Raw genomic sequence first — 262090 nt, forward strand, 5'->3', positions numbered from 1 at the left:
CTTCAAAACCCGTCTCAAGACCCTCCTCTTTGACGGTGCCTTTGGTTACCTTCCTTCCCGCCCTTCCCTCCACCCTCCCCGCTCCCGACCGCCAGTCTAAAACACTGATTGCACTTTGGGATGTCCTTTCGACCTGGAAGGTGCTATACACATGTAATTTTGTTGCTGTTATGTCAATATTAGTAAAGAAAAATGTATGAACAGTTTTCTAATACCAAGGATTAAATGTTGGTCAACAATTCTTGACGTCTTCCTGACATGAACGGGGCTATACAAGTGTAACTTGATGTTTTTACTTTTCCATGTCCTGTAACAATCTGTTTATATGTATAGCATATTTCTCATTGTACCTTATCTGGCTGAATTGATCTTCTGAAATGATATTACGGACGTTGGAAGAAATTTGCTTCAATCACTGATCTTGTCACCTGACATATTTTTAAAAATACATCATAATTTAAAGCCATATGGAGTCTTGTAATGGCAAATGATAGTCTATTTCTTTGTTGAAATATTTCCTTGGGCAGAGACCGAAGGAATAATAGGCTTTAAATCAATGACTTTTCAATTCAAGTGAGATAGTGTGTTTTTGCTGCCAGCAAAATGATGAAACATTTCAGTTCTGCGTCATGCTCCAGTGAGCTAGTAAGCCAAGGACCAATAAATCTCAAACAGCAGGGCGTATTTATCAAATGAGCAGCATAACAATTTATTCAAAAAATGTCCTATAACATGAGAGCATTCAGATACATAAGTTTTGAAAATAGTTTCGCTCTCAACATTTACCATATAGAAAATAAATACAGTATTCTGTATACTGAATCATGGCGTATAGTAAATTCAGCTTTATGCCCAATCCACTGTGGTTCTCACTGGTTCTGTGTTTAATCTCTTTGTAGCCTCTCTAAAGGTACACATTGACCTTTTTGAATACGGTGTGTTTATGTATACAATACATTCACTTACATAGCCCCAGATGGGCAAAGGTAAAGAAGTGTGTTTTGAGTCAGGCATATGCATGTATCATTGTTACTAGGTATTAAGCCTTCATTTGAATTAGAGAACTCACCTTGAAAGCGAGAGACCTGGGTTCGATTCCCGGGCAGGGCAAACGTTGGGCACGTTCCATTACTCCACACGCCTCTGCTCACCTAGCAGTAAGTAGGAACCCGATTGTTGGTCGATTGGCGGATCACTTTTCTGGGAATAATAATCCCTTGAAAAAAAAGGAATAATAATTTTGTCACTCAATCCACGACTGTTTGTGGGACACTGCTATGCACGATTGACTGCTGCGTTTCTCCCACATAATGTACAGTCAATTCACTTTACAGTATATTCTATGAAATGCTTTGAATGTCTCGAAGATGTAATAAGGCGCTATATCAAATGCAAGGATTATTATTATTAGGGACAGGACAGCATATGCATGTGCCAATAAAACCAATGTGGGACAAAAGATGTGATGGACTACATTATGCCCATGATTGTATTGCATTCCATTTGAGGGTGTGATGCCAGTATGCTCACACCATTATTCTTTCATCAAGATGAGAAGGGTGTTTCATTTTCCATTTGATCATGTTTTCTTCTCTTGGTTGCTAAGGACAGCGTGTCCTCCAAAATAAACCTCAAATCTAAAGCAGCTGCCTGGAGATACACAAGTCCAAAATGTAAATGGACTGGATCTGCTTCTGATTGAATTACAAATTAGAGTCAATTCTCCTCTAAGTAAGAGCACTTGAGTTTGAGATTATATGGAAAACTGAGTCATGCTCTGTGCCCCACGTGGAACCAATAGATGCATTTTCAATAAACATTTTGTTCTTAATCATGGGCAAAAAAAAAAACTGTGTAGCAGCTTGCAATAAATTTATCCTTCTTGGATGGAGATGGACATTTCTGGATATACAGCATATTTCCCATTCCCCAACTTTAACTGGAATTCTGAATTCAATTTGTGAAATAATATTGCCAGGGAATTAGGGTTGAGAATTGTATTAGATTGAAAAGCGGATGGGGCAGAACATTTTTTAAAAAAATACACATTAACTGTTAAATTAGGAGTTCCACACTCATACCATTTGTTTTACACAAAGACTCTGGATGTGTCATATGACACTTGGGTGATCCATATCAGTGTCTGTTTAAAGGAAACGCCTTAAAATGGTTGAATTGATGTTAGCAGAGCAGACGTCACTGTGGTAAATCCCCTTTAACTATCACTATGTTGGTGGTAACCATCACTAAGCTGGTGGGAGCTGTAAGAACTTCTGTGAGAATTACATTATTTGGGAAAATCAGAGCCCCTAACCCTATTCATTAATCACTGATTTGTCCAATTCTCCATGAGGAGGGGATGTCCTTCTCTAATCTCCACATCACTCTGGTGTATTGTGAGGATCACAAGAAGGGTTTGGATGAAAAGGACCGACCAACTCACTTGATCTTAGCCTTATAGGACACCAGCCATCAGTTTCTAGTAGAACTAGTGGTTTCTTAAACGTATCGCAAGTTCCAGCCTCCATTACGAGTTCAGATAATAATAATAATTCTTTCATTTGGTATAGCGCCTTATCAGTCTTCAAGATAATCCAGTCCAAAAAAAAAGTCTGGCTATTGATTACACCCTATACAAATACATAACATTACATAAATAAAAAATTATTTGCTCTAGAGGATCAAATATAAAGACACATCAAATGTAAATACAGTATTTCACCTACAAATACAGTCACAATACTTTATGGTAAATCCAGTGAAGTACTTTGGAGAAGTGTCAATAATGTGATAAGGCACCATATCAAATGCAAAGATTATTTATCAGTAGTGAGGCAGTAAATTACTTCAGAAGGCATTTTCTAATGTTAAAAGAAGAGTATTTGCTTTTATGGATCTACCACAATACCCTCCAAAATAAACTGGAACTTGCAATTAATAAATATTTCATTGGTCTTTTGAAGGTATATTTATTGCCTTGCTTTAGAATGGGTTTTTTGTTTTCTATTTCATGGGGTGTAACTCACTTCACACTCCATGGAGTCTGGAGATAATTTGAAGTGAAGATTAAAGTTAAATGGATGAATTTTCTCCAGATGCCCAGAATCCTCAAGAAAAATGAAGAATCTCTACCAACAGGTGGATTGACTCGCCCAGTCATTCATACTATCATAATAAGCTCCTCTGTCTCACTTTCAAATCCTCCATTACCTCGCTCCAAAAATGGAATGTATGTAATGTATTGAGTTCAGTACATTTCAAACCAAATAGAAATCTGGTATTTTTCTTCGCATTTAAATCTTAAATCTGGGCAGAATGGCTGAACTTGGATGGTTACAGCTGTTAAAATGGTTTGTACAAATTTGTTCAAGCTTTTAATTTGCTTTTTTTTGCTTTTAATCTCCATAAAATTGGCACCAACCATTTAGGAAGTGTCACAGTCACAATAACTCCCTAATCAACAGTGGCAGTGAATCTCGTAACTAAGTCATAGCACTCTTGTGAATTCAAGACCAGAGTGGCAACAATGTTTATTGAGATATTCAACATTTTTCACAATCTGGATAGAATGGCTGAACTGGGATGATTACAGCTGTGAAAATGGTATATTCACTCTTTCTGGTTTGTGCAAAATGTCAGCCTAGTGTTTTGTGAATCACAAGAAGTTCAGTTACTTTAGTGATGCACTCTGAAACGCTGCCCACGTGAAGGGCACTATATAAATGTGTCGTTGATGCAAAAAGGAAGTTTGCGTACTTACTAGGCAATTTTCAAGCGATCATTAGATATACTCAAAATTACATTTTTTTATATACTGTGGAGATTTCTGATCAGCGGGCATCTGACACTTGCGGAAACCCATCATGATTTCCATGCATCCCACTTGCACATGGAAATCCCAGAGATAGATTGTCGGAATGGAACGCGCACTCTCTCCCTGGAGGGTTGCATCCTGCTTACCTAATTCCGGAAAGTATTAGGCGCAGGTTGGCAAGAGCCAAGGTTTGAGGACCCCCAGAGTGTGCATTGTGGTTCTACTAGAGTCTAACCAGCTAAAACCGCATAGCTCACCGTTGATATTACTGTCCGGCAAACTTTCCCGCTACTTGTCCACAGTTGCAGATAGTTCTGAGCTTTGCTGTTCAGTGCTTAATGTGATCCATTAGACTAAATGTTCAGCTTCTCCAGAGTAAATTACATTGTTGAATTGCCAAACAGGCACACAGTGTGTGCCTTAAGTTTGCCCTAAGAGAAATATTATCTCCAACTTTCACTTCCAGGGGAAAATTAAGCACATCCTCTACTTGACCAGGACACAGTTCCTCCGAAGAACATAATAAACTTAATTCCAGGGAAAATAAACTTGAGGCAATAAGCCTTCTCCAGTGCAGAATAACATCCTGTCTTCAAATTCTTAGAGATCCAAGCTATGGATCAACAGATGCCGGAAATCTCCTCTTCCTCTATCCACAAAACCTGATAGTAAACTGACATTCACATGCTCTAAAAAGCATAAGATGTAGGCGTTCAAACACAGCCTGCACCAAGTTGTCCAGTTTTTTAAACTTCAATGCAATATTTTGAATAGCTCGCTGACCCATCCTGTGTCTAGAAATGTAACTGATTTTTCACAAATTATAACAGCAACGTTGCAAGTCAAACATCAAGCAACTTTACGTAAATGAAAAGGGGAGAAACTTCACCTAGGGGTATATTTAAATTATTTATGTAGCATTTCAGAGAATCCAGAATTTGGCAAATTATTGAATCTAGTCTTCATTGTGAAGCCATTTTTTTATTTTTACAAGAAATTTACAGAAAACTGTTCCAAATGAAGGCAGTATTTCAGAATTTGCCAGTATCTGGATGATCTAAAATGGTAGGTGCTTAGCGTAAATCCAGTTCCACAACAATTTGCATGTATACTAAAAAAAAACGAATATCCTTGTATTCACATGGATTGCTGCTTTTATCTCACATTTCATTGCTCATTCCACTTTCTCATAGGTTAAATATTAACCCTCCAGATGATTGCTCCCTCACTGATACAGAAACCACATTAAACGCATCTACAACCTGTTTCTCAACGTAAAACTTGTTGGCTCCAAGCACAGCCCTTTACACAGATCTTTCGGTGCAAAAGGATTGTAATGAGATGCTGGGCTTAACAACTTGGCATGGAACCAAACCTTTATCAAACCCTTACCTCAAAAAAACATGGGGCTGGGAGAGAGAGAAAGACAGACAGGCAGTGCACGTCTCAATTACAACTCATCTTTGTGATCAATATGATCCTATTTTCTAAGTAAATTTAGATGAAGGCCAGAGCAGAGTTTTGTTGAAAAGAAAAGGAAGCACAAGACAGATAATTCAGGTCTTGGAACTTACTGTGCTATCATTCACACTAAACATCCTCAGGCCGATTTCATTAGCTTGGTATGTGTACCTTAAGATATAACGCACACGTATATTCCTGCTTGGTATCTTGCAAGCAGTACATTGATCATTGGTTCTGAGCACGTAGCTCTGAATGCTGACTGATTATGTGCCAAACACTAATCTACAATGAATTATCCCAATTCAGGCCATTTCAAACACCTGAACAATAATTTTTATCACCAAGTCAATAAATCATCAACCTTTGTTCTTCTCACAGCTTGGAATAATTAAGTAATTTAATCACAATTGATAAATTAGACCAATTTGGACACCACATGTGACAAAGATATTTGTAGATGGTGGGGGAACACTTCAAGTCTCATGTGTTGCAGAGCAGCATCCATCAATATTGCTACCAATTCACAGTCTGAATCTTGCTCACTGTGATAATAAAGATAGTCTGCCATTCAATTATTTAGCTTTCCAACTAAACTTGGCTAGTTATAGAATGTATTTTTCTTCCATAATTTTCTTCCATTTTTCTCTCGTCCACTGAGGTTGTGTCTTAAACTGATCTTAACAGTTCCATTGTTCATCAGTCCTCTTGGGACTCGACCTTTCATGGCGTGAGGCTAGACAAGCTCATTCACTCCCTCTCTGTGAAATTCCTGATAAATACATGATTGTGCATGCAGTTAGTAACATGCACCATTCTGCATTTGATCAGAAATTATATAATGGGAATAAAGAACAGGAAGTAATTTGATATGCTAAAGCTTTCCACTTGGATTTAGGTTAGGTATGCATTTATTTGAAGTCAAAAAAGGTAATTACTGGTTGTTGGACTCAATAGGTGGTCTATTGCTAGAGCTGACATGTTCAAGGTTTGTTTTTACACAATCAATTGATGTTTCCCTGCCTCTTCCTCATCTCCTTAACATATTTATGTATTTTACACGCTTTTATAAGGGCTGCAGAAGAATTAGGGGAGATCTTATTGAAACATATAAGATTCTTAAAGGAATGGATAAAGTAGACACTGAGGGGCTGTTTCCCCTGGTAGGAGAATCTATAACCAGGGGTCACAGTCTTAAAATTAAGGGTCAGCCTTTTAGAACAGAGTTGAGGAAACATTTCTTCACTCAGAGGGCAGTGAATTAATGGAATTCACTACCCCAGAAGGCAATAGATGCTCAGTCCTTGAACATCTTCAAGGCTGAGACTGATAGATTTTTTAATAAAATAGAGGGATTAGGGAATATGGGGATAGGGGAGGTAATTAGAGTTAGGTCTGAAGATCAGCCATGATCTTATCGAATGGTGGGGCAGGCTCGAGGGGCCGAATGGCCTACTCGTGCTCCTAATTCTTATGTTCTTATGTTTTTATGCATGCCCTCAGGTATCACATCCACTTGACTTTTATTCATACTTGAGCGATAAGAATGAGGGTCAGCAGATTTACTCGCTCGTAAAGCAGATCCCATTATCAGCCAACATCTACACTGATAGAAAATCATGGCTGTTTTTATTGTGCATTTATTTTCGATGTATTCTCCAGATGATTAACTAGGCTTATCAAAAATCTTTTTTGGCCTCCACACAACCTCACCTCTCTTATTTCAGCATTATTGTTGGCATGTTTGGCTCCAAAGACTTGCCTTGATAAGCATTGCAGTTTGTTTGTCCGATTATCTCAGTGTTGAATTATGTAATTTGATGTTGTTTTGCTTTTGTGGATTTTAAAATTTTCTCTCTTTGCAGCACAAGCTTCACTGGCCTCACAATCCTGTTGTTTGTTGGATGGCACCAATCTTTCAGTATACCATTTCCTAATTAAATGTCAAGCCTCAAGCCCAGGCTAGCACAACCATATGATTGTTTGTTCCTTTTCATCCCAGTTTTAAAATGAGGAACAGCAGAAAATATAAATCAAGCTTCTCAGTCCACATTGCTATATTTGTTGGGCATAAAGCACCATCACTCCCAGTATACCAGGGTGCTGGCTATATGCACCCCAATTATCCACACCAGGCTCCAATGCAAACAGTGTGAGATATTGGCAATTGTAGTTGGACTCATGAGCAAGCGATTTAGTCGCTCTGATGAGGACACTAGCCAATTTATCTTTTGTACAGTTATCCACACTGGTTTTTTATCTGCAAAGTAGCTAGTCCCATTCAGTATTTTAAACACTAAAAACATTCGGGGTTTGTGGAACTCCCAAATCTCATCATATTCTGACATTACCTATAGCTCTTCCCCCCCCACCCACCCACCCCACCCCCGCCCGATCACATTTATTTACTACCTTTGATACCAATAATTCTCCCTCACCCCCTATGGTGAGGTTCTCCTACCGGAGAATGGTCATCACATAACTGAAGTGCTAATGTACAATGGTGAAGCCAAAGTAATACAATTTACATTTATTAGATTTACTACAGCGCCTTTCACATTGAGAGGACATCCCAAAGCGCTTGACACTGCTGGCTGGACACACAAACTGGGAGTGGGAGCTGAAGGGAGCCTGGTGAGGGAAAAGATGACAGATGCAAAATAAGATTTTTCAATAAAATTTTATTTGTTCCTTTTATGACAACCAAACGTGTACAATAGCATGATAGAATAAAAAAGTTTGGCCTTTCCTCTATAGATTGAGGTTAGTATCAGTAAAAAAATAAGTTGAAACCTTTCCTTTATCCACTTGATTATTATTGACAATAATATAGAAAATGGTTGATGTGTGGAAAGCTGGTAAAATGGTGACAATACTGATCAGTAAGTGAATATACTTAAACAAGGAATTGATCAAAAAGTTTTTTTGACCAACTTTAGAATATCTGTTCCTTTAATAGCACCAATTCAATAAAAATAAAAAACAGAAGGGAACACCAGTGAGTAACAGTGAACTTCAGGATATTTTAACATTTGCTTCAGTTTAGTCACCTAGGAGCATCAGTGATAACTACCTACAAACTTACACCTGTGGTTGAATCATCCTTGTATGATCTGTATTCAAGCACTCGGAGACGCTGCCCTGTGTGGAGGGAGCTATATAAGTGCAAGTTGTTGTTGTAACCCTGTGCATACTCAGCTTCCCAGTGTAGTGCATGGATCCTCCTGGGAGCATTAAAACCTATTGCAGTTTCTGTCCATTATGAGGTAGTTGAAACTGGGGAAGCTCCATCAGGTTATGACTTTCATCAAGTTGTGCTGGGTAAAGGAATCTTTGCTGATTTAACCCAGCGCTAAGCACCGTGTGCAAATGCTCACTTGTATCCTTATGTTTGGCAGAATTCTCTTGCTGCAGCTCTTCCATTTTGATATTTCTCACAATTTATTGTCTTAATTAAAAACTATAAATAATGATTGCAGGTTAATTCAGTCTTGATGGGGGTATCAAAACATATGCATGTAGATAGATGCAGTAAAGAGATGGATGAGTTCAGTGTCCGTTTTTTTTTAGTAGAACGGGAAACAATTGCATTGAAATAATCCTAAATATTACAAGAAGCAGACAGGGCCAATGTCAATGCCAAATTCCTGGTCCTCAGCACCGATATCCATGGGAGCAATGTCCACAAGAGGCAAATGAATAGTCTTCCGTGTTCTAAACTCAATGACTGTCTTGCCCCACTCTCCACTGTGCTTCTGCGAGGAGACAAGACAAAAAGTTATTTTGTTAGTTAAGTTCTTGAACTCATCATGTTAGCTGGTTGGATAGTGTTGATCATGTGGCAATTTATAATATAGTGCAAAACTAAAATAACTTCAATCTTATTCTTTTATACAAGAAATAATATTCTACTTCAAATTGACATTTTGTCATTCCCTCCACAGCTGGTTGAGAGAGATTGCGTAGGCAAATAGGCTACAAAATACACAATCACTGCACTTTAGAGTATATCCTGCGAAGCACTTTTAAACACTGACGACTATATCAAAAGCAAGGATTATTATTATATATTATTTTTTCCATCAATGGATCAGATTTGTGCAACTTACACTGCATCCATCTTCAAGGATCCCATACTTCAATTTGCTGTTTCCTTCAGCCTTGAGTTCAGAATCAGACCAGCTCATCAGCCTTAAAGCCTTCTTGACATTTCCAGCTTCAGCATCCAGGTATGCAATGCTATTCTTACAGTGGTATGTTATATTCTGGGAACCTCGAACGGAAAGCAGACGAAGGAATCCCATTTGGATTTCAGCAACGTCTTCATCCACGCCCTGGTCACCATAGCTGAACTGTGAAGACAGAGAAATAGTCTCTGAATGTGTTCAATTGCAATGAAAAGAGGTTTATAGATGTCAAGTACATTGCTTAGTGTTTCTCCTAGAAGTGCAATATTCTACAAACAGACAATTCTGACCTGTGATGTGTGAATTAACACAACAACAACAAGGATTATTCCTCACTCCCTTCATTTCGCTCCCTCCCTTCCCATTTTTGGATCTCTGCTGAAGACCATTTTTTTTCGACCGTGCCTTTGGTCACCTTCCCCCCCCTCCCCTTGGCTCGGTCCCGGGATCCATTACTGTAAAGCGCTCTGAGACGCCGTCCAGCGTGGAGGGCGTATATAAATCCAAGTTGTTGTTGTGGAATTAACACAAGTGCAAAATAGGAGCAGTCATGTTCTCTGCAACTGCTTGAAGAGATGGATATTACATACATACAATAATATACAAAATTACATCTGTGTAGCGCCTTTCACGACGGGAGGACATACCAAGGCGCTTGGTAAACCATCTTCAATGGTTGACTTAGAAATGTGAATTTCAACTTTTATGAAATCTGCTTTAGGAATTCAAATATTAGTGAATCAATCTCTTCTCAAATTAAAATAGATCCTGCTTTAAAGCCAGACAATTAAACCAATTCTGTTGTATTTTATTATGAAAGTGATCTAATGACACTCACATGAAAGCCGCCATCCATAGACTCTCCAAACCACACATGCTTCATCTCATGGCTGCCTCTGTTTGACCACCAGCTCTTACGTGGGATGTTCGCAGGGTTAGGGTGCATGCAGGTCTCCCCAGTCTCCATGTTGCAGTGCACCTTGATGGCGTCCAATTTACAGCCTTGGTTGGGATCAATCCAGTACTCTCCTGTGAAGACAAAGTGACATTTTACATCAAATTACAAACCAAAGTTTCAAATACCCCTGTAAATCTAAGGTCCAATCTGCGGATCAATAATAACAATACGTTCACATTTCAGTGTAAACAACTTAAGGAATAATTTACTCAACAAAGTAACTTACTTTGACAGTTTTTCTAACTACCTCACAGTGATCTCACTTTGAGCAACCTTTTGTTCAATATAACTGATTAAAAAATAAACACTTATAAATTATGATAACTTGAAATGAAATTAAGGTAAAGCAGATCAGATGGGATGAAGAGCCTTCTTCAACCGACCTAATCTAGTGAACTTTGCACTACAATAACCATTGTATAGATACCCTTGTGGAGTTCCTTCCAAAACAGTTCAGGACATGTAGGAGTTTGACTTGGCAATTGGAAGTTCAATGCAAAGAAAAGATGCAGGATTTTTGGGTTTGGAGTTGTGAGATATTTACTCTCATAGCCCCCAGAATTCACACTGGCCGAAAGAATGTAATGCAACTTACTAAGCACGATCAAGCATTTTAAAAATACTCATGATAAAATGTACATGGATTTAACCTGTGTTGAAAGCTGTGGTGAACGCAAACCAGAGTACTGAACCCAAAGCGAAGAAAATGGCAATCTTGTCCTCAAACATAAAACACAGCTTCCTTACCACTGTTAAATTCCGGGTGGCAGGATTTTAGGTCACGGCAACTTCGGGCTGGATTCTTCTGTGATCCGTCAGGGCTCACCATGGCATCTATCCGTCCGTTTAGTGATTTCAGGGTCGCTATTACCTCTGCATCCTGTTGCTTCTTGGCATCTCCGGGCTGGTCGTTGTAATACCCATATGGCACACCCTTCTCGCCAGAAGGCACTCCACTTATTGCCGCTCCACAGCAGGGCCCAGGAGGACCAGGTGACCCAGGGAAACCAGGGATACCTTTTTCACCATGAGGCCCCTGTTAAATTCAAACAATGTTCCCGTATAAAATGTATAATTTCTTGTTCGTTTCAACTCAACACAGGAGCAGGATTTGGGTGAATTGTTTACTTACAGGAGTGCCAGATTCACCTCGTGTACCCCTGGGACCGGGAGGACCCATGGCGCCAGGATACCCGCTGATGCCATCTTTACCAGGAGGACCAGTTTTACCTGAAGGACCCTGAGAAGAAAATATAATGGATTAAATTATATATTTGATCCACACTGTGATTTAAAAGATGAAAGAATAAGAAAAAAAGATATGTAGCGAAACATACATTTACATCCTCTGTCTACCAATATCCTTCATTCGATTGTTTCGAAATGTTTTTTTCAATGTTGGATTTAGCTTGTGTCCAATTTTGAGAATGTCAGTGTTTGGATTGATCAAGTTAATGTATGTGGTTTTCAGTTATGGTTTCATGCGAGACAACAGGATTTCCGATATAGATTCCATTATCTATCATATAGAGTTACATAAAGTAATATGTGGCAATAGAAACAGGCTCAACCAGTCCTCAATGTTGTTTTTACTGAGGAATTACTGTTTGTTTGAGAACACCCTGTCTGTCAAGAGTCTCACCGCGTATTTAACAAATAGCCAATTGAACAAAGAAAATTCTCAATGAAGGCAAGCTTGGGATGAATCATGTTCCGATTGTGCAGACAGTTTTACTTGAATTGATTCAAATCTATCAAACTCGGGAGGCAAATACAAACTGATAACCTTTGTATTGAATTCAATAGCAGAAGAGGAGTATGGTATATGACAGAGAGTTTTATTCATGCAGCTCTGTCTGCATTCTGCTTACTTTTTTCTTCCTCCGCCTCTTTAGAAATCCAAATCCATTTGAACTCAGCACATTGAGATGAGTGCTTCAACTAAGTCCTCATAAGTCATTTTGTCACAAAATAATATTGCGGAATTTCATTAATAAGGTTTCTGCATACATTTCTGGTGTATGTTTTGAACCAAAGTCTGCTGATTCCAATTTCCCTCAAATTCATGTGAGACTAGAATCAAGAACAAGAACTGTTAGTTGAGTATCATTGAATTAAATCGGAGAATTAAGAGGGAGTATATTTAGATGTAAATTGTCAGGGATTTTTGGAGTTCAGGATTGATTCTTAATTTTATGCATGCAAATGAAAACATTGCTTGCATTGTATTCAAATAATTTGAATGAAATTATTGAAAGTTATAAAAAGTTGTCCTTAGTAAGTGGCTTCTGCTTAATAACATTGAAAATAATCACTTGAAAAGTTGATAGGCAGTCTTGCAAATGTGATCATTAGACTCACTCTGGCACCTTGAGATCCAGGATTTCCAGGTTGACCTAATTCACCAAAGGAACCCTGGAGAGAAAAGAAAGATTCTCATGAAACAATACTACAGATGACACGTATTGATAAAGGAAACTAAGTCTTTGTTTTAAGGAAGTAGACTTGAAAAACAAACGTAGGCTGGTCAAAATAGGTTACTCTTAGATCAGATCACTACCCCACTGCACCCTTAACATTTTTATTCTCCAACTTTGCAGACTCCAATCTTGATTTTCACTCTCCAGACATGCTATCCTTCAGAATGTTCCACACGGCTGTCTCTCTTTCAGGAGAACAAACCGAATAACTGAGCATCGACTGGATCTGAGCTTCTGAAGTTACCCGCATGGAACGTTTTACGGCCTTTTGGTAAATAAAATCAATTCGTTTTCGCCTGAGGCATTCGTGTGCATAAGCACAGTTTCAGTTTAGGAGCATTTTGTTATATTATTCTCAGAGTATCTCTTTTCTTTATCCTGTTTTTCTCCTGATTTCTATTTCAAGGTAAAAAGTACTCACAGGTGGCCCTGGTAGACCTGGTCCACCAGGAATTCCACGGTGACCTTTGATGCCCATTCCCCCAGGCTGCCCTCTTTCACCCTTTGGTCCTGGATGACCTTGAGATCCCTAAAAGTGAATCAAACGTTATGTCACAGTAGTTGCAAAAGCATCATATGTTTAATGTTTAATCAGAATTTGATGTTCCAAAGTAAACCATCAACTCACTGGATGTCCTGAAGGCCCAGGTGAACCCGGACGACCATCCGAGCCTGAATTACCCTGGGAAGAAAAAAGAAGTTAAGAACATATAAATCTTTAAAGTATATTCCTAAAACAACAATTTTCCGTAAATTTAACCAGTACAGAGCAATTTTATCGATTTTACGTCCGTCATATCAATGTTTGCACTTTCTTAAGGACTGGAGGCACACTCTGATTATGCAATGCGCTCCATCTAAATTGAACCATTGAACTCCATTCACAGAGGATGGCTTTCAAAGCAATTCCAGATCAAAGTGCAAAATGATCACAAAGATAAGACCTTACTCAGCTATAAGATTTATTACAACAGTACACATCATGGAGTGGGTCGGGGGGGTAAAATTCCACCTGGATCTAGATTTTTTCATGCAGAATTTGTAAAATTGTTGAATTCAATCTGAATTTTGTATACTTTTTACGAAGGGTTTCAAAATCAGGGTGGTATCTACAAATCTGCCAAATAGTGAATGCTTGAAATGCTTAGAAAACAATAATAATAATCCTTGCATTATCATCAAGGATTATCATTATTATCAATGCCCTATCATGTCAGTGAGATGTCTCAAAGCGCTTCACAGAATATATTATAAAGTGGATTGATTGTGTATTTTGTGCGCGAAACAAATATAATAAATCTTTCTGTTTACATTTGTGATTAATCCGTTAAGTAAATTAAAAATAGCAATCGATTAAAAGCTAGACTCAGGTGGAATTTGTGATCCCAAGAGTAACAATGCAGTTCGCAGACTTACCGATTCCCCTTTGTTGCCTTGTTTGCCAGCTTGGCCAGTCTGACCTGGGGGACCAGGCATACCTGGAGCACCTTGGTGACCTGAAGTGCCAGGCTCACCTCGATTACCCTGCCCAATAAATAAAATCAAAAATGGATCAGAAAAGAAGCAATATAAATTATTGTACAATATAATGTGCAATTATATAGCGCCTTTCATGTGAGGAGGGCATCTCAAAATGCTTGACAAAGCTGGCTAGGCACCCAAGCTGGAGGTGGGAACTAAAAGGGGGTGGGTCAGGGAAATCTGACTGAAAGCGTAGTCAAAGAAGTAGGTCTTGAGTCAAGCCTTGAATGAGATGATGGAGGGAGGGAGGCAGAGGGATGCCAGGATGGAGTTCCAGAGAGTCGGGGCAGAATGGCTGAAAATCCACCTGCCAATGGTGGGGCAGATAGGCCAGGATCATGAAGCAGGATAGTGATCACTGAGCAAAAGGAGCGGCCAGATCGGTAGGATTGATGGTAAATTTAGATGCTAAATTTTTACATTTAATCAAAACACTATTTGGTTCTTACCTTAGGGCCTGGACCTCCATCACGCCCAGGAACACCATCAGCACCAGAGTTACCCTAAAGAAACAGTAAAGAAAAATAAATAAATTAACCTTATATTTCATATAGCAATTTCATAGAGTCTTGTGTAAAGTCTAGTGACTGCGTATTTATAGGTAAGGAACATACAGGAATATTTTGACTTAGCTGCAAAGTTGACTGGGTCAATGAACACTGAGATATATAGGACTACCAGTTCTGAATTGTCATGCTGAAAGTACTGATATTGATCTGCAGAATATTGACGTGCATCAATGAGTTCTCTCATTCACAGTTTAAATGGGAGTCAAAGAAGATTCAATCCACTTACATCTCTTCCACTCCCACCAGGGGGACCGCTAATACCAGGGAGTCCGATTGGGCCAGTAGATCCTCGTTCACCAGGACTACCGGGACTACCTAGTTTGCCAGGTTCGCCCTGAATAACACATCATTGCATGGACTTAAATAATAATAATCCTTGAATTTGATATAGTGCCATATCATATCTTTGAGACATCTTAAAGCGCTTCATAGAATACACTATAAAGTGAAATGACTGTATCGTGGGCGAAACGTGGCAGCCAATTGCGCTCAGCAAATAATTACTCTTCTGTTTCACTGTACGTTTTTCGTGCAAAGCAAAACAATTTTTTCTACTGGAACTCTTTGTGTTGAAAAAACATTGCAAACCCTCCAAGACAAGAAAAGTATTGAAACTGAATGAACTATAGTAAACTCTTGATAACGCGTCACTCCAAAGGAAAAGGACTTAGTGATGAGTTATCTGAAGGAGCACATTAGGCGCATGTTTAAATACATAAATAAATGCGGCATGATGACTTAAGTGGTAGTGACAAGTTAAGCTAGGGTTAAGTTATGAGGACTTTTGTAATCATGTTGTCTAAGGCCTAGAAATGTTGTAGAATATAAGTAAAAGCAGCGCACTGGAAAATGAGACATTAGGATTCTAAGGAACCGAATCATTTCAAAACCATTCACACGGGGGCCATTAGAAGTTAGATTGCCTCTTTCACCCATGAGAAAATATCAGGAAAACAGATATGAAAGAGACAGCAACTTCAATTATCAAAATACTGCAAACCACATTGCAGATAAGAGTTCAAGTAAGATCTATTATTAATAATTAGTATGTCTAGAAAAGGTAATAGGCTACAGAGAAGAAAACTATCTTATAAGCTGTTGAAGTTTGACTGAGACATAATTGGAAATTGAAGGTGTAATTCATCCTATTTGGGACTTGCTCTTGAATGTACAAGGTTCAGTTCAAACACACAAACACAGTTAACACATTGGTAATGAACAAAATGGTGCATTTTTGGAGGTACTGACACATTGATGATACATAGACGATACTCTAAGACAGGTTCATGATAGAAATTTAGTGACATAATAAATATCATAATGAAAGACTTTTTGTTAAATAATTAAAACCATTTACCTGTAAACCTTGCAGCCCTGGACTACCTTGGAGTCCCATTACACCTCTTGTTCCTGGCATACCTCTTGATCCAATCAGCCCCAATGGACCAACCATGCCAGAAGGACCCTTTCAATACAATTTGGAAAATAAGTTACTTAAATATTAATACTGGCAAGTAAAATCTGTCCAGTGGTTCAAGGGAAGTATATGACTAAAACAAAGCATGTATGTGAGCTTTGACCACCAACACTGAATAATAATCATCAACATCATGTAATCATAATACAGTTGATGTAGCACCTTTCACATCAGGTGGGTGTGTCAAAGTGTTTCACAGAACTTATTGTGAAGAGAAGTGGCTGTGTATTTTGTAGGTGAGCGCGTTAGGCGAGTTGTCTCACAAACAGCCATGTAGTGATTGTTTTTTTAAAAACACACATGCTTCACATAACTTTACTTTACTTACCACAAGCCCATCTTTACCAGGGGCACCTCTTTCACCAGGATCACCAGGCACACCTTTGATACCCTGTGACCCAGGACTACCATCCTTGCCAGTTTTGCCACTTGAACCAGGAAGACCAATTTTGCCAGATATGCCTGGAGGTCCAGGTGATCCTGTGGAACCCTATTCAAAAAACAACAATGAATGGCGGACAGTGTAAAGGATATCATTTTCAATGGGGTTGGACCAACAGCCAACGGCTAACCACGTTCAAACACCTTTATTATGTAATCCTTTTCATTGATGGTTAATTACATAATTAAAGGCAACAACTCTATGTACTTCAACATGGTTCACCCTTGAGTTATATCCAACCTCTGTGTTAGACACCGTCATTTATAACAATCAACATAAAATAATGCATGTGAACAAATTCTATTTATCGAGGACATCTGTTTACAAAATAGGATCAGTATAAGCATTGAAACAATGCTTATCTCCGGGTGCACACTATATTAGATAACATTTGATCTCAAATAAGAATAAACTAAAAATTATATTAGTCCCTTAGAGAGATCTCTATGAAGTGCAATGCTATAAATGAGCTAATCGATTTGAGTTTATTTTGAAACATATTCGCAAATTGGCTTAGAACTGCTCAGAAGATGGCAGTCGGTTAATTGTTAGGATTGCAAAATATAGACAAGGAAGAAGATATATGTGAACCTTGCAGAACAATAAGAGCTGAACAATGCTACAAGAATACATTTATAAAGGATAATGAACCAGGTAAGTGTTTTCCTTGGGTGGACATACATGTAAGTATGTAAGTTCTTACTTACTGATATGCCAGGAGGTCCAATTCTACCAGGTGAACCAGGAAAACCACCAGCGCCCTGAAGAAGAAATTTATCTTCATTTTCTACATAAAAAATCCTTACGTTGAATATAGTGCCGTAACATGAAATGATACAGTGCCTGAACATACGTTAAACCCCTGGCTTAATGGACATTAACCTCCGATACCTGGAATTTGAATCTGCCTGAAATTAAAAATAGTTTTCTTTAAATTTCTGTGGGCAGAAACTCCAGGTGTCCACCCCCATGTTGGTCTAGCTAGCCAGGATTTTAGTGTATAGCATGTTGTCTCAAAGCAATTCATTGGATTTTATTGTAAACTGTAATGACTGTATTTGTAGGCAAACACAGGAGTGAATTTTCTCACAGCAATATCCCACGGACAACCATGAAGTGAATGATCAATTGGATCTGGAGGACTATTGGCTGGAACACCAAGACAAATTCCCTTCTCTTTTGAACAATGTCCTCTGAAACAGGATTGGTAAGATCTGTTATAGAACAACAACTTGAATTTATATAGCGCCCTTCATGTAGGGTAGTGTCCTGGAGTACCTTATAGAAGCTATTAGGAATTGTTTCAGGAAGTTTTGATGACCTGAGAGCAGATTGTCATGAGCAACGGAAGATAGTGATAATATCAATACTCACAGGAGCACCCGAGGAGCCACGGCTGCCTTTTGGACCCGCTGATCCAGGAAGACCCTAGAGAAATGAATTTGGAAGTTAACAGAGATCACCGGTGATAACAATCCATTTTTCTTGAAAACTTAACCTTTTGTTATACAGTAGATGCTACTTATCCACATGGCAATTCAACAATTCAACAGGTAGAGATAAAAAGTGAGTCTGAGAAAGAGAGGCAGAAAGAGAAAGTCAGAGAGGGAGAAGGAGAGAGAGCGAACAAAGACAAAGAGATAATTCCATTTCTCTTTCTTTCACTCTCTGAAAGAAAAGATTTTGAGAGGGAGAGTTGGGGGGAGAGAGAGTGGCAGAGAGAGAAGGGCTGGCACGGTACAGTACCACAGTGACAGTTTAAGAAGAATACTTTAGGTAGCCTTGTAACCAATTTATATTTTGCATGATGATCAATTAGCCTCACTGCTTGCTTTTACCCAGTGGAGTGGATTCTGTTCAGTGCAGATAATTGGACTGGTTCTCTTCAGTGTGCATCATCATCATAATGACTGAATTCATGTTTAGTTCCTGTTGGATACAAGTTATTTTCCATCAGCTATTTCTGGGAATATTGGCTTACCATTTGACCAGGAGACCCGCTGGGGCCAGGAAGTCCTTGAGAGCCGGAATTACCTTTTGGACCAGAATTCCCAATTGAGCCTTTTGGGCCAGCCTGCCCATCAAGACCCTGGGTTGACAAAAAATTGTATTAGTTATGCAAATAACATCAACATTGCTTTCTTATCAAGACAAAAGATCACTGCTGTATAATTTATTGATGTTATCACTATATGTATTTTATTTTAACTAATCTTTCTAAGCTAAATTATAAGCAGATCAATTGTCCCGATGATGTGCAACCAACTACTGTTAATTGATTTTTTTCCTTTCATCAGGTTTTAAAAGGCTTAAAATAGAAAATAATAATCAAGATGATTTAAGCCTTGTAGATTAAAGAGTCTTGAAGCACTGCTGATGGCAATTGCGTACATTTAGTACCTGATAATGAGCACTGCATATTATAACACTAATACATAGAAGCTTAACTGATCACCTACCAGCAGTAAATTGAGATATTCAATGTAATTTTATTTCAAATGTGCTAACTTAACAAGCAGCAATGAAGAGCTTTGCTATGAATAAATCAGTGTGATGATCACAGTAAAAGTCAGGTAAAAAAAACACAAGATCATGGCTTTTTATCATGATCTGCTTTTTCTACTTTTTCAAACAGTTTATTTTATGGGACCAAAAACGTCCAACCAAAATGAAGGTGTGAAAAAGATGGACTTTTACAATGTCTCACAATTTCACAAACTGAATAGCATTTTCACAAATTAATCAATCACCTGCAGGAAGTACAAACGGATACTGGGAGTGGGACGACGTGTGTGGTTCAGAGTCATGGATTACTGAAGGTTTGAATTGACAAATAAAGAAGCTACTAACACACCCTTGATTTGGATCGAGTTATATTACAATAAATAATCCTTGCATTTGATATATTGCCTTATCACGTCATTGAGACATCTCAACGTGCTTCAGGGGATATAATATAAAGTGGATTGACTGGCTATTTTGTGGATGAAATGTGGCAGCCAGTTGCCCACAGCAATGTTCCACTGACAGCAGTGGAGCGAGCCACCAATTTTATTTGGGGGATTGTTGATCAGGAAATCAGGAGAGAGAAACTCCCTTCTCTTTTTGAATAGTGCTATGGGATCTTTAACATCCACCTGAATGGGCAGATGGGATGCTATTTAGCCCATTTTTGTGTTTAGGCTTTTGTTCCTCCAAAAAGACATTGATCCCAATCCCAATTCCTTGCTCTTTCCCCAGGTATGTGAATACCTTTCCACTGCATTGTACATTTCCTTTTGAATGCTCCAATGCCCTCTGCTCTGGTAGTCAGTGGCGACAAATCAATCTATGCCCTGACAACCTTCTGGGAGAAGAAGTTCTCATTTTACTTCTAGTCACAATCTTGAATCCATACTCTTTTGCATTGAATTTCTTGAATTCTCTAGTAGCAGAAAGGGCTTTTCCATGATTAATTCCTCACACCCTTTCATTATCTTAAACAAATTAAAGCAAAGCAGGCGATACTCACTGGAGTCCCAGGAAATCCACTAGGTCCTTTGGAACCAGGTTCTCCTCGTTCACCCTAGAAATAAACAATTGAACGTATTCTTAAAGATTATGCTGTGTAATCTTTAAGAATAAAATGTTACAAACAGCATGGTGTTCATATGTGCTTAATCAATGGGGGAAGACAAACACCAATGGAAACATTAACAGTATTGAAAGTTAATCATGTTGTCATTTACTCTTGAGCATTTGTGTTACATTTCCCACCATAAAAATCAGAATGGTTAAATTCTCACGCTAAGAATAGTTGAGTAACCTTTCTTAATTCCATTCATTTCTTAATCCCACTCTCTCACTGTAGTTGGAAGACCTTTTTATTTTAGGCGTGGAACTCCGCCTGAACTAAGGTTAGATACTGTTTCAAAAAGGATAACATTCAAGATAACATTCAATATTCACTGCTGATTATTTTCAACATTCATTCAGTTTACTCCCAAGCAAGCTGTACTCACAGGACTGCCACGAGCACCAACAGGGCCAGGACCACCAGCAGAGCCAGGCTCACCCTGGGCAGGGAAGGAAACGAGAGCAAGAAAAAATTAAAAAGTTATAGTTTAAAAAATGAGACTGTCGCCAACATGTATATATCTGATTTGATCTTCGATAGATCGAAGAACAAAATCAGTAACAAATATTTCACAGCTTTTGTTCCAAAGAACGGTATATGAACACCAATTGATCCCCCAATTAAAGTAAATGTGTCTTCAGTGCAGATCAATAGATACAACCAGCATACAGGATTCATTGTGTTTGCTATTCCTTAGGTGCCTTATTTTAACCTGCCATTAAAACTCTATATATTTTTTCAACTGTATTCAATTTACAGGCGGTAAATGGCAACTGATGTTTACTCGAGAAAAATAATATCAACATATGAAACAAAAAGTTACTCTTTGTCCTATGGATCCATGTTGTCCTGGTAAACCGGTAGGACCTTGGGAACCCTAGGTGAGAAGAGGAAACGATAAATATTTGAGTCGTAAATCATACAGGTAAATAAATGTAACCAATAGATAGTTATTTTACAGCGTGCTTACTCTACTACCATCTTTGCCAGGCATGCCATCAGGACCTCTAGTACCAAGTTCTCCCTGTCAAGAGTGAAAAGATCTTTGTGAGAAACATAGTTAAAGACCTTTTCAACACAATAGCGCAGAACACTAAAGTAAAAACAGAAGTCGCTGGGAACACGCAGCAGGTCAGGCAGCATCTATGGAGAGAGGAAAATGAGTTAATGTTTCAGGTTGATAACTTTCTCCCAGTTCTGCTGAAAGGTTATCGACCTACAACATTAATTTCCTCTCTCCATAGATGCTGCCTGACCTGCTGCGTGTTCCCAGCGATTTCTGTTTTTATTTCAGATTTCCAGCATCTGCAGTATTTTGCCTTTAGTTTAGCGCAGAACACTGTATACTCAATAGAAGCTAAATGAAAAGCACACTTACTTTTTCACCTTTAACACCTTGGTCACCTGGACCTCCCCTTTCACCTGGCATACCTTGCAATCCTGAAGCTCCTATTGAACCTGGAGGACCTGCAGGCCCAATGGGACCCTGATGAAGAGAAATAGCAATGTGATACAGAATCACTCAATGTTTGCATGATCAAAGATTTCTTGAAGGATAACGTACCTTGGATCCTGCTGGTCCACTAGAACCAGGAAAACCTCGTAATCCTGAAGGTCCTGGAAGACCCTGGACTCCACGTTCACCTGAATTGCCAGCCTCACCCTGCGGTTCAAAGTTTGAGAACTAAGTCATGCAATCTCTTCAAATGACATTGATTTGTTTACCAAATACAAAAGGATTTGGACTTACTTTGGAACCTGATGGACCCGGGAGACCATTTGTACCAGAGGGACCCTGTTATAAAGGAAAAACAGCAGAGGTAAGTCCAGTCTGGAAAAATGAACACAGTTCTGAAACCCCGTTTTATTAACGTAAATGCACAGTAACTTTAAATGGTAGTCGTGACTAACACAATGTTCCTTTTGCAGCTTATCACTGTTTCCTTGGAAGAATGCAGATAGTGACAAGTAAACCCATAGGTTTCATCCAAGAGCAGTATCTCAGACAACATCAATCAGTAACTTTGAAAACAATGTCCAAACATAAAAGCAAAAGCAATTTACTCAACTATCTTTCATCTATGGTTTGTTTAAAACTCGTGAATGTTGACTTACTGGATCCCCAGGCTTGCCGTTTTCACCAGGAGGACCTGAAGTACCAGTTAGACCCTAACAACCAAAGAAAGAAAAGTTGCAGTCAAGTCCACAATCACTGAAGCAAATCTTTAATAGAATCCACTTTAATTCTGGTTGTTATTGCTAGCCATTCCTGTAACATGAAATCTAGCTAGCAACCGTTTGTTAATGCTCTAACAATATGTAAACAATTACTGAGTCAATCATTAGGGCCTTTATACTAAGTCAACCAAACTAGATGTACCTGGAATCCTGGAGAACCTGGAGCCCCTGGCTCTCCTCGTTCACCAGTCGGTCCCTCGGGAAAAAAGATATTATATCATAATCACTGTGTTTTAATCCAAGTCATACTTTGTATTGCTGTACACGTAGGAGTTTATCTAATATGTGACAAGTTTAAAGACTCTATAAAGCATCTCCCGATCAGAAATTAAGAATACGGCATCTTCTTGTTGACTGTCGTTTAAATGAATGTCATTGTTAAACTTATGGAAATAAGATTTCCCCATTGTTATATATCAGTCGAGGAAATGGAAATGATTCCCTTTGCAACATACGATAGGGAAGAGCATAAAGGGAAAGAACAAATGATATTAGTGTCCAAATTACAGGTACCCAAGTCATGTAATTGGAAATTCTTTATAATAACTGCACGTATGCCACACCAACCCACAGGAACTCAGCTCAAATACAAAGTATTTCTGCAATGAGGTCAATAGGAATTCTAACATGATTGCTTATTAAGGAAACTAGATATTTTCTTAATTTATTTACAGTATAACATTCTAAAATGTACACTTTTATTAGGATGGAGATACAAGCATAATTTATACTTTAAAAATACATAAAACATTTTGTTTTAAAGGCAAACATTTTGAGAAATTAATGCTGTACTCACCGAAAGTCCGCTGGGACCAGGAAGACCAATATCACCACTTTTGCCTGGTAGACCCTGTTGATACAGTTTACTTTTAATATTAATAATAATGATCCTTACATTTGATATAGCACCTTATCACATCTTGAAGACGTCTCAAAGTGCTTCACAAAATATACTGCAAAGCGAATTGCCCATTTATACAGCCATGTACCACAAACAGTCGTGGATTAAGTGACCAAATTATTATTATTATAAAAATTGAAGAGCTTATTACCCCTGGAAAATTATTCACAAGATAGATTTATTTCTCATATTAAAGATGGAAGAAAATTGAGCAAAAAATATTAAATATTAAAAAGCAACTTTGCATTTAATATTCCGCAATCACATCTTGTCTTTAGCCATTAATAAAATATGTACTTACTCGGACACCAGCTGATCCCTGAGGACCTCTCTCACCATTCTTGCCAGATTGACCCTTGAGTGAAAGAAGAGTTTCGATTTAAATATTGCTCGCACTGTGTTCAAAAGTAATTTCATCAGGCTTTGCTTGTTTGTTGCTCAATTGATTGTGAAGGATGCTAAAGATTACAACCAGAAAATGATAAACACAATCTTTTGGGGGGAAATTTCAGGAAATCTCCCAAGATTAGAGTGAATGGAATTACCCACATTTCACAGGAATTTAGAAACATGGTTGAAGTGTACTTACATCACCACCCCTTGGGCCAGGAAACCCCATCACCCCTGGTTGTCCTCTTGAACCTGGTCTACCATCAGGACCTGGACCACCCCTCTCACCAGATAGACCCTGGTAATAAAAGCAAGATGATTTGACAAGGATAATAATCTCTTTATCCCCCAGACTCCTACTGCTTTTTTCTCTCCACACAAAACGTAAAATTCTTCTTGTATGTAACATATTGCAACACTTCAATACAATTCAGACAGGATTTTCATACATGTAACCTATGTGCGGAAGGTAAATGGCTCTAGTAGAAGTGTTGTCTTGCAACTAACTAAACGTTAAACATGCATGGCAGGCTCGGAGGAGTGCTTGATAACATAACAAAACAATAATAAATTGGTCATTTTCAATTCACAACTATTTGTGGGACACTGCTGTGCGCAATTGCTGCCGCGTTTTTCCCACAAATATACAGTCAATTCACTTTACAGTCTATTCTGTGAAGCGCTTTGAGACGTCGAGAAGACGTGAAAAGCGCTATATCAAATGCAAGGATTATTATAAGAGGGAATATGGACTAAAGCAAAAGTTTCCCAAAACAAATTCAGCAATATCAGTGACTAAGAATCCAAGAGTTGATGCTTCATTTATTTCTGCAGTGCAGCATTCTAACAATAATAACGTATTAAACAGCTGAATTGTATTTAAACATGTGATGCGATTTGAACATACAATCTAAAAAATGCGCTTACAAATTGCTTTGGTTTTCTTGAAGTAACAATGGGTCCTGCACATTATAAAACAAATTTTACATTGCAGTTCTATTTTTAGCCAGGATAGAAATCGCATGTTCAATGGCATAAATGGACTACAATATAGAGCAGGAAGTGTACACTAGCTTTGTTTTTCTGGCACTTGACTGTTGAGACTGAAGTAACTTTGCTTCAGTAGTATATTGGTGACACATCACCAAACAATAATAATAACAATAATATTCCTTGAATTTGATATAGCGCTTTTCACGTCTTCTAGACGTTTCAAAGCGTTTCATAGAATATACTGCAAAGTGAATTGACTGTACATTTGTGGGCAAAACGCGGCAAGCAAGTGCGCTCAGCAATATCCTCCCAACGTGAAAGGCGCTCTATAAATGAAATCTTGTTGTTGTTGTTGTCCTGCAAACAGTCTTGGATTGAAGTGACCAATTTTTTCTTTTTTTCTTGAGGGATTATTATCAGGCATGTGGAGTAAGGAAACTTGACCAAGGTTTTGACCTGCCAGGAATCGAACCCAGATCTCTCGCTTGCGAAGCAAGTGCTCTAAGCACTGAGCTACACAAGTCCACAAACAACTAATTTCGAAGAATTTCATTCAATGCTAGTGGAGTCCAGTGCTCCTTATGTTTGAGTGCAACTATTCTCAAGTAAGAAAACTATTACTTGGTTTGTAAAAAGCAATGAATGAAAACGGTAGTTTAAAACTCCAAAACACCAACCAACAGAAAGGCAAATATGAATCCATTTGTCACACTACCAGAATACATCCACAGAAGGTCTGTTGGAAATTACCTGTGGTCCAGGTAGACCACCTTTTCCTGCGTGTCCTGGACTTCCTTGTATTCCCTAGAATAAAAACAGGGTCGGGGAGAATTAAACACTCTTAACCAATGTTAGTACAAATGAGGGCTTCCAATGTTTTAAACGTGTTAAAACTTTTAGATGTGAAGATTTTCTTACTCTTTGCCCAGGGATGCCAGGATCTCCAGGGCGTCCTGAATCACCAGAGCTACCTTTAGGACCAGAAGGACCGGGTAATCCAATGCTTCCAGCAGGACCCTATCAAGAATGCAATTGGATTACCATCAGACAGTAGATAGTGCTGAAAATTAACAGTATTTCAACAAGATTAATTGAAGACAAAAAAAGATCTTCCAACCTTTTCACCAGGAAGTCCACCGGGACCTGGAATTCCATTCATCCCAGGTGATCCCTAAAACAGGAGAACAGAAGATCAGAGGACAATTACAATATTATGCAATGCTGTTGATATAACTGTGATTACAATCTGACATTTTATGTCAATAAATATATAATCCTTGCATTTGGTATAACGCCTTATCATGTCTTCGAGACGTCTCAAAGTGCTTCACAGAATTTACTGTCAAGCGAATTGATGGTATATTTTGTGGGCGAAATGCGGCAGCCAATTGCGCACAGCAGTGTCCCATAAACAGTCGTGGATTGAGTGGCCAATTTTTTTAAAAAGAATTATCACCCCGGAAATGCAAAATGCCAATCAAAACAACCGGGTTCCTACTTACTGCTAGGTGAACAGAAGCATGTGGAGTAAATAAACTTGCCTAAGGTTTCACCCCGGGAATCGAACTCGGGTCCTCTCGCTTGCGAGGCGAGTGCTCTAACCAGTGAGCTACAGGAATCCAATGGATGTTATCTTCCCTTCTCATAGAAAGGTAGAGTTAGAACATCCATCTGAACAATGGACTATAGGCTTATCCTGGTGAAATGCAACATTATTGGTCCAAAAAATTAGACACTGAATTGGACACCACTGGATCTGCCTTCAGGTGATCAATAACCAGAATCGAAACAGCATGATACAAATTATACAATTTCATGCATTAAATGTTTCAAAAGAATTTTATATTGATCCATATGCATTCTATGGGTGGGCAACGTTTTTACACAAAAAGTGCATCTTTCATAATTTATTAAACTGTTAAAATGAATCAAGGACCCGGGTTTCATTCAGTGCATGCATGTAATTATATTCATAATATAGAGTTTCAGCAAGTCAGCGTGATTGCTTTCAGTACACAAACTTTAAGAGGCAAAGTCAGGGAATGAAGAAAGAGCACTGGGTCATTAAGCTGCTCCTTCCACAACAAAAAGTTATTCCTGTTACTGGCTTCATCCCAATTACTTTATTTTCTGGGGGAAAGTATTAAATCAATAGCTGCTGAACCACAAAGGCAATCAAGCAGATATTGCAACATATTTATCCATTTCCAGATGTGTCCTGTACAACCCTACCATCTTCCCTTCCCAGAAAATGGTACCAGCTCCCACCCCACACATTCCGCAATTTCATTACCACAGAAATCATTGCATCTGGTTGAGAATTTGTTCATTTCAGCCTGCACTTTACGCTTCTAACATTGTTCTCAAGCAGGTTAACATATCCTCTTTGTTTGTATGAAGGACTTAAATTGCTAAGGGGTTGTTCTACATATCCATTGCGTCACCGCTCTTGAGTTCCAGGTGATCTTCTATGAATTGTTATTTGCCAGGCAGATTTTCTGCTTTGATCAACACAGTGTTTTATTGAGAAATGCCATACATTTTTCTGGATAATGGGATGCTTAGAGGCACTCTGGCTTCATGAATAAAGTGCTTGCAAGCCCTTTATATTTGAAGAGAAGTGTAAACATTTAACTTAATTTCTTTCATTTGATTTTGAAGGTATGCAAATTACATTATTTAAACCATTGTGCGTGAGTTTGCAAACAAATGGAAGAAGAAAAGTTTGCCAAATTCTTTCAACCAGAACCCTTCACCTTTCAATGTTGTTCCATAAGTATAGCAACAAGTCTTTGACCAAATCCTGTGACCTGGCTTCTCTCACTCATTCGCTATTCAATGTCCCTATTCATTCTCGGAGTGTTACTGTGATTAACTCGGCAATAATGAAAACAGCAATCTCCAACTTTCATGTTTAAGCTGTGGTAAAAGATAAAGTCACTGCTCAGAACTGCCTTTTACATCAACTACAAATATGACAAGAGAGGACAGTATCAGCACACTAATGCACTGCAGTTGTCCTGCTGTGCGATGCTCCTTAAGTTCGAGTGTAATTAAGTGTGAGACAACTTCCTATTTTCTCACCAGTACTCTAATGGTCTCTTTTGTGCTTCACTCTCACAAGAAGATTGGGGTCAAATTTACAGTCCACGTAATACTGATCACATTGAAAGGCTGTAGCATCCACATCTCTCCCCATCCATCTTAATACCATCCACAATGCTGATCCTTGAGGAAGGCAGGTCACAGGGTTGTTGAATGACTAATCTTCAATGAGACACCACTAACTGAAGGCCACAATCAAAGGTCAAAATCCGTGAGCTCGGTGACCAGTTCCAATGGGATCTTGCTTGTTAGATGTTGCCATTAAGCAGTCCCCAGTGGGGGGGTGGGCAGGGAGGGTTTACCACAAGTCTATTTGATTTAAACATTACATGAACCAAAACTTTAACTCTAACGTCTTTTCTTAACTCATGACATGAAGAAGGTCTTTTCTTACCCTCTCACCAGGAAGACCATTTGGACCAGAAGACCCTTTCTCACCAGGTGGACCTGCTTTACCTTCTTCTCCAGAAGAACCAGGGACACCTGGAGTTCCAGTTGCACCCTAGAAACAGGTAATATAATTGTCTTAAAATGAGTTGAATTTGAATACACATAAATACATGTCACTCATGATTTAACCATTCGTTTGTTCAGCCATTAATAGAGCAAGGAAACTTGCGGAATGGAAAAATTCTAATTAATCCTAACGTTTCATATCGTGCCGTATTGCGTTTCCAAAACAAGGGATTTCACGATAAAGAGTTGTAACTGTATATTTGTATATTGTATATTTGCTTACAGTAAGCAAAAACAACAGCTAATTTGCTTTAGGCTCATGTATCTTGATTGAATGCTATGTTTTACACAAGAAATAACTGGACCCTGTCTCTTTTGGCAGGATTCATGCCTCTTATTCAGTAGATTGGTGCTGATTGACTGAACTAACAATGGCAGTGGTTATTAAGAAAGAGTAGTTACACTCAGAAGAAAACTTCCAATAAAGCTTAATTGTTTTGTTAAGCACAAAGCAACAAAAAGATTAAACTTACAAAGAACTATAAATTTTCTCAGGAGCATAGTCACTATAACAATGACTTGCATTTGTATAGTGCCCTTCATGTGGGGTAGTGTCTCGGAGTGCAAAACAGTAGCGGAGCCTGATGCCGAACCGGAGGGAGGGAGGGAGGAGGTGACCGGAAGCAAGGTCAAAGAGGAAGTTCTTCAAGTGTGATCTGAAAAAGGGGAAGGAAGGGGGAAAGGCGGAAGGAGAATTCCAAAGTTTCAGGGCGTAGTGGCTGGTGGAGCAGAGGAGATGAGGTACAAGCAGGAGGCCGGAGCCAGCTGAGTGAGGTGGCAGATGTTGGAGTGGGGAGAAAGCAGGCCGGAGATGTAGGGAGGTGCCAGAGCGTGAAAGTATTTGTGTGTGGTGTGTGGATCTTGAAGTCAATCCATTTTGTGATAGGGAACCAGTGGAACTTGGAAAGGACTGGTGTGCTGGGGGATACAGAGCTTAGAGCGTGTGAGTATGAACTAGTTGAATTTTGTGGATAACTCTTTTGAAAGTTCAATCCTTGAACTAATATTCCTAATTTAAAAATGGTACAAAATAACAAGGACTCACACTTTCACCCTTGGAACCAGGACTGCCATTTGCTCCAGGTTTGCCACTTTCACCCTGAGAAACAGACACATTTCTTGTTAGAAAAATAATTATCAAAGAAAACATTTTTTTCTGTTAGGGTAAATGTGTATATATATATGTAACTAATAATAATCCTCCTTCCATTTGACATAGTAGCTTGTCACATCTCCAAAACACTTCCAAGAATTTTACAGGATTTCACTGTTACAGTGTATATTTGTAGGCAAATGTGACAGCCAATTTACACAGAGTAGTGTACCAGAAACAGCCATGAAATATTGGATTGTTGGCAAGGACACCAAGGGAAAATGCGTTCTGAAATGCTGCAACTGAATTACACTGGAATATTACAAAAAAAACTTTATCGCAATCTAACATCTATAAGAATGAATGACAGAACAGCACGATGATGGTTTGTAAGATACAGCATAAAATATATTAGAATGTTATACCTTTGGGACAGGAAAGGGCATTAGGACCAACAAATCATTTTGATAGTTCTCAACTTCACCTCATCTTCGAGAACACACTTGATTAACTGTTTGAACACATGTTCACTGAGTGATTAAATACCTACCTTAAGAATGTATTCCACACAGCTTTTGTGATGTTCTGCCTGACTTCCCTTCTAACTCCTAAGTTGTTAACCTGTGTGTCTCGGTGTTTGAAAACTTCAATATAATGGATGTACAAAAATTGAGTCTTTATTAAAAGCACTATTCAAATTGAATTTCTAAATCACGCCACTTTAATAAACACTGCAAACAAAGCTTCATAAAATAACATTTTGTAAATTCTACTAAAATTTGTAATCCTGAATGTTCAATTGAAACATGATACGTCTGCCACAACCTACATTGGGAGAGATTCTTCAATAAGTTAAATATGGACTCTTTATAATAAATTGCAGAGCTCAACATAAGTTCAGGGCAGCCTGTGGTGAAATTGAAGCACAGAACTATATCAGGAAACTTTCAAACTGATCTTTCCAATGTTATCCAAGTTATAAAGATCTGAAAACTCAAGTCACCATTGGAGCAGCAATTGCTTTGTCCATACTCTGTTTTGATGCAGTTCTGACAAACAGATTATACTATGGTGTAAGATTCAGATACCATGACTAAGTCATGTCCCTCAACCCACAAGAGAATTGTTTAAAAAGGAACCAAGATTACAAACAGAACACATGGTTGCCAGTTCTGGTGTACTCTGAAGCAAAACTTTTGGTTGTTTATGTGCTCAGATTCTCTTTTAGTGCAAAAATCAAACATCACATGTGCCATGTGTCATTTAGACATAGACACTGATGATTATTGGGTGTTAATTTGATTCAAATGAATAGTTAGTCATTTACTCCTGTGGTCTCGTGGAAACCCCTATGGTTTCCATGAATGCTTTTCATTTCAAATCATTCCTTGTGCTTCTCATCTTCTTCTCTTTGTGTGTTCGAATCATGAAAACTTTGTGTGTTAGAATCATGGAAACTCCAAATGTGGTAGAAAACTTACAGCAAAGAAGACCATGGGCCCAATGAGTCTGTCAGAGGAATGCAGAGATTGTCGAAACAAGAACTACTCAGAGATTTCATTCAAAATGATCCCTGCTCACAGTGAACAACGTCTCTTCCTACAGTCACGGTTTATGCATTATATTTCTGACATTGTCTATCAATCAGATATCATAACATAACATATAGGAGCAGGAGTAGGCCATTCGGCCCTTCGAGTCTGCCCCGCTATTCAATCATGGCTGATCTTCTAATCTAACTCCAGCTAATAACCTAATCCTGCTTTATCCCCATATCCCTTAATCCCTTTTGCAATAAGAAATATATCTATCTCAATCTTGAATACGTTCAAGGACTGAGGGTCAACAGCCCTTTGGGGTAACTATCAGTTCCATTGTCTGGATACATACATACATCAATTTAATCTGTGTGTTCCTATTGTGGTTATAACAGTGTACATTTATTAGAACAGATTTTGAATATTATTTCTCAACGTTTCAGTTATTTTGTTGATGTTGATGTACTGGTGCTGTTGCTGATGAGTCTGTCTGATCTGTAGGACCAGTGCCATTCATGTGAATTATTCTGTTAGCTAGAGGTATAAGAATAATTAGCAAACATTCTTACCGGTAAACCTCTAGGTCCAGGACCTCCGACAGCCCCTGAGGAACCTGGGTGGCCAATAGGACCTGGACCACCAGGGTTGCCAGGAATACCAGAAGGACCCTGACATGTGGAAATAAATAGAATTATTCAAGAGCAGCCTCAGACAACAACAATATAGTTTTTATATTGACCCTTCATGTAGGATAAATGTCACAGAGTGCTTCATAAAAGGATGATTACAGTCTAATCTATTTTAACAAAGATATTCCTTAAGCAGGGATCCAAATGTATATATAGATCAAATGTTGGACTGAAAATAGGACAAGAAATCAAATCAGATCCAATGTAGTTTCTTTCAATGGGCTCTTAAAAACAGTTGTTAATTTTTTTCTTCAATGAAGTCAGTGATATACTCGCATGCCGATTAATGCTGTCAAAGAACAAACCATATCATGGTGTATGGCATGGCACGGCCAATTAGTTTATAATATTCATGTGATGGATGCAAAGCAGTTGAATAATGCAGGCTCTCATTGTATCATTTGATTTTATCCCTTGTGCAGTTTTAACTTTGATGATGCCGTGTAAATAATAATAATAATCCTTGCATTTGATATAGCGCCTTATCATCTCTTCGAGCTGTCTCAATGCGCTTCACAGGATATACTATAAAGTGGATTGCCTGTGTATTCTGTGGGTGAAATGAACAAAGTTTGGTTTTGTTATAACTAACCATTGAACCTCTGGAACCAGGCGATCCATCTTTTCCGCGATTGCCCTAGAAAACAAATCAACAGACGGAGATGCTGATGCCGTGTATCGACTGAGTTCTGACAAATAAAAAGGTTTCACGAGAGAATTAGTTACGTACAGGTGTACCCGGAGTTCCGGAGGGACCCTGGTGTCCTGGTTCTCCCATTTTCCCTGGAATACCATTAAATCCCCGAGAACCTGGTGTGCCAGACTCACCCTATCAAAAAAGAAGTTAATAGTTAGAACCAGAATCACAGGCACCTCAATACACTGAAACTAAAGGCACCAACTTCTGGCAGATTGGAGCAGTAAATATAAACCCAGTTTCCCCATTCTAATCTCCAAGTTCTTCATTCACTATAAAATGGTTCATTATGTTACTGCTTCAATGTATTCCCCAGAAACAGATTCCATTTGTGCGTCTATAATTCTTTGGCACAGTTTGGGCGGAATTACTTATAAAAATCTTTCATTTGGATGCTCACATTTTTAAAAATATTTATCCATGCAAACAATTCAGATTAATTTAAACATTTGATTCCTAAACATGTGAGATATAGTTTTCGAGGGACATTTTAGAAAGCTGGTCTTTGATCTTGTCAAACTCCCAAACACCTCTTAGTAGCATTAATGCCCTGTACCACCACAAATTCATTTTCATTGAACAGTATCAGTAAAACATTAACTTCTCTTCCAATTCATTAGATACTTGGACTTCAAGCTGAATTTGAGACTAGACAGAATCTTGGTAGATTCATTCTGCTCACTAAGAACCCTTATATTAGTATCAGTACATTATTATTCGCACCTGATAGACAATGCAACCGTTGAGTATATATGTACTATGGCAAATTCAGAGTGGGAAATCCAATAAATCATTTGTTTTCATATCAATATTATTCACATGAATATGTTTTAAGCAGTCATCTCTGAATAGATTTGAATGCCTGTCTGACATCAAGTCCTGGACGAGAGGCAACTTTCTTCAGCACAACGTGCGCAAAACTGAGCCCCTCCTGATTGGCTCGCGTCAGCGCCTCCGCACCTCAGGCGCTGACAACATCAGCATCAAAGGCTGCACTCTCCACCTCTCAAAGCCATCAGGAACCTCGGGTTTCTGTTCGACCCTGAGCTGTCCTTTCTTCCTCATATCTGCACCACAACTGGCACCGCCTTCCATCACCTCCGGAATGTCGCCAGACTACGGCACTACCTCACCCCTCACGCTGCTGAAACTCTGGTCCACGCCTTTATCACCTCAAGGCTGGACTACGGGAACTCTCTCCTCGCCGGCCTTCCCGCCACCTCCCTCCACAAGCTGCAGGTCATTCAGAACTCTGCAGCTCGTGTACTGTCCCGCACCAGGCTTCGGGACCACATCACTCCCACCCTCGCTCGCCTCCACTGGCTCCCCATCCCCAGAGGATCGAATTCAAGATCCTCATCCTCACCTACAAGGCCATTCACGGCCTTGCTCCCTCCTACCTCTCCGACCTACTATCCCCCTACCTACCTGCCGTACCCTCCGTTCCTCTGGCTCCGGTCTGCTCCACATCCCCCGCCCCAACCGCCCTACCATCGGTGGCCGGGTCTGCAGCCTCTCAGCCCCTCGGCTCTGGAACTCCATCCCGCAGTGCCTTCGCCGCCTCCTCCCTTTCCTCCTTCAAGGCCGGTCTCAAGACCTTTCTCTTTGACCGTGCCTTCAGCTCCCCTCTCGACTCTCTACCCCCTCCTCGCTCCCTCCCTTCCTTCCCCTCACCCTGACCACTTCCCCCCTGCTCGGGTCCTGACTCAACTGTACAGCGCCTTGGGACGTCCTCCCGACGTGAAGGCGCTCTATAAATGGAATCTTGTTGTTGTTGTTGAATTAGAATATTAGCAGAATAAGAGCCAGGTGGCTGTGGAACATCCAGCAATCCAAGTGATGGCCACATGTCCTTCATTTCAACATACCTTATGACCTGCGATTCCTGGAAAACCAGGTGAGCCAGGTTTGCCATCTTGACCCTAGGTGAAATAAAATACAAAGTTATGTAGTAAATAAAGGTGGGTAATAACTGAATGAAGACTGCAGTACAAATGGGTGTAGTGAAGCTGATAAAACACATTCCAGAAAACAGTGCTTCACTTACTGCTGTGCCATCTTTGCCAGGTAATCCATCGTGACCACGACTGCCCTAAAGAAATAAAAGAGCTTCATATCAGACGGCTGCTTATTTGGGAACTAAATTAAAACTCAACCAAAGTAAACTGGTATCAAGAAGGTAAGCAACTCAAGTAATAAATTAGTGTCAAAATTAAAACATTGAATTAAAACATTAAATGATTATTCACAATATTCAATAACAGTTACCAAGTCTGAGGTTAATATAACCACACAACTATTGAAAGAATTATTTACTGATCCAATGTCACCGTATGAACACACAATGGTTTTCATTTCAGAAGTCTATGACCCATTTGGCAGCATTCACTGGCATTGTACAGCATTTGCGCAAGAGAGGAATTCTGCAGTTTGTTGAAAAATGTAACTTAATTCGCTGTAATTACTTGAAAATAATTACTTGGAACAAAAAAGACTGACTTAGAATGATTTAAACCTTGCTATGTTCTGTGGTCTGATATATATATATATATTCAGAAAAAATTAAATACATTTCCTTACACTTTTATTCAGGGTGTATACTCCTCTGTGTCTTAATGGCATATGTTTGTTATCTGTAATATTGTTTGGTAGATGTATTTTTGTATCATAAGGGAGGAACATTCATTCCATGGGAACGGGACAATGTTATTGATGGTACTTACAGAAGATCCTGGATTTCCAGCACGTCCTCTCTCACCAGGGAGGCCACGAGAACCCTAGTATGCAGAATAAGGGCATTTTACTGGATAAAGCATAAAACAAGAATCTCCAATATCAAGCAATGCTTCTTCTACAAACATTATACAAACACAGTTAGTTGTGCATGAAAAGGAGTGAAGAACTGATAAATTAGTCACAATTCATGAATACTTGCCATTGCCTCATTCATCCTTTCCAGAGTAAACTGAGTTACAAAATATTAGACAATATAGAAAATTTGGAAATTCCAGTCCTGGAAGATGTCATGCACTATTTGACTGATTGCTATCATCTCATGTTCCTTATTTTAGACAGGCTCCTGAAATAGAGTACAGATAAGATACCAGGAGCAAAGATGTGTTAGCATTCTCTGTCACTCAAAACTGCAGTTGTGCTGAGATTTGGCATGTCCTAGCTCCTGGTCTGGAGTTATGTACCTCACACAAATGGACCATTCCCCATAAAGGGGAACTTAACAGTGGATTTACTATCCTGTATTATTCCGCACCCTCTCTGACCCACCAGTCAATGAATTAGAACTTGAATTCCTTGTTAAACACACAGATTATTTACCATCTGGCCAGGAACACCATTGTTTCCAGGAGCCCCGACTTCACCCTGTGTTAGATACAAAAATAAGTTGTCTTAGAACCACACACTATTGTCGCTTTACTGTGAGTCAGCAGTCGGATAAAACGTTTAAATTTCTGACTTATTGTAACAATCACCTTCAAGCCATGAGCTCCAGTTTCACCTTTAGCTCCATTACGTCCATCAAAACCCTGTAAGAGACACTGAGTTAGTCTGGGGCCAGCAACAGGCTTGATATTGATACTGCCTGTTCGTGAGTAGCCTCTGATCATGAGCACTGACCTTTCATTTAGAATAAGTGGGAACACAAATATTTAATATTATCATCAATGCAGATATGTAACATTAGTAATGCAATAAGAAACAAAGACCATAGAAACTTACTCTGTGACCCTTCATTCCAGGCATGCCAGACATTCCTGGTCGGCCATGGGGACCCTTTCAACAAGAAATAACAAATGTTTGAAGAAAATCACCCACAGGAATACGCACAACAACAACAACAACAGATTACATTTGTATAGTGCCTTTCACGTCAGGAGGACGTGCCAAGGCACTGAACTCTGATACCAAAGGTAAAATTACATCAACTCTATAGTACCCTCAATCGATTTGGCTTCAGCAACAGTATTTTTCTCAGTTCTACGCTTTACTTATTCAAATTGTGAAGCGGAATGAAATCGGTGGTTCCATTCAATGATTACTCACTGTAAGACCTGGAGGTCCAGGCTCGCCAGGTCTCCCTGCTCTCCCAGAATCACCCTAATTTGAAACAAAGTGACACAAATATGTTTAATCCCTGCAATACTACTAATAATAACAATCTTTCCACTTGACATGATGGCTTACAACATAATTGAAATGTTCAGTGCTTCATAAGATGAACTATGAAGTGTAGCGAGTGTATTTGTAGATTAATATAGAATCTAATATTTACACAGCAATATGCCACAAATAACTATGAAGAGAATGACCAACTTTATCTGGTGCACTATTGGCCAGGACATCTGGAGAAACTCCCTTGTCTTTTCGAACAGTACCATGGTGACAATTTAATATCCAAATGAACAGGTAAACGGTACCTCAGTTTAATTTCTCATCGGAGAGATGTCACTTCTGACAACATAATGCTCTTCCAGGATTACACTAGATTATCATGTTATACTGTCATCTTAATGTCCCTGCATGGGATTTGAGTCCCACAACCTGATGTCATTTGGGACCATTAGGGCCTACATCATTAATTGAATCTTTTACTGGCTGTGTGATAATAGGATTATCATGTTACAAGCAGATTTACTGAGAGCAAGTAGAGAATCAAAGCATTAGTCAAGCTACTTACATCCTTTCCTCGTAACCCAGGTGGACCCAATGGACCAGGAGGACCTTGTGAACCCTGCAATGGGAAAAATGCTGAACAGGTTAAGCAGTGCTGATGTGACTTTTTGTGTTACACGGTATGATAGACTCATTACAATACAGTAATTCTTCATCTTAAAGAAGCACTGACAGAATGTGAGGCATCGGCACTGGTTCTGACATTACATATTCATCACATGAAGCATGGAGCTCTATATGCAAAAAATGGAATCCATAGTTTTACCATTTGTGAGATTGAGCTCAACTCGTCATTGAAAAAGAAAAGATCTATCATACGTGGATCAGTAAAAAGAATGACCTTTACATCTAATGAAAAAAGATGGGTCTCAAAGATGGGTACAGTGAAGGGACATGATGGAGAGAGAATTTCTGCGATCCACATCTTAACTCTACCAATTATTCCTTTATTATTGTTAATGCAATAAAATTCAGAGCCGTTCTCATGATGGTGTATTGGATGGAGATGCATCTTACGCACTAAATCGGTACCAATCCTGGTCTTTGCTGAGTTTGCTGGTCTCAGCAGGTGCTACATTGGGAAGCTAGAATTATTACTAAAAAATTATTAGTAACTGATTTGTGAGAAAACAAAAAACTGTATTCTGCAGTTGCCTGGTAACGTCAGAAACCTTCTGCTTCTAATAATAAGAATCAATTGCCTGGTCACAAATGGATGTTTGGGTGAAATAAATGGAATCCTATGGACTGACCTTTTCAAACACTGTATTATTTAGTACATCACTCTACAAGTACTAATTATAGTATTCTATCCGTTGTTAGATACTCACACTGGAGCCAGGTGACCCGGGCTCACCTGCTGGGCCTTGATAACCTTGAGAACCCTGGAGTAATCGAAACATCACACATTATTATTTGGGCTGAAACAGTGTGAACGTTTACACAGTATTTGATGAATATGTCTGAATTGTCTGTCGTTGACTAATACAGCTGCTTATTTCAAGCACGCTTTCCCTAAGTAGCGAATTCAGCGTCGGAATCTGAGATGAAGTGGAAACATTTATGAATAAAACAGAAGAGCAATAAAGTTTTACCATAATATTTTAGTCATAATATGTCACAATGCTATAATATTTTAGTCATTTATCAATGTTGTTGATATAAAAAAAACACGTTTGTTGCTGATAAAACCAACGAGCGAAGCATACAGTGACTCTTTTCTCGTTATGACTTTTTTATGTCAATCGAAATGGAACAATTTTCAAATATTCCCATTGATCAATCAGCTGGGAAGGTTCACTAAGATCACAGGAACATAAGGTCACAAAAGTCCACTGTGCCAAGTTAAAAGAAAGAACGCTGACTAAGTTATTCTACACAACCTCACTCTCATCCTACTAGATTAAATTCTTCGATGTGTAGCCACTGGATTCCTTTTGCATTTCCTGACACAATCTTTCTCTGTTGGGCTCCCTCTGTCACCTATACCACGTGTTCACCAAACTCTGTGTAAAGGTATTAAATCTGACTTGTCGGGTCACTTTCCCTTTTCTGAGCTTTGTAAACCATGTTAAATCTGTTATTGTATTTGAGTTTGTTGCTGGTTGTTAGACTTTAAATGCTTCACAAAGAACTCCCCCAATCTTATTTTCCCCAGTGCATGAGCATTCCAAGTGAAAAACTAAACACCCAAACACCAACGGATACTTACAGGTGACCCAGGTGATCCACGAATGCCTCTCGGTCCTTGAAGGCCCTAAAATAGCACATAAATTTTTAATTTAAGGACTTCATGGAAAGCAGACAAGTTAGAAATGATTTCAGTTATTGACCGTGTACCACTTCCGTGGCTGATATATAAAGTGAAAGAAAACCCATCTTACCGGTTGACTAACTATCCCATATGCCCCACCACCACCACCACCACTGAGGCCTTTGAAATCCCATCCTACTGGAGGACCATACCCACCAGACCCCTGGAGAGAAGTAAAATCAGAAATCAATACAGTACACATTTACATTTATACAGCACCTTTCACATCAGGAGGACTTATTCGCTGTCTTCTGCTCGCGGAATACAAACTGGAAGGAGTCCACATGTCTGTTTTGGGCCCAGTTCAGCTAGATCCTGTATACAACAACAACTTGCACTGTACAGCGCCCTCCATGCAGGGTAGCGTCTCAGAGCGCTTACCAGGAGTCCTGTAAGACACGGGTTTACTGTACCACGAATGGAAGATTTATCATTTATCTACTATTAGATAGTCTACTTACGCTGCTACCACCGCCGGGTAGGCCTGGAAGTCCAGGGGGACCAGGAGGTCCTGGATAACCATTTCTTCCAGGTGGCCCGGCCGGACCCTACGAGAAAATAAAAGGGTAAAGAATTTCACTGGAATCAAACTCACATTGATGGGATTAAAGCCTCACCTCTCTACTGTCTGCAACAGATGCACGTTAATAAAAATGAAGCTGTCTATCAATCAATTTTTTTCAAAATCAGAACAGGTTCATGGCAAATTAGCAGAAATTGGTGATAGATTGTCAATCTTGTTCCAACAAAACTGTGCAGATGGCTGATGTAGACAATGGAAAAATGTCAGATTGATTTGCAGGGAAATGCTCATCTGAAGTTAGGGTCAAGTTATATTTGGCGTGAAATTCCACTGGGGTCCAGATTTACTTTATTAACGTAGCATTTCAGGGCATCTACAATTTGGCGATTTGTTACTCTTATTCTTAACTTTAAAAGCAGTTTTCTACAGTTTTTAAAAGATCGTACAAAAATCCTGGCTTCAAAACTCAGATCTGCATTTAACAAGTTGTCAAATTCTGAACGCTCTCAAATGCTACGTTAATACTGTAGAATGAATCAAGACCCTGGTGGAATTTCTTCTCATTAATTTGCAGAGTAGAGCAAGCTTAGCCTTGTTGTACTTGAATTGAGAATGTTCAATGAGGACAGGGCTATCCAAAGAAAAGCGTTCCGTACCTCACCTCAACAAGCAGAAAATCTGACTACTTGTAGAATAGAAAAATAATTTATAGTTAACTTAGCAACAAGTTCATTTTCTTGTCATTATCATAGATATTTGCAGCTATACACATTGAATTAAGGTATTGTAACACCAGATGTGAAGATGTTTATTAAAATGTATCCTAAATGTAATAATTCTTTAAAATGTATCTAAACTTAGTTGCTCTCAAATTATCAACATGCCACTTAGGTTTGTCTTTTCATATATATTTAAGGTTCATTGTTGCATAACTAAACTGATAAATACATTGCAAGTTTGTTAATTTTAGAGCCAATAATTGCTACCAATGATGTTACCAAGTAACAGAATTAATAGTGAGATAACAGTTTCAATGACAAACTTGCATACAGACAGATACTTGTAAATAGTGGTCATAAGGAGAAGAATAGAGGGATGTGGGGAAGATATATGGGAGCAGGTAACTTACTTGAATTAAGTATTTACCACATTCATTTTAAATGAATGGCCCTTAAATTATATCTAAGTGCTTCTTGCAATGCTTTCTTATATATTCAGAAAACTGATTGCATTTTTGTTATAAAATAAAAGTGAAAATTGCAGTTATAATCATCTCCAACATTCACGCTTACTCAGAATGGAACAAATTGGAATTTGAACGTTTAGCATAGGATTAAAAGCCTACTTCTCCAACTATGCTCTTCTTATGAGCTATGTGCATATAAAGTGTGCGTATGCTATACATCTCTATGTATGGTGTGTGTGCTTATATCTGTGGAGAAGGCAGCAATTTTAATGATTGTGTTTCACTACAAGGATATATTTAATGCATTTTAAATAATTAACAAACGAGTGTCAGCTCTGGTAGAAATTAACTTGACCTAGTAACATTAAATTACTTCAAATGGATTTTATTCGGAAGCCATTCCAGGACATTAATATCTTAAAATGTCACACTGATAACGTAATAGTGGATAATGCTAGCAAGAACAGAGCACTATTTATTTAGGCATGTATTCAATGTGAAAAATTGCATTCAGAGTTGTATGGTAGGAAATGATCAAATATCATAATACTGGCATTGCTCTGCTGAATCTTTGTCACTGCATTGTTGCAAAACAAGCACAAAAGCTTTTCTCATGTGCACATTAAAATAGATTGAAATGTTTCAAACTTACTGGATCCCCTTTTGGTCCTTTGGGTTTAATACCATTCTGCAAAGAAATAGATTTTATATCAGTATATTGAAAACCAGTTCAGCATACTTTACAGAAACGGACTTGTCCTGCTGAATACTGGACCTATGCCAACCTACAACAACAACAAAATTACATTTATAAAGCGCCTTTCACGTCGGGAGGACGTCCAAAGGCACTGGACAGGCAGGAGTCAGGACCCGAGCATGGGGAGGGTTGGGGAAGGGGTGAGGGAAGGCAGAGATGTGGGAGGGAGACCGAAGGCACGATGGAAGAGGAGGGTCTTCAGACCGGCCTTGAAGGAGGCAAGGGAGGAAGCGAGGCGAAGGGACCGTGGGATGGAGTTCCAGAGTGTGGGGGCAGAGAGGCTGAAAGCTCAGCCACCGATGGTAGGGTGGGTCGGGAGGGAGACATGGAGCAGACCGGAGTCTGATGAACTGAGGGAGCAGCAGGTTGGTAGGGAGAAAGCAGGTCTGAGAGGTAGGAGTGGGCAAGGCCATGGATGGCTTTGAAAGTGAGGGCGAGGATCTTGAATTTGATCCTCTGAGGGATGGGGAGCCAGTTCCTTTATTTTTCAAACTCCAATATATTCGTCAATCCTCCTCCCACCAAACAGTGTCGAGTCCGAACTGTAATTCATATCCCACCGTATTTGTCTGAAAATGTAAGGATAGCCCCAAATTGTGGAAAAAGCTTAAAATTGTTCTTAAACTGGAAGTTGCTTTTTGTGCAGATTCTAAAAAGATATTTTTAAATTTTAAATTTTCCACAATTCAGAATGATCTCACAATTTTAAGGTAAAAAGTCATACGTCCTAATACTAGATGCAATTTCAGTCTATATCTTTTTGCAAGTACTTTATTATTCTTCCCTCCAACATTCTCCCTATACAGATGTCAGACTCACCGGCCTGTGGCTCCTCGTGTTATCTTTTTGCTCATTGTAAATTCTTGAATTCTTAAAAATATTTGAATCAGTATTAAACTTGAGTGGAGCTGATCAAGCAGTTTGTGACAGAGTTACAAACAATAAAGTGAAATGAATATTCAGCTAAGAATATTTTAATCAAAAGTCAAGTCACATATCATTCTGTGCCACTAAACGCTTTTAAATATTGAAAATATTAATATAACATAACATAACATGTAGGAGCAGGAGTAGGCCATTTGGCCCTTCGAGTCTGCCCCGCCATTCAATCATGGCTGATCTTCTAATCTAACTCCAGCTAATAACCTGTCCCTGCCTTATCCCCGTATCCCTTAATCCCTTTTGCAATAAGAAATCTATCTATCTCAGTCTTGAATATTTTCAAGGACTGAGCGTCAACAGCCCTTTGGGGTAGCGAGTTCCATGCGTTCGCCAGCCTTTGAGTGAAGAAGTTCTTCCTCAACTCAGTACGAAAGGGCTGGCCTCTGATTTTAAGGTTGTGACCCCTGGTTTTAGTTTCTCCAACCGGGGAAACAATCTCCCACTATCTACTCTATCATGCCCTTTGATGATCTTATAGGTTTCTATAAGATCCCGTCTAATTTTTCTATATATATCAAACATTTAACATTTGGAGCCAAAATGAAGCAGCAGTTTTGCAGTAGCAGCAGCTAAAATATTAGCATTTGTGCAATGACTGAAAATACAGTAAGGAAAAGCTTCTTACAGTGGGAGTTTCTGGACATATAGGACAGCATTCTCCAAAGGGGATCTCAGCATCCGGGCAGTCTACATCATCACACGGTATTTCGTCACAGAGGATGTTCCCAGTGTCGCAAACGCAGATTCTGCACGGCTCTGGTTTCCAGATGTCTCTGTTGTTAAACACTTTCCCTTCATGTGAGCACACTTCTTCCATGGAGAATCACGAATAAGATTTGAATCAGTAAAATGTGGAAAAAGCATCTTAATTTCACAAATATAATGGATCGGATGTATCTATTACTGTCTTTATATTGTACATTGGTGGCCAATGACAGCAGGTGGAGGAGGGAATGTCAGATATTTTGAGCTTGAATCACACTTAAACCATCATCCCCGCATTACCTAAAGGAGATGGTTTCAGGTGCAGAGATGCTGTATAAATTTAACTGCAGTGGATATGAATCATATTGGGCTCACCTTCCCCCAGATCTGTGCTGACTGTATTTTACCTTACTGATCATGCCTATACTGCTGGCTTTGTTACCAACAGCACAACTGCAGCATGAAATTATATATTCTTCCAAACGAGGCAACCACACAGACTCTTTCATTCTGTACTGCACATCAGACTAAGCCAGGAATCAGTCGTCTGGTAATTACAACTTCTGAAAGGGAATCTCAGGTACTTTTACCGCTCTTCGCTCATGACATGTGCTAAGCCCTCACCCTAGCATTTTCCATGGTCACCCTCTAAAACTGCTGAAGGAAGTAATGAGCATAAATGAACCACAAATGGAATATCCAAGAAGTTAAACTCCAGACACCCAAAGATAATGTACACTCTAGAATATTTGCCCAGTTTTCCACCACCTCAAACAGCTCTGACTAAGTCTCAGCAGAAAATCCTCTTTTTCCGCAGAATATCTGATTACGCTTTTATTCTAACTTTCAACATACCTCCTAAAATAATTGTTTTAAAGCTTTTCTTTAAAGAAAAGGATTTATTTGTGCGCCATAAATTGCCGAGGATAAATAATCCTTGCATTTGATATAGGGGCTTTCATGTTTCGAGGATGTCTCAAAGTGCTTTGCAGGATATAATGTAATTGCAGTTACTGTGCATTTTGTAGAAGAATCTATCCAATAACCACTAGTCTGTTCCATACATTGCTCAGTTCCAATGTATGGAACTCAGTTTATAGCATCTGGGAAGATTCAGACCTTGTCTTAGCTAAGAGCTGAGGTTTCCAGGTTTTGTATCAAGTTGACCTGGATCCAATCCAACTGCTTTCTTTGGATGGAGTTTCAAAGAACTGTCAAACACATTTGATCTCTGCTAATCCTCCTTTAATAATAATTCATGCACAAGGCAAATGATAATATGCAATTGAGCAAGTGCCTTTCTAACATGAATAACATTGTGTAAAAAAATGAAATGGGGAAAAAGTACTGGTAAGAACAGTTTACAACTTTATTTTTCAATGTCAAAGATAAATCATTGGAAAAGAAACACCACTGTGGTTACTACTGTATTGTAAGGGAGGAAGGTCCCTTTCAAACTGTGCACAAAATTCCTACTTATTGCCTGCTTGACACCATACTGGGACAGAAATTCCACTTGGGTCTAGATTTACTCCATTTTCTGAGCATTTCTGAGCATACAGAATGTGTCAGGTTGCTGATTTCTGACTTATCCTTGAAGATAGTTTTTTTTTGGAGTTCTTAAAATAACTACTGCGTGTAATGAATTTCTGCCTTTTTTCCCTTTAGCAAACAATGCAAAGGTTGGCAAACTCTGTCTCTTTAATTAGTCATGGATTAGTGCTGTTACACTTTAATGGTAATGTAAAATTATTCTGCTTTATAAACTGATATTCAAACCACATAATTTTAAATCACCATTAAATCTTAATTAGTTCGCTGATTTTTTTTATTCAAGATATGCTTTTCAAACCATTATGTTTCTTCATTAACAAACTATTAATGTATTGCCTAGTATTCAGATTAGTTGTCTGCTTTACAGACTTGAATCAGCTCACAAGCCTTGCAGACCCTAAACCACAGTTAAATATTTCATCATTAGACAATTTTGATGTTAAAATAAAATCGAATAGTGACTATAGCTATATTGTATACATTGTATAGTATCCATATGTAAACATTATGACATGAAAATAAATCTCTTGCAGTAGCAAGAGAAGTGATTTTAGACATAGAGCAAATTTTCAAAGCATTTAAATAGTGTTTCTTTTCTGGTGGCTGTTATTTTCATTGCTCCACTGTAGGTGGCACTGCTCACTACAGTGCATCAATATGTAGACACCAGAGACAACAGGAGTTACAATGAAACAATAAGGAAGGAAAAGATGACCAAAAGCTTCCTAATACAGTATATATTTTGCATCATAACCCAATAACCACAAGGCTTTCATAATTAAGTTAGAGTGGAGATCAGGCTCTCTACTACCAGTATTTCCAGCTTCTAAAACAAAGACTGCAGGTACGGGAGACACAATAGGTGCAACTTGAGCAGAGAGCAACCACTAAGGCAAAGGCAAACAGCAGTAATAATGAATCACTGGTTTCTCCTGTTTTAATCTAACCTGCAATATGGCAACGATACATGATAAAATCTCAAACACACGGCTACCTTTAACAATTGTCATTTTTAAAATACTTTTACAATAGTCCAAACGTAATGCTGTTTAGTTGGCTAATGCAGTGTTGCCTTGTATGGCAAGAAGTGCAAGATTTAAATTCTTTTAAAATGACTAACAGGAGTTGGAACAACTTGATCTTGCTTGACTCAAACAGTGTCCTTGTTAGAGGTGGAAACTTGGATTCAAGTGGAGTTAGAACATCTCTCTTGCTTCATCCGCTGTCCTCGCCAGAAGTGGAAAATTGAATTTGAATGCTCACTACTGCCTTATTAAATTAATTAAATACATGGTTTAATGCAAATGCAATGTTGCCGAACAGATTCAGTGGGCCAATTACGATGTTAAGTCTGCTTTGAAATGTGTTATGTTTCACCGAATATTACCTAAAATAACCCCACTCACTTCACAGGATGGAATTCCCTGTTAAAACAACCTTTTACCTCGTGGAAGCCATCCAGGGTGAAGGGCGCTATATACAACAACAACAACAAGATTCCATTTATAGAGCGCCTTTCACATCGGGGGGACGTCCCAAGGCGCTGTAAAGTTGGGTCAGGACCCGAGCATTGGGGGGGGAAATGGTCAGGGTGAGGGGAGGGAAGGCAGGGAGCGAGGAGGGGGTAGAGAGTCGAGAGGGGAGCTGAAGGCTCGGTCAAAGAGAAAGGTCTTGAGACCGGCCTTGAAGGAGGAAAGGGAAGAAGCAAGGTGAAGGCACTGGGGGATAGAGTTCCAGAGCCTGGGGGCTGAGAGGCTGAAGGCCCGGCCAACGATGGTAGGGCGGTTGGGGCGGGGGATGTGGAGCAGACCGGAGCCAGAGGAACGGAGGGTCCGGGCAGGTAAGTAGGGGGATAGTAGGTCAGAGAGGTAGGAGGGAGCAAGGCCGTGAATGGCCTTGTAGGTGAGGATGAGGATCTTGAATGTAAATGCAAGTTGTTGTTTACTCTCGGTGCAGAGGCACCAGGAATCCTACCGTTTTCGAGGAGGTCTTTTTCAATGTCATTGCTGCTCTTTGTGGTCTATGCGTAAGACCGTTTGTATTGGAATGAACAAGACTTCTAACAAAGCTTTAAATCCACTTCACCCCTGCCCGTACCCTCCGTTCCTCTGGCTCCGGTCTGCTCCACGTCCCCCGCCCCAACCGCCCTACTATCGGTGGTCGGGCCTTCAGCCTCTCAGCCCCGAGGCTCTGGAACTCCATCCCCAGTGCCTTCGCCTTGCTTCCTCCCTTTCCTCCTTCAAGGCCGGTCTCAAAACCTTTCTCTTTGACCGTGCCTTCAGCTCCCCTCTCGACTCTCTTCCTCCTCCTCGCTCCCTCCCTTCCCTCCCCTCACCCTGACCATTTCCCCCTCCTCTCTCCCTCCCTTCCCTCCCCTCACCCTGACCATTTCCCCCCTGCTCGGGTCATGACCCAACTGTGCAGCGCCTTGGGACGTCCTCCTGACGTGAAAGGCGCTCTATAAATGGAATCTTGTTGTTGTTGTTGTTGTTGTTTTGGAGTAGTCATCAGTAATCTAGTACCAGAGGTCAGTAGGAAGGAGAAGCATTGGAGAGTCCAAGATGATTTCCTCTACTCTGTGACACATGGGGATTTTCAAGATTTGTAAATAGCAATTCTCACAGTATCATGATGTGCTTTTCCAAATGAACCACTGGATCCAAACTCACTTGAAATCTCCGTGAAATTGGATTGCAGCCAAAGCAGGCATCCAATATTTGCAAATCCTTTTTTTCACTATTCTTGCAAATTATCCCCTTTCCCCCAATGACCTCGTAAATGGCAAGCGAGTGAAAGCCGCTTATAACATGGGCTGTTTTCAAAACAAACAACAAAAACCTAAGATTCAGTGGGACTCCGAATGGTCTTGCGTGCATGCTTTCTGTTAAAGTGACCACAGAAGTCTCACAGGAAGACACTGTACAAGTTCTGATAATCATGTACTGAACAAACGGAAGCGCGCATTGACTGCAGACAAAACTATTTTGTTTTTCCATTTAAAGAGATTTTTTTCATATCCCTACTAAAGAGAAGTTCAATTTTTTTTAGCAACTTAACTGGGAATATTTTGTTTATTTCTGACCTTCTTGTAGATGCAGATCAAACTTCCGGTACAGCCCCGATGGAACTGCACTCTACTGTTTGGGTCAGATTTTAATTACTTTTTTTATGTGTTGAATGTGCACTGTGTATTAAACTTAATTGCATCTCCCTGCTCTAAAATGCATTGGCTTTTATGCAGTTCCTGCAGTGCAGATCAGACAAATGGCTTAGTAATTTGACACTGAAATGACAGTATCACAAAGAGTGAAATGTCCCTTTTCACAAGATCAGTGAAGAAAGCCCGACGACTTGTCCCTCTGGATCACCCACCTTGCCATGCTCTGTTCAAGCTATTTTTGAAATGAGCCACCCTCCTACCCCTCTCCTCCCTGCCCTCCACCCCTCCTGATCCCACACCTCGACATCAGGCTCTGCCACTGTTAAGCGGTCCGAGATGCTATCTCATGTGAAAAGTGTTATTTAAATAATAATAATAATCCTTGCATTTGATGTAGCACCTTATCACAGCATTGAGACGTCTCAAAGCGCTTCATGGGATATACTGTGGAGTGAGTGACCATTTTTATTATTTGGGGGTATGTGGTAAGTTGTTGTTGTTAAATCAAGAAATATTCAATCAAGAACATTTATTCTGTTGGCCAACCAAAAATATTGATCTAAGGGATCACTTCTAAACTACCACTGACGAACATTGACATTTGTTGCCCTGTGTCATCAGCAATATTATCTTCATATCAACCAAACCAAAGTCTGCAAAGCCTAAAAGCGCTCAACAAAATTACAAGAACAAAAGAGAGGACAACAACTCTATTGGAAAACTTTGATATATTCCATTTCATAGAATCGTAGAATCCTACAGCACAGAAGGAGGCCACTCGGCCCATCATGCCCGTGCCGCCTCTTTGAATCTGTGTTTTTTCCCCGTAGTCCTATTTCGAGAAGCAAATGCAATATGATGTAGTTCCCATGTCACGCAATTTCAATGCAGTGCTGACAAAACATAATACTCCTTACAATTGGTTGAGAGAACGTCTCAAAGTACTTCACAAAGCATTTCTAAAGTGGAGTGACTGCTTATTTGTGGGCTAACAATGTAGCAGCCAATTTGCACACAGCAATGTCCCACAAACAGCTATGAAGCGAATGACCAATATTATTGGGGAATTACTAGGCAGGATAGAAACTCTCTTTTCTTGTCAAATAGTGCCATGCAATCTTTAACGTCCACCAGAACAAGCAGACAGGACTGTGGTTTAATGTCTCATCCGAAGGCACCGCCTATGATGCAGGACATCCACACTACCTACATTGGAGTGTCAGCTTAGACTATGCGAATTCCAAGTCCTGACGTATGTTTTGAGCTCACAATCTTCTGACTCACAGGCTAGACATTACCATCAACTGAATCAGAGTTATACAAAAGGTCCATTGTCAGTTTTCCTCTTGTTTTCATACAAAGATTATGAAAGTAAGATCATGGGTCGGTGAATCTAAATACAGAGCAATAAACGAGCCAGAATTTGGTATTACAGGAGGCGCAATTATCACTGATATTCCCACATCATACCCAAGGTTTATGTCATTATTATAATCCACAAAATGAAAAATATCAACTTTAAATAGCCATTCGAGTATTTTACACATTGACATTAAAAGTGTTCCATTGCTCTGGCATCTTATCTTCGGTATTCTTCACACTCAAAATATGTTTATCTCTGGTCTACTAATCATTAAAACACTGTGAGAACCACAGGAACGCTATAAACTGGCAATCGGAGCATTGCTAAGCCTCTGGTTCATGATGTGTGTATCCTTTGTGTTGCTCTCATGCATTGACTTAAATATTCTGTTATGTCCATGCAAGACTGAAGCTCAGTACAGAGTCAAAGTTCATTCAAGCTACAAAAACACATTTATCATTTTGGACTATTACAGCAGATCACAAAATGCAATCTGCTTGTAATAAAGGAAAAGGCTTGAGCCTGCTGAGCTATACTTTGTGCTGGAACAAGATTCAGAGAGATAAAGATCCTTATCTACATCCACAAATGTTCTGCCTAACATTATTTATACAGTAACAGTTATTCTCATTTACAAGACCACTTCATTAAGAGGCACTAGCATATCAGTAAATAGAATATTTGTCTATAATCAGCCCAAATTGAAATTATGAAGAGACACAGCCCCAAGACACAGAATTGCTTGTAATCAAAAGCATAGATGTTTAAAATAGTCTGATACTATTTACAAACTAACTATCGTCTACAATAAATCCAACTGCCTTCTTTTTAAAAAATAGGACTCGTCGTGTTTGCTGAGAGCAAGCACTGGAGTTTTAGTTGGTATCAACACTGAATCTGAGTGAAAACAGCTGGTTGCACATTGCAGGGTTATTGCTCATCGGAGTCCTGTAACTCAGTGGTTAGAGCACTCGCTTTGCAAGCGAGAGACCTGAGTTCAATTCCAGGCAGAGGGCGAAACCTTGGGCAAGTTTCCTTACTCCACACAGAGCCTAATAATAATCCCTCCAAAACCCAAAACAATAATAAATTGGTCATTTTCAATCTACGACTGTTTGTGGGACATTGCTGTGCGCAATTGGCTGCCGCGTTCGCCCACAATTATACAGTCAATTCACTTTACAGTGTGTTCTGTGAAGCGCTTTGGGACGTCATCCCGACGTGAAAAGCACTATATCAAATGCAAGGATTATTATTATTATTATTATTATTATTATTATCTTTTAACTGCCCTCCCCCACAGTTCTATGTAAGCACCTTATAGCATGTAACTAAAAGCTAGTCATGATTTCTACAGCGTGATGGGATATACTGTGTGAATCTACGATGTAAAATATATAGACACTCAGCAATTACTTTCTTTACTATCCTGGTTAGACTGAAAAAGTCGCAAAAAGGCCATTTGTAAATGATGTGATCATCAAATAATAGTTGTCAATGTTGGAAACAGAATATTTCTCCACTTGGGACACTCAGCGCCAACGTATCACAAGCCACATTTAAAGTTAAGCTCTAAGGTCTGGCAAGCAACTGGAAAGTTCCTAGTGTTCACAATGATAATCTGTGTGGATTTAATTAGTTAAACTCCAGCAGTACCCCAATCCACACTCTGGGGTGCCCTAAGCTTGGCTCTTAAATTCCTTAAGCTACTAAACTCACAGTAGTAAAATAAGCAGGATGAATCCCTTTGGAAAGGGAATGTAACCTCTACTCCAGACAAGGGAATTTCCATGCATATTTTGAAGTCTTAGACTCTTAAGCAGGGTGATGGGTTTCTGTATGTGTCAGATCTCTGGATGACCAAAAAAGTAAAGATCCTTCTGCTTGACCTGGAAGAACAGTCTACAGCCCCAGTGTGACTTTTTATTTCTTACACCAATCTTCAGTGATAATAATAATAATCCTTGTATTTATAATAATAATAATAATCCTTGCATTTGATATAGCGCTTTTCACGTCGGGAGGACGTCCCAAAGCGCTTCACAGAACACACTGTAAAGTGAATCGACTGTATAGTTGTGGGCGAACGCGGCAGCCAATTGCGCACAGCAATGTCCCACAAACAGTCGTAGATTGAAAATGACCAATTTTATTATTGTTTTTGGCTTTGGAGGGATTATTATTTCATATTTGTGGAGTCCTGTAGCTCAGGTGTTAGAGCACTTGCCATGCAAGCGAGGGATCTAGATTCGATTACTGGCAGGGCGAAATGTTGGGTAAGTTTCCTTACTCCATCCGCCTCTGTTTACTTAGCAGTAAGTAAGAATCCAGTTGTTAGTTGATTGGCGGATCCCTTTACCGGGCGTAATAATTCCTTCAAAAAAATAATAACAATAAATTGGTCACTTCAATCCACGACTGTTTGTGAGACACTGCTGTGTGCAATTGGCTGCTGCGTTTCGCCCACAAATATACAGTCGATTCACTTTACAGTATATTCTGTGAAGCGCTTTGAGGCATCTCAAAGATCTGATAAAGCGCTATATCAAATGCAAGGATTATTATTATATAGCGCCTCATCATGTCTTCGAGACGTCTCAAAGCGCCTCACAGAATACACTGTAAAGTGAATTCACTGTATATTTTGTGGGCAAAACAGTACCAAAAAGATTGACAATTGTGATATAGTACAAGGTTTTAAGTTTTATTGTTGTACATGCTAGCTATTCGGTTGAGGTAGGCTCAATGTATTTCATATTAAATTCATTAGACTTCCATCTGGCAAAGAGAAGAGACTATCTTCCAATCACACTGAGCTAGATCTGGGTTCAGGACAATTGGCATCCAGTGTCTCAAGCGATACCTCTGCAACATTTAGTTCTAATGCGCTATTGGACAATACGAGAATAATGTTCTATGGTCACCAAATGTATCAGAATAAATATTACTTCCAGTTGACTATGTACAATTGAGAAGTGATGAATGACAGATATCAACAACAACAACAACAACAACAAGATTCCATTTATTGAGCGCCTTTCACGTCGGGAGGACGTCCCAAGGCGCTGTACAGTTGGGTCATGACCCGAGCAAGGGGGAAATGGTCAGGGTGAGGGGAGGGAAGGGAGGGAGCGAGGATGGGGTAGAGAGTCGAGAGGGGAGCTGAAGGCACGGTCAAAGAGAAAGGTCTTGAGACCGGCCTTGAAGGAGGAAAGGGAGGAGGCAAGGCGAAGGCACTGGGGGATAGAGTTCCAGAGCCTAGGGGCTGGTTGGGGCGGGGGATGTGATGTGGAGCAGACCTGAGCCAGAGGAACGGAGGGTACGGGCAGGTAGGTAGGGGGATAGTAGGTCGGAGAGGTAGGAGGGAGCAAGGCTGTGAATGGCATATCATATGTGGACCTGCAAAAGACCTTCCTTCTGATTGTTTGTGGGACATTGCTGTGTGCAAATTGGTGGTCGCGTTCACCTACAAAATATACAGTCAATAGACTTTACAGTTAATCCTGTAAAACACTTTACGATGTCTTCCCAATGTGAAAGTCGCTGATATCAAATACAAGGATTATTATATCATCAATTATCATGATTCTTATTCAGAATGACTTTGTGTTAATTATTTTTTTGTTTGCTCTTACCCTCCCCCTTCTGCTCTCACCATCACACAATTGAGCAGGAGAGGAAAGTGACCTCATCTTGGGGATCTGACACTATATGTAGTTAAACGAGTTTATTGGATGAAATGGGGTGACTTTCCCTGATCTTCAACATCTCTCTCTTAAGAAGCACTTCTCTGAGGCATTTGCCTACAAAAATACAGTCACTACACGGAAGCAGTTTGAAACATCTTCCTGACATGAAAGACATTATATCATATGTAATGATTGATTATTCATTATTATTATTAAAATAACATCAACAATAATAAACAGACAAGATGATCTATTCGAGTGAAAATCCAGCATGTTCATTACCATGGAGCAAACTCTGCATCATTCCACTCCAATGCACTAACAGTCTACTATCGTGACATGAAATTCTATACATAGACTATGCAGGAATATTAGAGATACTAGTGAATGAGATACTGTAACTCAGAAATCTTTTGCACAATTTTGCACAGATGAAGTAAAATAAAAGAGTGATCTTCCCATGAGTAAAATATTAGCATTGCTAATATTTAGCATTGCTAATAGTATTAGCATTGCTAATATTTTGCCATTGTATCTCCATTAGATTCAAATACTAGTTTCTTTGTGTGCAAGAATTAAAAGCACATGTTTACAAATGCAACTAAAAACTTTCATCCCTTGAAATGATTAATGGCGGTCATCAACCTTTAAAAGGTTACTTGTCATTTCCTGCACGGCCTCCTAGATTTTAGTTTGTAAACTGAACTCGGTTGTAAACTGATGTATCAATAGTGATAGCAATCTCTACAGAGTGCAAACAATGCAGTCACAGAAACAGACATTTTCTGCACAAAATGGAACCATTTGACCCATTATTGTCCGTGCAACGTAATCTCAGCAAACATCGCACATGCTTTGCACTAAAACATTTCCGGAGCAGATGGTCGTCACTGAAGGAGTTCAGTAATTTACTCAAAGAAATGTATTTACATACCAGCATGGACGAGGCAATAATGCTATGCATTAAAGTACCAGCAAACTCTTCCTGTAAACCTTTAAGAACTTAAATAGTGTAGGAAACTATTATACACGATTTTCTGAAATGCTATCACTTTAGCCACCAATGCCGTTGAGACTGACTAGTAATGATCTGAACTCTCTATACCAATATAACATACTAACACGTTAAACACATACTAACACATACTAACAAAAATGTATATGGGTGAAAATTCAGTACTGTAAGGTTAGTCTTAAATCATAGTATGTCATTTTACTTGTTAAAGCTTGTGTTACTCTGCTCTCCTCTGATTATATGGAGAAGATTTGAATCCTATGCAGTAGATACTCAGTGCACTGGTAAAACTCCACCCAAATTCCCACAAAAATAGACTTTCCAATGCTGATTCTTATTGTAAAATTAGTTAAGATAGTGATCAATGAGCAGAGCCATCATGGAATATCGCATTAAGAGATGTGGGAATAGTTCCAATGACTGACTTGAACACTACCGACTTTTACAGCGATAACAACAAGGGATTCATTTGAGGAATTTGAGCAAATTATAGGGCCTGGTAAATTAAAGACTCTCCAACAGCACAGACATACAGAAAATATGCTGGGTTCAAACACAGCTCAATTCTGCATGAGTTAACAGACCAATGCAGTCGGCTCAGTATTCCTGCACTAATGTGGGAAATAAGAAATAAGACAAGACTTCTTATTACTGCAGTATTCAATGACTCTTACTGAAAGTGTGAGTATGTGTGTGTGGAAATACTTGTTAGGTGATGTAAGCTAAACTACAGTGATTTCCTCTCCTCCCCAAAGTCAAATCGTCCAACATTTAAAGCTAATACCTTATAAAATAGCCAGATGGATGGGTGAGGTATGGATGGGTGACATATGGTAGGGTAAGTCCCACTGATGGAACCATACCCCAGTAGACACAATTACCTTCAGGAGAGAATAATCAGTGAAATATCTGGGGGGAAAATATCAGGTTTGTAACACAGTAAAAGGAAAAACAATGACCCACTAGTTTTGTTTGCAAAATATAATCACAGATACCATTATTTCATAATACAACACACCAAATGCATCCTTTTTTCCTACCTAAGCATTGCCTGCAGGGAAATTACATTCGGAAAGAAAAAATAATCCAGAATAACACTTACCTTCTTGTGCCACTGTTAATGACAACTGTGTTATTACAAGTAGGAGGAAGGTCCCTGTGTGCACAAAGCTCTCCATGTCTAATACTAAACACAAGTCTCTCTGCAAATCAAAGGGCATGCAACTAGCCTAACATCAACTCAGCATGTTCTTTTTCCCTCAACAACAGGTCCAGTCCAAACAGCAATCACAGTTCCTCTGAAGGAGCTTTAAATAAGAAGATTTTCGCAACCCTTTAGACCCTGCCTCCCTGAAACCCGATCCTTAGATTGGCCCTCTCATTTTCCATTCTGGGTTTGACTGATACTAGTTTAGTAAACTACAAAACACATTATACTAAATGTGTCGAAATGAGTCACCAGTACAACTGCTTCTACAGATGTTGTCAGAACTTTATTTCTAATAAAGTCTTAAAGTTAAGGAAAACAATTACTCCTTGGCTCAAGCTAATATAAGCTCTTAAACAATATCAGTACTTACAGGGTCTGCTGTTCAAAGTGCAGATTTTCTTCAGTCTTTGATGCAGATATCGTTGATGCAAATTTCCATCTGTCTTTCCTCCTACAAACGAGAAAGAATATACTTCTGTTTCTGTTGTCAAGAGTCAAGAGTCAGTCAAATCATTTTAACCTTTAAAGTATGTTTATAAAAGGGAAAACTTGTCCAAGACCAAACAATCAGCTTAACTAACCGTTTCAAGTGATCCTCAATTTTTATTGACAATTTTTTCCCTTGTCTCTCCCCCACACAACCATATTCTTCAAAACATGGCCAAACACCAATTATTCATATGTGACCAAGACAATGAGGTCCAATCTGTGCTAATAAGAATTCCTGCATTTGATATAGCGCCTTATAATGTCTTTGAGATGTCTCGAAGGGCTTCTCAGAATATACAATGCGCACTCTGGGGTCTCCTTTTCGTAATGATCATCTGCAAATCAAATGCTGCTAATAATAATCCTTACATTTCATATAGTGCCTTATCATGTTTTTGAGATGTCTCCAAGTGCTTCACAGGATATTACTTGTGGGCGAAACGTAGCAGCGAATTGCGCACAGCAGTGCCCAACAAACAGTCGTGGATTGAGTGATCAAATTATTATTTTTTTGAAGGGATTATTACCTCCGGGAAAGCAATCTGCCAATCAACTAACAACCGGGTTTCTGTTTACTGGTAGGTAAACAGAGGCGTGTGGAGTCAGGAAACATGCCTAACGTTTCACCCTGCCCAGGAATCCAACCTAGATCCTCTCACTTTCAAGACAAGTGCTCTACCCACTAAGCTACAGGACTCTTCTTAGTGGGATCTAGAATAATAATAATAATAATCCTTGCATTTGATATAGCGCTTTTCACGTCAGGAGGACGTCCCAAAGCGCTTCACAGAACACACTGTAAAGTGAATTGACTGTATATTTGTGGGCGAACGCGGCAGCCAATTGCGCACAGCAGTGTCCCACAAACAGTCGTAGATTGAAAATGACCAATTTATTATTGTTTTTGGAGGGATTATTATTAGGCTCTGTGTGGAGTAAGGAAACTTGCCCAAGGTTTCGCCCTGCCTGGAATTGAACTCGGGTCTCTCACTTGCAAAGCGAGTGCTCTAACCACTGAGCTACAGGAATCCATTGCAGCAATCTGTTTCGAATTCATGTCAATTTCCTGGTATCTCAGCTCCAGAAATAGATTTTACGGGAACACAATTTCTTCAGATCTCTCTGACAAAACATTTATGGGAAGGAGATCCATTATTATATAATCCTGATAAGAAATTTCACGTTCAATTAAACCCCAATGTGCGTCAGCGGAATATTTCACAATGGAAGAGAATCACAATGGAGCTTTATCCAGCAAAGGGTGTTAAACCATTGTTTAGCCACCAGGTTCAGCAAATTAGGGCTCAGATCACTTGTGATGGGGGTGGTAGGGTGTGTGTTCTAGAGGGATGAGATTGGATGGGCCAAAGGGACATTTTCCATCCAGTCCAATCTTGTGACCTTGCGGACATCTCTGCAGTATTTCAAGGAAATGATGAACAACACCAATGCAGTTTCCTCACCAGAAGAAATGGTTTCCACCAAATAGGCAACAGATACTCACAGCACAATACTGGTCATTCTGTTGTACATAATAAATGTGGGCTCTGGCTTTTGCCATCAATATTTGCCTTTCAGAATACATCTTCAGGTAAGTGTGTCTCTCCAGGAAATGTACATGAGCTGCAATATCCAATCCAGACCTCTATTTTGCAGTTCAATGTCTTGCAGGATAAGCAAGTGTTTATTGAGCTAAATTAATGATCATAAGGTTATTATTACTTCTCTTCACCCCGTAATTTAACCATCTGTAACTGGAGAGGAAGCCAACTGTGAATTTTAGTCTTTTCTTTTGAAACACTATATTTGTAATGAGACATCCATCAGCTTTATTTACAACTAACAGATGAGATCCATAGGTTATAATTGCCAAACACACCTAATAAGAGTGCAGAGGCTGAATATTTAAGATTGACTCACTGCAATATTCCATGTGCAGTGAGAGGCGCATATAATATTGAGGTGTTTAGGGCTGGGAGTTAAGAGCTCTAAGATAATTGTATTACTACTCCCTGAAGGGCACAATAACGGTGTGAATTTCCTACTTCCTTGCCAATTAATGAAATGGCATGTTGACGGTATTGAAAAGAATCGATACTGTGACCCATACAGGATACTGAATCACAGTTTAACTGCAGAGATTGGTTAGAAAGTCACAATGCAGTTGCAGTGTTGCAGTGCTTTGGGGGTGATGACCTTGTGATAACTTAAGAAGTGTGAGCAGACCTGCAATATTTACCTGCAATGACTATCTTTAGCACATGAATCTCCGGGACGCTACCCCATGTGAAGGGAGCTATCTGAATGCAAGTTGTTGTTGTTGTAATCTGCTTAGATGGATCTTTCACTCAATGGATCCCCAACCAAGAGAGATAAATGTTTATGAAAATGGGCACGTGGTTTACAATCTAATAATTACAAGTATTAACAAAGAAGAAATACTCTGTGGACATTGTAATGTGCAACTTTAATAGGTTTTGATTTGCATGTTTAAATGATTTCGTCAAGTGAGGTGCAGAAACCCATACAGTCTATGCTAACAATCCAATGCAGTGCTGGGGTGTGCTGCATTGTGGAAGTGCTGTCTGGAACTCCATCCCACAGTCCTTCTGCCTCCCTCCCTCCCTTGCCTCCTTCAAGACTCACCTCAAGACCCTCCTCTTCAACCGTGCCTTCGGTCACCCTCGTATCCTTCCCCTCCCTCCACCAATCCTATCGCAACCACCAACTCGGGTGTGGATCCCTGACTGTCCAGCACTTTGGGACATCCTCTTGATGTGAAAGGCACTATTTTGTTGTTGTTGTTATTGTTAAAGATCCTTTGGGACGATTTGAAGAGCGAAGGAAGATAGACTTACAACTGCTATGCTTACTTTGGTACATTTGCGTATTACTAATTCTTACTGTCAGTAAGAAGAGGACTTTGTCTGAGCTAAAGGTGAATCTCAAGATCACATGGAAATTGTCCATCATACCGATACAATACAAAATTAAATTTGTAAAGCGCCTTTCACATCAGGAGGAGTCCCAAGGCGCTGAACAGTCAGGGATTAGGACCTGAGCAGGGAGAGGGGGGTTGGGTTGGGATCAGGGAGGGTGGAGGGCAGAGAGGGTAGAAGGGTGGCCAAAGGCATTGTCAAAGAGGAGGGTCTTGAGGCGTGCCTTGTAGGAGGCAAGAGAGGGAGCGAGGCATGGAGTTCCAGAGGGTGGGGGCAGAGAGGCTGAAGGCCCAACTGCCAATGGTGGGTTGGGGCATGCCGGGTGGGGGACATGGAGCAGGCCAGAGTGGAGGGAGCAGACAGGTTGATAAGGGGTTACCAGGTCGTAGAGGTAGGAGGTGGCAAGCCCATGGAGGGCCTTGAAGATGTGGACGAGGATTTTGAACTCGATCCTCTGAGGGATGGGGAGCCAGTGGAGCCGGGCAAGGGTGGGTATGATGGGGTCACAGAGCCTGGTGGGGGAGAGGACATGAGCTGCAGAGATCTGGATGATCTGCAACTTGTGGAGGGAAGAATTGGGAAGGTCGATAAGCAGGGCATCATGTATTGCCTTTGAGTGCTAGCCAGAATCTACTGCCAGAAGGTATGGACTAAAGGGTAGAACCATCTGCTTCTGCTGTACAACCTGAGGATCAGCTGTGAGGTTCATTTCCAGTTATTCCTTGATGCCAAATTCAAAGTCACAGTAGTTGCATAGGCTTTTTGCCATAATGAAGGATATTAATGGGTAGATGGAGCGAGCAAGTCTGCCGCTTGTCCTGTACAGCAAAGAGGCTGCTTTATCAGGATTTGGGGGAATACTCAGGGTGCTGGACGCAATATCGAATTTAGAAAAAGCTGCCGTTGTGCAAAATGATCCTTGTCAGGAAGCTGTCCGAAATGGGCTTCACACTTAACCCCTTTGAATCAACTTGGATAAATTATTATATTGCACAACCAAAGCTAAAATTAAATTAAATCCAGCAAATTGTGATAATACAAATCATATGTCATTGGCCTAATGCGTGTTTATAAAGCTGCAGCTGCATCCAACAAGACTTCGGCCAAGTGTTTCTGTGGTGGCAAAATAACTGGCAACTAAACATTCAAAAGTGATAAACAATCTGTAAATCATCCCCAATTCCTCAGCTCATTAGCCTGAAAAGATCAATGTGCACGGATTTAAAAAAAACTCAAGGCAGGCATGCTGCATAATTAGCTATTTTGTGAGACTGGCGCCAGTTGTTGATTCCTAGCTACATTTCCCAGGGTAGCGAGAGGGAGATTCATTTATTTTTTAGAAACAAAAGAAATGTTATTTTTGATATATAGATTTTCTTTCATAACTTACAAATATTGATGTATTTTGGCAGCTTTAGATTTCTCTTTCTTTCTTAATTCACATCTTTCATCTGGTTCCACACTTTGTTGCCCAAAATATCGTGGCTCATTTGAAGTCAATTGTTCCGAAGCCAAACTGGAGGCGTCCTCCAGGATCTTGACTTTCTCCCCCTCTCTCTTCTCCCATCCCATTCATTTCCTCTCACACACTCGGGAAGGATGCCCAATTTATATCGCTGACTACTATGCCAGACATGCATCCAGCCACAAGGCTCTATGTTCAAAAAAGTAATGACACTTGGGTTCTTGACATCTTGTGAGATAGACAAATTTCCATTAACTTCTAGAGGGATTGACCTGCCTGTAAAATTATACATTGAGTGTTGAAGTCAACGGAGTAAAAACAGGAACATTTAAAGTATTTTGAGCCTTCTATAATTCTTTCCTCGATTCTTAAATTTATGGTTCCTATTTAAATAAACACCATATTATTATTATTATATATTATTATTATATATTCTTCGTGAAAAGCTTTTACTCCAGTGCAAAGAAATCAAAGCCATGGTATTCTCCTCTCAGTCCATTCAAGAAGCATCCTGTCTAAATGGAAGCATGGGTGATGGAAAACAGCACCTTCTCATTCTCACACTGTATTTCACAGAGCAGATGATAACATGCTGATTTATCAAATATAGAGATAGAGAGATGGGGTAATTTTCAACTTTCTAGTTGTGACAATATGTTTGAATGGCATCAACCTGAGAGCCTGTCCCTTGTACATGTTGGAACAAAATGAAAACGGATACTAGATGTTTTACGTGTAGAAAAAAAGAGTGCGTTTTCTGGAGACAAACTGACTCTGCCCTTCGCTGACTATCTATGTGATAGAATGCAGCAGTCAGAGACAGACACTAAGCAGATGGAGGATGAAGAGTTGGAATACAAATTCTGGACAATACTAGAAGACAAAAAAAGGTCAGTTCTTGGGTATCAATAACATCACATCAGAGGAATCAAATTTTGGAACATAAAGCCAAAGATAATCTAGATTTCCATTTTTATTCAACACATTTTGGAGCACTTGTCCTGTTTCATAGAGTGCTAAATTAAAATGTCTGCTCAATATCAACTCTTGAAAGCAAGTATTAAAACACCTTATGCCATGTGCCATTCATTAGGATTGGAGAAGAATTGTACAATGATTTCATCCAAGGACTACAAGCCAACCAGTCTTGTGCCTTTACAAATAGCAACTATTTGAAAATGGCTTTCGAACTCAGGACAAAATCTCTGTTTTCAGCTGATGAAGTGTCACAAACTCTACTCACTGACTTACTCCATTAAATGAAGTATTCAAATTCAGATCTAGCAATACTGTCAGATTTTCCTTTGGAGTGGAGGGGAGAAGAGGTAGAAAGTACACAGGGGCTTTCAACTGTACATTTTCAGTGTTTTAGTTAGCTTTTCTAACTCACTGAACTAATAGAGATTTGAAATAATGAAGATGTTTATTTTCCTTGTGTTCAATGCTACATTTGGAGAAGTTATTTCATAACAAGGTTTGAAAGATGTACATTTGTGAGTTCCTTCGAGTATTGTGATGATCAGTTTTTTTTATTGGTATTGCATTGAATTTACAGCAACAAGCTTTAATTTAGCATGGGTGTATTATAATGACTTGCAATGGATAGCATTGTGTTAAACAAAACATCTCAAAGCCCTTTTCCATAGTATTTCTGATCAAAAATGAAAATGAAAAATAACAACAATAATAATCCTTGCAATTGATATAGTGACATATAAATTGTGGTGACTGGATTTTGTAGTCGAATGTTACAACAGAAACAACAATGAAATGAGCAGCCAATTAATTTGGGAATACAAACCAGGATGACTGGGAGAAAGACTCAAACTTTATCTGAAATAGTACCGTAGTTATGTATCCCAGGTTTATAGTAATAATAATCCTTGCATTTGATATAGCACTTTTTACATTTTCTAGACATCTCAAAGCGCTTCACAGAATATGCTGTAAAGTGAATTGACTGTATACTTGTGGGCGAAACGTGGCAGCCAATTGCGCACAGCAATGTCCCACAAACAGTCGTGGATTGAAAATGACCAATTTATTATAGTTTTTTGTTCTTGGAGGGATTATTATAGGTTTGTGTGCAAGTACAATAAACATAAAGAGCGGTGCTACAATTAATCTGGGGGAAGACCACCTTTTCTGGGAGGGTTACTTTGAATCTTATTACCATCAGTGCTAGGAAGCTTCATCCACAGCAAATTCCAATCTAAGAGAAAATGCCATTTACTTAACTACAGGATATCCGATTGCAGTTGATCTAACAGATTTGCACGACACAACAGCAGGCTGGAGATTTATCCTGATATTTACTTTAAAGAGAGATGATAATGAATTCCACTGCACTATTTAGATCCCAGGGAATTACACAATTTCACACCTACATAATTCTGCGCACAGTATGTTTCACTATGCAGGGGCGTGCAATACTGAGGAATATGGCAGAACTGTCTCATATCTATTGCTCTGGGTCTCTTCCTGTCGCTTCCAGAGGCTTCCCATTAAAAAAAGTGTACATTTTGCATATTTTTTTCTGTGCATAATTCCCCAGGGTTTAGCGAAACATTGGGCAAGTTTCCTTATTCCATACGCCTCTGTTCAGCTGGCCGTAAGTAGGAACCCAGTTGCTAGTTGTTTGGCAGATCACTTTTCAGGAATAATAATCCCTTAAAAAAAACTTTGGTAACTCCGCGTTTCACCCACAAAATATACAGTCAACTCACTTTACAGTATATTCTGTGAAGTGCTTTGAGACGTCTCGAAGATGTGATAAGGCCCTGTATCAAACGCAAGGATTATTATTATTATTTGACATCACAAGTGAGTGGAATCCTCTTAACTAGGGAGTCAGACATAAAGCAACAGTGAAGCTACTGTATTGTTTGTGCCTCAGAGGCTTATTTCGAACACTACTTCAGCTCCGACTTTGCTGTCTTTGTATCTATCCTCACTATTACTGGTCTGATTGAAAAAATAAGCCACAGCCGTTTGCCAGCAGACGCCAGAGAAATCAGATCCTAAAAACATGAAAGGCTCTGAGCTTGTCAAATTTTAACAATGTGAGAATTGTACTTAAAAAAAATTCTCCTTAGCTCAAATTTGACATGGAGCATTACATTGCATTAATCCAACAGAAAAAACCACTGAAAAAAGACAAGCAAGCAGTCATCTCCCACAGAACAATGTCTGTTGTATTACTTGAATTGGTTTAAATATGCTGAAATAAGTGAATCATATCTGCTGTCTACAATCCTGAAGCTGTTGTTTGAAGAACTTTCACATTAAATAGAAAAAGTATGGTTTATTTCACAAGAATTTTCATTGCCAATACTCTTCCCTCCCTATGTCTCCTGAAGGTATAAGATTCTTTGTCTTCTTCTCAGTTATATTTCCACAGGGGCCTTTTATGGTACATTGCCTGAGTGTCTGTTATTCTTGTTAGAGCCCTGCCAGGGCAGATAACGTGACTGAGAGAGTATCACAGCCAAGTCAGATCCTGTCCTCACCCAACCTTCACTGATACGGGGGAGAGGGTTGAGGGTGAAGACAATGGATGCACATTAGGAGTGGAAAACTTGGCTGATTTCTCCCTTGACAACTTGGGGCTCAGATCAGGATTTGAACTCAAGGCCTTTTCAACAACTACACACGGTACAGTTCAGCAGTGAACGGTGTTCAACAAATGGCTAGAAATTTAGATTCTTCTTCTTTGGATCATTTTAAATTTGTACGTCTTCATCTAAATTCTACTGCAAATTTTTTTAAAAAAAAGATACCTACACATCTTGTACTTTCCCCTCTGCAGTTTGTTCAAAAGCAAACAAATAGGATTATTATTATTATAACCTTCCTGGCTCAGCTGCTCACTGGATAAAGCAAAAGCAATCGTTTATAGCAATGTCATAACAATGGTGTTATATAGGATTGTATGGGAGTGCAGTTTGTTCAGTGAATCCCCTGAACATAGTGATGTTTTCACAGCCTTGGTCTAAAAACATTTTGTGAATACAACTTTTATTAGTGGGAAAAAAAAGTTGTGCCATAGAAGTAACAAATTTGTACCAATTTGCATTCATCGTGTAAAACTCTACGATTGAGCTAATTCAAAGTTAGTAAGAAGCTCGTTCAGAAACAGATGATCCAAAGAGAATTCTAAAAACAAAATGTAAGCATCTATAGGTCAAGTTGCAATAAACATTAAGTATTGTAAGTATTGTATAAGATGTGTATTCATAGGAATGCACATGTCCAAAATACACCATGCAGGTGGCCAGCTAAAAAACAACAAAAAATTAAACTCTCACTCATCCCCTCAGTTGATTTCTTTACCAAATAGCTATCCAATTCCATCTTGAATGACACCTACCAAGGCGTTCCATAGAATGCTTAAGACTTCATAAGGAAGCCACAAGTCAGCACTTGCAAGGAAAGCCTGCGAGCTGATGTTGAAGATTTGTTTTGTATTAAAGTCAATAATGTAGGAATTAATGTTTAGATGAGAGCCAACATGATGCTTATCTGTTCCAGTCATTGTTCAATGAACACTAATAAAGTGCTATAATTTGAGTTTGAGGTATTGCAAAATATGCAATGTAAGAAAATGGGTAATTGAGCAGCACAGAACATGTCCAGCTTTGACTACGCTACGGGTTAAGTTTTTTTTATTGCACAATTGATATTTTTAATACCTCCAGGATTATCCTGAAATATTACAGACATGATTAGCTTTGCATGGCAAGGGAAATGACTTAGCGCCAGAAACCATACTTGCCTCCTTCTCCTCTCTCCCCAGAGAATTAACTTTGGACGCAGTACTGAATAAAGAAAAACCATGGATACTATTTTCTGCTAGAATGGCAATAGATTTATTTTCTTCTCATAAAATAAGCCATGCTTCTGCTTCTGAATTTTACCAGAAAGGAGCAGTGCATTAACTAACTAAATAAATGCAGTACAGGCCTTCTCGGTTTGTGCCACTAGTTCAATAATTCAGAACTTTGTTGTCTCAATTATGAGGATTTACCATTAGAAAATGTTACCCAGCAAATTGCAAAGTGGTTTGTAAGAAGGCGATACATACTGTACACTTGGGTGGGTGCAGTGAAATAAATCCTTATGTTTAGGATCCAAACCCACCAAAACAGTTCTCCTCAAAAGGAATATTTGATCCACCTGCTTTTCCTAATAAATCAATTTCATTAGTACATGTCACTTTTTTTTAAAAATGCAGTACTTAGCTTTGCACTGTGTCTCAACTTGTATTTCAATACTCGTGGCTCTAGATACTAATACCTTATAATTAATGGTTCCATCTGCAAAATATTACCTAGTGAACATTGCAGATAGTGGTACTACGCTTGATAATAATAATCCTTGCATTTGATATAGTGCTTTTCATGTCTTCTTGATCTGCATTACATAAAAGCCAAGTTTAGCTTAAAAGCATTTCAATATACTTTTAGCTTTTCAGCATTTAATACATAAAAGGTTGATCTTTTATCTGGAGGTAAGCTAAATTTTTCCATGACTTACACAACATCTTGCTTTTTAGCAGAGATGCCAAGTCCACAGATTAAATCCAAACTAGCTACAGTATTTTACAAAATCCCAAGCACTGTATGTGATTTTCAACAGTATTGCTTAAAGCAATGAATTAGCTATTCCTCTTGGTAATATACAACTTTCCCTTTGCAGCTTACCAGTATGTCCAGGGAAGAATGCAGGTAGTGACAAGTAAAATCGTAAGCCTCATCCAAGATCAGTGTCTCAAACAACACCAATCAGCAAAAACAACAACTTGCACTTATATAGCGCCCTCCACGCAGGGTAGCTTCTCAGAGTGCTTAAGAACTGCGGAGTCTGACTCCGATCCGGGGTGGGTAGTGGGGAGAAGGCGACCGTAAGCGTGGTCGAAAAGGTGGGACTTGAAAAAGGGGAGAGAGGGGGCAAGGCAGAGAGACTGAGGGAAAGGGTTCCACAGTTTCAGGATGTAGTGGTTGAAACCGCGACTTCCAATGGTGGAACGGAGGGTGAGGGGGACAAGCAGGAGGCCGGTGCCAGTCGAGTGGAGGCGCCGAGTGGTGGATTGGGCAGTGAGGCGATCGGAGAGGGAGGTGAAGGGAATGAATGGATTTCAACACGAGTGTGAAGATCTTGAAGTCGATCGGTGTTCGTTGATGGGGAGCTAGTGGAGCCTGGGCCAGAACTGGTGAGATGTGGGTATGGAGTTGGTTCAGGTCAGTATGCGGGCAGCAGAGTACTGAATGAGCTGGATTTTGTTAAGTAGTGGAGCTGGAGAGACCAGCGAGGATTGTGCTCGAGTAATCCAGGCAGGAGGTGACAAATTCATCCACGAGAGTTTCAGCTGCATTTGGGGTAAGGTATTGTAGGAGGCAGACAATGTGGCGGAGGTGGAAGAAGGCTGCCCTGGTCAGGGTCCGGATGTGGGGGAGAAAGGACAGCTGGGGGTCGAACTGGACGCCTACATTGTGGACTGATTCAGTGAGTTTGAGGGAGAACCCAGGGAGATTGAGCAGTTTAGATCCACAGGAATGAAGACGTTGACGGGAGCCAAAGAGTATGGCTTCCGTCTTGTCCACATTCAGCTGCACTGATCCAGGCCCTGATGTCTGCCAGGCAAGTGGAGGCAAGGAGGCAAAGTAGATTTGTGTGTCATCCGCATGTGTGTGGAAGTTTACCTCGTGACTGCAGATGACATCGCCCAAAGGGAGCATATAATATTCTTCCCAGTAGGTGTTTGCCTCCTGCTGAATTCACTGGTGAATAGCAATTGGAAGTTCACTTTTTTGCCCTTTAATTTGCTGCCTTAGAAGAGGTTAATCACCAGTGTGTGAGAATGAGATTAAAGACTGAGCACGTCATGCACAATTATTTCTTATTATCAATTTTTAAATTTGGTATAATGCCTTTCACGTCAGGCAGACATCTCAAAATGCTTCACAAGATGTACTGTAGAGTGTAGCGATTATGTCTTTTGTAGGGAAACGATTTTGTAGGATTGTGCAGTGGAAATTTGATGAGGTCTAATTTGCAATTTCATAATAAGCAATGTATATCACACAAATGGAATCCCTGTACAATGATCAGAAGTACTTTAAACCATATGTTTCTTCTCTGAAACTACAGTACATTCTTCTGAAGCACAATTGGACAGGAATTCAAAATGCTTCAAATTAGGCACCACTCCATTTGCCTGGGTTGCCTGTTATTGCTGTCAGACCTCCGATCAGAAGCAACTATTGACTCTCTTAACTAACTTATTGATCAGTCCAAGGCCTTCAATTCCCCAATGACCTGGTCCATTCCAGCAACATAAGGCAGCAGTCAACAGAAGTGAATGGAGTAGAACTGATCTTTTGCCAAAATAAACTCCTCTCCAAACAAAAACTATCAATCTAAATAGACTAATACCACAGCCATCCGCAGCTGGTATAATAATAATAACCCTTGCATTTGATTTACACGTCTTCTAGACGTCCCAGAGTGCTTCACAGAATATACTGTAAAGTGAATTGACTATATTTTGTGGGCAAAATGCAGCAGCCAATTGCACAAGGAAGTGTCCCACAAACAGTCGTGGATGAGTGACCAATTTGTTATTATTTTTTTCTTGAGCGATTATTAATAATAATAATAATCCTTGCATTTGATATAGCGCTTTTCACGTCGGGAGGACGTCCCAAAGCGCTTCACAGAACACACTGTAAAGTGAATTGACTGTATATTTGTGGGCGAACGCGGCAGCCAATTGCACACAGCAATGTCCCACAAACAGTCGTAGATTGAAAATGACCAATTTATTATTTTTGGGGGGTTTTTGGAGGGATTATTATTAGGTGTGTGGAGTAAGGAAACTTGCCCAAGGTTTTGCCCTGCCTGGAATTGAACTCAGGTCTCTCGCTTGCAAAGCGAGTGCTCTCACCACTGAGCTACAGGACTTCACTTTGGTTTTTGGAGGGATTATTATCAGGCGGGTGGAGTAAGGAAACTTGTCCAAGGTTTCACCCTGCCAGGAAATTAAATCCAGGTCTCTCGCTTGCAATGCGGGTGCTCTAACCACTGAGTTACAGTACTCCACTGAGGGGTGTCTGCTCTCAGGCAGAGAGCTGCTCTGGTACATCTGTGAAACTAGAAGCACATTAGTATTCTAGTGAGCAGTTGGCCTTGGCTGGTTATTTAGGGGCTTTCCAGAGGCTAAGGCTATTCCTTGTCTCTAACCTGTATGTATTTGCTTCAATTGCTTATCATTATGTATGTTAATTTCAAGTATTATTGTGTTTATCATGCTTAGTGGTGACTTAACGCTTTGAGGTTGTGCTGTTTTGGAGGCCTTGATAATAGCTTCAGTGGGTGTTCATTCTCATGCTAATGTGCCCAAGTCTGTGGGTTGGCATTTGGTCCTTTGGTGGTAAAAACAATGGGGGGATCTGAGTGTTGACATGCCTGTTGTTTAAAACCATCCCTCTACATCTGCAGTAAATCATATTGAATCATGCCATAAAATGTAGATCAATGTTGCTTCTGATAAGACAGGAAACATGCCATTAATATCAATCCCTCTGCCTTACCCCCACCCTCCCCACCTTCAAATCCCGCCTAAAGACCTTCCTTTTTTGATCATGCTTACGATCACCTCCCTCTCCCCCTGGCTCGGCGTCAGACTCCGCCCTGTTCAGAGCTCCGGGACGCTACCCCACGTGAAGGGCACTATATAAATGCAAGTTATTGTATTAATATTGTTTTTGTACTGTTTTAGTAACTTACTCCAGTCATTTAATATCCTGTGTGTAAAGGAATACTTCCTGATGTCTATCCCAAATATCGCCTTTACAACCCTGAAGCTGTGTCCTCTCGCACTGTTACCGACAGTGAAATCCTGCTTTTACTCTCAATCGCATTTAGAATCTTGTATCCTTCTATAAGGTCCCCTTTGAGACATTTCTTTTATTTATATGTATATATATATATATATTTGCCTGAAAGGACTCAGGAGCACTTCTGGGTTGAAGAGTGAGGATTAAATCCATTTATAAGATTCAGCTACAGGAAGTAATTCTACTTTAGACGTTTAGACTAAAACCTATTTTCTGTCCTTCATGCAAAAAAATACCCAAATTGATTTGCACGGACGTAAAGGGACTTAATTCTCCTATCAATTTCAAAAGGTTCTTATCTTCCATTGGAGGGAAGGAGAAAGAACCCTTCCTAACAAGACACACTTGAAGCTTTGAAGCATTTGAAAGTTTGCAAGAAATTTCTCTTTTACATCCATTCCTCGTGACTAGATTGTGATTCAAGTTCATTAAGCCCACACAGATGTGGTTGAGAAAATGGAAGGAAATTATGAAGGTCACTGTGTGCTGATTTCAGTCATACAGATAAACAGGACTACACATCGGTACACGAACAAAAACCTTCCTGATTTTGCTTCAGGCCTCCCTTTCTGGTCTTTACCCCATGTTAGTAGATGGTAAGGAGGGATGGGTTTCAATTGACATCTCAACCTTTGAGGAGATAAACCAGGGGGCACCGGTTTGCTGAATTGAGCCTTGTGGTTAAAATGCTGTAATTTGTTGTCAGATTTTACTGCAGAGTTTGCTGCAGTTCAAACATGGAGGACTAGGATGAGCTGCACTTTCAGATCCTAGACTAGTGCCGATTAAACGTTCTGTAAGTGCTTTCCAAAGGTCACTTTATTGGCTTTTCATTTCCTATTTCATGAAACAAATTAGTGCTTATTTTTTGGACGACAACCGTATGGTGGGATTGTGCTAATTCTCATTTGGGAATCTGCCAAAGGAATTCTCAGGGAATATTTGATGTCATGTTTCCAGCAAGCTCAGCCCCCTCCCTAGCCTGAATAATCAGCTGAAATGGCTGGAGTTTGTTTCAGAATGAAAAGGCAATCTGCAGCTCTAACAGAGGCCTGAATAGAGACACACCTCACCTTAACTGAACTCTACACACATAGCGTGCCATTCTCCGTCTTCTTTCGGATGAAATGTTTAACAGATGAGCCGTCTGTCTGTTCAAATAGATGTTAAAGATACTGTGGCACAATTAGAAAAAAGAAGGGATTTTCTCCCAGTGTCCTGACCAATAATCCCCAATATTAAATTGGCTACTCATGGCTGTTTGTGGGACATTGCTGTGTGGAACTGGCTGCCGTGTTTCGCTCACAAAATACACAGTCAATCCACTTTATTGCAATATCCTGTGAAGCATTTTGAGACATCTCAAAGACACTATATGAAATGTAAGGATTATTATTATTATTATTATCATATTTGCAGATGATTATTACAAAGAGTGTGCATTGAGGTACAGCTGGATTCTAACCAGCTGAAACTGCATAGCTTGCCAACGTTAGCACTGTCTGGCAAGATTTCTTGCTGTTGTCCACAAAGCTTTGACTTGCAGGGTTAACAGGAGCTGTGTGGATCCAACAATCTCTTGTGAATGATTTTAAATGGGGAATTAAAATACTTTGCTTCACCAAGTTTAATGGCTACCTAATTTCCCTCATTTTTCACAGACTATTTTGTTTAAAAAATAGAGTTCTGAGTTGTGTGGTGATGCATCACATAGGAATTGAGCTTGATGCATTACTATTATTTTTCCCTTCACATGTGGTAGCATTTTGACTCATTCTGCCCTTCTCATTATATAAATTGTGGTCAGACTTTCCAGGACCACAAAGGTCCCCATTTGGGAAACATCCTAAAGTACTTGATTACAAAATCCACAGAATCCATGTTCTGTCGAGAGAGCTTGGCATTTTTGCAATTCAGCATTTGGGAATATATCCTCCCACTGTTTGGATCACCTTTTCCACATTTAGTTATCTTTTTAAATCTGAGACATCATACTGCAGACATCAGTCACTAGCAACTTGGAATAACTGAAAGTTTTGGGACCGAGGCAGCTGAAACAATAGGACTTTGTTTAAGAAGTTCACAATTTGAAGGAATCAGAACATTTGTGCCAGTTAACATTCAAGTCAAATCAGGAACTCAGGACAATAGACCACACTTGTGCAAGTAATCTATGGAACATACAATATGGTTAAACCTAGTCATTCACAAGAATCACATGTGGCAAACCTGTTTGTAAACAAAATAGCAAACCTTTCTGAGACCCGTGTATCCAAATGTGAGAAAAGGAGTGCGTATAATGAGCCCATGGCTAAAAAAAATAATCCTTGCATTCGATATTGTGCCTTATCATGTTGTTGAGATGTCTCAAAACTCTTCACAGGAATTACTGTAAAGTGTAGTGACTGCGGGAAAATGCAGCAGCCAATTTGCATACAGCAATGTCCACAAACAGCCATGAAGTGAATGATCAATTTTAGCTGTAGGGATTGTTATCCAGGACACCAGGAGAAACTCCCTTCTCTTTTCAAATAGTGCCATGGGATTTTTAACATCCACCTGAACCTGGGTTTAAGGTCTCATCTGAAGGATGGCCCGTCTGACGATACTTACTCTGAGGAATAAGGAAAATGAGAATATTGGTAAAGAGAAATGCATACAAAATATAGGCTCACTGAGTTTACTTTCTCCTTGCAATGTTAAGTAAAATATTGCATGAGATTAATATTATTCAAACATCTATTACAGAATCTCACTCTGTTAAACTCTGATATTTCCTCACTTATTTATTTTGAACTTTCTCAGTGAGCAGATGAAGCCTGAACCTGCCGCTCTGTGTTTTTTTTACTCCCACAAGATTTAGGTTTCCAAAAGTTTCCAATACCTTCCTGACGAGCAAGATCATAGAATATCTTGGATTTCTATTATTTACAACTATACGTAACCATAACAAAGCCTTCAGTTCTAACTATTAATGTCCATTAACTTCTTCCAGAGAAATGCCAAAATTTTGAACTGAGGCCAGTGGATCATCTTTCCACATTAAGTCAAGTGCTGATAAATTATAATACAGAGAAGATTATTGCTACACCGAAAATAACACACTTTAATCCATACGAAACTCTATTCAATACAAAACAACAAAGATTAAGATAATATTCAGAGAGAAAGTCTTATCAGAGACAAATCTGTGTTGAAGGCAACTGCTGATTATAAAATGCTATGCTCTAGGCCTGTCCTCTTAATAGGGAAATATTCTTCTGCTACACAATATCATTTTGTTAAACGGGTTTCGATGATGTTGGTTAGTCAAGGTTAACACCAACAAGATTACATTTGTCTGGAGGACCTCCCAAGGAGCTGGACAGTATACAGCATTTCAGACCTGAACTGGAGTCAAGGAGGGAGAAGGGAGGGGAGGGGAAGGGGGGTGACCAATGGCATGGTCGAAGAGGAGGGTTTTGAGGCAGGACTTGAAGGAGGCTAAGGAGGGTGTTAAGTTAAAAAAAAGTTAAGTTAAGGGCTTACTTAAGCCTTTCTAGGTTTGCTTCCTATCTTTTGGATGTAGCTGTTAGTAACAGTTATGTGCCAAATATATTTCTCACACAAGTTAACTCAAACGTAAAAATAGTGCTTTAGATTTGGACAAGCTGCTCACTTTTATGGTTGCAACTTCAAGCCCCTCCATGTTCTTGCTCCCCCCTACCGTTCGACCTGTCTGCTCCCTCCACTCGTCATTCCATTGGCGGTTGGGCATTCAGCATCTCTGCCCCCCGCACTCTGGAACTCTTATCCCACAATCCCTTCACCTAACCCACTCTCTTGCCTCCTTTAAGACCTTCCTCTTCGATTGTGCCTTCGGCCACCCTCCCACACCCCCTGCTCTCTGCCCCTTCTGACCCCAACTCAGATCCACAACCCACGATTGTCCAGCACACTGGGACATCTTTCCAGCATGAAGGGTGCTATCCAAGTATAATTTGTTGTTGTTGCAACTGTTCTCTATTTTGGTGCATAAAACGTGCATGACAAATAAAGTTGAAATTTACTTTAGCTAAGGTAAATACAAAGAAGTATTGCTGTTAAAGAATACAGAAATACAAATATGTGCATTATTGTTGTTAAAGTTCACGGAAATGCAGAAGAATGTTAAAGAGAAAAAGAGTTAAAGCAGACAGGTTTCAAATAGAGGACTGTATGAGGAATGTATAAAGGTTATACAAGAACTACATAAAAAAAGGATGGAGGTCTCTGATTCACTCTGGTCCTGGGTGTTGACCGAATCTTGATAAATTAGAAGCAAGTTCCACAATAATGTTCGCTGACCTGACAAGTTTAGAATTCAAATTCAAACCGAGTCCAACATACTCAGCATTAAATTGTCAGTGTTAATATTTATGTTTGTGTGATAGTAACAGTAGAGTCAACGATTAGAAATGTAAACTAATGTCATGAAATAATATTACCATGTAATTGGGGATGCTATTTCTCTTTTGGTTATGTAAACATTGGTTTAACAGCACAAAGAATTTCCTACTGTTGGTATATATAAAAAAAATTGGATATCTCTTTAACCAACAAGCAGATGGGACCCTGTTTAATGTCTTATCCGAAGGATGGCACCACTGACAATGCAACACTGCATGGGAGTGTCAGCTTAGACCATGTGATTCCAAGTACCCACGTGGGGTTTGAACCTGACTCAGAGGTGAGAGTACTCCCAGTGCGCCAGGCTGACATATTCCCACTTTGTTGCATGGGATACTCAAGTAAAACCCACCTTGGTGAAGCCAGTGACAGCTACTGCAATACAGTGTTGTCTCCAGTCTCTAGCATAATGCCTTCAATAGCTCATTTTGCTTTCTCCTCACCAAAGAATCTCCTGCGTTCTATCACTGCTCTCATCTGAGTTGGCAACAGCAGCAGTGATACATAGAGAAGGTAATTCATTTATAGCGACAAGAAGGACACTATTTCATATCGGGTTTAGAACACAGGTAATACAGGAAATGTAGAAATGGTCAGAGATACAAAATAGTTTAGTTTCAGTAAAGCAGAGGATTATGGAATCATGACTTCATTCATGAAGATTAATGACTTCTTCCATTGTATCATTTTATAACTGTCCAACACCTTGAGATGCCTTCCTGACCTGAAAGGCACTGTACAAATGTAATTTTTGTATTTGTATTAGTACCATATTTCACATTTAACAAACTGCTGAAACTCTCAGAGAGCAACAGTGTTGAAGCCAGACCCAGAGAAAGCGTCTCCATTTATTTGGGTTCTTCAGAGAAGGATTTCAGCTATTCTTTTAAAATCAGAAAAAGTAACTGTTTTTACTTATTCAGGGAGGATTTTCATACCAGTGTTCATTGTATGCTGAAGTATACGTGCAATTGGCAGTGTGTGTCCTGCATAATAAAGTCCTATCAAATGCCTTTTTACAATTGGGTAATTTATCTACAACCTAGAGCCCAATGTGTCAAGTTATCACTGACCTTTTTAATTTAATTGCCATGGAAAGTATTATTTTGTCCACCAAGTTCTTCAGAAAGAACTAGTTGTAATGTTTTGGATCAGATACTGTTTCAGCATTTTGCTCACTTTTTTAAAATAAAGCTTTAAGGATTCTGAGGAAAGGGTTGGGAAATCTACCAACAATGGCAATGTTGGCTGATTTATTGGTTTAACAAGTTTATGGAAATTTAATAGCCTAGTGAAAACTTTGGGTCATTGTGTACAAAACAACAAGAACAAAATTACATTTATAGAGCATCTTTCACGTCCGGAGGATGTCCCAAAGTGCTGGAAACAATGTGTGAGGCCTTCTTAATGTTAGAAGTATAGATTTTGATAAATATCTCAACACTGCAATTTTTAAAGATTTCTCTCTTAAGCGACGGTGAAAATGAATAGTATTGACAGAGTCAGGACTTACTCAACAAAGCAAATAAAAGCCAACTTGTATTCTCCATCGATTCAACTGTGGAGTCCTGTAGCTCAGTGGTTAGAGCACTCGCTTTGCAAGCGAGAGACCTGAGTTCAATTCCAGGCAGAGGGCGAAACCTTGGGCAAGTTTCCTTACTCCACACAGAGCCTAATAATAATCCCTCCAAAAAACCAAAAACAATAATTAAATTGGTCATTTTCAATCTACGACTGTTTGTGGGACATTGCTGTGCGCAATTGGCTGCCGCGTTCGCCCACAAATATACAGTCAATTCACTTTACAGTGTGTTCTGTGAAGCGCTTTGGGACGTCCTCCCGACGTGAAAAGCGCTATATCAAATGCAAGGATTATTATTATTATTATTATTATTATATAACTGTGGCTTCTAGGTGGCAGAGTGAAGGCAAATTGAGCAATTCGAACATTTTCTGTTATAAGATTTTAGGAAGTTAAGCAAATATATTCCTGGACATGAGAAATGCTAGAGACCGAATTGCATGCATTCCTGCCTGATTAGTATCGGACCTTCAGGACTAAAGGTTTAACAAAAGTTAGACATCTGTGAGCTTTCAAGATTAAACTCAAATGAGCCAGAACTGCAATGTATCGGAATCTGAATCATTTGATTTCCCGAAAGAAATGTCTGAGTTCACAACAAATAGTGAATACTGTTTATTTTTATACTGTTTTTTCCGCTTTGGGTATTAGTATAATTCTTAATCATTTCTTCAATGACCAGATGGGTAACATACGGCCTAGTGCAACACTAAGTGACTCAGATGATGGACTGGGTCACAGGCTCAGCTGTTGTTTTTGGCAAGTTAGCTGATCTGAATTAAGAGTTAGATTGCAGTTAGAGCACTACAAGTTCAAATCTGTGTCTCTCAGCTAGGAAGGCTTCCTCTTCTTGTTACACGCCTAAGACTTGAACACAAAGACTATGAGGTATTGAAGAGGTTAGTTGATAGGTATCCAGTGATCCAGTGATATAATTGCATGTTGTTGTTGTTGATGTCTGCTGAAAAGTATGTGCTGTACTGGATGTTGAGTGAGGACAGAATGAGGCTCAGTTCTCCTCCATGGTTAAAATAGCTCACCAACACTCACTCCCTAGGTTCACATATAATTATAATAGTAATCCTTGTATTTGATATAGAGTCTTATCATGTCATTGAGATGCCTCAAAGCATTTCACAAGTGGATTGACTGTGTATTTTGTGGGCGAAACGCCCATGAAAACAATAACCAAATAGGAAGATGTACCAGAGGGCAGCCAATACTTTCAGACCATTACACCAAAAGCCTTTGGCTTCACGTTGTACACGGATGGCAAAGAAAATGTACAACGACAATATGCTGTTCATTATTGCATGATTATGTAGACAGTCTCTGGCCTTTGCTACCTTTCACCATTTGTATCGAGGACACATATTATACTGATGTAATTCACTTTCATCTTGAGAATATAAAACTGAATTATGATTCAAGATCATGATTGTCCTATGTAAAACAACAACAGTTACATTTGTATAGCGCCTTTCACGTCGGAAGGAAACAACGTAGAAACAAATCTGACAAGGATGTGAAAGCTAATCTCATCTGTTGATAATTAATAATTTGGAATGGGCAAATCTGCAATACATTGAGTGAGTTTACTAAAAATGACAGGTCTAGTTGATGTAATAAAGCTTTGTAGAGTGACAGAATCCAGTGTTCTTAACTGACAGGGAGGAGGAGTGGAGGAATTGGCAAAGAAAGAAAATAAAGAGGAAAAATGTGCAACTTTACACTTTTGAATTGAAATGAAAGAAACTTTATTAGGTACAAGTCCAAACACTGCAAATAAAAGAAAGTAGCTAACATGTCAGGATATCGTCACTTTCCATGAAGAGCTTATTAAATCATTCTGAGTACTTTTCTCCATGATTATCACTAGGGATTGATGAATGATATTGCCCATGGGACAAAACAACATAAAGTTGAGTCAACATACTGCAGCCTGAAAACAAATCCAAGCTAGCTTGAACGTGAAACACTTAACAGAAACCGACTGAGTGCTACAGACGTGAATGGGGAGAAAATTTTGATGTACAGATTCATCTCAGTCTGTTGGAATTGCAGGATTTTTTTGTTCACCAAGAGTCTCACAACTGATGGTCTTTTTTACAATCAAATTGTACCTGAGGGTCTGCAGTAGTCTCCTCCAGTCCAACAACAACAAATCACATTTGATTAGCGCCTTTCACATCAGGAGGATGTCCCAAGGTGCTGGACAGTCAGGAATCCACACACAAGCTGGTGGTTGGGATCAGAAAGGATGGAGGATGGGGAGGGTAGGGGTAGGAGGGTAATAGGCTTCAAATGCACAGCTGCTTGTGGGAATAAAAATGCTGAGGCAAAGCAGGGAGATGGGATTAGGGGAGGTTGCAGTATTTGGGCAGTGGAATAGACTGTGACAGAGTAGCACAACAGATCAGATGGCTCTCCCATGTTCATAATTCCCTACCTAGATGAATTTGTGTTGCACAATTCCTTCTTCATTATCAAATTCAAACAGGGTGAAGATCTACACAAGATTGCTTTCCCACTGACACCCAGTTTATTGGGTTTATTAAAACACGGCAGAGCGGGTCTTTTGTGCTAAAGGAACATGGCCCTCACAGTCAGTTTCTGCTTTTCCTACTTTTCGTACAGATTTCAAAGGTGACATTTATAGATGGAGAGTTGACATTTAAGTGATGCTCGAACTCTCAGCCTGAAAAAGAGATGTGATCGTGGCTGGGAAAAGGTCTCTTTTTGAATGGTGATGATACAAGCAGGAAATATGATGGTGGGAGAAAAATAACTCTTCACTGTGATCTAAACTAGAGGACCTTGTGTCGATCTTCTGATATTACATTTTTTTTCACGTTTTTGACTGCTTTATGTTGTTTCTTGGCTGCCTTTTTATGAAAATGCTTCAAAGTAATAATTGAGGCCAGTGAGAAACATTTATTCAGAGTACTGAACAGTAATTATGTGCTTCAAATCTTTTACCACACCAGGGAATACTCTGAAAAGTTACTGACATTGAAATTACAATGTAAGCACAAAGAAGGGATCCACATGTTGAAGCAATACAATCTTATAACGTATCTCCCCTCCCCCTATGAAGATTATGAAACAATTTGTTTTAGTTTTCCGAGCTTCAGTTTAGCAACTGATATGCATCTCAGTGATTATTGCTCTTTGAATCACACATAACCTTTATCCAGGCACATTAACAAAACTCTGTGTAGCAAACTTTAATTTACTTATAGATTATAGGTTGACACATATTTACTCATCAAAAATAAACATTGCTGGTTAAATTTTCCCAAGTGTTGTCAGCTTTGTGTGATCTCATATTCGGCCAACTCCATTATATAGTTAAGCTATCACTTCATCGTATTTTACTAAATCAGTATTGGATTATTTGTGGATAAGTACTATTCCCCAGTTTGAGAGTTTTGGAAAGAGATAGAATACGACAGGACAGGACACGTTCAACCTATAGGAGAATAGACACCACTCAATAACAACAATTTGCACCCTTCACACAGCACTGTATCTCACATTCCTGTACAATAGTAGGGCTGGACTCGAGCCAGGGAGCAGGGGGAGGGGAGGTGATCACAGGGATGATCGAAGAGGTTAGACTCCAGGTAGAGTTAGGGTTGCGGCTTATGCTGTCCTCATTACATATTGTGGAACTTGGGTCTTCTCCAAGTCATTCCTCAGTAACTGAGTGGGTGTTACGATAGAAGGCAGGAAATAGTTGTTTGCAAAAGTTGAACATGATTAATATTTAATTGATCTAGAAGCAGTTCTGGTCCTTAGATAGTATTACAGTACTAAAATCCTTTTCACTTTAAAACTCACATCAATGGTTTTTCCAGACTTCCAGTTTTCCATGCTCACAAGAGTAACCTCTCATTGTAGAGAAAATAGGTTTCCGGTCTAGGAATAAGAAAATACTAAGATAAAATCATGCATTGATGCTTCAGTCTTGTTCGCATATCCATTTGCAATATGTCTATCTGTTATGCGGGTCATTTGCAAAACTATGAATTCTTATGTTACAATCCCTCCTTTGATAACATCATATATTGAGGATTTGAGTAGATATTTAGTGCATGTCAATTTGCACAAGGATGGAACTTAACTCAGATTCAAACCAAACTATTAAGCCCACAAAGAGAAAAACTAAATTGACTGTGTATTTCTAGAAGAACATGGCAGCCAATTTGTGCACAGTAATGTGCTACAACCAAACATATTTGGGGGATGGTTGGCCCTGACACTGGGAGAAGCTGTTTTCTCTAATGAGTATTGACGTGCGATCTTTAGCATCCACCAAAGCAGGGAGACTGGACCCCATTTTAGCGGCTCATCTAAAGGACGGCACCTCTGACAATACAGTGCTCCCTCAGCATTGCATTGGATTATCAGCCGACACTGTGAGTCTTAAGATCCCAATGTGGAGCTTGAACCCAGAATCTTCTGACTCAAGAGAAGAGAGTGCTAGTAACTGTGAGGGCTCCTATGGCCTTAAGGTACTATACAAAACCCCAAATTATAGTTGACGAACAAAAAATAATGAAATAGCAAATTTTGCTTGTGACTGGTGCGAGAATTGGCAATGCTTGTGATCAGTGGAGGAGATATAAGGCATTTCACATCAAGTATAATGCTTATTTTTTGTCCCTCCACTTTCATCAGGTGGATATTTATTTCCACTTCTTGTATTGCTGAAGCTTCCAATCAACCTTTGCAGAAGGGAAAAGATGAATGAGATTTCAAACAAACTATCTATCTGTAGGCGACAGGATCAATTACTTCTGTTAATCATTTATATTTCAAAAGGACCAGTACTTGATCAGATAGTTAAGCATAATATATGGCTTGACTGTACAGTACTTTAATGAGCGATTCTGTTGCTGGGGAGTTTCTTATCTTTGCAGTGATGAACAAAGGAAAATTATTGGCTGACTAAATGCTGCACAGGCTGGGTATTGAACCAGACATAGTCTGCCTCAAAACCATGAGAAAATGAGAGGGGAAGTTTCGCAGAGTTGTGCAGAGAACTTTTGTATTTGTCAACTATTTTGTCAAAACAATATCTATAACTGACCATATTATTTAATTTTTTTTTACAATAATATACATCTCTATAATATACACAATATACAAATTTCCAATACAATTCAAATTTATATTTATTTAATGCCTTTCATGTCAGGAGGATGTCCCACGCTACTTAACAATGCTGGCTTGATCATACAGGCTACACATATTACACGCACAGTCAGTAGTTATATGTAAGTAAGGCTTTTAGATGTCTTGAAGATATGATAAGGCTCTATATCAAATGCAAGGATTATTATTGTTATCGAAGGAGATGTCATATGCATTTAATAGGAAGCAACCTGAAATAGTTTTCAAGATTCAGGATTTAGTAATCCCCTATTAATACTGTCGACCACAGACACTAGAAGACGCAGTAAAAGTAATGGGCGATGAGGTTATCCAGTTTGCACAGATAACAAGCTCAGCATGCCTCACACCCCAGGATACATTGTATGGAAATGCATATGTTAGTGACCTGTCTTTAAACACTGAAAAGCTACTTTGCCTCCCTTGAAAACAGAGCTAGGGGAGAATTTTGTAGGTAAAGATCTGTCTACCTTTGATCAGTGATGACAATACAATTAATCCTCACTTTAGTATCACCTGCACATGTAATCTAAGTTCTTGGGAGCTGGTAATGTCCACTTGAAGGACAAGTTATCCCATAGCTTGCCTAGTGCTTTGTCTTCAATGCTGAGATCCAAGTGCTTCATGGCTGCTATAATAATAGATAATCCTTATATTTAATATAGCACCTTCGAAACGTCTCAAAGCGCTTCACAGAATACACTAAATTGAAACAACTGTGTATATTTTGTGGGTGAAATGCGGTAGACAATTGCACACAGCAGTGTCCCACAAACAGTCGTGGATTGAGGAATCAAATTATTATTATTATTTTTGAAGAGATTATTACCCCCCAGAAAAGTGATCTGCCAATTGCCTAACAAATGGGTTACTAACTACTGCTCAGTAAACAAGAGGTGTGTGTGTGTGGAGTAAGGAAACGTGACCAACATTTTGCCCTACTTGACCTGCCCGATCTCTACAGACTAAACAAACCATCTGACTCTTGTCAAAAAAACATTCAACAGAACTGCATTACAATTACTCGTATCTTTTCCAAGGGTGATGTATGAATTAGATGATATGTTTATTTACCAGAATGTTGAAATGTTACTAAAATGTTTTTTTAAAGTAAAGAATTCAGATATGTGAAACATAGAGAAAGCTGGGAAAATACAAAACCTGTCGTTTGAGTGCGATTGATTTGTTCCTGGATTTCATGTTTGGCAATTTTATTATTCAGATTGGTCAGACTGTAAGATAGGTATCTTAATCTAAACAGATAGGGAGGCAGTAACAAATAGGTCTGTCTCCTTCCCTCAATGAACAACAAACAATCTGAAATCTGTAACACCCCATCATCCAGCAATAGTTAAAAACAACATAGGCACCGCAGTAGTTGAGTAAAAATGATCTGTAGATTGTGACCAGCACAAAACATTATCGATCACTGCTGTGTGGAAATGTAATGCAGAAAGAATCAGTTCAATAGCCTAATATACCGATTGGATCTACTGCACACTAGCACATTATTTTGGAATTTTCCATGCTCTGTATACTGATAAACAAAGCTTTGGCTGGATGTTGTCCAAGGTGGTTATAATAACTCACTGATTGTTCACATTAAAAGGACAGATGCCAGATGCCAGAATGAAAGCAATGCAAAATGTTTCGGGAAAAGCAACTTCAAATCATCACTCAATAAAAATAACTGTCCAAAGCTTTTTGCCTGACTGCAAGCTGAACGCAAATTGTCCTCATATAATGTCATACTGTGGGAATCGATAGGGAATCTCTAAACCAGTAAATGAGGAGAAATGCCACCCTTTTCTGCTGAATTGTGTGCACATTTATTAAGGCATTGCTTTGCATAATTAGATTTCAAGAGGTAAATAAGAAAAAAATATTTATACTTTGTCGTTTTTTTTTATATGTATATATATATATTTGCATTCAGCTTGCAATCAGGCAAAAAGCTTTGGACAGTTATTTTTATTGAGTGATGATTTGAAGTTGCTTTTCCTGAAACATTTTGCATTGCTTTCATTCTGGCATTTGGCATCTGTCATGCTTGGAGTAAAATTCAGTCTCAACTTTGAACTAGTTCTTTGTAATTTTTAAAAGAAACTTACAGAAAATAAACCTCAAAATTAAGGCTGTATTTAAACATTTGCCAAAGTCTGGACACTCTGAAATGCTACATATACAAAGTAAACCCAGGTGGAATCTTACCCCTTTTGCATTTGGTATAATGCTGTCAGCTACAACTTAATTTAAATGCTGTATTTTCCCCAATATGTTTTGGCAATTATCTGCTACAGTATCCTGCTGAGATTTTCCCTGAATGGGATATTTGGTATTCTGAACTAACAAAAGACAGAATTTATTTCCTGGCTTCTTTACTCTGTATTTTAGTTGCTGTGTAACTGTCTTACACAAGGAGGCTTAACTTAATTACAAGTAATTATGTTTTCTCATCTGGGAATTATATCCAGTATTGTTGATTGCAACCAAGGGAAGAAGAGGCCCTTCTGTCAGGACTGTTTCACCATTTTTATTACATGTTTTAATCCTGTTTTAACCTCTTGCTCTACTGTCATGCTACATCCTAAAGTATTGATCCAGATTTACCTTATCAATTCCATTTAAAACGTTCTACACCTCTTTGAGATCCCACGTGAGTCATCTTCTCTCAAGACTGAAGAGCCCTAGCTCTTGTCAAGTCGTTGCTCATAGTCCATTTCTTTAACACTGGGGATCATCCTCATTGCCCTCTTCAGCGCTGCCTATAAGTCCTAGACACCCAGCCCCATTATGTCCCGGTGACTAGATCTGTGTGCATTCTGACCAGATCACTGTTCAGCCTGAGAATGGGGATCTAAACTAACTGATATAGCAATAAAATCCAGCATTTGGCCTGGTTATTGCTGCCTCAAATTGTTTGGACATAATGATTTTGTTACCACTGGTCAGTAGTTTGAGTAAGCACCCAATTAGTTGAACTGCTATTAGTTTATCCATGACATTTGTTTTTGCTCATGTAATTGCTTCCAAGTTTGGCTTATATTCAGTCATTAAAGTAACCAAAGTGGCAATGGAAAAAAACAACTGTCAATAGTCAGGTTCTCATCCTTCCACAAGCTCTATTGGTCCTTCTGTTGTGGATAGTTTGTTTTGGAGAAATGCTGTTAGGTTACTAATGGGGTAGGAAACCACAAAATTAAATTAGATTTCAATGGTTAGTTAATTCTGCTCAGCCAGGGAATGTCAAGTGTGATCTCTTATATGTAATCATGAATTCAGACAAGATTCCACAAGGATAGTTAATGACTAAAGTAAGAAGTCATGGAAGATAAGAGGAACTATGGCACTGAATTCGAAGTCAACTTGTAGGCAGGAGATAAGAATGCAATAAATAGAATTTTTTTAAGGCTGGGAAGAAGTTCCAAACATAAGTATAAAGCTGTAAACCACTTGGAAGAATCGATCCTAAGCACGTCCTGAGTCAATATGCATTAAATCTGATCCCTGAGGTGCTTTACTTGTAACTCTAAGATGATAGAAAATAAAATAGGGGGCATAGCAAACAATAAAGAATACCATTATATTCAGGAATGTTATCAACAAAATACATTTGTCTAAAGAATACACAGTCACTACACTTTAAAGTATTTCCTGAGAAGCACTTTGAGATGTCCTTCTGATGTATCAAATATCTACCTATCAAATGCAAGGAATATTTAACATATTATGTTGTTGATTGTTGGTTCCAATAGCTTTTTCCAAAAATACATATGTTCTAATCATCGATCTTGTTCTTGTACGCAGGCTCTGTCTTTGCTCTCAAAGCCCTTTTTGATTCTGGGTAAGTTTCTATATTCAACGTTTCCCGGACTTCACCTATCTAAACATCCTTTATTTTTATTCCAACAGAAATTAACTAAAGTATTTGTCAAGTGAGAATTTAAATGTCAAGGAGTTGGGAGGACACAGCAAAGCAGTGATCATCAGGCCAGCTGCTGATTCAGAATATCCTCATTTGCTTACCAGGATGTTCTCTGTCTGGGAATTCTGCAATTAACAGGCTGACCCCAACACTTCTGAGACACTTGGTTACATGGAGAACTTTACAACATTCTTTGCTGCCCATATTTTTTTGGAAAGTCTGCGTTAAGTCTGATGTCTGGTGTTGATCTCTCATGTCGGTTTCTTATAAACCTGTTTTCTCAACCTTGATTTGCCAGAGTCAAAGTGATTTGTGAGCTCAACACTTTTACCCTGAATCCTGGAAAATCGGCCTGAAAATTGCAATGTTTCTGAACAGATCCGATGTGTTTGTTAATTGAGGAAGATTTTCACCCCAGTGATTATTTAGTAGTTATTCTGCTGTCACAGCCCTTATAATGTTAAACACAGATAACATTGTTATTGATTAAACAAAGATTATGAATGGTAATCCAGACTTTTAAAATGGTGAGCAGTTTATTGTTTACGGTGAAATTCATTTAATCTAGTGTACAGAATCTGATGTAAATAACACTTACTGCAGTCACACTGGAACAGCTTTGGTCTCTTATTCACAGTCCTTGGGTGTTTGAGATAATTATACCATAGCACTTAGGTTCATTTGAAGGACAGTTCATGGTGCAGATAGTTACATTTACTGAATTAAATAATATTTAAAATATTATGATATTCATTCACCACACCCTTGCCCTCTGAAACACTCTTCCAAAATATTTCCCAAAGCCTTTGCTTCCTCTTCAAGATCCTTACTAAAAATAGATCTTTCCGACCATGCTTTTGGTCAACATCCTCAACTTCTTCCTGCTATGTACGTCCTACTGTTATAATAATAAAGAAATGCACTTATTATAGTGCAATAAATAGCCTTAATAAATAGCCTGAAGAAGATCTCATGATGTCAAAAGGTCTCAAAGTGTAGTGACTGCATTATGTTACAAATTGAATGCTTCAGCCAATTTGCAATTGCCATGTTCCACAAACAGCCATAAAGTGAATCACTATTTTTTAAAAGGGGGGTGATTGTTGGCCAGGACACCAAGTTAGAATCAGAAATGTGTTATTGCTTAAAATATTATTTTAGTATAGTTAGAAATGCTTGATTTGTATATGCTATAAGCCTAATCAAAGTCAGTTAAATTGTAGAGTTTATGGCTAAGTGTGACATTTAACCTTGGATAAAATGTAATGGAAAATGATAGTATGAGTGCCTTGAAGAGTCAAATCGGTTAGGAAGTAAGAAATGAGTAGGAAGTTTCTTCCAGTGCCCTGGCCAACAATCCCACAAGTATAACTAGACATTGACTTTGTGGCTGTCCGTGGGACATTAGTATGTGCAAAAATGGCAGCTGTGTTCACCTACAGATAAAGTCACCACAATTTATAGTACATCTCGAAATTACTTTGTGATGTCCTCCCAGTGTAAAAGATATAATATCAAATGCAAGGATTATTATTATTATTTTTATTATAAACTATTTAATAAGTTCATCTCCTGATCTGTCAGAAGGGGACCGTGGTCTTCCATTGTTATTCTTGAATTCAGTTGGTCAACTTTCTAACTCAAGTTCCCGGGCATATTTTCCTGGTCTAAGTCCATACACTGAATCGTGCTGAAACATATTTCATTGAAAAGAGGCTACCTGCTGCAGTAATATTTGCAAACAAATACTAATTCATGTTTACTCAAGATGACAGATTCAAACTACTGCAGTTTGGATCCTCTAAAAATATGTGACTGTTTTGCTTAAGGCTATTTGTTATTCACAGCTTTAAATGCTCATTAAAATGTTTCTGTTACAACACACACATTCCAAACCCATCTGTTTTCAGAGAGAGTAGATAACAGGGTTAGAGTTATTTATTCAAGTGAGGCGACAACAACTTGCATTTACATAGCACCCTTCCTACAGCATAGTGTCTCAGAGCGTGGCAGCGATGATAGGGGTTGGACACTGAGCAAGAGGGAAAAGGGATACAGTATTTCTCCACTGTCTTCAAGCGATGCTTCTTTTAAGGATAAATCTGATCCAATCTCAAATTAACCTGGGCATACTGATAATATCAGTACTGTTTGCATTTCATTATAGATTAAAATACAGCGTGACTCCTGTTGTACAGACAGTAGTTCAAAATCGTACATTAAATCTAGGAGCCTGGCACTCACATTTTACGCGGGGCACTTGTGCAAATTTGATCTGGAAAATAAAATAGTGGAAGATGAAATAATCCTTTTGCTACATTGTAAAAGCTTGTGACCTGGTTACACTCAATACGACCATAGTTTTGATGAGGAAAAATTTGAAGATGCTTCAGTGTTTTTTTTCTGTACTTTTGTAATATTTTATATAAAAGGAGGAAATAGCTCTAGAATTATCTTCTCTGTCGGTGGCTATTTTTAGCTGATATCTGAATAATAAAATTGTAATAACCATAAAGCTTCATTCCCATAACCACAATTATTCGTTTTTAATCGTGTATCACGTTTACTAAATCATACCCATTTAGAAAAAGGGACCAATATTGGGCAGGATGTTATCATCAGGGACCAGCAGTACATACAATCAGAAATTATTGTCCGATAAACCCAGGGATGACAATAAGTTATCAGCATAAACACAAGGAGTTTCCACAAAAAGTTGATGTGGGAGGGATTAAGGTTTTCCAATTTTCCCTCAAAAAGTGAACCTCAAACCTGGGAGAAGCCAGGGCAAAGTGACCGACTTTCAGTAAAGAGGAAGCACATATTAGGTAAGACACCCTAGTGTATATGTGGTACAGATGTGTTCCTTGTTCTAGTCTCCTAAGCTTGATGAAATCATGTACAAACACAGGTTTTGTTCTTTCGCACAACAGAGTAAACCAATAAGCTATAAAAAATACAATTGTCAGCTTGGCTTGGTTGGTAGCATTCTCGCCTCCGAATCAGAAGGTTATGGGTTATAGGTTAAGGTTATGGGTTCAAACCCCACATCGTTCCCACAAAGCAAGGTTGATTAGATAACATCCACTGCCTCTCCTCCTCATTTACTGCATCTGCCTTCTCTAATAAAGTGCGACATTAAATTCCACAGTCACCTTATGTGTAGATGTGTAACACACGCTTCCGTATTGCCACCCACGCTGTGTAGATGTAAACACCCAAAACACAAGGGATACAACATTTCCTCAGAGGCAGGTGAACATCTCCCAAAGTATCTGCTCTGCACGCATCACTCAGAGATCTCATTACTGTTCTCAAACTATTTTCCCCAAAGGAAATTGTGTTGCCTCTGGATTCCATTGACCTGGCATCCCAGAGGAGGTGAGGTATGCATCCTCATTATGGAGCAAAAGAGTCAAAGAATTATTGAATATTTTCAGCACAGAGGATGTCATCCAGTCCATTGTGTTTGTGTTGTTCTCCAGCTCCTACCACATACGCTTACTATTAATACTTTATTAATACCAACCAGTCCTAGCTTTTCTGCCCTTGTACAAAAAACATATATCTCTGAATTTTTTTAACTCATTCAAATTCCATGAAGCCAGCCCATATTTCTGTAATTCCTACAACAGCACAAGTCTTTACTACATACAGCTCCAGTCAACGCATGTCTTATAAGGTGCCAGGCACCGTATAATCATAATAATCCTCATCATAACAATAAAAGTTATCTGTGCATTTGGTATAGCGCCTTTCACATCGGATGGATGTCTCAAAATGCTTCACGTGATTTACCGTGAAGTGGAATGACTGTCTATTTGTAGGTGAACATGGCAGTCCAATTGCGCAAATAATGTTCCACAAAGCCATGAAACAAATGATTCATTTTATTTGGGAGATTGTTGGCCAGGACAGTAGGAGAAAGTCTCTCAACAGCATCTTGCATTTATATAGCACTCTTCATGTGAGGTAACGTCTCGAGCACTTAGGTCACTTGAAGAATCAGGCAGTGATCCTGCTTTACCTCTCACAGGCCAATGCAAGCCAAGCCATTAGCACACTATTAACATTGGGGCAACTCTATGTTCTGATGAGCGGACACAGTATTTTTTGAAATCTTGCACTGTCAAAAGTATTAATAGTTTTAGTCTATTATTATTTCCACTTGGAAAAAAAATCCGCAAAACTAAGTCTCCCACCCTCCATCAGGATCCAGATTTACTCTATTTATGCACCATTTTAGAACACCCAGAATTTGGCAAATTGTAGAATTCAGTCTTGACTTTATAAGAACTTGCAGTCTTCAAAATTACAGTTTGCATGCAAGAACTTGCCAAATTCTGTATGCTCTGAAATACTATCTTAATAGAGTAAATCTAGACCTAGGTGGAATTTAAGCCTCCTGAATATTATTCAAGAGGCTCTGCTCCCACCCTCTGGAACTCCATCCCACCGCCTCGCCCTCCTTTACCTCCTTCAAGACCCACCTCAAGACCCTCTTCTTCGACCATGCTTTTGATCTCCCTGCTTCCACCACTGCCCTCCACCCTCCCCGACTCCGACCCCCAGCTTGGGTCCGGAACACCATAAAAAGTCATGTTAAAGAGCTTGTGCAAATGGATTATTCACTTTTAAAAGGTTCACTTGAACCATGACTCCTTCAAGGTCCTGCAAGTTTTTTTTCCTTTTAAAACTTTAGAATATCTGTCTGAACGTGTCTCCTATGTTGTTGTCCTTTCTGCGAATAAAGAAAAGACAAGATGTTATGTTCCAGTGATGGTGAAGTAAATGAGCTAATATTTAATGCCAGTAAAACAAACCTTTGATGTTATTTGAATCAGCTGCTGGTTCATACCTGCTGGATAGTTGTCAGAATGAATGCTGTATAGCGACAAGATTGAACGCCAAGCAAGTGAAAGACGGGAGAGGCACTGTTGAAAAGGTACGTCTCCAGGTGGGATTTAAGGATTGATAAAGAGGGGGTGAGTAGGAGAGATTGAAACAGTGATTTCCAGAGGTTAGTGGTGTCATGGCTCAAGGCACAACCACAACTACTATGGTGCAGAGGGGTCAGAGGACATGCAGTAGGCCTGTGTTTGCTGGGAGAAGTAGGAGGGATGAAGAGTGGGGTACGACCAGGTCAGAGAGGCAGTGAGAGCCAAGGGATTTCTATGGGCTCGGATCTTGAAATTCATCCTTTCGTTACATAGAGGCATGGTGAAGAATGCAGGTTAAAAGCCTTCTGTGTACATTTCACATGCTGCATCACGACAAAATAGTGGTTTGCTGAGGATTTGGAAAAGGTTAGAAGCAGATAAAGGAAATCTGCTGTGTTTATGCGGGAGATTAACTGAAGGATGAACAAAATGATTCAGGTGACTTGTTTTAGCAACATACATTTGTAAAGATAAAGTAACAGCAAGGATAGAGGGTGGGCTGAAGAAGAGATAAGATAGATATAAGATCAACTCAAATTAGCAAATTAGCAAATTAGCAAGCTGCTTGCAAGCTTCAGGAGATCGTGTCTGCATCATATCTGCCTTGTATATGAAATGATTTAAGCACGGGCATACGGCAATGTCATCAACAATTGTAATCGATACCAAATTAGGGGGAAAGAAAACTGGAAGACAAATGCCGGACACGTGCAGCACCTTTGCTCCAAGTCATATTTGGACCAAGCTCTATTCTGACCCACAAATTTCACTCAATATCAACAAACACACCAAGCTTGTCTGATCACATTGTGCCAGTATATTAATTTGTATGGAATTAAAAACAATGTGCCAGAAACTATTAAATTACTGTGTGAATGGCAAAGCCAAAGTATTCTCCAGGCATGGCTTTGATTTTCTTATGATCAAAATAGTTTTGAAAAACTTCAAACAGTAGGAATGTTTCACATATTGCAAGCCTTGTACTTGAGCAAGACGGGCTGATAAGATGGCTGAATAGCATGTGGTTTTCTTCTGACCTGGAACAGTTTTCAAGTTGTTCATCAAATCGCTGTTGTCTGTGGCTATCTTCTAGGCTCACTCCCTTTGAAAGTAGAGCATATTGGGCTAAATCTAAGATTGTTGCCAATACCTATTTCATATAATTAACTTAGATATTTTACAACGCTAGATGAAAAAGATTTCGACTTCCAAATGTGTTTGCTCTTAACTCATTCACTTCCATGTAAACAATATACTAAACGCACTGCAGAAAATGCGAGGCTTATTATTTGTTAATGTTATTGCTAATATGGGGGATCATGGAGGGCTTCAGAAACCTAAGGTACAAGTTGTTTGGAAGTACCACGTTAATAAAGTTCGGCACAAGAACTTGGTCATAATTGAAATAAATGTGGCGATTTTCCAACACACACACGCAACTTTGAGTGTAGTTACTGGATTTGGGATCAGTCTTGCATGGGGTGGTGCTGGGGTGGGAAATATTACAGCAGCCACTTCAGCAAAGCCTTTAACATGATGAAATGTGTTCCTAAAAAGTGAGGGTGTAGCATTGAAGAAATATTTTAGGTAGCGGCGGGTTAATCCCAGCAGCTCATAAATCATTGTGTCCAGTCAAGAACATGCTCATTACAGTCTGCAATGATCCCTATATGCTCCAATACTCCTCTCAGACAGATATTTATCCAGCTCATTTTTTCCTTGAAGGCATCGACACAGCATCGGGTGCTTTTCTCAGATGCCTGTTCAGCATATTAACTGCTCTGTGGAGAGAGAAATATTTTCAGCTCTCGTGCCCAAATTGAGGCTTCTTCATTTTAAACTTGTGGGCCTTTAGTCCTGCTCTCACTGTGCAAGTGAATTCGCTATTTGTGCCTCATTATTTAACGGCATGGATGATTGCCTCACCGCCTCTAATGATCTCTGATTACCTAATCAGTACAGGCTACAAGCAAGCCGACCTGGGTTCGTTTCCCGGCAAGGCGAAACACAGGGTAAGTTTCCTCACTCCACACGCCTCTGTTTACCTAGTAGTAAATAAGAACCCGTTTTATAGTTGATTGGCGGATCGCTTTTCTGGGGGAAATAATTCCTTCAAAAAAATAAAAAATTGGTCACTGAATCAGAGACTGTTTGTAAGATATTGCTGTGTGCAATTGGCTGCCGCGTTTCACCCACAAAATATACAGTCAATCCACTTTACAATATATTCTGAGAAGTGCTTTGAGACATCTTGAAGAAGTGATAAAGCACTATATCAAATAAAAGGAGTAACATAACATAACATGTAGGAGCAGGAGTAGGCCATTCAACCCTTCGAGCCTGCCCCGCCATTCAATCATGGCTGATCTTCTAATCTAACTCCAGCTAATAACCTGACCCTACCTTATCCCCATATCCCTTAATCCCTGTTGCAATAAGAAATCTATCTCAGTCTTGAATATGTTCAAGGACTGAGCATCAACAGCCCTTTGGGGTAGTGAGTTCCATACATTCACCACCCTTTGAGTGAAGAAGTTCTTCCTCAACTCAGTGCGAAAGGGTTGGCCTCCGATGTTAAGGTTGTGACCCCTGGTTTTAGTTTCTCCAACCAGGGGAAACAATCTCCCACTATCTACTCTATCATGCCCTTTAATGATCTTATAGGTTTCTATAAGATCCCCTCTAATTCTTCTATATTCTAGAGAATATAGGCCCAAATTGGTTAGCCTATCCTCGTAACTCATCCCCTTCATCCCTGGTACCAACCTAATAAATCTACGCTGCACCCCCTCCAAGGCAAGTACATCCTTCCTTAAATAAGGAGACCAAAACTGCACACAGTATTCCAGGTGTGGTCTCACCAGAGCCCTATACAGTTGCATCAAGACTTCCCTACTCTTATACTCTAATCCTTTCATAATGAATGCTAACATACCGTTCGCCTTCCTAATTGCTTGCTGCACCTGCAGACTAACTTTCTTTATTATTTTTTATTTCCACCCATATTGTCTCGACCTCCTGGTCATCGGATTTCAGATCCTTCCTCTCCACTGCTTTTATTTCATCCCTAATTAACAGGGTTACCCCCCCACCTCTTTTCCCACCATGCCTATTTTTCCTGTAAACTGAGAACCCTGGAATATTTAACTCCCACCCTACATCTCCTTGTAACCATGTTTCAGTGATGGCTACTAGATCGTACCCATATGTGTCTATCTGTGCTTTTAATTCATCAGCTTTATTCCGAATGCTTCGCGCATTCAGATATAACATTTTTAATTTCCTACCATTTCCTCTACTCTCTGATTCCTTATCTACTTTGCCAAGCTTCTTACCCCTCGTTAACATATTCCTATTATCTGGCATGCTATTCCGCACTGTCATCTTTACTTTTTCTAATGCTAACATATGGTTTCTTTTACCTATATACTCCCCCCCCACCCCTTTACTAGTTTAAATTCCTATTTATTTCCCTGTTAACTCGTTTAGCTAGGACAGTTGTCCCAGCCCGACTTAAATGCAGCCCATTTCTCTGAAAGTGCTCTCTTTTCCTCCAATACTCGTGCCAATGGCCCATAAAAAGAAATCCCTGAGTTCCGCACCACTCTTTTAGCCATGTGTTCAAGTCCGTAATTTGTTTGTTCCTGTACCAATTGTCGTATGGCACAGGCAGTAGTCCCAATATTACCACCTTCGATGATCTTGACTTCAATTTGGACCCCAGCTCTTCGAATTCCCTTCTCAAGTCATCTTGGCCAACTCTGCCGATGTCATTGGTACCTATGTGAAGTACCACCAATGGATCCTTGCCCTCGTACTTTAAATTATTCTCTAGCCCTACCGAGACATCCTTCACCCCGGTCCCAGGGAGGCAAACAAAGTCTTCTGGTTGGTGTTGCAGATGATTGCGTCTGTCTGTCTAATAGTCTCATCCTCAATGACGACAAACATCCGCTTGTTTGCACCAGTGTTTTTCCTTCCACTTCACTGGCTTCCTTGTCGATACAAGTTCCAAGGATCTCATACCTGTTGCTCAAGGTAATTATTATTTTTATTATTATTACATCGAATCTCTAATGATGAAATGGTCAATCACTGGCCTGAGCTACTGCCAGTCATCACTGGTTGGTCATGAGGATACGATTGTCAGCCCTTGCATTCACAGCTAAAGGAAACTGGATTCTTGTTCATAAGCAGGTTCCTACTCGTAAGGTGCGTGCAGGCAAAGACAGGCATTGCGATAACCTAAAAAAAATCCCCATAGTCAGATAACTTGGGATTCACAGTTCGAGTTCTCACATGAAAAAGCTCCTCAAGAATGAGACACTGGAGGGCTGCCAGCAACCAAAATTATAATAAAATAATATTATTAACCTTGGAACCATTGCAAAAATCATGGTCTACAGCAGTTGCAGCCAACAAAATAAACTCTTGTGATTGAATATTTCTTGATTTATGGCACAAATCAAGAAATATTCAATCAAGAAAAAAAACTGAAAAAACTACTGATCTAACACGGACTTACCTAGACTTGTGCGAATGTTGGGGATGCTGATTCTTCACAGCCCTGTGGGCCACTTCTGGCCCACAGGCCACAGCTTGGCCATCACTGGTCTACAGGAAGGGAAATTGAACAAAATACCATTCAGCATTATGGGCTGTTGCAACAATAATTACTTTTGACGTGGTGATATGCTGCTCAAGCTTTATGCTGCATAGGCATCTTGTGATTATTTTTATTTGCATTCAGTACAAATTATTCATGCCACTACCTGGTTCTACAACTGAAAATCCAGGCTCACTGTATATTCATATTCTCCAGTACAGCTATTTTATGATATTAATAACAATAACCTGTGCTTTTTATATATCTTCTTATCATGTCGTCAAGACTCTCAAAGTGCATGACAGGATTTTACTGTAAAGTGTAGTGACTATGTATTTTGTAGTTGAACAATTTACAACAGCCAATTTGCACATAACAATGTCCCATAAACAGCCATGAATAAATTACCAATTTTATTTGTCGGATTCTTGCCTGAGATTTAGGGAGAACCTGCCTTCTCTTTTCAAATAGTGCCCCAGGATCATTAGTGTCCATCTAAACAGGAAGACAGGACCCTGATTTATTGTCTTATGCAAAGGACGGCATTTCCAACAATACAGCCCATTCCCAGCATTGCACTGGGATGTCATCTTAGTCTGAGTTCAAAGACCCAATGTGGGGCTTGAACTCACAAACTTCTGACTTGAAGGTGAGAGTGTTATCGATTGAGCCAAACTGACACCTGGGACTTTCTCTTCAGTTTTAATAGTTTCTCTAAACAGTACATTGTTCGAATATCAACTGCTAATAAAGTAAGTTAACAACAGTAAATAATTATTGTATTTGATAAAGGGCCTTATCAGATTGCTGAAATCTTTTAAAGTGTTTCACGATTTACTGTAATTTGATAATTAAGTGCTAGTCTATCTGATCCCAAATTAACATGTTCAGATTGGAATCGCTCAATTCTGTTCTAAATGAAAAGGACAACTCATCCACTTACCATTTGATGCTTGACACAGTGGATCATTTAGGTTTATACACCCTACTCAATTCCACTCCGATGTTACACTGAATTATCCACAGCAAGTGTGGAAAAACAGAGATTCATTATCATTCAAAAGATATATTTGAAAACTACATTTTATTTTTGAACTCACAAATAAAAGTGATCAGACAAAGCCTCTGAAGGTGAATAAACAGAATGAGTTGGTCTACATTTAAAAAAACATACTGTAAATTAAATGCAAATTTTACAACCGGTAGACATTGCAAAGCTATACAAATATTATAAAGGTCTGTGTTCCTTCATCTTTCAAAACTATGTGAGTATTTTTTGTGTCTGTATAATAATACTTTTTGGTCCAGCACATTTTTAAATTTGTCTTTAAATGTACCAGATGCTGGTGCAAATACTGGATTAATTGTAAACCTACACAATTTTTTTGTGTTGGGAGTGGATTAATAGAAGCATAAAGTATTTTTGTAAACTCGCCAACTTTTTTGATCCAACATTTATCTGAGATAAACAAATATATTCATCGCTATTTGGATTGTTTAGTCGCAGTTGCAGCGAAAGAAGGAAGGAACACATTTGTTTACACGTCAGCTTTATTCATGTAAAAGTAACTTTGTATATGGTGTTAAAATCTAAGACAAACATTGACTATACAGTTGCTTATTGAGAAACACAATTTATTTTACGATTAAAAAACAGACGGAATTAAGAAACAGACGAATAAAAAGTCACGTATAACATAAACGTGGTACACTATACCACCCTCAATATATAAATTGCATAAGTCAAATACTGCTAAATATAACGAAAAAATGTTACTGATAAATACTTTGTTTTAAAGCATTAAGGTGTACCATAGAGTGACTAATCTTCAAATGAAAAATGCTATTTGATATATGTTCAGTTAGAAATAGGAAGACTTGTTAGATTCTCCATGTTGCGAAGAGAGTTATATGAAATACTGGTAAAGCATGCAGATATTTGCTTACAATAATCTGTGGAAGCGAGAGCTAAATACTGTTCTCTTGTTGAAGAAAGGCTCTTATTCAGTGAGTAACACCAGACTTAGGAGTGATTCACACTGCATTCTGCATCTCTTCATTTAACACAATTCTCTTACACAGTACTCAACAGCAAGCAATACAGATCTGCATTACATTTCAGATGAAGTACACTTAAGATACATTTCATTGATAAAGTATGCCATCTGGGAAGACCACAAGTAACTGCAGTTACCACTAGAACTCCTCATGAGATAGCTTCCAATATTTGGAATTGATTTGCGCCATTGGATTTGGCATGTTTAAAAACCCAGTGAATGAACAGTTAGAGAAATGTTGCCACTGGAAACGATTTGCGTGGAAGCTGTTCCCCAATTTTAGGTAACCTTTCCCACAAAATCAAAACACCAATGTGGAGGATTTGACATGCACCGATCACTTAAACCAGCCACCTTCCAGTTCTATGTCGATTGTGGGATTTCCTCTTTCTTAACGTTGAAGGAAAAGACATTGTTTTTAAACAATTGGCAAGTCATGCTTCCTCTTGTTGATAATTAACTTATAGCATTCCAAGAAACAGTTAACATTCCCATACATCGATGAGTAAACCTAACTAGTCTCTTTCTAGTGTTTTTTTTTAGCAGCAACATATAATCCAGTTATATCATCTGACCAAGCAGAGCATAAAATATAGCCACAAGGAATTTTTTTTAAAAATCAAAATAATTTCACACCCAAGTACCATATTCAGTACAGTACTGAGAAAAAAATGTTTAAAAATTAAACTCGTGGAGACAGTGAGGGAGGTATAGATATCTAAAAATAAGAATTTTAGCTCACACCAATACCAGCGGGATATTTTTGCCGTCAAATTGCATTTTGTTTGGGTGGCACTCTTAAAAAAATTCTAAAATCGTCTTCGGTTATTTTACATCGTTGCAGTAGGGAATGTTTGATATTGGAGAAAACTGGGTCATGACACTGTGAGGAGAAGCTCTTACACCGTGAACCAATTCATTAAAACAATGCACGAATAGATGAAAATGCTCAGCCAAAACCTTATTTGAAATTGAAGCGTGGTGTGGTGCTGCCACGTTTTTGCAGGTAAACAAACATGAACGCAATTCAAAAATGCAATAACACAAGGGACAGATAAAGTACTGCCCTCTTTAGATGATCAAGTGCAATCCAAAACCATGTGATTTCTTGAATCTTCAGTGCTTTCTGCACATTCTCCTTCATCTTCCCAAAGTGTGTAGCAATAAAACACAAGCAGAATCAAGTCCAAGCAAATCCCATATGAGAAAGGCATTACCAAATAACATGGAGAATTTTTTTTTTTTTTTGGCACTTCACTGGTTCTATTTTTTGTTCAAAAGTGATTTTGTGATCCAAACGTGAAAACAAAATTCAGTTCCTTAATATCAGCATCTGCTGTCCAGAGGGTCAAGAGAGAACACAGTGCCTTCTAGAGTTAGTCCCATTTTGAACCCCTCCTGGGGAATGGAAAGTAAGAAGACGCGTTAAAATAGCAGCATATACAGTACCTGGGTTCTTTCACATGAAGTCACATGCATGCAGACAACACTTCAAAACCGCAGAGGAGCCACATGTTTCATTATGAGCGATGGCTTACAATGGGAGAAATGTTTCAGTTGTCAGATTTATGCATCCCATCTGTGAAAAGACCTATTCTCGAGAACAAAAGACATGGGAATCTAAATATGAACAGCAAATAAAGCAAGTATGACACAATTCATTCATCCAGTGTCTTTGTACCTTTGTTATAATATTAGTTTACGAAAACCATGTGCAGTGGTGATATTGGCAACAAATGTGCTACGGAGTGGAGTTTTTACATGATTTTTCAATGGCTAAGGAGATATCAATCAAAGCACCTTTAGTATAGGTTGTGCTGCATGAGAAGGTAATGCAGCACTTATTTATAAACGTTTCTTGCGTGTGGATCAAGTGCTACCTTCTGATATTGCTTCTTTACAAACTAATCCTGTGGCTCAGTGGTTAGAGCACTCGCTTTGCAAGTGAGAGACCTGAGTTCATTTCCAGGCAGAGGGCGAAGTCTTGGGCAAGTTTCCTTACTCCACACAGAGCCTAATAATAATCCCTCCAAAAACCCAAAACAATAATAAATTGGTCATTTTCAATCCACGACTGTTTGTGGGACATTGCTGTGCGCAATTGGCTGCCACGTTCACCCACAAATATACAGTCAATTCACTTTACAGTGTGTTCTGTGAAGCGCTTTGGGATGTCCTCCTGACATGAAAAGCGCTATATCAAATGCAAGGATTATTATTATTATTATTAATCTTCATCTATGCTGCTCGTACACTTGAGTTAAAAATAGTTGTGTCTGGTGCAACTAAATGCATTTTATTACAAATTGTAAATATCAGAACAGCCAGTGAATGTGCAAAGAAAGATGGTTAAATGACAAGTCCACAAAGTAGACAGATTACTTCAAAGCTAGGAAGTTCTATTTTGGTCATTACGGACTCATTACTCACTGGCTTAGTTCCTTGGGCGAGAAGAGATAAAATTTATATAATCCACAGAATATATCCAGTGTTACCCACTTGCAAATTCTACCTTTGGCATATATCTTTAAAGCCAGTTTAAGTCTAATTTAAGTCTAATTTAAATGGACTGAGCTACAAGGTCTAAAATTCCTTATTCTTTGCATAGTGCCATCTTGTGGCTTCATAAAGGAAGCCATCAAATAGTCAGGCTCAAAGTTGGAATAAACATCACTTTATTAATTATTTTAAATATAGTATAATAGTGAATATAGAATATGGGTTTACTTTACACGATTGTAAAGTTACACTGGGGTTTCCGAACAGAATAGTCTGAATGTTCCACTGTTACACAGTTTTACAGTATTACCACTTTCTTTGTCTAATACTTTTCCCCTTAGAGGAATTATTAGATGTGAAGGACAAAGCTCACAATTTAATAGGACGTTTTATTGGTAGAGTGAATACAGCAGCTATCACAATAAAGTGAAACTATACTGCTGCAACAAAATAGTGGTTGTTTGCGGCAAACAAATAGGACATTCTAGGATGATTCTTCCTGTGAGGTCCTCTTAAAATCAGCCCACAATATTTTCAGTACTTAAAAAGTTGACAAAGCTCCACCATCATCATTGTAGCAAAGACATTAAACATATAGACAGCGACACAACTAGAATCACACGCACACATTACACATTATATTCACTTCACACAATACCCACAAATGATGAGAAATAGAAAGTACCAACCATCGCTGACGCTGCCAGGCAGATAGGGTAAGCAAAGAAAAAGAGGATAAAGTATTACAAGACAGCCAGCAAGATCATGTCCATTCCTTAGGGTATAGGATGCAATTCTAATCAAATGGCCATAGTAAATACCTTGCAAACACCCCGTAGCTTTAATGTGGATTTGCTTATAGTGCTGAGGTCAGCACTATGCTGACAACCCAAAGGTCAGCTATTTCTCAGCAATGCTGCCCCTTCCATTAGTTTGGGTCCACAGTAGACGCATGCAGTTAGTGAGGCAGCATTCTCTCAAAGGGTTCTCCTGTACCTTAAATATCGTAGATTAGACCCGTTTACCTAGCGTAACTGTATGTATGATTCACACCCATCACAGACTGAGCAGGTGAATGGATTTGCATATGTACTGCACCCACCATTCTTTAGTTCCCTTAAGATCACATTGCAAAACTTTGTTCTCATTCATGTTGAAGAAAAATTGTAGAGAAATGTAAACTAAAAATTCTAAATATTCACCTGCATTTCATCCAATTTGGACTGGATGTCTGGTGGGAAGTCTCCTCCGCCCGAGATAAAAGGATCAAATGGTTCAGCGCCAAAGACGTCTCTTCCTGAAAGGAGTATCAAAACATATTTGTTCTCTTCGAAAAAATATTGAACACAGAAAATTCCTAACCACCCTTATTTTATTTCATTGTGAATTACATTTTTTTTTAATATATGGATAACCAAAGACTTAACTTCAGAAAAAATTGTGGGTTTTTTGTGCACGGAGGAGATTAATAATGAATTACATTATTCTTTGTAGATTGCCTTGACTTAAACCATGAAAGATAAATTCTTTAGTTACATATTTTACATGTGGAACCATTTTTAATCAAAGTGGAACGATTAAAAATACTACCCAAAAGTTATTCAACTTAAAGTTGTGTTAAAAGGCCAGCAGAGAAAATGATCTTAGTGCTCCCCAAGGCAACTAATATATTATGTTATTGCTGATGTATTGTGTGTTATACTTTTGATGTATGTACTAACTAATGTATGTAGTGTAACCCATGATATTATCTAGAATGTACATGTTACATACAGTTACTACTATTTATGAACATTCAAGCTGATGGTGAAACATGACAATTAAACCCACCATTAAAATATCTACAAACATTATATCAAGCACTACAGTGGGGTTCAAATAGTACAAACACTCACTGATTTCGGCAGATCTGACAGGTAAAGGGGGCAGCTCTGTGCCATTGCTGGATGGGGTCAGTGAAAGAGGGGACGCAGGTGAAAATGGAACCATATCAAAAAGGTCTGTACTTGGAGATCTAACTGCCACACTCCCTCCCTAGGATGTAAACAGAACAATAAATTAGTGGAAATGTATTAAGAAGCAATGCTTGTGGAGTGAATTTTGTGGTATTTCTGAATGGGATTTCTTACTTAGATTTCTTACTTATAAAATATATTTCTTAGCATGCTAAAGAAATCAAGAAGATTCAGGAATGAGCTCCAACTCAATCTATTTTCAGAGTGAGATTCTCTCAAGTTTGTGTAATATACTTTCAGATTTTTTTAATGAAGTCATTCAATCTAGAAATCCCGCAAAATTAACACTAACATCAAAACCAGTCCAGCCAACAAAATAAGGTGAAGAGGGAGCAAACGGCAATCATTCACTGCAAACAGTACAAGCAGTCAGCAATACAAGGTTTACCACACAAAACTCCAAAACAGGGACACACTACATTTTGCACATTCAATGACCAACTAAGAATGCACAGAAGTAATGCAGTGTTGAGTATGTTTTAAAAAAAGGTAGTCAAAACCCTTAAAAGACATTGTATATTTCCTTTTCAAAACCTGTTCATTTTGTCTCCAAGGAACATTCTGAGGAAGCCTCACAAAAGTTGTTAGTTTTGAGCCAGAAGTCAAATTTAATGACCCAAGACAACTCAACTTAAGAGACTTTCCTCCCATTAGACAATAGTTTCCCATTGGAGATCTGGTCACAAAAGGTAAAAGCTGCAGTGTAATCATTCACTGTAGCACCTGGTTCCAAGGGAAGGGATGGGCAAATTTTGTCTCAAACAACAGTAAAAATAACATTAAAAAAGGCATTTTGAGACTTCCTACTGACGTGAAATACGTTATAAAAATACAAATTATCTAAATGTGAATTGTATTGTCAAATCTTATTTTGTCACCATGTGCAAACACTGGAAAGAGGGATTCAAGTATCCAGCATCTCCGTGTGATTTTGGCTTTGAAATCACTGCCTTTGAAATGTAAGATAATGCAGATTTTGGAAAATTCTTAAGATCGGGTTTAATTTGGAAGCTGGTTTACCACAGTTTTTTTAAAGGCAGTGGAAGCAGTGAAGTAACTTTTTTGGTTTGCAGAGAATAATTCATTATACTTTAATACGATAGTGGAAGGCTGGTAAAAGACAGATTAAAGTTTGATCAAGTTGCCAACTAGATGTGTTACATGGGACACAGCATCTCATGGAACTATACTCGGTTGAGTTAGTTAACTAGTGCCCATTGATTGCATTCACAATATACAAAGAATTCCTGCATTTTCTAGTACTTTGTGTCCTCATGCTCATTTCAATGCCATTTTTCAGATGATAATGTCCTCATTTTGAATCAAAACAATACCCATAGCCTCTCAAAGGAAACTGAACAACAGTCAGTAATGTTAGAAACCCTGCATTTCTTCTTCATATCACAAACAATGTCACAAGATATGCATAGTAATCCCATTAAACAAATATTATATACACAGCAGAAACATGCATGCAGAAATTACACGAGGTCTTGGAATACTGAATCCATTGACTGCTCTCTGAAGAGTGATTTTGGGTGGAGGTGGTGTTAGCAGACACGTTGTTAAACTGGAGCCAGAGGGACTTGTTGGGGTAAGCGTAAAAGAAGCTATTTCGGGAAATGAAACAGTCTCCACGTTATGGGACCAGAGGAGAGTTGACGGCCTTTGGCATAATTGCTGTTGTTTACTGGAACTGATGTGCAACAGCTGGAAAGAAAACCACATAAGAGAAACAGAATCTTCAAGGATTCAAAATGTTGGTTAACGGAAACACCTGCAAAGTATCTGCATTTGCATATTCACTTGGGAACATTTTTAAGAATTTTGTTTCTCAATCCACACGGTTTAAAAATTGATCTGCACACGCTGCTCACAAAATGTAGTCAATCCACTGTGCAGTATATCCTGTGAAGCACTTTGAGACGTCCTTGACGACACAATAAGGCGCAATGTCAAATGCAAGGATTATTATAATTTCAGAAAGCTTGTCCACTCTCATAGTACTTTACATTGTTTTGAAAATGTGACAGTAAACAAAGGTGTACATCCCTTCCAAGAAGTGCATTACATTTAAAAACGTCACACAGCACAATCTCCATGTGTAAGTTGCCTTTCTAAAATTTATTTCTCGATCATTCCCTTTGTCTTTGAGACTCACACATCAGTGCTAGTTTTCCATCTCCAGTATTCAGCTTATTCCAATTCTCTCAACTTCCAAACTGCACTGAGCTATGATGCTTTGCCCTTTTCTCTCTTTCTCCGTGGTCCCTATCCTCAAATTGAAGAAATCAGCAGTCATGCCAACACATTAAGGACAATGCTTGAATGATAGGTGATTGTTTAGCTGACACATGGTGTTACAATTTTAAATGTAAGCCAGGCTCAACCATTTGACTGTGATTTGTTCATTTATAAAATAACAGATAATAGAATTAAAAAGTTACCACGAGATTTAAACTGTTAAAAGCCTGGAATACAACATCATGTTGTTCACACGATTCACACATCACACAAAGTGAAGTGACAGTTGCATACTCTAGATTAAACAAGAGCAGCACACACTAGAGTTTACTTGAACCCTGTTCCCATCAGCAGGTCACTGTTTTTAAATCAACATAAATATTAGTGCGTGGCCCATCAAGTCAGTTTTCAAAAGGAAACAAGTGGAACGATAGCATTTGGATAAAAACCTTTCCAACACAATCCTACAAGCCACTCATAGATCAATGGACATTACAAATAATAATAATCCTTACATTTAGTATAGTGCTTGTCACAATGGGAAGACATCCCAAAGCTCTTCACAGGATTTTACTGTGAAGTTCAGTGACTGCGAGTTTTGTGGATGAACGAGCATTAACATCATTTTAAAGAAAAATAAGAAAGGCTGGACATTGGAAAGTGTAAAGGTAAAGTTCTCCCTAGGTGCAATGTTTAATCGTTGTATGCAATCAGGTGAAAAACTGCAGATAAATCATCCAAAAAGAAACCACATTTGTAAAAAGGCTTTTTATGAACACTATTCGTACATGACAGCCATTATCAGCCCTGCCCAGCTGCATTCATCCCAAGCAGCCACTCTACGTGCACAAGGCTACCTGAATGTAAAGCCAGTCTAGTTGATCTTGGCCCTGATCCTGGGCTCATCTGACGTGCATGTTCATTTCCAGCAGCAACCAAGGGAGCGATGATTGATTTTTCTTCACCCTCCCTGGGCATGGCGCGCTGAGGCCCATTTTCAGTACCCCAATACTGCCCGAGCTGAGACAGACAGCAGCACAACAATGATGATAGAGCCAGGGATCACAACAGTTGCCTGAGTTCGAGACCACACAAGGTTGTGTAGAGTCCCTGCATTATTAACTCCTGCTGATGTCCTTTCCATGTACCTACTTCGAAAATCTTGCTTTACTCTTACTCATTTTACAGTCCTACAGTCTGCTTGAATTTGAGTTACCCTTGATCTCAGGGTTTAAAGACCTGATGATTCATGTCTCCTTGAGGTCAATTCTGGCAGCGCCTTCTCAGAATACAGAAACCAAAGTTCTAAAAATCACCCCATCTAACCCTAAGCAATGGAAAGCCGTTTTGAAGGTAGGGCACCCACACATTCAATCATTATTTTAAATGTGGCCTTGTAGGCTATTTCAAGTTATATAATTCATTGCTGCCATGGAATTTGACAGGCTTATTGAAAGCTTCAAACTGTATGCATATTTTCACTGAAAATACAGTTCGTAATCACACACAGATAACCATTTACTAGACTGATGTTGATCTTGAGCTGGCATTCATAGTTCAATCCTCCACAAACAAATCATCCAAAACTCAGCTCATATGCTCTCCTCTACCATCAACCCCATCTTTGCCAAGTTCCACTGTCACCCCATTTCTCATTCAATTTACTTTCAATTCCAACTTTCAAATGCCTGAATGATCTTGCCCCACCCAACTGTCTCCTAAAATCTTTCTGCCTTGCATCCATCGCCATGCTTAATATCCAATCCAGACAGATACGCATATATACGCCACATATGTACAATCACTTATACAAGAACATTTCTCTGTGTAAATAAATTGGTGGCCTCCTTCTTTATGGTTTCCTTCCTTCGCCTCCCCATCCTTTTCCTTTTGACTATCCCTGGGAGGATTGAAACTATTGCTTATCGCATTGCGAGATATAAAGCTTCGCCATCTGCAGAACAGCTGAAGAGAGTCAACTGTTTAAGACTGAAGGAGTGTTGGCCAAATAAAAGTACTTTTGGAATTTCTGAGTGTCAGAAGGCTATTTCATCATGGGACACATTATAGCATGCAAGACCAACTCTGTCCTTATCCAACATGCACACACACCGCAATCCAGCAACAACCAAAACATATGATCAGGAATGGAAACCTCAGCTGATTTTCTCCCTCTGTAGTTTAACATGTGTCATCGACCATCGCAGCATTGTGTCATCGGCTGCCACACATTAACCCATTCAGATTCAGATTCAGCACACAATAAAAGATTTGAAGCTTTGATTCTAGTTCAGACCCAACTTTCTAGAGTCAAGATCCATCATCAAGCTGGACACCCAAAGTTTTCTACTTACAAACTTGCATCAGTCTATGACTATAAATATTTCACCCACAAAATACAATCAATCCACTTTACAGTATACACTGGCTGTTTTCTTCTTTCTTAATCTAAGGGCAGAACACTATTATCCTAGCTGAACTTGACTACCTCAACCGAAAACCTACAATGTTGTGTTCTGTATGACTGCCTTCTGTGCCGGGCAATGCTTTTCTCACTAGGCCTAGAACATGCAGTACAGTATAACAACAACAACAGCTTGCATTCATGCAGCACCCTTAACGTGGGGTAGCGTCCTGGTTCGCTTCACAGTGGCGGAGTATGATAACGAGCCAGGGGAGAGGTAGGGGTGAGGTGACTGTAAGCAAAAATCGTATACTCAGATTACTGTTTAGTAACACAGTAGGGTGGATACAGCTGTGATGTGCACTATTCCCAGTTGGATACAAACAATCCTCTTCAAATTGTCACATGGCCCAGTTGCACATAACTTTAGGAGTTTTTTCCCACGCTACATATGGGGCATAATGGAAAGATTCTGTACAATAGAGCAGACTTTTGGCCTTTCCCTTGGCAAAACACATCAACTGATGCTGGAGTGTGGGGTCCTTGCCTACAGGTCTGTCCTTTATGTGTGAAGTCCTCCATCTAATAAATAAGCAATAAAGAGAAAGGAGCTTTGACCCTTTAGTTCGTGGTATGTAACAAATTGTCTTTATTCTTTCTTTCTTGCTGCTGATACAAACTTACTGTGTGCTCACGTCTTAAACCCTTCAAATCAATGGCAACTACATACAAGACAGCACTCTAAAATCTGAGGCCTTCTTGTGTTGTGTTATTTTTCCATTCCTCAGTGCTAAATTTCAGACTAAATCAATGCTGGTTCATGCATCAGTAACTTTTATCTGCAGAAAATAACGGCAGCAACTCAATAAAGGACCAAAGTTCCAATTTGACATTCAGACTCACTTTTGCAACAACAACTTGCATTTAAATATATAGCGCCCCTCACCCAGGGTAGCGCCCCGGTGCGCTTGACAGTGGCGGAGAATGATGCCGAGTCGGGGGGAGGGGGAGGTGACCATAGGGATGGTCAAACAGAAAGGTCTTCAGGAAGAAGGAACAGGAAAGGGCAGGATAGCAGGATAAAGGAAGAGTGTTCTTGAGTTTTGGAGTGTAGTGGCTGAAAGCACGGCCACCGATGGTGAAATGGAAGACACAAGGGACATGCTGAAAGCCGGAGCCAGCCGAGTGGAGACAGCAAGCTGTGAGTTGGGCGGTAAGCAGGTCGGAGAGGCATCGAGGTGCCAAGGTATGAAGGGATTTGAAAACGAGTGTGAGGATCTTGAAATCGATCCGTTTGGCGATAGGGAGCTAGTGGAGACTTCCTGGAACTAGTGAGATAGGGTCTTACAGTTCATTGCTCGTCCACTAGATGGATCTCTTTACACAGAAAGGATAGCCACTTGGACAAGGTCCGTAACCCCAACATGATTTGGTGAGAATGCCAAGGGCCTTACTTCCCTTTGTATAAACTGTTTTCTTGTGGTATGGGGGACGGGAAGAAGCACTATGCAGAAGTTATACAATTGAGACGCATGCAAATTTGGAAAGAAATATTGGCACACAACTGGAAATCGTTGATGATACACCTTGCAGGTTCTTTGTAAATTGTGTTTGTAAAATAGAAACAAGTTATGTTCCCATCTTTTTGGGAATTTTGATTGCATGGTCCCACAGGGATGCATTATCCTTTCATAAATACTTTGATACAGGATTTTCAGTCTAATTTTATGCTGTATTACTCATGATTTAAATTACAATCATGCTCAGTTTTAACTATAAGCAATTAACAAGTTGGTGGGTGACCCTGCAATTACTTATCAGGATGAATCAAAGTAAGCAGAGGCACTCTATAATCGACTTTGAATGCTTAATTCAGTGGACAATGTATTGTAAAGGAGATGGTATCAGTAAGAAAGCAAAATATGCTTACAATATTGACTAATGTATCTTTGCTTCCTATAAGATCCACTCCTTTCATTTAAATCATTTCTCATGATCCCTGGTCTCCTGGAGGTAGTGGTAAATGACTGAGTGATGAGTCCATTATTAGTAGTTATTGCCAAAATTGGCATTCCTCACAGATAAGTCCAGAAATAATGAAAAAAATGCACCAAGAACATGAGAAAAACATGCTGAGAATACGTGGCAACTATGAAAACCTGCCTGTTATTTGACCCAAATCCATGGTGCAAATTTGCAGTTTATAATTATTAGCTGGATTTCCAAAAGACATTGATGAAGTTTACTTTCATATTTTCTACATGGATTGCATTTGCTCATTAGAAAGTAATTTATCAACACTGGTGTATAAATCACCCAGACATTAAATACCCAGCAACAGCCACAATTTGTTTCCAATTGACATTAAAACCAATATCCACAACTAAATACTATTAATGAGAAGTATATAGCCATCCATCAATTCCATCTGTTTAGATTTGAGGATTAAGATTTTTGCAAACAAAGAGTGTATGTAAGGAAAAATATAATCAAAATGGCATGAGGGTAGGAAACAATTTTACTCAACAAAATGTTTCCTTCTAAATCAGCACTTACTTTTCATAGCTGCTCATGGAACCACAATACGTGAAGTAGTAATACAATATTGTACACTTACACTAAAACTGTGTAACATGAACCTGTTGTTAATTGTTGTCATCAGCCTGGCTCAGTTGTTAACACTCTTGCTTAAGTCAGAAAGTTCTTGGTTCAAGCCTCATATTGGAATTTGAACTCACATAGCCTAGCAGATGCTCCAATGCAATGTTTAGTGGTGTGTTGCATTTTCAGAGGTGCCATCCTTTGGATGAGACATTAAAGTGAGGTCCCATCTGCCTGTTCAGGTGGATGTTAAAGAACCCATCTCATCTGAAGGACATCACCTCCAGCAATGCAGCATTAGAATGGAATGTCAACCTAGACGAGATGAGTTGAAAGTCCCGTCTTGAAACTTGAACCCATAACCTTCTGACTCAGAGGCGAGAGTCTTACCAACTGAGCCACATCTTAAAGAGCAGCAGCTTGTTTATGTAGAAGTGTAAACGTATATTGAAGAGTCAAATTTGCTGAACACTGGAAAGAATTGTAGCAAACCCTGTTCTGTTTACCAATTGATCCATTATATTTATGTAAAATATCATAGTATTGGCATTTGTCCTTTCCATTTCATTCTGTAAAGTTATGCAATTTAATAGTAAACACCATACTATATCTGGCGACAGGTTGGATTGGGAATTGACAACCTCCAGTTAATACTCAATACTCAAGTTTTGCAGGTTGGTAATATAAGATCATCTATCTAACTCATAGTACATGAATACAGAAAGTTTATATGATCAGTAGTACTGCACTCTTAAAAAGGTCTTGCCAATCCCTAATTCATATAAAAATGTATGGAGGTGAACTGTTTTTACACAGAGGGAGAGAAACCAGGTCACTGTGAGGTTCAGTAATCTACAATGCCCTTTGGTGATTTGATCCCGAGATCAATCAATCAGAATGAACATCCCTAAATATTTGTAGATGACGTTGATAACAGAAGCTTTAACCCTTGACATTATTGGTAGATCTGTCTCATCCAAGTAAACTCGAATTACCATTCGTAACATATCAGAGCACTTGCTCAACTGCAAAACAATTAAGAGTCTTTACTTAAGGAAAGAAGAGCTCAGCACAATGGACTGGGCTACCAGGCTGTCCCTTAATATTCCACAAAAATCCTGCAAATTAATGGTGTTGTTTAAGGTACTAGGAATGAATCAGAGAGCAATCAAGTCTTCTCCTGAACAGCCATTTCCATTAATGGGCAGCGAAAACACATCACTAAAGCCTAAACAGATCTTTAAGTCATTAAAGCAATAGCATGGGCCAAAAATTAAACTCTCAGACAGCAACAGATAAACCCAGGNTTTTTTTCCAATTGTACAAGGGAAAAAAAGAGAGCAACGTTGCATGGTCTACTGTGCGGAGGTTTCCTTTGCAGTGGAATACAGAACTGCCTATTTTGCACAGCTTGAAATCATTCTGAGTAGCGAAATGGAATGAGGAAGCATAACTTGGTTCCTGTACACTTACTGGTGATTGAGGAGTTTGAGTGGCCTTGACTTTATCCTCCAGTTCTTGAACTTTCTTTTTCAATTCACTGTTTTCCGTTTCCAGCTCCTGAATCTGCAAAACGACCATTTGTAAAATTTGTAAAAACTGCCCGACCGCAAAGCCATACATCTTAAGGTTTAAAATTTGTGCGCATTTAAAGGAATAAAAGGGAAAACTCATTGCACGAAAATAAAAGTGTGTGTATCCTCTCGTAGGTTAGGCTACATTTTAAAGTTGTCTAAGAAACAGCTTGATACTGTCCGGCTCAATCGGTAGTATTCTGGGTCAGAAGGTTGTGGGTTCCAATCTTATCATGGGACCTTAGACCTTAGACCTCACGGGGTATGCTGACGTTCCAGTGCAGTGCTGGGAGAAGCACTGATTATTCGAAGTGCCATCCTTGGTTGAGATTTTAAACCAAGGTCCTGTCTGCCTGTTCAGTTGTATGCTGAAGAACCCATGACATTACTCAAAAAGACAAGGGGGTCCTATCGTGGCAAGCAATCTTCCAGTTAAAATTAATTATTCACCTCCTTGCTGTTTGTGGGACATTGTGTTGGCTGCTGCACTCGCCCACAAATACACAGCGACTGCATGTAACAGAAGGTCTTAGAACTCACTGATCCTGAAGGAGTATTACAATTAGCACAAACTGCAGTCATTTGCACTTCATTCTCCCTCACACCCAACAAGGAGGGAAAATTCGTCCAATGTGCACACAGAACTATTTAACATGCCATAAAACAAGAACACTTTGGATTTATTGGTACAGCTGTTTAAACATTCAGTAGATTTAAAAGTAAAAGTAAATTGAACTACATGGTACATAAAGAATCTTAGATCCCAATGCTCATTGATAATGTACCTCTGTTCCTCTGGTGAATTATGTAGTAATGGTTATTGGGCACGATAGCACAGAATGTACCATTAGCATAAATGTAAATATGTGCGGGTGGTAGGAAAGGTGGCGACAGAACCAAGAACAATGACATGACCACAGCATATTCAAAATTAAATTGATACAATTACAAAATATTTTAAAATTGGCATGCCAAGGGGTAAACTACACACCTGAAAGTTTTGCTGTGGGAAATATTACGGCATATTGAAAAGAGTTCAAAACGAAATTTACTATTTAGAAATTAAGTTAGGGTCTTAGAACGTTTTTTAAAAAAAGACATAATGGTCTACATTGAATACATATTACAGAAATGAGTTTGATAAGATGGGAAGTAGTAAAAAAAATGGAGGTATAATACAATGCAATTCAGATTTATATAGAGCTTTCCAAGTAGGAAGGACATCTCAAAGTGCTCGAAAGCAGTCTATTGTACAAGACTTCTGACAAGTCACGTCTAAGGCTCAACAATCAAAAACCTTTTTTGAAGCCCACCATTGCGGTTTTCATTACTATTTCAGCTTACTCTCTTTTGCAAATTGGCAATCTGTTTTCTTGTTTCAACATCTTTTCCTCCCGATTCCAGGAACTTCTTGTAGGCCAAGTCAAAAGCTTGGCCGATAGTTAAAGTTATTTCTTCAGCCTGCAAAAAATTGAAGGGATTTAGGGAATACAGTGCAACTCCATTCTTAAGGGATTCACGACCAGAGCTAGTGTTTGAAGGGATTCAGAGTTGTACAAATGGAGACACGTTCTTGCAAGTACATCAGACTATTGGGCCAGCTTTGCAGCTTGCACTGCAAAGTGTTTACAATTGAACCCAAACCTGTCTCTAATGGAAACTTTAGAGGTTGGTGCTTCAGATCAAAAGCTTGATCACCACTTCATAAGGTTATAAGATTGGGTCTCTTGATGAAGGCTAATTGGCCAATTTGTTTTCATCCTTCCAGAGTACCCACCCTAACTTCCTCTCTTCACAGCATCAACCTGTTTTTAAGTGATCCGTTGTCAATAATGTTTCCTGGTAACATGTTCCAATTGTTATTTACCCTCTGGGATGAGAAATACTGTTTTTCTGGTGTCTATCCTGAACTTTTGCTACCCTAAACTTGTGCCTTCTTATTTACTTCCTCAATCGCATTTAAAATTTCATACACCTCTATAAGGTCCCATCTGAGATGTCTCTCTTTGAATTGAAAGACTTGTAACTTGTAAATCATGTCTCTAACCATGAGAATTATCCTTATTGCTCTCCTCTCTGGTGAATACTGAAAAAGTGGTGAGCAGGCCACAGAAGCTTATAGGGTTTGGTTTATGGTTTACTTACACACTTTTCACTATCAAACACGTAACACATATGTTTATTTGATTCGGCATCTTTGCAAATAAAAGTAAATATCCTCTTGTCTGTTTTGTCGTCAGCACAGAAGGATATTCGATGCAACTGGCAATTATGCAGAATTTCCTGCAATCGAAAGAAAAAATTAGAAACTTTAATCTTTCACAACAAAAACAGCTTCAAAATTAAGACTGTTAAGAATTTGCCAAATCCTGGACAACGAAATAGTTTAAGAGCAACGAAAATAAATCTTACCCAAGTAGAATTTCACCTACAAAATACACAGTCAATAAACTTTCTGTAATTCTTATGAATCGCTTTGAGACATTTTGACAATGAGATAAGGTGTTATATATCAAATGCAAGGATTATTATTATTACCTTTGACTTGGAATCCAGAACTTTGACCCCATAGATGGAGATCTGCAATTCAACTTTGGGTGTTTTTTGACCTTCAGATTTCTTTATATGCCTTGCAAACTGTAGAACACACAAAAGGTTTAAAAATGTTGTATTTCATATCTCTTGTTTTTTAATATTAAAATTTGCTTCTTCAAAATATNAAAAAAACTTTAGAAACCTGGGGAAAATATTAAAATCCATAAACACTCAAAGCCAAACCTTTTGAAGAATAAATAAATATTTGAATTATGTCTTTGAAAAGCACAATTGCAACTAAAAATAAAGTGATATTAAGAACGGAAACTTTGAGCATCTCTCTACAATGGGTTTCACCACAAGTGCAAAGTTTAGATGAGTAAATGGGTTTCATCTGGTCCTGTTGTTTCTCACTATCAGTGCTTTGTTAATCACCCTAAATAACCAATTTCTTTACAACAGATAACTCACTAAATCACTAGCATTTTGAGATAACTCACAAGTGCCTTCAACTGCAGGCTCCAGAATGGAACAATCTTTTTTGTCTTCAGCAGACACGGTGGAAGGAAAACTATGGTAATAAAACTCTCTATACTTAGCTGCAGAGCAGCTCAGAACATTAACAGTTACAAAATGTTCACTGGGCTCTGCATATGAGTCAAACCTTCATTCCACAATTTATCCATAATTCCGAGTGGACAAAGTGCCGCAGTAATCTAATTCCGCAGTTCTAGAGTTTGAATCCCATTCCTGAAATCATCCCCAGTTGGTTTTACAGCCACCAATGCAAAGGGAAGTTTAAATGTACAAAAATACCTTTAGTTTATCTATTTAAACATCGTCAGAAGATCAGCCTAATCTACTGGTTCAATCTATTAGTTCATTAACAACCTTCCCCCCAAAAAATACGGTGTTCAGCATCAGTTGGTGGAGCGCTGAACAGGCGTTTATCTCTAAACAAACACACAAGAGCTTTTTGTGCCTTGAATAAAGCCATGAGCATTCAGAGCAGCTAGTATAATTGCTTTTCAACTTCAAATTGCTGTTCTGCCTTCAGTGCATCGACTCAGTAGCTGTCATACAACTGGCCCCATAAATAACAGAGCAGCTGTGCTCCAAATAGAGCAAAACAAAATTGTTGCATGTATTAAAAGACACACCCTACATGTCTCTGCCCAGATGCCATAAGCCAAGGCATTAGAGTCAGCACGGAGTACTTTGGGGACCTACTTCAATTGAACCTTAAAGCTGGGAAGTTATCAACATGAAGCACTGGAAGGATTCTCCTTGCTCGTCTGTTAGAATTTGCCTCCCCATTCAAGCTATGTCTTGAAACATTATCAGAACCTGTGCGCGAAGATTCCTATCCACAAAAGACACACCTACCCCTCTGAATCCCATTGATGATCCAGGCTGGCTGGGCAATCATCAAAAGTTCCCTGTGAAGCAGTCAGGCTGAGGGATTGGATTACCAAGTCTACAGATCTGACTCAATTCTGCTACCCCTTCGCTAGGCATGTCACAAAGGAGCTAGCTAGATGCCATATTCTCTGGTGACTGTTTTGTAGTGTAGAGTCATGTAGCGTAGTGGTTAGAGCACTCGCCTTGCAAGCGAGAGGACCTGGGTTCAACTCCGAGGCAGTGCGAAATGTTGGGCAAGTTTCCTTATTTCACACGCCTGTTTACCTAGCAGTAAGTAGGAACCCAGCTGTTAAGCCAATTGGCGGAACGCTTTTCCGAAGGTAATAATCCCTTCAAAAACAAAAATAAATCTAAATAAATAGTAATAATTTGGTCACTCAATCCATGACTGTTTGTGGGACACTGCTGTGTGCAACTGGCTGCCTGTTTCGCCCCAAAAGTATACAGTCAATCCACTCTACAATATATTGTGTGAAGCGCTTTGAGACGTCTCGAAGACATGATAAGGCGCTATATCAAATGCAAGGATTATTATTTATTATTTTATTATTGTTCTGGTAATGCTCACGCTTGTATTTGGAGCTGTTCGTGGACTGATGTTCTTCTGCAGGAAGTAATTGAAAAAGGTTAAAGTTTAGGGCAATCTAAGAAAGGATTGTTTTAAAAAAAAGTTAATTAATTGAGATGCAACTTGCTTGCTTTCCCAACCCCCTTCCCCAATGAGGGTAACAAAGCAACAAAGTGATTAGAAATATTACTTAGTAAAATGGAAATGTGGTACTCTGGGATATGGTTCACTGTTGATCTTCAATAGAATGAGGACTATGTAAATATAATCTTTTACTAAATGTTTTGCATAACAAATTAGGAAAACATCTCCCTCTTTAATTTCCATTCCTCTTGCAAAACTAGAGTTTTGCACCTTGGGATGTTCTCCCTTCTTGAAAGGCGCTTTACAAATGTAAATTTATATTAGATTATAGAGTTGACGTCAACACTTCAGTATCAACTGCATTGACTGAATGTGGCACATAGGATTTCAGGACAATTCTCCCCACTCCAAGACAATGCTTTCTGCATTAAGATATACCAATGTACAGATAGGAGTTGTACGCTGGAGTTGGAAAGTCATTCACATGTGGACTTTAAACTCTGGCCTTTGAATGAAAGATCAAAATCCAATAACTAGTGCTGTCCAAATTGTGAGCCAGCACTTGACTTGTTTGCACATCAAGATGATGTCAGTTTTCCTACACAGTGAGTTTCTTCAAAGCACAGAGTTATGAGTTGTTAAAAATATTTCAATAATAAACTAGTTCACATAAATAATTGACTCTTGGCGAGAGGAAGTGGTTTTAAAACCAGGTCACATTCCAAAACATACCAACGTCTAGGTCTCATTCCCTCCTGTTGGCTACTTTAGAGCCTTTCACGAGTGAGCTTTGCCCAGTGTCACACTGTTACCAAATCATTCCAAACAAGGCCTGACATAGAATTGTAATGTCAGGATTTAAAAGCCTGTTTTGTTCAGCGTTTAAGATGAAATGATATCACTTTCTTGCGTTACTTTGTGCCACATTCACTACACAATTGCATACAATCTGAAAAAGGACCATTACACCTGATCCGAGGCCTGAAATTGTACCTAGACTTAAACACCAAGACCTTTTTTTGTCTTAAAAATTAAGATTTGTCTGAATTGTGAAAAATTTGGAAATTCTGAAAATAGTTTTGAGTTCAGTGTTAACTTAGATGCCAGTCTGCTTTTGAGAAAAAGTGAACTGGTTTCGTCTTCCCAACGTGAAAGGTGATAAAATGCAACTTGGAACGGCGTTGTAACTGTAATTATAGAGGAAAATAGCTTCCAAATTAGCTCTGAATTTGAGGATTTTCCACAATTCAAAACAAAATGATCTTACAAATAGAGATGGAATTTCAGTTCTTCTGATTGCTGAAGATGTTCTGTTTTGGATAGCACCATTCCAATAAAACACACTATTACACTCCATTCTGGATGACATTATCAGACTCACCAAACCAAGGTTTTTGTATTCTTATAATTGAAGAACACAGTATGGGGGAGATCTACGGTACAGAAGCTTATTATTCAAAATGGAATAGCAAACAACCTAATAATATAGAATGTCGGACATATCTAGGGAGAACTGTAGAGAAAGCCCAATTCTGACTGAGCCCAATGGTAAAGATCCTAACACTAGCACTGGCACTGCCAAGAAAAGCAAAATGTGTCATAGTTTGGTTCCTTGCCCAGTGGGAACAAAAAGAGTAAATTCCAATAAAGCTGTTGATCTGTGCAACCTACTTACACTCTTGGAAGAAATGAGAGAGGCAATGCTAATGCAAAGTGACAGGATACTGGCAGAGGGAGCCCTTGTGCTTTTTTCCTGGTAGCCATTTTCAATCCTTTCTTATCCTTCGTCTATTGAGAGTAAATATTAAGCAGTTTTCTCCCACGCTAATGGGGATCCCCGTTGATTTACCAAGGTCCCCTCACATGTTTTAAACAAATGCATTCAGTTAGAGTCCCAATAAAGCCATACTGAAGCTTAGTGGGTGAAAACTGCTCAAAAGAGCTGAAGAACACATGGCAGGGAGCTGGAGAATACAGGACAACCAGCTGGAGACCTTATGCATTTTGTCTTTAGTGCATTTAGTGATTAAATAGTCACAATAACAGTCAAAAACAAAGATAAATTTACAGTTGATCCACATTGGCGTAAGGATTCCTGACATTCTTCAATATCATCTGCTCTCAATTGTGACGTGACATTTTGAAGATGTTATTTTCCCTGTATGGTACAGACATGGAAATCATGTATGTTGGTGGAACTAAAATGTTCATCGGAGTTCTCCTATTTCATGATAAGTTAATCAGCAGCTTATTTTTCTCTCCAATTCTGCACCAATTTTCATTTATATCTGTATAATATACCCGGTCAAATTTTGTTAAACCCATGACACAAAAGGATTGAACAAAAGTTCCCTCCACATCAACACTGCCTTTTCCATAAGTCTAGTCCATAAGCATAATCTTCCAGCATTCTGACAGACATAATGCTTCATTTCAAATACTGTTTGTGTATTATTTCGTTCATATTGTCTAAATTCCAGCTACGTTTACTTCTGAAAACCTGCCACATCCAGAATTGAATAATTGCTCAAGAAATTCACATGTTTAAAAATGTGCAGATTAAAGAGAGTTATAAATTACATCTCAAAAAGCAACACCATCAGGAAAATCTAATTTGTCAACAAAATGCATTCTACCAAAGAACTAGAAAAGCAGTCAATTCAGATTTAAATTGCAGCAATCAGTCTGACTGAGCTAGACTGAGGAAAGCAAGAGGCCAGATGATGCCAGTTTACCCACACAGAAGCAAAGGCAAGAAAACACTCATTTGAAGATATGGGTTTGAATAGAAAAATCCAATAGGCAATTTAATAAAAACATTATATTTTCACTGAATTTCTACTTTCATCAACTAAGGGCTTGTTTTCTAAATGACATGATAATTGGGTCACTTAGTAGAGATGATATTGTTCTGGTTGTCTCATGCGGCTGTTTTTTGGGTTTCCAAGAAGTATAAGGTCACTGAGATGTATATTTTTAAAGTGGTTATAATAGATTTAGAACATTGCACTTCAGTGCAGTAAAGACAGTGATTGTAGACAAACAAGTATCTTGTCACAATATTCTTTTCAAAAGGAACAGGGGCAGATGAGATAAGATGAAAGACAAACTACTGAAAATGCACTTCATGTCAATCAGCAACTGGAGAGGAAGCTATAAAGCAGTTTCACAATGACCCCACGGACCCCAAGGCTCAAGGATGTGTTGAGTTGCAGCTGAGTTGAGGCAGTGCAAGAGGCCAGAATAGAAGCTTCAGATGCCGACAGACCCACTGTGCACTTTCATTGACTGCTATTCATGGCCATCTACCCTTTGGGACTGACCAGGTGCCATCTATGATCTTTTTGAGCCCTGTACATTGTTGATCCCCTATGTCCCCTTATACCCAGTCTGCTATTACACCTCTGAATCACTGGACTCAGCCTTACTGCTGCTCTCTTGCAGATTGCACTTTTACATTGAGTCTCACTCGTCACCGCATATTAAGTGCTTCTCTTTCACTTGGGGATTTATGAGCTCAGGAGTACTCTATGCAATCTACACGCAATGTTCTTTCATCAAGTAACAACTAATAGCTATCCTCCAGAGTATTAATGACATAAACTCCTCCTCACAATTAATAAATTATTCACCCTTAAATATCCTTTCTAATAAACTGATTCTATTTAAACTTGGTTAATAACCTATTTCCCTGAACTCACGTTTAATGAATTATTCATCTCATAAGTAAGGACCACATAATTCAAGAACATTTTGTTGGTTTCATTCATTAGACATGTCAAAATGAGCTCAACTACAACCATTACATTACAATTAGGTATTTATACAACCAGAAAGTTGCACAAATTAAGTTGTTCTTTCCTTTGGTGAAATCTGTGTTTAAAAGCAGCACAAAGCTACAAAACTTGTCAGTGACAGGCTCTCTGTTGAGAAGCAATGCATGGGCACAAAGATAAAGACAGGAAGAAGTTAAATGGTGAATGGCTAATGAACTGCTGAAAAAATAGCACCATGTATATTTGCTTGACATTTTCGTGATTTTAGTTGGAGCAAATATTGTACTAACAGAGATACAGATGGTCCTTGCGGTATGCTTGTTTAATATTCATGTTTTAATTCCTTTACAAAGTGAACAAAAATACTTCATAAAAATTGCAACCTATACCTTCAGTTTCCGCACAGCATCCTTCACCACCTCAGTACCTTTTGGTTGTTCAACTTCAGCATTACCCAGAAACTGAAAGGCAAAATCACAGCCGTAGAAAAGTAATTAACGTTTGAACCGCATGAAGCAGAATTTATAATCAGTAGATAATAAGCCACCACACACAAGATAATCTAATGAGAGATCTTTAACATTTTGAACTGTTTTTATATAACATCAAGGATCGATTTATCTGATTATCTTTCTCCCAATCTCAATGGATTCATTTAAGATCAAGATAGCTCTAAATGAAACAACCAGAATTATTTCTGGATTTTAAATATTTGTTTCATTTTCAAGCTTCTCAAAACTGTTCATATAAGAAATAAAAGCATTTAACAATTAAATGTAAACATTTTTAGTATACAAAGGCAATGTATAGCATTAATTTAGGATGGAGAATATAACCCTTCAATAAATGTACATATTTATTCTGTGTAAGCATAATGATAATAATTATCCTTGCATTTGACTTAATGTCTTATCACGTTGTCAAGAGTCCCTAGAACTTCATAGGTCATACTTTGTATATTTTGTGGGTGAAATAATTTATTTTATTATCTATTTTTGGAATAATCCAGGCAGTGCATTTTCCTCTTATAGTGGAATATTTGACTATAAACAGATTTTCACCAAGTATAATTTGCACGCACTCACTCCACTATCTCTCATCCTTGACATCTTCTGACAGAGAAGTGGAAATTCCAAAGGCTATTTGTGCTATAAGCAGAATGCTATCTAGTGATTTGAATATTCAATATAAATATACATTATAAAAAACAATACAAATTTCCACTTATATAGTGCCTTTCATGTCAGCAGTACGACTTTAGATCAGGGTGCACACCCAAGTTTGGATACTCACTGAAATGCTTAATGAAAAATGTTAAAAGATGTCCTATGTATAACAGTTATATATATATATAATATTGACATTCGAAAAATTATACAATAAAACAAAGGTATTGCAGACACAGTGGGAGTCTAGAAAGTGAGTATTGGCAGGTTATATAATCTTGAGGGAAGGAAATTATAGCTAGATTCAATCCAGTTTTCACCCAATGCCCCTCCCCCCCCCCACACACACACACTTTCTAGTAGGAGCTGAACTTTCCACAGTCCAACACTAAAGCTAATTTCAACACTCCCATCACTACACCAATTGTGATCAACTGACCCAGTTCAGTTCATACCAAGGACCTGCCTGGTCCATGTAGCTTGATCCCATAGCACTTATTTTCTGATAAAATAAATTCCAAAACGATGCCAGTGAGGAAAGAAGATAAAGTGGCACAAAGTAAAGTGGAAACAAAAGCTCCGACACTATGCCTGATATTGTGCGTATCCCTGCATGAACAGATCGTGGGTTTAAGAAAGTGATTGGGCTTTCACCCGAAAAGTTTTTAGTTAGGTTTCAATATTGATTTCTTTGGAGCCATCAATGGTTGCGGGAAGGGGCAAAATTTGATCAGATGATCGTGCCCTTACAGGGATCATGAGTCAAACTTTGCACCAACAAGGTAAAAACGTTTAAAATAATTGCTGACTGTATAAGTAGTCCATGCCACTTGCAGTAAGGCACGGAGGATTCAGTAGGAGTTGTAACAACCAATATCTGCTTTCATGACAGTTCTAAAAATGCATTATTCAACAAAGATTAAATATGAATTGTGTTCTCTTCCAGCTATATTTCACAACTGTTTAGACCTTGAGTTATGACATTCCAAAAGCAATTACCATAACTCATTCAAAGCAATTGTATCTTAATCAACTGCATTACAAAATGTCATTAGCAATGCAAAATAGTCTTTTTTAAGCCACCTTGGTGTTTTCCTCACNTTTTTTTTACACAGCTTTGTGCACCCATATTGATATAACGTTGCAGGAATTTTCTCTGATCCTACAGGAAGCAACTCATATTGTGCACATAGGATCTTAGGTTAAAATGTAGAAACTTTTTTTAAAAAAACTCCCTCTTCACTAAAAAAAATTAAAAAGTTTTAACTTTTAAAAAGTTTTGCCCCCAAAATATACAGTCAATCCACTTTGCAGTAAATTTTGCGAAGCGCTTTGAGACGTCCAAAGATGTGATAAGGCGCTATATCAATGGCAAGGATTATTATTATTGTTGACTAAAAGCTCTTTGTTCAGACTAGGAAGGTCCCGGGTTTGATCCTCAGCTTGTGCTGAGATATCTGAGTTCGTAGAGTTCAGTTCACCCAGCACAGTCGTCACCATGTAAACTTGGATTTGATTCATGCTGTTGACAGCAGATTTGTATTGGCAGGATGCCTTCAATAACGTATTAATAATCGCACTCAGATTTTTCTGCACCACATCTGCAAATTTCTGCCTTGTACACCCTCACCACGTCTGGCCTTGAACTCCATTTACTGAACATACCTTGTATGTTATTTATCTTCTTCCTATTATCCACATGCTCACATAGCTTGGTATCATCAGCAAATCTACCGTATGAGTTAGTGCTTTCCTCCAAATCAATGTGGACAGCAGGAGACCGGGAACAAAGATATGAAGAACAAAGATACGCTAGTCACTGCCCTCCTTGAACTCAATTGTTTTTCTTTTAGCCTTACTACCTTACCTACTTTCTATTATTCTGCCCATTTCAATACAATGAGGTAATTTGTCTGTAATTCCATGAATTTTGACCTCCTTTAAAAGTCATCTACTCACGTATGGAACTTTATCAAATGCCTTCTCAAAAATTGAAGTGCGTCAGTTCTATCCAATGGAGAGTTCTGGAATTACCAGTTCACTAACTTCTTGAAGTAATTCCTGTAAATTCGTAAGTGGCTAAATCTATCATTTCCAGGTTTTTGTTTCCCTCTTTGCTTGAATAAGGGGATAACATTTGCCATCCTCCAGCCCTCAGGTATGCTCCAGTGTTAAACATCACTGATATCCCTGATATCTGGCTGATTTATTAAGGTAAACTTAAAATCCGACACATTTGACAAGTTTCTATACTTTAAAAAAATCCGGACCGTGATACATTGTATCTCCTTGCTCTTAAACTCTGCAGGTTTTGATCAATGAACCAGTGAGTCACAATATAAAATGATTTAAGTGCTTGTTGCTCGCAGTAGCAATCATAATTAATAATAATTCTTGCATTTTGGTTTAGCACCTTTCACATACAGTAGAGAGTCCCAAAGTCTTCACAGGATTTACTGTGAAATGGAGTGATACTGTGAAATGGAGTGAAATGCGTGTTTATGGGCAAATGCATGAGCGCAATTGCGCACAGCAGTGTCTCACAAGCAGCCATGAAATAAATGACCAATTTTATTAGGTGGTTTGTTGGCCAGGGCACTGGGAGAAACTCCCTTTGCTTTTCGAATAGTGCCATGGGATCTTTAACGTCCATCTGAACAGGCAGACGGGACCTCGGTTTAATGTCTCATTCAAAGGACAAACTGTAATCTCTCTCATTCCATAGACAAGCTTCTATAATTTGCTGAACAGTACACATACTAGGAAAATCAAACTGAATGTACAGACTTACACACACTGAATAAAACAGCAGAACATACAATAACAAATTGCATTTATACAGCGTCCTTCGCGGAGGATAACATCTTGGAGTGCTTTATAAAGACAGGAATCGGTTGCCGAGCAAAGAAGGGGAGGTTAGCATAGGCCTGGTTGAAGAGGTGAGATTTAGATAGATATCGAGGGGAGCTAGAAAGATGGTTAGAGGGAAGGAGTTCCAATGGTTAGGGGCATAGTAAACTGAATCTATGATGGTGCGGAGGACACATAGTAAGAATCCTGGAACACTGGCCCTCTAAATTCAGAACACTACACATTGTGTGAAAGCCACATGTTCTACAAATAGAAACGCCACATTTTTCTTTAAACAGTGGCTTCATAATAAGAGACTGCAAATGAACACATTATGGAGATGCATAACGAGCAGTTGGAAGATGTAACCTGGCATTTCCCCTCCCCCGCTGCTTCACCATCACCATCTGAAACAAGCGACTGAGATCCCAGTCCCAAGTGTCATAAATCAGAACACAACAAGGGAAACTGATGAAAGAATGCAGTGAAAATGGAAACTCAGAATTAAAAAGGAAAAGGCACGGAAAACAGCAAGACTTCAAAAATGCTCAATTCAAATGGTCTGTCAGGGCAAGAGCCCAGGGCTCCAATGAATGGGGCTTTGTTGAAAGAAAAATAGCTAAGTGTTGGCACAGCAACAGGAGGCTAAATCTCTGAATCCTCAAACGGCTGGCTTTCCAGATGGAAAAAAAGACACAACATCCCACACTGCATAAACATATATGGAAAAAAAAGACCTGGATCAAGGAGAAGCAGACTTGCAGACGGGAACACGTCTTCCAAGTTTTCGGAAATGTGATCCCAAAAAAAAGACGCCATGAAACAAGTTTCTTTTTCCCCACCCTATGCTGTCTGACTGAAATCGCGATCGCCAAGGTGAAAGAATGGCAGCAGAAGGGACAGACAGAAAGAAATTATTGTGTTACAATATCGATCTGTCTTACAGGCTGATATGCCCTGTGGCAAGTGGAACATTTCACACTTTTTGAAATACAAAGTACTTGTAGTGCTGCCACTCAATAGCGAGTGTCTGGCTGAACAGGAAGCTTTTCAGCATTGTGGCTGCATTACTTCAGCGCTGAAATGAAAGCTCATGACAGAAAATGTGCTGCTGCTAGTCGACATCTCTGGTTCACCTACACACTTCACTTTGACCAAATTCCCTCCAACACAGGACATTTGACTTCTTTGCCCTTTAGATGCAGACATAATCTGCGGGGCGTCCAAGGTTTCATAGATCGATAATGCAGCCGTACGCAGCAGCCACAATTCTCTGCTGGAGCAAAATAAAAGAAATCGGTAGACACGCACTTAGACCAGCCGCATTGCACGGGAAGCTTCACAGAATCCGTCCGTTTGATCCAATGAATAGCCTGCAATGGAGACTGGAGATGAGGCAGTGCCTGCTCCGCGTGGAATAAACCAATTGATTTGTGAATTTCATTGACATGAAAAACCGATGCAGTTCTGGTTATGTCATTCCAATGAATGTTCCCATTAGGAATCAAAACCTATGGATTGCTGCAATTTGTTTTTCTCAAACGCTCTCAAGTTTCAAACAAAGGAAGAAGAAAGTTCTTTAAATAGTATATTAGAATGACAAGGTTGTAAAGACAAAACCTGTACTTCATTTTTATTTGCACACGCTCCTCTTTTATAGTTGCTACACAGACAGACAGAAAGACAGACAAACACACACACACATCTCTTCAGATAAATGGTACACAAAAGTGCTGTACAGTGGCTCATCCTATCAAATATTACTGTGGGGAAACATCTGATTGCTGTACACTGTTCCCTGATAAATAACTAAGAATGAAAACTTGTCAGGTGGTTATTAACTATAGAGAACACCGTTAAAACACTCAATAAGCTCACTTTTAGTGCCATCACTGCATTTCGATAGATTGTCAACATTCTCAAAACTTTGATTCGAAAATTGCCAAATGACATTAATAATAATAATATAATTTCTTCATGTCTTTGCAGATTTGCTCAGTGTTAAGAACTAACTAACTGTGGAGTTCTGCCTGAATTGAAGGTAAATATAAAACGGATCAATGTGGTTTCCCAGCAAAGACAAATAGTCAAGATAATATTTACATTGTCTGTTATAAGACCACAGTAGGTTTCCCACTCCCCCCCCCCCCCCCCACCCTCCCCCATAGCATTTATTCTTCTTCCTGCAAACAGCATTATTCATAAGATATTACATACCTTTACGTTGTAGGGAATAAAGTGTTTTGTTAGAGCCTCAGGTGAATGCATCCAGGTCTTATCTGAAAGAACAAATTAAAAGGTGCAACAATGTAAGCAAGAGGCAACTAGGAACTATCAAGCAAAAAAAAACCTGTAATAAATCTGCAAAAGTGGGTCAATGAGGATCCTGAAGAGAATGGTGGAATCCTAAACTGCTCAGTGAAACTCAAATATTAAAGACTTTAATTTATTAAAGACTTCCTCTGAAGTGAGGATAATGAATACCTGGGAGTGATAGGTGCTTATCTCTCTCAGGAGCTGGAGTCACCTTCACAAAAGGACAAAAATGAAGTTCACGTGGCTCCTAAATTTCATTTGGATTCAAAGATTAGTTTACGGCCTTGAAATTGGCTCTCGCTTTTTATTATTATTCAAAATATCCACCATCTTCCATCTTATGTGGGATCTGTATTCTACATTTGGCTGACACAGCAGAATCTAATACACTCGCCAATCATTGACATAAGAGGATTGATTAGGATGCTATTTGCTGAGATGTTGAATTCTTGGTAACTTCCCACCTGCGAGTCTGTCTTAAAAATACTTCGAGAACAGAAGCAAGGAACAAATAATTGCCAACGCTGGCTTCAACATAGAAGTTGTATCGACATAGAAAGCGTGAAGTCTCTGTACAAGCACAAAGTTGACATCTTTCAATCGAAGGAAGCTATAGTAGCAGATAGTTCCCATCAACAGTGCACATGTTCAAATAAGTGAAACCTGAAGCAATTTTTAATAGGAAAAACAATGGGTACTATCACGTGGATCTTCCCACTTGCCAAACTGTCCAGTACAACTTTACTAACCACGACCGTCTGTGGGACACTGCTGCGTAAATTGGCCTGCCGATTTTCACCCACAAATTATCTATCAGTTCACTTTACAGCATGCTCTGTGAAGCATTTTGACACATCTCAATGACTTGATAAGGTGCCATATCGAGTGCAAGAATTATTATTATTACTGGTATAATTTTATTCCTATTTTTCTATGCATAGTTAATACCGCTTAGTCGTGTGTGAAGAGCTGCCTCCAGGCCTGGTGCTGATTGTGTAGCAGGCTGTAAAGCATTGTTGTCACTCCCAAGTTGTTCTGCAGCAAGGAGTGATGATGAGATGTCCCAGGGACACAAATCCAGCATTAAGTGATAGAAACAAAATGTTAAATAAACACATGGAAGTTTTGGAAGTTTGCTTGAATCATTTATAGACTCTGATCGGACATCAACTGACAAGGATGGGGGTCACATTGCAGGTGCCGGTGCACACCGAAAGGCAACTTAGTTCTGAAAGTTCTGCCAACAGCTTGTGTTCAACTAATACAACTGCTACGTGGACTGTCAGGAAGATAAGTGAAAGTCCTTGCTTTAGCAATATCTGCAAGTACAAGATAGCCGGAGTATTGCATCCCAATGAGTTGTAATTCTGCTCTTGGCAGACGTGAATAACCTCTTCAATTTGGCACCGTCAGCCTGCACAGATGAACATTTTTGAGATGACAGGATTATTTCAGATACCAAAGGCAATAAGCCTTGTTTAATAATCTGCTTTTAGGAACTGCCCCAGTACATTAACAACAATAACAACAACTTGCATTTATCTTCTCAATTGAACCAGCAACATTACCAGTAAGAAGCCCAGGTATATTCACTTCACTTTCTTCCATTCTTTTGCTGAGGCATTTAATCTTAGTTTGCAGCCACCCTACAATAACAGAACAACTCGCATTTATAAAACATGTTTCACGCAGGATAATGTCTCGGAGCATTGTACAGTGGCAGGGTTGGATGCCAAGCGATGGCGAAGGGAGAGGAGGTGACCCGAGGCATGGTTGAAAGATAAATATTTGAGTGAGATTCAAAGGTAAAGAATGGGGCGAGGCAGAGGGATTGAAGCAAGGAGTTCCATAGGTTAGGGGCATAGCGACTCAAGGCACAGCCACCAATAGTGGAGCAAAGGTATTGGGGAAAAGCTACGATCAAGAATTCCGACAAATTATGTAGCAAATTGGAAACTAAGCCCATCTGCGACCACAAAATTGTCCTGCACATTGGATCATCAATATGCTGCACCACACCACATACTCTCATACTCTGTTTCAATAGGATAAACTCTTCAGCTGCTTGCATTTGTTTTAATCTAACAAAGCAAATCTGTTTAATCCTCAGGTCCGTTAATCAATGAACAGCGTTCATTGTAACACCATAATCACTCAAATATTAAAGAGGCTAATCAGAACCACAGCTGTTCAAGATTCAACATTAAGAGGTTTGATTTTAAATTTCGACTTTATTCACTGATCATCGTCGCTTTGTTTACATGACTGACTCAGAAATTTGTCTTTTGTACAAATTCATCTTAGTGTGGAGCACTGAACTGCGGCTAACAAAATTTTATTTCCCTCCTGAACGTACAGTTTACTTGGGGCTATGACTTCAAAGCCAAAGTACAAAAAGCAGAAGAAAAGGCGGATGTCAGATGACATAGATTTGACATGATCAAACCACCATTGTTAGATTATTAACATTGGAATGCAAACACTGGCACAGCAGTCTGCAGGATCAAAGAACAAATCCTGCCACTTTAGGAGATAAGGAAAAAAGCTCTAACCAGAGAGGTCAACAACACAAGAGAAAACAACTTCATACTTGTAACAAAACCCTCTGGAGATTGACAATAACTGAAAGCATGCTCCATAGCTCATGTGCAAACACAACTGTCTGTCTGCATGAATTCCTCGCCCCTGCCCCCTCACCCCACCGAATCATCCAAGATTTCAAGATTTAAGGTGCTCAAATATTTTTCAGGGTACATTTTATTTGGTGCATATGTGTGCAGTGTGCATATAGCCAAAAAAAGGTAAGAACCACGAAAAATTAGGACCAAGTTTGCCTGCAAATACACAGTCACTACACTTTACAGTAACTCTTGTGGATTAGGACTAAAGTGCTTCACAAGAGTTATTGTAAAGTGTAGTGGCTGTATATTTGCAGGCAAACTTGGTCCTAATTTTTCGTGGTTCTTATCTTTTTTGGCAAGTGAAAAATTGATTCAGGATTTAATTACTGTAAATTACATTAAGAAATACCACAATTTAGACAGCACTGACAGCAAACCAAAATGATGGCTTCAGCCAAAACCCTCAAAACCCACTCTGTGAAGGCAGTGCTCATAACTGGCTCTCACACTGGGGTACTCACATTCATTTAGGGAGGTTCTAGGAACAAGTAGTGATTTTTACAGACAGAAATAAAATGTACAGCTGCATATTTTCAAAGCCTTTTTGTTGTCTCACTCTGAATTTTAACTGCAAATTTAGCATAATTAATTGTTCATTTCTCGGTAAGTCAAACGTTGTGAGACTTGACACAGTAGGTCATGGAATGAAGATAACTTAAAACAAACAGTTTTAGCACAAATAGGTTGTTTCCCTGGAGTGAACACTTCAAAGATGTTATCAAGGTCATTCTTCACTGTACAATGAGTGCAACAATTGAACTCAGGCAGATCTGTCAGCTGAACTCGTGGCTACATGATTAGCAGATGTCTTTCCAAAGCGAATGTCACATTAAATCTACCCGAAGTGTTTCTGTCAATTGTCACTTAAGATCTACAAGTTCATTTTGCTCTCAACTTGCATATTATTTGTGGCCACCACACTGTCTTCTGCTCTGGGTTTTTTTTTCAATTAAGTCCAATATAAAATAGGTTTCTTTTGGCAGAGCACATTTTGTAGTGCTCATAATGTTGTCTTTTTGCTGCTTGGTGCAAAAAGATTTACTCTGTGTCTACTCAGCCCCGATTCCCTTTGGGAACTAAAGTGTACAGAAAGAAACCTCTCCTTCGAACATACATCATTTCCTTATTTTGATGATACACAATGTAAACTACAATTATAAAATAACCTTTGCATTTGATAAATCTTTCATATCAGGAGGATGTCTCGAATCACTTTACAGGACTCACAGTGAAGTGTAGTGACTGTGTATTTTGCAGGTGAGTGTGACAGTCAATTTGTGCAAAGCAATGTCCCACTGTCACGACCAATGACCAATTTTATCTGAAGGATTCCTGACCAGAAACCAGGAGAAACTCCCTTCTCTTTTCAAATGGTGACATGGGATCTTCAATGTCCACTTGAACTTGCAGGTAGGACCTTAGTTTAAAGTCTCATCCAATATACAGCATCTCCCATTACGAAGCATACTCTTAGTACTCTACAGGCTCTCTGCAAAAACAATAAAATTACATTATAGAGCGCCTTTCACGTCGGGAGGACTTCCCAAGGCGCTGGATAGTCAGGGGTCAGGACCCAAGCATGGGGGAGGGGTGGGGGAGGGGTGAGGGAAGGCAGAGAGGTGGGAAGACGACCAAAGGCATGATCAAAGAGGAGGTTCTTAAGACTGGCCTTGAAGGAGGCAAGGGAGGAAGCGAGGCGAAGGGACTGTGGGAAAGCCCGGCCACCGATGGTAGGGTGAGTCGGGCAGGAGACATGGAGCAGGCCGGAGCCCGCTGAACGGAGGGAGCGGGCAGATTGGTAGGGAGTCAGCAGGTCAGAGAGGTAGGAGGGGGCAAGGCTATGGATGGCCTTGAAAGTGAGGACGAGGATCTTGAAATCGATCCTCTGGGGGATGGGGAGTCAGTGGAGTCGGGCGAGGGTGGAAGAGATAGGGTCACGGAGCCTGGTGCGTGAGAGTACACGAGCTGCAGTTCTACTGTATCGCTGGCTGTACGTCTATGAACATGACTCCATAAGTAGATCACGATCTGGTTCTATTAAAAACAATAAACTTTAAAATACTGTATACTCATAAAATGTGTAAAACACAAACACAAAAAAGATCAATCTCTTAAAATGTGGTTCCGATCTACTCTATCTTTTGCTGTGAGTGTCTGAGTGTGTGAGTGTGTGTGTGAGTGTATTGTGGAAGGGGGTACATGTGCATTGCACGTGTGTACTTACATTGGAAAAGATAATTTCAGGTGATATATTTTTCACTTGCCAAAAAAAGAAACCACAAAAAATTAGGACAAAGTTTGCCTGCAAATACACAGTCACTGCACTTTACAGTAACTCCTGTGAAGCACTTTAATACATTAACGACACAATAAGGTCCTACATCAAATACAAAGATTATCATCATTAAAGTTGGACAAAAAGCAAGTCCCTTTGTCAGTCTCAAAACATTTCTCTTTAATGCAGTCAGTTCCTTCAACATGTCAGAGATTTGGTCTTTAAGAACAATGGAAAATGAACTCAATTGCCCGGGTCCATGAGAACATGTCCTCTAACAAGCCACGCTATTCTCACATTTGTAGCTTAGAAGGGGTTTGCAATAGGGCTGTTCTCCAGGGAAAGGACAGGTCAGGCTGCAAAGGTCACATGGCTTTTCAGGTGGTCGTTTTTTTCCCTCAATAATCTAATGTACCTTTTACGCACTTCAACTGGCTCCAGGATCTTCACACACAATCATTTTCAGACTGGTGCTCTTATGGTATTCTGCAGAAAACTGTCTTGGATGGTGCAGAATGCAACAACTTGTCTACATGTACGAAACGGGCCTTATTTAAGTTACAATAAATACTTCAGAAAAGATAAAATAATAATAATAATCCTTGCATTTGATACAGCGCTTTATCACGTCTTTGAGACATCTCAACTTGCCCAACATTTTACTCTGCCGGGAATCAAACCCAGGTCTCTCGCTTGCAAAACGAGTGCTCTCATTACTGAGCTACAGGACTCCAAATGTTGTGCAAACTGTTTAAAGTCAATCCACGACTGTTTTTTGGATACTGAAGTATTTATTTAAATAAGGCACGTTTCGTACATGTAGGCACAGTTGTTGCATTCTGATAAGGCACTATACCAAATGCAAGGGTTATTAGTATTAAGTAACCCTTAAAGAGTTAAAGCAGATGGGTTAAAGAGATCTTAATGTGTTTTGACTGCATGACTTGAGCAAATTAGCATTGCAAATTTGTCATCTGTGTATAATCTGAATAAATTGCTCACAAAAAAGCCAATTACATAAGCTTTTACAGATCTGGTAGACAACGGTAAAATCATGCTGTCCATCTGAGATGAAGAAATAGGGAGCTTTGCTTTAAATGTCAATGCTATGAAGCAGAGCATTTATACTCAGTGTGCTCTTAATTAAATATAAGCACTTCCTGTCACTATTTATGATACTTAATGCATGTTCATAGACAAAATGCATTTGGTTGAGGCTTTTCACTACCACTATCTTCATTCAGTGCATCGAACTCCCAAGAGACATAAACAACAGTGCAATGCAATCTAATATTGGGTGGTAAAATCTTCACGAAGGCAGAAAATAGTACACAACAAAGTAAATTCAACACAGATAAAACATACTGGAAACGAAGATAGCTAAATACATTATCAACCCAATACTATAAAAAGTGAAAACTAAAATGAATTTTAGATTGAACATTGGAGGGCTGCTTTGTCCAACTTGAAGTGAATAATTTAAAGATCTTGTATAAATATTTACTCTTCACTCAAGAGGGAGTACATAACGCACTTACAAAACCAGTTGATAAATACATAGTTCACTGTGAGTTAGGCTGATAGTCTGGAAACTGGCACTGAAATAATAATAATAATAATCCTTGCAATGAGTATAATGTCTTACCACGTCTTTGTGACGTCTCAAATCGCTTCACAGAATATACTGTAAAATGAATTGACTGTGTATTTTATGGGTGAAATGCGGCAGTCACATTGCACACGGCAGCGTCCCACAAACAATCGTGGATTGAGTCACCAAATTATTATTTTACTTTTTGTAGCAATTATTACCCCCGGAAAAGCGATCGGCCAATTATTCGGTGGCATGTTCAATGGTGACTTAGGGCCAGCTACAGATGCAGTGTGATGAAGTTGGGAATAGGGGTAGGAGACATTGATGGAGGCATTGTCAGTGGTGAAATTTTTGCCAATGAGATAAATATCACCAGTCATAATAATAATATGTAATTCTTGCATTTGATATAGTGCTTTACCACGTCATTGAGATGTCTCAAAGCACTTCACAGAATATGTTGCGCTCAGCAGTGTGCCACAAACAGCCAGAATGAGTGACCAAAGTATTTATTTACTTTGGAGGGATTATTATCCCCGGAAAGCGATCCACCAATCGACTAACAACTGGGCTCTTACTTACTGCTAGGTAAACAGAGGTGTAAGGAAACTTGCCTAAGGTTTCCCCCCACCCAGGAATCAAACTTGGGGCCTCTCATTTGCGAGGCGAGTGTGCTAACCACTATACTACAGCACTCCATGTTTTGTGATATATTCCATATTTTGTCATATTTTGTAACTTCATATTATAATTAACTTTCAAATTATGAGCAACTTATTGAGTGGGATTTCAGAGCCACCCTATATTTACTGATGCTTAAACATCAGTCCAAGTAACGTATCTACTATATACCAGACTTGAGCTTTAAACACCTAGAGTAATTCTGCAGTTATTCAGAGTACAACTTAACCCTGCATTTTTTTGAAGCCTCAAAAGCCAGTCTATTGATAAATGAGAGTAAGCTGGACTGCCAGTGAACTTGCAAGTTCCACTACATTAAGGAAATGCCATTGCAAGATTTGTAATAAATTAACTGTTATTTATCAAATATTAAAAGAAATTTCTAAAATTTTAAATGGGGTTCGCTCTAGAATTTCCTTTGGGGTTTGCAGCAGATCAAAATACAGCTCAAGGTGCATGAAAAGCTCTTGGGAACCCTTCTGTAAATATGAACTCTAGTAATGATAGAGTAATAGCAGCTAAAGTGGCATTCCATTATCAATGGGGTTCCAGCATCACACTTCCCATTGTGACTACTCAAAGGCTGATTTAAAACATTAATCAAGAAGTGTCACTCTAACCGAGACCCCTCCACTTCTAATATAATTTCAATTGGACTCTCCGTTTAACTCAAAAGATTGCATGCACAGCAGAGTCAATGGAATACCAAAGCCTGAAGGTTGCTTCATTTATTCTGTGTCCATGAGTATGTAACCAAGGATGTCCAGTATAGTACAGAATAACCAGCCCAGAGAGGAAGAACAGTAAGACACATAACAGCCTTACCCTTTTCAATAGCTTGAAGACATTTACAAAAGACTCAAAAACTAAGTTGCTTAAAGCGAACTAAGTCTAAGCAAGCAGTCGATACAAGAGAGATTTGCAGTCAAAGCAAGATGGATGTGCACATATTCTTCAAGGCGTTTCACAACAAATGACGTACATTTGCATTGCCAGCATGCTGCACCAAATAAAAATACCAGAAAGCAAGAGGTACAAGTGTTTGAGAATATGAAAATGCCTTGGTCAGTCAGTCTTAGTTCATAGCAACAATTAGGGAAACATATGTCAACCGTACCATGGCTGGAACGAGACTGATGGCACGAGAAGTCTGTCCTATTTGCTGCAAACCGCAGAAAAAGTCACACAAATTCCAGTCATTTTGACCATATAGTCAAGAAGGTTCACCAATCACACGGAAACGGAACAATTTGCAGAGAATTAATTCATCGGTGGAGTGAGCACTACTGATCCTTCTATTTGATGAAGTGTCTATAACAATGAAACATCTCAAACTGCTACAAAGTCAACTGCTGTCAAGTGTACCAACTGTTTATTTTAGGCAGATGTGGAGGCCAACTTACACACAACAATCTTTCACAAATAGCCGTAAAGTAAATGATCCATTTATTGAAAAGGTTGTTGGCCAGGACATCAGAGGAGTATCTCCAAGCACTGGATGGAGTGAAAAACTAGACTGTGAGCTCAAGATCTTGACTTGAGGGCTTGAGATCTTGTCACGGACTTGAATCCACAACTTTCTGACTCAGAGATGAGAGCCCCAGGCATCAAGATCATTTATGATCACATACTTCTGTGAAACCTTGACATAGTTCGGAGATTTAAAAAATAAAATTAAAGCGAGTGACATGATAATTCCCCATTTAATAACATTTTGGACACTGTATGCTTTTGGAAGGCGATTTTCAACCAGTTCTTAGATTTAAAAATGATTGCCTAATCTTGCATAATATTATCCATGCTGCAGAACAGTGCATTATTGACGGAAGCAAGCTGCCTATTTGATTTGGTGCTATAGAATATCTTGTCACAGATCAATCGAAGAACATAAAGGATGGATTTAGGATTTGACCTTTCCCAAATCCATCTTTTATGTTCTTCGATTGATCTGTGGCAACATATTCTATAGCACTGAATCAAATAAGCTGCTTGCCGCCATCAATTAGCCCATTAAATCGATCCCTTCCACAACCTCAAGAGCATGGTAACAGGTTTTTGTTTCTGTAAAATGTTTCTGTTAAACTCTCCAAAAATCTGCTATGTGATCTTCCAAATATACAGTCAATTCACTTTATAGTATATTCTGTGAAGCGCTTTGAAACGTCTCGAAGGCGTGACAAGGCGCTTTATCAAATGCAAGAATTATTATTATTATTCTCCAGGTCTGCATTATCCAATGCCGGTGTGTACGTCTGACGTGAAAGGTGTTACATAAATGCAATTTGTTGATTTGTTGTTGTTGTTATTGTGGAACTGGAACCTTCACTGGCGAAGAGCTTGCTCAAAGACGAGTCAATGATAAGTTAAATAATCCAGGTCCTGTCACATCCTTCAACCAGGCTATTTTGCAGAATGAGCTGTAAACATCCCAATGATAGGCAGTCTTTGTCTGAGGAAAGTCAATAACACCTGTCTTGGAGATCTTTGATAGGATTATTTTCTCAACTCATTAGGTGAGAGACCAAGTGCAATGTCATTCCTATCTTGTTCTCACAAAGAGGGCAGCAAATGAAGAACTAATATAGCCTGGGCATCAAAGATAATTTGTAGCAAAAAGGGTTAGTACAGGTGACTGGCCAAATGTCATTCTTTCAAGTCCATGCCTGGGTCTGAAAAGCTGGGTTAGAGATGCATTTTCTTCAGTATGTTCAGTTATAGAGGAATATTTCTCCAAGATACTGGTTGCTGCTGCAGCAACAGCTCATTTGATTGAACTGCACATTGAATCTGCTGTTAAACTATCTGGGAGAGAAGTCTCAACAATCTTGTCTCCATTCTTTGTTTTGTTGGGGCTTTTTTTCTAAAAACAGCCTTTTTCACACGTCCAAAGGAAACATCGGCTATTTCAATCTTCATTACTAAAGGCTGTGGCTTGGAGAGAGACAGCCCCAAATCCAATGGAAGGATGAGCTGTAAGGAACCATGAGCTATATGTCTGATAATGTTATCACCTACTGTAAAAAAAAAGTTAATTTTGTTTTTACAAAATGTAGCAACAGGTGTTAAGTCAGAGGTGATGGTGATGGAAACAGAAAAAGGCATTCTCGTCTCCTAAAGTTCCAAACAGATTCCCAAAGGGACAACAGATGTTATTTAACATGCGCAGAATAATCAACATGCACTTTAAAATACATTCCTATCACACTTCCTGTTTCCTCCTGCAACTTTTAAAGCAAAAAAACCCTGTGCACTTTTTAGTGATTCCAAATAATCACACGACTGAAAATCGGCACATCAGTAATCTCAGTTTTAAATAGAAATTTTAACTGAAAGTAAAACAATTCAAGAATAAATGAACAGCACAAAAAAATACTGTACTTCAGTGCAACAGCAGTGGGTTTTTGGTTTTAAAAAATATATTCAGAGATGCCGTAAATTGAAAGCATAAAATGAATTCTAAGATTGCTACAACAAACTGGATGATGGAGTGGTTTCTATAAACAAGTCAAAAGTCTATTCCTTGAAGACCGGTTCAAATCAGCTCAGAAATGAGTTCCTGAGAACTGTTAAAGGTCACTGATAAACTATGAACCACGTTACAGCAATTATCAATTCCGTCACAGCAGAATCATTTCCATTTTACAGCATTATATTTGATCTAAAACGATATGGCCTCCCCCCCAACAATTTTCTCTTCAATCTTTGCAGCCTCTAAAATAAAGTTAGAAACTCTTATTGTTTCCTTGCAGTGCATTATTTAATAAACTCAATCCCACTTCCTTATCAGACAATGGGGTCCATCAAACACTATCCCCCAAAGCACATCTGTTGCTTTAGTTGCAATGTGTAGTGTGCAATTCATAATTGAGATTCATCCCCACACACCCACCCACACCTTGCCAGCACATAGCTTCCCCGCCTTTTGTCAAACTTTTCAATTCTTTTCTCAGTCAAACAAAGAAAAGGCTCAAAAGCAAAATGGTGGCCACAAAACTTCCAATATACAGTTTTGAGTAACTTTTGTACTATAACACGTCTTTCAATATTACACAAACTCAAAATGTCTTCTGTTGGCACTTTAAGGATTAATCGGCTGTCACAGCACATATGGTGCAGAGAAGCAATAAAGGTAGCACTTCATACTTGTCAGACTGAGGTAGTGCATACCTAATATGCTTATAATAAAAGTTACGACAGCACTACTTTATCACAGAAGTGCTACACTGAAGCAGAAATATCAGTGCAGGCGAGCACACAGCGCGGCTGATTTTGACATCCACTTTCAAATTGTCTGTCCGATTTATTATGTGAGCTCACTCATCTAAATATCAATCAACCTGCAACTTTATCAGCCAAATGTGCTTCCCATTCCCAAATATTATACATAGAGAAAACATTTGTTTAAAACATTTGTTTTCTCTCCCATACCCTTAAAACGTTCTGTAGGATATACATCCTAGACCGTTAAATTCAACAACAACTTGCAGTTATATAGCGCCCATCACATGGGGTATCATCCCGGAGTTCTTGACAGTGGCGGATTCTGACCCCAAGCTAAATTCAGTTTTTATGGTCTCCCCCCACCAAAAAAAACCTGGGTATTTTTCAGGATTGTTTTTTTTAATTGAAAATAAAATAACACAAGAATAACAGGGTAGCAAGTACCTAACTAAATGCAACAGCTGTTTGTAGGTTATTATTTTGTGCAACATGGCTGCCATGTATGCCTACAAAATACACAATCACTATTACACAGTAATAATAATAATCCTTGCATTTGATATAGTGCCTTATCATGTCTTCGGGACGTCTCAAAGCGCTTCACAGAATATACTGTAAAGTGAATTGACTGTATATTTTGTGGACGAAACGTGACACAGCAGTGTCCCACAAACAGTCGTGGATTGAGTGACCAATTTATTAGTTTTTTTAAAAAAATTTGAAGGAATTATTACCCCCGGGAAAAGCGATCCGCCAATCGCCTAACAACCAATAAATCTTGTGAAGCACTTTGAGACATCTTTCTAACATGAAAGCCTCTACATCAAATGCAAGGATATTTTAATCACAAATGCAGAAAATTTATTAGGATTAAATTGCAATTTGTGTTAATTAAGTGACCACTTAATGATGTCTTCAGTTATTGAGTGGTTGCTGGTGATGGATGACAGTTTGATGACAGGTCACAATTTTGGTTGCACAAAGGCAAGGAGAAATGGGAATGACACCTTGGCTTTCTACTCATTACTGTAACAATAGTATATATGAGACCTGAACAGAACTTCAAGGGGGTATGTGGGAAGGAATTTATACAGTAGATTTTTGATGGTTGGAAAGGCAAATACAAATTGATTAGATGGATGTGCTGCTTTACTGGGTTGTAAGAAATTATCACTGTTTGTGAGAAGACCTTTAAGTGTAAGTTGAACTGTCAGAATTCATTTGGATGTAGTTCAATGACAACAAGAAGCATGGAAATTGCAATGGGCAACCGTCATAAAGAGCTAGAACAAAGTGAGCGACCTGACATTGAACCGTTTGCATAAATAAAAGATGCTGCTTAAAATAAAAGGTAGATCCGAGATCATGGATGATACCTTCTTGAATACAGTGGGTGTAAGCAGGTCACCTTCAAGAAAAAGAGATGCATTTATTCACGTTGTCAGGGACTGGTTTTTGATGCATCATCTGAATCGCAGTAGCTAAAACAATGCCACACTGGTTTCAACACCAAACAGATTCCATTATAAATGAGCAGCACCTCAGAAATCATCAGTAAACCAAATTGGGAAATATTTACATCCAAAACACTGCAACATAAGACCTGGAGGCAACCATACTAAATTAGCCCCATGGACTTGGAAACAGAAAGTGTTAAAGGTTTTCAAGGATTAACTACAAAACTTTAATTGGAAAGTTACGTTTACAGGGATAATAGGTAAAGAGAGAGTCAAGGCCATTGGGGAAAATAGAAAGAAATCTTTCAGCTTTGTTCATCCAACCAAACAATCGTGACAAGTTTAGTTTTGAAAGCAGAGAGCCTGACAGATTAGTCACAGAAGAGTGGAGCCTGGGTAAATAAATCCAACAGCAGGGGAGCTTTCACTAAAATATTCCAGACGCTTGTTGAAATCAGGAGAGATATATGATGACTGAAAAGTCATATTATTATATTATTATAAATGTGGTGCTTGTTCTTAAGCAGATTAGCTGAACAATGAAGGTTAAAAAAGAGGATATTTATCAGCAATGCACTTTGGGTTATTGATTCGATAAAGAAATTAACGAATACTAACAAGGATTACAAATGGTAGATCATGCTATCCACATTTATTTGGCTAAATACTTTGAATACTATTTAGTAGCATTTGCACCGCTGGGTCAAAGGGTTGTGGGTTCAAGCCCCACATGGTCCACTGGTGGGGGGAGGGGGAGGGGGGTGGTCGTAAGGTTAAACCTTTGAGGTTGGCATATATCAGAGGTGCAAATTTCGGCTGAAAGGTTAAACTGAGGTCCCGGCAAGTTCTTCAATTGGATATTACAGATCCCACAACCCGATTCAAAAAGAGAAGGGAATTTCTCCAAGTACCATTGTCAATAATCCTTCAGCTAAATTGGACATTCACTCATGGCTGTTTGTAGGGCCTTGCTGTGTGCAATTTGGCTGCTGCAGTTGCTGACAAATATATAGTGAATACACTCAACATCAATTTCTTATGAAGCACTTAGGAACCACTGGCATTATCGTATGTATCAGATGTAAGGATTATTCAGTTATTTTATGAAGCCAACAATGAAATGAGTTTTGAGAAGGAGTTTATGTTCACATTGGAACATCAACTTCCAATGTAAACCAGAGAAGGTGGCAAAGTGAATCCTGTGTCTACAGATCCTTTCCAGACCAAATGTGGAACATTACTTTTGCAGGAATAGAATAAGCAGGAGGTAACCTTAAATCGAAGGAAAGGTGTTGATATGCTGGGCTTGCAGTTCTGGGGAAGTGAAGGAACCTAAGGTTAATGGATTAGATCTGCCCACGCAGAACAATCTTGATGGATTGTGTCCCTTTTATTTATTCCATGTACTATGTCATAAAATGGATATTGAGATCAAGGACTTCCTTTCAACAATTAACACCTGAAAAAAGACTCTTCAAGGTTGATCTTGCTAACTACAGAAGGAGATCGATCATTCCATGACAGAATGCAAGTCACTCTACATTGGGCCTTGATAGTTCTGTGCAGACATTAGATATATGTGAACATGGAGTCCTGTATCTCAGTGGTTAGAACACTCGCCTCGCAAGCAAGAGACCTGGGTTTGATTCCCAGCAAGGCGAAATGTTGGGCAGGTTTCATTACTCCACACACCTCTGTTTACCTTGCAGTAAATAGGAACCTAGTTGTTAGTCAATTAGCGGATCACTGGGGGTAATAAATTTGTTCACTTCAATCCATGACTGTTTGTGGGACACTGCTGTACGCAATTGGCTGAGGCATTTTGACACAAAATATACAGTCAATTCACTTTACAATATATTCTGTGAAGCGCTTTGAGACGTCTTGAAGACATGATAAGGCGCTATATCAAATACAAAGATTATTATTATTATTATTATTATTATGATGTGAATAAAAACACAAGAAGTACCTAAATTTGGTAAAGGAATGAAAAGGTACTCAGAGTATTTTTAGCACAATTGATGAATAAGTAAAATTTATATATTATCGTGTTTAATTTCTGTTAATATAAACAACAGTGTATCCAATTACTTTTCTAAGTTTCTCCCCATATGCCTCTGTGCTTCTAGTCTGGCTTCCTCTTCCTAAGGACAAGTGTTACTGATGCGGGTTGTCCTCTGTTACTCTGCTCAATTGATCATTGTTCATGTGTGAGGCTCGATAGTGAGTCCTGGCAGGCCACCAGACTTAAGACAGCCAAGCCTCATCTCTGCCCACCCTGGCAGCCACACACACACACACACACACACAAAACCAGTAGAGGATGTTACAGAGAAAGAAGCAGCAGGAACCCTGGCTGATTTTCCCTTCTCTAACCCAGTGAAACCTGGAGTCAATTCAGCATTCCCATATACCCTGATTGGGACCAACAAATTCAGCACGGATCAGGATTCAAACTTGTGAGTTCCTAGTCCCTAAACTGTGCATCTACTCACTACACCTGCTGGAGTCCTGTAGCTCAGCGATTAGATCACTCGCCTGGGTTCAATTCCAGGCAGGGCGAAACCTTGGGCAAGTTTCCTTACTCCACACAGAGCCTAATAATAATCCCTCCAAAACAAAACAATAATAAATTGGTCATTTTCGATCCACGATTGTTTGTGGGACACTGCTGTGCGCAATTGGCTGCCGCGTTTCGCCCACAAATATACGGTTAATTCACTTTACAGCATATTCTGTGAAGCACTTTGAGACGTCGAGAAGATGTGAAAAGCGCTATATCAAATGCAAGGATTATTATTATTCTCAGTGTTGCACTGATAACATAAAGCAAAACATATCCAGGGAGGATCCAAGTGGATGAAACTGAACAGGAAATACATCAAAAAGTGCTTTTTTAAAAAAAATCTCAATACACAAATGGAAGAACATAGAACGAAAATAATATAAGAAATAAGAAACAGCTTCTGGGATTTAGCGATTGAGCAAATGGATTCTCAATAGTAGTTCCTCAATGGCAACTTCAATCATAGTCCGAAAGACAGGGTTGGAATTCAACAGGTAAACATTGCTTGTGCAAAGCAACATTTGTGAATAGATTTGACTACTTTTTGTCCCTTTCCATTCAAATAAATCTGTTAGATTTTGCAGTAGTTTCTAATGTATATTGGTGGACTAAAACAACTGACAAGATTAGCACATTAAGACTACTGTATTAATCCCAGGAACAGTTCATTCATTGTAAGAATCGATGAGACATTTACTTACCTTTTTTCCTACTAAAAGCACGGTTCATGTTGATAAATATTCAGCTGAATCTACCAGCAATGCTCAAGTAGGTTTATCTGAAAATGACAAATATGTATAAGGTCAAGAAATCCTTAAGCGGTGCTTGCATTTTTTTTTAAGCAGATAATTATGCATCAAGCACTATAAGTGCAATTTCCATGATGTTACAAACTGGCAACCATTGAATAATTTGTCGCAGTACCAAGCTCATTATAATTTGTTCTATAGTCTCTCGGGTAGATTTTATTGCCAAATGAAGATTTTATTGCCAAATTGCCAAAATCAGCGACCGTAGAACAAACTCAAGTAACTGAATTGGCTTCACTTTTATTAAATAAATACTTCCGAATGGTTAACAAATGTTTACCATCCTGTCGCCCATGGAAATAGGATCACATTAAATTGGCTTACAACTGGTGTACAACATATTGTATTTGCTCCATTGAAAAATGTAACCTCTAAAGTTATTGATTTGCAACAATGATAATAATAACAGCCAAGACAAATTCATCATGATGCACACATTAAATTAAAATCCCCTTAAAAAGGCTGTACTGCTTTATTGTGCAACGTGGTTATATATATATATATATATATGTACAGTATATATAAATAAAACCAACAAACTTGGAATCCCATTTGCAAAAGTCTGAAATTGTATTCCTCGAGGCATACATTACATTGGAATTCCTATTATAACCTGCTGTAGTGAGACACCCAACTTGTTAGATTTGTGGTTCATTTATAATATCAATAGAACATTTGCTTTTAATTAGTCCTGATTAATACTATTGAGGAGAAATTCCACCTGGATGTAGATTCACTTCATTTTCGTGTCATCTTAGCGGACCCAGAATTTTGCAAATTCTTGAATGCACTCATCAACTTTGGAGCCAGTTTTCTGTTGGTTCTTAAACAAGCTTACGGGAAAAACAGCTTCAACATTAAGAATCAACTTCAACTGTATTTGAGAATTTGTATAATTCTGGACATTTTAAAACACTCTATAAATATTTTAAAAAATCTAGACCAAGTATTCCCTCCGCACATATGCTTCCTCCTCACGGTTAAATAAAAAAACAGGAAGATCAAGCAAAGACCAAATTTTCAGTGAAAATGACCTATAATATACAAGTATATACGTTGCAAGATAGTTTGGGGATCAGCACTCTATAAAAGCATTTAAGAAAATCTAACTAAGTTAACCCCGAGAGTGAATAGCACATGGGCAGAACCAATAACAAGTAAACATTCCATTCTGTAGGAGTATTTGAGCCAGATTTATCTTTTAATACGGGGAATGCACCTCTCCTCAATGTTAGTCTCAGAGGATCAAAATGCTAATCCCATCCTTAAAATGAACTAGAGTTTTGATGCTGTCTAGGCAAGTAATAATAATAATAACAATCTTTGTATTTGATATAATAATTCATCACGTCTTCAAGCCATCTCAAAGCGCTTCACAGAATAGACTGTAAGGTGTAGTGACTGTACATTTTGTGGCCAAAAAGTATTACCAGAGGAGGATTCCTTCTTAAGAGCGACAAAAACAAGATAGAGGAATCAATCCCACATCACAAAGCACAAAAGCACATCTCCTATTAGGCAACACAGAACAGTCTGTGACCAGGATTATCCAGACTATAATTGTTGAAGAATCATGTCGCAGCAAAAGAACTAACTATGAGTACACAATGAGCTAATATTGAATTCCTGTAACACAAAGTAAATCCTCTAAGTCAAGGTTGATATCATTATTTGTTCTAGCTGTAATTCTAATGCCTCTCGAGCTTCAATTATGACAGATTTATTGGTTTGAATGGCCAATTCTTGTAAACTAGATTAAACATTCAGTTTGAAAAATGAACTCCCTTGTGAGTTGGCGTAAAGAATGACAAATCTTCATGGGGGGGGTGGGGGGGAGGGCAGGGAGAAAGGAGAAAGATAATCATTCTATCCTGTAGGAGGGTTTCCTAAACCTTGTTTGTCTTCTAATGTGAGGAAAACAACCATCCCCATTTTATTCTTACCCCTCTCTTTCCCAACATGCACATGCATAATTTCAGATTACAGAATTTTTTGTGGTTTTTCTCTCATTATGTCCATGTCAGGCTCAATGGGTAGCCCACAACCTTCTGATTCAGAGGCAAGAGTAAAACCACTACGTTAGGCTGACACACAATGTGAAACCTAGGTCCCACCTGCCTGTTTTGGTGAGCGTTAAAGATCCCATGGCACTATCTGAAAAGCGTAGAAAGTTTCTTATGGTGTCTTAGACAACAATCTCCAAATAAAATTGGTTGTTCACTTCATGGCTGTTTGTGCGCAAATTAGCTGTCATGTGCCCCTTTAAAATACAGTCACTACACTTTACAGCATATCCTGTGAGGCCCTTTGAGACATCCTACTGATGTGAATGGTGCTTTACCAGAAGGAAGAATTATTATTTTATCCCTGCTATTTGATTTTTTAAAAATTCTTATCTTTACTGCACTTGTTTGCTGTCACTTACATCAAACATTAATGCCACTTACACTTTATTCTGGCTCTTGTTGGGGTCACTCACCATCAGTTTTGGCTTTGTTCTTTCACATTTATACAAGATTGATTCTGACCCACAACTTTTGGTTACTGTCAATTGATCTTCTGCTGCAATCCTTTCTTATTTATTGTGTGAAAGCTATGGCTTGCAGACAGTTAGTATACTCTCAGAGAGGTTAAACTACTTCAAAGTAAAGATGAAGAATCACAACCCAAAAGGAAATCGTAAATTTCCTGTCATTTTAGAATAATAATTATTGATTTGTGCAACATAGTTTGCATTGCAAGAATCACTGCAAAAGATACTGTTGCACATATCTTTAAACAATTTTGAAATTGTTAAAGCCAGAGTCCGAAAACTGCAATTATTGCAAACAAAAGCAAGTCACTTGATCTGCAGATAAGTGAGGTCTCCCAGACAGGACCTCAAATATGACTATAAAAACATAGAAATGTCCCGCCCAACCAAAGCTCTAATGATAGAGCTTACCCATACATGTTATACTCTGTGGCTACTGCAAAATTACTGTTTGGATGATCCTGGCTATGTGAGCGAGCAGAGATTGGTAAGCAATCCCAAGAAGTAAAGCAGCAAATTAGACCCTTATCCCAGTGGGAGAAGGCCAGGAAAAGTCCCAATTGGATACGTGTCTCATCCTTCAACAGAGGAGCCTAAAGCTCTGATGTGAGATCTTGACCAAGAGATGTTATAAGGATTGCTTCTGACTGTAGGGCTCCACGTTGTCCTCTTTCTCTTTAAGTTGTTGACCACAGAAGGCGTGAAAGTACGATACTGGTATGTGTCATATATTTCCAATGCTTCGGAAACTTAGCAAGGCTTCAGTAAACCTTTATTGAAACATTTTGCCTGTTCACTCTAGACATTGTACGGTCACACGTGTAATTTGGGTGTACAATGCTGGGTCCAGTTTTCACCATTATAAATGGCAAATCAGAAAGCAAGTTAAAGATTTTAAATATGTGATAATATATAATATGCACAGAGCAAAAAACTGTATGAACAGAAAATCCACTGCAATGGCAACAACTCAATCCTGCTCAGTCTTATCAGCTGAGTTCATGTTATTTGCAAAATCGCTAACTTGCATTCATACCAAGTACAGCGTCCAATTCCATTTAATGGTTCAAAAAAGCCCTTGGGGGAGACTCCATGCTTGAGGCACTCTCTGTATTTTGAGCATCCTGATATATTTCCTGCAATGCTGGCTATCCAGCAGATGTCTATAGCTGGAGACAAAGCAGGTAATGTGGCTTTTTCCCTCCTCTAACTGGCAATAAACATATCATCCAAGCATGGTTCTAGTTATGTAACATATAATCTTTTTAAGTAGAATTGCCGGAAGGAGGGGGGAGGGGGCGATAATCCAATCTCTGACAGTGAAATAATATGTGGCCATTTTTCCTGGGAATCAAGTGATGTATCTCCACCAATCTAGCAAAGAAATGGACCTATTTTCACGAGCAGTGTTCTGATCAATCCTGATCAGACCCTAGCGGTAGTGCAGAGAGCAACAAGCACGATCCCCAGGTTAGACGAATGAGCTACGAGCAATAATTAGCCAAACTAGTCTCTTGAATTTTAAAAAGAGCTATCTCAGAAGGGACATTATAGAAATATATAAGATTTTAAATGGGATGGAGAAAGTAAACTCAGTACAATATGTTCAGATGCCTCGAGACAACTGAACAGGATGACACAGGTTTAGAGTTGTAAAGGGTAATTTCAGGACAGACACCAGGAAGAATTTTTTTTGGTTTTGTTTTACATAAAGGGTAAATAGCGACTAGAAGAATTTACCAGGCTGAGGCCAAGGAGACAGGGTGGATGTTTTGAAAGAATGAGATAAAATGGGCCAAAGAGCCTTCTTCATCCAAACCTCTCGCATGACGTTGTGAGAGAATAGGGGATTGGTGAATCTATGGTGATCTCATAACGAGGACAATACATCTAGCTTGCACTTTATGTGAGTGGAGGATGGAGAATGTATCCATGTTCTCAGTTACTCCAGGGCCAGGTAGGTCATTTTACCCTTTACTCCTCTACTGAAGAATATACATTATTAAATTTAATGTAACTGAAGTATTTTATCAATCAACTCAATTAATAATTTTATTTATACAAGTAAATTATCCTTTTTAAACTTAACCGTGAATTACAAACGGGTCTTGCTCACACAAATCCCAGACATTCTGCTTTCAACAACAAACTGCATTTATCTGCTTACCTCCCCTCCCAGGAGGATAGCCACTGGTGTTGAATACATAGGCTGAAGAGACAATCTTACAGTCTAGATAGAGTACAACAACAACAACAACAACAAGATTCCATTTATAAAGCGCCTTTCACGTCAGGAGGACGTCCCAAGGCGCTGCACAGTTGGGTCATGACCCGAGCAGGGGGAAAATGGTCAGGGTGAGGGGAGGGAAGGGAGGGAGAGAGGAGGGGAGAAATGGTCAGGGTGAGGGGAGGGAAGGGAGGGAGCGAGGAGGGGGAAGAGAGTCGAGAGGGGAGCTGAAGGCACGGTCAAAGAGAAAGGCTTTGAGACCGGCCTTGAAGGAGGAAAGGGAGGAAGCGGCGAAGGCACTGGGGATAGAGTTCCAGAGCCTAGGGGCTGAGAGGCTGAAGGCCCGGCCACCGATAGTAGGGCGGTTGGGGCGGGGGATGTGGAGCAGACCGGAGCCAGAGGAACGGAGGGTACGGGCAGGTAGGTAGGGGGATAGTAGGTTGGAGAGGTAGGAGGGAGCAAGGCCGTGAATGGCCTTGTAGGTGAGGATGAGGATCTTGAAATCAATCCTCTGGGGGATGGGGAGCCAGTGGAGGCGAGCGAGGGTGGGAGTGATGTGGTCGAACTAGAGTATCTAGAGTAAACTGTATTAGCAGAAATCTTGTAGGACCTACAGCAGAACCTTGTTGTAATGTGTTTCATTATGACATGATTTCACATACATTTATTTTAAGCATCCACAATTATTATGTTATAATGGGATCCACTGTCTACAGTTCTCTCCCCCATCCAAATAATTAGGTTATTCAGTAAGTTGTACTGCTCTGTAATCGCACAACCTAATCATTTTGGAAATATCATTGGGGATTCTTCCCACTTCGCTCTTTATAAATCTGAAAGTCAAATTCCTAATGTGTAGGCTGGTCCTAACTGAAAAAGCTTTGCACTCATAATGATAATAATAATATGTGTGGTTTTAGCTGTAAAGTACTTCATATGCACTTAAGGGTCTCCAATGTCTTAGCTTCTGTCAACTCACACCAGCATTCTCCAAGTGTAGGCAAACAGGGTACATCTTTCTCTCTATATATCTCTCTCATTCAGGGAGAATATGCACATTTCAACCCCAGCAATGAGAAACTCTTGTGTTTGTGAGCTTGTGAACTGGAAATTATCAAACACAGAGAGGGGACTTCAGACTCCTGACTGTCAAAAAGAATGATTCCGAAAGATAGATCTCAAGTTTTGAACCACAAGAAGTTGCAGTATATTACTGAAGCCATTAAATTCATTTTCTATATAAGATGTGCACATTTATTTCATTTCGTTATGTCGCCAGAAATATACAAGGTTGCTTTCACGTTGTTTTTTTAAAAAGTTAAAAGCAATGATCAGAAAACATCTCAGTTCATGCACAAAATATGACATCTGGTGAATCAACTATTGTGGAGTCCTATAGCTCAGTGCTTAGAGCACTCGCCTCGCAAGCAAGAGACCTGGGTTTGATTCTCAGCAGGGCAAGTTTCCTTACTCCATACGCCTGATAATAATACCTCAAGAAAGAAAAAACAATAATAAATTGGTCACTTCAACTGTTTGTGGGACACTGTTGTGCGCAAATGGTTGCACCGTTTCGCCCACAAATACATAGTCAATTCACTTTACAGCATATTCTGTGAAGCGCTTTGAGACGTCTCGAAGACGTGAAAAGCGCTATATCAAATGCAAGGATTATTATGATTTATTATTTATCTCCGCTTCTTTGAATCAGTCCTCAGTTCACTAATTTAAACCTTATGGGATGTGTAGCTACAGCACATTCCTGCAGCAGTACCCGCTGCAAACCTGCAAGCGCAAAACACTCAATCACTTCAAACTTTCCTTTGTTGCCTGAGTTGTTTACATACTGTTCTGATATCCAGTCCACTGGACACAGCACAGCTACCGAGTAATCACAAACCAGCTCATTCCTACATATCCATACCACACGTCACATTGCAGTCTACTTACAGCAATAGGAAACCAAACCAAACACTGACCTACTTTTGTATCAAGGAGGCATGCAGATGCGAGTCCCTCCTAATCCCAAATCTAATTCCTTTCAAATTGTTGACCAGCGCTGGCTGCAGTGTAGATAGTGACCTTCTTCCCGCAGATTTAGAAACAGACTGAAAACAGAACAGAAACAACTTAACTGGTCTTGGTAAAAGACTGGGATTGTGAAGAGGAAGTTCTAACTCAACTTAATCACTTCCAGCTGCGAGACAGATGTTGGTATGTATTATGGGACCTATAACCACACCACAGACTGGCTGAGGTATTTCTCAACTCCTCACAAACTGCAATGTAATCTTGTACTTTTAATCCAACCTCAGATAGATTTGTAACTTGGAATGTGACCTTCTTTCTTTAAGAAAAGTACTATCCTTGCAGACTCGAGGGATTTGTTAAAGAACAATTCTTTGCCTGACAAGAACATAGCCCGCTGCTTGGATTTAAAGAGAATTTAATCCGTGGCATGAATTTTATGATTTAATGCGCCAAGTACCAAACTCACAACTGTGGTCGAGTGGGTAAATCAGCCAGGAGTGGAAAAGCATTACAATTTTAGAATAATCGCACGAGTGTCTTGGTCATAATTTATATTATCATTCCAGCATCCGTTTCAAATTGGAAAGTGTGCGCAAGTTCACTTAGAGGCAGTATTTGGCATCGTTCAGCAATACAGTAATTAAAACTGTCAAATAGGCATCTTGGTTGTTAATATCTGCTAAAAAGGCTATCCTTAAACTATATGAAACTTATTTAGGATGATCTGTTCTGAAAAACAATGGATAGTGCAGCATTGGATAGTAATTCTAATGCTTTTTCACCGAGTTGCCCTGTGCATTTAGACTTGTGAGTTTAGAACAACAACTTGGTTAAGGTTCTAGAGAGGTGTGCTAGAGCACAATGAATATCTCAACATGAGTTTGGAACCATTACTTGGCACAAGTCATCAGCGTCTGTGAAACTATTCTCCAGCACAAACAGGGCCTGTGGAACCGTCCCCCTGCAAAGGCCAGTATCTTCAGGAGCAAAACGGTTTGGAGGATGGAAAATTGCAATTATAGCGAAAGAGCACTGCAATAAGATTTGATATTGGAAACTTAGTATTTCTCCATGGTAACTAGGACAAGATTAAGAAAGCAGCAATGATTTATAGTTCCTGACCGATTAGCAGACAAATGTACAACAAAAGCAGAAAATTAGCAAACTTTAATGAGCAATATCGCTGCAGAATACAAATGATGAGATGGAAAGACTCAAGATAAAGATTAAACTTTTGTTGAGGGGAGTGTTGAATAAGCTGCATTATTAATTGAGTGCTTGCTTCAAACTAAGGTGGACATAATCTTTGACTAGCCTAGACGATGAATATTCAATGATGAGAGCTTTTATAATGGAGCAATCATTATTACAATGGTCTTCACAAAAGCTCTAGTCATGATACAGCAATGAGGGAACAATGGAATGAAGTTCACTTTTTTTAAAATATTTAATTTCATGATTCCACTGATCGATGGTCAAAGCTGGTCAGTGATCTATTTCTTCAGGATATCTGCTTTCTAAAACATTTGATGCTTCATGAACCATTCATAATATAGGACAAGAGGAAATCAATATAGAACCACTGATAGATTACAATTTTACCACCTGAGGGAATTCTACATTGTTGTCTAATTCATCCCTTAGAACAAAAGGTAATGAGCATCACCAAACTAGTCCTCAGATTGCATCTTTTTGTTCTTCAGTGCAGTATTTTATGATTTAAAGTTGAACCTTTGATATGAGAGAGATGAAATTCAAGTCACATGCCCTGTGCAACATTTCAAATCAAGGTTAAACAATGACTCCTGATTCCTTCATGGTTCTCTATTTCCGTTGTGTTTCACAATAGTGCAGGTAACATAGGTACTTCTTCATTTGTAGCTTTGAAGGGGCTTCCATGGGGATCCTGCTGAAAATGCTATATATAATTATGATGGTTTTGATAGAGTAAATTGGAAGAAACTGTTTTCATTGACAGGTGGGTCGATAACGAGAGGACACAGATTTAAGCTAATCGGCAAAAGAACCAGACGGCAGAAGATTTTTTTTATGCAGTGAGTTGTTATGATCTGGAATGAACTGCCTGAAAGGGTGGTAGAAGCATCAATAATAACTTTCAGAAGGGAATTGGATATGTACTTGAAAAGAAAAAAATTGCAAGGTTATTTAAAGAGTGGGGGAGTGGGACTAGTTGGATTGCTCTTTCAAAGAGCCAGCACAGGCACGATGGGCTGAATGGCCTCTTTTTGTGCTGTAGGATTCAATAATTTTATAACATTGCGTTATGATAGATAATTCCGTGCAAGAACTGCGGTGATTTTCCAATGTGTTTGGTAAGAATACTGAAAAATGAAAGTTCTGAGCTGTCATAGCAAGAATCACTGTAACAAACGAGTACTGTGAGAGACATGTACAGGGAAACAGAGAAATGGGAAATATTTATTTAAAAAATAAGAGCTTTGCCAATCTTAGTGGAAAAATCCAGTACGAACACTTTCGGAAAAAAGTGGCCAACTTCAAAACTCAACAGAAATTGATTTTCCAACTCCTCAGCAATTCTATTCCAGAATTTCACTCTCAGATTTTGCCAAAACACAAATTGTTCGGAACAGTCTGTTCCATTGGCTTCTGACTGGATAATTGGATGTTTGAAGAACTAAAACCCAACACATATGAGTGTAAAAATAAAACTCAGCAACACTGAAGAAATAAAAAAGAGCAAAACTGGGTACCTGCAATTCAACATTGAACAAAGGATCAATATCGAACACAAACATCAATAGCAGTGCAAAATGAAAATCAGCATCACAGTTTCTTATCAAATGTTCTTCTCTTTTGATTAAAAAAAACACTTCACATGAGTTTCTTTCAGAAACCTTGGCCGTCCCTCATTCATTAACTTCCGTTCCCATGGGACCGCATATTCCATAGACATTGTCCTTGTTTAGTTTAGTTAGCTCCCCAGCAATAGACCTAGACAGTGTCTGTGATTCAGATCAGACTTGCAAGTAGCTACTTCAAGGATCTTTTGATCCACTGGCTGTTCCTCAACATTAGGGAAAAAGGTATGAATCCACCTGTGCCACTTATATAAGCAGGCAGCAATAGTGTGGATGGAGACCCTGTCCAACCCAAGCTGTGCATGTGGCATGTGTGTGTTGGGCTTGGCTCAGTTGGTTGTGCCCATCTCTGGGTCACAAGGTTGGTCGTTCAAATCCCTTGTCAGGTACTTTGACCTCATAGTGTTGGGGGAAGTACTGCATTGTTAGAAACTCCATCCTTCAGATGAGACACTAAAAAGAGGTTCCGGCTGTGTGTCCCTGTGGACACTATTCTAAAAGAGAAGAGTTTCTGTCAGTATCCAAACCACCAAACTCTCCAGTTAAATTGGTTACTCACATCCTGCTGTATACTGGACGTTATGTGCACAAATTAGTTACCACAGTTACCTACAAAAACATTCACTACACTAATTACTGTGAAGTGATTTGCAATTTGATATAAGGCCCTATAATTATTGTTATTAATTTAACAGCAAAGACAAATAGTTATTCTGCTGGTGTCAGAAATAGTCTCGGCTTGTGTTCCTTACGCTACTGCAACCAGTAAAAGCTCTCAATTTAAATCCAGGAGTCTTCCTCTCCCATCTAGTTACACAGAGTAGAAAAACACACAGAAAAGGTATCTTTTAATAGTAAGTTGAGATTTCGTACAAACTGCCACCCAGGGAATACCATGCAATGATATCATTTTCTTGCAGCTTGTTTTATTGTCAATGGTTAAGTTAGAATCATCCAGCTGAACAGATGCAATGATCCAAAGGAATCAGCTTAACAGGTAATGAACCATTTGAACTTGGTTAATGAGTCAGACCCATTCTTCAAGCTGTTGCAATGGGAATATGGCAATGAAAACATCATGCTTAGGAAGCAGAAGGATAATATTTTGGAATCAATTTATCTTAATTAAAGAGGTGGTTACAGTGGAAACTTGTTTCCCTACCATGACAGGGGGAGATGAGAAGAGGAGGAAGACAGGAGAGAAATACATAGACTCCAAACCCACAGTTCTTACACTTCACAGTAAAATCATGTGAACATTTTGACATTGTCATAAGGTGCTATATCAAATGCAAGGATTATTATCATAAAAGAGACGAAAGTGAACATTATTTCAAAAGTCAAGAGAAATTGACACACACAATGCTACAGTTAAGCATAATTGTATTTTATTTTTTTAAAAGGGAGACTCACCATAATGATGGATTAAAAAAAAACTACTTTGCTGCTTGTAACAGAGTATAAAGAGGCTGCTAAGAAAAAAATGTTCCAATTACTGAAAAGCACTTAGTCACATTGTAAAAGATAATACAATCTTAAACAGTTAGTTCAAACGGATTTAAGGATCAAAGAATACAGGGAGGGAGATTTTTTTTAAATGACCATTTTGCTTCTCATCCACATCCTTTTCTTAGTTCTGAATATATTTGTATTTTAGTTGCAATTGTTCATACACAGAGACACACACAGAATTCTGTTTTCAGTAAAATATTACTGTAGAGTTAGGGTGCTTAACTAACAGAATGTATGTGATGAGATGTTTTATATAAACAGTGTAATGTGTGAGGGAGAGAGATTATGTAAGAAAGTTTTTTTTAAAAAATACATACTTTTAACAAAACACTTACAAATCTTAAATATTCCTCCAGTTTAACAGAAAAAACTTCAGATAATCTTTGAAAAAGTAATTGCTTACAGTAAGTAATTAAACAAAATCAAGTGGAGGAACTATTTTTGAGATAGATGGAATTTGTACATCACACAAAGTACAACAGAGTTTAAAGTTGACATTTTCAAAACTGCAAAACATTAGCCTGAACATTTGCACAGCTGTGTTGTTGCAGCCTCTGCACACAGCAGCATTCAATAGTATTCAGTTCAAGCCAGTTCTTCCCTTCACTAGTTTCAGAGCAAACTTGATGTAAAAAATTGCTTTGTGTGGCTAAAGAATATTTCCATCAAACTACCAACAGGTATTTCAGCTACCAAACTTTCAGGAAAATAAGTTGGGTGAAAAACACTGAAAGGGGCGCAGTCAATCTTTGTATCATCAGAAACATTAAATAAAATTTTAAAAAAACTAAAGAAATGGTTGGCTCTTAAAACTGCAGAAGCATTCAAAACATCTCAACAGGATCATGCTCCATATTGCTACTTCCACACTCCTTCGCTCTGCTGAAACCCATTGCATGCTTAGGTCTTAGCACAACTGCAAGTTCCAACTATGATTCAATGACAATTAAGGTTCTGCTTATCATTTCTCATGATGCTTTAAAGGCTGTGCTGGGTTCAAGATTTATAACAGTTATTTTGACTCATTCTTAAAATGCAATTACCCAATTTGTCTCTGTGTCAATGAATAAATTCTCACTTCCCCGCATCCTAGTAAGTGAACTCAGCAATTCATCTGCTGGGTATACGATTTTAGGTCTGCATCTTGTATAATTTACTGTTCGATTTCATGCTTTGAATGCAACTTGCAAATAATCACCCCATCATTTTCATTGTTAACCATGTGGTCTCTTTCTAGCCACCAGAGAATTGCGAGTCTTCAACAATCATGCCTCAATCACTTTAGCAAGTCTTCAACAATCATGTCTCAATCACCTTCTTTCAATTTGTGCTTCTAAGATGCTATTTTAACCTCCATTCTAAGATTCTTATCCCTCTTGTACTCTGTGTGCCCAGTTCGTTTTTGTAAGAACTTAATGTTCAATACCTGAAGGCATTGCTAGAGTCCTCGGACTAGTAATAACCTGTGTCCAGTTCCATTGAGAGAACAGGCTGCAACACTTCCTGGCAGATGTTTTGGTCAGGTAAATGTCTTTCTATTACTCCTACTTACTAATAACACAATGCCCTTTATTGCAGATGTGTTCCCAGGTACTATATATAATGCCACTTCACCCCAAAATCTCAACACAATATTCAAAATTCAATTCAATCTCAGTTCTCATTTTATTTCAGTTCTCCAAATTGTCTGAGCTTCATTCTTTCTCACCACCCATGTTTTCTTATCAAGTAAATATGGAAAAGGAGTCAGATTTTGCGACTTTGAACCATAAACCTCATGTACAATTAATTTTTCCAACATAGGGTGATGGGCACTATTGATTGCTTATTTCCATCAAGAGACTAAATTTTGACATGCAAAATATGACACAGAACTAATCAGGAACATCTTGCAAACAGTCTGGTGAAAGCCGGTGGAAGCCATCTGTATGTGTTAGATAAAGCTGCAAGTGCACCATAATTTGTTGTATCCGTGAAGATACAGCTACTGGCAAAAAAAAACTTACAAAACCTATTAAATGTGTAAAACTAGATTTTAGGCATTAAATCGGATTCTGTGGGAGAGTAATGCAAGGGGTCGAATTTAGTGAAGGAGTATTAGGATCTGTAACACAATTTATAACCACACTACACAATATTCTGAGACGTGACTGCAAGTTGAGGGCACTTGGGGTGGGGGGGTGGGGGGGAGGGGGTGGAGGGAATGGGGGAGAGCAGGTTGAAAGAAGTTTACTTTTAAGGAAGAAAAGATATGTGTAAAAATCCCTCTCGTTAAGTCTCTCCCTGGCCAAAGTGTATTCTGATACATAAGCACTGTATGAAGAAGGTCGTCAGCCCATTTGATCAAATCAATTCATAAAACCAACCCTATCATTCTGCTATAATACCATCAAACTGACATTGCAATGAATCCAGTGTCCTGGCCTCAATGATAGTTCCTGGTCATTTAGTTCTAATTTGTCATAAAGAAATATTTCCTGGTGCCTGACCCACAATTGCCCTTCACTATCCTGGTATTATTTTGGCTCTATTTTTCCATTCCCATTTAACAGCTTCTACAATGCTATTCAGAAACTTAACGCATTTGCATTGAGGCACAACTGAAGCACGTGGAAAATTGATTTACAGAATTTCTGTATATAAAACAAAAATCTAAGGGGGAGTCATCGAGAAATTAACGAGCTTTTGATATTTCTTGACTCACTGGAAAAGATGCTAATGCTTAGTGAAAGCATTATCCTTCCTTCTAATTCTGAAAGTCATGTTTCAAAGCCAATAATAATAACAATAATTTTGAAAACTATAGGGAAAGTCACCACTTTCACAAGTTGTGAAACAAATTTTTCTGATGCTACATAGACATTTTCTCGAGAATCACAATTCAGGTCAATGCTATCTTGGTCATCTCTGTCTTTCCAAATTCAACGCTTGCACATATGGCAACAAACATTACTCAAAAGGGTCAGCATTTTATATTTTGACAAGTGCAGTCACACCTAAATTGAGTAATCAGTTGGTACTCGTTCAGGTAGACAACAACAACTTGCACTTATATAGCATCCCCCACGCATCATATAAGTGCTCTGAGTTCTTAGGTTGTCTAAGTCTTAGGTTCCTTAGACAACCTACACAGTAAGCCGTTGGCTTTGCAGGGTGGAGAACATGGCCAAAGGAGACAGTGGAGGCTAATGATATAGTGGTAAGACCAAGGTAAACAGAAACGTGCTTGATGTCAACTAAATCTGTGGAGATTGAGCAAACATCTACCGGGTACTCTTTCCAACTATAGTCTTTGTGATGTGAACCAATGATTTCACCTATAATGTCATTGCCAGCCATCAGTTTTCACAGGAGAATTTATTTGCATTAATGAATGATCATCTCATTCATTTGTAGATTAGTTCCATGTAATGAGTGCATTCAAGAATCTAAAATGTATTAAGTGCCAGAACTAATTGACTTTGGCCACTGCAACTTGCTGTGTCAGGTTTGTACTGTACTCGTGTGTATCCAAAACATTTTGAGACTTCCTGCCCGCCTGCTGCTGGAATGTGAAAGAATAGACTCAGAAAATTGTCAAGCACATTATCCTTTCTTCTCTCTTTCACAATTCTCTGCCTTAAAAATACCAAAGTCTTTTCCTAAATGAGTTTTCTTTTAAAACAAAAAGCACAAAACTATTTTTATGAAAATTCATAGCAAGAGGGATTTTATATTGTGATGTATTTACATGGAATTATAGTTGTACTCAGAGCACTGACTTGGTTATAAAATTGTAATAAGGTATTTATACTGCAGCTTGGTGGTTAGAGCACTTGGCTCGCAAGCTAGAGAGCTGGGTTCGATTCCTGGCACAGTGAAATGTTGGCCAAGTTTCCTTACTCCACATGCCTCTGTTTACCAAGCAGTAAGTAGGAACCCAGTTGTTAGTCAATGGCAGATCGCTTTTCCAGGGGTAATAATTCCTTCATACAAATAAAATAATAAATTGGTCATTCAATCCACGACTGTTTGTGGGATACTTTTTTTAATGATGCATCCGGAGACAAAACATTTTTTAATGATGCATTGAAGAAAAAGAACTTGCATTTTACAGCATCTAATCATATCAAAATGTTTCATGGATAATTACTGTAAAGTGGCTGTTTTTGCAGGGCTGCCATTTTATACCAGCAAAGCCCAACCAATAGCAAAATTAATCTGCAGACTATTGGCCAGAGAGTGCCAGAAGAATCTCCCTTCTCTTTTCAAATAGTGTCACGGTTCTTTAATGGCCTCCTAAACAGACAGACAGACAGACAGACAGACAGTCTACTCATCTGATGAAAGCACAGATTTATTCCAATTGAAACGACTAAGGTTTCCAAAGCATTTTAAATCTTTCACTTCATTTTAAGATATTTTAATGGAAAGGCTGTCAAAATGTGAAAATTGTATAATACATCCAGTGAGAGAAACCTTTTCATTGTTAATGCAAAATTAAAGCTCTATTCAGACCCATTCCTTCCAGAGAACTTGAAGGATTCACTTAATTATCAACTCTACCAACTCAATCTACACAAGATTCTTACAGTGTTCATCAAAAAGGATAGATGTAAAAAGAAACTATACATATAGATATAGAAACAAAGTTGTGCCTCTCAAACAGCTTAATTCTTTGAGGAAGGAGCTAAATTGGTTGACAAGGAATGTAATGGATTTAAACAACAACAAATTACATTTGTATAGCGTCTTTCACGTCGGGAGGACGTCCCGAGCAAGAGGAGTGGAGGGCAACCCAGTATTGCTAGTAGCTACTGTTAGCCTCTATGTTGGGAAGAAATTCCATCTGATATGGCATTTCAGAGCATCCAGATGTTGGCAAACAGGTGAATTCAGTCTTAACTTTGAAGTCGGTTTTCTGCTGTTCTTAAAGAATTTACAAAAAAAATTCAATTAACAATATATCAAATTCTGGTCGCTCAAATATTATATCAATAGAGTAAACCTAGAGCCAGGTAGATTTTTTTTTAAATCCCTCTGTTTACCTAGCAGCAAGTAGGAATCCGGTTGTTAAAAAAAATTGGGTCACTCAATCCACCACAGTTTGCGCTGTATGGCTGTCCGCATTTGGCTGCCTCGTTTCGCCCACAAAATAAGTAGTGAATCCATTTTGCAATATATTCTATGAAGCGTTTTGAGACATCTCAACAACACTTAATATGCGCTATCTCAAATACAAGGATTATTATTATTATTTTGAGCCAATGGTTTCACATTCTGCACTCCTCACATTTGATTTCTTCTGAACATCAAATCAAATGAATCAAACAACACACCATGAATGATTTAATCTAAAAAGACTCCCAAATTAAATTCATATATGGCAAACCCACTTTCCAGTATAAATAATTCATGTTGCCATGTTTAAAATATTTAATGCAAGGAAAAAAAATGCAAGGACCTTTTTTTTGACAAATTCATTAATTATAGTGCTTGCTTTCAGAAAGTGGGACTGACAGACATGGATTAATTCAGGCACAGTTTTCGATGAATGCATTCATGGGGAAATTAGTTGATTTACAAGAATGGTTTGGGAGCAGGACGGTCCCTTCGGCCCATCCGATTTCATTCTTCCAGGACTCTGATGGCTTGTCATTAACACTTAAGTTCACTGTGCCAAATGTTAAAAAGGGTCTCCACCTTGTCACTCTGCTTAACAAGTTTGATTTTGAGTCGCATGCTAGAAATTCTTGTAAGTACTTACCATGCAAAATTGATCAGATAACTTGTCCTATAGGAAGGCATCTTGCCCCGCAGGAGCCTCCCTCCCATACCCTGTGGCTGGCGGGGGTGGGAGCGCCTGCTCAGATGCATTGCAGAGGCTGCTGGTCTATCAGAGGTCTGTGGCCAACTGCCCTAGCCTATGACAAGATAAGGCAGGAGGCCACCAATAGACCAGAAGCCTTTACAACAAGTTAGAGCAGGATGCCACTGAGGGCCTCTCAAATAAACCAGAGGTCACTGCGATGATTTGAGCATGCGCGCCAAATCTCTGCCTAGCACCCACACCATTAACATCGCCCCCTTGTGACCCGGGAGGATCTATGTCTAACTAGCCAGTCTGCATAACTCTCTTTACCCTTGGAGTGACAAGTTATCCGGAGTTTACTGTTTATAGCATTTCCTGTCCAGTACCATCCATAAAGCTGAAATGTGAATGCTCAATCTCTCCCATGATTGATTTTTCAGTTTTTTTTAAAAACATTACGACAAATGTAAATGTCTGCTGCAAAACATTGTGTTTCACAAAGGGTTGCGTTTCTATTTATCTTAGGGGAAAGAAGATATAGATTCTTGCCCTTCAATTCTCTCTTCAGATCCAGTGACACAATATGCCTGTGTAAAATGCTAACCCACTTTTTACACTTTAACTTCATTTCTTGTGAAACTGAAAATTACAGCACAATATTGATCAACTTTACCCCATATTTTGGGAAAGTTTAGCGACTTAATGTAGGGAATGCCGTCAATCTCAACATACAGGTATTTACACAACTTAATGGGGGGTGTGGTGGGGAGAAAAGAGAGAGAGAAATATGTTCAGTTTACGCTGTTTTTTGATGATCTTAGTTTAACCTGGCAGTGTGTAACACTCAGCAAATGATCTGGTTTCAATTGTGAACTTTGCTCCTTTCAACTAGAGAGGCCGACAAAATCTCAGACGCCAGTAAACAGTTTCATTCCCACAGTTGCTTCCATTGCAGCAACAGGTCAGATGATCCCTACAGCTTCTATTCCACACTGCATTAAATCATTTCTGTCTGCACTTGTAATAATAACCTTCACTGCTGCTCCTAACCAGACATTCAACCAGGTGTCTTTTAAAATATGTTTAATCAACACAGTGATAAATATTTAATTTGGGGGAGAACAAGGCAAAAGTCTTGATTGAAACACATTCAAAATGTTGTACTCATTAGGATCCAGTTGTTTGCATTATTTGAACTATTGTTCAGTTCGGAGACACATTAAGTTCACACTATTTCCTGATTCACAACAAATTTAGAGTAAGCTTTATTGAAGCTACCAAACACCACCTTCAACATTTCATTAATAAACTGAAGCCATGTTCTGAGAACTGTAAGTAGATTAGAACAGAAAATATATCCATTTTCTCAAATCTGATACAGTCAAAACCAAGCTTACCATAGAATTATATGATAATGAGGAGTCTCAAACGTATCCTTTCACTGAATCTTTTCCCCCCCACCTGCACAATAAAATGATAGTTGTATCAATTTCCTCAGTTACAGATGTGATAAGCACTTGACAAGTGTAAGATATGATAATAATCCTTGCATTTGATATAGCGTCTTATCATGTCGTTGAGACGACTCAAAGCGCTTCACAAAATGTACGGTAAATTAAATTGCCTGTATATTTTATATAATAAACATCCAAGTGTTACTTGTTGATAAAACATGTATTCAAAAAACCTGAGAAAAGAAAAACTCGCATTTTCATAGAGCCTTATAATATCAAATTTTCTCAATGTGCTCCACAAAATGTGGTAGGCATACCAAGCATCCTACAAAGAGCCATGAGGTGAATGAACTATTCATCTGGAGGATTGCAAGTCAGGATATTGGGAGAAACTCTTTTCTCTTTCCAAAAAGCATCACGGTATCTTTAACATACAACTGAACAGGCAGAGTCGGTTTTAACATCCATTTGAGCCAGGCCGACACACCTTGGCCTTTCATTCAGAATTTCTAAAATAAATGTGCGGTGGAATTCACCTTGATATTTTTGCATTCTATGTTAATTAGGACACCAACAAGGAAGATCACTGGTGTTAGAGGAGTAAAGTATACTTTACTCATGGAGTCCTGTAGCTCAGTGGTTAGAGCACTCGCTTTGCAAGTGAGAGACCTGAGTTCAATTCTAGGCAGAGGGCGAAACCTTGGGCAAGTTTCCTTACTCCACACAGAGCCTAATAATAATCCCTCCAAAACCAAAAACAATAATAAATTGGTCATTTTCAATCTACGACTGTTTGTGGGACATTGCTGTGCGCAATTGGCTGCCGCGTTCGCCCACAAATATACAGTCAATTCACTTTACAGTGTGTTCTGTGAAGCGCTTTGAGACGTCCTCCCGACGTGAAAAGCGCTATATCAAATGCAAGGATTATTATTATTATTATTATTCGAGCAGTGCATGGACAGAACATGGTGAAATATATACAGGATTAGATGACAAATTATTGCACCGTTTACACCCAGACCTGGCTGTCACTGGTGTGGCAGTAGTGACAAATTGCAAGTATTTCAAATCACCAGTTTCTTCTACAGATTTATGTAACTGTTCCATTTTTTGTTATGTCTGGGACTTCTTAATAAAATCACTGCAATCATAATTTATCCACATCATTAAATGCAAATTGAAGTGTCTTGAGTCACAATTTTAAGTAACATCAGCCATTCACGGAGTGAAATGGATCATGCAATACCAAAACTCTGATTTGAATTAAAAAATGTCTTCTCTCTAAGACTTTTCCTCTTAGCTCTGGAGGCAATTCCAGGTGGAGGAAGAAAGGAGATTCAAAATTTGTAACACGGCAATAATATGGTAAATACCGACCCAGGGGCTTGAACCCACAACCTTTGGTCTCAGAGGCAAGAGGTCTACCAACTGAGTCAGGCTGACACCTGACACTTTCTCTGCAGTTTTAGGCAAATTCCTTTACAAGGTTTGGATGCAGCTACCACTATCCTTCTCCCACCCCATATTATCTCCTCACAGGAATTGAAGATGTTATCTAACTATGGTCATTCTAGTTTTCTCTCCATTTTAAGTCACATATATCAATTGATGCAGATGCCTCTGTTACATAATTTCTACCCATACAAAGTTTAATTTGAAGCCTGCAGAGATGTAAAAGGGTGGTCGGAGAGTGTACCTGGAGCTTGGGAGGAATGAGAGAGAGTTAAGCTCTGATCCGCAATGACCTTTCTGATAAAGCAGAGAAGACTGCGATTGGGAGAGCGAAAGGTTGCAAGGCAAAGGTTAGAGAAGAAATATCCGTCATTCAGCAAACTTCTTTTTAAATTCTTTCTGTAACTTTAAAAAGTGCAGATATAAGGGAATCTGAAGGGTAAGAAGGATCATCTCTCTCAAGGACGGAATGAAAATGAGCAAATATCCAAGGCGAATAAAACATGGACGAGGACTAGGAAAGACGAAAGAATCAAAACATAGCCTCATATTTAGAAGCACATCTCTGGTGGCTATTCATAGGCACATCAGCAGGACTGTGAATTGTTCGACCCTAAACAGTGGAGTATGGACAGACATGGTGGGAATAAAACATGGAATGGAGCAGTGAATGAGATTTCTAGCAGATTTCTTCACAAGAGAACAGTGATCCGAAAGGAGGATTCATCTTTAGAACTAATTGAACTATCGGGATTGCAGAACGGAGAAACATACTTTCCGTTGGAGAAAGATACTTACCGATCCCCCAGGAATTTAAATGATGTGCTGGCTCTCTCTCCATGGTTCCACTTATTATGAAAATCTTTGGTTTCACAGTACTTGCGACACAATGATATATTCTCGTGCTCATCTAGACTAGTCACTCCCATTCAGCCGGCAACAATCTCTCTCGGTTCTCTCTCCAAGCGGCTGTTCCTGGACTCATGCCAGCTAAGACTCACCTTGGTTGATGAGTAAAAGAGCATCTCAATAAATTATTTTAAATGCAGCAAAAGTTCATCTCCATGACTTGTGTAACAAAATATGGAAACGTCCTCTGGCTGAATTGCACAGTGACTCGTCTCCCTTTTTGCCATTCAGTTTTGACTTTTTTTTTAAAAAATGATTAAAACCAAGCATTTGAAAAATGCATAATTTTATGACTTGCCTCAAAGACATCCCGTTGAAATAAAACCAATAAAAACTTGATGCGGGCCTCCCATAATATAGTGGACTGGGCCCCAAATCGGTTCCAATTTGTCGGATATGCAGGTCACTGATCTGCGAGCGAAGTACATTGTATTTGGGAGCAAAGTTGCCGTTTTTAAGAGCATCAGAAATAACACTATCATTAACATCTCTATTCAAAGTAATAAAGATCGGTTTAGATGAAAAAGGCCCTCCACTCCACTTGATCTCATCCTTCCAGAAATATAGTCTCCCATCATAACTTCAAGCCGTTTCTTCAATGATTCCAGTGTCCTGGTTCAACCAACCTTCGTGGTAACAAGTTCCAGCTGTTAATTACTCTTTTGATAAAGAAATACTTCCTGATCGTTCTCAAAAAACTGCTTGTTCCTACCCTGAATCTCTTCCCTCTTGTTCCCCCAGCAGATCTGAAAGTACAGTTTTGGGTTTGCATTCTGAATCCTATTTAATATTATACGCCTCTATAAGATCTCCTCTGACATTGTTTCAGCTTGTCTAATCACTGCTCATATACTTTACTCCTCTAACACCAATGATCTTCCTTGTTGCTGTCCTCTGCACTGCCTCTGGGACTAGTTCCCTTATGTTGCAATGAGCAGAATTGTATGCAGGATCCCAAGTGTGGGTTGACCACAGCACTGTCCAATGTCAGCAAGACTTGAGAGAATTGAACTGATTTGGCAATACAGCCCAGCAACTCAGCTTACCTTTATTACTGCATCCCACTGTTTTGACATGATGAATGAATGATGAGTCAACTAACGCTCAATGTCTCCTTCAGTTTCCCCCTTGGCAAATTCTATCCTATCCGTGGAGTATATGCACTTTTTTATATTACTTCCTGTATGCAGTACCTTGCTCTTATCTGTATTGAACTTCATTTACTAGATTAGTGGGTGACAAGCAGGCTTGTCAAAATTAATCATTCTAAAGCCTGCACCAATCTTTGTTATTTATATTTCAAGATGTTACACGTAAACAAGTGAGAAAGTGAAAAATGTTATTAAACTTCCTCACAATTTTGGTTTTCGATCGGAAGAAGACACCTTTGTTTTGATCTCCCCATTACTACCGTTCGATTCTCTCCCCCTCTGCCTCTTCAGGTAATCTTTCCCCCTGCAGACATTATTGATATCAAAATGAGAACCTAGAACAGAAACCTGTCATAAGCTTCATTCCCCCAACGGCTGCTGATGATTACCGCAGTAATCACAATCCAAACACTATCAGGAGACAGAACGCATCAGACTCTGTGGGGTTTGACAGTGAGATACACTTGCACTGTTCCGACAGGCCTGCTCACAGCACGACACATTTCAGCAGTGGTTTGTTTCCAACCATTGTAAATACGGATGAGGAGATATTGGTTTTGTGAATTGCATTGTGTTAGAAATTTATCTTTATAGTCTTCAGTCACCAGCTGCAGGCCATTGAGCTTGCTTGTGACGAGGAAGATAGCCACTGTGAAGCTAAAGGGCTTTTACTTGCAATAATTGGGATAGGAAGTCACATAGAGCCTCACGCTGGCTGTGAATCACACCAGCCTGTGGGAACTCTGTTCTTTTCAGAATTGCCATAGATCTTTAACACCCACCTGAAGAAGCAGACAGAACGTTTTTAAATGTCTCATCCAAAGGACGGCACCTCCGACAATGCAGCCTTTCTTCAACACTGCATCAAAGTGTCATCTTAAACCAGGGTGGTCCAACCTTTTGGCTGCTGAGGGCCGGATACCTTATTTAAAAAACATCCGCGGGCCGCATAAGCAATATTGCTGTGTTTCCCTTCCAGAAACATAATATGTACGGGTTAAGGAGGGAGCGGATGGGCCAAATGAAATGGGAGTGGGAGGGGGTGGGGAAATCGGCCCATGGCCACCAATTGTACCACCCCGTCTTAGACTATGAGCTCTAACTGACAGACTGAACACCAGCAAATATAGGGATGGTTTGGTCCATACTCTGCCATTTAGCATTATTTCAAAATGGAGTGACAAGAGGCACAACAGAAACATGATGAGTTAAGACCCTGGGATCAAGTATTTTACAATCAACTGTTACTCTCAGTAACAGCTCAACTGACAATTGATGGAAAATCTCATCACAGTACATCAAGATCTGTAATGCTGAAAGGTAGACTGCCCTTAGGGTTGAACTCACAACCTTTTGGCACTAGGTCAAGTATTGAAATCACTGATCTGTGACACAGCTCTCAGGAAGAACTCATGTTTTTAATTGATTAATGTTGCAAAACAAAATCTGCATACCTACTGAACATTGATTCATTTTTTAAAAAAAAATACAAACTGCACATCCAGCAATACAGCAGTCCCCTCCAAGCACTGCAATGCAGTGTCAGCCTAGACTGTGCGTTCAAAGTCCCGATGTGGAGCATGACACTAACCTTCTGACTCAGAGGCAAGTGTTACCAGCAGAGCCAGACTGACACCATGGGAAATCAATAAGGTTGAGCATACACAACTACTTTTTGAAACACATTTTGCACTATAAATTATTAACTGGCTGATAGCATATGTGCCAGATAATACCTTTCAGTTTGTTACGACTTGGCAAAAAAAGGCTAATGACAGAACACACAGGTTGAGTAATTTGGGCTGCAGATCATTGCTCTCTGCCAGTAAATGCTCTTGAGTAACCCATGTACTGAAAATATGACAGCTGCTCTGCAGTCAATTCATTTCTCCATCACTTCTCTCCTACTGGGCTGCCTGTAAAATTATAACGGCAGCCACTTTCTCTTCCACATGAGCCCGTGTGAGAAAGATGCAGGATTTCCATATTTTAAAAGCTGTACAATGGGGGATATTTTGCAAGATAACAATATAATAACTATTATTTTGACATAACAATATATAATTACTATTTTGAGACGTCTCGAAGATGGGATAAAGCACTATATGAAATGCAAGGATTATTATTATTATGAAGATGTAGCTGGAACACAGACCAAAAGCTAAAAATAAGTCAAAGGAGCAGACAAGTCGGTGGTAAGCTGGGAGGAAGAAATGATCAGTCCAGTCAAGTCCGTGAAATATAAACACTCCATAGAAGAATATGATTTATCATTTGTTTAAGTAAACTGTTGCCCATCCCTCTTCTATAATAATAACAATAATCCTTGCATTTGATATAGCACCTTATCATGTCGTTGAGAGGTCTCAAAGCACTTCACAGAATAGAATGTGAAGTGGATTGACTGTGTAAATCTGATGCAACAAAAGAATATATTTCGTATCTGTAATCTTGTGATAAACTTCATCTCAGCCCTGTTCATGGGGCAAGAGTGAGTAAAATTAAGAGACATAGCACAGACAAGGCAATGAGTGTGCAGGCTGTGTGGGAGTAAACAAGAGGAGAACACAAATGAGGCGAGAGGAAGACTTTGCAGTCTTGTCCAGCTGCAGCCAGCTGTTTTCTCGCAGTCTTCAGTTGCTTTCATTGTATTGCTGCCTCAATATCAGAATTGATTAAGTGCACTTAATGGAACAGTAATTACAGGACCATTCACAAAGAGGGCAAATTCCCAAAGGCAGTAATGCATGGATTAAGGACACTCAAACAAATTGTAAAGTTACAGTACTGAGCACAAAGGATCAAGGAACAAGATAATAAATCGCTCAATATTGTTGGAGTTCTAGAAATGCAGATGCTGTACTCGAGACCTAGAGGTTGAAACAAACTGCTGTAAAATTACAGCACAATGCATGAACCTGGGATTTGGTTGACCTAAGAGAGACTGCTGTGCGGAAGCACCTAAAATTGATTGACAAAGGGCAACTCAGTGATAAAAAGGTGTCTGGAATTTTAAAAGGCACTTAGCAAGATATCACCTCAGGTTTGAGAAGATCAGTTTGACTGAGAAATGCCTTAGATAAAAATAAAATCAGGAAGCAATGACGACTGGATGAATCTTGGTGGGTTTAATAGTGCAGGAGGTAATTTGAGAGCTGAAAGAACATTGTTATTCTCTCTTGTTTGATGTGGCAGCTGTTGATATGTGCAATAGACAACCATCTAAAGTTAGAGCATAATAATGGACACACACATAGATACGTAGGCAAAAAAGAATGAGTAAAACCTTTAGAAGCCCAACAAGCTCTCTCCCAGGAGAAAACTCCCTCTCACCCTCCCACACAATAAACACATTCATATCTCTCCTGGGTGAGTACATGGTTAGGTACAAATGGCAGACCAAGAGAGACAGCTGGATTGGGATGTACAATATGTGATGGTAGTCTGGATTTGTTCTGGTGTTTGGCTTGTATTACTTTTGGTGGGAGGAGGAAGAGGTTGTTCGAGTTTCCCCTCAGGAGACTAAATGGATTGGGTACTCTGCCAGATAGTTATCTAGATTTATTTTGTCATCGGCTGGAGACGTGTGCACTGGAGCACAGTAAGAATCTTTCCATCGACTCACTAAAATCAGGATTTTTCCCCTCTGGGTTTACAGGCTTCAAATGACTGAATCAAATATGATCGCAATACTATAAGAAAATTTAAACCATTTTGTGGTTTATTAGGCAACGGGACAATAGTTACTTTCAGAGGTAAGATTTTGTTTCCCCCAGAGTCTCATCAAGATGTAGGAATACACCCACGAATGTTTCAATTGAATATTCCTCAACAAGACAAAACTCCAATTTACTTGGCTGTTGCCAGGAAATTCACTCCACTGCTTAGATTATCACTATCACTGTACTGCTTTGCAAAGCAAAATTCTAGCCAATTATCTCAGTATCTGTCGGCTTGACTTTACACATGTTTTAGCTATAAATTAACATACACAAATGAGTCAAAAAAAAAGTTCTATTTCATCAGTTTTCCCATTCTAACAGATTTCCAATGGAAAAACAGATGCGTGAAGAAATATTCCTGAAACCTCTGAGGATTGTACAAGCACAGGAGTTGCAGTTTCCCAGAAAACTACAAAAAATGCCCACTCGCTCCCAGATCCCCTAACTCCACATTGAACAAGGAATGAATAAAACAATATGGAACTGAATAAGGAAAGAATAAAACAAATGTGCGACACATTACGGTAGAAGAAAAGGGAAAAGAAACATGAGAAATCGGGGAAAACAAGAAAAAGTGATGGATCATTCTGACGCACAAGGTGACCAATCCTACTCTAAAAAGCCTTTCAACCAGACAGAGTTATACATAACCCCATCTCCAACACATGAAAATGAATGGAATATGGAATAGAATGTGCACCCTCTCCTTGGAGGGACTCAACCTGCTTTCCTCACTAGAGAGAGTATTAGGCACAGGTTGGTAAGAGGCAAGATTTGAGGACCCCATAATGTGTGTTGGGGTACTGCTGGAGTTCACAACAGCTAACGCCGCACAGCTTGCTATTGAGAGCATTGTTTGCTAAGCTTCTTGCTGCTAGGGTTAACAGGCATCAAGTGGGAAAAATCCGTATTACCTAAACTTTCAAAGAAAAACAACAAGAAACAAAAGCCAAATAAAACCACACAAAATAAAAACATCAGGGTTCAAAGCTTCATGTGTGCATGACCCACAGAAGCATTTCCATTAATGTTTTGTTATATTGTATATGAGCCAAAAACAACAACAAAATTATATTTGGATCGCATAATAAAACCAAAAAAAGGGCAAGCGATCAGGTTTAGACATAAAGTCTTTAAATGCTCCTTTAAGAAAACAGTAACAATACAATAGAGACAGAGAAAATGAAATGCTAGAATAATATATAAACCTTTAAGTTATTCAGAAAAGCAATAGGAAAATGACTCTCTCCCAATTATTTACGCCAGTGATTTGGAGCTGAGTGCTGATCAATTGTATTACCTGCTTGAATAAATTCAGTAAAATAACTTTTATAATGGGAAAGGGCTCCTGCCAATCAAGTCTGCACCTCAAAGTTGAAATACATAAAATAAATATGAGTGCACAATCCTAACCAGCAGAGAGCTGAGAAGATACTACATTGTATAATATACCAGGACTGTTTGTGAGACACTGCTGTGTGCAATTGCCTGCCACGTTTCGCCCACAAAATATACAGTCAATTCACTTTACAGTGCATCCTGTGAAGCGCTTTGAGACATCTCAAAGACATGATAAGGCGCTGTACCAATCCAAGGATTATTATTATTTAAGGATTAGGGAACTGAACAAGAAAAAACCTTCCCAGCAGAGTAGAAATAAAATAACAGAAACTCTCTGGTTTAACTATCAGTCTCTGATTCTCGTTCTTGATAAGAAAGTGGGTCTTGCAGAGAATAACAGAGGAAAACTTAGATGCCTGACCAAAAGAATAAAACACATGATCTACCAAGGATACCCATGCGTGAAAATGTTCCTGTATCTGGAATGGGATGTGTACTCTTTCCCCTGGAGGGATGCACCCTGTTTACCTCATTCTAAAAAGGAATAAAGGCAGGTTGGCAAGAGCCAAGGCTTGGGGACCCTAGAGTTTGTGTTGGGGATAATGCTGGAGTTTAACCGGATAAAACAAGCATTGTCACGAGTTAGTAATTTGATATTGAACAAGCGCAGACTTCAGCTCTCACAAAGTAGATAGCAGGTAACAGAAACTCTCTGTGAGCTTCCTGGGGAGCATCACAGCAATACAGCTCAGCACGGAGTAAGAGAATTGCGGCTTGGATACACATGCTTACCCATTGAGTGATAGTTCCACTAGTTGATGGTCCAGAGCTCGAGCAGTAGCTGCTTACCTCTCTACATACTGATCAAGGTGGATTCCAAGCCCTGGATATATGAGAATGCGTTTATGAACCCCAACTCCAGGTAACGCCTTTTAGCAGCTAATGTTCCAAGTCTCAGCGCTTCCTCGTCGGTATTTGACTGAAAATTGCCTTCAACGAGGTGGGAGGATCCTTTCAAGACAGCCTATGACATGACAGCCACCTTAGCGTTCTCAAGGTCCAAGTCCAATGTTGCGTACCAGGCTTACTCAGCACCAACTGCTTAATCCAAATTCTCATAGGAGGGGCTTTGGCAAATTGACATGCCCACCACAACGCTAACTACTGCTTCCAGGGTGCTCAATACTTCAGTCAGTGTACACTGGAACCCTCCCTCAAGGCAGCCATTAGATAGTGGATAGAAAAAGTTTGTAATGCCTCATAAAGTATGGCTCAAAGTCCAAACTAGAGTATATAAATTGATCCTCTATCTGTTTTGTGGCCGAATGGTACCGAATGCATACTTAAGTATATAACGAGATAGGTAGACTCTAGAAGTCTGAGATATGCATAGTCTAGAATCCCACACTTATAGCCTTTGTTAATCTCTTAATTAACCCACTTGATTCTCTGAACGCTACAGTACTTATGGAAAACAGATAGATCTGAAGTACTCCTTTTCAATCCAGTGCATGGAGCTTGCACTTAACTATAGGACTCAGACATAATAGCTCAGTGCACCAAAGCCTCATTAATACAGTAGAGAATGGTGAGAAGACTTGGATAAACGTTGAAGCATAAGACAACGTTATCTCCAAGAATACAAAAGCTTTAAGCACATTCAAGAGGAATACAATCCTCTGCTTAAAATGTACATCTATGAATCATAATAGATTAATATTTCAACATGGAGGCATCTTTTGTGTGTCTCGACAATGCTGACAGTCACTGAAAAACTAAAAGGCGTTCTCGTAATGTCACGAATCAAGTAAATGGCTTTTCTTCCCAACAAAGAAACAGTCAAATGTATTTAATCATAGTTAAGTTTAGATCTGTACTGCAAACTGCTAAAACTATGATGGATTCTTTGGGGCGGGAGCAAGTTTAAACTTAATTCTGAAACTTCTAATAGGTTTTATATATTAATAATCCTTGCATTTGATACAGCGCCTTATCACATCATTGAAAAATTATCCCTATACCCATTTCAGGATCCAATACCACAGCTTTGGGGTCAGTACATCACTGGTTAGATACTAATAATCCTTGCATTTGATATAGCACCTTATCATGTCTTTGAAAGGTCTCAAAGTGCTTCACAGAATATACTGTTGGTAGCACTTCTCATCTCTGAGTCAGAATGCATGGGTTCAAGCCTCACATCGGGGCTTTGAACTCACATTCCAATACAGTGCTGGGGGAATGCTGCATAGTTATAGGTGTTGCCGGGCAAATGTACATGAAAGATTCTATGGCACAATTTGATAGAGAGAAGTTTCTTCTAGTTTGCTGGCCAAAAATCCCCCAGGTAAAACTGGTCATGGCTGTTTGTGGGACAATGTGAATTATTATACTGTACTGAAGATTCTACAATGCACTAACTAGTATTACACAAGAACACGACTACTATTGCAAACATAACCAAAATACAAAGAAAAGGTACAAAACCCCACAATAACTCAAAGTAACATCCCACACACTCGTCAGCAACTCGTCAACTTTCTTCTCGGATGTCAGTTCTAAGCAGGAATTGCTCTTAAACTGTCCTGAATCCCACACAGTCACTCCTCTCTCGTACCCGGCTTTAGCAAGTGATCAGCAGGGCCTTTTCTTCTCCTTCCTCCATCTACAATTATCTGTTTCACTTACGAATTCTGCACCAAATTTATGCAGGTAACACTTGAAAGATGAAACACTGACGTCACCAGCTGTGATGGATACTTAATAGAGCTCCCCTCCAAGGAATGCCATCACAATTCACCTTTTTAAAACACAATATAAAGATCCAGTACATTCTGCCTTGACAGTCCATGTTACATCACTTCCAGATGCAACCAACAGAAACCATTCAGAAGTTATTCAGCCTCGCCACGTTGCGGTATAATCTGTATACCACTGGGGGTCTGGCATTCAACTTCATTTTAGATTTAACAAATGAAAAAACAGTGGTGACAAAATCGATTGCATTTTACAAATATTTATTCCGTATGTATTACTGATTTAATAGGTATACACTGGGCAAACGTAAGAAATAAATAACACATAAACGAGCAACTTGCAAAATTTTAGCAACAGCTTTTGTAGAAAATAAGAAAAATATAATGCTAACGCACTTGTGGAAATACAAGCTGTAAAATCATGGGTAATACATTTTGACATCAGTGATGTTTTAAACTCACAAGAAATTTACATGAAAGTCCAAAGTTGGTTCCAACTGTAATTCAACGAGAGCTAGAATTTTCCATTCTACTACACTACATAATGAAAAGGCATATTTATTGTACCACTTGAATCCCATCAGTCCTGTTGCAGGCTCCTGCTACAGGTTGGTTAGCTGATCTCAACAACAACAAAATGACATTTGTATAGCGCCTTTCACATCGGGAGGACATCCCAGGGCGCTGGGTAATCAGTGTTTCGGACCCGAGCTGGGGATTGGGATCAGGGAGGGTGTAGAAGCGGATAAGGATGGAAATACAATTTTAAAAATAAATTAAAAAATAAAAATAATTTGGTTTACTCAATCTACGACTGTTTTTGGCACTCTGCTGTGCGCAATTGGCTGCCTCGTTTTGCCCACAGTTAACTGGCTTTGCAGTATATTCTGTGAAGCACTTTGAGACGCCTTGAAGATGTGATAAGGCGCTATATCAAATGCAAGGATTATTATTGTTATAAAATCAGTCAACGCTGTGACTCCTGATTGCTATTCAGTAAGCTATGTATGTATGCAGAGACTCGGTGAGAAAAGGTTCAACTGTGATATCTTACCCAGCTATACAGCCAGCTGACACTCACTGTCTAAGTTCTCACATGAAGAATGGTCACTCTTTCGGAGTATCACAGGTCTCCAAATGACCATGGAATTGGATCTCAGCAAGAGACTGAGGAGCCAAGGAGAAAAGAAAAAAAAATCAGAAGGTTGACTAAAAGAAAACCCATCAAACCATCAGCCTAGTGGACTATTAATTTGTCCAGCAGACCTATAATTGGATAAAACGATTGGTTGATTGATCAGAAAATTACTTGGCCAACTGTTATTATTATTATAATAATTATAGATCCACATGACAGAATACTAAATTAAAATGTCAATTCATGATGTTGGCAGCACGCTTCATGCCTTGCTCCTGTAAGATGTGAATCCTCAACCAATGCACAGAACCAGGTGATGACATTCCACAGATTGAAAAGAAGGATTCAGTTCAGAGTTGCCACTGTGTTAGCACTCTCCAAACCAGTTTAGCACTGCTACAGTCATACATTTAACATACAGATTAAACAAGCCTTTTACAGGCACATAGAAAAGGGGAAGGTTGTTTTATAAAGTCAGGCTTACCAAAGACCTGGTGGACTTTGCAGTGAATTAAGTTACTGAACTAAGCTTTCACTTTATATCTGGACCAGACTGATGGGACAAACATCTGTTTGCAGCCAACTGCAAGGGCCTGCTGTGAATTGGATTTGGTCAGTCCCAGCCAAGCTTCATATGGGCATAAGTCCACCAGGGAAAATCAGCCTGTAATTCAGTACAAATTGAGTTTCACCCAGAGAACTCTTAAGGCTAGTTGGTGTTTGAAGCAGAAAACATTCACGTTACTGAAGTAGACGATGCTCCAAGATTGTGTGGAGTATACTGCTGGTAAACTTGTGCTGCCATAACTACAAATTCAACCAATCGTTTCATTAACTTGCCTCCCTGTCAGCGCAAAGCCACCCTGCAAAACAGCACAAAGCCACAACTTAACAATATTTCATTCCACTATTTTAATATGTGTAATGATGTGCCTAGCATGAAATCACCAGATGCTGTCCCATCAAGCTGCACATATTCCCTATGTTTAAGCTATCAAGTAGGTCCACAGTGAAAGTCTGGTGGACATTGGTTATAAAATAATGTTTCTGGCAATGCAAGAGAGAACCACATCTACCTTTGTGGGTAATGCTCAAGGCTAGACAATGCAGTATTGCATTAGAGCAGAAGTTAAACTAAATGGAGGTGAAGTTTCATTTATAACATGTAACCTCCAACTACTACCAAAACATCCATCAACCTATCCATATTTTGAAGATTTTTAACAAAAGAGGTAACACTGAAGGCAAACAATTTAATAATTATGCTTCTGTTTTCATAGCAAAATATGAATTAACATAAATACAGCTATATCTATTCACTGAAAATAGTTCTCAATTATTTTAATGTACCAAAACATACATGATTTCAGAAGCTGATAGCAAAGGCTTCTTGGCAGATATTTTATTGCAAATTCAAAATGATATTATTGCCCCAAAACAGAGAATTCAGAAGATTCAGAGGAAATGTTTTAAAATTTTGTTTTTAATAATTGTACCATCGAAATGGCTGACAAACTAGTCCATCCTGAATCTAGTTATTATCATAATTGCCGTTCAGTGTTTAGAAATGTTTGTTCAGCTAAGTAAATCTGTGTCCATCCATCTGGATATCAGTCCACAGAATGTACGACAACGTAGTTCAGGGACAAAATGCTACATTTGCAGGACCGAGATCCTCATGAAAGAATTTCTGACAAACTTTGCTTATTTTACTCAGAGGGAAGGGGATGAAAGAATGAAGAATTATTCTTCATTGTTACCACACAGAGAGTAACACAGACAATTAAATAGACAATCCATTTCCTTCAGATTTAGAGAATCATATTGACAGAGTTTGTAAGCAAACTAAATGGCTTTGCAAACACCTTCACAAGAAGGCTGTGTCCCTATAAGAATGAACAACCAGCTGTGGAAAGAAAATACGTATTTTGGCCATCAACATCACCAGAAGCTTAAATCGTCAACTTTCCAAAATACATTATTGAATGGTTCTTAAATATGGGATTTTTAATTGCCAGAGACAATAAACAATTGTCCAGAACCCCCCAAAACAATCCAACAATCATATGGACAGAACCATAATAAAAGCCACGCACTCCCACAGCACAAGAGAAATAAACATGTTTTAATGGTAGAAACACTCTCCCACAGACTAAAGAATGTAGCCTTTTAGTTACATGAACAAATTGTTCTTAAAATTAAGTCACTTAGAGAACAAAATAGCACTTTGGCTATTCTGAATGTCACTTTTCTCATAACTCAACCCATCTGGGCACACAGCAAAGTAGCCATACACTTTGATGATCCTTCTTTTTCTATAATTTCAGAAAGACTTACCTAGGTTTGTTCGAAGCTGTTATTAAATCATTCAAGCCATACACTCTTCAGCTGGAGAAAGGAGATGCTCATTCCCGAACAATGTCTCGCCTTTGGAGTGATAGGCTGGCCATCATTTGGTTAAATATCACAGGCTGCAATGAACATAAGAAAGCAATTCAGTAAAGCATAGCTCTGGCTGTATATTCACATGATAGTGGGAAACAATTTTGCCCCTCACGCTTCCAAACATGCTGTTCCAATCATTATCAAATAAATTCCAGCTGTCAAACGCCAGCGACATTTTACAGCTACACAAGAAAAAAAATCCTTTTCTTAACAAAAAATCATGGGCTACTGCTTTAGCAGGCTTTAAATCATCATAAACAAAACTGTCCAACCCGGAGCAGTAAATGGTTATACCTGAACCTCATTACATGATGCCTGGTGTATTGAAGTATTCATTTCTCTTCTTTTGCCCTGTGATAGAAAACAAGCTAAATGGTATCTTAACTGCTTCAGGAGAAGAAAAGAACATCGACAGCCACACGAGCAACAATGCCAGCCAAAAATACAGACAGCAAGTCCTTTGTGATAGTTCCACTCTGCTCTTTCCGAAGCCCGAATACACCTAAAATGATGCCTCTGCCACAACCTCAATGGCAATTGTCTTCAAATTGTCCTCACTTTAAATTCCAGACAGGTAACACTTCACTGTCTAAATAACTGTTTCCATTCAAATAGCCTTATAGCTTCTAGGCTCCAAATATTCTATGCTAACACACAAACATACTCTTCCGCTAGTCTCCATTGTTATTTCTGGAATCAAACCTCATTGTACTTTAGTGTTGGCGCAGTTCTGTTTTATTGGAGGGGCCACCCTTTTGATTAGATGTTAAACTGAGATTCCGTCTGCCTGCTGAGATGGATGTTAAAGATCCTATAGAAGTATTCAAAAAGGAAAAGGAGTTTCTCCCGGTGTCCTGGCCAACAAACCGCCAGATAAAATTGGTTATTCAGTTCTTGGCTGTTTGTGTTATGCTGTTATGCACAAATTGGTTGCCACATTTGCCTACAAAATACAATCATTACACTTTACAGTAAATCCTGTGAAATGCATTCTAACGTTCTGTGTGAGTCAAAGTCCCGAGATGGATCTTGAACCAACAAACCTCTGACTCAGAGATGAGACTGCTACTAACTGAGCCAGGCTGAGTGGAAAAAGTTATTTTATTAACACCTTCATTTTGGAGCAAGAAAATCAAGCAATTGGATATGCATCTTGGCACCCATTTCATATGGATTGAGATAGTTTTTTTTAAAGATAAATTTAATGATAAATTTCTCCGTACAAAAAAAAAACACCTGTATTTTGCTGCTGAAGCAGATGGGGTAAGAGTTCCAATGATGCTTGCAGCAGTTTGTAGCTGGAGCATTAATCCTCTTCATGCTCAAGTTTCTTCTAGCAGAGAACTCAAAGTGAGAAACTGAATTTATATATCCCACTTCAAATTACAGTACTCTCACCACGAAAGGAAAAGAGTTCCCCACAGTCCCTGGTAAGTACCTGTACAGAGTTCTGGACACTGCTATTCTACCCAAGAGGTTTTAGGGGGCCATTTGTCAAAGACTGAATCAAATTGATTTTCAGCACCTCCACTTATCTGCAAAGGTGAATATCAACTGGTGAAACCATCTAGTCAGGGTAGTTTTGGCAGTGAGAAGGAAAAAAAATGTTAAGCATAAATCTACAGCATTTGTTTAATCATCTTATCTTTGTCCCTCGGGATGGCTGAGGAACATTTATTTAATGTCATGCCCTGTTTAATATTCCAGTTGAAAGCAGAATTAAAGATCCATTACCTTATATCAGATAGAGTTTCTCTAACTTCATTAATATGACACATACTTGCGGTAGCAAGTTCAATATTATATTGAACCTCTTGGCTATGTATGCAGTTGAGACTGCTGTGCAATACAAGATACGTTACTGTTTAACATCAAAGTCTGCTGTTAACGACTTTGGAGAAGCAAGGGTGAAGAACAGAGGATGACTATTCTTTTGAAATCATAGAAATTTACAGTGCAGAAGGAGGCTATTCGGCCCATTAAGTCTCTTAAGCTCTGCATTGGGTCTCTTAAACTGCTCTTTAAATCCCACTGCCCTGTCATGCCCTTACCTCTTCAAGCCTCATATACTTTTGTAAACCTGTCTACTTCCCTCTTGAAACTTTTTTTTTAAAAAGTCATGGCACGGTGGGTTACAGAAGGTCTCAAACCGTCTTCAAAGCGCGGGTACAAACTAACAGAAGCTGAAGTCAGCGAAATGGAATAGTGTTTCAAAGGATGCACATGCACAGAGTGCTTCTAAAAACGCAAGCAGCACTTATCATGAGTGAAATTCAATATTTTAGAGGAGAAGGGAAGCTTTCGTCTTTGTCCATTCCATTACAATCAGTTTTTTTCTCAATCACTGGCTCTACTCTAAACAGGAGCCTAGAAGGTGTTGAAGATAGCAGAGTGGTTACATTTGTTTAGAAATTAAAGCACAGGTTTCAAAGTATAAGCACATGTACAATAACATGTAGTTTGGCGATTTGTTTTATAGGCAGCTTGTTTTCAATTATCTTATCACTAAAAATATAAGGAGATTTGAGTTTTCCGTTTGTGGATTTGTGATGGGCGCTCTGAACACTCAACAAAATAAGTTACTGAATATCACTGATAAGGCAGGAAGATGTCCAATCATCATATGTTTGGGATTCAAAGCTGTCAGCTTAACTAAAAGACAACAAAATACAGCAAATGGCATCGATTTCATGATTCCAAGTTAAATTGGCATAGAAGATGCATTATCTAACGTGCTATTGAATGGGCCAGCACAAATATCCTCCTCCATAGAACAACAACAACATGCACTTATATAGCGCCCTTCACTCAGGGTAGCGTCTCAGAGCGCTTGACATTGGCGGAGCCTAAATCCGAGCCAGGGTGGGAGGAGGTGGCCGTAAGCACGGTCGAAGAGGAAAGTTTTCAGGCGGGACTTGAAAAAGGGGAGAGAGGGGGCAAGGTAGAGGGATTGAGGGAGAGTGTTCCAGAGTTTCGGGGCGTAGTGGCTGAAAGCGTGACCTCCAATGGTGGGGTGGAACGTGCGAGGGACGAGCAGGAGGCCGGGGCCAGAGATGGAGACTCAGAGATGGGAATAAACCAGGATAGACAGCAAATTAAAAATATTCAATGTGGGTTGTGTTGAATAAATATACTCTTCCTGTGTGTAATAAATGATTTATAGGTGATTTAGAAACCATTTGTCCAGGTACAAAGGCATGACAGTCTTGAAATTAAACTTCACACTGCCCCTTCACTTCTGATTTAATAGCTTTTTAAGGCTACTGAATGGTACATCGCAGTTGCTCTACCACCTAACCACATTTTACAGGAAATGGGAAATACAATCACATACCCAAGTCGCTGCAGCAAAATTCTAAATTTAGAGAGAAGCCTTTTTGTTTACATTCAGCTTTTTTTAAACTATATTTATCTTTCGTCAAAAAGCACAACTATCTATTGCAACAAATTGTGAATCAATGCATTAGTGTCACCTGAAACCACTATGAGCAAGAAGATTTGCCATTGATATTAATTGTGTAATCCATCATGTTTGTTCACCTTAAACTTTTCAATATGGCTTTGCATTATCACAAGATGTAAAGCACCTCCAGCATGTCCTAAAGTACAAACACCTCCAGCATGTAGTAAAGGTACAGAGAGAGATGCCAAAACCTTCACTGTCTAAAGCAAACAGCATTTGTAACCAATACTAAACTCTGTGTTATAATAATAATAATCCTTGCATTTGGTATAGTGCCTTATCACATCTTCGAGGCATCTCAAAGCACTTCACAAAAAATACTATAAAGTGAATTGATTGAATATTTTGTGGGCGAAACACAGCAGCCAATTGCACACAGCAGTGTCCCACAACAGTCGTTGATTGAAGTGGCCAATTTTTTTTTGAAGGCATTATTACCCGGAAAAGCGATTGCCAATTGGCTAACAACCGGAGTCTTACTTAATGTTAAGTAAAGTCCTGAGCTACAGGACTCCACAGTACATGGATTAATCTGAAAGATCAAAAAATTGAGCCATTTTGTAGCATTCTGTGCATAAAAAACATACAATTATGTATCCTTATATTATAGAGATTCCAAACAGAATAAAATTATAATCATTTAAATTTCTCCAGGCAAAATTAACAACCAGAAATGCCAAGGGCGTAAATTTCAGCAAATGACCAGAATAATTGGGGAGACACTGCTATAAGTAATGTAATTTTTTTAAAATCCAGTTTAAAGGAGCTTGGTGGCTATTGTCGAATATTGAGGGCACTTAAAATACCAGCGCATTACTTGTGACAACTGATCGATTTCTCCATTGGTGTGTGAAGCAAAATTAAAACTAGTGTGGAAGATTGCAGTGGCATCTGTTAGACAGATGTTGCTCATCAAACTGATTGGCAGTCAACTGCTCAGTTCACACATATTTAGCTTGGCTCACTTTCCAAATCCTTGATCATAATAACCTGTCATAATACCCACCTGCAAGGGAGTATTTGGAAGCTATACAAAGAAGCAGCCTATGTAGGTGATGCATTGTAGAGAGACTGTCCTTTGTGGTCTATTATAAAAAAGGAAGTCTTAAGCAAAGTTTCATCTGTAATCATGATATGTAATAGTTTGTTGGAGCATGCATATATATGCATCTCTCTCTCACACACACAAAGCACCTGAAATAGTGAATGGTTTACATCCATTGCTAAATGTTTCAAATGTATTAATTTGATCTTTCTTTAACCAATAATTTTCCAATAAAGGTAGCATTTTTCCACCAGAAATATAAAACTCATTTGAAGTAATAATGTAGCATAAATGAATCATATCATGTGCAACAATTGGCCTCACAAATGTAGATTTTCCTGTGAGTACAATCATATTTTATGCCTTTCAAAATTTCATGACTCTCATGATATCTAATGCACAGCACATTACTAGTAAATAAAAAAATCATTTGGTTATGGATTTATTACGCATTTCATTTGGAATAATCACCATCATAGTTACTCATCTCAATATTCTGAGCAATGAACTGCTCCTAGGGCCAGCTTCTTTTCCAAGCTGAGATGAAAAATAAATTAACACTATAAATCACATTCCACCTGAACAGGGGTAGGCTTGTTCTCTTTGGAAAAGAGAAGACTGAAGAAACTTGATCTCCTTCATAATCTTGAAAGCCATTAATAAGATTTGATCCAGATAAATTGTTCAATATGGATGAAGGATTCAAACAGCGGACAAGAATGGAAGGCAATCAGAACCTTTGTTTATATAAAAGGATAAACAATTTGTAAAGTAAGTTACTCGGGAAGTCCAATAGAGCAGCCAAAGGAGTCTTTTCTAACCCATAAATTGTATAAACAGGTTGTTAACCCAGCCTACAAGTTCACTATCAACAAACTCACATGTGCTATAAAGAGGGCATGGCGATATGGGGAGACAAGTAACTGGGCGTTGAGAACCACCAAAGAGAGAGGCTTCCTTGTTGAAACTGGTCATTTTGTATAAGTCCTATATAAAGTTGGAAGGTAATTCAATTTGTCAAATGGAGCACCCAGTAATGACCTATAAATAAAACTCGAAAATCTTCCAATATATTATAATAATTGGTGAATGTTAAAGGTAAAAGAATATTACTATTGTCATTCAAGTGACAATCGCTTTGCCTAATACTGACACCTTTGTTAGGTGGGACATCTACCAAATAAGCAACTCAAGGTGATAAATGTGGCTTTCAACGGATCTTTTGTTCATGCTATGATATATATTTGAAGCTGAAAATGATATTCCTTTATGGCTATGGGCCGAAAAACAGGCCACTCAGCTTATCGCTGTGTGCTGCTTATTTGAGTACCATTAGCACAGCAGCCCAGGAGAAAGTGCTTTGTGCAATTGACTGCATTGGATTAACTGGTGGAGATTGTTGGTACAACTGCTGAGCTATTGACTCATTGTCAGATATCCACACAAGATTAAAACATCAGCAGTAAAATATGAACATATAGATCACTAACAAAATGTGAAGATTTGTGCAGAATTCCATGCAAGGAAGCTATGCCCCAATAAATGTTGAAAAAAGTTAATGCTCCCCTGACCTCTTCCTTTCAGGGTAAAATCTAAATAAACCCACCCATGGACTATTTTCATCCCCAACAATAAAATGATCAACCCCAAAAAATCATACATTTGGTTTACAAAACCGAAATTCACTGACGGAATTCACTGTTATTGGACGAAAGGATTGCCAGAAGATGCCCATTTCAATTTGATGCGTTTGGGTTTTGCCAGAATCGCAAGATCAAGATGCCAGGTGATTTAGGGGCCAGCAGTGTAAAGCATCCTGAGGCATCCTGCTGACGTAAAAGACCCAGTATAAATGTATATTGTATTGCATGAATGGTTCCATTTTATAATCCTAGCATGTTTGTATATCATATGTTATTAAGATATCTGAAAGAACTTTGCAGGATTTTACTCTGAAGTGTGGGGACTTCAACAATGTCTTTGCCTTCTTAAAGGTAATTGTGCAGCGATTGAGACTCAAGACTCCAATTCCTGCAGGAACTGTTAGTGCTGCCTTCCCTCCCCCACCACCATATCCACCAAATGACAGGACCATATCACAAATGCCCAATCATACCACTGGGGACCATCAATATCATCCACGTCATCACCATGGTGGGGACTATTTGAGGCTGACTGAACTGTTGCAATAGCAAAGCACTTATAGAACAACTATAAATCTTTGAAGAATATAAAAGAGTACTGGGAGGAAACAGGACACAGACTTGCGATTAGAGTACTTGGCTCCAGTGGATGAGGTGCCATGCGATCAGACTCAATTTCAACTCAGAATAAATTAATAATAATAATAGATGCATTTAATGTAGTACCTTCTCTGTTGGGAGCATGTTTCAAAGCGCTTCAAGGGGTTTGCTATAAAATACTGTAGTGACTGTGTATTTTGTAGGTGAACAAGGTAGCCAATTTATATGAAAGGATTTTCCCTGAGCTCTTGACAATCAGATATCGATTTATAGTAAAAATCATTAACTTGGAGCCTCCATCAGTAATGCATACACACACACACACACACAAAGGGAATATGTATTAACTTAACATGGATCCGCACCACATTGTAAATTTCTATTGAAATATTTCAGTATTCTTCGATTCCAAGCTCACAATCTACAATTCATGACCCAATTAGGAAAGAAAGCTCCAAAACCAATGAACAAAGATTCCACCCACATGTGAAATCTCCATGTCTCACAGTCCCCATGTGATTCATTGCAGTATATCACTTATACATGCTTCCACTGTGCTCTCAGTGGGAACATTAATCTCCATCGCAGTGGTGAATAATTTACAATTTGTGGTATGGCTCACATTGCAGCACTGTTAAAGGTTGCCATCACTGTTAGCTGGGTGTATATTACAACAACAACAAGATTGCATTTATAGAGCGACTTTCACGTCGGGAGGACGTCTCAAGGCGCCAGACAGTTGGGTCGGGACTCGAGCAGGGGGGAAATGGTCAGGGTGAGGGGAGGGAAGGGAGAGAGCAAGGAGGGGGTAGAGAGTCGAGAGGGGAGCTGAAGGCACGGCTGAAGAGAAAGGTCTTGAGACCGGCCTTGAAGGAGGAAAGGGAAGAGGCGGCGAAGGCACTGGGGGATGGAGTTCCAGAGCCTAGGGGCTGAGAGGCTGAAAGCCCGGCCACCGACGGTAGGGCGGTTAGGGCGGGGGATGTGGAGCAGACCGGAGCCAGAGGAACGGAGGATACGGGCAGGTCCGTGGGGGGATAGTAGGTCAGAGAGGTAGGAGGGTGCAAGGCCGTGAATGGCCTTGTAGGTGAGGATGAGGATCTTGAATTACACAATGATATATACTAGACAACAAACTCCTGATGAATTGGTCATTCACTTCATAGCTGTTTGTGGTACTTTGACGTGCACACACTGGCTGTCACATTTGCCTACAGATAAACAATCAGACCATGTGTTGGCAATTCTCTGAAGCGTTTTGAGACATCAACTTTCTCGGCACTGAATCAAATCCAAGGATTATTATTATTGTCGTCATAAGCCACAACTTTCAGTTGACAATTTACATCAAGTTCATTATTTCATATGTGCAAAAGGATATGGACCAAGGGAATGAGAAAACAGAATTGGCTGCACAAGTTTGTTTGGAACCCAATTTCAACTTTATTAATCGTACATGGACCTATGCGGCTAAGTCAGTTTCCATATCACCTCATAAAGCATATGAAATGAAAAGACCTACACCCAACCTTTCTCATTTCTCAGAGGTTTGGATTTGGTTGGAATCTAATATGTTGGGGATATTAGAACACAACACAAGTTCTCTTGCTAAAGAACATGGCCGCAAGCTGCAATATGGAGAGAACACCAGCACATTCTATCAGGGGTGGCAATCGCTGAAGATACTTTGCTCTCAGACCATTTCCCAGCCTGGAAAAAGGCAGAATAAAAAGCGTCCTTCGCCCGTACATGTTTTTTTTGTTGTTGTTTAGCGAAGCACTCAATTTCAAGGCACTATTAATGCAGCAAAGTCCAGTTTTTGATTGCTGGTGAACAGATAACTGAAGAAAGAAAAGAATGGCCTGTGAAATGAAGCAGAACTGAAGAGAGCTGTACAAGCGAAAAGGGAATTCTTATCCGTCCTACTTCTCTCCGACAGGAGATGGAAAGTGAATTAGGTGTTCCTATCTTGAGAGTCCAAATAACCATAGCAATAATTTGTATTTGATTATAGTGCCTTTCACATCAGAAGAACAGGATTCACTGTGAAGTATAATGACTTTGTATTTTGTCGACAAATGTGTGCCATTGCTTTTCTTGGCCAGAAAATGAGAAACCGAGTTCCTGCGGGTCACAATAACATAAGTCCCAGATACCACCCATGGTATCATTTATGATAACATCTATAAATATTCTCCCGCACTTGAGGTATTTAGCTTTGGCACTGACAAGTTCGGTTGCTTGTTCTGGGCACAATTACAAACACAAATTCATGTTCTCCTCTCAGCAGGATCACTGGAGAATCATATGCTGCTGGGCAGCTAACAACACATAATGAAAACCTCTTACAAGTGAATGTCCACAGTATCCAAGGCCAGATGCTTTGCTACAATTCCCAAGCAAATAGATATACTGATTAATATTTTCAGAAACATCATAAAGCACTGGAGCATAGCAAATATTACCTCATTAAACAGCAATAGAACAAGATACTGTTGAAATTACACACTAGATGCTGTAAGAATAGTCAACATTGACTTTGAAGTGTATACCATACTTTTCAAAACTATTGGATTTTTTCAGTAAGTAACTAATTAGGACAACTATCGATAAAGGATGCAATTTACTGTAATCTTCAGCTGATAAAGGTGATAAAGTTCCGCCTGTGAGAAATTGAAAGATTGAAATAAATGGAAATAATTATTTCATTGGATTGAAAGCTCTCCCCCAAAAAAGTATAAGTATAAGTTAGTGAAGAGGTTTGGACTGTCTGTGAGGGGATGATGAATAGACTTCCACAAGGCCATATACGGAGTCTCCTGTTCACACTAATGAGCTGAAATTCTGGTTGGCTTACGTGTAGGTTGCGACTTTGGCAATGTGCCCTAACAAAGAGGAAATCCCATTCGTTGCCGAAATAGTCTAATAAGGCGCCTCACATATTGTCAACCGGACAAAATACCAACGCTTAAATGAGTCATTCTTGTAACATTTTAAAAATATGCTGATAATACCAAGCTAAGTGACAAATGTCCATGAATACAATGAATGAATGCACTGCATAATTTCAGATTTTCAAATCCTTTAAGAAGATATGCTCATCCGTTTCTACTTATTTCCACTCTGAAGGCTCACCATTGTGCAGTGATTTAAATATTTCTGCTACCTCTTGGGTAAATATTGTTTTAAAACACAAGGGCCCATTTTCTCCAACCAGGATCTGCAGCTTGACTGTGTCTACGCACCATAAGCGCATTGGAATTTGAACTATTTAATCAGTTAATTGCCAGCAATTCATCGCACTCGGCATTTCGAATAAAGCCTGTAAAGTACAGAAACAAAGTTGTATTGTACCACTTCAAGCACAAACACAATAAGGAACCAAATGGTGTTAAACCTCTTGGAAAGGGAAAAAACTGATTTTTTTAAAGAAAATAGGGTACTTCTATAGAACAAAGAAAATAAAGAAATGTAGTGGTTCTTTAAAAAGCATCTACCAGTAGAAAATATAATTTTGACATATGCATTGATATAACCAGCAATGAAAGCCAAGTGCAAAATAGAATTCTTTCACTGCTCTCTGATATGAAGGATGAGAGAGGACTTGGAACTTTGTATGTGACAATTCATAGAACTTTTCCAATACAGAAGGAGACCATTCGGCCATTGTGTCTGTGTTGGTGCCATTTCCCCAACTGGAGCTGTTCGTCTGAATCTTATTCCCCAGCTCTTACCTCTGTACTATTTAATATTATTTTCCTACAAATTTCACCCAAATGTTATGGAGTTGGCCTCAACAGCCATTTGTGGTAAGACATTCTGCTTTCTAATGACTATCTGTGACTATATACATCTTCTAACCTCCCCCTTTCTTGCTGTATACAGCAAATAATTCATTGAACTACCATGATCTTTATTTGTATTTGTGTCAAAGAAAGCAATTCAACCCTAACACAAAAGCATCAACCGCAAACTCCTCGGATTCAAGATCATATCCAACCAGTGAAAATATATGTATTGACTATTACTGGCTTCAAGGAAACTTGGCTTCTAGCAGACGAAGAGGGGGTGATAGAGTGCAGAGGTTATAAGGGTTTTACAAGATCAGACCTGTGAAACCAGGTAAAGATTGGTAAGAAAATATATTACACCACTTGAGTAAGTACTGAATGCCGATGCACAATAAAATGTGTGCATAACACCGTGAAATGCTTTCAATAAGAATTCTTGTTTTAATGAACCGTGAATGAACACACATAAATAATAATGCAATTGGTACAATATCTCATATTGTTCAAATTTTTTTTTAAAATGTGAGACTAATTTAAAAAAAAGCTCGATGCTGGGGTGGGGAGATGGTAGAATGGTATTCCACATGGATGAGATCAAATGGCCCGAAGGGGTCTCTTCATCCGAACTAATCTTTCGATCTTGATAGAAGGAAGGTATAATAGCGAAAAGCTACATGGCAAAAGCAACACAGCCATAATAAGGTAATAAGGGCAAGTACAATAGTAATGGACAGTCGCTGTCAATCTTCACCCTCAGCCTAGAGTACAATCTGTACTGCAATTAATAAAAGGACAGCAGGAGTATCACACTCCAGTCCTGTCTGCCTGCATTACCAGCAAGTAATGTGAAGACTGTATGTGCCTGGTTTCCCACTCCAGTAAGGTAACAAGCAACTGAACAGACAGGATCTAAGTCGGATGCAGCACGTGCTGCCTCCTACCAAAGACAAACCCAAATTTAAATGGTTTGGTCCTCAATCGATATGGTCCAAGGACTAAGTATTCCTTCAGCTAGTATGGCTTTACTTTTGTTGGTCTCCTCCACAAAGATTTTGTGAATGATCTTGGTACAAGAGGTCATGCAGGGCACAATAGCGAAGTTCTCTTCAATGGTACCTCTGACCACCTTCCACTACCTCGCCTCACCTTCTCCCTTACCAGCTCAGGTTCCTACTCAGTCTTTGCAAAAATGCTTTCAAATGTTCTTCTATATGAAAGAAACTACACACCTGTAAATTATTATGGTAAACTTGGCCTCACAAGACTCAGGCTCAAATAACTTGGCTTCTGAAGCAAAATATCTGCGGTCCAGTTTTGATGAGATTCCACATTACCCCTAGATAGAGGAGATGGTAACCCCATCTCTCTAAGGCCGTCAAACAAAGAATTCAATCCATGACCATGCGCAGAGGTGAAAACAAATCAAATGTTGCAGCTCTCAAAGTTGAAAGGAAACTGAGTTCTGATAACATCAGTGTCAAGTCATATTTGACTGGTGTTGAAATATGAGGGTTATCATGCACTGTGTTATCTTCCCAGCAGTCTTGTGTTGTTTCAATTGTCTATCGAGAGATGCTCTTGTATGAAGGGCATTAATATCTGCTTCAACCATATGTCCAAAGGAAACCCCAAACTTCTAAATCAGGGGGTTGGAGTGGGTTAGATGCCCTGAACTATGGACTCTATCTCCCACCCCCTCTTCCCCATTAAATTGTTATCTACTAATCGGTGGAAGTACAGTATTTTTTGTCAGACATGTGCTCTAAGGAATTACAGTGTCAGATATCTTTAGGAATAACAAGACCACACGCAGTGATGTGTACATGTACCATACTGCAAGCACCAAAAAAGCATTTGTACATGAGATGTAGATACCTAATCTTTCATTACTATAAGATTAAATTACTTCCAGATGTGTAAGCAATAAAAAAGAAGATTATAATCATAGACAGCTTTACTTCTAATTAAAGTTACATCACTCCAACTAAAATAACATCACAGCCTCTTGGGATGCCCTCCCGATGTGAAAGGTGCTACACAAGTGTAATTTTGTAATATATTTGTATCACGAAAGGAACATTTAAAAAAATATCCAGTTGATTAAGAAAATCTAGTTACCAGGAAATGCTGTATTTCAGGGTTAAAACCAGTAACAGGTTGAAGAAAGTCAATGTATTAAGTAACTTGAATTTCTAGAAATATGGGAAATATCTGAGGAAAATAATTAGTACATCAATTTTCAGTATGCTGGTCAAGGAAAACTAGGTGAAAACAATTCAGGTTAAAAACTAGAATTTCTTTGTGTGATATAAAATTAACGCATGCCTGTTGGAAACGAGAAGGTTTGGAAACAAAGTTAAATGAGGTAATTTCCCCTTGATTACTATTGCGAGGGGGCAAAATAATCAGTTGTTCTAATATTTGTATTCAGCACATTTAGAATGAAGTTCTGTGCAACAGGACTGAACCAGACGAACGACATGTATCAAATTTAGTAGAGAACACAATGCTTCCCTAAGTACTATCAAGAAACTGAACGCATTGTACAGCCAGCAAGTGAAAATTGTCTTGATTAGGCCTTAACAGAACTATGCAATATCCTTAACAGCCTTGTCAAACCATAGTCAGATGTGGCTCATGAAGGGTCTCGTAATGGCTCATAGCCACTTCAGAAAGCATACGTCTCAGATAATTCCCGTTAATTTGCTTGCAGAGACGTGTGCATGGCTATTTAAACATGGTATATGTATAACCGTAAAAAAAATTCTCGGCGGACTTTTCCAATAGACATCCAAATAACACTCGCCCAAATAATCAAACAAAACAATTATACTCAATTGATACCCGTTTCTTGAGTGACAATGTAATGGCGTAGATTTGTATATTAAAGACACAATTCCCATGAACTGTTTTTCATGTCTTTAAATGAATACAGCTTGCTCACAGCTCACACAATGTCTCTATGCTCTTCATATGTAAATGTCTATCAGTTCAATACCAGCAACTTGCACATGCAACTGTACAAGTGTCATTGGTTGCATTTGAAAATTAACAAATTATTGTGTTATCGCTGCAAGTTTGAATTGAGTGTGGCATACGTGGGGAGGAAGACAGAGAAGAGGTGAAAATGCACCAAAAGGAGAACATTACCCTTTGCTTTTTGAGCTAAAACTGAATACTTTACAAGCAGCACATTCTCACATGAGTTATTAAACAAGGGACTGTGAATAAAACAGGTTCTGGACCCAAGAATAGATTAGCTTCTTCAACTTTCCCTTTTTCATGAAATCTGCTGGATCTTAAAACCCAAGCCAGGCATTACTTAACCACTGAATTAGATTTATCTGATCTCTGCGTTGATTGGGTCTTGTACTTTGGGCTTTGGCCCTTCACAAAAGGTTAACAATCTTTCTCACACCAATGACACCTAGTGAAAGGAGCTGGACAGAGAAGAGGGAATAATATCAAAACAATGAACACTGCTTTTGTGATCTTGGAGCAAGATATGGGAAAGTGATAGAAGTTCCTGGAATTCTATTAAGCGTGTGGTTTCTAACTGGTGGCTTAAAGCAAAAGGTATAGGCATTCTGTACGTTTTTTTAAAAATTCTTAACAGGCCATTTGCTAGAGTTACAAGTGTATAAACCAACCTGTACTCAGCATATCAAATGGGGTGAAAATTGTGAAAATTATGCCATGTGCTGTGCTAATTAACATGCATTGAATTTAGTTTAGTGTCCTTATGATTATTAACACATGGGGTGTGCTGGAGGTGAGGTCCCTCCGTGCCCCCCACTTTCCTCCACCATTATTTTGTGAGAAGCACTTTGCCCTTTGGGCTTCCAATTAGCAGGATACAGGGTGAATCGAACAAAACATTCTGCTCGCAATGAGAAAAGGTTGATTTACTGATATAAGATTAAGCACTTTGAGATGTCCTCGCGAGATGAAAGGCGCTATATAAATGTAAATTGTATTGTATTCCACTTTTCTTTAAAAGAGGCATATCGCAGCACTTCAGTGTGCTCATGCGCTCACTGTGACTGCAATATCTGGAATATGACCTGCAAAATATTCCAACATTCATTTCTAATGGCCTGGGCTAATTTTTTTAATACCGTATTCTAAACAAAGAGAATTATGTGTTCTATTGTTGTAAAATAATCTCGGGTACTGGTACGAATTATTTCGGTCTCTGACATTTTAGATAGCGGAGGCTCGCTGCATTGTAATGAAATGTACAGAGAGGAAACAAAAGCAGGAACACCACATATCAAAAGATTAACATAGAGATGAAATTGAGCAATGCACAGCAAATTGCCAGTAATGAAAACAGTCTGTAATAGGCCACACAATGCACAGAAGTGCAGGAAAAACAACTGCAGGGATAAGATACGAGAATCAGGTAAGGAAAGGCTTTTCACACAGGCGAGATGAAAAAGGCACTTAGCAAAAGGCATTCATGCTCTGACCATTGAATGGCTGGCTGACAGTCTTAAGGAGATTGAGAACCCTGCACAAAGAAAAGAAAGCACCCAGAAAAAGCCAGACCACATTAGATATGGAAATAAATACAGGGAAGAAACAGAGACCATTCCAAGAAGAAACAAAACAAAACCAGGCACAAAATTGGCATACTGTCGCCTCCCAAAATGGCCTAAGAAAACACCCAAACACTTTTAAAAAAGTGCCAAAAATATGATGAAAAGTAAGGATGATTTAAGAAACCATCAAGAGATGCAAACTAAAACACTGAACAAAGAGGCAACTGTAAACCTAACCAAAGATCATGTCACAACCAATCTTATTCAGATACCAATTCTAAAAGAGCTTGTGAAAAAGCACACACTGTATAATAATCCAGGACCAGTAACATACCACAGACAATAAAACTTTCTACCGAGTATCACATTGTCTTGAATGTGCCAGCTTCCTCAATGGCTGATTCGTGGACACTTGATTATAATGTGTGCTCGCTAACTGTATCACTCTGTGCTTAGGTGTACAATGCGTCTACGTCTACAGCTAGCAAATAATCCATTCATTACAACCCCTATTTAGGGAAATGAGCCCTTGCTCCTGTGCAAGGAATGGACCCCACTGTGCACTCTGCTTTAGAACTGACAAATGCAACTACAGTATCGTTAAGACTCAAGAGCAAACACTAGTCATTTGGTTCATGCTGCTGCTTTTCAAACTACCCATTCAAATGAATCTCACAAAATCCCTTCAGTTTATTCTTCACAGCACCATTTGAACCATTGAATACAGTACTCACTCCTCCCTTGATACGTTCCTGCAATGTCAATAGGTCTAAAAATGAGATTAGAGGTGAGGTCTTAAAATAAAAGCCCAACACAGTACATTGTGGATTCCAGCTGCACTGATAACTTCTAGCATGGGGTATTTTCCCCGCTTGATATTTGGGCATATTAGTGGTTTGATTTCGAATCCATCCTGGAATTAGATATAGAATATGCAGAAAAATATGCGTAATCCATGTGAATGTAGCAGTAACATCAATCAGTTATGTCAAAGGCTTTCCTTCACTTTAACATTTGACATACAGAACTTGGAACAAAAGCCAGAACTTTTCAGACAACAACTTTTTATTGATTCTTGGTCTCTTCTGAATTAGCTGCAATCTGAAATTCAGGCAATTTCTCCAGAACTTTGGAGAAGAAAGTAAATAATCAGTTAAGATTCCGGTTACTGATCACTATCTGCTGGAAAATGTAGGGGAACTGGCTGAGAATTACAGTGGGTTCAGTTCTGATACCTTGAGTGGTCATATACTGTCAACGCTCACTGTCTAGGCTACTTCACAGGAGAGTCTTGGAAGAAATTAACCAAAGGGCTGTTCATATCTACGGAATTGTATTCCTTTCATGAGTCAATGGCTTCAGGAGTGGAAGGAGGAGATGCGGAAAGAGAGAGAGATAGGAGGTGGGGGAGGGAGGAAAAGTTTAAAAATAACAGGGAAACAATTGCAAAGTAAAAGAAAACCTCACAGCCAAACGCTGAAATTACAAATTGTATCCATAGCCATAGTGGTTACGTTCGTCTACAAAATACAGTCACTGCACTTTACATTATATGTGGTGAAGCTCTTTAAAACGTCTTCCCGATATGAAAGGCGCTATCCAAATGTAAGGATTATAATTAAAACTGAGTGTCGTTAAGATTATAACTGTAGTGGAGTCCTGTAGTTCAGTGGTTAGAGCACTCACCTCGGCGAGAGACCTGGGTTTGATTCCTGGCATGCAAAACCTTGGGCAAGTTTCTTTACTTCACACCCCTGATAATAATTCCTCAAGAAATAAAATAATAATTTGGTCACTCAATCCACGACTGTTTGTGGGACACTGCTGTGCGCAATTGGTTGCCGTGTTTCGCCCACTAAATATACAGTCAGTTCACTTTACAGTATATTCTGTGAAGCGCTTTGAGACATCCAGAAGATGTGAAAAGCGCTATATCAAATGCAAGGATTATTATTATTATAACTGATAGATACCTAGGGTATTTTTAAGAAATGGAAAAGTTACATGCAAAGATATAATAATAATCCTCGCATTTGATATAGCGCTTTTCACGTCGGGAGGACGTCCCAAAGTGCTTCACAGAACACACTGTAAAGTGAATTGACTGTATATTTGTGGGCGAACGCGGCAGCCAATTGCGCACAGCAATGTCCCACAAACAGTCGTAGATTGAAAATGACCAATTTATTATTGTTTTTGGTTTTGGAGGGATTATTATTAGGCTCTGTGTGGAGTAAGGAAACTTGCCCAAGGTTTCGCCCTCTGCCTGGAATTGAACTCGGGTCTCTCACTTGCAAAGCGAGTGCTCTAACCACTGAGCTACAGGACTCCACAAAAAGTTGATACACACAGTACAAGTTGGAGAGAGGAATAGAAACTCGGCCACAGCCCTGCTGAAATTAGATCCCAATTCAAAGGATTACTGTACATGAAAAAAATGGTTTTAACACAAGAATAACATTCATTTAAATTTACCATTTTGGAAAATTAATACAATAAAAAAAACTAAACAATTAGTCCTGTCATACCAATGATTCTCCTGTTGAGCCAAGACATTCAAATTAAATTAAACAGCAAGCTAAATAAAGCAATTTAAATGTCAAATGCTGAATGATCTAGTATTTCAACACCAGGTCTCCTGCTAATCATATTTTCATTAGTCTTTGAAGAAGGATCGCACAGGTAAAGTTTCAGAATTCACACAATGCATTCATTTTGTTATAAAATCAGCCAGGTTAATTGAGGAGGGGACATTGACCTTACTGGAAAAGTTAAATCTTAATTCCATCAACATTTGGTGAAACTACAAGGATGTGTATGCAGTGGCTTTATGGATTTCTTCCAATGCTTTCCGTTGGAAGCCCGTTCACATGATGTATGCAGCTCATGTCAGTAGTGCAATATCTTAATACCATTTAGCAGCAATTCATTACAGTCCACCCACCAATGAAACATTCTAAGTTTTGGAACAAATTTTCAGCCAGCCTGGCACATCGGCAGGACCTGGAAGGGCAGACCAGTCACTGGGGGTGGGAAGACATCCCACTCAGTTCCTGTTCACCCTGCAAGCCAATGCCCTAACAGATAGGATGGCCCCAGCTGGATAAGCAGCAGTAAATCTTGCCTGACAGCGATATCAATGGCAAACGATGCAGTTTTAGCTGGTTAGACTCCAGCAGTACCCATACTCCAAACCTTGGCTCTTGCCAACCTGCACCTGATACATTCATTAACTGGGTAAGCAGGATGTGTCCTCCAGGGATACAGTGCACATTCCATTCCAACAATCTGTATCTGGGATTTCCACGTGTAGGTGGGATGCATGGAAATCTCAGCTTGGTTTGGATGCTCTTAAGCATGGTGATGAGTTTCCCCATGTGTCAGACACCTGGCTGACCCCACCAAAAATTCAACAAGTTACACACCATTGAGATTTTGACACTAATAAGTGGTACAAAGTTGTCTAAGCTTATTGTACATCATTCCTCTGAGGTTAATGTATATCATTCCTCTTACAGTCTGAAGCGAGACCTCACAATGGGAAATAACTTCTCTAAGGCTTGAAATTACAGATATTGCGAACTGTAAAAGCAGAATAAGTAGACAGAGAAAAGAGCAGGAGAGAGACAGACAGACAGACAGACAGGCAAGGAAATAAAACACTATGATGGGATACGGCACAATTTGTGATCTAGCTACCTCACCTGATATCAGATTGTAAATCTCAATTCTGATCACAGATCTTCCAAACAGTGATATTTCTTGAAGCCACAAACTACTGCAGTGATAGATGCAGGAGTTACGCGGAGTCCAACTCTTTTAGTGAGTGGTCAATTGAAAACTAAAAAAAATCTATCCTTTTTGTTAGAGGTTCTGTAATGTGTAAAATTTTAACCCGTCCCCCAAAACACTTTCCTTCTTTGTCAGTAAACAAGGAATAATCCTTGCATTCGATAAATACCTCATCAAGTCATTGAAATATCTCAAAGCACTTCACAGGATCTTTAGTGTGAAGTGTAGTGCCTGTATTTTGTAAGTGAATACTGCAGACAAATTTCACACAGCAATGTCTTACAAGTAGTCTTGAAGTGGGCATTTCACCTACAAATATACAATCAATTTACTTTATAGTATATTCCGTGAAGTGCTTTGAGACATTTAGAAGACGTGATAAGGTGCTATACTAAATGCAAGGATTATTATTACAAGTGAAGAAACAATCGTATTTGAAGGATTGTTGGCCAGGATACTGGATGAAAAGTCCCTTCTCTTTTCAAATAGTGTCATAAGATATTTAAAACCCAAGTGAAAAGGAAGACGGGATCTTGAGACGTCCTCCCGACATGAAAGGCGCTCTATAAATGTAATTTTGTTGTTGTTGTTGGTTTAATATCTCATCCAAAGGACATCACCTCTAACAATGCAGTGCTCCCCCAGTACTGCAATGGACAAATAAAAAGTGTCTCCTGCAGGTTTTTGTACACTTCTCTTCAATTAGTGAGCATGGACTATTGAACAGAATTGCACAAGAGACCTGCAGGAGCCAGCTTTCAATGCTAGGAGAGGACACAAGCATAAATATTGGACATTGGCTTTATTAAAAATTCAGCTAAATAATAATTTCATAAATCAGTTCCATCTTTCGGTGTCATTGCACTTGTCAAATTCAATTATCCCTCGCTCACAAAGTACACCAGATTAAACCTGACAAGAGTGCAGTCATGACATCAGCTGTTGGGCAAACTGTCAGCAAGAATCAAATTCTTGCTAATGGAAAAAATATTTCACAAAGCTGGCAGTCATAGGAATGCAAGACTGTTTTGAAGCCAAAATGCAGGAAAAAAGTTATTTAAAGTGCAAAATTTAATTTGCATTTGAAAACTGATCAAACAATTGCCATACACATGCGAATATCAATCACAAAAACAGAGAGCTGGGAAAACACAGCAGGTCAGGCAGCATCTATGAAGAAAGGAAAGTGAGTCAACGTTTCGGGTCCACGACCCCTCGTCAGACCCGAAACGTTGACTTACTTTCCTTTTATCATAGATGCTGCCTGACCTGTTGAGTTTTCCCAGCTCTCTCTGTTTTTGTTTCAGATTTCCAGCATCTGCAGTATTTTGTGTTTTGAATATCAGTCATGCTCTGCAATAACTGATAGCTTTACAATTCTAAAAGTTGTCGGTAACCAGCAGTCTTAGAATTAACGGTAAATGCTGAACATACAGTGCTCAAATTATTTTAATTATTGCTTCATCTCTCATTACACGACTATATTTTGCTTGTGAACCACAGTAGGTTGGCAGGCTGATCTTTCAAGCTCCGAGATTTGGGTTCAGATCCAGGTCAGACTGAGGCGATTAAATTTTGGATGACCCATCGCAGAAAGGCTACTTCAGTACAGCCATGCAAAGAGTGTTACACAGATTCACTAGCATGGTAAGAATGAGTGATTATAACTAGTTATAATCAAAGTCTTAAACACACTGGAGCTGGATGAACAGGAGCAGTTAATAGAAAGATCTAACAGTGTTTGAAACAGTGGAAAGCCTGGAGAGAATAAATGATGAAAAATGTGGTGAAACTTCCATTATACCTTCCTGAAATTCTAAAGGGGGAAGATAGTAAAAATATTTCAAACATTTTAGCATAAAGCGTGATATAGCACTGTTGTGTGCAATTGGCTGCCACATTTTGCCCACAAAAAATGTACAGTCAATTCATTTTACAGTATCTTCTGTGAAGCGCTTTGAGACAACTCAAATACATGATAAGGCTCTATATCAAATGTAAGGATTATTATTATATATATTGTAATGTGGAGGCAATGTATAATATGTTGGGGATGTAGCGCAGTGGCAGAGCATTTGACTGCAGATCAAAAGGTCTCTGATTCATATCCAGGCGTTCCCTCGAGATGATATGATTTTTTTTATTGTCCATGTGTAGGTGGGATGCATGGAATTCTCAGTTTGGTCTGGATACTCTGAAGCATGGTGAGGGGTTTCCATATGTGTCAGACACCCGGCTGACCAAAACGAATAAGACAGGTGGTTTACAGAAAATAAGCCTCTCACCCTGTAGAAACCACCATCTGGAGACAAAAAAACTACCAAGATTTCATTTCCCCCCCTCCCACCCATCATCATTTAATACATCTCAACATAGCTCCCTTAACAGAAAGATTCTCAACAATAGCATTTAAAAAACAACAGCACCACCCAACATGATGCAGTTATTAGGTAAAGGACAAAAAAATGTTAAGATTCTGAGTTTTTAGTCCAAAATTCCCCAGATATTAAGAGGAACTGCAATCTCAGCTACTATCTGTCACTGGGAATGATTCATCCCAGTCCTCAGAAATAAAAACAGCAACATCTGTCCACTCACAACTCTCCATGGGAAAGAATAGACACGATCTTAGGAGTCTAAACAGTAAATATCTCAGCTCATGAATATTATCCAATTGATAAGATTTCAAACACGTTTCATTAACAGAAGAACCAAAGTAATCAAAGTAAACGAAGGAGGCCATATGGCCTATCAAGCCCCTCCACTGGATCGATGTACTGTAAGTGCAATGCACTATATAGATATTAAAGGAACTCTGAACTGCATTTCTTACCCGCTACTATACTGAAGGTTAAAAACTTTAAAATATGAAAGGAAAGATTGCATTGCCTCAGATATGCAGTGCTGTGGGATAGTTTTTGAATCACTCAAATGCATTCAAATAATGAGGGGTGGGGTGGCTAAGCAATGGCTGATTTCTATACAACAGATATCACTATCAATCACAAGGTGCATCACAAAGCAAAATTTTACACTCCGAGGTTTCATCTCAAATAAAATTTAAGCTACTTTAACAGAAAGTACAACACACAACAATCAAAGTATAAGCAAAAAAACACTGCGTGAAATACACCGAAAACAAAATACTGCTTCTGAAAACTCCACTTAATATTGAAAAGTCAACGACAATAGTCAGCAAGTTGTGAAATGTTTCGGTTACCTGCTTCTAAGGAAATCCCATGTCCGTTTTCTTAGCAAAGTGTTAAAGCTAGTTTTGCGGAGGAGGGGAGAGGAGTGTGTGCGTCATAGTACGCCAAAGAAATGGACAGGATGTGTGCACTGTTGAAATCTAACTTTTCTTCATCAAGTGATTTTACACATGCAGAGCTTTCATCATGGCTCACTTCCAGCAGCATCTCCTGCAACCTCAGTCAAACTGTTGGAGCAAACTGGGTCTGAAAAATCTAATAGAATGGTGCGAATTCTTAAGAAATCTAAGCTCCACTTGAGACTTAACAGCAACAGTTGGTATTCTGCAATGTTTACTACTTCCCAACATTGAATTGTTTTAGACCTGTCTGGCAGATTGCAGAAAAAAAAATCATCCACTGCCTCCTGATGCAGTAACATTCACAAGTAGTTTTGATGCATGCAGGCTGAAACCCATCCTCCTCCTTTCGATATCACCCTGGTGGACAGGCTGTCGATATTTTTAAGGTCATGGTGACAGCTGCTTTCTTCAGGCCTCTCAGGTTTATGCCAGGAAATCCGAAGCTACTCCAACTACACCTCACTACAGTGTTATGAAATTCCGCACAGATTTACTATCTCCAAAACTTTACACACCCACATGGCCTACATTTGCAATTCTCTCCCAATCATTATCATCACCTGAACACACTATCATTTGTACAGAATTGCCAGTATGGACTCAACCAGCACCTGAACCAAATCCCTGTTGTATTCATTAGACTTAGAAGATATTAAAAGATATTAATTTTCCCTTCATTATTATTACAATTTTCTCACTTTTTTTAGTTTCTCTCAAGCACAAGGGTTCAATATGAAACAAACAGATCTGCATTGCAGCCATATTCACTGGTTGGAAACTACAATACCATTTTCAAATCAGTCCAATAAATAAACCTGACTTTATTAGTAAGATAACTTATCAGTAGCATTACATTGTCCGAATGAATCACTTTTTATATTAAATGAAAATATAGTTTAACCTGCCTTGAATAAGTTGATACCAGAGACAGAGAGGAGTACAACAACAACAAAGTTACATTTATAGAGCGCCTTTCATGTCGGGAGGACATCCCAAGGCACTGGACAGTCAGGGGTCAGGACCCGAGTACCAGTAACACTCTCAATCTCACAATGCAACTTTAAAGTTGTGAGGTTGATATTCTCAGTGCAGTAGAACTGTGGAACACTACATTTCGGCAATGTCAGAGTTGCCATGCTTCAAATGAGTTGTTAAAACAAGATCCTGTTTACTCATTGAGGTGGAAATTAAAATCTAGTTTCTCCCAGTGTCCTGGAAAACTACTGGAAACACGATATATTGATTGTCCACTGGCTGTTTATGGGGCCTGGCTTGCACAAATCTATTGCGGTATTTGGCTTCAGTAGATAATCACTACACTCAATAGCATCCACCAATAAAGCAATTTGAGTTGTTTGATGTTATAATAAATAAATAAGCTTACATTTGATATAGCACCGGGTCATTGAAACGTCTAAAGGATTTTTAAGCTCAGTAGAAATATAAAGCTAAATTGAACTCTGTGAGCAACTGCAAACCAAGTAGAATAAAAGTTAAATCTGGCAGAAGAGTAAATACTCACATTATAAAATGAGTCACTCCTGCCTTTTCCACTTCCAATGTACAGTAGCCAGCCCTTTAATGTCTTTGCAATCTCAAGCAAATGTTGTCCAAATTAGTCTCCAGCTGTACAAGCAAGCAACTTATCAGCATAACCGATAAATTGCAATTTTATTCATTTCTTCGTCACAACCACAAACAATGTGCAATTTTGTATTGATTCCATCCATTTGTGAGATGACCTTACCTTACTCCAGCATAATTTACAGCAACTAATCATTGGCACTGATAGCATTTGGTTTCATTGATTATTACTGCCACACCGGTTCAACCAAAATGCACTGCAAAATGCAGGCAGATTATACCATAACTGTTGGGAGTGGAACATTTTATGGTGCTTTGCAATAACTAAAAGAAGGGAATGTTGGTGCAAAACTCAGGTTACTGGGTTACTTCATTGCTATTGCACTTCAGAAGCTTATCCATTGCTGTCACCGACTGGGAATTAAGTACCACATCTTAATGAATTCTATAAACTGCTAATATGCAGGAAAGGTTAGAGCAAGACATTTACACTCTGCAGTAATGAAGCAGTGGGCAATAAAACCTGGAAGACCGAGTGCATGTTTTAGTGTGTTAATTTCCAGTTCTGCATAAGTCTTTGCACCTAAATTTTAGGTTTTTAATGTAACAGTAGTTCAGATTTACACTTGTATGAGACATTAAAAAAAAGGACTGTTTATCTGTAATTATTCCTGTGGTCAACTATCAACAACAACAACAACAACAAGATTCCATTTATTGAGCGCCTTTCACGTCGGGAGGACGTCCCAAGGCGCTGTACAGTTGGTTCAGGACCCGAGCAGGGGGGAAATGGTCAGGGTGAGGGGAGGGAAGGGAGGGAGCGAGGAGGGAGTAGAGAGTCAAGAGGGGAGCTGAAGGCTCGGTCAAAGAGAAGGGTCTTGAGACCGGCCTTGAAGGAGGAAAGGGAGGAAGCGGCGAAGGCACTGGGGATAGAGTTCCAGAGCCTAGGGGCTGAGAGGCTGAAGGCCCGGCCACCGATAGTAGGGCGGTTGGGGCGGGGGATGTGGAGCAGACCGGAGCCAGAGGAACGGAGGATATGGGGGGGTAGGTAGGGGGATAGTAGGTCGGAGAGGTAGGAGGGAGCGAGGCCGTGAATGGCCTTGTAGGTGAGGGTGAGGATCTTGAATTCGAGGTGAGGGTGAGGATTTTGAATTCGAAAAATTCGAATTTATCGCGTAAAAGATGGGGAAGATGAAAACCCACTTAGTTTAAAGTCAAAATGTACTTACCCAACAACCAAACAGTTCAGTTGCAATCTCTGAAACTGATATTACAGAACTGTTCCTGAAAACCTTAGCTCTCAGACTGACCTCATTTTGAGCATTTTGTGCAAATGGAAATTAGAAAAAAAACGGAATAATTGTAACTTCCTCCAACATTCAATAAAACAATCATTACCTGAAAACACAGCAACAGAAAATTACATTAAAAGCCTACATGGACATGTTGAGTACATTTGTAAGGATTCAGGTTCAGTACCTAGCCCCTTAAAATGACATTCAATATATTATATACATTTATCTAGTGTTTTAGGTAAAGCGTGCCATAAAAATATCTGACAAAGCATGACTGAAACCAATTATTTTTTCACATCAGCAGAACAGTACAGTTGATAACTTATCTGAAATGAAACCCAGAAGGTATGTGAACTCATCAAAGCCCACCAGTAAAGGAAACCTGCAACCTGAGTGACCATTGGAGTGTCAATGGGTGCCAAATATTTGCTTTAATAAAAACATTCATCCCATCACATTCATTTATATTTATCTTCAGCTTCCACACAATGTGCATTGCTCACCCCTATGCATAGTAATAATTCACTGAATAAAGTATAGTTCATTGGACTTGGGTGGAATAAATATTTCTCCTAAGTTGGGGCTGGAAAGAAAGATAGTAGCTCAAAAGTTACTTGAATTTTTGCATGGTCGCTCCAAACAAGGGCAAACTTGAAATGCGACTGAGATGGAAAGATCAAGATTGCAAACGAGAGGTTGTGAGACCAAAGTGCTATCAGGTTTACATGAGAATTCAGTAAAGGGTATGAAGTCTCTCTGGAGACTATTAATAAGAGCGGATTGTGTCCTTTTGAGTTAGTTACTGACATTGGGAAATCCTGGCCAAAAGCGACATGCATAAATTTTAATTTTCCTATTTTAGGTTCTTACACAGACTGCTTGAGTGGAGGCTGGCCCTTGAAACACTGCCTGTAGAAACTCTATGCTACCTATTCTGAACGTTGTCTTCCTCCACTGAATGATGGAAAGTCACTCCATGAACTCTAACATAAATTATCAGAATACATTTCCACCAGGCAGATTGTGGCTAATATGTAATACTGCAATCTCATATTTATAAGATACATTTGCACCCAAGGCAAATTCTTGGAAGGCATTAGTCATCTATAAACACTTGTTCTCATTAATGTTTTATGCTTACATTACTTGGCGTGTCCATACTGATGGGTTTGATGGATTCAATTACCGTGCAGAATAGCTCAATATCCAGCAGGTGGTACCTACAAGATTTGGCCATATCACCTCATTCTGAAAACCAGCAAGCAACAATTATGTATTAACAATGCTTGCATTTGCATTTAATATAGCATTGTATCACATTGTCAAGATTCCTCAAAGTGCTTCACAGGATTTTGTTGGGAATTGCAGCGACTGTATTTGTAGGCAACCGTGACACCAACAGTCATGGAGTGAATGATCTATTATTATTTTATGGATTATTTATTGAAAAATGGACATCAGTGAGGTAATCAGTGTTCCAGTGTGATTATTCTTGAAAAACATAGTAACGTTCATATTAAAAAAAAACTCTTAATGGGCTTGACAAATGTAGTGGTGGACATCATACAGGGAAATGAGAGATTTAATGGTGAACAAAGGCAAAGTCAAAAAAATGTTTAGGTTTTCAAGATCAGGAGAGAGGCAGCAAATTTGTTTTGGAAGGAAGTGCCAGAAGACAGAAGCACCAATGATGAAATCAAGCAAGTGCGGAGTGAGCAAATAATAATAATAATAATCCTTGCATTTGATATAGCGCTTTTCACGTTGGGAGGATGTCCCAAAGCGCTTCACAGAACACACTGTAAAGTGAATTGACTGTATATGTGTGGGCGAACGCGGCAGCCAATTGTGCACAGCAATGTCCCACAAACAGTCGTAGGTTGAAAATGACCAATTTATTATTGTTTTTGGTTTTTGGAGGGATTATTATTAGGCGTGTAGAGTAAGGAAACTTGCCCAAGGTTTCGCCCTGCCTGGAATTGAACTCGGGTCTCTCACTTGCAAAGCGAGTGCTCTAACCACTGAGCTACAGGACTCCACAAACAGACCACCCCTAATTGTGAAAGGTACAGACACAAAAGTAGCTGAAGAATTTTATCGTTAAAATGGAGTGTGTCCATGGAAGTATTTGAAGGTTAAAGACCTTCACTTCCAGCTCTTAAGGTATTAGAAGCCAAAGTTTCGTAATGAAGGTTATGGCTGTTTGGAGCCTTTACACAAAAAGTCAGACTGCAGAGTTCAAGCCTGGTTAATGTTTTGGAGAATGGAGTTGATTGGATGGGTGGGGAGTGACTGCGAATAGAGCAATAAGTGCTAATATCATGATATAAGGCTCATTTGGACTAAGTCAACAAGATTGACAGCACCCGGAGCTGAATTAACATCTGTAGAATCATTAACCCAGGATGCTTCAGTAGTCATGCCAATAATTGTATCAGGTCATTTAAGCTACTTTGCACTGCTAGGCATGCAAAATAACTTTCTTCCAGAAACACTACTCATTGATCAGCTTACAGGCAATGAATCCAGGACATTACCCGACAGGTAAATATGTGTGCACACACACACACACAACACACAGCACTGAAAATTGGGAATTTGATTCAGCAAAAAAACAGTTGGAATTTAATTTAACTTTTGATCCTCTTGCTCAACTCAAGAAGTCTTCCTGACATCTTACTTAAGCAAGAACACAATCCGGAACACTTCACTAACAAATTGGTTTGTGACTTTTTTTTGTGATTCGAAAACTTCAGGACTATTTTAGTTAACGGGCTGCATGGTAAATGCACGTCACCAATGAAATATCCATTGGCAGAATTGGAGCTGGAATTTTTTTCAGTACAATTATTAATCATTCACTGAAGCTGTTCAGTCAACAAAGCTAAAAATAAATACAGTACATTTCCAAACAGTCAGTTTCTCATACCCTGGCCAGCAAGTCAAAATATGACCAAATTCCAAGTCATCAGGTCAGCCAGCAGCATCATTTTCAACCCACACCCAGGAAATGACATTGGCAGTGTCCTGATGATCTGAAAGTCAGCTATTTTGTAGCACGGGAATCATATAAACGGCCGACATCAAAGGTACTATGCATAATGATGAATGGAATTTTTAACCTTGTAGTAATGTCCGCTAGTAGGCGCTAATAGATGAGCAATAGAAATAAAAATGGAAAGGTAACTATTCATTGCAAATACGTCACTATTCAAAGAATGCATGCATGAGAGAGAAGGAATAGGGGGAGGCTCATGTCGAGTATAAACACTGGCAAAAACTAGTTGGGCAAATGATCCATTTCAGTGTTGTAGACTCTATTCAGCATTCGCTGAGCACGAGAATAAAACATTATAAAGTGTAGATTGATGGGCCTGTTCTCCCATCACATTTATCTAATTCTCCATAAAATCTTTCTGCATTCAAAACATTTTACACATTCTAGATTAACAATTAATTTGTGTTAGGAACTAAACAGTAGAACTATTCTCTAGTTTTTTTATTAAAAAAAGGCAAGAATCCCTGTTAAATATCGCATGATGAAGCCATTGACACATTGTAATAAAAATTCCATTAGATTATCCTATTTAATGCGCAAACTTGCTGAAGCATTTCCTCCAACTAATCAGAATACAATTCTGAAAAGAGTTAAGAGTTTACAAAAAATGGATTGAAGAGATTCTTCTCTCTGCAAAAAATCAAATATCAGCATCTTTAAAGAAATTGCATTTTTATATTGCCTTATTACTCTAATACATTTTGAAGTGCCATCACAAGTAAACACTATCTTTACTCTCATCGAGGCAGTTATTTTTATTCGTGAAGATCATTTGCCAGCTACTTGAGATCTTAATGTAGTGTCGGAAATAGAACGTTTGAGAACTGTTTGAGAAGATGGACATGAGAACTAAACAAATAGGTTTCTCAAAACAAAGGTAAATTTGCAAAGAAATCCCCTTTCTCAGTAAGGGCTGAAAGCTCACATGTAAAATCCAGTCAGACGACCTTTGTACTTGATTGCTAATCTGCCTACAGCTAATTCTCTAATAAAGCAAATTAATGTGTAGAAAACCCTATAAACCCAGATGCCATTCATTATTCATTATTCTAGAGGCACAAGCAGCTAAATGAAATGCTCTAAAGAATGCCGAGGCAATTTAAGATTAACATGTAGAACATATAGTAACATTCAATCACAGGAAAGCAGCATTAGATATGAATCACGACTGCTGAACTCACAAAACAACTTTGAATACCTGAGCTTGCCTACAAGTGAACGAAACCCCCCTTCTGCAATGTCAGACGTGATCTCATTCTGCACCTCTTCAGGCTTTTGAAGCAACAAAAGCTAGTTTTTTTTTTAAAAAACTGAAAAGGTCTTGGAAAAATAGCACTGGAGTTAAGTAATCAATAGTTTACTGATCGGCACACTCCTGTGGGGCACAATCAAGTAAATTGCATCCAGTGGGATTTGAGACTTTGAATAATGGAATGCTGCTGGCAGCCGTTCGTTAAAAATAGGAATCATTAGAAGGGGCAATGGATGGTTAAAATCAATCAGTTACAGAAACAGGAGCTTCAGGGATATCAAAAGTGGCAAACGGCTCTTCTGAATATCTGTGAAGCAAACTCCAGAACCTTGTGGGTTGCCTCAGGATTTACATAGTAAATCCTTCCTCACCCCCACCCCCCAAAAAAAAACCACACACCAAGGGCAAAGGATTACCTAGTGCTCTGAAGTGTACAATAAGCAGACCAACTGTTTCTTACAGTACCAAGATAAATAAGCCGCACATTTCGTTAAGGATGGCACTGATTACAATGGCATTTATAGCCCACTAAACACAGATTTCACACCCAAGATCTAAACTAATGACGCTGTCAGTTTTCAACATATCTCGTTCTTCAAAGAGCTACAGCAATGGCTATCGTCTCAGTTTGAATCCCTCTGATCGGTTAAATTCCGTGGCAATATCACTCGAAAAACAGGAAGGCAGAAAAGCAGCATGGAATGGTCATGGACCACTGGTCTCCACTGCATCAAACTTGTTCCATGTAAGATAATGCAGAACAGCAGGAGGTCTCTGCCTTTATTATTTATCTGCCTTTATTAATGCTTCACTGAAGAATTATTTCATCATGTCTCTTACACAGACACTGGATATAACTGCAATAAAATATTCAACATATTGGGGCCAAGGAACAGAATAAAGCTTGTAGCTTACCTACCTCTAAAGGTCCATGAAGTACTCTAATACAGTAATTAATAATCCTTGCACTTGATATAAGACTTGTCACATCTCAAAGCACTTCACAGGGTTTAATTATAAAGAGTCGGGGCAGTATTTGTAGGCGAATTTAAAATGAAGCAAACAGATCACATTAAATTTGTTAAAGGTAGAAAAACAAGTGATTTTAATCTCATTAATCAAAGATTTGGAACATCCTTACACTACAGATCGAGTGGAACTCATGCACTCAAGTACCATTCTTCAAATGAGTGGCTTTCAATTTTGCCCGAACTGATGGGATGAAAGTTTCACATGTCTGCTGCCAAATGAAGCTCAGTTGACAGATGAGTTTGGAGCAGTCTTAAGACAGTTCCTAGGATTCACACTCCCCCTAATGCAGCACACTTAAAACTCAATCAAAAAGGACATAGAAGCTGTAAAATTAAAGCCTGCAAAGCCTACATCTTTGGGGTCAAATATCCAGCATTTTTTGATGCACTTTATAGTTACTTGAACTCGAACATGGGAACTCCATTCCAACATCATCATTATTTAGAGCAAGCTGCCACTAATTAATAAATTTAGTTATTGTTGAAACATGAAGTATTTCTGGTTGCATAATTAATGAATCCTGTTGGAAATTGCTGCATATTATTATACCCAGTATCTAAATTTTAATTGGTGGGAATACACTTCCCTCGTGTCTATCTGTGTGTGATGGGTATGAAAAAGTGAAAGGGAAACCTCAAAATATTACTGTAAGTAAGAACTGTGCATATTAATGGTTGGAAATGGCAACCAATAAGGCATATGGTTCCAAACACTAAAACAATACAACGTGAAAATGTATTGACTTCTGTTGATGGGGCTTTGTTTTCCCACCTTCTACTAAAGAAGAAATAGATAGAAATTCTAATTCAACCATTGTTAAAAAATTACAGGAATCTATTGTGGTCAATCTGATTTAATAAGTTTATTAAATCCCATGGAAACATTATAAGAAGGGAGTTTCTCCCAGTGTTCTGAACAACAATCACCCAAATAAAATTGATCGTTCATTGTACAGCTGTTTCTGGGACCTCACTGTGTGTAATTGGGCTGCTGTGTTTACCCATTAATACATCACTCCACTTACAGTAAATTCTTTGAGACATCCTCCTGACATGAAAGGTGCCAAACAAATGTAACGATTATAGGATTATTGTTACTTACTGTTATTAAAAATGCAACAATGTAATAGTGCACTTTATTTTTCTGGAGAAAATCCAAGATATATACCCTACACCTCACATACTGTTGAGGTGTAGGGATTTGCTTTGTCCTTTGAAAAGAAAAACACTATTGAGAAGCTTGAACCCATGCCAAAGGCAACATGCTTTGGCTCAACATGACCTTCCTTGAAGTTCAAGTTAAAGTTGTGCACCAACGTACACCCCTTATAAGATCTACTGAGTTTCACGTGATATCTGTAGTGCTGACTCAGTTACTAAAATTACTCAAAAGAAAACTAAATCAATAGACTGGTGATAATGGATGTGAGATGACCATCTGCAATTCATTTTACTCTTTGCACACATACATACACACTCTAAAATGAACGTAATTGAATCAATGCAATTATCTGTTCTATCTCTTTGCAAGTCTACCTTCAGCCTATCTGTATACTTCAATGAATTAACCGTGTCAGAACTTTATCCATGTAACTGCAGCATAAGGTACAAACATAATCGAGAATTTTAATGTATTATTTGCAACCATGCATTAAATTACCTTCTGTATGACGTTTAGGATATAATTTAAAAAACAAAAACTAAGTTTTCCAAAGTAATTTGATCAGAAGCCCACTGGGCCTACAAAACTAAAGTTAACTATTAAAGTGCTTTAGAAAACAATTTCAAAACACTCCAGATCCCACTGCCAATGAATACATGTTTGTACCAAAATAGGCATTTACAATACTCTCTCTGTGAAAGGCGCTATACAAATGTAATCTTTCTGTTATTTTTGATCACTTGATAGCATTCCAAACCCCATCAAAAACAAAATCACTCCAATGAAACCTCATGGCACTTCCATGTAATTAATGCTTTAGGAATACTGAGGTGAAAATGATAACAAGTGATTTGTTCTCACCAGAGGCGATTAACACATCACACATTGTAACATTCACTCAGTCTTAAAATTACACACACACTCTTCCTTCAAAAGTCAGAGATTATTAGTTTGTGATGTTTTACTGCTTTAGAAAGCAAAGAATTAAGGTAAACCAAATTGCTGAGTCAGCATACGTAGCGTTCCCAAGTCTTAGAATGAAACTAACAAACAAACTTGCTGTGAAATAACTCCACCTTAAACTGAAGAATTGTATTGATATTGGTGGCCTTGATTATTAACTAAATTAGCATCTTCTAATTTAACTGATAAATTCCCAGTGTAATTACCATACAGTTTCCAAATCTCTGTCACTCTCCTTTGCCGGTACAACTTTAATAAAAAAAACAGCTGGAGACCAAGTTGAGGTAATATGAAACATACCATGAGACACACACAGCAACTCAATATATACTATTTATATTGAAAATGTAAAGTTCCAATACATTTCTTCAAGCTCATCAAAATGCATGCTTGACAGAAACTTCATTTGGCTGTCAGGCAGTCATTACCATTGTTAACTGACTGCATAATACCACAACTCTTCCTGGGTTTATAGAACCACAGGTAACAGTAGGTCTCCAGTTCCTCACCCATTAAACCATTCTTCACGTTTGAGCTTGGATAATGAATGTCACTGGGCAATTTGACTTTGGTGAGCCTCACAGCTACTCAAAGCATGTTCTCCCCAGACACCTCCACATATACACTTTGCAGTGGAGAACAGAAATGAAGACCAAAGAAACTGGATAATATTGTTTCCCCCTCCTTGCCTTGGAGCACTAAAGCCAAATGGAGCATCCAAACTGGTGCCAAGTTAACCTCAGAATTGAACCAATGCCTTTCTGATCTATATGATTTAGACATTGTAAGAGGGAAACTAATTGGATATTTTCTTCAAAATGATCAGGCTTCAATGGAGGGGAGAGAAAGAAATTATCCAAATCTTACTCGAGTACAACAGATATCTGCCACAAATTGGGCCTGAAGTGTAATGGTATTACTGTGCTAGAGTACTAAATATAAAGGGCTGAATAGTTCGCTAGTTAATGTTTTTTTTGTTGGCAAGAGTTATCTTGCTGAAATATTTCTAGCATTATTTGTTGGCAAGAGTTTATTGCTAAAATTACAATAATCTGAAATTGCAGTTGTGTTTCTATGTTTATGCTTATGAAATTTTCATTAGGCTGCAGTACATATGGGAGCAAACTTTAAACATTCGCAACCAGAAAATTGAAACAATTAACATTCTCGAAACCATGGTGGAAGCTGAAACCCTAAATTTACTGACACTGCTGTGTGCAATTGGCTGCCGCATTTCGCTCACAAATGTACAGTCAATTCACTTTACAGTCTATTCTGTGAAGCGCCTTGAGATGTCTAGAAGATATGAAAAAGCGCTATATCAAATGCAAGGATTATTATTATTATAAATGAAACATTTATCATCTTGTCTTCCTCCAGCACTAATATACCAGTCAACTGGCAATGGTGACATTCAGCAGTCATTTTCTAAGATGTCAGTTCCACTGATTCAATCACCATGTACCTAAGTGTTCACTGCAAACACAGAGCAACAACAACAACTTGCATTTATATAGCGTCCTTCATGGGGGAAGCATCTCCAAGCTCTTCAATCACTAAGTTAGCAACGAAGGATTGTTCAATTTTTTCCATGAGCAACAGTTTGGGTTCCTCCCCCCTTCATATGTTCTTTACATGCTTTGACTAACATATGTTCCCAATCACAATATTTAGCCACTAGCTACCATGTGTTCCTCATTATATGTTACGATATATCGTACAAAGCAGGTCATGTTTCTGATAACTTACAATATACGGTCACATTACGAAGGGAGTATTTATCTTAACTAGAACATTTTGCTTCAATCTCATTATGTCTTTTTGTGCTGCTCAAAGCTACTTTCCTGGCTACACTATAGAATACAATAATATAAAACATACACAGCAACTCAAGAACTACAATCCATTTCACTTTCATTCTTTACAAGCCACACAAGAAAGTAAGACTTACACATTCACCAATCACACCAAACCATTGTTAATCCAATGACTGCTGATACATCATACCATGACTACATAATGGGCAATAAGTGATCCTCCGCCAAAATATCCATTACTTCATTAAAAGCATTAGGTTTTAATATTTTGATTAGCCATGCTTGAGAGCATTCAAATCAATTTTATCTGGGAGTTGTTGGCCAGGGCACCAAGAGAAACTCCCTTCTCTTTTCGATTAGTGCCATGGGATCTTTAATATCCACCCGAATAGGCAGATGGGACCGTGGTTTAATGTCAGTTTAAATTGACTACAGCCAGATCTTAATATATTTGCTTTAATGCAATTAAAGCTGCTTTGTTTATTCTGCGAGTGAAGCAGACTTTATACAGTAACTCACAGGAGATTGTAAGTTTCCACACAATGGTCCCCCTAACAACAGTGGAAACTCAAGCTACACGTCTGGCTACAGATTAAGAGTCAGGCCAACCAGAAACTCAAACCTGTGATCAGAGGGATTTGCAGGAATCATCTTAGTTGCTTAGCTACTGCACCAAATCAGCCCAATCGAACATTCCGTCTGTCAAAGCAACTAGAAGTTCGTATAATTCAAAGCAGGTTACATTATTTCCCCATTACGCAGCTAATTAATAATTTGCGCATAATGCCACAGGCGGCATGCACTGATATTAATCATAGATCAAGTGATCATAAACAAGGACTACTCATTCGCGAGAGAAAAATCCAGCTTTTAACTTGTAAGTGTTTCACCACCACACTGACTGGGGAAAAAAACACATTATTTTGACATTAAGTAATATACTGGACATACAGTATCTAATGTTTTGAGAGGGTGCTGTATTCAGGATCCAATCACTGAAACTCACTTGATGAGAAAGCACCTCATGCTTGAAACTGTCCTTGAGGTGTCAGATTCCAGTGGAGATATTGGAGTTTGCACAAGTCATTGTACCAAATGATAGTCTCCCACCAATTTGGTGCACAAATGACATGTGAGAACTGATGAAAGCATCCAGTACAGTTGTTCCAGTTTGTTAAGTCAAAGATTTTAACAATTGCAAAGTCAAGCATTACTAAACTGTTAAATTGTACACAGTATAAATAATACTCTGACATTAACATGTTTACAGTTCAGTGCGCCTGGTTTTCGTTTCCTGTATTAAATTCAGCTACAGGAGTCCTGAAGCTCAGGGGTTAGAGCACTCGCCTCGCAAGCTAGAGACCTGGGTTCGATACCCAGCAGGGTGAAACCCTGGGCAAGTTTTCTTACGCCACACACCTAATAATAACCTCTCAAGAAATAATAAAATTGGTCACTTCAACCCCCGACTGTTTGTGGGATACTGCTGTGCGCAATTGGCTGCCACGTTTCGCCCACAAATATACAGTCAATTCACTTTACAGTATATTCTGTGAAGCGCTTTGAGACGTCTCGAAGACGTGATAAGGTGCGATATCAAATGCAGGATTATAATGTGTTACTAGAGTGGAGCCTGGTTTTAAGGCGGTTGTTAGGGTCCACAAGATTGCAACCTGCCTTGTACAATATAATTTGCATTGCACCTTCCAGGTTAAGATGCCATGGTGAGCAGTTTTTATTGCACATATACTTATTGCTATAAAGTGTAAATAAGACATGAAACAGAGAAACCCTGCCGACATTATCCAAAACGTGCAATCCACACACAACACTTTGTGACATTTGCCTTAAGAGTCCTAGCAAATGCGCTGTATTAAACTGCGTTCACTTTAGTGGGGTGCAGGGGTGGGGGAAATGGAGAAGAAAATAAATTTAAAGGAAAGGTTAAGAAACTAAAATTTCAGTTAAAAAAAATTAGCTCATCATTATCATTCAGGCCAGTGATGTGTTTTTCACATTAAGGTCACCTCCTACCCCTACACTCCCCGCCCTCCACCCCTCTTGATCCCAACCACCAGCTCGGGCGTGGATCCCTGTCTGTCCAGCGCCTTGGGACGTCCTCCTGATGTGAAAGGCGCTATACAAATGCAATTTCTTGCTGTTATTATGGAACAGTATGTACTTCGCCCATATGCAAGATGCCACTCAGCAATTTGTGGCTTTGTGCACACACACACACACACGCACATTTGTTTCTCCAGTCTATGTTGCAGCGTAAACAGAGTAATCTCAACAAATGCCACATAGCAGCAGCAGCAACTCAATACCTTGCGGACCCACCTCCAATTGAAGTGATCCTTCGATATCAACATGACATTTGAGCGCTGGTGGAAAATCAAGAGTAGAAACGAAGCAAAAGTAAATCAAAGCAAAGGAAAATGAATGCAGACAGGAGACATAAAAGACCAAGGCCCAAAGCAGAAAAGAAAATTGGTACTGCAGGAGACTGGGATAAGGATATCGTCCAACAATTATTCCATTAATGTTCAGATTACCATTTGCTAACCTAAAATGTTGTTCTACTTCTATTCGACTACACTGCAACTAAAATACGCCAGTGCCAGGTGTGATCACAGAGTCTACAACCAAATGTACTGTATTGAAAACTGTACCCACACATGCAATTCTGACAGGTGAGCTGCTCATTTAGATGGTTCCATAAAATATTCAATCAAAAGAGGAGAAAACTATTGAGTCGATCCATTTGAACACTCCCAGATTCATATCGAAAGTTTTGGAAAAACACAGCATGAGGAAACATGGGATCAGCCAAGTGCAAGCATCAAAAGTAAGAAGTGGAACATTGAGAAATGAGAAACAGCTTGCTGGGTTATTTTGGGAGGAGGGGGCGACGGGGGAGAACTAAAGGTCTTGTATAAATTATACTATCCAGTCGAGAAAAAAAAATCAAAGGAAATGAATTTTTTTTAAAAAAGAAACTTTTTTTTAAATTCTCCTTCTGGGGTTAAATGTGGTTGAATCACCTGTGAAATTGACACCTTCATTTACCTTTTGCCCACAGAGAGGCAATTATGCCTTAATAAGCATGTTGAAGAGGAATTGGCTAACTGGATGACTGAAGAATTAACCTTTTCTTATTCCAGTTAACCCATCACCATCATTCTGTTGGTACCATTCTCACCCCCGACTCTAAGATGCAGATGTTAAAGATCCTGTGGCATTAGTTCACCCACAAAATATACAGTAAATGCACTTTACAGCATACGCTGTGAAACGCTTTGAGACGTCTCAAAGACGTGATAAGGAGCTATGTCAAATGCAAGGATTATTATTATTATGTTCGTTGAGCAGAGAAGGGATTTTCTCCTGATATCACTGTCTAACAATGCTCCAGGTAAAATTGATCATTCATTTCATGGCTGTGTAGGGGACATTCTTAATAATAATAATCCTTGCATTTGATATAGCGCCTTATCGTGCCATTGTGCTACATTTGCATGCAAATGCATAGGCACTACACATTAGACTAATTCCTGTGAAGTGCTTTGAGACAACATTACAATAATGTGATCAAGATATCAAATGCAAGGATTATTTGATAGGATTATTATTGTTTAACAAGTAATGTTGGGTATTCCAATTCAATAGGGATCGAGGACAGTTCTAAGGCTTTCCTCTTTAATTAAATGTAAGCAGAACCTTTATAATAATAATAATAATAATCCTTGCATTTGATATAGCGCTTTTCACGTCGGGAGAACGTCCCAAAGCGCTTCACAGAACACACTGTAAAGTGAATTGACTGTATATTTGTGGGCGAACGCGGCAGCCAATTGCGCACAGCAATGTTCCACAAACAGTCGTGGATTGAAAATGACCAATTTCTTATTGTTTTGGGGTTTTTTGGAAGGATTATTATTAGGCTCTGTGTGGAGTAAGGAAACTTGCCCAAGGTTTCGCCCTCTGCCTGGAATTGAACTCAGGTCTCTCGCTTGCAAAGCGAGTGCTCTAACCACTGAGCTACAGGACTCCACTTTAGTATGTTATTCGAGTGCTTAGGGTCTTATTGTTCTGACTACAGATCTGGACTATTACTAGGACTCCTTGAACCCTTAAAAACTTAAATATTGTTGTCCCAGCAGATGGCGCTCACTTAACCATCTGTACAGGTATTCTAGTAAAACAATTTGGTCTCTTTTGCCATGTCACCATGACAGAATATCTCTAAATGGACTGTACTAAATTGTGCTGATATCTTTCAAAGAGACGAAGATCACTCTTATAGATCTTCACTTGGCAAATCAGTGAGTGAATGACAAGTATAATATTGAAAAATCTAGATGATGCTTATTGTAAGACGGTTACACGGTGAAGTGTATCAATCAACGTCAACGCCATGGGAAAAGGGTTTGATTTGACTAACGGCGGTTGGCCAAACATTTAAAGTACCATACAATATATAACCAGATTAACAGAGTATGTAGGCAAACCCAATAACTATCCCATAATACAAACACTGTGCAGCGTTGGTAAAAAAACACACACTTGGTCCAGTTTTGATCTTTGTGATTTTCAAGACTATGCCATTTCATAAACAATTAAAAAGAAACAAAATGGTGCCAGGACATAAATTAACAAGCTACGAAGATTTACTGAGGGACAAAACAAGTTCTTCTTAGAAAAGCAACGGGATAGGGGCATAATCCAATTCTTCTAAATCACTGAAGGGAACTAGTGAGGTGGATTCATGTAAGGCTATTGTGCTAAAACACAAGACTTGATAAACAGCCAGGAAAATCTCCTGCTAAATGGCATTAAGAGTAACGATTTAACCCACGGACTTCTTAACTTAAGGAATAGACTGCCACCTAGTAAAACATAAACTGCTTGTTCAAAAGACAGCAACAAAGTGGAAAAAGTTTTTTTTTTAAAAAGTCTTTGCGAAGCTGTACAGAAGTTTAATGGCTTCACCTCCCCCATCACCAATCAATTGTTCTGTTCTTTCTGCCAAGTGGAGCTCTCCCTCCTGTCCTCCCAAACATTTTTAAACTTAGTCTCCCGCTGCAGAACTTTCTCAATATGACTATCCTGGTTTGTCCTCAGCTACATTTATACACGATTCACCACATTTTGTTCCAGAGTTACAAGCTGAGGTGAGACATGAAGGTACTAGCTCTCAGAATGAATCATCCGATGTCATGGTTTATAAAGGGAATAGTAACATGCATAATAAGTCACCTCTTGTTATTGAATTGCAAGTGCTGTAATGTCATTTGACACTTTATCATTTTCCACAAATCCTTCAATTTCTGCCATGAATCCCCTCTGTCGCATACAAACTCTTTTTAGACAAGCAACCATAGAAATCTGTGACATGACAGAAAGACATTCGACCCCTAGTAATAGTGTCAGTGTTTGCTCCTCCAATCGAGCTATCTGTCCCCTAATCTTTACTCACAACTATTTCCCCTTATATTCACATTCAGTAATATCCTTGTGATTCTACCTGTACCTCTCTGAGGCTTAATAGATTTTCTAAGGTGTGATGCTCAAAAAGGTACACAATATTCCAGTTGCAGCTGACCTCTATTTTGTAACAATTCATCCTCATATCCTTATTTTTTAATTCAATAGCTCTGTATATTAAAAAGTCACCCAACTTATTCTTTCAATGGTCTGTTCTACCTGTGATGCTGCTTTTAAAAATCGATACCCTTAGACATTGCTTATTAGGTCAATTTCCATAAGGCTCCTTGAATGCAACATAATTCACATTTGTTTCTATACAGAACAATCCCCTGCGCTATTATACATGCTGAAAGCTTCCCATGCAATGAGCAAGTACCACTTTACAATGGTTAACAATTTGTACAGGGAACAAACTGTAATTGATTTCAAGATCCTCATCCTCACCTACAAGGCCATTCACGGCCTCGCTCCCTCCTACCTCTCCAACCTACTATCCCCCTATCTACCTGCCCGTACCCTCCGTTCCTCTGGCTCCGGTCTGCTCCACGTCCCCCGCCCCAACCGCCCTACCATCGGTGGTCGGGCCTTCAGCCTCTCAGCCCCCAGGCTCTGGAACTCCATCCCCCAGTGCCTTCGCCGCCTCCTCCCTTTCCTCCTTCAAGGCCGGTCTCAAAACCTTTCTCTTTGACCGAGCCTTCAGCTCCCCTCTCGACTCTCTTCCCCCTCCTCGCTCCCTCCCTTCCCTCCCCTCACCCTGACCATTTCCCCCCTCCTCCCTCCCTTCCCTCCCCTCACCCTGACCATTTCCCCCTGCTCGGGTCATGACCCAACTGTGCAGCGCCTTGGGACGTCCTCCTGATGTGAAAGGCGCTTTATAAATGGAATCTTGTTGTTGTTGTTGTTGTAATCAGGATGGACTGAAGTCATAAAGTCATTTAATTCCTTTAATTGGTTATGCAACAATTTTAGAAGCAATAATAATGAACCTTGCATATGTTACAGCACCTTTCCCATCGTGAGGACATCTCAAGCACTTCACAGGATTTATAGTTAAAGTGTAGTGACTATGTATATTTTTGTGGGCAAATGTGTCAGCTAATTTGCACACAATGTCTCAAAAACAGACATGAAGTGAACGACCAATTTGATCCGGGGGAATTGTGGGCCAGGATATCAGAATAGTATCACAGGTTCTTTAACATCTGAACAGGCAGATGGAACCTCGGTTTAATATCGCATCCAAAAGATGGCACCTCTAACAGTGGAGTGCTCCTCCCAGTACCGTACTATCTGGACTCTACATCTCACATCAATCATCATGCAGCGAAACAAAATACTGTGCAGTATCAGCAACAGACACCAGATTCTACCAATTGGGAAGCGAGGAGGTTTCAATAAGAAATTGACAAACATCACCAAGGTATTTTTTTTAAATTGCAACTATAGTATTGCGCTTTATAACAGATGAGCCTGTCTTCACATTCACTCACTGTCAGTGCTGTGTCAACAGCAGTTGAGCAGTGATGCATACAGGGAGCGAGTTAGACTTGTCCTGCTTTTTCACACACATCAGTGGAACCGGGTACTGTACTGTGCAGACAGGCAACGTACACCAGACTCCCACCACAGTGGCTGTTTTCAATAAGAGGAAATTGACAAATGAGCTCATGCTACCAGAATATCCGAGCCGCTACTCTGTGTCGAGCCCACAACGTAAATACAGGTTGTTGTTTCCTGACTTGAAAGGCGCTACACAAATGTAATTTTGTATTGCAGCATTTGTTTATTAAACACGAGGGAAGTTTATACCTAACTTCACATCAGAGGCAAAACAATGCAAAACAATCTCTCACTGGGTGATCATCCTCACTTCAGGACTGACCCACACCTGACTCGGCGGTTTCCGATCTTGTTTCGTCCACAAAACATACAGACAATTCACTTTACAATATATTCTGTGAAGTGCTTTGGGACACACCGAAGACGTGATAAGGCGCTATATCAAATGCAAGGATTATTATTGTTGTTATTATTATCTTCAATGCGGTGATAACAAACACATGGCTGCACATTGGCACTAACGTATCTGGACTATGAACGGCAGAACTGGTATCAAAACAGATGATGGTTAATTATTGTTGTGTATAAACAACAAAAACACTTTCAGAAGAAGAAACTCCATTGCCCCCAAGTTAATGAGAAAACAACCAGAAACCAAAACTTCCTCATTTCAGAAAACAAAAATAAAATACAGGTTATGTGGGCTAGATTTTCTTTGAAAAAAAACATTCAAAACTATACTTTATATATTTTTCTTCCTCACTCATGATACAAAATGACCCTGGACCACTGAAATACTAGATTCACGTGAAATACCAAGTCCTTCACAAGTTGTTTGCCAACAGATTATTTTGTTTTCCTTTATTAATTTTAAAATAAAGGTATATTTCGAAACGGTGAAGCGAGCCGGCACGCAGTGGGGCATTGAGATTTCACGTGAATAATCCTGATGGACAAAAAGAAAAAATATATATATATATATACACCTTTTAATTTGTGCTCCTCAAAGGCGTATCTGGATTCAGTCGTATCCATATGCCACACATACACACACACACACACACACACATGAGAAACACAAATACTCTTGTATTTGGGGGAGGGAAGGAGAGAAACAAATCCTGAGCCAGTTTCTTTGCTGGACAATGTTCTTGCAGATGAAATGACTGAAACGCTTTGCTGTTGGGGAGGATGAGATGAGGATGAGGAGCTCTGGCTACTTTACAATTCACTGAGCTGAGCACTGAGCAGCGACCAAACTGGAGCCACAGTTTCCTTAAACTCCTTGCACACAGATGCAGCAGATTATTACACATTCCCCTGTCATTTCCCCGCTGAGAAAGGCACGGGTTTCAGGCCAAGGGGAAGTTTCAACCAGGAGGAGAAAGCAGGGAGAAGTTATCAAATGCAAGGATTATTATTATTATTATTATTATAACTTCTACGCACACGCACACACAAACACTCTCACACTCTTTCTCACGCACTCACTCTCTTTCTCACTCACACTCTCTCTCAAACACTCTCCCTCTCTTTCTCTCACACACACACACACTCTCTCTCTCTCAAACACCCTCCCCCCTTCCCCTCCCACACACACACATTCCTCTCCCTCTCTCACACACTCCCTCTCTTTCTGGCTCACACTCTCTCAAACACTCTCTCCCTCTCTCTCTTTCTCACTCACACTCACTCTCTTTCTCACTCACACTCACTCTCAAACACTCTCTCTCACACACACTCTCACTCACACACACTCTCCCTCTCTTTCTCTCACACACACACACACACTCACTCTCTGAAACACCCTCTCCCACACATACACACATACACTCTCTCCCCCCCCCCCCCCCCCCTCTCTCTATCTCTCCCACACACACACACTCACTGGGAGGGGAGGGGGGGAGGATGGGAGGGGAGGTGGGGGGGGAGGATGGGAGGGGAGGGGGGAAGAGAGAGAGAGAACAGTGGTGGGGTCTCCAGCCTTTTTTTCAGGTTGACAGGAATAAGTGAAGAAGAGTGAAAAGGTGTTGGATGGACCATGTCATATGATGTGTGGGGCTGGCAGGGGCTGGCAATGTCTGTGTGTGAGTAACACACATGATCAGCCAGTCAATCAGTCAGTGATCACATACATGCACACACTCACATACACACACAGACACACTCATACACACACACTCACATACACACACAGACACACTCATACACACACACACTCACATACACACACTCATGTACACACACTCACTCACATACACACATCACACACAGACACACTCATATACACACACACTCACATACACACACTCATATACACACTCATGTATACACACACACACTCATACACACACTCATATACACACACACTCATACACACACACACTCATATACACACACTCATATACACACACACTCACTCACATACACACATCACACACAGACACACTCATACACACACACACGCTCACTCACACTCACAGACGCACTGTCACACACAGAGACACACTCACACAGACAAACTCTCACAGACACACACACAGAAAAAGCTGTGGGGCAGTTCACGCCTATTGCCCTCTGCAAAAGCCCCACAGACGTTTCCCAAACTGAGTCCATAACCTTTAACACCTACTTTGCAAAAAAACACACACACACCCCACCCCCCACCACACACACACACACACACCCCACCCCCCACCCCACACACACACACACACACCCCACCCCACCACACACACACACACACACCCCCCCACACACACATACACACACCCCACACACATACACACCCACACCCCCCCCCACACACACCACACACATACACTCCCACACACACACCACACACACACATACACCCCCCCCACACACACACCCACACACACACACACCCCACCACACACACACCCCACCACACACACACCCCACACCCCCACCCCACACACACACCCCCCCACACACACACCCACACACACACACACCCCACCACACACACACCCCCACCACACACACACACACCCCACCACACACACACACACCCCACCACACACACACACCCACACACACACACACCCCACCACACACACACACACCCCACCACACACACACACCCACACACACACACACCCCACCACACACACACACCCCACCACACACACACACCCACACACACACACACCCCACCACACACACACCCACACACACACCCCACACCCCCCACACACACCCCCCCCACACACACACCACCCACACACCCCACACACATACACCCCCCACACACACACACCCCACACACACACCCCCACACACACACCCCACACACACACCCCACCACACACACACCCCACCACACCACACCCCACCCACCACACACCACCCCACACACACACCCCACACACCCCACACACACACACCCCCCCACCACACACACACACCCCACACACACACACACCCCACCACACACACACACCACCCCAACACACCACACACACACCACCACACACCCCACACACACACCCCCACACACACCACCCCCACACACACACACCCACACACGCACACACCCACACACACACACACCCCACACACACACACACCCCACACACCACACACACACACCACACACACACAAACCCAAACCCCCCCAAAAAAGTTGCAAGACAGCCCCTGCCTACCTTCCTCCAGACTGATGTGGGTGTCCAGAAAGGGACTCACAGTGATCGGTTGTTGCTGTTTTTCTCTCTCTCTCTCTTTCTTTCTCTTTCTTTCTCTCTCTCCTGAGTGGAGTGAGTGAGTGAATGAGTGAGTGAGAGAGAGTGAGAGTGCCTTGAGCTCTGCTGGAAACTTGAGTGACGCACTGCCTTCCCTGCCCTCCCCCTCCCTGCCTGCCTGCCCTCCCTCCCCTGCCTCCCCCCTGCCTTGCCTGCCCTCCCTCCCCTGCCCTCCCTGCCTGCCCCCTGCCCTCCCTCCCCTCCTCCCTGCCTGCCTGCCCTCCCTGCCCTCCCTCCCTGCCTGCCCTGCCCTCCCTCCGCTGCCCTCCCTCCCCTGCCTGCCCCCTGCCTTGCCTGCCCTCCCCTCCCCTGCCTGCCCTCCCCTGCCCTTCCTTGCCTCCCCTCCCCTCCTCTGCCCTCCCTGCCTGCCCTGCCCTCCCTCCCTCCCTCCCCTGCCCTCCCTTCCCTGCCTGCCTGCCCTGCCCTCCCCTGCCTGCCCTCCCTGCCCTCCCTGCCTGCCCTCCCCCTGCCCTCCCTCCCTGCCTGTCCTCCCCTGCCTGCCCTCCCCTGCCCTTCCTTGCCTCCCCTGCCCTCCCTCCCTCCCTCCCTGCCTGCCTGCCCTCCCTTGCCCTCCCTTGCCTCCCCTCCCCTGCCCCCTGCCTGCCCTCCCCTTCCTGCCCTGCCCTCCCTTACCTCCCTTGCCCTCCCTGCCCTCCCTGGCAGGTCTGCGTTGTCTACAATAAGCGGTGAGGAAGGCTCCTGGTTTAAAAGAGACGATGGCATCTCCCTTTAAAGGGAAAGGCACTCCAGGACACATGTCAGGTTGGCCTGGGGGAGTTATTCCTGCAGCTCGGGTCCCCCAGAGCCCATTTGATGCCTATTAAATGCAAATAATAATAATAATAAAAGAAATGGTATTGCATTCGAGCTGTTAGTCAGATCCCCTCTCTCTCTCACTCACTCTGTGCAGAGTGTGACAGCAGCTGCTGGTGTGATTTTTTTTTACTTCTCAGTGTTTCGCATCTGTCCCTGGTGCAAAACAGTGAAGGCTTTTTTTTTCTCTGACTGCTCTTGTGTGACATCAATGCAGCCTTTCCAAGGGGGCAAAAGGGTCGGTCGGGTTGTGAGCACCGCACCGGCTTCCCATCGCGCGGAGGATGCAGTTCAAGATCCTGGTCCTCACCTTCAAAGCCCTCCGTGGTCTCGCTCCCACCAACCCACCTCTCCGACCTCCTAACCCCCTGCCATCCTGTTTGCTCCCTCCGCTCAGCTTCACGTCCCCCGCCTCGCTCTCCCCACTATCGGCGGGCGGGACTTCCGCCACTCTGCACCCACCCTCTGGAACTCCATCCCGCAGTCCCTCCGTCTCGGCCCCTCCCTCGTCACCTTCAAGACCCTCCTCTTCAACCGTGCTTTCAATCTCCCTGCTTCCACCCTCTGCCCTCCCCCCTCCCCCACCTCAACCCTCAGCTCGGGTCCGTAACTGTCTGTCCAGCGCCTTGGGACGTCTTCCCCGATATGAAAGGCGCTATACAAATGTAATTTTGTTGTTGTTGTTGTTGGATGGAAAGGCGAAACCATTGGGACTCCATATTTGAAGCGCTGCGGGACGATAACCCACGCGAAGGGAGCTGGATAAATGCAAGTTGTTGTTGTTGGTTACGATCATAAGAGCATAAGAATTCGCTAGGCGAAAGAAGACCAATGTCCATCCAGTTCGCCTCCCACCATCCTGGCAGTCGCATGCCATGTCCCAAATTATATATTTAATCCCCAGATATTATTTTCTAATAAGAACCTAAGAGTTCACTTGGCAGGCGAAAGAAGATTCATATTTCAAATTCTGTTTTCTGTGAGTAATTGCACCCCAACATGCCTGCTCTTGATAAACTATTAATAGCCGGTAAACCTTTAACATGGAGTCGTGTAGCTCAGTCGTTAGACAGCTCGCCTCACAAACGAGAGACCTGGGTTCGATTCCTGCCAGGGTGAAACCTTGGGCAAGTTTCCTTACTCCACTTGCCTGATAATAATCCCTCAAGAAAAAAAACAATAATAAATTGGTCACTTCAATCCATGACTGTTTGTGGGACACTGCTGTGTGCAATTGGCTGCCGCGTTTCGCCCACAGATATACAGTCAATTCACTTTACAGTATATTCTGTGAAGCGTTTTGAGACGTCTCGAAGAGTGAAAAGCGCTATATCAAATGCAAGGATTATTATTATTAAGTTTAATATCTTCAGCCTTTGCCGTCTTCACCATTTCCTCCTTTACCTTCAAGTATCTTTTACCTCTGTATTAAACTGGTTTGTACTAAAAGTTCACACCTTTGTGCTGCCTTCTCACTTACTGATGTTATTTCCACGTCGCAACATCGAGTACTGAATTCTCTGCTGCCTCTTTGCATCATTAAAAAAAAATCATTGCTGCAGCTCCAGTATTATATAACACCGTATAATAGTTACAGTCAGTCGCTGAGGTGACAATTGTACAAGGTCCAACAAGATATCATGGAACTCCTGGCCAGTATTTTATTAAAACTGAAACTTAAAGGTTGATCCAGTTTATTAATTTGGTACACCACAACATTTTTATAGTGTAGAGAAAGGAATATATTTATTGAGAAATCCACTATATCTTCCCATTGTCAATCATGGGTAAATAATATTTGTTATTATTTGAGGCATTTGATATAGTGCCATATCATGACGTTAAGACGTCTCAAAGCACATCACAGAATACATTGTAAAGTGGATTGATGGTGTATTTTGTGGGCGAAACGCTTTGGGTAAGCAGCCATTTCTCTCCAGCTCTCTTAAGCTGTGAGCCTGGGCTTTTTGTTTTATGAGACTTCCTGGTAGCATAACTTGGATTTATCAGCAATGTTATTCTGAGATTTTCCAGCTATCTCCTTAGTAAGGCTGCAAAATAACAATGTTTCTCTGCGCCAAAGTCATCACCTAAACTCCCCTCTTGTGAGGCAAAATTCCACCTGGATCTAGATTTATTCTATTTACAAAGCAGTTCAAAACATCCAGAATTTGGCAAGTTCTTAAATCCAACCGTAATTTTGAAGCCAGTTTTACATAAGCTCTTTCCAAATCTATGGAAAACAGATTTCACAGTTAAAGCCGAATTCAACGACTTGCAACATTCTGCATAGTTTTTAAAAATGGTTTGTAAACAATAATAATCCATGCATTTGATAAAGGGTCTTATTTGTCACACATGTGTGTTATTTATCACACAGAAGATACATTTGAAGATCCTGGTCTTCACCTTCAAAGCCCTCCATGGCCTTGCTCCCCTCTACCTCTGCAACCTCCTAAACCCCTTACCAACCTGCCCGCTCCCTCCGCTCAGCAGGCTGTGGCTTGCTTCACGTCCCCCGCCTCGCCAGGCTACCATTGGCGGGCAGGCCTTCAGCTACTCTGCCCCCACCTTCTGGAACTCCATCCCGCAGTCCCTCCGCCTCACCCCCTCCCTTGCCTCCTTCAAAACCCATCTCAAGACCCTCCTCTTCGACCATGTTTTCGATCACCCACCTTATCCCTCTGCCCTCCACCCTCCAGCTCGGGTCTGAAACAGTGACTGTCCAGCGCCTTGGGACGTTCTTTGTTGCCTTTGTGATTATTAAGATGTCTCTAAGTGCTTCGCAAAATTGTAGCGAGAAGTAGTGTAGTGACTGTGTTTTTGTTGGCAACCACGCCAACAAAAACACAGTCACTGCACTACTTCACACTGTTTTTGTTTTCGACAGATTTGCACATAGCAATGTCCCAGAATGGCCATGAACATATTGAATGATCAACTTGATCTGGAGTACTGTTGGTCAGGACATCAAGAAGATCTCCCTTCCCTTTTCAAATAGTGCCAAATAGAGTAAATCCAGCCCTAGGGGGGAAATTTCTCTCCTTTGGTTTATACAGCACCAATTTAACTCCTTCCAGCTGCACTGCAATCAGTTGTATGTTTTTTGACATACTGCCTCGTGGCTGGAGTTGTGACAGACGGCTCGGATGCCCAGGTAGCTCAGCTTTCTGTTTGGGCCTCCCGTGGCTTTCTGAGGTTACCTGTATGCTGTGTCTCGTAGTCATTATTGCACACTTTGTGGAGGTTTGTCGATCGAATGTACCTCAATTCATCCACATGGACATACTGGCACAGAGTATTGTTGAGTACCTTGTTCCTTACCGTGAGTTCCTGTTAAGGTCATAGTGGCTGCTGTGCAATTGGGAAGCTTTAAACAAGGACAGCACACAGTGGCAGCATGCGATACCACAGTGGAAATGCATGTGGTGGATTTGTGCCAATGGTAGCCCAATAAAGTCAATTCCATGTCTTGAACACGCTCCCTTACTCAGTCCCTCTGCTCAACTGATTCAGGGTTACTTTGGGTCACCCGCACACTCCGTCGCACCACCAAACCTTCAGCAACTTTGCCTCCAATGTATGGAACTCCTTCCATGTACCCCTTGCCTCCTCCACCCCTGTCTTCAAATCCTTTTCGGCAGGAAAAGGACTAAAACTAGGTGCCATAGGTTAATTTGTGTAAAACCATCACGGTGACTATTTTGAAATCAGTAAAAGTCTCTAAGGAATTACAATCTCCTTGCGTGAGTCATTTTATTATGTTTAAACTCAACCCACTGTGCCTCCCTTGTTTTGTTTATACAAACTTGGAATTGTTTTAAATTTCTGCTGGGTCTGTGCTTTGAAATCTTATCAGGAAATACTTTGTTTCCTGCTAACATCAATTACAATACTTGAGAGTATTTTACAAAGTAACTAAAGCCAGTCACATTTATCAGTTAGATCTTACACTGTAAAAATAGATACTATTTTCAATATGCTATGAAGCATTTGCATTTTGCATTTATTGGCAAAGAACTGTGAGGTATTAAATGTATTAAAAGACATGGAGAAAAGGCAACAAAATGCATTTAAGGGATCTGCCATGTTCTAATAAAATTGTGGCACAGGATTGATGGACTGAAATGGCTTACTCTTTCCTGTTCCTATCTTCGTACAACATTGATATAATTACAATAATTCAGGCCATATTGTTTCATCTGTAAATGTGAGGGTGTCACTATATGACAACAGATTAACTCCCAGCTGCATGATGTCATGCGATAATAGATTTCTGTTTTATTACCCTCTGTCATGCCTCATTATAATTGTCCTTTTGGATACAAATTAGCTTGCAATAGCCTGAACCGTATGCCTCAAGATCGCTGTCCAGTTAATTGCTTATAATCTTTCGGATGAAGTCTATCTGGCTATATTATTGTTTAGAGTGATTATATGCATTGTGACCAGTTAGAAAATACAAAGATCAAATTGCAAATCACAAAATTCTGTACAAATGCTGCACTTTTTGTACACCATCAAGACTGTTAAACTCTCTCAGATCATGTCAATCGGTGTAACTGCTTTAGTAGATAGATTAAGTGTTTCCTCTTGCAGTTGAGGGTTGTTAGACAATTGTTTTTAACAATTTTAAGTAGGATACAATTACTGAAATAAGTCTGTCATAGAAATGACAACCTCCTCCATTGCTTTGTATTAAACCAATTATTGCTTATTTTGTGTGCAGAGTATATAAAATTAGATCTTAGCAGGAACATTCACAAAGCTTAATATTCATCTGAAAATGTATGAGAACGTGAGAAAGGATGGAATGAATATAGACCATTTTTTTCCCATTGAGCTCATTCATTCTATTGTATATGGACCATATATAATAGATGTACTATCCTGGAATCTATCAACTTTTGTTATAATATTCCTGGTAAGAATAATATGCTTTGCCGTGAGAATAATCCAAGTGCAGGTTCAGAAATAGATCTTAAGTATAACAATGCGCTAAATCTATTCAACTTGCTTTAGCTTTTGTGTTTTAAAGTGGCAGCTCAATCTATGAAGAGAAGCTGACAAGTGTGGTTAAAATACTCTCAGTTGCTATGACTGCCCTTTATTGATGTATTCTAATTTATTTTTTAGTAAACCAATTAAGAAATTTGGAACTTAAATTTTAGCATTTTTCCTTCAGCCACCTACTCTATTTTTAGCAGACTTCTGTAGAGTCTGAATTCATTAGGGGGAACACTGCAATCCACCACTAAGGCATGAAAGCTTCCAGTGGTCATCATTTGTGCTGTCGTATGGGGGATACCAAATTATTGGAGGTTGGAACTTACCGTCATGGAAAAATTATGATCGGTAGGAAAGTGATGACCACACTAGACAATACAAAATTACATTTGTATAGCACTTTTCACATCGGGAGGATGTCCCAAGGCGCTGGACAGTCAGGGATTTGGACCTGAGCTGGGGGTCAGGATGGAGGAGGGTGGAGGGCAGGGAGGGTAGAGGGGTGGTCAAAGGCTTGGTCGAAGAGGAGGTACGTATAGGGGTATGTAATAGATAACAATCTAATCTTTTGTTCCACTACTTTCATTTACTTGATTTATACCACAGGTAACACAACAAGGCAACCAAAGATGTCTAGTGAACCTATAACAACTTACTAACCAGAATTTAGACCCCAATCAGCCTATAAACACAGAAAATAGTTTAAAACATCTTCTACTCTACTCAAATGATCCTATTAAGGATACTTAACTGATGAAATGGTGGGTCTATATTGCTTACAAAATACACAGTCCCTATATTTTACAGTAAATCTGTGAAGTCTTTGAGATGTCCTCCTGACGAGCAAAGCACTAAATGCAAGGATTATTTTTTATCACGAATACATCAGAAAGTGTTCAAATCTCACACAGACAACAGAGCCTTTTCAACTTTGTTTATCCAGCATAAGGTTTTAGGAAGTTTAGTTTCTACTAAAAAACGAGATGTTATTGGAAAAAGTTCTCAGAAGTTAAACACTTTATCATCTCACAATTGGAACACAAAAATAGGTCAAATCAAAATATTTTGAGCACTTGTTCAAACAAAGAGGAAACAGTTTCTCTATTCCCTGGGGAAAACGGTAATACATATATTGAAGGTTGATGGTTCTTCAAGGCTTGTTCAACATTACAATTTTATTCAGAAATTTGATGGCCAGGACAGGGGAAAACTTCCTTCTCTTTTCGAACAGCGCCACAGGATCATTATTATTATAAGATGGGTCAAGTTAGTCCAGGTGTCCTAAACAAAAATAAGCCACAGACCTCCATCTCTTTCAGAAAACAAATCATCTCTGTCTCTTTTTGGACAGATAGCCGTGGTAAGGATAAATCCCCCACATTGACAATTTATAGAACAAACAAAGCTCCATAAATAGCCGTGTGGAGCTAATAAATCTATAGAAAAATGTTGCATTATGCTCAGTGGTAACACAGCTGGTCAGCAAAGGAACTACAACAGTATTAAAGATTTGGAAATCATTACTCATAATAATTGTAATGACAGGAGAATCAATAAAGAAAGGAAATGAATTGAAAGAAAAAACACATCAAAATTTTTATAATCTTCAAGTGCAGCCACTAAGGTTAAAATACGCCTGGATGATGTTATAGGCCTCAGATCATTGCTTTCATCTCCTCTGAGGTTCAGACCACAAATCCACCTTCAAGGTGCATGTCAACTCATCTGCACTTCTCCTAGCGAGCCTGAGGGGGGCACCATGAGCAAAAAAAGCCGCTGCCTCGGTAGGTGGGCAGGCAAAGCGGCCAGAGAAGATAATAATAATAATAATCCTTGCATTTGATATAGCGCTTTTCACGTCGGGAGGACGTCCCAAAGCGCTTCACAGAATAGGATTGCAGCAAGACCAGTCTGGAGGACATAAAGCGTGGAATGAGAATGGACTAATAATTGTCTAATAAAATGAGAAAGCAGCGGGCAGTGGGAAAGAAAGACTATTCAGCCCATGGAGCTTGCATGCTCCCTTGCTCCTTGCAAGATCATATTAAACATATAGACTCTGCCAAGGCTTCCACCCAATTAATCTCCCGAGGAGAAGTTCTACATATGTACTTCTTTGACCACACTTTCAGTCATCTTTCCCCTCCCCACCTCCAGTATTGTTAAATGTTTTGAAATGCCCTTCTCCCTACATGAAAAGTGCGATATAAATGTAAATTTTATCGTTATAAGTATCATGTCGCCAAATACTCCATACTGGCTGAAACAATACACACTAATGAAGAGGGGGCAGAACAAATAGTGGCTCATTTATACTTAGTTCATGAAAATACAATGATAAACACCCGTAAAAACTGTAATTGGATCATGCAGCAAGAAACTCGCTTCACTGCTAAATTAGAGTGCGCAATCTGAAATACTCAGAATATTTCAAGTTCTTAAATAAATAGGGTTTCCTCAAGTCAACCAATTAAATGTTAACTAAACCTGTAATTTTTGCCTGATATTTAATTATATTTTAACACTAATTTGTTAACTTGATGATATTTTATACCTAACACAAATATTGATCACAGTATTTGTGCGCACTTGGAAAGAAAAATGTCTTCTTATTTACACAAGGGGAACATAAATCACAAACTTCTTATTGATCAGGCCCAAGCCAATAATGATAATGGAATTTTCTGCAAAAACTAATGCTCCTCTGACTGCATGGTCCAGAAATTAAATTTGACTATTTAAAATCAATTATGATTATATCCACATCAAACTGTTAGATAACTCAACAATTATTTTGTACTGTGATATTGCATTTTTGCAAAGAAAATGCTTCAGATGGCTCTAAAATGTATTTTTTTCTGCTACCAACGTCCTCCTGATAAGAAAGGCATTATATAAATGTATATTGTATTGCTGTTGTAATTAAGTAGCTCTAGCTCCATCAAGTCTCTCATAAAATTGATCACTCACTTCATTGCTGTTTGTGGGCTACTGTTCTGTGCAAATCAGCTGTCGTGTTCGCCTACAAAATACAATCTCTAACTTCCGAAAAATCATGCAAGGTGCTTTGAGTCACTCTCGCAACATGCAAGGAGTATCATTGTTAAATGAATCAAACTAAAATTAATTATGAGGGCCTTAAATGAATGTATTCTTCTGTAGGTTATTCAGATTTCAAAATACTGAATATCTCTTGAAATCAAATTACTTTACCTTCATCATATCTACTCATATTCCCAGTTGATATCCTCCTTCAGCAGTCAGGGGTGGGAAGGTTTATGCAACAGACTGTTTTCACAGATTTCATCAGTGCTGTTCTCTTTAGATTGACAGGAGCATCATTTGTGGAAAGGAATCAGCCTTCCTGCAGATTGTGTTTTTATCTCTTTCTTCCCCACCTCCTCCTCTACCCCATTATTGAAACAACATAAAGTGTTCTCCTGCCTTCAGCGGATATTTTACTTTGGTCTTGATAGTCATTCTCGGCAGTATTCCCCTCCCCCACCCCTTTCTTGGATTTCCTAAATGCTGTTTGACGTCGGTAGCTTGTTGAGGGAATGGGCAAATAGCCCTGTTGCACTGTGGAAATGGTATTCACTTTGAATTTCTCTCCTACCCCAAGGGGAAGCTTTTGGCCTCTATTCAGTGCTGATCCATTGACAGTAAAAGTGCGATTAGAACTCACCACAGAGGGCATTGGGAGAATAGTTTCAAGCCCTGCCTTTTCACGGTGTAGCAGATGGAGCTCTTATGTCCTGCGCAGACTGTGCTTTTTACTTATAAACAGGTTTATTATAAAAAGTCTAGATCAGACAGATAGCACATCTAATGAATTATTCAGATATTTTAACTCCATCCATGAACATCATTGCTTTTCAGAACTCAACTCACTGTTTTCATTGAACTAGAATTTCTGATGGGCAGCAGTTTGACAAAGAAATACTTTTCCTTCCCATTTCACCTAAACGGCTTACAGATTTTAAGCGCTATATGCCTGAAACAAGTCATTATATTCTGTAAACAAAATACAAAATACTGCAGACGCTGGAAATCTGAAACAAAAACAGAAGTCGCTGGGAACACTCAGCAGGTCAGGCAGCATCTGTCCAGATGCAGGGGAATAGAGGTGGTCCTGGACACACCTTTTCTCTCTCTGGTCTGCTTATTTTGTTGCAATCTTTCCCTCCCCCACTTTGTTCTGCATGTATTAACACCTCTATTCCCCTGCTTTGTTGCAATCCCCCCTTTGTTTTGCATCATTAACACCCCTTTTATTCATCATCCCCTGTCCTCTATCCATTTTCTCCTTTGTCTTCCTTGCCCTCCCTACCCCTCTCTGTCAGCTCTTAAAAGCCTCTCCCTCCCTCACATGCCCCAGTTCTGACGAAGGGTCGTGGACCAGAAATGTTGACTCACTTTCCTTTCTCCATAGATGCTGCCTGACCTGCTGAGTGTTCCCAGCGACTTCTGTTTTTGTTTCATTATATTCTGTGGTGGATTTTAAATCTGTTTTGCATTGGTTCTCGAGTCCTAATGGTTAAAATGTCACCTTTTTAATTGGTACATTAGTCTATTAATTGCGGGCCATGGACAAGTATAGCAATTGATGGAATGCTTAACTGCTGATTGATCATTCTTTCAACTCTCCCATCCTTTTTTTGTGACATTTTATAACTCCTGGAATGGAATTATGCATGTCTGAAGGTTAAATATTGGATTGAAATATTCAATTCACTTTATAGTATATGCTGGGAGGCGCTTTGAGACGTCTCAATGATGTGAAAAGGCACTATATCAAATGCAAGGATAATTATTATTATTGTGATTTTTCTTCTGCTTCTTTTTGTGAGACTGGATTTCTTTGTTTCCTTCTGCTGGAGTTGCAATTCTACAGAGTGGTCATTATCACGGAGCGCACCTACCCAATTAGTATTGGTAGGGCAATCGACCTNGGGGGGCCACTCTGACACAGCCTAATGCTGTCCATGCACATACCATTCAGCCTGAGTTACTGGACATTGTACAGCATGGAAATCCTGTCTGATTTTTCCCTCCTTAACTCAGGGCACTTGGGCCACTTGCAGTGCCAACTACTATTCTGACTGTGACCAATTAATTCAGCACATCATGTGATCACTCCAACTCGGCACATAGTGTGGAGGAAACAAAACTCAAGTAATGGAGTACCTCATTTAGCCATTTATGGATTCCAAGTTTCTTCGATTAAGCAGATGACATTTAACATTTAGGGTAGCCGCTGCAGGTATGAATGCTTTCAGACAGTTTTCTCTGCAATCCTGTTGCTCAGCCTATGTCAAAATAGCCTAGATTATTCTGAAAATATTTCATCTGTTTCATGACTAGGATAGGTCTGCATTTTTTCTTACAAATGTCATTGAACTGCCCTAGACATATTCAAATTGATTAATTTACTGGGACTACTGATCTACTGATATCTGAATGCTGCAGAGCCTTTATGCGTATCCACTAAACTGTCTTATCATTAGCATCACATTATACTACAAGTTCATATACTCACATGCATTAAAGACTTCCCGCTGTTGAAACACATTTGTGATGAATCTTCCTACATCTGATTTTTGTTAAATTATGGGAGTTCGTTTAAACTAAATGAAAATATTCCAGCAATTTATTCTTACATTACAGCAGAAAAAGTCCAATTATGGATGTTATGACTGTGGAAGGTTGCATTGAATGATAGAGATAGAGTAATGGATAGCTGTGAGTGATTACAAGGCTGTTATATAACTGAGGTATTGGGTGACATTACAAACTACAAAAGTGATGTTTGAGTGGCATATAAGTTATAACATCTCCTCCTGATGTACAAGATTGGATTACAACCTTGAATCCAAATCATTCCCTTCAAATAAGTTATACTTTTCACAACATATTCTGGCCATTTTTTACAAAACATTTTTAGACTTGTGTCCCTGAATCTGGGAAAAAGCCATTCTAATATCTTTTAGGTCAGTGAAAAATGTGGTGTGTGATGTGATTATCATCGCCAGGAATGATTATCACATAATGTGTTGCATTTTTCACATTTCACTGTTAACGTTTCACTTTAGAAAATACATGTTTGTGGTTCTCAGGTCGATGGATTAAAAAAAATCCCGTCCGATCAAAGGTAAGTTTTGAAATGCTGCCTTTTGAGCCCCGTAGTGTAGTGGGTAGCTCGCTCGTCTCGCAAACAAAGGGACCAGGGTTCGATTCGTGGGCAGGGTGAAATCCTCGGCAGGTTTCCTTACTCTATACGCATCTGTATACCTCGCAGTAAATAGGGGTAACGAATCCCTCCAAAACAAAATTGATAACTCAATCCACGACAGTTTGTGAGACACTGCTGTGTGCAATTGGCTCCCAAGTTTTGCCCACAAAGTACACAGTTACAATATAGTTACACCATAACTACATTTTACAATATATTATGTGAAGCACTTTGAGATGGATCAACAGCGTGATAAGGTGCTGTATGAAATGCAAGCATTATTATTGTTTGAATTCATTTGTGGCTTTCAGAGATCAGCTGGCATTCCTAGAACTGTATTTATTTCCGTGTTTTAATTTGCTTCATTTCTTACTTCTGTAGTTTGCCAATATAACCTAGAATATTGTGTTGACAGCCTAACTGAATAAACCAAGCCAATAAAAAATCATTAAACAGGGAATTGTGAAAAATAAGGAATGAGTTGCAAGCCTACAATCAAATTGTTAGAATTCGCATGATATTACAAAATGCAAAGGCGAGTTATAACCAGCATCTGAACCTAGAATTAAATTACAGCCTTCAATTTTCTGGCAAACTTTTAAATGTAGACTAATGTGTGAATTATGCCTCTTTCCACACACAGTACTTTCCATCTATTTGATGATGTTACTGGTCACAGAGGCTCTTAATACAGCACAAGTCGACTGTTTTATTACAGCTTTGCTGTTATTTGTGGTTCTAAACAGATCACGGTTAAATTTTGAGCTGTTAACCTATGCCCATGCTACTGGACATTAACCTATGCCCATTTAGCAATAACTAATGGCATGGGCATCAAAGAAAATGTAAATACTATTACGTATGTTTGCCTACATATGAAACCTAAACTGGTGCATAAAATATTAAAGTTTCAGTGAATTACTAAGTGAAATGTAAAGGATTAAAAAGCTCACTAGATTTTTAATCTTTGTAACTGCCTCTGCAGTTGGCAGCGTTCCCTCACAGTTACTACACAGTAAATCCTGTGAAACAGTTTGAGACGTCCTTCCAACATATCCAATAATAATAATAAATTGGTCACTTTAACCCACGACTGTTTGTTGGACACTGCTGTGCACAATTGGCTGCCGCGTTCCGCCCACAAAATATACAGTCAATTCACTTTACAGTATATTCTGTGAAGCACTTTGAGACGTCTCGAAGACGTGATCAGGCGCTATATCAAATGCAAGGATTATTATTATATCATACATAAAGATGATTATAATAGTAATCTGAATCTGAGTTTCTCCTACCCTCTTTCCTATCATTTCCGCCAGGTCTCCCCATGGGGCTGGGCTGCTGGATTATCTCATAGCCCCACAACGTTCACACTGCATTGAGTGGGGAGAGATTGTGAAGGTGTGATACTGTTAGTTAAACTGTTGGTGCCATGCTTTGCAATCAGCTTGTGGCTGGCTCATGTAATGGGAATTAATGAAATGCCACCTTCCTTCCAGTGAGCAGAGATCATGGAGCAAGCAGTAAGAGGCAGTAAGGGAGATGAAAAAATAATAGGAAAATTGATTTTATGTACCAGAAAAAAGATGGCCATTACCATATCCTTTTATTTCAGATTTGTTGCCGTCAAATTAAAATGCTTCACATAGCAATACTTTGAATTAGAACAAGGAAATGATTTTATTTCAATTTATTTTCTTATGGGTATATACATCATTTAGCAATAGCTTTAACAGCAGCAATATTAGACCTTTGAATAGACAAACCAAGCCTAATTAATAATAATAAAAGCTACAATTGATTGACTAATGGGGATGTGAAAGCTAAAACAGAAACTCTCTTAACATCAGCACAAGACAATGTATTACCACTCGATATGATGAAAATGAGACCTTAAAGAGCAAAAATTGATCCATTTTGATCCCTGTGATCAAGCACCAGGAATAGTAGGCCAAATATTGTCATCATGTACAGTCCTGGCACAATCAGAGTATCTGATTAGCCATAAAAATGTAGCTAAATATATTCACTGGACAATTCGTAATCACTTTGACGTTGCTGTAAATTCCAATTGATATGAACATCAACCACCAAAAGTGACATCGTGTAACAATATCACAATAATCTGGGATTCACAAGTACATACAGACAGGACAATCAGTTGTAACAGACCAGATATTAATAAGAATAGTTTCACATTGTTGAAACATCTGAAAGCACTTCACAGGAGTTGAGTGTAAAGTGTAGTAACTACGTGCAGGGAAATACGACAGCCAATTCGCATATAGCAATGTAACATAAACTGTGAATGATCGAATTTATCTGGGATATTGTTGGCCAGGACGTGGGGAGAAACAGAATTCATAATGATTTTAAAAATTGGGTGTGATAATAAAGTTCTCATTGTACAATCAAATTCTAATTACAAAAAATATTCAGAGCGGTGATATGGATGAAACCTAAACTCCTGCGCAAAATATTTCAATGAATGACAAAGTGAAATGTAAATGACTACAAAGCTCACTAGATTTTTATTCTTTGCAACTGCCTCTGCAGTTGGCAGCATTCCTTCCCTGTATCATAAAACATAATGCGATTTTCTACAACGTGGAGCCTCAAGTGTTATCTTTGAGAGTCATTCATTCGCTTGTGTCCATGTTGTTATAAATTACTGCCAAGTGCACTAAACACTGGCATCTCTATAAAGAATTCCAGGAAAAATGTCAAAGAAATACAAGAGATAATGATTGAGGAGTAAGAATAATGCAGTCTGTTTTATGATTTCTATTAAATGGTAATGTCAGGATATGTCTCCAAAATATTTTTTTTCCAATTAGAATGAGGTTATTGCTCTCTATTCTGAACTCTCAATGGCTAGCACTCTCACCTCAAAGTCAGAAAATTATGAGTTCAAGCCCCAAAACGAGACTTTGAGTTCATATAGTCTTCTAGGCTGACACCCCAGATGCAGTGATGGTTTGTCTCATTGCAATTGCTCCTCAATTATTTTTACTTACTTTTCTATCTTTGTGGAGTCACTGTAGCTCAGTGGTTAGAGCACTCGCTTTGCAAGTGAGAGACCTGAGTTCAATTCCAGGCAGAGGGCGAAACCTTGGGCAAGTTTCCTTACTCCACACAGAGCCTAATAATAATCCCTCCAAAACCAAAACCAATAATAAATTGGTCATTTTCAATCTACGACTGTTTATGGGACATTGCTGTGCGCAATTGGCTGCCGCGTTCGCCCACAAATATACAGTCAATTCACTTTACAGTGTTTTCTGTGAAGCACTTTGGGATGTCCTCCCAACTTGAAAAACGCTCTATCAAATGCAAGGATTATTATTATTATCTTTTAATTAAAGATACCATTATTACCATATCATTACCTTTTAATATGGCCCAATCATGTCATAAACATGGCCTAAAAATTAGACATGATAATACAAGTCCTGTGTATTGCGGGGGTTGGGGAAGGAAGGCAGTTATGTGTAGGGTATTACTAGCATGTTCGGTGGAGCAATCTATGTATGGGGGTTGGGATATAGTGGTTGTACGTATAGGGGATAAGGTTTCGCAAGTGTTTGTTTGGGGGGGGAGAGGATTTTATGTGTGGTATATGTGTGTTGTAGAAAGGAAAGGGATTGATTTACTCAAGATTGGATCTGAAAATAGGTCCAAAAGGTAAAAGAAAACTCTAATTTGTTTTCTCATCCAATTCCTTGTGTTAGTCCACAAGAGTAGAACTAGACCGCGAAGGTTTCAAATACATAAACCTCCGGCAAGATTAGAGTGTGAAAGATTTAATCTTATTGTTCCCTGCTTTCTTATGTTAATACATTCATAAGAATGGTGTCAAAGAGCCAGAAACCACATGGGATTTTCAAAGCAGTGTCTCCAGCCATTTATTCACTTCCTGTTAACTGGAAATGAAAACGTTTTAAAAGTAAAGCAGCCCCTTCTCCTTTTCATAATAATTCTCTATCTGAATGAAGACAATATAAATATAGAAGTGGCAAAAATGTGATTGTGTCACCTGATAATGATTACCAGTGATAGGTATATCACATCGCTAACAGTGCAATCAGAAATGTCTTGAGTTATTATGATAAATACCATTAATAATCATTACATTTGGTATAGGACCCATCACATCAGGAGGATGTTCCTGCATTTATTACCTCTTCTCCCCACCCCTCACTCACCCAAAACACTGTTTTGGACTCAAAACTGTTGTTGTTGTCTTGTCTTCCATTGTGGCATCTACCCATAGATCACAGCTGATTTTCAGGGCAGCTTCACAGGACACCAGTCAACTTTGGTTTGAGTTAAACTCGTGTCACAGGTGAAACAATCAAACCAGTTGATAATTCGACAATGACAACAAAATTACACAATGTTTTGACTATCCTCAACCGACCACAATTTAACCACATGCAATAATTATCACCAGTAATAATTTACCGCATCACATAGTGCATTTTTGCATACATGTGGTGTAAGATAGAAGTCAAATCAAGCTAAAGGCAATATAAAAAAAATTGACAAAATGCAAGCAAGCGCTGCTAAAATCAACCTACAAGTAAACCTTAACATCAAGAGAGAAACAAATTACAAGGTGGTATGATGAATGTGGTCGGTGTGTAGAGAAATTTCAATTAAACGTATGAGGCTCTGTGTTTAAACACGGCCGTAAATCTTTGTAAGCTAAAAGCATAGTCACAGTCACAATTCTGTAACTTCATTCCAAGGAGATGAATTGCTGTTGACTCTTTGCCCATCACTTTTCACCTCTGCCCAACACGCTCCACAAATCAACCTGTGTTTAAGTAATAAATAAACAGTCCTTACTGATTTCTGAAGCAGGACACATTTAACCTGAATATGTCTGTGATAATAATCCTTGAATTTGATAAGGCGTCTTATCACGTCATCAAGATGTCTCAAACCGCTTCACAAGATCTACTGTAAAGTGACTGTGTTTTGTGTGAGAACGTACCAGCCAACTTGCACACAGCAATGTCCCACATGAAGTAAATGACCAGTTTTAACTGGGGGGTTGTTAGAGAGGCTTCTATGTGTGTGTATGTGTCAGAGTGCGTGTGAACTATATATTTTTCATTGAACATGTTGTCCAGACACTTATGTTATCTTGTGTGCAACAGTGGGTACATGAATTCTGTACCACAGTTTTTGTTTCCTCCAAATTAAACAATGAAAATAACAGCAGCAGAATAAATGAAGAAAGAATGAGGGAACAGCAAGGTAAATTGAAAAAAAAATTGCAGGCCGACAGACATCAATAAAGAATCCAGCAACCAATTCTGGCGAGGGAGAAATATGAACAAATATCAAACAAAATAGCAGCATGACAGCTTTGTATAACGTTTAGGTGGGCAGAGGGAAAAAGGCATAGCAACAGTGGAAGGTAAGCTCATTCTTATCAGTTAAAAATGCTGCATAATATGGAAAGTCAAATTATGGTAATGTCACATTGCCTTTTGGATCAATTGATAATCCAGTTTGTTACTCGTAGTTCAGTGACTTTAGATAATTATGCAGCAGTACATAGCTTTACTAGTTCATAGGCAAATAATTTTAATCTCAAAACGCTTCACAAGATTTACTGTGAAGTGCAGTAACTGAGTATTTGTAGGCAAACATGGCAGCCAATTTGAGCACAACAATGTCCCGCAAACAGCCATTAAGTGAATGACCCAAGTTTTTATCTGGGGAATTATTGTGATATATCAGGAGATCAGTAGATACTCCCTTCTCTTTACGAATAGTACCAAGGGATATTTAACAGTTGAAGAGGAAGATCTTCAGGTGTGACCTGAAGATGGTGAAGGAAGTGGCAAGATGGAGGGATAGAGGAAGAATGTTTTGGGGCGTAGTGGCTGAAAGCGCGGCCACTGATGGTGGAACCGAGGGCACGAGGGACATGCAGAAGGCCGGAGCCAGTCAAGTGGAGGCAGTGGGTAGTGGGTTGGGGGATAAGCAGGTCGGAGAGATAAGGAGGTGCCAGGGCGTGAAAGGGATTTGAAAACGAGTGTGAGGATCTTGAAATCTATCATTTTGGCAAAAGGGAGTCACTGTAGCCTGGCTAGAACTGGTGTGAAGGGAGTACAGAGTTTAGTGTAAGTGAGTATGCGGGCAGAGGTTTAACGTCTCATCAATGGATGACATCTCTGACAATGCACTGCACCCCCAGCCCTGCATAAACTCCAGTTCTTGACTATTTGAGAGCATTTTTTAATGAAAAGCAACTTCCAATGACCCCAAATAAATATTCAGCACTAATTTACTGATGGAGCTTTCTGCAATCAGATTTTATCTCATAGTCATAACTATACAAGATTTCATTAATTCAAGATGTTTTCCTGTATAATACATTCCTCAGAAAATTATATCATTCTAATCTGATTATCATTTCTTTCCTTCCTTCCACCCTGCTGTGGTGATGGATTTGCACTCACCGTACAGGTTATATCTGTCAAAAATAGGACCTGATACTTTCATGCTGAGCTGCTCATATAATGAGCTGATCATGTACTCGTCCCCAAAGCTTTGCAATTCAAAGAAAGCAATAAAACAATGCAACTAATGAACTGGATTTAATGATACAAATCAGAAATGCAGGAACACCCACAACAGGTCAGCAACTAACATCTAAAGGAGAAACCTATAGATCTCTCTTTGCCCAAAACAGAGACTTTTAATATTTTGTTCCAAGTTCCTCCTGGAATAACTATTCTATTTGCGAAGAGTTGAATTCAGAAGGGCATACGTGTTATTCTTACAGCAGCGTAGCAGGATCATCATTGCTTCATATTAAGTTGGAGAAGAGAGAATACATGAATCTGCAGATGCTTGGTTGCAGTGGCCTGACTCACACACAGGAGAGAATACTGCAGTCATTATTTCCCTCTTGTTACTGTAGCTCCCTGAACTGCTGTTCCATCCAGTTCCAATTTACTCAATCCAATCTTACCAGTTTAATGTAGAACGAATTTCCTCAGGTAACTCTTAATTCGTGACTGTATGATAAACAGAGGCAAAACATATGTGTTATTCCTATTGGGTTAGAGATGACTGAGCCCACATTCACAGATCTGTGGCGTTCATGTGTTTTAATTAAAATGTAAACAAACACTGCACTAGTACAATAAAACAACACAACCAACGTAAAAATGGAAAACTACAGAACAGAGTAATAAACAATCCAACAAGTGTGCCTGGAATAAAGATAAATTAACTCTTATCACAGGGGCAAGCAACTTATTTCAGTTTCTACACTGTGCCTTATTTTCTCTTTTTATACAACACCAACAACAACTTGCATTTTTATGTGGGGTAGCACTCCAGAGTGCTCACTTGTAAAGCTCTTAGTTTTGTTCACAGATGTGAACAGTCTTATTCTGAATAGGTGAACCATTACAATCAAAGCACCAGCTTCCTCTCTGACACAAGTGGTTCTTATGATATCAATATAAGCACTGGCCAAGGTCCACGCTAGACTAATTTTAAACTCATTACTCTCCTCAGGAATGGGCCCATTCCCCCACACTGTAATCAAACTACTTTATACATTCCACAATTTTTCAGTGCGTGCACGTACACGATGTGAAATTGGCGATAATTCCATCCTTTGTCGTGTTCAAGGTTATCCTGCAAATTCATTAACTCTGGGCATTTTACTTATTAACACATACTAGTACTCTGCAAGGAATTCAAATCAAGGGAAAACTAAACTGTTTTGCTGATTCCTAAATGTTTTTTATTTTATTATCCAAAGTATAATTCCTGATTGTCCAGCATATTGGGACGTCCTCTTGATTTGAAAGGCACTATACAAATGTAATTTGTTGTCGTTGTCGTTGTTGTGAAACTCTTGGAAAATACAATAAAATCCTGATAACTCGACCCTGGGTTAACTTGTCACGACCATTTAAGTCATTGAGCTGCCAATATCCCAGTCACATATATTTAAATATTTATACATATGCTTTGCTCGCCACTCTGGATAACTCACCACTAAGCCCCTTTCTATTGGAGCAACAAGTTATCAGGAGTTTAGTGTACTCCACAACATATTCTAAATTAATAGCTGAACAAGGTAATATCGCTGAAGAAATTGTACATCCACAAAAAGTTTATCTACTGCCAACGGGGGAGTCTCTCTGAGAGAAAGTGTACTCCCAAACAGGACTGGAAAATATAAAAACAAAATTCTCTGTTACTGTCCTCTTTTAACAGAAGTGTCGATTATGTGTGTAACTTATGAGCTGAGAGTCCAGCTAACATGTGCATGAGCCCAAGACTTATTGGAGACTGTAACGTGACCAGAAGTAATCGAATTTGCCAAACCGCATCCCCACAACGTGCGTTTAATTAGTGATTATACAGCTGGATCACTAAGCAGTTTCCAACTCTTTAACCTCCATCCAGAACAAATTTTGTTTGATGTAAACCCCATGTTTGTCCCCCCACCCGCCACCCTCCCCCTCCCCCCCCCCACCCACTGCATTGCAAGACTATTGGAACATTGCCAACAAGTGGAAATGTGTCCAGATGTTTCTAAATGCAAGTCTGACGGGAGCTTTGAAACAATTCAAAAACATAATTATTGTGGAAAATGACTATAGTTTCTCAGCCATCCTGGTACTGCATACCCCTGAAATGGCCCCATGGATTTTCTGTCCTTCAGCCATTTGCAAATGATACATCTCCTTTGAGATCTGCACTGGCATCCTTGCAGGATGATGTAGTCGCACGACTGACACTTACATTTATGGACAAAGTACAACTGTTTAAACAGTAGATACTTACTCAAGTGCATTGGTGATATTTAATCAATATGTGAAAGTAACTACATGCTAACTATGATTTTATTTGTGTTGTCAACATTTTACTTAAGGCCTCTTTATGCGAATGATTGACTGCCTCATTATAGGGGGAAAAAAGGGTTACTTACAGTTGACCTCAATGCACACGCCAATACAGTCTGAGCAAAACTGTAGACACACATCGGGAAGACGGTAACCTGATCTCAGGTCATCCCTACCATTCTAAGATGTTTATTAATTGATGAGGACATTATAAGGTTCACAGGACATTCTTAACAAGGCAAATTGCAGGCTTTGAGGTCATTTTCACTCCAGTGGATATTTATAATTTGCTGAACATAAGCCCATAAAGATAATTGTTTTAGAAAAGTGTTGTTTTTTAATTTTGTGAAACTCTTAACATTATTGAATTAATCTACTTTAGCTCAGCATTTTCTATTTTTTTTGCTATAAATCTTAAAATTGTTCCCCTCCTCTGCTTACATCAGACCTTTCCAATGTTAGGCAATTATGCTTCGAACTTGAGTCAGTGCTCAGACGCAATTACCATACTAAAGGTTCAGTTCTTTTGGGAATACAGTAAAATGTGATTTTCTTACCCTTCTCGCAATTATGCTGTAATCTGAAATAAAATAAACTTGACCGATCTTCGCTTTAAGAGCTCGAGGGTTTTGCTCAAGTCATTTTGTGCCAGGCAACAGTAATGGGGTGCAATTAAACAAAGGACATTGAAATTCATTGTACGTGAATGCTTTTAAATCAAATCTTTTTTTACATGGGTACACCTGAAATTACCTATTTTTAAAAAAGTAATATTGCACAGTACAATTAAATGCACACTTTCTTCTTTCATACTGGGGCCTATTGTTGGCGCCGAGGTAGTTTCATTCACAAAACTATTACAGCTACTTTTTTTTAAGACAAGTCAGTGAGGAGCCAGAATGCAATCAGTTATGGGCCACACACTTTTGATTGCTGTTAAACTGCGGTGAAGTGAATAAAAGCCAGGTTCGATGCACTGCTTCCGAAATTGTTAATGCAGAGAGAGGCTAAAAGTTCACCTTATTGAAGAAATCGGGCTTCTATTTCCCCTACTCAATCCTGACTGTAGAAGGTGCGTGTGGATTCTTGGCTCCAGATTGGAAAAGATCCTGTTATGCTTTTTGAAGACGATCCTGCTGTTTTAATAAAAAGCAAATTTTATACGGGTTTAATTTCATGCATCTTGTTTCTTCCCCTGGCCATGTTGTCTCTCAATAATGTAAAACCCCTTTGATCCAGTGCAGTTGAGTTAGTTACCACTCCCACTGGGCAGGTATTGGCTTTGTGAACATCTTTAATTCATTACTGCAAAATCTCTCCAACTAACATCATTAATGGATTTATGTGACCAGCTTTTTGTTTACAGCAGAGCTCTGATAAAATTCCTTTTGGATTTTTTTTGCCAAAATCCTTCAACCTTTAAACTTCTAGAACTCATCCTGGAATCGGAGGAGAGCATACAATACAATTTACATTTTATATAGCGTCTTTCATGGCAGGAGGATATCTCAAAGCGCATAACCGTGCTGGATTGGCACAATCTGGAGGTGGGAGCTGAGTGGAGAGGGGAAAGGTGACTGAATACGTGGTCATAGAGATACGTTTGACTCAAAGAATATTCAGATCGCTTTTCCAGGGGTAATAATTGCTCAAAAATAAATTTGTCAATCAATCCACGACTATTCGTGGGACACTGTTGTGCACACTTGGCTGCCATGTTTCAGCCACAACATACACAGTCAATACATCTTACAGTATATTCTGTGAAGTGCTTTGAGACGTCTCAAAGATGTGATAAGGCGCTATATCAAATGCAAGGATTATTATTATTACTATAAACGTCATTGGAAGTGCAAGACTACTTTCAATACAAAGAGTAAATCTGTTTTGCAACTCAAGAAATCTTTCCACTCCGCCCAGTTTTGTTATTCTCTGGCCTATTAGAATATTCACAATAAATAGAGAATCAAGATCCTCCACCAAAAAAAGTTTGGGATCTTAACTCTGTGTTCATTGAGCTCAATTCACAACCTGGAGCTCAAGTCCACAATTTCCTAACCCGGAGGCAAGCTTGGTGTAATGTGGCATTTTACATTTTCAGGAATGTAGTCATGGAAACACAAACTGTAAGGAGAAAAATTATTCTGCAAAATGAACTGCACATGCATCTTTTATAAAATAGTAAAAACAGTGAGAATGCTGGTATTGAACACCTGTAAAGCATAAAGAAACATACATTCCCCAGGGCTGAGATAATTGTCTCAACTACCAGAACCATTAAAACAAAGTAAAGGTAGATTTAAAAGCCATTTTAAATCTTGTAAGTGATGGGTTGCCATGAAGAAACAGTAAAGCTGACAATATCATCTTCAAACCATAAAATAACTTGGAGAAGATTTAGTAACATAGAACAGCAAAAGAGAAATTGTAATTAGCAGTTCTATGGAACACTAGTAGGGTTTTTCTCCCTAGGAGAAGAAATCCTAGTGTCTACAATGGAAACCTATGGAAATCTTACCATTTAAAAGTAAGATTCTTCACATGAAGGGTTGTGAGATGTGGCATTCCCTATCCCGGAAAGATTGCAATGCAGAATTAATTGGGATGTACAGTACTTAGGGAGTAAGGGACACAGAGAAAAAATGGATAAATGGAGGAACAACAACAACAAATTGTGTTTATCCAGCTTCTTTCATATCAGGAGGATGTCCCAAAGGTCTAGACAGTGAAAGGTTTGCACCCAAACTGCAGGAGGGGAGTTGGAGTCAGGAGGGGTGGAGAGCAAAGGAGATGGAAGTGGGAGGATGACCGAAGGCATGGTAAAGAGGAAGGTCTTGAGATGGGCCTTGAAGGAGGCAACGGAGGAGTCGAGGCATAGGGAGCGAGCTGGAGGAAGCGAAGCATATGGAGCGAGGTGGAGGGGCTCCAGGATGGAGTTCCGGAGGGTAGATCCCTAAACATCTACTGTGATCGAATACAATAGCAAAACACAATGCCTGTGCATTATGAAGTGTGATGGGAATATAGGAATGTACAGGCCCAGCAAAGACAATTGTGATCCATTTGACAAGTCCTCAAGTAAAATAAATCATACGTTGCTCTCTCTGATAAAATCCAATTGATTTTTCTCCAACTAGCTACCTGACTCCCTTTTGAAATTGCTGATCCAATCTCCCTCCATCTGAGTAGTTATTTTCACGTGTGCACCAGTCTCTGTGAGAAGTAATTAAATCTGAACTATTTTCACTGTCCTTCTCTTGAACTGGAGTCCGTATCCCCTTGTGCATTGTTTTACAAGTCAGGTGAATTCTATAAGAAGGATAAATAGCATTTCAGAAAGATCTGGGCTAATTCAACAGGCAAGCCCAAAAAATGATGCATGGATTTTTTACAAAGAAATTGCAAGGTAGTGCGTAATGGGACAAGAAAAAAACAATAGATGTGCCAAATAAAGGTGTGTCAATATAGCAAGGGAGGAGAAGGGAACGGAGTTGATGTAACTATTGATGGTTCACTGAAGGTTTTCAGTCAATATTAACAAATCTAATCAAACGCTAAGTTGCATTTTGAGGGCTTTTGATTTGAAGGTGTGTTTTTCCAGCCTTGTACAGAAGTGAAAAAATAAGTTTTAGTTTAGGTGAGGATAAATAGTTTAACGTTGGAAAATTGAGAACGCTTGGTTCAGAATCATTCCAGGTTAAAGGGATGATTATTAGAAATGTAAGATACTTATGTGACGTGAGACTGAGTACAATACCAAGTGAGCAAAGACCACATCATAACATTGCCTCTAATTTGACGTTACTTCTATTCAATATGCTCACTCAGCAAATTGATAAGCATGGGTGTGGGCGAAATGGAATCAGTTACATTGGCAATTTGTGAATGAATTTCTGAGACTAACATTGGGTGAATTTACAATGCTGTTGCTCTACAACTTTTTCTTTAAAAAAAATCTCTGAAATTTGTAACTGGATATTTTCTCAATCCAGTTCATTATTGAATTAGCTGGTTCTTGATGACTGGCATTTACTGGCCATTACCATTGACTGGAAACTGCTACTATTAACTGCCTATAATTTTGTCACAAGTCAATTTACTGCTCCATTTTTCTCTTTTCCCCTGGTCCTATATTCCTGGAAACACTGCAGCTAATGGAAAATGTAGTACATGCTCGTTTGCTTGAGACATATTCCGATTCCCTTTTACGGCTGTGTCTCCATTCGAACTGTGACTAACTGTGTTCATTTGCAGCCATTGCATTTGAATTAGGATTTGTCACACAGTTGAGAAAAATCCTATATAAAATTAGAATCCATGCATTTGACATAGATATTTTCACGTCAAAATCACGTGCAAGAATTTTATAAGTATTTATTAGCTAATTCAAGCACTGTTAAACTATATCATTAACTCAAAGCTTCCCCTGTTGTTGCCTGCCATTGTGATCTCAACACATCCCACAAAATTTACTGTAATCTGCATTGATTATGTATTTTGCAGGCAAATGCCTATAATACAGCATTACGGATTATATAAATGTTTAAACAGTTGAGAGGATGCTCATCAATTAAAGTATCTATCCAGCCATAGTATAATTTTTTAAAAATCTTTGAATAACTGGAATAACTTGAAGTAAATTCTCATGCAAGAATTTTATCAGCTAATTCAAGCATTGTTAAACTATTTTATTAACTCAGAGCTTCCCCTGTTCTTGTCTGTCATCTTGAATTATTTCAAGACACAGCTACACGAAGCGACAATTAATAGATTTTTTCTACTTTTTTCTGAATGCCACTTCACTCAAAAGCTTAGGCCAGTATGAGGAAGGCATTTATTAATTATTCCATTTGGATGTAAAATGAAACTGAATACTTTATGAAAAAGAAAGCCTTTTTAATTAAAGAAAAACAGACACATTACTTTGCTACTAACTTGACTAAATAATTTGAAGCTTTTTCTGATAAAATGTCAGCTATGAAGTCAGTTTATTTACAATGTCAATTATTAATGGTTTAAACACTTCCACTTTCCATTTCTATGATTTAGATAGTAATGATGTAACACCTCGTAAGAAAACTGACATCCACTGTGTTCGTGACCTGCAAAAATGTATTAAATGTTATGTAAAGCTAAATTCACTTTGCGGACCTCGATTTTCAATAGGGGAGACAAAGCAAGTTTGCGTCTCTTCTAAATTCTTCACATATCTTATTAACGTCGCAACAGAGTACGCCAAGTGTTTGAGATTCAAATTGAAAAAGATACATTGCTTCATGTTTCTGTGTGATGTTTGCCGTAAGAGACAAAAAGTAACTGCTGAAAGCTCGGATCATTAACCATCCAACGGTAATAATGATTTTGGGGAACTATAATATTCTGATTTACTTCTTATCTCAAAAACCATATAGGGAATGACTAAGCACAATGTTGACATTCGATAATGTGATTTGATATCTTTTCTGAGTTTCTTCATGACTTTGACCATAATTTGAATGGACAAAAATGCATGCTCAGATTGAAAAATATTCTTCAACTCTTCAACTGTAAAACTTTATTTAATCTCAGTTTTTTTTATTTTCTGGTCCTGATGAATCATGTTTAATTATGTTTTAATGCAGCTTCTCATGTTGGAGATCACATGGAATCGACCAATAGTTTTTTTGATGCAAAAAAAATATTTATCCATCACTTTCTGCAGAGCTGTGGGATTAATTAGACAGTGACATGGATTTTTTAAATATTATTTTAACTGGGTTACTTTATGATTTATTTATGATTGCATTATTTATACTATAAAGCTAAAATAATGAATAATTGCAACAAAGTTTGGGCTTACTACATGATCAATATAGAAAAGAAAAGCAAAATAGTTCTCTCACTTAAGCCGAAAAATAGGCAAATCTTTTTATTGAGTTGGACAGTGACATTGACTTTTTCCATTCTTTTAAATGTATTACTTTATAATTTATTTATTATTGCATTGTTTAATAATAATAATTCTTGTATTTGTTATAGCGCTTTTCACATCTTCTAGACGTCTCAAAGCGCTTCACAGAATATACCGTAAAGTGAATTAACTGTATATTTGTGGACGAAACACGCAGCCAATTTCACACAGCAGCGTCCCACAGTCATGGATCGAGTGACCACATTTTTAAAAAAATTTATGTATTTATCTATTTATTTTCTTGAAGGCTTATTATCAGACATGTGCATCGAATGCAGGTTTCTCGCTTTGAGCTACAGGACTCCACATTTATACTATGAAGCTAAATTAATGAATAGTTGCAACACAGTTTTAGGCTTACTATATCAGACAACATAGAAGGGAACAGCAAAATTCTGCAGTTCACTTACTTAAGATGAAAAACAGGCAAATCTTTTTATGTAGCTGCTGACGGCTGCAACTTCACTCTGATGGGCACAAACAAGTAATGCCAGTGGCATTAGCCTTTCAGTCTGTGTTGTCAGCAAGTTTTCTAACTACATAGCCACTGATTACAACCACAGAGCCTGTTATGATTTGTTATCACCATAGACTTTGTAGTTTGCCAAATATTGCAAAAATACACTTAAGTTATGAAACATATTGTCATCAGAATTGCATTAATTGCCTGTACGCAAGCATTTTATGGAAAATACTGCACCTTTAAGCTAAGTTTAATACGGTTTCTGGTTTGAATAATAATCTACTCCAGGCGATTATTATTTCACATTTTGGGACCATTCTTTCTGTTCCCATTTACAGTGATATAATGTATCACATGGTGAAAACATTGCTTCTTAATAAAGACGATCGACCTAGAAAACACACTTGTTTGAACTTGTCCGTCGTTATCAATGTGCCAACAATTTGCCAGATTGAACAGTTTCTTAAGAATAAATCTACATGGGGAAGTAATTTGATGAATACACATCGTATGTAAATTGTTAACAACAACAACAACAAAGTACATTTGTATAGCGCCTTTTACGTCACAAGGATGTCCCAAATCCAGAGAACACGTAAATGCCAGCATAGGAGTTAGAACATTAGTTTGGCATTGATAGTATTGGTTTAAAGAGATTTGTCTTGGTTCACAAAAACAAAAATACACATTCACCTACAAATACACAGTAAACTACATTTTACAGAAACATTGTGAAACACTTTGAGATATTCCTTGAGACATTATAGACACTATATCAAATACAAAAATTACAGGCGTAGAATCATGTGAAGCGCTTTGAGATGTCTCAATGAAGTGTTAAGGCACTATATATCAAATGTAAGGATTATTGTTTATCATTGTTTATGGATTATTAATACGTGGTACTCGACATCAATGCAGCTTGGATTAACATATGGGATGTAATAAAACAAAACAATATATTCCCAGAGGAGTAAGGTGAATAGATACTGTTCTGGTTATAAAGTGTCATATCATGACCTAATGCAAAGTGCATTGTAATTCTAGTACTTTTATTAATTAGGTAGTTATTAGCAAATGGAGTCAATTAAACAAAGAGTACTTGTAACATTGATTTATCAGTTATAAAACTCAAATGTCTCATTTGTCAAATGTGGAGGGCTAGAGCTGTACCAACAAAAAAAGGAGTTTGTTGCAGATTGTAGAATTTCATTGTTGTGTCCCTATAGATCACATTCCTATTGCTTTCCTTCCTAAAAGAAAACTTCAGTACAGTGAAATCAATCTTTTGAAACTAAATATCAAACGGGATGCAAAGTTTAGGAGGAAATATATTCCGTTCAAAATATTTTAAACCTTCAACAAGAAACCTTGCTCATCTAGTACTGTCTAGGAACAGAGAGCAGTGGAGTGGCTCCATTTAATTTAATGGGGAAGGTGCTTTTGACTGATGCTTTTGGCCATCTCTTGACAATAGCATAGCAACTACTCAAGCCTATGATTATTTAATTTTGTGCGGTTCCAAGGAATCTTCAAAATAGAAAGATTTCTTGTTAAAGTTGTAGTGCTTTTACAAATCTTCCACTATAGCTAGGGGCAGTGATTTAAACAAAGTATTTTTACCATCCTTCCACCTTGATTGGAATGCTAAATAAACTATCGATTGCCAAAGGAGGTTTATTAAGTAGGACAGCAGTGCAATGTAATTTTCTGCCAGTTATATTTTTACAGTTTATTGCCAATATAAATGACATTTTAAACACCGAGGTAAATAAATAATTTGAAAGCATTCGAAAGCATTTTGTGCACCATGGTGATTACCTGAAACCTTGTTATTTGTTTTTCATACTTGTACTGTAGAGTACAAAAAAACAATGTTAAGGTGCTTTCATTCATCCAGAGGATCAAAGACATTTCCATCTCATAGTAAATAGAATTGTACATTCACAATGTGAATAGCATTACTATTTAGTTACCACCAAGCAGAAAATTCCACTTCAGGCAATAACTGTACTTTTAATGTTATTATTGCTATGATCCATTTCTGATACAAGTTTATTGCAGTAGTAAACACCATTACTGAAATACAAACATCAATTCATTCAATTATAAATGAAGCATCAAACTAAACTTAATAACGCTACCACGTTTAAATATTTCAAAGCTCATTTGCCGGCACTACTGATAAATCACAATTCCATCAAGCTTTATTCCCTTTACAAATCGAAAGTCAACTTTTTCTTTGAAAAAAGTGTATAAGGTTTTGGAAATAAAATGAAGTTTTAATCTTAGTCTTTGTGATAAATACCAAAACAACCCTGAACGACGGCTCAATATACAACAAATTCTATTCATATAGCTCCTTTCACTTCAGGAGGATGGGTCAAGGCCACATATATGCAGCATTTAGAATTTCATTGCTTGAACGATTTCTCAATGTATTTACAGACCTTTTACAGATATTTGTATGTTTCAATTGGCACAAGATTGGTATCTTTCACAAGAATATCTTAATGAAAGCAGGATTAAAGGCCCCATCATGATGAATAAGCTACAGGAGGAGAAGGGTTTGATGCTACAGCTCCCTGTTTGTGCAGGACGTGGGAATGGAATGGACTGGACTGGGTGGGATAGAAAAACTCTTAAAAGTAATATTAAAAATGTGTAACTCATTGGTAAAACAACTGTGCATTTGATGTACTACTTTCAAAAGGGCAAATAGGTTTATTCCGGAATTTAATATGATTCATAACTTTAGCATGCTGAGAGTTGTATGCAATACGCAGACTCATTAACTTGGATTATGATCATACTGCCAGAGGATATGAGTAAGAGACCGACAAGTGTCAAACAAAAGTACTAGAAATTATAAACATCTCCTCCTTGTCAATAGATGTGTGGCGTAGAATAGTTCACCAGCAAAATGCTATCATTTGCCTCGTGTGGCTGGGCAGGTGCTGTGAATTGTATCATATAAAGACAATGAAGGTCTCGGTTGATGCTGTTTGCTGATCGCAGGCAGTGGAGTTGCTGTAATTGGCCTCACTTTCTCCAGGCTAAGGAATGTAAAATCAGTTCTGATTTATCACTATTCAGTGGCCCTGCTGGAAGTCAATGTGAATCTGAGAGACAATGTTCGTCCAGATTGGATTTATCTGCACTGTCAACAGTTACAGTCACTGACATCAACTATCTATCCTTACAAATAAAAAATGGTTGTATAGGTGAGTTATCTGCTCCCCATGAAATCCTGCTTCATAATGCAAGTTATCTTCAGGAGAGGAGGGAACTGGATAAAAAATGTATTTAAGAAGAAAATTGTGTGTTATAATATTACTGCTCAGTTCATTCCTAAAGGGTCTTTAACTCACAATTCAAATATACGGTGTTTAGCTTGGAATATCACAGGTATGGTTTAATTTAATAAGCACAATTCAGTTATATGTTATCAAAAATAATTGGACTCCATTTCCATTTGTAATATGTGTTTTTTTAAAGAAAATAAAACACTCTGTTTTGCCTATTTTTCACTCTACCCTATTTTTCTTCCTTCCACTCCACACAATGAACTCAAACAAGGACAGAAAGATGGGTACAGGCAGTTTCACAATATCCACTGACACAGGTAAAAGAGTGATGTAGTGGTTCTAATGAGCCATGTTTTTGAGGATGAAAGTGGAGGACTTTGAAAGTAATGAATGTGCGAGTGTTCATTTTACTGACGTTGTAAAACAACATTAAAATCTAAATGCTCACTTTCCTATACTCACATAACCTGGTTCATCTCTAACACACACTGAGATTAGTGTACAATAACAATGGGTGAATAACCACCGCCACAATAGTCTAGACAGATAATTTTCTTCATAGTTTCCATTTACCAAACTGTATTCACAGAACCTTCTATAGCAGAGATGAGCCAGGAAACAATAAGCAGCTGAACTGGCAGCAACCAAAAGCTATTTCAACTAAATGACACCAGTTCCTGTTTGACCCATTGTAGTGATGAATAATTTATTATTGTTTTGTATTAACATATATTGTTGCACAAGAGTAGCAACAACTAAATCTATTTAGAGCTGAGAAAATCAAGAGCAACAACATAGAAATAAATGAAGCAGAGGCAGTGAATACAGTTAACAGCTCCCTCTATGATGCTAAATGCAGATAACACACCTTATAATTCAAACCTTAAAAATTAAAGCACCAGTATAGCACCAGATGCTCTCCAGAGTATGCCTTAAAGTCAAAGTGAAATAAGAAGCAATTTGTCTCCCATAAATTCCTGTCACTTGCTGGTGCTTTCTGCATGACGGTTCTTGATGCAATAACATTAGTTTTGTGTGAAATGATTAGCTGCTTTATTTTTCGGGGTTCTTGTGGCTGAATGAACACTCCGTTACAAAGAAATTTCTCGACATGTTTAAACGTTTTTCTTTGCAAATGCCTCAAATGCACCACAGATAAATCTGGGACATTTTCCAACAGATCCGCTGTGATCATGAAATCAGGGTATGAAATATCACAAGTTTCACCCCTGTATGTTCTGTTGTCAAATGTAAAGCCTTTTTAAGAGAATCCCAAAAATACGTAGAAAAGGAAAAGGCTGTGGGGAAAGGAATGAAAAGGCTATCTCTATCAGAGACTCCACACAGGCACCATGAGCTTCAGAATCATAGAATTCTGTGATTCTATGAAATGTGACAGCTAATCCACACCAGCAATGTTCCATGAACAGCATTAAAGTTAAAGGCTAAATGTAATTTTTTTTGGTTAAATATAAGTGAGGGAAAGATTTTGTCTTGGACATAAAGGGATCTCCCTACTCATCTTCAAAATAATGCCATAGGATCTTTAACACCCACCTGAACCATGAGAACAAACAGATAGACACTTGACTTAATATTGTGTCTGAAGGGCACTACTCTAATATATCTCCTGCTTTCAATGACCCTTCAAGATACGAACATAAAATTTAAACTAGTACTCAAACCACTGTACTCTCTAGCTGCATTTCCTTGACTCGATGATGCAAAGTAATTGGCTTTTAATTTAAAAGCTTTCAAGTCTTCTAATGCATTTACCCAAAGTGCACTGAGAATGAAGTTCTTGTGTTTCACTTGTAAAAACAAAATGCTAATCGAAGGAAGGTGAATTTCTAACCTAATGATCTTTCTCTGGACATGAGTAAATATGATATTAATCAAGCCTAACCTAGCAAAAGAAAAATAAAATCAGGGATAAGAATTATATAAATGATACTGTGCATAAAATATTCAGAGTATGCATCAATGAACTTTTCCATTCAAGGTCTATATAAGTTCCTATGGGAATTACAGATAAGCTCAGCAAGCGGCATGGAGTTTGATGAAACCATCTTAAAAGTAATGAGGCCTCATACCATTTCCATGACTTTTAAAAGCAAATTATAGTTAAAGAAATTACACTATACTATACCAGGGTTTCCACAGGGGAAACTAATCTTTTCCTCGTCAAACTACTTTCATTTTAGAAAATACAGTGTTCCCATTCAATTTGCACATCTGAAAATCACATTCCTTCTGAAAAGTGTTCAAAATGAGAACATTTCTAAACAGTTCATGTGTGAGGTTATTAATGTGTCTAACTGATGGCGGGAATTCTTATAGATACGTCTTCCTGAATATTTGATGCCCAGAGTGCATAGTTTGCTTCTCAGTTCTATTTGGATTAGCAGAAAACCGCACAACAATCATTTTAAATGCCAGCAGATTTTTAAACAAATCTCTCATGCATCAGAGGTTATAGCATTCCAAACCTGATAACTAATTAAATTCCCCTCATGTTGAGTTAGGGGGTAAATGTGACTGACCTTGAAACTGAATAGTGCTTGGGAAGTGAAGAGCAGGAGCCAGACGTGCAAGGCACACAATGCAGAAAGGTATCTTAAGTGTGAAGGAACTGTTGTTTTTCCAGCTTTAGCTTCCACTGAAGTACAATTCACAGAGGTCAGCATCTTCCATTACTCTTACACTTGATTCTCATTGTTCAGAATAAGAACGCATCCTTCTTGAAATGCTCACCAGGGTATATAATTTATTCTTATTGAGGTGAAACTGACTTGTAATGCACTTAACATAAGTATCTGCTTAAGAGCGATCAATTTGAATTATCGATTCCTGTTACAAATGGGAGCGGTTCTATTTCCAATAATAACTGATGACCCTGGTTCTGAATTAAACAGCTATGATGGCAGAACAGGAACAGGTAAATAAATAACTGATCCTCATTTATAAGGGTTAAGATGAAATAAGTGGTGGCGTTCAAAAGTGTCCTTAAGCTGAAAAGCGATACCTTATTAAAGTGTACTTATACAAATCTGAAATAAGTTTTTAAAAAAAACAATTGAAATAAAAGTAATAATCCTTGCATTTGATATCGCACCTTATCACATCAAAACATCTCAAAGACTGCTTCTATCAAGTATAGTGACTGTGTGTTTGCAGGCAAACAGAGCTGACAATTTGCTCACAGCAATCTTTGACAAACAACAATGAAATAACCAATAATTTATCTGGGGGATTGTTGTATGCAAAATTGGCAACCAGGTTTGCCTACATGGCCACTGGACATAAATACAGTCACTGCATTTTACAAAGAATCCTGAGAAGTACTTTGAGACATTGTGCTGATGTGAAAGGCACTATATCAACTACAAGACATGGGTTAACATTATAACTTTGTTTGACCACAAAATAATCTGAACGTTTAAAGATGGAATGGATGTTCAAAAGTAGCTTGGAACCTTTTTTGAGCCTAAAATCTTTTCATTTCTAATGAAAATTCCTTCAAAATTCTTCTTATCTATCACTCTCACCTCCCCCCAAGCCCTCCCCCACCTTCATCCCCAACATCTCCACCCTCCTATCTTCCCTCTCCCTCTGCTCCGAACGCCTCCTCATAACCTAGATGACTTCAACCTTCACTTCACCCCTTCCTGCTCTATCTCTGCTGACTTCTCCTCCCTTATCTCCTCCCTCAACCACTCTCTCCACATCCACTCCACCACCCACGTCCGCGGTCATCCCCTGGTGATCACTCAGGGTCTCACCGTCTCGGACCTCACCATCAACGAGATCTCGGAGCATCACCTCATCTCCCTTAACTCCTCAAACACTCTCCCCACTGCCACCCAACCCACCTCCATCTCTTACCACCCCTGGAGAAAAATCTCTCCCCCCCTCCCTCTCGGCTGCCTTGAGGTCATCTGAACTTCTTCCACTCTGGGCTTCCTTCCGCAATGACCTATCCTCCTCGGTCACTTTTCTCCACAGCTCCCTCTCCTCCACTCTCGATTCTCTTGCTCCCCTCTCCTCCGCTCCCTTAAAGCACAGGTGAGTGCCACTGAACACACTTGGCTTAAGTCAAACTTAACGGTCCATCAGCAGATCCATCTGGACCGTATCAAATCTTACTGCTCTGCCTTCACCTCCACTAAATCGTTGTTCTACTCCAAGACAATCTTGGAGGCCAAGGACAATCCCAGTCTCCTCTTCTCCATCACCAACCGGTTCCTCCGCCCACCCTCTCATGCCTCACCTCCAAGGCCAACTGCGAGGCAATGCTGGACTTCCTTGAATCCAAAATCGAGGGGATACCCTCAGCTGCATCTGCCCTTCCATCTACTACACCCTCCCCATCTCCCCCTCCTACCCCGGCCCCTACCCATCCCTCCCTCCAAACCTTCAAACGTGTCTCCCACTTCTCTCTCACCACCACTATAACCCGCATGAAACCGACCACCTGCTCCCTCAACACATGCCTGCTTCACATCCCCCGCCTCGCTCACTCCACTAGTGGTGGGCAGGCCTTCTGCCACTCTGCCCCACCCTCTGGAACTTCATCCCGCAGTCCCTCCACCTCGCCCGCTCCCTTGCCTCCTTCAAGACCCATCTCAAGACCCTCCTCTTCAACCGTGCTTTCGGTCACCCTGCGTTCCCCTCTGCCCTCCACCCTCCCCGATCCCGACCGCCAGTTTGGGTCCGAAACTCTGACTGTCCAGCACCTTGGGACGTCCTCCCGACGTGAAAGGCGCTATACACATGTAATGTTGTTGTTGTAATTAACTATTCTCAAGGTATTTCCATTCAGATACTCTAATGCAAGATCACGTTTGAAGCTCATTGTATTCTTCTCATTAATATTTATTCATTGGTGCAACATAGCACTTAGGTGGTATCAAAAGATGTTAATAACCGATCATGGCACTTATGCAGCAAAAAACACACTGCAATGTTACTATTGTCCTGTAGCTTAGTGGTTAGTGTGTTTGCCTCGCAAGTGGGAGGATCTGGGTTTGATTCCCGTCAGGGCAAAATGTTGAGCAAGTTTCCTTACTCCACATGCCTCTGTTTACGTAGCAGTAAATAGGAACCCGGAGGTTAGTCGATTGGCGGATCGCATTTCTGGGGGTAATAATCCCTTCAAAAAAAATAATAATTTGGTCACTCAATCCGCAACTGTTTGTTGGACACTGCTGTGTGCAATTGGCTGCCATGTTTTGTCCACAAAATAGAGAGTCAATTCACTTTACTGTTTATTCTGTGAACCGCTTTGAAACATCCCGAAGATGTGATAAGGCGCTATATCAAATGCAAGTATTATTATTACTATTAATTTCTCCCTAACTACTTTCATCACCCCTCATCACTTTAGATCTCTTCTGAAGCTTCTCTGTTTCAACGAAAAAGGTTCAGTTCTACATGCTGCTCATAGCTCAAATCACACATCCCTGGTATTATCCTAGTAAACCCTCCATTGCACCCTCTCCACGGACTAATTGATTGAATATTGTAATATAGTGTCATAGATTGAAGAGAGGGTGGGAAGAACAGAGAAATTTCCAAAATAAGTGCAGATTTATTGTTGTGCGTTACAGTTCCTAAAATCTCAGTCATCAATAATTCAATGCTGCTGAAGTGCCTACTCTATTTCAGAGATTTCAGAATAAGGATCATAGATTCAATGTAAAAAAGCAGTTCCCCATCGCATTCCCTTGCCTTTTGACCTGTTTACTCCAGGTTTTCTCTTGCATGAGTTTATCTGAGATGCAAATATATTCAGAGTCACTTTGCATTGAATATAAACAGAGGTTGTTCAATATTATGATCATCGATCCACCTACAATGCTTTTCACCCACAAAATATACAGTCAATTGACTTTGCAGCATATCCTGAGAAGCGGTGCGAGATGTCTCGAAGATATGGTAAGGCACTATATTAAAGGCAAGGTTATTATTTATTATTATGCCATTTGACATCTGTCACCTCTAATTCCTTACTTTTTCCTATTTGATCTCCTCTCCCTCATGACTCCATCTCTTGAAGTAAATCACATTGATACCAAGTGCCTTCCTTTACCTCGATGAAGGTCATTATTTTGAGCCCTAACAGTGAATGTTGGTAGGTGGTATGAGGGGTAGGTAACCAAGCCTAATCTTATCTTCATTCAAATTACAAACCTTCCAGCAAAAGTGACTAGTGTTCAGGGACAGAAATCTTAACTGATTTTCCTTTAGTCCAAGGGTGCTGAAGCCAATTATTTGCCCCTAAATGTTCTCCTGGGCCAAGTTCAGAGCAAGATTAATCATCCGGGTCTATATGGTTTGAATTTTGTTTCTTCCCTTCCTCACTTTGCCTTGACTAAGAGAAATGGGTTTGGCCTGTTTGGGTTTTGAATATTTCAGAAGTAGAAAAGAAAAGAGTGAATCTCCTTCCAATTTACCTTCCTTCTCAAAAGACTGAAGCAAAGAAAGTTATCACCTCTCTGTGGTGTGATATGGACCTGCAGCCACCCCTCTGTGCTGAAGAGACTTTATTATCTTTGAAATAAAGCCCACCGAAAATGTCTGCGGCATAAAAAGTACAAATTATCAAGCAGCTAGTAGCGGATATTGAACTCCTTCTCACACACAAACACAGCTAATGAGGACTGAAGGTGGGGGAGGGCAGAGGAGAAAAAGAGATGGTAACACTTACTAAAACTGAATCATATTTCCTGCAGAAATACATGAAGCAATGATAGGTAACATGTGTGGGAAGATAGTGGCTTACATTTGTTGGCTGATATAGGAGAGCAATTGATAAACAAGTCTCTTAATTACAATTAATTGTGTTCTTGGCTTAGATGCAGGAAAATATCATTGGGCATTGAGCCTGCACCATTTTATTAGTTCTTGGCAGCTCTTTACCTTCCTACGAAAAGTTGGGCAAGTTTCCTTACTCCACATGCCTCTGTTACCTAGCAATAAGTAGGAACCCGGTTGTTAGTCTGGGTTGCTAAGTAAACACATCTGGTGAGTCTACATCTCATCAGTTCTGGCCAGGCTCCACAGGCTCCTCCTCACCAAACGGATTGACTTCAAGATCCTTATACTTGTGTTCAAATCCCTTCACTCTCTGGCACCTCCCTACCTCTCCGACCTCCTCACTCCCCAATCCACCACCCGGCACCTCCACTCGACTGGCACCAGCCTCCCGCTCGTCTCTCGCACCCTCTGCCCCATCATCGGAGGTCGCGCTTTCAGCCACTATGCCCCCAAACTCTGGAACACTCTCCCTCAAACCCTCCGCTTTGCACTCTCTCTCCCCTTTTTCAAGTCCTGCCTGAAAACCTTCCTCTTCAGCCGTATTTACAGCCACCGCCACCCCTCCCATCCCCCCAAAGGCTTTGAGTCATGCTCCGCCACTGTTAAGTGCTCTGAGCCCCTACCCTGCGTGGAGGGCACTATATAAGTGCAAGTAGTTTTTGTTGTTAGTCGATCTTGGTCACTCAATCCATGAAAGTTTGTAGGACACTCCTGTGTACAATTCGCTGCCGCGTTTTGCCCGCAAAATATACAGTCATAATAATAATAATAAGGTGGTATAGCAAATGCAAGGATTATTATATTATTATTTCACATCAGTCACCTTTACGGGGACAATGTATTCTACATTCTTACAACCCTCTGTGTCTATGAATACATTTTAAAACTGTTCATTTTTTCGTGTAACAAATGGGTGAAAACGTTTCATAATAAAACAAGTGACAGGGTAGCAATTTGGTTTGCAGTAGGTGTGCCTGGTGATCAGTTTTACTTAATAAATTATTCCTGTATCGCCAACAAATGTGTAGCTTCTCAGTATAATGATTTCCTCTTGGCTCGATGCTGTGTTTTTATACAATGTATCATAATTACCTAAATTAATCCCTTAATAATTTAGTCACTCAATCAATCCACGACTGTTTGTGGGACACTGCTGTGCGCAATTGGCTGCCGAGTTTCGCCCACAAAATATACAGTCAATTCACTTTACAGTATATTGTGTTAAGCGTTTTGAGCAGTCTTGAAGACGTGATAAGGCGCTATATCAAATGCAAGGATTATTATTAAGTCCACAGTCCACATGGTCTATGACTCAAATGCTCATAAAAGGATAATTAGCTTCTGAATTCCATTGCAAGGTCAAGTCTGAACCAGCCAGTGACTGCACTTATTTGTCCAAATCTCTTTAAACCACTGACATAAGTCTGGAACCCGGATTTGTCCTGTTGAAATCAACAGATGTTTTTACAGACAAAACGCATAATACTGCAAATGCTGGAAATCTGAAACAAAAACAGAAGTCGCTGGGAACACTCAGCAGGTCAGGCAGCATCTATAGAGAAAGGAAAGTGAGTCAACGTTTCGGGTCCATGACCCTTCGTCAGAACTTTGACCTGCTGAGTGTTTCCAGTGACGTCTGTTTTTGTTTCAGATGTTTTTACAGAGTCATAAGAGCAACATTTTACTACTGACAAATTAAATTGTTTTACAAGCAATTGGTATCAAATGGAAAGTGATCTCAACAGCTGATTAAATCGGGCAAAACAAGGCTCACTTTTATCTGAAGTTTCTTGACTTCTTGGTAAACAAGGCCTGAAATGAAACTTTTGCTCAATTTTAACCTGTCATGACTGTTGGTTGATGTTTAGCCTTCTGCACTGTCCTGGACATTGTGTGTGTCCTAGCTATTACCTTGCATTCCTCAGTAACCAGCCACTTGCTCCAAGTCAACATTTCTCTGGACTACTCTGCCATATATCCTGTTGCTAACTGGAGCATGGCATTGCAGACATCCTGGATCAAGTCTCCTGTCTAGGACATGCAGTAATAAGACCAAACAAATTGGACAAATTAACAGCAATGGCAATGAGAATATCTACGTAGAAACACAGTTATGTTGTGTCACAAGTGTACTTTTATTTGTACACGGTGTGCACCATAATTCTCCCCCTCATACATGCCACATTCCTCTGCCTTATCCCTTAACTTGACTTGCTTTTTACATTGTTGATAAATCGCGGTCAATTAATGATGCTCAGTTTTTTTCTTGGCTATCAGTGGTCATTAACCACAATCTTTTAGCAACTTATTTTTCCCCTTCTTCCTTGCTTGGCATCCCACCTGCCACAAAGTAGTGCTCGAATCATTATCCTACATGAAGAAAAGCTAAATAAATGCAAGTTGTTGTTAATTGCACACCTTTGAGATGGCTGCACACCTTTTTGAACCATTTTTCTCTCTGGCGTGATTTGAATTATTTGGTGGCTTTCACAGAACAATGCAAATGTGAGCAGATATTTATAGCATGAACATGTTGTTCGAAGACAGTCTGGGTTTGTTAAGAGATTCACGGACTGTGCTTAATGATCAATATTCCTGGTACAGTACTAGGTTGTTTGGAAGGATGCAACAGTGATTGATATCTTTTGAATGTTGATGTGTGTCACAACCTTCAAATAATGAAATCTATCATACCACAAAACTGTCTGCACAACACCTGATATCCCATTCGCTTCCTGACTGAATTTCAGGCTTTTGTGTGCTTTAGGGCATAAATATGCATTACATATAAATCCAAGGATGGCCAGCAGAGAAGATCAACTCATACCCCATCCCTTTTTTTTAACTGGATGATTTGCTTTCAGGAGGTTGTGTACGCACTGTTTAGGGAAATGAAGACATGGGATAGAGATAACGAACTAACTTTCAACATTGAAGCAGTAACTTCAACCATCTAAAATGCAGAGAGAGGTTCCAGCTGCCATCTGTGACTGTCATATTCTCATAATAGCAGATTTTTGCACTTGCCATACAAGAATGGATTTTTTTTGAATCCTGCACAATGTTTTATTGAACACTGCGGTTTTGGGCTAAAATTGAATGCAAGCAAAGTTGTACAAGAATGGAATAATCGCTTCTGATCGGAATGGCACCTTGTGCTCTTCCACTTTCTTTGACCCTGTTCAAGAAACTTTCCCTTTGCAAGCATATACTGGGACAATTCATTTTAGACTCAATAATAGATCTACTGGGCCCTATTTTACCAAGTACCATCTCACGATCTTGACTATGATTCAGATGGTAATTGATACAGATAAGAAGGTGGAGGCGAATTTAACTGGTTTTCAATCAATCAACTGATCGGTTTTGCCAGAGGATGGGCATGTACTCGTTATACAGATCCCCTTAGGTTGTGCAAAAGAAAATAACACAGTAATTTGTAACACACTAATAGGGGTAGGAATCTATAGCCTGAAGTGTTTCACGATCTTAATCTTTAAAGCACTGTCTTATAATTTAAGATCACGCTGAGGTTTGGTAAAATTGATAATGTAGTCTGAATTTTCAAGGAGTTTTCTCCCAGTGCTTAATAAGGCATTTTGTGCCTCTGACTGGAAGTCATGATAATAATAATAGATATGGGAACACCTGCATTTCTGGAGCTGGGGTGACTCAGCTGTGTCCATCAAAGTTACTATCAATATATCAATATACTATCAATATATCAAAGTTACTATCAATGCAAATCCTTTGTCTTGACAATAAAGGGGTCTTGAATTAACACTGACAACAGTAGTAGATGTCTAAAACACTTTGGCGAGAGAATCAGGAAAGAGATTATTAGACCGCACTTCAGTCTTTAGAAACTGCAGTGAGAGGCAATTCATTTGAAGCAGCAGAAAGGTCATGCAATGGAGAAGAATGGATGTTTTTAGCGGCTGAGAGAATATCAAAGGGCAAGAGAATAGATGTATATTGTCATACGTGGTGTCTCACATAACTGTTCTCTGAACATTGAGCATTCTGAGTACAAAACCATTGTTGTCCTCACACTGTCCTTATAAACCTAATGTAATTGTCGCATTTAAACTTTTCTTTCGGTAAGTTTTGAGTGGAAAGAAAAGAGTCTGTCATCTCCATAAGCCTAATATTGCTGCTTTTACACTGAAACACCCTGGATTCCTTGAAACATAATAAAAATTTTGCTCACAAGGCTGGCAAGCAGGCAAGCAGAAAGGTAGGCAGTTTAAAGATGGCTAAAATAAACATTTATAATAATAATAATAATCCTTGTATTTGATATAGCGCTTTTTACGTCTTCGCGACGTCTCAAAGCGCTTCACAGAATAGACTGTAAAGTGAATTGACCGTATATTTGTGGGCGAAACACGGCAGCCAATTGCGTACAGCAGTGTCCCACAACAGTCGTGGATTGAAAGTGACCAATTTATTATTGTTTTTGGTTTTTTTGGAGGGATTATTATTATTAGCCGTGCACATGAAACACACTCAAGTTATCCATTAATTATGGACAGCTCTTGCACAGTACTACAGTTACTGCAAACTGCTGCCATACCCGGTTAGGGACCGTTTAAGGGTGACAGTGACAACAACGGGTCACACAAGGGTCGTAAGACAAGTTTGGATGAAGAAAGCACTTTGGCTCATTTGATCTCATCTTTCCACAATTCCCACCCTACAGCTTTCCCGGTTACAGTGACAAGCCTCTTACACAAGTCCAACTTCCTGGCCTCAGGAACTTTCTTGGTAATCCTGTTATAGTCATTATTCCCCCTCTGTGAAAGAGATTAGATTGCATTTCAGTATTAGGAAACTGCAGTAACAGGCAATTCATTTGAAGCAGAAGAAAGGTCATGGAGTGGAGTAGAGGAGACATTTCTGGTGGCTGAGAGAATGACAAAGGACAAGAGAGTAGATGTGTTATGGACATATGTGATGTTCTACATGACTATTGTCTGATCATTGAGCATTCTGACTTCTAACATACTGTTGCCCTCACACTCTTCTCATGAGCCATTGTCATAAGTAATTGTCATGTTTAATTGTCATGGTTTCTGGCCCAGAAAATTCGCTTTGCGACCCTGAACCAGTTTGCTCTCGTTCTGCTGTCTTGGCACATCTGAATGTCCTGGTTCTGCATTTACTTTCTCAGTTCTGTTCAAAATCTGAGATGTTCCTTTTGAAGGTCCAAGAACCCTAGATGTCTAATCATTGCTCACAGCTCATTCTTCTAACACCAGAGATCGTCCTGGTGCCTTTACTGTACTAGAGCTTCAACAGCATCACCTTGATTTGATCTGGCTGTCATGCGCTTTATCCAACATCAGCAGCCCATCCTGCCAGAAGGAATACAAACCCACTGCTTGCTCATAGTTAGCTCTTGTTAAGTCCGCAAACGAAAGTTCTGACTGGTAGGATGGCTCAAGCTAGACAAGCGGCAGGAAGCCTGGCAGACAGTGTTCTTAATGGCAAGCTATGTGATTTCGGCTGGTGGACAATTAACCCCAATGCTCACCCTTGGATCCCCAAGCCTTGGCTCTGGCCAGCCCTATCTATCTATGCCTTATACTTTCCGGAATTAGGCAAGGCAAGTTATTCTCCAGTACTGATAATAATAATAATAATCCTTGCATTTGATATAGCGCTTTTCACGTCGGGAGGACGTCCCAAAGCGCTTCACAGAACACACTGTAAAGTGAATTGACTGTATATTTGTGGGCGAACACGGCAGCCAATTGCGCACAGCAATGTCCCACAAACAGTCGTAGATTGAAAATGACCGATTTATTATTGTTTTTGTCTTTTGGAGGGATTATTATTAGTTGTGTGGAGTAAGGAAACTTGCCCAAGGTTTCGCCCTCTGCCTGGAATCGAACTCAGCTCTCTCGCTTGTAAAGCGAGTGCTCTAACCACTGAGCTACAGGACTCCACGATACCGGTGGCTTTTAGCGAAATAAA

The 262090-nt window shown here is 39.2% G+C and overlaps 2 protein-coding genes across 7 annotated transcripts; both read right to left on the bottom strand.

The window, feature by feature from the left end:
- Nucleotides 1–7939: 7939 nt before the first annotated feature.
- LOC103176524 (collagen alpha-1(III) chain) lies at nucleotides 7940–55375 on the bottom strand. Of its 2 annotated transcripts, none has more exons than XM_042336148.1 (51): nucleotides 55184–55375; nucleotides 43221–43402; nucleotides 41549–41584; nucleotides 39649–39735; nucleotides 39258–39350; nucleotides 39086–39130; nucleotides 38205–38258; nucleotides 37379–37432; nucleotides 36745–36798; nucleotides 36421–36474; nucleotides 36174–36227; nucleotides 36019–36063; nucleotides 35409–35462; nucleotides 34733–34777; nucleotides 34554–34607; nucleotides 32719–32817; nucleotides 32581–32625; nucleotides 31869–31967; nucleotides 29714–29767; nucleotides 28547–28654; nucleotides 26165–26218; nucleotides 25966–26064; nucleotides 25798–25851; nucleotides 24254–24352; nucleotides 23966–24019; nucleotides 23560–23613; nucleotides 22906–22959; nucleotides 22641–22694; nucleotides 22276–22320; nucleotides 22090–22188; nucleotides 21904–22011; nucleotides 21496–21549; nucleotides 21349–21402; nucleotides 20911–20964; nucleotides 20421–20474; nucleotides 18891–18998; nucleotides 18284–18337; nucleotides 17617–17670; nucleotides 16796–16957; nucleotides 16348–16455; nucleotides 15217–15324; nucleotides 14871–14924; nucleotides 14317–14424; nucleotides 13529–13582; nucleotides 13322–13429; nucleotides 12782–12835; nucleotides 11553–11660; nucleotides 11168–11456; nucleotides 10301–10491; nucleotides 9385–9627; nucleotides 7940–9030 (listed from the first exon to the last, which is right to left on the bottom strand). In XM_042336148.1, the coding sequence occupies exons 1-51, from the start codon at nucleotides 55299–55301 to the stop codon at nucleotides 8884–8886; spliced, it is 4374 nt and encodes a 1457-aa protein (XP_042192082.1). In that variant the 5' UTR covers nucleotides 55302–55375; the 3' UTR covers nucleotides 7940–8883. The 2 variants fall into 2 exon arrangements, with proteins under 2 accessions (XP_042192082.1, XP_007888321.2); XM_007890130.2 differs by having other exon boundaries at nucleotides 43221–43405.
- Nucleotides 55376–94805: 39430 nt separating this feature from the next.
- gulp1b (GULP PTB domain containing engulfment adaptor 1b) lies at nucleotides 94806–218636 on the bottom strand. Of its 5 annotated transcripts, XM_042336098.1 has the most exons (16): nucleotides 218533–218636; nucleotides 173336–173469; nucleotides 146878–147006; nucleotides 140031–140107; nucleotides 123753–123814; nucleotides 117909–117980; nucleotides 113660–113695; nucleotides 111673–111771; nucleotides 111280–111417; nucleotides 110479–110595; nucleotides 109034–109126; nucleotides 101797–102021; nucleotides 100192–100330; nucleotides 99499–99593; nucleotides 98986–98996; nucleotides 97107–97195 (listed from the first exon to the last, which is right to left on the bottom strand). In XM_042336098.1, the coding sequence occupies exons 4-16, from the start codon at nucleotides 140056–140058 to the stop codon at nucleotides 97174–97176; spliced, it is 1137 nt and encodes a 378-aa protein (XP_042192032.1). In that variant the 5' UTR covers nucleotides 140059–140107; nucleotides 146878–147006; nucleotides 173336–173469; nucleotides 218533–218636; the 3' UTR covers nucleotides 97107–97173. The 5 variants fall into 5 exon arrangements, with proteins under 5 accessions (XP_042192031.1, XP_042192034.1, XP_042192033.1 ...); XM_042336097.1 differs by lacking the exons at nucleotides 98986–98996; nucleotides 146878–147006 and having other exon boundaries at nucleotides 94806–97195; XM_042336100.1 differs by lacking the exons at nucleotides 98986–98996; nucleotides 101797–102021 and having other exon boundaries at nucleotides 94806–97195.
- Between the last annotated feature and the right edge of the window lie 43454 nt (nucleotides 218637–262090).

The sequence above is a fragment of the Callorhinchus milii genome, unplaced genomic scaffold (genome assembly GCF_018977255.1).
Source record: "Callorhinchus milii isolate IMCB2004 unplaced genomic scaffold, IMCB_Cmil_1.0 Scaffold6, whole genome shotgun sequence".
NCBI lineage: Eukaryota > Metazoa > Chordata > Chondrichthyes > Chimaeriformes > Callorhinchidae > Callorhinchus > Callorhinchus milii.

Bases quoted from the DNA above. Each gene is read 5' to 3' on its own strand.
- LOC103176524 (XM_007890130.2), bottom strand. From the start codon at position 55,301: ATGCCCTTTGATTTGCAGAGAGACTTGTGTTTAGTATTAGACATGGAG. The intron at 39,351-39,648 runs GTAAGTAGACTA...ACTTCTCTCCAG, and splicing joins TACCCGGCGGTGGTAGCAGC to GGGTCTGGTGGGTATGGTCC. The intron at 22,695-22,905 runs GTACATCTAGTT...TTTGGTTGTTAG, and splicing joins CAGGTTCTCCAGGATTCCAG to GGTCTAACTGGTACTTCAGG.
- gulp1b (XM_042336097.1), bottom strand. From the start codon at position 140,058: ATGAACCGTGCTTTTAGTAGGAAAAAAG. The intron at 111,418-111,672 runs GTAATAATAATA...TTTCGATTGCAG, and splicing joins TTCTGGATTCCAAGTCAAAG to GAAATTCTGCATAATTGCCA. The intron at 109,127-110,478 runs GTAAGCTGAAAT...GTCGTTTTGCAG, and splicing joins TTGCCAATTTGCAAAAGAGA to ATTCAGGAGCTGGAAACGGA.